General features: G+C 39.0%; 3 protein-coding genes and 1 long non-coding RNA gene across 15 annotated transcripts; 3 read left to right on the top strand and 1 right to left on the bottom strand.

The window, feature by feature from the left end:
* Positions 1-228: 228 nt before the first annotated feature.
* CISD2 (CDGSH iron sulfur domain 2) lies at positions 229-11,388 on the bottom strand. The gene is made up of 3 exons (XM_004330069.4): positions 11,196-11,388; positions 2,352-2,566; positions 229-720 (listed from the first exon to the last, which is right to left on the bottom strand). Exons 1-3 carry the CDS (start codon positions 11,296-11,298, stop codon positions 631-633), a joined length of 408 nt encoding a protein of 135 aa, XP_004330117.1. The 5' UTR covers positions 11,299-11,388; the 3' UTR covers positions 229-630.
* A 116-nt stretch (positions 11,389-11,504) lies between these two features.
* LOC109548551 (uncharacterized) lies at positions 11,505-47,180 on the top strand. Of its 2 annotated transcripts, XR_002174652.3 has the most exons (5): positions 11,505-11,683; positions 12,752-12,861; positions 30,239-30,364; positions 30,464-35,827; positions 46,820-47,180. It is a non-coding gene; the product is annotated as an uncharacterized lncRNA (long non-coding RNA). The 2 variants fall into 2 exon arrangements; XR_002174651.3 differs by lacking the exon at positions 30,239-30,364 and having other exon boundaries at positions 11,507-11,683.
* A 5,482-nt stretch (positions 47,181-52,662) lies between these two features.
* Positions 52,663-80,165, top strand: UBE2D3 (ubiquitin conjugating enzyme E2 D3). Of its 7 annotated transcripts, none has more exons than XM_033857359.2 (9): positions 52,663-52,780; positions 54,077-54,231; positions 54,851-54,973; positions 67,537-67,600; positions 67,689-67,720; positions 72,849-72,926; positions 74,108-74,213; positions 76,565-76,658; positions 78,659-80,165. In XM_033857359.2, the coding sequence occupies exons 2-9, from the start codon at positions 54,208-54,210 to the stop codon at positions 78,702-78,704; spliced, it is 567 nt and encodes a 188-aa protein (XP_033713250.1). In that variant the 5' UTR covers positions 52,663-52,780; positions 54,077-54,207; the 3' UTR covers positions 78,705-80,165. The 7 variants fall into 7 exon arrangements, with proteins under 7 accessions (XP_033713250.1, XP_033713252.1, XP_073661659.1 ...); XM_033857361.2 differs by lacking the exon at positions 52,663-52,780 and adding an exon at positions 52,864-52,990; XM_073805558.1 differs by lacking the exon at positions 52,663-52,780 and adding an exon at positions 53,004-53,131.
* Positions 80,166-96,929: 16,764 nt separating this feature from the next.
* On the top strand, positions 96,930-210,668 carry MANBA (mannosidase beta). 5 transcript variants are annotated; one of them, XM_073805563.1, is made up of 18 exons: positions 97,049-97,187; positions 97,863-98,060; positions 104,653-104,747; positions 106,742-106,847; positions 107,648-107,818; positions 109,898-110,021; positions 120,028-120,203; positions 121,081-121,191; positions 142,213-142,364; positions 151,611-151,728; positions 153,330-153,416; positions 156,545-156,712; positions 170,842-171,060; positions 177,653-177,817; positions 194,260-194,404; positions 205,144-205,286; positions 206,127-206,384; positions 209,369-210,668. In XM_073805563.1, exons 4-18 carry the CDS (start codon positions 106,833-106,835, stop codon positions 209,591-209,593), a joined length of 2,277 nt encoding a protein of 758 aa, XP_073661664.1. In that variant the 5' UTR covers positions 97,049-97,187; positions 97,863-98,060; positions 104,653-104,747; positions 106,742-106,832; the 3' UTR covers positions 209,594-210,668. The 5 variants fall into 5 exon arrangements, with proteins under 5 accessions (XP_033713254.1, XP_073661662.1, XP_073661661.1 ...); XM_033857363.2 differs by lacking the exon at positions 97,863-98,060 and having other exon boundaries at positions 96,930-97,187; XM_073805561.1 differs by lacking the exons at positions 97,863-98,060; positions 177,653-177,817 and having other exon boundaries at positions 96,930-97,187.
* The last annotated feature ends 25,485 nt before the right edge of the window (positions 210,669-236,153 follow it).

The raw sequence follows: 236,153 nt of genomic DNA on the forward strand, positions 1-236,153 counted from the left end.
TTTTATAATGTAAATAATCGTTCCTTGTTGAAACTTTTTATACCCAGTTCCTGTCTTTTCTGAAATTGGGATATTCATATTTATAGAGAACAATATTTATAAAGTAAAGAGTTTCTCTTTGAAAACTCAAGCAATTCTTGACAGCAATAGTTTTCTTTTTGATCTAAAAAGCATGGAATACGGAAGGCCAAAAGGGGAAAAAATCACTTCAAATGATCAAAACAGAAGAGCACTAAAAAATAATATATTTAATAATGTAGAGAGAAATTTTTAAAGTACAGTTTCTTTTGAAAATATTGACATTCAAACAAACAGCTTTGGACTCACTGTCAAAAGCTTTCTCAATTAAAATTTAAACATGTTGGTTTTATTGTAGGAAGATACATTAATTCTTTGAAGTCAGAATGAAAGGGTTGCACAATTTAATTTTTATATAAATGACTGTTTGAATATACAAAGTATCAAATATAAACAGTAGTGTAACAAGAAAATAAATTGGCAGAAATAATTATTCAACCAGTAGCAATAATTAAGACCACCATTTGAAAGATCTTCTATAAACAAAGAATGGAAAAATACTGTTATAAGTTTTTACAGCACACAATTGAATTCCACTCTAATTCATTACTATTATACTTCCTTCTTCTTCAGTATTAGTGGACCCACATTATCTCCTGTCAATTCATTGTGTTTATTATGTGAACCATCACAGGCAGGAAACTAAAAAGGAAAAAAATTACAAGTGTTATTCTTTAAATGATTCAATAAATAGAAATATTTGTGACATGCTCTTATAAAGAAAAGGCCATTACTTTGGGGGGATAGCTTTCCTGAGTAACAGATATATTCTCTATCTAACCTAAGTACATTCCAATACTACAGCAAATCTAACAAATTTAAGTATTTAATTATTTGGTAGATTTTAAATAAAAAGCTTTGGATGATTCCAAACAAGTCAATACAATAGTTATAAAAGGACATCAAAATAAGCTCTTATTTTCTATAAAGCTCTAAATCTGAGCTCACCTCATTACTTATTTTAAATTTTAAAAGGATGTAATTTAAATTCAAAATAAATGATTTCATAACGTTTTCTTACTATAAAACTCATGCACACTGTAACACTTAAAAAATACTTTAAAAATATTTTTAAAAACTTACTCATAGGTAACAATAATTAACATTCTGGTATATTTTTTCCTCTGTATTTACTATGTACTCATTTTTTTTAAGCAAAATTGAGATCATACTGTAATACGCTTTTCTAGCTTATATTACATCATGCTCCCATGTTATTAAATATTCTTTAAAAAACATGGCTTTTCATAGCTTCCTAATATCCCATCACTTGTATTATACCATACTTTAACCATTCCTCTATTATCAGATATCTAGACTGTTTCTAAGATTTTGTTATTACAAAGGATGCGATGATGAGCATTATTGTATTTAAAGCCTCAAATAGCCTACGATCAAACTAGATCTCATCAACTACTTATAATTTATCACTCCAAACTACTCCTTTTTTTGGTTTATTATTTTTAATTGAAGTATAGTTGCTTTACAATGTTGTATTAATTACTACTGTACAGCAAAGTGATTCAGTTATACACATACATACATTCTTTTCTTAAAAAATATTCTTTTCCATTATGGTTTACCATGGGATATTGAATAGTTCTCTGTGCTGTACAGTAGGACCTTGTTGTTTAGCCATCCTATATATACTAGTTTGCATCTGCTGACCCCAACCTCCCACTCCACCCCTCCCCCAACCCCTTCCCCACTGGCAAGCACCAGTCTGTTCTCTATGTCTGTGATTCTGTTTCTGCTTCATTGATAGGTTCATTTGTGTCATACTTTAGATTCCACATATAAGTAATATCATACTGTATCAATATCTGTATTTCTCTGTCTGACTTACTTCACTTAGTAAGATAATCTCTAGTTGCATCCATCAAACTCACTTTTAATTTCCACATTAAAAATCATCCGTAATTATACTTACCATTTACTAACTCATACTACATACAAGGCACTGTACATACATCGTCTCACTAAATCCTCAAAAATTTCTGTGATATTGATATATTATCAGATTTTAAAACACCTGACGATCAGAGTAATAAAGATTAAGTAATTTGCCCAACCAAGTTTCTGTGCTGGTCTAACTTTTCTAATGTGGGAAATATAGTGATCATTAAGAGGCGACCTTTAATTTAGAGTAGACTTTCAGTGCTGAATACTATGAAAAAATCCCTAATCTCACAGGACCACAAAACTGGGGATTTAAGAAGCAAAACCATTTTAAATGCACAAAATTTTAGTGGACACGTAAATGGACATCTTACCGTCTTAGAACGCCAACACCTACAATAAGCTGCTTTAGTAAGACACAAATCTTCAATGTTTATCTCATTCACCACTTTGGGATTTTCCTTTTGTATTTTAAGATTAATCAAGCTATCCTTCTGTTGCTTTTTCTTCGGGAGAAATGGACGAACCGCAAGGTAGCCAAGTAGTGCAAGTACACCAAGGAAAGGCAATAACCGAAGCCATTCTGAAACTAAACATGTACAGATTTGTTAAAGTCTGCGTGCTCCTGTAATAGAACTCAAATAGGGATGGATTGGGAGATTGGGATTGACATGTACACTACCATGTTTAAAACAGATGACCAACAAGGACCTACTGTAAAAACAAAAAATAAAAATTAAAAAAAAAAGAACTTAAACAGCATGTCTCATCTTTGAGCTTATTCTTTATCTATTCTTCACTTCTCACTTTAATTTCTTAACTAACTTATCTGTAAAACTGTGAATAAGGCACCTATACCTAGGACCACCTTATTTTATTTGTGGGTTGACTTGAGACTTTTGAAACTGGAAAACAAAATTTTCAGAAATGGGTCCTCTACCAAATATCCTATAATTATCCTCACTAAGTATATTTGTGTTTAGTTTTATTTCAGGAATTATGATCACCATAATTATAAACTAAATTCAATGTGATATATTTTATAGGTTTAGAAAACATTTCCACCATGTCTAAAAGCATACAACAGAATATCCCGTAATAGCTTACCACTGATTTATAATTTCAGAAAGAACATGTCTTCAATGCTTTAATTTACATTTTTTGGTAAGGCATAGTGATTCCTAAAGAAATACCTAAATGTTGTGTAAAAGCTATTTTAAAGAGCTAGTCGAAATTTTCACACCCTGAATATTCTCATTAGATACATCTTAAAGTGTTCATGAAAGCCTTCTGTAGTACTCAGCACTGTCTTAGGGGGATAGGGAATATAAGTGATATAAATGAAATTTATGTCACTTATAAATGATATGTTTCTCCTATGCCTGTGGAGACAAACACACCAGAAGCCAAGATAACTGTCTCAGCATGCATTTATCAAATGTTGGCTAGTACCCTGCCTCTGCTGGGCTCTGCAGGGAATCCTTTGCCTTTAAAGAGTTATCACCTGTCATCCTTCACTGAATGCTAACCTGATATCTTGCTAATAAACACTATGTAGAAATAGCTTAGTGGAGAAAAAGAAAAATTGAAGGTCATGTGCTAAGGCACACTAATAAATATTAATGATAAATGAACAGACTATGCTAAGAGTGCAACTGTATTACCTCGTTTAACACTGTGTTAGTTTAAACAACTGTATTTGGTAGGCACCATTATTATTCCCATTTTTCATGTGCGTAAACTGTAGCTTAAGCAGGTTTAGTCCAGGACAGTAAGTGCAAAGCCTGTTCTCAATCACTATGAATGAAATTCAACAGATTTAAACGTTTTTTGTTTTTTTTTTGCAGTACGCGGGCCTCTCACTGTTGTAGCCTCTCCCGTTGCGGAGCATAGGCTCTGGACGCGCAGGCTCAGCGGCCATGGCTCACGGGCCCAGCCGCTCCGCGGCATGTGGGATCTTCCCGGGCTGGGGCACGAACCCGTGTTCCCTGCATCGGCAGGCGGACTCTCGACCACTGTGCCACCAGGGAAGCCCCCAGATCTAAACTTTTATCTGTTCTTCTCTCAGTAAAACTACTCAAAGACTGGCTTAATATTAACTCTTCCAAAATGAAATTATTTTTGATACAACACCACGCCAAAGGTTTGTTATGAGTTGTGGACGAATCAACCTATTTATGTATGAATAGCACCTGTAAGAGTGCCTGGCACAGAAAGGATACACAATAAATGGTAGTTTTTATTAAGATTATGGAGATTGGAGCAACTCCCCTGAAAAAAATCTTTTGCTAACTAAACCTGACAATGTCATATAGTAGAAATCTTCGGGGATATAATCTTTTAGTCACCAGAATGAAATTCTGTAACGGTAAGATCCTGCCAGTCAAGCTGGCTGTTCTATTCTCATAACAAGAGTGGAAAGACTCCACAGAAATCTTTTTTTTTTTTTTGTGGTACGCGGGCCTCCCACCGCTGTGGCCTCTCTTGTCGCGGAGTACTGGCTCCGGACGCGCAGGCTCAGCGGCCATGGCTCACGGGCCCAGCCGCTCCGCGGCATGTGGCATCCTCCCGGACCGGCGCACAAACCCGTGTCCCCTGCATCGGCAGGCGGACTCCCAACCACTGCGCCACCAGGGAAGCCCCACATAAATCTTTTGAATGAATTAAAGTTCTGGAAATGACAAAGCACTGTTTCTTGTGGGGGAGGGGTCTACCTACAGATCTGCGCTGTCAAATACAGTAACCACTAGCCACACTGTTTTGATTTGTACCCAGGATTCTGTTTTACTCAGGTATGGTAAGATGACAGACATGGAGACAACTGCGTTGAAAGAAAAGTTTACTTACAATTCCCAAGAGGAGGGGGCACACTGTGCCACCCAGGACCACATGGGGAAGTACGAGGCTTGGTCACAGGCAGAAGGTAAAAGGGCACAAGTTTTTAGTGTGGTTTCTACAGAAAAGGCAAGGTAGGGCAGAGTAAACATTTAGGACTGGCTGGCTTGAATAATTTCAGTGGGCTCTGGGCTATAGGGGTGGTCCCTAGTTGTCTCATATCTGGCCCTGGGTGATTTAGGGCAGGGAAAATACTGGCTTGGTAAGTGAGAGTTAGATAAAGGAAGTGGTTGGAGTGTAGGCTTTGGATTGGTTGGTTTGCATATGAAAAGTATGCTCACAGGCAAGTAGTTTACTATCTCCTGGCATTAGCCAGTCCTTGGAGGGGGCAAGTTCTCCCTGGCCAGCATGGCCCCCAAGTTGTCCGAGTATCATAAAATATAGAAAATAAAAAACACAATTAATACACATGTGGCTATTTAAATAAATTAAGTAAAATTCAGAAGTCAGTTTCTAAGACATACCAGTCACATTTCAGCAGCTCAAGGGCTACATGTGGCTAGTGGTTACCATATTTGACAGCAGAGAACATTTCTATCATCACAGAAAGGCTTCTGGATAGTGCTGCTATAGACCAGTGTTCCTATAAAGTACCATCTCTATAACATGGCAAGGCTACTTTGACAGTTTCAATTCCCACAAATATCCCATCCCTCATGTACTTGAAGCCAGCCAAAGCTACTTATTACCCAGTGACAGGCTTCCTGTGTCCTTTGCATAAGGAATTCCTTCTGTCTGCCCTGCCTTTCTATCTGTGGCCTGACTCACGTGGACCATTTAAAACAGGGGTCAAATATGCCTCCTCCAGAAATCTTTCTTCATTTCCCAAAGCAAAATTAATCACTCCCTCCTTTGCTTCCAAGCCCCTTTTCCGAAGTTTCTTTTATCATACTACTGTTATCTGTTTATAAAGTTGATTCTTCCATGAGCCTGTAGGAAAAGGAGCTGTGTACTACTCTTCCTGGCGCAAAGTAGATACCTCATAAATGTTAAATGAGTGACTCAATGAATGTAGAGCATAAATGTCAGTCCCCTTCTCACTCGCCATATTGTACTGTAATTATTTATTTATACTTATTTTCTAGATCAGGCAATAAATATCTTAGATTGTTATTGGCCCCAACATCCAGTATAGTATCTTGAAACAGTACTTATTCAATACATGTTTTTTGAATGTAGAATAACATTAAGTATTATTATGTATACTACAAAATTAAAAAGTCACGAGAGGTTAAGTGACTCAAAGTAAAAAAGTAAATGAATGAGAATGTAAAGATGAAAACATTAACTTAGATTCTTAAGTTTAGCATTTCCTAGCTTAACACACAAATCTCAGGGAATAAATGGTATTAATACTGTTTTAAAATCTACTTCAGAAAACATTGTCCTTCCACACTTAATTCCTTGGTAAAACACTACTCTATAGTAATACAGTGATGAAAGGTACTATTATTTCCTACAACAAAGTAACAATTTATACAACAGTCTTGTTTAATAAAATCTACTTTTTAAAGATGACAAACTTCAATTTAACTACAGAAAAGATAATAAAGGAAAATAATACAGTCTGTAAAGCTCAATTAAATCATTTTAAGTACATTTATTAAGGCTGATTTTTGATGAATAAATATTAAATACAGAAAAATCAAACAAGAAATTAAAAAAACAACCTTTAAGATTGGCTATTTCCTATGAACCTGTTTGATATATATTGAGCTACTGCAGATATATTAGGTACTGTGAAGGGAAATCTATTACCTACTAACTGTTAGGTATAATGTATATTTTGTACAGTACACTTTTAAATTGTTTTAGTATTATCAGAAATAGCATTTATTTTACAAAATTTGAAAATTTAGAAAAGTTGTAAAAAAACAAAATAACTTTTAATCCCACCATTCAAGAGTTGGTAACATTTTGTTGTATTTCTATTTTGCTGTATTTTTTTTCCTTTTTAAAAAGGTTGCATATAATGATACTACAAAAATAATACTGGCAACTTGACTGCTGATAATTTCATAACTTTTTTTATGTATCATTATGGGTAAAACATAGAAATGACTTCATTTCTGAACCACAGAAAGATGAAAGTAAAATATTTTTAATGGATGGCATTACTATTACCACTTAAAACCTAATATACACTATTCAGGACCAAAGGGCCAATACAATGAAATTAATAATCAATTTTAAAATCTTTTTTCCACTCACGACTATAAATACAACAGTGTCCCAGTATTTAGAGCACTGCCTGGCCCATAGTAAGTGCTCAACAAATACTTGATGACTTGAGGAATTCTAAATTGCAGAGTGGTTACATGGAAGAAAATGTTTTAATGACATCAAAATTGTTCTCCACAAAGGCTGGTATAATCTTTAATTACACTGACTTTTAAATACAGTCGGTCTACCTAGGAAAAGGGGAAAAAACTTTTACAACTTACAGTAACTATGTAAATATATTCCCAAATTCTCAAAAATAAAAGTTTTCTAAAATAAAACTCTTCAATCTTTCAGAAATAACCTTTATTATTTACATGTTAATAAATGCAACTCTTTAGTTTGAACTTAATGATTTATTACCCTTTCTTATTAAGAAAACTCACCTTTTGTTCTATTTGTTTAAAAAAACAATTGAGGTAAATTTACATACAATAAACAGATCTTAGGTGTTTAGCTCTGACCTGTGACAATTAAATATACCCTTGTAGCCTCCACTGAAAATGTGTAAAAATATGTAAAATATTTCCATCACCCCAGAAAGTATTCTCCCGTCCCCTTCTAGTCTATCTCCCCACCACTGATTCCTATACCCGAAGGTTTTTTCACTCAATATAAAATTTTTGAGATTCATCCAGTGATTAATTTGTTCCTCTTTATTACTTACTAATCAGTATTCCACTCTACGAATATACCATAATTCCTTTATCGACTCTCCTGTTGCTAGGTACTTAGGTTGCTTACAGTTTGGGATTATCATAAATAAGGCTGCTATGAACATGCTTTCAACTCTGTTCCATTTCTTAAATTCTTTGCTCAAAATTGGCCCTTTCTAGAGCTAATGCCCTTGAAGGGTCAGCTCTGACATGTTTGTGTTACTCTGGGAAAAATATTAGTCTTATTTTTATATTATTATTATAGTCTTAGGATTCATTGCTTTGTCTTTAGGAGCAAAACCATTACGTTTCAAAGCAGCTACCTAGTTTAAGTGGGGTAGAACTACTATATTCAAAGTTTCATAGCTAGCTTTTAAATCTAGATATAAACTTTTCTGACTTTTGAATGGAAAGTTTTGTTATTCTAGTTTAAAAGTTTATATGACAGGGAAAGCTTTTTTAAAAGTCAATGTATTTGAGTACATTATACTTCCAAAGGGCAGAATTACACTAATTTACCTTAAAAGTCTCACTCTTAACAATGTAACCTAAACAAAGATAGATAAGGCATTTCTGATAGATAAGGGCTATCTATAAATACTGTATAGTAATTAAGGATCTTCAAGTGTTTACTAAGAACTGCAGAGTCATCATGAGAGAGTCCATTGCTTTTAAAAAACCACTGGGTCAAAAAAAAAAAAAAAAAACCACTGGGTCTAAACAGGGAAGGAAAAACAGGCAACAATAATGAGAATTGAAACTTTTTTTTTTGCTCTAATTGTCATAGATAGAAAATGAAAATATTTTTGGTCCGGTAGACATTTTAAACAATTATATTGAAAAGTTATCTTCCAGGTTTTAATTTCAGCAAAAAAAAAAGTCTAAGATGGATTCTACAAGAAGTTCATTCAAGAGAGCCAAATATCATTAGCTATTACCATCTAATCAGGAGGCGAGACCCAGAGAGGAAATTGGTCATTGCAATTTTTCTTTCATAGTGCTCTCAAACAGATTCTGCAACTGTTATATTCTCATTATCCAGTGCCAAACAGACTATCTCATTTTTGTCATAAAGTAGTTATTACAAATACGTTAACGTTTCCTAAATAAATGGACATTACAATGAGAACTAAATTGTCCCATCGTAATGGGACTTAAGTTAAATATGCACTATAAAGATATTTATCAGAGTTGTCATTATTTCTGAGAATTGGTCTTCACATTAACTATTTAACAGCTTTAAAGAAGAAACTACTATAAATTATTGATTCAAGAGGGAAAAGGTTTAGGTTGAGTTTCCTTAATGCCTTTAAGGAATTAGGAATCTCTGAGAAGAAAGACAGTAGGAATCCCTGAGAAGAAAAAAAAAAAAAGGTTTGAAAATCTTCTAATCGCTAAATCAAATATCATACTTTCCAATCTGCTTCAACTATACTCTGTTTACAGAAAATTGAAATGAATATAAAACCTGCTACAATCAGAATCAACACACATAATTCAGGTTTAACTGGACTGAGGTGGGAGCAAGGGGACTTTTTTCTTTCTTGACTATTAAAAACTCAGCTGTTAATTTATGCAAATATTTAAGGTAAGTTGGCAACTGGGAACAAATGTCACAAAATGATCATATCCTTTTGACCTGGTATTACCATTTAGTGAATATATTCAAGGGTATAATTCAAAGAAGGAAAAAAATAACAATTGGTACAGAGCTACTTACCACTGAACATTATGAATAAAATATATATATAAAAACATTCCAAATTTCCAGCTGCAGGGGAATGGTTAGGCCTACTGTGATGCTAATCTATAATAAGATTATATACATACGTAGTTATTACAACAAGATAAGGAATACATTAAAATATGTAAAGTACTTCAATAAAAGAAATGATAAGGGGAGAAAAAGGCAAAATTTTACATAATTGCTGCAATCTATCAGAATAAACTAGTAAAATCAACAGAAGACTCTGATGTTTACAAACACATGATTTGAAAGTTTTTTCATTTTGTTACTTTTATGTTGTTCCTATGTTTAGATATTTCTTTTTAATGTTTATTACTCAGTTACCACTCTTTCTATTCAATTACATGCTTTCTATCAAACCCCTTAACATCTAAAAGTGTTAAAAATCTCACAATCCATTTGTCAAGAGCAAATGTCTATGACCAGTATGCAAAGAATCTCTAGATTTAGAACAGTCATCTAGTTTATCACATTTTAATCTATCCACCTCCAGACACTGCTTTTTTTTTTTTTTAATCTCTGAGAGGGGATAGCTCTCAAAGCACCATTTGTTTGGTAAAGTATTCTCTAATTAAAGAAAAAAAATTTCTTGAACATGGAGCTAAAATCCATGTTCAAATAACTATCACTAATTTGGCCCTAGTTGTCTTTTGGTCTACACAGAATAAATCTTATTTTTCTTCCGCTGGTCAGCCTTCCAAATACTGTATTTTAAGTCAGCTACCATAGATCTCCAGACTGCTCCAAGCTAAGCAGCCCTATTTACCTCAGAATTATCTTAATTCATGCTTACATACCCTGGTAGTCAGGACATATGAATTCAATGTTTGCTTTATTAATATGTTTTCCCCCCCTCATCATCCTAATCAGTCCCTGTGTCTGGTTCACCAATATCCCAACTTACATTGTAAAGCTCAGAACCCAACAAAATCTTCCAAGTGTTGACTGCATTCTGGAAATTTTCATCCTTTAGATGTGAAATCCCGAGTTCTGGGTTCTATTTTGTAAAGGAGGGAACTTAAGTACAGGATGTTACATATATTCATTAAATTTCATTTTCTAATTTTTGGTCCATCATACTAGCAAAGGTATCTTTCTTTCAACTCCAGGAAACTAAATTGCCTCCAGGCCCGTAGTAATGGAGGTGACCTCAAATGACCCCATGATAGGTCAACTCTCTCCTATAGGATTGGAGTTTATTTTCTAATTTTGTTGCTAAATAAAACAGCAATACATATTATGTGCATGTCTGTGTTTCTCTCCCACACAGTCACACCCACACGACGTGGGTAAAACCCAGCCAAGAGCTGGGACAGTCTGATACACAGTGCCTTAGATAACGATGACTTACCCTGCTTTAAACAGGCACACTGCAGGGAGCGATGGAGATGAAAGAGATGGGCCCGTTCCCAACTCAGCACCTTCTCTGCAAAAACCTGGTCTCTCGCCACGTAAAGATACTGGCTACAGCCACGAGGATAAACACCCCGGGCAGCCAAGTACCGAGAGATGGCCTCACACACGCTCCCAGGCAGCAGCGCCGGCGCACGCCCACCTCCCTCGGGGCGCAGACTCACCGGGTCACGAGCCATCCGCCAAGCTCCGCCCCGCCCCTCGGCCCGAGGGTTTTTAGATGCCCGTCCCCACCCTCCGCCTTGGGAAGCTTACAAGGATGGGGACTGGGTGAAGGCAAAGATTACCTGTGAGCTGGGCGAACCCGGTAATGCTCTCGGGGACTGGGAGCCGCTTAAGATACGCGGGGAGCTGCACCTTCACGATGCGGGCCACGCTCTCCAGCACCATCCTGGCCAGCGCCGTCCGCTCCTCGCCCGACCCCCGCCGCTCTCCGGCCGAGCTGCCGCGCCTGCGCCGAGAGCGGAAGCGGCCGGCGGGCGCTTGCAGCCCGGACCGGGCGGGGCGGGGTTGCGGGCACGCGAAGAGAGGCGACCTGCCCGGCGCCGATTGGCAGCGGGCGGGTGACGTGCGCGCGCCCGGGGGATGCCGAGGGGGCGCGGGCGGCCGCGGGGACTGACGGGTAGCGAGGCCCGCCTCGAAATCTCGATGCTGGAGAGGGCTCTTGCGGTGGGCCTTTCACGTCTGTAGACGCTGGAGGTCCGCAGAAAGGATACTGTGTCGGAGGAGGTAAAGCACAAGAGAGTGCTTTGTAACCGGGAAGTGCCTTTCAAAAGTGAGTTTCTCCTGGCGTCTCTTTTTACCTCGGCCCGTCTCGTCTCGGCCTCTTCCGAGCCGCGGCCCCAGAACTGCAAATTCTCTTCAGAGCACCCTTCTCCTCTACCCGCCGCGGCGCCTAATTTCGCTCTCTTCCCTCTACAAGTCTTTTTGTTGTTGTTGTTGTTGTTGTTTTAAAGAAGTTAAAATACTTTCGCTGAACTAGGAACTGCTTACAGCTCTGCCCCTTGGCCATTTGGTATAATCCTGCTCCGAGACCTTGAAGTATTTGCCATTCAGACGAGACCCGTTAGAGTCCTTCCTTAGATAATCTTCAGTTCCTTCTAAAGATCTGTTCTTTTTTCGGTTACCTAAAACTGGGAAAGTGGTAAAAGAACATAAAGGCTTAGGGTTTCCTTTATTTCATGTTGCAGGGCTTCTGCTACAAACTAAGGTATCCGTGAAGAGCTTTAATTGTTGTTTAGAAAAAAAAAAGAGCGAAAGGAGGTAGCTCAAAAAAAAAAAAGCAGAGGAAAGGCGATAGCTTTAGTCCCTGGAAGCATCTTACTTGACATGACTTTGTTTCATGTTTTTGCTGAAGTAAGATATCCGAAGTAATTTGTATCTCAATACCCTGTCTCATTACCGTTCTGAACCCCGCTTGACCAGCAGCGTAAAACAATGAACTGCGCAAGGTCCAGTATTGCATTTTGTATGACTCATTGTAACAAGCAGCTGTAATATATAGGTTTTATCTTTTATTTTTTCCTTGGTGTTTCATGCTAAAGTGAGAAAGGGAAGGTTATTTTTAAAAGCATTCTCTGGACTGTTTACATTTAATATTTGTTACTGTCCTTCACTAAAAAAAATAACCATCAGCAAGAGGGTTAATTGAAATCTAGATAAGCCTATTTTCTATCATTTTACCCTGGTCAAAATTGTCAAAGTAAAATTACAATGGAAATTTCTACAAAGATGTTTAGATACAGGTTCATGTTCATGAGCTAGGATAGTGTAGAAGATGATTCACAAAGTGATGATTAAAGGTTGGTGTTTACATTCGAGTTTCCTTTCAATTTCCTCTTAGGAGCTTACTTTTGGTTTGGTGGAAGAAGGACCCTGGAGCTTGTTGATGCTGAAAATGTTCATCTCAGACGTCCTTGTCCTTGAGCCTGTTCTGTTGGGGAGATGGCTGAGGTAGGGGTGGGTTGAGGGAGTGCGGCCATTAGGGGAAGACAAGTTGAGAGAAGGCCACTAAATATTTGTTTCTTAATTAGAGGTTTTGTTATCTTGACAAGAGCGAAACAAGCTGTGTTCAGTGAGATTCTTAAGGTCTCTAAGAAGTTTTTCTTTATAGGAATAAAAAATACATACCTCAGTTAAAAGACAGAACATAGTAAAATGCTCAAGTGCCAAATGTATAAATTGATGTGACCAACACCCAGATCCACATATACAGAATACCAGACACCCCATAGAGCTTCTTTATGTCCCTGCTAACCACATCTTCTTACCACCACCAACACCACCACCACTATTCTGTCTTGCTTTGCATGTTCTTGAATATCATATAAAAGGAATTATACTGCATGTAGTTGTTTTTTTGTGACTGGCTTCCCTTGAGCAGTGGATACCTGGTTTGCTATTTCTAAGTAGAAGGAATGGGATGAGCAGAAGTCTGTATGGACGAAACATTTTTCTTCTTGTCTTTCATCTTTTTTGTCTTAAAATTTAAAGATGTGTAGGCACACATTACCTATTTCTGATGCATTAAATGAGCTATGCTAATGACTAAAAGGAGATAGTTCCTAACCCCACCAATTAAAAAAATCCTTATTGTGCACTTTGGGAATATTTTCTTACATTCCCTTTACTTTAAATTTTAAATCCTGTTTTGTTTTAATTTTTAATTTGCATTTCCACAGTCCTGCCTTCTTGGCAATACATGAAACAGAGGAGCTGAAGGTAATATTGCTCTAAACAGAAGTGGCAGGCTTATCTGACCACCTTCTGATGTAGTGTCCAACAAAATCTGGTTTTATTATAAGTGTTTGTTTCTTGTGTTTAGACCCCATCTTTAAAAGACAAAGTTATGGTCAGAAAAGGCAAGACAAAATAATATGTGGATAAGTTTAAAGAAGTTATTTAGTGTTAAGAACTTGAGTGAGGATTGGTAATCCTCTGCCTGCTTTATGTCCTAGCTAGGCCCCGATCTCTAATTTCTTTACATGCTTTCCTTTTATAAACTCATCTAGTCCGTGAATTCAAATATGATTAATAAGTTGATGTATCCCAAATCTCTGTTTCCAGCCCAGATGTCTCTAGTACTAATCCCAAACGCCTCCTGGACATCTCTGGGCATCTTTGCCCATTTTTCTATTGCTATACTCATCTTTTTCATTGATTTATGTTTTATGGTTATTAATAACATTGTTGGTTATATTGTTGCCTCTCATCTTCCAGTCTGTGCCTTTTCTTTGGCCTTTGTTTGTGGTGTCTTTTCTTACACTGAAATTTAGTTTGAATGTAGTCACATTTATTCATCTTTTCCTTTATATTTTGTGCTTTGGGTGTCTGGTTTAAGAAATCCTCTCCTACCTCAAAATCACAAAGATATTCATTTATCTTTTTGCTAAAAGTTTTAAACTTTTATTCTTCATGTTTTATTCTTTTTTTAATCAACCTATTTTTGTGCATGAGGTAGAGATCTAATTTATTTTATTTATTTTATATATGAAAAATTAATTGTTCTAGCAGCATTTATTGAATAGTATAACTTTTCTTTTATGGTTTGTAATGTCATTGATTTCAAATCAGTTTTCCACACATCCATGGATTGTTTATTATTTTCCATTGGTCAATTTGTATGACCTCTATAACGTGACCACACTATCATAATTGCTGCTGTTTTATAATAAGTGTTAATAGCCAGTAGGGTATTAACAATAGTTAATATTCATCTATTTTCTTCAAAATTTTCTAGGGAATGACAGGCCCTTTCCTACTATATATGAATTTCAGCATCATCTTGTTAAGTTCTATAAAAAACTTGAGTGTTAATTGAAAATTCATTAGGGCCTCAGTTTCTTCTCTGTAATATGCTGATAGTAATGGTTGTTATGACTATATGTAATTAATTTTTTTAGTGTGCTTAATGAATGGTTATTATCAGCAGTATCGTCTTCATCGTTGGCAATGAATGAGCATTACCTCTGGCTTTGAGATCTTAAATTCAGAAATCCTACCTTCTAACCACAACCTCATTTATTTGTTTATACATCGTCCACTCCTTTACTCCCACTAACCTTATTTCTCGACTTCTTCAAGATATTTAGTGTTGAAACCATCTCTATTTTTCTAGTCTGTCCGTCCAATCCCGGCTTTATTTTTTCCCATTCCTCACAAAAGTTGCTCTAATTCTTCACCATTCTATATTATTTTTAAGCCTTCTAATTGATACTATCAGGCTTGTTTTGGGCTCAGATAACCTTGATTTTTAGTTACTAGAGAATCTTTCTTCCCCATCATCTCTAAATGTGACTATAATTCCTCCTGTACTTAGTGTCTGCCCTGTCCTTTAAATTTAACTCCTCCCTATGTTCTAGAACTCATCCTCCAAGACCTTGCTCCATCAGTTACCTTCTCTCAGATTTTCATTTTCTTGTTCTCTACTGGCCCTACAAACTGGTGATTTCCAGGCTTTCACATTTCACCAACCAATAAATTTTTTAATTGAGGAAATCAACATGGGTTTGCCAACTTTATTTTGTCAAGAAAAGATATTTAAAAGTAGTATAATAAACAACAAAAAATGACTACCATCTGCTACTGGAAGGCAATATAGCATAATAGTTAAGACCACAAGATTCTGGAGCTAGACTGTTTAGAATTCTGGCTGTGCCAGGGTAAAATATATAACCTATAAGAATGAAGACAATACCTACTTCTTAAGGTTGTATTGTATATACTAATTCAGTGATTAACATATATGAAGCAACTAAAACAGTACCTGGCACATAGACATGCACAGTAGTGTTAGCTTTTATCTTCGTCATAATTATTATTTTTACATTGCTATCAACACGTTTTTTTTTTCTTTCTTTTTTTTGGCTGCGTTTGGTCTTAGTTGCTGCGCGTGGGCTTTCTCTAGGTGCGGTGAGCAGAGCCTGCTCTTTGTTGCAGTGCACAGTCTTCTCATTGCGGTGCTTCTCTTGTTGCAGAGCGCGGGCTTCAGTAGTTGTGGCACGCAGACTCAGTAGTTGTGGTTCGCGGGCTCTAGAGCGCAGGCACAGTAGTTGTGGTGCACGGGCTTAGTTGCTCTGCAGCATGTGGGATCTTCCCAGACCAGGGCTTGAACCCGTATCCCCTGCATTGGCAGGCGGATTCTTAACCACTGTGCCACTAGGGAAGGCCCAACACACCTCTTTTATTGTCGCTGAACCTCGTTTTGTTTCTTACAGTGGTTGCTCTAGGGCTGCACAGTCTGTATGATAGTGCAGTATGCCAGTGCTAATCACATGTGGCTCTTGGGGACCTAATTAAGATTGCTATAAGTACAAAATGCTTAAGAGGACCCGTGCTGATTTCTGGAGCTCATTTCCTATGTATCTCCCACCTCCCCTTTCCCTACTCTACGAAGATAACGAGTAGAGAGACAAAGAGTAAATTGTACAAGTTGATAGAAAAAAAGTTGATAGAGGTTTCATATGGTGCATACAGAGGTGAATGTGTTGGACTTAATAACAACTCTGGAAGCGAAAGGGTAATGGAGCAATGCTTCAAAATTCTGAAGGAAAATTACTTCTAATTTAGAATTCTGTATAAGTCACGCTGTCAATCAAATATAAGGCTAGAATAAAGTTATTTTCAATCCTGAAGTCTCTCAAATATACAGTTCATTCATCCTTTTTCAAGAAACTAATGGGGGATGGATACCACCTACGTGTGGATTAAACCAAGAAGAAGTAGGACATGTAATCAAGCAAATAAGAAGCCCAAAGTAAGAGAGAGGTAAAAGGAATTGGAGGTTGATAGATTGAAACAATAAGATGAAATTAATGGAACACCTAATATGTTTGAACAAATTGAGAGGAGACTTACCCTCCTGGGCTCAAATTAATGATTTAAGTTTGGGGTTAAATTAATGATTATTATGTGAGAAACTAAGCAAGTTTTTAAAAAGGATTTCTATTAAATCTGTCAGTTTATGTGTTCAGACATTTTTAAAGGGATAAACAGAACTTTTTTAAAAAGAGGATTTTGATTTTGGTGTTCTTATATTATACTTCCCTTTTGTTTTTGAGGAACCACATTTTAACTGCCCACCTTACCCACAGTGTTAAGAGGAAATGCAGCAAACTGGAAATAAAAGCAAAACTAGAGAAACAAATTTGGTATCTTTAAATTAATAACAAATGGTAAAACTATTTAAAAGTCTTCTTCCATAATGCTTGTGGTGCTAAAAACAAGCAGTATATAGAATTGCCTAATAGAAAATTCCTAGAGACACTTGGTAGAATAGAGTGAACTTGGAAAAAACCTTTCTATTCTGTAATTTCTATGAGTGTGTATTGAGATGCCACTTTTGTAGTCACTGACTAGAAAAAGATTATAGTTAAAAAGTAAATAGATACAAAATTTATGTATACATACATAATTAAGAGCTTAATTCTATGTAGATCTTTGAAGCTTCTTTTTCTTTTTCGGAAGCCACCTTTTTTGTCTTAGAAATTCCACGCTTACTGTAATCTTGATATATAATCATTAAAAAAATAAGGTAGAATCTTATTTACCTCAGGAGTTTATGGAACTAGCCTACTCCAAGTGCTGATGAACTAGGAACTAAAGAAAACAGGAATCTGATATGCTTTGTTATACCACTGTGCGTTTAATAATATGTTGCTTTATATTATCTAACTTTTGAATTTATATTTGCCTTTGAGCTTGTAAACTCAAAGATAGCTGCATTTTATATAGAATAACACTATTCAGATTGAGTGCACCCAATATATCTTGTTAATGACTGTTATGTTTAGAAAATATGTAGGTTGTAAAAATCTGGAAGTAAACAGTTTAAGTACATAAGCCACACCAAGTATATTAGATGGATAATTTCCTGGTTCCTCCATGTCATGTTAACTTAAAAAATGTTTAACATGTCATTTATGGCTATTCGCATCTTTTCAGCCACATCTCTCTTTTGTCCACTTAATTCTTAAGCATTTTTTTTTTCCTACTCCTGGTTAACATACTATTTTTGACATATTACTTCTTTAAATCAGAAACTTTAAATTCCACTTAAGATTTTCTGAGGTGCAATTTTCTTAGGTATTAGCAAATCTAATAGTTCAAACTAATTTCATTTGCTACCTTAGCACTAATCATTTTTTAAAATTTATTTTATTTACAATTTTTTATTTTTGATTGCATTGGGTCTTTGTTGCTGCGCACAGCCTTTCTCTAGTTGCGGCAAGTCGAGGCTACTCTTAGTTGCCGTGTGGGGGCTTCTTATTGCGGTGGCTTCTCTTGTTGTGGAGCACAGGCTCTAGGTGCGCAGGCTTCAGTAGATGTGGCTCACGGACTCAGTAGTTGTGGCTGGCAGGCTCTAGAGCACAGGCTCAGTAGTTGTGGCGCACGGGCTTAGTTGCTCCGCAGCATGTGGGATCTTCCCAGACCAGGGCTTGAACCTGTGTCCCCTGCATTGGCAGGCAGATTCTTAACCACTGCGCCACCAGGGAAGCCTAGCACTAATCATTTTATGCCTGGACCGTAGCAACAACCTGCCCAATATTTGACTTTGAGCCTCCAACTCTAAAATACTCTATGCAAAGCTTTAAAAATAGTTTTCCTAAATGAAGGTTTTTTGGTTTTTTTTTTTAATAGACTTTATTTTTTAGAGCAGTTCTAGGTTTGTAGAAAAATTGGGCAGAAAATACAGAGAATTTCCATATGACACTTCACATACACGTACACACCCAGTTTCTCCTATTATTTATGTCTCGCATTAGTGTGGCACATTTGTTACAGTTGATAAACCAATATTGATTCATTACTATTAAAGTCCATAGTTTACATTTTAGGGTTCACTCTTTGTGTCATACAGTTCTGTAGGTTTTGACAAATGCATAGTTTCACGTATCTAACGTTGTGTTATAACAGAATAGTTTAATTGCCCTAAAAATGCCCTGCGTTCTACCTATTCATCCCTGCCCCTCCCATCCCACACCCCTGGCAACCACTGATCTTTTTATTATCACTATAATTTTGCCTTTTAAATGAGATTTTTACTGTCCTTCAAAACCTGTATCTCCAAAGTAGATCCATATATGTGAAAAAAAGCAAGTTGCAGAAAATTTGTATAAAATCCTATTTATAGATTTTTAAAACTGTACACATTCACACATTTGATTATGCATAGGACATTTCTGGAAGGAGACACAGAAAAATGATTATTTCTGTGGAAAGGAAGAGTTAATGAGGTCTTTAACTTTCTACTTTTATTTAAATTTCTTACCATGTACAATATTATTTTATAATTTTAAATTATTTATTTATTTATTTTTTGCGGTACGCGGGCCTCTCACTGTTGTGGCCTCTCTCGTTGCGGAGCACAGGCTCTGGACGAGCAGGCTCAGCGGCCATGGCTCATGGACCCAGCCGCTCCGCGGCATGTGGGATCTTCCCGGACCGGGGCACGAACCTGTGTCCCCTGCATCGGCAGGCGGACTCTCAACCACTGCACCACCAGGGAAGCCCATAAACTCATATTTTTATACCTAATATTCTCTTATGACCGTTTTATGATTTCTTGTTCCTTCTTCACACATTAGTAACCTCCCACTCAGCATCTTCTTGACTCCTGTCTTAGGCTCAGTTTCGTTTTAAAATTAGGGTCACAATTTTTATTCACCCTTTTAAGCAGTTGCAATCTGCTTTACCTGCTTTATTTTTATAAGCAATTATTACCTTCTAAAATGGTTTAATGGTTAGTTAGATATTTAGGTGTTTGTATGTTTTTGTCTCTGTGCCCCAGGCCACTTTGCACCACTAGAAAGTACACAAAGATTTTTGCCTGTCTTGTTCACTGATGAATCCTCAGTGCCTGACAGTTCATAGGTGCACAATAAAAATCTTTTGAATGAATAATTGGATTGTTTTTAAACTATTAAATTTGAATTGTTTTTTAAAATTAAATATCTGTTCCTATAATTCTGTTTCAGTTGGTATATGTTGTTTAATTTGTTGTGTCATATGGTGATCATACTCCTCAGGTGTCTAGATATTTTGGTTCACAGGCTCATGTTCTCTACTGCTCTCTCTCATAATGGATGTGGAGGATAAGCAAAAGGGTAGACCCTAGTTTTACCCCTTCCCACAAGTTGAAGGAATAGAGAGCGGAAGGCTCCAGGCACCACAGAAGAGTATAGTGCTCTATCTCTGTTGGTTCCTGTTTCACTGGACAACTCCTTTAGTAAAGATTTGCCTTGAAATTCGTAATTCAACAGCAGAAGGCTGTTGTAATCCACCAAAACCCTGGAGGTTTGGGGAAGGAATGGTGGAGTGACTGTCCACCGCTCTAGAATATCTGGTCAGCCCACACGCTTTTTCATCAGCAGCTCACTTTAACAGACATTATTCTATGCCGGGAAGCCTGATCTGTTGCTGATGATTTGTGTAGTAATCAGTTGTCTGGAACTGATTGTCCCAAAGTGGGATGATCAGTGGGGGAGTGGCAGGAACAATACTTAAAAACTTCTGACCCTAACTAGGGTTTCTTCACAGTTTTTGATTTTATTCCTCAAGCCCTTACTTCCTTTCTGTACCTACCCAGGGTTAATTTGGAGGGAGGAAGCCAGCATCCCTTACTAGATCTCTATTTTCTCAGGAACCGTACATAAGAAACCCACTTTAAATATAAAGACACAAATAGGTTAAAAGTAAAAGAATGGAGAAAGATCTACTATGCTAATGCTCATCAAAGGAAAGTGTAGTTGCTATATGCAGACAAAACGGACTTCAGAACAAGGAAAATTATCAGTGATAGGAAAGGTCATTACATAATGATAAAGAAGTCAATGCTCCAAAAAGATGCAGCAACCTTTAATGTGTGTATGTCTAACAACAGAGCCTTAAGACAGCTAAGGCAAAAACTGACAGAACTTCAAGGAGAAATAAACGAATCCACTATTATAGCTGGAGACTTCATCACCCCTCTTTCAGTAATCAATAGATCTAGCAGGCAGAAAATCTGTGAGGATATAGTTGAACTCTGTAGTACCATCAGTCAACTGGATCTAATTGACATTTATAGAATACTTAACCCAAAAACAGCAGAATACACGTTCTTCTAAAAGAGACATTTATCAGTGTAAGAAATAACTTGTATGCAAAAATATAAACATAGTTAAAGTTAATAGGTATATAATACATTTAGAAAAATATGTACAGTGAAGTTTAACATCTGTAATATTAAAAGAGCTCTTAGAAATTCACATCAAGGGAACAAGCAGGGACTTCCCTGGTGGCTCAGAGGTTAAGAATCCGCCTGCCAATGCAGGGCACACAGGTTTGACCCCTGGTCCAGTAAAATCCCACATGCCGCGGAGCAACTAAGCCCGTGTGCCACAACTACTGTGCCTGTGCTCTAGAGCCCGCAAGCCACAACTACTGAGCCGGCATGCTCTAGGGCCCACGTGCTGCAACTACTGAGCCCGTATGCTGCAACTACTGAAGCCCGTGCTCCGCAACAAGATAAGCCACCGCATGAGAAGCCCACACACAACGAAGAGTAGCCTCCTCTCGCCACAACTAGAGAAAGCCCGTGTGCAGCAACAAAGACCCAATGCAGCCAAAAAAAGAAAAGAAAAGATATACACAGTATGGGACCACTTTGTAAATTCCAAAAAAAAAAAAAGATATTAAAGAAAAAAGGGAGCAAGCAATTCTACAGAAAAATGGGTGGGCAAAGAATACGAACTCAGCAAATGGTAAATCCAAATGTGAAAAGATGCTCAAAATCAGAAGAAATCATGGGCTTCCCTGGTGGTGCAGTGGTTGAGAGTCTGCCTGCTGATGCGGGGGACGCGGGTTTGTGCCCCGGTCCGGGATGATCCCACATGCCGCGGAGCGGCTGGGCCCGTGAGCCATGGCTGCTGGGCCTGCGCGTCCGGAGCCTGTGCTCCACAATGGGAGAGGCCACAACAGTGAGAGGCCCGCGTACCGCCAAAAAAAAAAAAAAAAAAAAAAAGAAACAAGAGAAGAAATCAGGAAACTGCAAACTAAAATAATGAGATGCCAATTAGGCCTATGTAACAGATTGGCAAACCTTTTTTTTTTAAATTCAACTAACATTTATTAAGTGTCAGTTTATTAAGTGACAGAGCTAATCTAGTGCTCACCAAAGCATTGTGAAGCAGATCTTATCCCTGTTTTACAGTTGAAGAAAGAGGATCAGATAGTTAAATTGACTTGACAAAAATCACATAAAGGAAACTGGGGAATTCACTCTACTGGAACTATTTTTCTTTTTCTTTTCCTTTTGAGGAGCAATTCATTCAAATGTAATGTGTGTTTGTGTATCTAGATAGGTGGATAGGTATTTATGTTTTGAGTTGAAGTTTCCCCCACATATCTGCCATCCACCCATTTCCCATGCCAACACCACTCGTCTCACAACCACTTTGATTAGTTTCTCAAGTATTTCCCAGAGCTTTTTTATACAAATATGAGTTTATTTTATTCTCCTTAAAAAAAAGAAAAAAAGCAAAGGTTATAATAATGCACTGTGTTTCACAACTCAGAGTTATGTAAGTAGCTCCATAATGAGAGTTCTTATCCTTTAACAGCTGCATTGTATTTCACTACAAGAATACCAGAATTTATTTTACCAGCCCTTATGATGGATATTTGCATTGATTTCAGTCTTTTGCTTTTGAAAACAGTGTAGTAATGAATAATACTGTTTATAATTTTGTCTCACATGTTCAAGATTTCACAGAAATAAGATTGCTGGATCAAAGGGTATGTAATGTGTGTGGGATTTTGATAGATATTGCCAGATTTCCCTGTGTTATATAAACAACATGGAAGAGTGACCCCACAGCATTGTCATTAGAGTATGTTATCAAACTTTTGGATTTGGGACTGATAAGTGAAAATGTTTAATCTTAGTGTAGTATTATGCATTTCTCCTGTTACAAGTGAAGTGAGACATCTTTTCAGAATGGGCAAAATGTTAAATGACCAATAGCACCTGTTGCCAGTAGGGATCCAACTAAAAGGGTATTATACATTGCTGGTATAAATGTGAACTTTTTCAACCTATTTGCAAAACAGTCTGGCAACCTGTGTTAAAATGTTTTAAACTACAAATATCTTTTGTCCTAGCTACATCATTCTTGCGAATCTGTCCTATAGGTATAAAATACTACGTAAGGGTCTATCTGTGAGAATATTCACTGTAGTATCATCCATAGTATCAAAAAACAAGTAACAAAATGAAAGCTCATTAATAGGAAAATGGTTGAATTAATTACAGTTTTTGTATCTTATGGAAAGGAATAAATTAAAGCAGTATGAGTTGAATTGTGATTTCCACAAGATATTGGGTTAGCCAAAAAGTTGATTCGATTTTTTCCTGTAAGACAGCTTTAATAGCGCTTAGCTGTCTTTAACTTCATTCAAAACAATTTTGTTAGATTGTATGTGACAGCTGTCATATCAGTGTGCATTTAAAAAACCTTATCAAAATTGGTGAATTTTTAAAAAATATTTATTTGGTTGCACTGGGTCTTACTTGTGGTGGGCTCCTTAGTTGCAGCACGTGGGCTCCTTAGTTGCAGCAGGCAGGCTTCTTAGTTGCAGCTCGCCAGGTCCTTAGTTGCGGCAGGTGGGCTCCTTAGTTGTGGCATGTGAACTCTTAGTTGCGGCATGCATGTGGGATCTGGTTCCCTGACCAGGGATTGAACTCCAGTCCCCTGCATTGGGAGTGCAGAGTCTTAACCACTGTGCCACCAGGCAAGTCCCAAAATTGATGAATTTTTATGTAGCCATTTTAATATTGAAGATGGAAGAAAACAACATTTTCAGCATATTATGCTTTATTATTTCAAGAAAGGTAAAAACGCAACTGAAATGCAAAAAAAGATTTGTGCAATATATGGAGAAGGTGCTGGGACTGATCGAACATGTCAAAAGTGGTTTGCGAACTTTTGTGCTGGAGATTTCTCACTGGATGATGCTCCATGGTTGGGTACATCAGTTGAAGTTGATAGCAATCAAATCTAGACATTAATTGAGAACAGTCAACGATATTGCTAGAGGGAAATAGCCAACATACTCAAAATGTCCAAATCAAGCGTTGAAAATCATTTGCACCAGCTTGGTTATGTTAATCGCTTTGATGTTTGGGTTCCACATAAGTTAAGTGAAAAAAACCTTCTTGACCGTATTTCCGCATGTGATTCTCCACTGAAACATTACGAAAATGTTCCGTTTTTAAAACAAATTGTGATGGGTGATGAAAAGTGGATACTGTACAATAATGTGGAATGGAAGAGATCGTGGGGCAAGTGAAATGAACCACACCAAAGGCGGGTCTTCATCCAGAGAAGGTGATGTGTGTATATGGTGGGATTGAAAGGTAGTCTTCTATTATGAGCTCCTTCTGGAAAACCAAACGATTAATTCCAACAAGTACAGCCTCCACTTAGACCAACTGAAAGCAGCACTTGACGAAAAGCGTCCAGAATTAGTCAACAGAAAACGCATAACCTTCCATCAGCAAGACCGCATGTTTCTTTGATGACCAGGCAAAAACTGTTCCAGCTTGGCTGGGAAGTTCTGATTCATCCGTCATATTCACCAGACATTGCACCTTCGGATTTCCATTTATTTCGGTCTTTACAAAATTCTCTTAATGGAAAAAATTTCAATTCCCTGGAAGACTGTAAAAGGCCTATGGAACAGTTCTTTGCTCAAAAACATAAAAAGTTTTGGGAAGATGGAATTATGAAGTTGCCTGAAAAATGGCAGAAGTTAGTGGAACAAAACGGTGAATACGTTGTTCAATAAAGTTCTTGGTAAAAATGAAAAATGTGTCTTTTATTTTTACTTAAAAGCTGAAGGAGCTTTTTGGCCAATCCAACACTACTGCTTAAATGAGAAAAAAACAAGATGAAGAAAAGTGTGTATAATATGATCCCAGTCTATAAAACATAATCGTCAACACACATAAATGGTTTGCATATTTGTGTTTGTGCCTGTTTACACTCAAAATATTTATATTTGTAGATGTATATATACACACATGAGTATTTGTATATAACTATATGGGGGGAATAATGGAAAATACATATTACTTGGGATATAGGTTTGGTTGCTTTAAGGCCGAAATAATAATGACTTAAATAAGATGGAAGGTTTTTTTTTTCTGTTCCGTAACAGTCCAGAAATAATCAGTTCAAGATTGATACAGCAGCCTCAGGTGTTAGGGATCCAGGCTTGTTAATCAGCTATACTCAATATGCGCCTTCTATTTCATGGCCTAAGGTGGTTGTTCCAGCTCCTGCCAAGATGTATCTGGGAATGGGAAATGGAAAAACAGTATACCTCTTCTTTTTAAGGGCATGTCACAGAATTTGCAGCCATCATTTCCACTTATAGCCCATGGGCCAGAATGTAGTCACATGGCCAGACCTCCAAGGGAAGCTAGGAAATATAGTCCTTGCCTGTGTAGCAATGTACCAAGCCAAAACTTGGGGGTTCTAATACTAAAGGATGAGGGAGAAGAAGGGACACTGAGAGACAATAGCAGTCTCTGCCATAATAGACTAGATTATCTATTCCTGCATTACAAATCAACCACAAAATTTAATGGCTTAAGACAATAATGATTTATTATTTCTCACCATGCTGTGTTTTGGCTAGAAAGTTTTTCTGTTGGTTTTCTCTGGGCTCATTCACATGGCTCCCTTCACGTGGTCTTTCATCCCAGACTTATTCACAGCATAGTGGCCCAGGGCAGTGTTCCAAAAGGTGAAAAAGGAACTGTAAAGCCTTTCTAAACCTCATCCAAAGAAGTTGCACAGAGTCACAGCTTCTGCATTCTGTGGTCAAAACAAGTCCCAAGGCTAGCCTAGATTCAAGAAATGGGGAAATAAACTACCTTTTGTTAGTTAAGGTGGCAAAGGCACATTGCAAAAAGGCATAAACAAAGGAGGCATGATTCATTGGGAGCAAATATTGTAACAGTCTAACATGACATTTTTACACTTACATGTGTATGTAAATTTTTGTTTGCATATTCAAAGAAATGTAAATAAGTACTGTTATAATGAGTTAAATTCATGGTGAGCAGATACAAATATGACCACATCACTCTCTTGCTTATTATTGCCTTACAGATTAAAGCCCAAGCCCCTTAGCCTGTACCACTTCTACTGTATTATACTGTCTCCCAGGAAATGTAATGAAAACCAAGCAGAAAGATAAGTCTAGCTGAAGTTGTTGGGCTTCAAGTAAGTTGTGGAATCTGAACTGGGCGTTGAAGGAAGAAGTGTTTGAATTGATGGAGAAGGGCAAGTAGGCATAACCAGTAGTTCCTAATCTTATTAGGACCACCCTTTTAAAAAACTGAAATACAGCATACTGCAGAAATAAATGAAGTATCTATCATAAAGTAAAAATATTCCTCTATCCATCACCCAGGAAATAGAATATCACCAGTTACATGGAAACCTCTTATGTGACCTCCCAGTAACAATCCTGCCCGTCCTCCCCAAATGTAACCACTCATTCTAATTTCTAACCATAGATTAGTTTTGCCTGGTTTTGAATCATACATGAGAGATTAAATATGCATTTCACCATTATATTTGTAAGATTCATCTGTTTGTAGAAGTAGTTTGTTCATATTCATTGCTATATTCCATTATGTGGATAAAATAAATATATCCATTCTGTTGTAGCTATTTGGGTTTTTTCTACTTTGGGGCTACTAACAAATAATGGTACCACAAGCATTCTTTCATATGTCACTTGGTGTACGTGGGCAGACATTTCTATTGAGAGAGTACATAGGGTTAAAATTCCTTGGTCATTGAGGTAGATTCAAACTGTAAAGAATGACAGTTTTCCAAAGTTTATGTTTTTTATATCCTCCCCAGCAGTATATGAAAGTTTCATGTTCTCCACACCCTAGGCAACACTTAGTATTGTCAGTTTTGTTTTTTTTTTTAAGCCATTCTGATAGGTGTGTAGTGGTATCTGATTTGGCATTAATTTGCATTTACCTGATGTCTATTGAGCTTGAACACCATCTTACATTATTTGCCATTTGGGGATCCTCTTTTTTTTAAGTGCTTGTTCAAGTCACTTATCCATATTTCTGTTGGGTTGTCATTCTTTTCCTTATTGAACTTTAGGACTTCTTTATGTACTCTGGATATGAGTTCTTGGTCAAATATATGTGCACCAAATATCCTTCCCCATAACATGGTTTGTCTTTTCATTTCCTTAATAGCATCTTTTGGAAAAAAGTTCTTAAGTTTAATATATTTTACCAATCTTTTCCTTTCTTATTTTGAGTGTGCTTTCTATTTCTTTTTATAACCCTAATTGATAGATTAATTGGTACCAGGAGTTATCACAGGAAATGGATCCTCACAATGGGCTTCTGGGATTGGCTTATATGCACACATACACACACATGTAAAATCAATCACAAGGATAACCTCATTGCTATAGGTACAAGGACCACAGGTTATAATCCATGGCTTACAGTACTGTTGTGATGACCATTAATAGCATGGGATGGAGTGAAGATGGAGGGGAGGGGAGAGAAAGTATCACCATGGTAATCATAGTAATTATAAAGATTCTGAACCCACCAGGCTTCTCTTATGGTCCTAAACACATTGTACATAGGAAAAAGAAAAATATGAAAACTATTAATATATAGTTAAGAATGCTTGTAGGGGATCAGAACTCCTCCACTGTAGCTTTGAAGGAGTCCTTCATCTTCTGTAATCAGTGGGCAGATAAGGTAGATTCGTAGTACTAATTAAATGCTCAGTTCTTCCAGTTTTCTTACACTAAGGTTAGCATTGATGGGAAAGGAGTGGGCCCTGAGACACAGAATGGGGATAGTTGGGCAGACAAGAAAGAAGCTGAGAACTCTGAATCTTCATATTCCCCTGAACTTCCTTTGCTCTCAGAGGAAACCAGCCTCCTCTGCATAGAGGCTTTCAGTGACTACATTTGGGGCAGCTCTCTTATAAGTTGATTCCTATTGTCCTCAGAATTTACCCTCACCACCTCCCAGTTCCATCCCAACATAGCCTCCCCATCAGGGAAGTATGCATCCTGCTCTGGCAAGAGACTACCTACAGAGGAGTTTAAGACCTTGTCGTTTTGACCAGCAGGAACCTGGGGAGTATATATAGAAGTGGGTTCTAAGGGTGTTACACCGAGGGAAAGTAGACATAAGGTTTAATCAAGGCAAACTTACCTGAGAATTAAGATTTAATATGTTGGCATTAATAGTTTGCTAGGATGAGCCTTGGACTCAGTAACTGCCTACAAATAATAAATGGCTCCCAAAATAAAAATAAACGGCCTACAAATAAAATTTGAAATAATAATTTCAGAATATCAGAAATCCCCTGGCATACCATAGAGGAAGGAGTACAGTGGCTCCTTAGCCATCCTCAACTTTCACCAAGTCATTAAAAAATGCATTGGTGGGGCTTCCCTGGTGGCACAGTGGTTGAGAGTCCGCCAGCCGATGCAGGGGACGCGGGTTCGTGCCCTGGTCTGGGAAGGTCCCAGATGCCGCGGAGCGGCTGGGCCCGTGAGCCATGGCCGCTGAGCCTGCGCGTCCGGAGCCTGTGCTCCGCAACGGGAGAGCCCAAGACAGTGAGAGGCCTGCGTACGAAAAAAAAAAAAAGCATTGGTGATGGGAGCACCAGCATTCCCAAAGAGCTCTGAAGTGGTTCTCCTTTGTTTGCAAAAATGATGGTGATGAAAGCTGTGGTAGAATTGAGTTTCCTGACCTCAGTGGGAATAAAGAAGTCTAAAGTGGTAGAGATCATATGATAGCGTACAACTGTCAGAGACAAGGTGGGCACAATTACCATAATAAGCCAAAAACGAAAATGTGAACAAGAGTGTTTTGACCCACAGGGAAAAGTAGTAATGGATACTAAATGATCTTGAGGTCCCTGGAAATAAAATAGATTAACCTATTAAGGTGCTGCTTGACATATTTAGGTGGAAAAATTCTGAGATGTAGACTAACTTGTGTTATTACAGTTAAATTGGTACTTCCTGGTGATCGGGAGAGATTTGGTCCTTTAGCGGAGGAACCTGCAATGCAGCCCCAGTGGTATAACCATGAATCTTCCCCTAACCCACTGGTTTCCAAACTTGTCTGCACATAAGAAGACCTTAGAATTCTAAAGCCAAGGGCACACCCCAAGCCAATTAACTCATATAAGTTCTGTGGGTGAGACCCAGGCACTTGTATTTTTAAAGCTCCCCAGGTAATTCCAGTGAGCAAGTTAGGTAATCACTGCCCTAATCCTTCTCCGGTGGCTATTTATTGGTTAAATAGGGGGCCTAAGAAAGTCAAGTGACAGATGGAGTCCTGGCCAGAGTCTAGCTAACAGTGAGCCCAGAGAGACCCACACTGGTTATTTTTCCAGCCCCAGATGTGTAGTAAGAATAAATATATTTTAATAATTGAAGCAATCTTCATTTTGGTTTTCTGACCAATAGATTGAGCATTATGGTAGGAAGGACTACATAGAAGTTCAGAATTGCTTGTTACCACTCCCTCCCAAGACAGTAAAAGAAAAGCAGTACAGAAGTTAGTGCCCCCATGCGGGCATGGTGATTCGTACCAGATTCCCATTTAAATTCCCTGTGTGGTAACCAGATGGGTAGTGAGAAATGACAGTGGATTGTTGCAAAGCTTAATCAGGTGGGGTGCCAACTGCAGCTATCCAGGTGTGGTACCTGCACTGGAGGAAGTTAGTACAGACTGTGACCTGGTACACAGGTACGGATCTGGAAACGCGCTCTGCCCCGCCCCCACCCGATTCCAGTCAGGAAAGAAAGCCAAAAGCAGATTGCGTTTAACTGGCAGGGACAACAGTACACCCTGTCTTGTCTCAGGGCTGTGTCAGCTTTCCTGTTGTCTCTATGGTATGGAGGGACCTTGACCATATCATTGTACCATAGACTATCACACTGGTCTATTACGGCAATGAAATTATGTTAAATGAACCTAGTGAGCAGGCTAGAACCTAGTAGCAAGCATTCTGCATGATTTGATAAGACATATGCCTGCCAGAAGATGCAAGATAAACCCTGCAAAACTTCCAGGACCTGCACCGAGTTTCTAGGGGTGCAGTGGCCTAAGACATGTTAGGATATCCATTCAAATAAATGACAGGTAGTTGTGTTTTCTACCATTATAACAAAGAAGAAGGAAAAAATGTGTAGCAGGCCTTTTGGGGTTCTGGAGGCAACAAAATAAAGTATATTAGGGTGACCTGCTCTTATCTGTTTTCAGATAACTATAAGACTACATGTTTTGAGTGGGGCCCAGAGCAAACTGTCTTGCCAGTTGGGCCTTATGATTGGGCAGATCCAATGGTATTGGAAGTTCGTGTGTTAGAGATGTTAAATGAAGCCTTGGGTAAGTTCCAATAGGGGAATTACAACATAAACCCTTTGGTTTTGGAGTAAGGATGTATCTGCCTCAGCCAACAACATTTTGTTTTGTTTCTTTGAAAAGCACCTCCTGATTTGCTCCTGCTACCTGGTAGAGACGGAACACCTGATCATGGGACATCAAGTGACCATGTGAATAATAAAACCACCCATCATGAACTGGTGTTATCTGATTCACCGAACCATACAACTGGATGAGCACAGAAGCAGTCTACTCCCTATGAGACTGGGACATGGCTACAATTAAACTAAATGAGCAGGTGACTCAGACTCCTATAGTCCCTGACTCTACTCCTTCAGCACTTCCCCCCAAACCCATATAAATTGGCTTCATGAGGAGTTCTTTCTGACCAATTAATGGAAGAGAAAAAAGCATGGGTCCTGTTTGTTCATGGAAGAATCTGCAGTGAGCTGGCAATAGCTGGATGTGAGTGGTCACTACACACCACCACCACTCATTAGTGGCCCTGACCCAGAATAGTAAAGGGAAATCCTTCCATAGGGAAGAATTTTAGGAGACATGGCCTGAGGTAAGGGTATACACTGGTTTGTTGTCAGCGGCTTATGAGTTGACAGGCTAGACAAAAACTTGGAGAGAACAAATTGGAAAGCTGGTTCCATTTATGAGGCCAGCTGGGATACAATAACCTGCAAATTGGGGATGCTGACCTAAAGAATTAAGTATATACTTAAAATCAGTAATCAGTATCTGGTGCCACCTTTCCCAAAATGTATGCAGAGTGGAGATGAGAGTAGTCCCTCTATTTTCAGTATGACTAATTTTGTAAAAAAAAAAACAAACAACTGGTGGCATGTTTTCCAAACTTGGTGAAAAGCATAAAACTACAAATCCACAAAAGCTCAGTAAATCACAAGCAGAAAAATTGCAATGAAAGTCACACCTATCATGTTACAGTCAAACTGATAAAACTAATTCAGAAAAACACTTAAAAGCATCCAGAGAAATTATACATTATACACAAGATGGCAGTTATATGAATTTTTTTAAAAGGATGCATAACATATAGAAAAATGCACAAATATAATTGTTCAGCATGACTTGCCACAAAGTGAAGATAACTATGTAATCACCACCCACATCAATAACTATGTCCCTTAGTCATTGCTCTTCTTCCTTCCCAAAGGTAATCATCATCCTGAATTCTAACACCAAAGATTAGGTTTGACAGTGGTTAACCTTTATATAAATTGAATACATGACAGTGGTTAACTTTTATATAAATTGAATAATGTATTCTTTAGTGTCTGGCTTCTTTTATTTAACGTTGTGAGATTCATCCACGTTGTTACCTGGAGCAGTTGTTCATTCATTTTCATTGCTATACAGTATTCTACTTTATAAATATACCACATTTATTTATCCATTTTACTGTTGATAAACATCAGAGATGTTTCCTTTTTTTTTTTTTTTGCGTTACGCGGGCCTCTCACTGTTGTGGCCTCTCCCGTTGTGGAGCACAGGCTCCAGACAGGCAGGCTCAGCGGCCGTGGCTCACGGGTCCAGCCGCTCCGCGGCATGTGGGATCTTCCTGGACCGGGGCACGAACCCGTGTCCCCTGCATCGGCAGGCGGACTCTCAACCACTGCGCCACCAGGGAAGCCCCGATGTTTCCATTTTTGGGCTACTAGGAGGAGAGCTGCTGTGAACATTGTTGTGTATGTCTTTGGGTGTACATATGTATGCATCTGTGTTGGGTTCTTTTATTATGCCTAATAAACCACTTGAGGAATTTTTTGGTCCCTGAAACTTCAGACTTAGTGGTTTTGGAGGTTTTAGTACTCAAGGGAGGAATGCTTCCTAGGAAACATGGTTTCAGTGAATTAGAAGTGGACAGTGCTTGCTGGCAGGTTTGGGCTTTTTCTATCACTAATCAACAGAGGAGGGAGGGGATCACTACTGCCAAGGGTGAAAGATTCCTTTTAACAGGGGGAAATTGGATTGCTGCTACACAGTGGAGTAAGTAGGACTATATATGGAATGTATGATATTCACCAAGATTGCTTCTTAGTATTTTCTTGGCTGATAGTCCAATAAGAAAACTAGAGTAACCCAAAAAGGACCTCCACTAAGATTCATCTTATACGAATGAATGTTTGGGTCGCCACACGTGGTAAAGAACTCCATTCAATTTAGGTGCAAGCTGAGTGGGAGAAACCTAGAATGGGTGGTGAAAGAAAGCAGCTATGCTTATGAACCTAGTCCTCATGACCAGCTAAAACACAGGTTTTATGAAACTATGATTATGTTTTGTTACTTGTTTCTTTTCTCCCCTACCAAGTATGAAAAATTCTGGGGTGGATAATGTTTTTGGCTTCCGATGAGAGTATGACTGAATTGACACCCCATGATCACATTGTAGCTGATGGAAGGAGACTGTGGTGGAAAAGAGTGAGATGAGCATTTATATTCCTCCTGGCTCCTGCCATTAGAGGTTGCCTTGAACTGGATGTGTACCTTGACCAAAGGTCATTGCCTCTCTCACGATGAACTCTTCACAGTTCTCTCTCCTTCGAGACTGCTTAACTTCTTCTGTCTCTTGGAGATTAAGGGAGGTATAGTTCTCCTGCTGTTAGCCCTGGGTTACAGAACTATCCTTGTAATTCTCATATCCTATACACAAATTTGTAATTAGTCCCTCTCTTTAAAAAAAAGAAACAAAACAGCTTCCTTAAATGATCTTGAGTGCGTCATTTTTTTTTAATTTATTTTATTTGGTTGTGCCGGGTCTTAGTTGTGGCAGGCAGGCTCCTTAGTTGTGGCATGCGAACTCTTAGTTGCGGCATGCATGCGGGATCTAGTCCCCTGACCAGAGATAGAACCCCGCCCTCCTGCATTGGGAGCGTGGAGTCTTAACCACTGTGCCACCAGGGAAGTCCCTTGAGTGTATCATTTGTTTCCTGTTAGGACTCTTGACACATGAGTTTTTTATCCTTGTATTGCTTCTTGCCTAAAATCTACTTCGATATTAGCATAGCGACAGTCTTTGTTCGTTTTTGCATATTTTTCCACTTTAAACTTTCTGCATTCTAATATTTAAGGGTTGTCTCTTGAAAACAGGTTAAAGGTGTATCTTTATAAATCCAAGGCAACAGTCTTGACTTTTAATTGGGGTAATCAATTTACACTTAATGTAATTACTGATACATCGGGCTTTAAAGCTGCTATCCTACTGTTTCTTGTCTCCCCTGTTCTTCACTCTTTTTTCTCTACTTTCTTTATCCTTTGGGATAGATCAGGTTTTTTTATTCCACCTTTTCCTTTTGATTGGCTTCTTAGCTATATGTTCTTTTACTATTCTTTAATTAATTACTCTAGAAATTAGAATGTGCATACTGGACATCTAAAAGTCTAGTATATACTAGTACTTTATCCACTTCCAAGACAGTGTGAACACCTTAGACCACTTTATCCTCTCCTCTCAATTTATGTGGTGTTAATGTTTTAAATCTGTATGTTTTTAACACCACAGTATATCAGCATTGTTTTGTAAAATTAATATTCATTGAGATTTACCCATGTATTTTCTTTTTCATTGTTCTTCATCCCTTTCAGAGCTTCCATCTGAGATCATTTCTCTCTGCTCGAAGGCTGCTCTTTCCTCCAAGGCAGAGATGCTGGTGACAAATTCTCATTTTCTGTTTGTTTGAAAATACCTTTATATTGTCTTAACTTTTGAAAGTTATATTATCTGAATATGAATTCTAAGTTGGCAACATTTTATTTTACTCTGAAGATAGCACCATTTGGTTGCAAAGCAGCTGTCTTATTGTCATTCATTTGATAGAATACTTTGTTTTCTATGGAAAACATACCTATGGATGCTCAACATTTCCTCTCTCTGGTTTTCAGCAGTTTTAATATGAAGTGCTTAGGTATTGTTTTCTTTGCCTTTTCCTTAAGGTTTATAGTGCTTCTTGAATCTGAGGCATGATGCTTTTTGTTTGAGACATCTCTTCCAGTATCACTTTGTTACAGTCTCTCATGCTTTTCCTTCTGGGTCTTAATTATACCTACATTTGGGACTTCCCTGGTGGCGCAGTGGTTAAGAATCCACCTGTCAGTGCAGGGGACACAGGTTTGAGCTCTGGTTCGGGAGGATCCCACATGCCGTGGAGCAGCTAAGCCTGTGCACCACAACTACTGAAGCCCATGCGCCTAGAGCCTGTGCTCTGCAACAAGAGAAGCCACCACAATGAGAAGCCCATGCACCACAACGAAGAGTAGCCCCTGCTCGCCGCAACTAGAAAAAGCCTGCATGCAGCAACGGAGACCCAACGCAGCCAAAAATTAAAAAAAAAAAAAATTAAACCTACGTTAGACTTTCTTTTTTACTCTATCTCTTCTACTTTTTAAATTTTTTCCATTTTTCATCCTTTAGTCTCTTTGTTAATCTGTGTGCATATTTTCTTCTGAATTTTCTTCCAATTCTCCAATTTTGTCTTCAGCTCTGTGTAATTGGCTAATAAATGCATTCACTGGGTTTTTAATTTGTTATATCTTTCAATAATAGAATTCCATTTGGTTTTGTTTCCATTCTCTACAATCATTCTTAGTCCTATATTTTAAGTTCCTAAACATATTAATCATAGTATATGTTTTTTTTCTTTTAGCCACGCCACGTGGCTTGTGGGATCTCAGTTCCCCAACCAGGGATTGAACCCGGGCCACTGCAGTGAAAATGCCGAGCCCTAACCACTGGACTGCCAGGGAATTCCCTAATCGTAGTATTTTGAAGTCTTCATTTCATAATCCCTGTGGGTCCTGTTTCTGTGGTTGCTTCTCTGTCTTGTCATATCGTCTCATACACCTGATTATGGTTTTCTGTGTGCGGGATATTACATATAAAATATTGTATAGATATTTTGACGCTCTGGATAGCATTACTTTCTTTTAGAGAGGATTTCTTTTACTTCAGTTAGGCAGCTAGGGCCATTAGTACCCTCAGATCACTACAATCCAGTTGGGACCTGAGATGATTCAGTCCCTGCCAGTTCCAATCTATTTTCAGTTCACTCTGACTCCTAGGGTACAGCACATTAGAATCTCAACAGTAAGACTGAGGTGTTTTTCTCTTTCTTGGTGAGCCCAACTCTAGTTTTTCTCCCTTTCCACCCACACCTAGGCCTGTGAACTTGCAAAAAGCTCTGTTCACCTTCTTAGCTGCTTTTGGAAGAGACAGATGCCTCCAGCAGAGATGCTACAAGCATCTCCAACCTGTCTTCATCTACTAGAACTTGGCCCTGAAATCCTCACCATTTTGGTAGCTTTCCAGTGCCTTTAAACAGATGTATTTTTTTGTTTTGGCTCAGCTTTTCTAGTTGTTCTCAGCAGAAGCATGATCAAAACCATCTAGTTCTTCGTTACCAGAGGTGGAACTGAAGAGGACTCTTCTTTTTTTAAACTGAGGTATAGCTGATGTACAATATTATATCAGTTTCAGGTGTACAACATAGTGATTCACAATTTTTAAAGGTTATATTCAATTTATAGTTATTATAAAATATTGGCTATATTCCCTGTGCTGTACAATACATCCTTGTAGCTTATTTTATACCTAGTCATTTGTACGTCTTAATCCCCTGCTCCTATCTTGCCCCTCGCCCTACTTCTCTCCCCTCTGGTAACCACTAGTTTGTTCTCTATACCTGTGAGTCTGTTTCTTTTTTGTTATATTCACTAGTTTAATTTTTTAGATTCCACATATGAGTGAAATCATACAGTATTTGTCTTTCTCTAACTTATTTCACTGAGAGTAGTACCCTCCAAGTCCAAACCATGTTGTTGCAAATGGCAAGATTTCATTCTTTTTGTGGCTGAGTAGTATTCCAGTGTATATATATATGTAACACATCTCCTTTATCCATTCATCCACTGATGGACACTTAGGTTGCAAGGACTCTTTTTATTTAATGTCAAAAATTTTACCAGGTGCTCCCTACCCCCTCTCCATCAAAACACACAGGTAGTAGTTGTACATATATTTAGTCTGTAGATAAAAGAATGTTGACATTAGAATCACAGGACTTGTAATTACTGGTCCTGTCAACTTGGGCAAGTCATTTAACCTCTTATTCTGCTTCCTGTTCACATGCCAGTCACCTTGTAGGCTCTTCAACAGAATGATGAAATGTTAGTAACTTCTGCTTAACTCAGAGTGGTTATGCAAATACAATGATGAAAATATTTTAAACTGTATGTTATAAAATATAAGGTCCAAATATGTATTTGAAGGCCCACAGTAGAGACTGGTAAGGGTGAAAGAAAAAATATTACTCTGATATTGAATCTTGGACACTAGAAAATATATTCATCTAAATAGGACAGAAGAGGAGTTGATTTTGGAAATAAGGAAAAGGTTAGTAAGAAAATAATGATTCACTTAATTTTAATTGTGGAAATGTTCATCAGGTGGTTCTCTGTTACATTTGTTAGTTTCATATATTATTAGATATTTTTCATATGAGATCATTTCATTCAATCTCCTTCATAAAAATTTAAGTTCCTAGAGAGAGAAGGAAGTTATCTCCTTGGGAATTTATATTACCTCCTCATTTAAAAACAAAAAACAAAACGTTTGTACCTGATTAATTTGATAAAATTTTTGTCCAGTTTATTGGTAAAATTATTATACAGGACATTGACTGGTTTAAGGATTATTTGTTTGGTCCCTCCAATACCAAACTGTTACTCTTTATGTACATTACTCTAAAAAGTTGTCACTACCAGTACCTTAAGGTCATAGTACCTTTACCATAATCCAGGCAAACATTTTCTTTAACTTCTATTTGAATTCCATGTGAGACATAAAAAAATGTCTTATTGAAAGTCATATGCATATGTTTGTTTTATTTTTTTTTTATTTTTTGCGGTACGCTGGCCTCTCACTGTTGTGGCCTCTCCCGTTGCGGAGCACAGGCTCAGCGGCCATGGCTCACAGGCCTAGCTGCCCCGTGGCATGTGGGATCCTCCCAGACCGGGGCACGAACCCGTGTCCCCTGCATCGGCAGGCGGACTCTCAACCACTGTGCCACCAGGGAAGCCCTGTTTTATATTTTAAATGTATATGCCTTTCATTTAGATCCTGAAATTTAAGATGGTTTCTATTCCTTCTGAAATTCTTCATTTCTCCTTGTACTTTTTTTTAATTGGAGTATCGTTGATTTACAGTGTTGTTAGTTTCAGGTGTACAGCAAACTGAATCAGTTATACATTTACGTATATCCACTCTTTTCTAGATTCCTTCCCCATATAGGCCATTACAGAGTGCTGAGTAGAGTTCCCTGTGCTATACAGTAAGTCCTTATTAGTTACCTGTTTTATGTATAGTAGTGTGTATATGTCAACCCCAATCTCCCAAGTTATCCCATCCCCCTTCTCCTAGTACTTTAAAAAAATTAATTGTAATGGACACTCAACCGTATCAGTCACTTTATCTTTTGGACTAATAGTTTGTCCCCCCCAGTTTGATTATCTCTAGACTGCTGTACTGTGTTACCAAATGGGTAACTTTAAATTCCCAATAACATCCAGCATCTTTTTTAAGTTTGTACTTCCTCTTGTATCATGGTTTGCTCCTTCTCATTTTAGTCTAGTTTCCCTTATTCCTACATGAATAGAAATTTGGTTATATAGAGCTGTTTGCCTTTCCTACTTTTTTGCCCATTACAATTTTCTGTATTTAACATCCTTTCTAGTTCTACTCCAAAAAAGTACTTTATGTATTTTTAAATTTGGGATCACAAAAATAATGTATTAGCACCCTCCCTTATCCAGTACTTAGACTTTGGCATTCTCAACCTTAGGGAACTTGGAAATAAGAAAAAAACTGAGCAGCAAGGAAAACAGGTGTTATAACCTTCATTCTGTAGCAGAAATATTGATCTGTTCTTGAGGAATTAAGTGTTTCACAAAGGTGAATTCTCTGTGTAACTGAAGCTTCAATTATTCATCATGGACAGTAAGTTAGTGTAGTTCAAAGGGCTCTGTCTTTACTGGTATGCCGGTAAGTTTAACAACTCCCTCCAGGATGGGGGAAAGTTCTGATTGTAATGTTTGCAAATTTCTCTGGGGTAAATACTCCCACTGTGACCCACTTCAAGCTACTACAGGACATCACTGAACACAGAGTTGGAAAGAGGCGTATACTGTCAAATAATAATACTTCCACCATGTGGACACAATAGACATACTCATAAAAACGTGGATAATAATAAAACAGCAAAATAACTAGGAAATGAGTTTCAAGTATTTATTATTAAGTCCTATATTGGATCTTACTGTAACTTTCAGTTTATACAATTATTTTCTAATAAAGGCTATGTTTAACAGTCAGCTTGCAAAATTCCTAAAAATTTTAAAATTGGCACTCATAAGGCAGCATAAGCCAGCTCTAGCATACTATGGCCTACACTCTTAGTTGTGGAAGTAACAAGGAATAAGCAATATGAGTTGAGGTGGTTCTGCTAGCTAATGATAAAAAACAAATACTCGGATTCATATAGTCAACCCTTAAATTCCACCATCTCACAAAGTAAAGTCCTTCATGCCTTTTTCATATGCCTCCATGTATATATTACCTTGTTATGACTTTACTTTTAAAATCATTTAAGGCTGCTGTACATGTTTAATCTGTGTTGCCTGTAAATAAATAGTGACAAAGGGAACCCAACAAGGAATGGGCAAAAAAATATAGACAGCATAGCACAGGGAGATCAGCTTGGTGCTTTGCAATGACCTAGAGGGGTGGGATAGGGAGGATGAGAAGGAGGCTCAAGAGGGAGGGGATATGGGGACATATGTGTGCATATGGCTGATTCGCTTTGGTGTACAACAGCATCTAACACAGTATTGTGAAGCAATTATACTCCAATAAAGATCTATTTTTTAAAAAAAGCAAAGGGAAAAGGCATAAAAATTAGAAATAAATAAAACTGTCATTATTCACCGATAAAAAATATATAGACAGACATTTCTTCAAAGAAGATACATGGATGGCAAAGCAGCACGTGAAAGGATGCTGAAAAGAAAAATGAAAAAAAAAGGATGCTGAACATCATTAGTCACTAGGGAAATGCAAACTAAAAGGACAATGAGATACTACTACATTCCTATTAGAATGGCTACGACTGAAGACTAATCATAAGAAGTCAGGAGGAACTGGAACTCTCATACACAGCTGGTAGGAATGTAAAAAGGTACGACCACCTGGGAAAAGAGTTTGGCAGTTTCTTAAAAAGTTAAACATATGCCTACTATATGATCCAGCCATTCCACTTCTAGCTATTTACTCGAGAAATGAAAGCGTTATGTCCATACAGTCATACAACAATGTTCACAGCAGCTGTATTCATAATAGAAACTGCAAACAATCCCAATGTCCACTGACATGTGAATGGATGAAGAAATTGTGGCATATCCATAAAACAAAATACTACTCAGCAATTTTTAAAACATGAACTATTAAGAGACACAACATAGGTAAATCTCAAAACAATTACGCTGAGTGAAAAAAGCCAGACAAGAAAATAGGGCATACTGTATGATTCTTTTTAAATAAAATTCTAGAAAATACTAACTAATCAATGGTGGCAGAAAACACATCAGTGGTTTCCTGTGGATGAGGGGAGAGAGGGATAGGAACAAGAGAGTTTACAAAGGAGCACAAGGACACTTGTGGTGATGGATACATTCATTATCTTGATTTTGGTGATAGTTTCATGGGTATATACGTATGTCAACTTATCAAATTGTATACTTTATGTGCAATTTATTTTATGTCAATTATACTTCAATAAAGCTATTTAAAAAACAAAATCTACTGTGGTATGACCAGGAGAGATGAGTAAAAGGTAACTGCTTTGTTCTGGATAACTCAGTTCCATCTTTCAGGGTAAAACTGTATAGGTTCTTTGGGCAACCCTAAGCACACTGCTGTTGTCTTTAGCACATGCCTGCTGTTAGGCCAGATTCTCTTCATCTGAGTGCCTGTCTTTACATATATCCCTAATAAATTTCATATTATTTGTTTTACATGTGACTATTATTCTTATAACAAGGCTTCAGTATTAATATTCATTAGACCTTTGGTTTTTCAGACTGTGTTTAATGAACACTAGGGGTACCCACAGAACCATCTGAGGTATCCTGAGTGGAAGTGGGGATTGGAGATGGAAGGAAAGTGATAAAGAATCTGAGTGGGCAAGTCTTCAGCTTCCAACCCAGGCAACTTATTAGTTTTACAGACTTAAGGACTCCTGGGGAAAAAACAAAGTATGAAAACTATGTAAACTTTATCCACAAGCCAAGCTCAGAGCTTGATGCACAGTAGGTGCTCAATAAATATCTGCTAGATGAATCATAATTAAATGTAAAATGCCTCTCACTTCTTTCCGCACTCCCTCTCTTTCTCATTTGGCATAAAAACTTTTACTCTGTCATTTGAGTTTCTTGAGATGGGAACATTAAGTTTTGAGAAGAGCTGTTGATCTTACACTTTAAAAAAAGTACCAACATAAGGTACTAAAGTATACCATTTTTTAAAAGCACTGATATATATATATATATATATATATATATATACACACACACACACACACACACACATAAATATATTCACACATTGATTAGCAATACAAGCCTGTAAGCATGTAGTAACAAATCCTATGGGCATTAAACACACATGTGAAAAGTTCTTAAGGCTAAGGGAAAACAAGTATACAACCACATGGAAAATTGCCCCGACAAATTCATGATCTTCTACCTTAGGCCCTTAACAAGGACTTTCTTTCCTTTCTTTAGTTAGTTCTTCAGCTTCCCTCTTCAGTGATTCCACATTTACTTCCTTTTCTCATGCCCAACTCATTGTCATCCATAGCACTCCTTCCTATTTTACTAAGAAAGGTGAGAACATTGAGTATTAATGGTCAACCTCCTGCCTCCTCCCACCTAGAATTTATCTTCATTTTTACCCATTCTAATCTCCCCTCTAGTCCCTGGTAAGTTTACCCCTTGTACAAAATCAAATACTTTTTGACCTACAGTCACATCTTGTGAAGAAACTGGCTCCATTGATTGATATCTCTATTCTGTATCTCATCTCTCTCATGACTCCTGCTAGACTATAAACGTACTCAAATCTCTCCCATTCTAAAAAACAGTATTCTCCGTTGAGTTCCTTTAAGCTAATACCCTACCTTCTAATTTCTTATCATAGCCAAGCTCTCCATTTTTTTCTCTTTCCATTCACTCCCGGACCTCCTTAAACTGTCAAAACCACTTCACTCAGTGACAGATGACTCAATAACAAATCTTAGTTGACAAATTTCTAATCCCTAGTATATTTGAACCTTCTATACCATTTGACACTTGATATTTTCAGTAGGTGGTCAAATATTTTTTGGATGCGTAAAGTCGGAATCAATGGAGGAGTCACAAGGTCAGACTCAACAAATTCAACTTTAGGTATATGACAAAGGATTTTTATAACCTCTACATCAGTGTTTCTCAAACTAGAATCTTTGAATTCTTTACCAGATATTTTTCCTCATGTTGATTTATTTCATTAATCTATAGTAATTAATATAGTCCAGATCACCTTGATTCCCACTTACAACTAAGCACTGCCATGTGATTCCAGAGCCTGTGTTGTGTTTAGGTTGATGCCCTTGTTGGCACCATGTAACAGTACTTTGTCTTAGGCAAATGAGAACAGAAATAGGTAACAATTGCTTATTTCTGGGCATGTGAAAGCTAAATGACATCAGTGAAAGAATGAACAAAGGTCTCCTAAAGGTTCTGTAGAGAAGGCTGGTCATTACATATGGAACACAGCAGTTAGTATAGACGTGCCAAATTTAAAAGTACCTAAACTGCAGTAGTCAGCTCTGTATTTGTTTCAAGAGGCAATTTGTAAAAAATAAAATAAAAATCAAGTAGCACACAGATATTAATTTTATTAGTTTACATTTTTCCACATTTAATATATAAACTTTAGTTTCATAGTTCTTTAAGAGTTAAGAGCTTAAGGAGTTTATACCAAGTTTATAAGTATATTTTGCTTTATTTTTTTTTGCAATTTTATTATAGTTTATCGTCGTGTGTGTGTGTGTGTGTGTGTGTGTATATATATGATTTTATTATAACATTCTGATAAATAACTGGAGGGGTAGCCTCAAAAAATTTTTTTCTTAAGGTCAGCTCTACCCATTAAATACACTAAATATACCTCCTGTATTATGGGTCTTTAGTGCAATTACTGCAACTATTTTAGGTCTTTCTCACAATCACAACTCATCCAGATTATTTCAGTAGAATCTCAAGTGGTCTCTTTACCTCTACATACACTTCTGTTACATCTTCCACATTGCTATCATAGTTATCTTTTCATGATTAAAATCTGATCATGACTTTATGCTAAAAATTCAATTTGCTCATCCCATACCCTTCAGAATAAAATCTGAGCTCATTAACATGGCTTGTTAATAAGGCCCTCAAGATACCCAGCCTTGTCTTTCAATGTTTTGTCTCTTTTCTCATTCATCCCCCCCACCCCCTACACACACACACACACACCACCACCACCACCACCACTACTACTATTACTACTACTACTACTACTACTACTACTACAGCCAAAGTACCTTCTAAAGTTCCAAAGTACCTTGGAAACTTACTTTCCAAAGTAAGTTTTGGAAACTTGTTATTTCTAAAACTTACCTGGTCAAGTTCTCTGAAACTGTGCATGTTGTTCTGCCTAGGAGCATTTCTCCCTTTTCTTTTTCCTGGTATGCCCTTTTTTTCACTTGTTTAAATACAGCTCCCTTTTGCAGATAACCCCCCCCCCCACTGGTGAATTGGGCACATTAATATTACTCTATGCATGCATTTATGTCATTGAACACACTCTATGGTGACTGTCTGATACTTAACGGTCTCCCCAGTTAAAAATTTTTCCTCAAGGTGACATCTGACTTTCATCTATGTATCTTCAGCATCTAGCTCAGTGCCTAGCACATACTAAGCATTCAATATTTTTTTAAAAATGAACACTTAAAAAGATGGGAGTGATTATATCAACAGATCTCTACTACATTAACATCCTTCGGCCTAAACCTGAAGACACTGCTTAGCCTAGTCAGACCTAAATATTGTTGACTGACACACTGTATAACTTTCCTTAACTTACATCAAAAGCAGTCCCATAATGTAAATCCACGTTTTTTTAAACTGTAAATAAGGAAGTTTTTCAGAAGGCAAAATGAACTATTATATATATGAACATGTTACAGTGACTAGATTTTAAGCCAGCAAGTACAAAAAAGTTATGTAAAACTGAACCACCATAAGGGTGGTACCCTGAATTCTGTTCTCTAAAGTAGGAGACCTTGTAGTAGTTGAGTAAAGAGGAAGAAAAAAAGGATTCCTCTTCACTTCCAGTTCCCCCAAGGACAGTCCACCTTTGACATTTTCCTTCCCACTTATTTCTGCACACCTCTCCATCTAGTCTCCAATGTCCTTACCTTGCCTTTTGTCCCTACTTACAGCCCTGTCTGAGCCAGGGGTACGCATTTAGCCCTACCCCTAAAATGCTCCAGGGTAATCTTCCCTTTCTCTCCATTAGTGCAGAATAGAAAGAAGGAAAACAAGACAAAGCTAAATTCACACAAATCTGCAAATATCTACTTATATCAACTCTTGGCCTTTTTGTCTAAATTACTGTTGGAGAATTGAATTTCAAGTATTGTAGCACCCAGCGTTCTATTTTGAATAGGTTTTTTTGTAAGATGCAGAATCCGTATCATACTGTTCTTACTGGGTATATATAATAAAGCCCATTCACTTAATCATTAACTTTGAGATTTAATATGTTTTGATGATGGGATATCACTGAAACTGTCACACTTCTTCAACACCAAATGAGCCAAATTCTTAAAATTTTTTTTAGATGTAGTGGAATGTTTCTTAGTAAGTTTCATTCTTATGTGCCATGTGCTAAAATCAGTACTTCTTGCAATGAAAAAAATCAACAGGTACTAGATAGTATTAAAAACTAAAAGCCTCATATAAGTTGCTCCATTAAGCCACTTAGATACTATATAGATCTGATTCTTTAGAACCACTGTGTACAACATTCCTATAATCACACCTAACTTAAAATTCTCTAATAGAAGAATTTTAAATTTATCATCACTCTCTTACTAAAGAATTCTCACCTACATTTAAATAATCAAATTCAATATGGGTAAAATAATGATCATTTCTGGTCTAAATCACACCACACCTCTGTTTACTTTAGACTTTTTAGATTGTTACTGAAACAAGAAAGATTATAATTATTGTTGGTAAGTAATTTTAATTTGAATTCCTTACTTTTAGTTAAGTACTTTTAAAGTTAATTCATATTTCGGGACCCAAAAAATAGAGGCCAACCCAGTGGCTCAGCCCACACCACAAATCTAAATCTACGTCAGCCTGCAATTACATGACACACCTGTCAAGGAAATCTAACATACACCAATCACAATCCTCCAACTCAGCTTAACTATTAACTAGCTCACCTGACCCTAGAAAACAGGACCTGCTGGCCTTACAAGGAAATCCCCGACTTCCTAGGCAGTCATGCCCTGTTTTGGCATTGAAGCTTCTAAGGCTCTAAAACTCACGCTTGCCCAAAATCTCTGGGGAAGGGAAAGAGTGTTGCACTGATTATGAGACACTGTACAACCTCAATCCACAGATTGTTTTCCCTTGAATAAAGGGCATCAAACTCATTACTAAATTGTTTTAGTTTTGTCATTTGACAGCACCTAACCCTCAAATTCCTTATCTAGATGATCTACCCCCAATTTTCAAACTACTTGATTTTTATTGGAAATTTTAAAGAAATTTTTCTATATTTAGAGTATGCCAAAATCAGATGTATTCTATTTCTGATCATAATCATGAACTTTAATTTTCAATAAAACATAATGCTTTTTTTTTGGCCCAGCCACGTGGCATGCAGGGTGCGGATCTTAATTCCCCAACCGGGAATGGAACCCTCGTCCCCTGCTTTGGGAGCATGGAGTCTTAACCACTGGACTGCCAGGGAAGTCCCAATATAACGCTGTTTAAAATTAATTTTAATCACTATGTTTTACAAAGCAAATAACATTGATGAAAATATCTCCAAATTTAAGACTAACTGACAGCAAATGCTTATTATGTTAAAACCAAATCTAAATTACATTGTTGTTTGTACTGAAGGAAAAACCTTGCTGGATGTAAATTTTTTACATTTTAAAAGGATGAAAAAAAAAGGATGCTATCTTATCATCAGTAACCAGAAAATTGAAAATATTTAGTAGTAAGTTTCCAGGCTGATCTCACATTTTAATTCTAATTCATTAGTTTTTTTAAATCTAGGGCTCCCTGGTGGCCCAGTGGTTGAGGGTCCACCTGCCAATGCAGGGGACAGGGTTTCGACCCCTGGTCCAGGAGGATCCCACACGCCGCGGAGCGGCTGGGCCCGTGTGCCACAATTACGGAGCCCATGCGCCCCCGGGGGGGCGGGGGGAAGGGGGAGGAGGGAAGGAGGGGGAGAGGGAGGGGGCCGGGGCCGCCGCCATGAGAGGTCCGCGCACCGTGGCAGAGAGTGGCCCCCCGCTCACCGCAACTGGAGGGAGCCCACGCGCAGCAACGAAGACCCAACGCAGCCAAAAATGAAATAAATTTATTTTTAAAAAATCTACATTGCGATAATTCACATACCATCAAATTCACTCTTTTAAAGTGTACAGTTAAGTGGATTTTAGAATATTCACAGAGTTGTGTAATCAACACCTTTATCCAACTTAAGAACATTTCATCACCTTCCCCCCAAAAAGACCACATACTCATTAGCAGTCACTCCCCATTTTCCCTGCCCCTAGTCGCGGGTAACCAGTAATCTACTAGTCATTTCATATGAATGGAATCATACAGTACGTGGCCTTTTGTGTCTGGCTTTTTTCACTTAGCAGAATATTTTCAAGCTTCAAGATACATGTTGCAGCAGTATCAGTGTTTTGTTCTTTCCTATTAACCAATACTATTCCATCATATGGATATACCACATTTTATTTATCCATTTATTAGCTGATGGACATTTGGGTTGTTTCTACTTTTTGGCTATTATGAATAATACTCTGAACATTCATGTATACAAGTTTTTACATTGAAAATGCTCAAATTTATTTTTAGCTTTAACATTTGGGCGTGGTTCATTATGTGCCAAACACCACCTCAAGGTCAAAATGATGTTCTCAGTATGAAATAAAGTAGTTTCCTAAACCACACTCACTTGTCTTGATCATTAAAATGAAATTCTGAAGTGGTAAGGTATAAAGACTAATTTGATTTTTTTTTCTTTTATTTTTGCAGTACACGGGCCTCTCACTGTTGTGGCCTCTCCCGTTGCGGAGCACAGGCTCCGGACGCACAGGCTCAGTGGCCATGGCTCACAGGCCTAGCTGCTCTGCGGCATGTGGGATCTTCCCGGACGGGGGCACGAACCCGTGTCCCCTGCATCGGCAGGCGGACTCTCAACCACTGCGCCACCAGGGAAGCCCAACTAATTTGATTTTTATGCAAATAATATGAAAAACGTTTGGTTGAGTTGGGTTCCATATTTCCTATTCCAAGTGAATTTGTAAACATGCATTTTGTATATTCATAGTTTTATATTAAATCTGGACCGTAGCATTTATAATGTAATTAAATTAATAAAATGGCATAAACTGTGTTAGAGCCAGTGTCCTTAGCAAGTTATAAAATTCTGTAACAACGTTAAGTCATAATGGCCATCATTAAAAAGTCTACAAATAGCAAATGCTGGAGAGGGTGTGGAGAAAAGGGGAACCCTCCTACACTGTTGGTGGGAATGTAAATTGGTGCAGCCACTGGAAAACAGTATGGAGGTTCCTTAAAAAGCTAAAGTAGAGCTGCCATATGATCCAGCAATCCCACTACTGTGCATATACCCAGGGAAAACTATAATTTGAAAAGATACATACACCCCAGTGTTCACAGCAGCAGTATTTACAATAGCCAATATATGGAAGCAACCTAAATGTCCATCGACATGAATGGATAAAGAAGATGTGGTATATACACACAATGGAATACTACTCAGCCATTAAAAAGAATGAAATAATGCCATTTGAAGCAACATGGATGGACCCAGAGATTATCATACTAAGTGAAGTAAGAAAGAGAAAGACAAATACCATATGATATCACTTATATGTAGAATCTAAAATATGACGCAAATGAAGTTATTTACAAAACAGAAACACAGACACAGAAAACAAACTTATGGTTACCAAAGGGGAAAGGTGGTGGGGGAGGGATAAATTAGGAGTTTGGGATTAGCAGACAGACTACTATATACGAAATAGATAAAGAACAAGTTCCTGCCGTACAGCACAGGGAACTATATTCAATATCCTGAAATAAACCGTAATGAAAAGGAGTGTGTATATAGATGTATAACTGAATCACTTTGCTGTACACCAGAAACTAACACAACACTGTAAATCAACTATACTTCAATAAGAAGAAAAAATTCTGTGACAAAATTACAAAGATCTAAAAATATAGCCATAATATTAATAACATAAGTATATGTACTAGTGTACGCTAACGATGTTTATTCACAAGTACGTTTTAATTAACCCCTGTACTCACATTACAATAATGTAGCTTCACTGATGCATTCATATAATATTAGGACTTCATAATTTGGATTAGTTATTCCACTGCCACTTTTATGCTAATTTTCTTCATTCTTTATATTCTTCAGTTTTATGCCACTTCCTGCAAGAAAATCTGACCTACCATAATTAGAAAGACTTCAATACAATATTCATTAAGAAGGAAGGGACTGGTTTAGCTATTTCTTCAACATTTTTGCACCTTTTTAACTTCTGAATGTTTCTTTCAATATATAAAACCATAGTCTTTTTTAGCATACTGTACACTGCTATATAAAAAAATGATTATTTTCCTTTCTTTTTTTTCAGATGGGGATGTTGCTATCATCGTAATTCAAATAGGTCAAATGCAACTGTAAAGTGAGTTCTCTATAATACCAGACATGTGAATAGTGTTTTAAAGTTTGAGCTGATCCTAAACTGCCTCTTAAAACATCAAAATACTTCTAGGCCATGTTCGTTTTAATTTTAACCTTAGCAAAACTGAGTAGAAATGTAAGTATGCTAGTGTAAATACAAACAAATAGAAAGCATAGTCAACCAATAAATTCACTTCAGTGCCAAATAAAAATGAATTTGGGATTTCATAATCACTTGCCTCCATTAAGCATAGATAATCTAGAACTTCATATATTAGGATTTATTTACATGCAATAATTTCTTCCATACAACCCTGACAGTGGTCAATATAAAAAATACAGTAGCACCATTATAAAACAAATGTTTAATTTCAGATATGAAAGTATGTTTGTAGGGCAGGAAAAGGCATGAGTGGATTTCTTCATCTTCTAAGCAAAATTCCATTACAACAAAAATTTCTGTAAAACAAACTATTTTCTAGCCCCAACTGGTAGCCCACTTTTTTTTTTTTTTTTTTTTTTTGGTACGCAGGCCTCTCACTGTTGTGGCCTCTCCCGTTGCGGAGCACAGGCTCCGGACGCGCAGGCTCAGCGGCCATGGCTCATGGGCCTAGCCGCTCCGCGGCATGTGGGATCTTCCCGGACCGGGGCACGAACCCGTGTGCCCTGCATCGGCAGGCGGACTCTCAACCACTGCGCCACCAGGGAAGCCCTAGCCCACTTATTTTAAAGGTAGTGTTGGATATAAGCAATACCACAGCAAAGGAAGAATTTAGAAAATTCCTTTTATAACACAACATTGTAAATCAACTATACTTCAATAAAATTTTTTTTAATTCCTTTTAGACACTGGGTGAAAATATTTTGAGGCAGTGAATATGTATTTGTTACACTAGTGGGCAAATTAAAGTCGGCTAACAGTCGAAGGGTAAAAAAAATAAACACCTTAGTAAAGAGTGAGAGCTTTTCAACTATATTTCAGTTAAAAAAAAAGAGTGAGAGCTTTGAGGTCAGACTGCCTAGGTTTAAATCCTGGCTGTACTACTTAGTAATTGTATGACCTTGAATGTTTCATCTGTGTAATGGGGATTAAAGGGCCCAGCACACAGTACATCAAATAACAATTATTAACACTTGTTATTTAGAATTTTAAATACACAGTATTTTAATTTCTTTCATCTTTGGTTATTATTTTCATTTTGTAATTCTTCCAGCATGTCTTATTTGTAAAGGCATTTACAAATAAGTAAGAGTGATACAGTAAAACCTAAGTTATCCAAAATGCTTGGGAAATGAATCATTCTGGATAGGTAAATTTTCTATAGGGTACCTTTTTTTTTTTTTTTTAGATGTCGGGGGTAGTAGTTTATTATAGGGTACCTTTATAGGTATCCAAAAAAAAAAAAGAAATCAACAAATGGGATAAATTTATTTCCTACCCTATTACACACTTCCATGCCTTCTTAACAACAGTATACTAGTGGTAAACTTTTTCTTAATAAATCACTATTATTATGAATATCAATTATATTTCCATGTTAAAATGTCACAATCCAAAGCCTACCAACAGTAATATGCCTACTTGATTCCACCTAAGGTTTTTTAACATTAAGTTCATGAATAGAATTCGGGGGTGTGTGAAATTGAATGGGAAAAAAAAAATTACATCTTTATTTTTACTAATCTCTAACTGAAAATTAGCATTTCCTTCAATTATGACTGAAAGCACCAAAGAGCTGCACCTATGTCTGTATCTCCAATAGGAATCACAGATCCTTTATACCACATTACAACTGTTGCAAACTCTGGTAATTTTATGTTCATCATTATTTCAAAAATTTGGTCTTTATTAGACCCAACACTAGATCTTACAGTGTTAATAAAGCCCATATATTCCTATATCAAAAGTTTGTTTTTCTTGAATATTTTGAGCTTGTTTCAATTTTTTTTCTTTTGTAATGCTATGAATTTTATTTTATACATTTAAAAGCATAATTCTGAGAAGAGTCCATGGCTTCACCAGCCTGCTAATGTGGTTTGTGGCTCAAAAACAGTTAAGAACGCTGACCTCAAATTTGTCTCACTCTTCTGTGCTCTGTTAATTCAGAGCATTGATGTGGTCCATTATATTTTCATACCAAAGCTTGTTTAGATTAGGGTAGTACAAATTAGCTTCTCTAGGGCTTTTCTTCATGGACCTCCTGGATTTTGTGAGTTCCCTCTGAGTAGGTAGGAATGTTTCCTACCATTCTTATACTTGGCTTTTGAAAGAGCAAAACAAATAGAGGGAGAAATAAGTCAAATAAAATTAGCTTCGGGTAGTATTGAAAGTAGAAATCTAAAACATCCTACCCTCCCACTTTCTAAATTAAGAGACAATAAATACTCCATTCAATAAATACTCTGATATTAACTGCATGGGTTCAAATTCTACTTCTGCTATTTATCAGCTTTGTGACCGTGGGACAGTAACTTAATCTCTCTGTACATCAATTTCTTTATTTGTGAAAAGAGGTTAATAAGCACTGTACCTGGTACATTATAAATGTTCCATAAATATTACTTATATTTATTATTATTCTTATAGATTTGTTTCACACTATGGCCAGCTAATGTTTGACTAATAACTTACATTTATACAGTACTGTAGTCTACAGTGCCCTTTTACATGCATTATGACATCTGAAGCATATGATAACCCTGAGAAAGGACAGCTATTATTATACCTACTTTAGTGTTGAAGAAACTAGGTAACCACACCAATATCACACAAATGGGAAGCAATGGAACAAGAACTCAAACCTGCATTTCTTCTTTCACTCCAATTGTCTAATCCTGTGTTTCTACTGTATTAGACTGGTTAAAAGAGAGAACAAAAGGAAGCTTATTTAGGAAAAAAGGAGGGGGCAGAGGTGTCCAGCAGGCCATGAGGTGAGCACTTTGGTGCTCTGGTACTCACAGGGTGGTCCTCTGAGTAATCTGTATCTTGTTAGAATTACAGAATCTCAGGCTCCACCCCTGGCCTACTAAATCAAAATCAGCATTTCGAACACATCCTAGGTGATTCCAAGATACTAGTTTGAGAAGAACTGTTCCACTAATTGCTCTAGTGATGCTGTTATGGTCACTTGAATAATACAAATTTACCACAGACTTAATAAGTTTTTATTAAGTAATAATTTATAGTAGGAGGAAATAGCTTCCTGCTTTCCCTTAAAAGTCAAGTATATTTAAAAAACAAATTTATATTTCCATTTAATTCTTAAAGATCTCTACTCTCTTAAGTGGGGTCATTAAGGAACGTTAGAAAACCATAAGCAGGTCAGTTCTTACTTTCCAATGCCCTATAAAATTAATCTTACTACCCTGTGCCCTAAGTATGATATACCAGAAAGCAAAATTATCTCTCCATCCTTTTCACTGGCAGAATAAAACCCCGTATTTCTCTCCCTGGATATTTCAGTAAGTACTGAGTTTTTCGGACCCCAAACTCTTACTTCTTGAATGAGTTTTGCAACTTTCTGGCTCTAGGGATTGAAACACAGCAACAGAAGAAAAAGGTATTAAACCTACGCCCATACCTAAACCTTAGCGATGGTGATCGTTGATTACAGAGGCAAGTAAACAGCCCGTCCCAATCTCCCTACCCTCCCTCCTAATCAATTCACAGTTGAGCTTGATTTCTAGGCTGCTCTAATTCTGGGGTCTGGTCAATGGTCACTCGGTTCTCAGGGCTGACCCTCTAGGCCCTAGGGTCAGAATAGCACTAGGATTCCGCACGTGGGAGCGCTGATCAGCTGCCTGCCCGGTTCTATTTGAAATAACTGTTCCCATTTTGAGGGGCGACTCCTCCCACAGGTTAACCAGCCCAGGCCGGCAGGCGAGCCAATATCGCTCACCTGCTGCACCGGAAACTTCAAAAGCCCGAGTCAACGTAGACTAAAGGTATCCGGTAATTAACCCATAGTACCTCCCACAGCACATTCCTGACTGAGCGCCTGACAGAGGGATGTGTCGGCTCGCGCTCTTACCAGTGCGGGAAACTCCATTTCCTCTCCCTCCCACCAATATAAGCATTCAGGGGCGGTGCTTCCCGGCCACGGCCCGCCCCAGGTCGATCCGGTGCCCCATTGCATCTCGCGAGAATTTGTGGATTTGGGGGCGGGCCCCTATCAGGAAGAGGGCACAAAACTGCCCTTAAGTCATTGCAGCGCTACAGCTCCTGTTAGCCAGCCACGAGATTCTCGCGAGATTCGTCTCCTCAATACCAAGTGAGGAAATTGGGGGACGCTGTCGGGAGGGGCATGGGGCTCGACCGCGCAGCTGCCGCTTCCATTACCTTCCTCCCATGGTCTCCTTCCGGTTCTCGATGCTTCTCTGAGTCTAAGGGTTTCCGCCGCTCGTCTACCCTTCCCCCCAGCCCATGACCTGCCTCCGGCCCCCGCCCTCCCAGTCCAACCTCCGATCTGTTTAGTAAGAAGGTGCTGTTCCGAAAAGGAGAAGGGGGTTGGCACAGATACGCTCGGCCCAGGACCTGGGGAACAAGCCGTCCTCTTTCGCCCTTAGATTCGCGCCGCGCTCGCGACGGCGGCGTTGGCGGACTGATACGCGGCGGTGAAGAGGCAGGAGGAGGGGGGAGGGGCGGAGCGTGGCAGCTGGCAGTAGTTCCGTCAGAGCGGACATCTTGTGGCTGTGTCGTGCGCGTGAGCCCCGTAGGGCCGGGGAGGCACCAGCTGCCGCGCGGGGAGGAGGCCGAGGCCGCAGCTTGAGGGAGGCCCCGGCCCCTCTGTACGCGTGGGTGTGGACGGCTAGGGGAAGGGAAGGGAGGCCGGCCCAGTGGCCGGCCGGGTAAGGAGGGAAATACAGGCCCTCGGTGGCTTGAGTGACCAGCCTGTTGGGTGGGGTAGGGTGGGAAGGCTGGGGACGCCGGGGCCTCTCCCGTTTAAGGGGGAGGGGGAATGGGCGCGTCCTCGCACCTAAGCCGGAGCCTCAGGGGCAGCTCGGGCGCGTGGTGGCGGTGGCTGGGCGGGCGGGAGCGCGCGGGAGCGCGCTGGAAGGCGGAGTGTATGGTGGCGTCAGGGCCGACACAGCATAGCTCTAGCTGCGGGGACAGCGGTACACATCCAGCCTCTGATTTATTTCCTTCCCTTCCCCGACCGCACTTTTGAGCAGCGGCCGAAAGAAGCCGGGCGTCAGTCCGGAGTCTCCTGTTCTCCCCTCCCCCCTTGCCTTTCTTTGCCCTAGTGACGCCGGCGTAGCGCCGACTAGGCCCCGGCTCCTCCTCTGCTGGGCCCCGGACCCTGCCCCGCACCCACCCCTTTCTCCTACGCCTCTTCCTTTCCCACCCGGGTCTCTTCCTTTCGAGAGGCCGGGAAGTCACAGTTGGAGCCACCCCTCCGCTCTTCCCGGCACCCTCGCCCCCTCTTCGGGCCGAAGCTCGGCATAGAGGCTGTCGGTGGCTCTGCCGCCCCACCCACCCCGGATCGCGACCGTTTTTGAGGGACTTGGACTCGTCAGGGTCTCTGCGGGGCCTGTGCGAGTGCTGATCTGCTCCGTTTTTGCAAAAGGCGCCTGTGTCTGGCAGAGCCGGTGTGAGACCAAGAGACAATCCTTCCCAGCCGCCGGGATAATCAAGAGTTTTGGCCGGAACTTTGAACACACACCGAGATAGTGAGGAGCCAGACGAAAAGCACAGACTATGGCGCTGAAACGGATTAATAAGGTAACCCATGGGGCGGAGGGAATGGGGGCGTGAGAGAAAAGGAAGGCCCAGCCGGGAGGGAGAGCCTTGGCATTGGGGGGGCGTATAATTTCGGAAAGACTCTTCCTTGGGTCACTTCGTCCATTGGGGGATGGGGAACGCGGCTGTACTTTAAGAAGAAGCGAGGGGGAAAACTCAGGAACAGAGCACTTGCGGCAAGTGAGGTGTTATCTTGAGCGTGTTTCAATGGAATCGGTGCAAATTAGCGATGAGGGAGAGTGGTGATTGCAGGCGCCTCGATTCTTCGAGAAGAGTTTAGTCCCTCTTCGGAATTGCCGGGAGACGCTCCCGCAAATGTCACGGCGCTTCCTATTCTCGGGGCTTGGAAACTTATTTTAGTTGTAAGATCAAGGCTCCGAGCCTTCTGGAAGAAGAGACGGGGGAAGCTCAGAGGAGAGAAGACCTAAGAAATGCGGCGGGTCCCGAACGTGATTAAGGGGTCGGGGTAGAAGTCTCACCGGCTGAAGAGTAGTGAATGGGCCTGGCCAGAAACTGCTCGACTCTGGGCAGCTTGCACAGGAGTAAGTGGGGCTGGGAGGAGGTGGGCTGACACAGTGTTGCCGCTTTCTGTGTTTTGTAGTTGCGGCTTTTCACCCGAAACTGTTCATCAGAGGCGCGCCGGGAACTGATGGAAAGCCCTTCTGGAAGCTCCGTTTTGCTTTGGCGGGGGAGGGGGGGAGAGTGTGGTGGCAGCGAGAGGAGGGTAGGTGTACCTATGTCTGCCTCAGTCCGTTTCATAGCAGCCTCCGGGGAAATTGTTAAGTTATTTAAAACGAGGTTTGATGGTACACTGTGGATCCGTGTTGGAAAAAATAGGGTTTTTCGAGGCTCGGTGGGTGAGCGGAACCTCCACCTCCGGTGGTTTAGTCTCATTTTCTTGCTCTAACTTCTATCCCGCATTTTAAGATGGCGGCTGCTTTAAGTGGTTCAGGCTCTTTCCGGCATCTCCTTTCGTAATAATATGAAATAATATTCTTTGTTAAATGTTAACTTTTACATCAGGTTGTACACTGCCCTAAGATCTCCTGCTCGAGACTTATCTATATTCAGACTCTCAGACTGTATTTCCCTTTTTTGTAACTTGTGTGTGATGTGTTTGGTTCTTGCACAATCGAGGAGGGTGGAGTATTTACAGCTAACTTGAAAAAAATGCCATGGAATAAATTCAGCCTTACTAAAACTAGGAAATAGAGGAGGTTGTGGATTACAAACTTTGGTTTTGATAGGTTGCTTTTTAAATAGTATACATGGACGGAATGGCAAGGACTTGGCTTTACTAAAAATAGACCTGATGCTGCTTAATTTTACATTTATTTAACGTGTGACTTTGGAACTTATTTGGCAAAACTGGTATCTTATGAATGATGAAAGTTTAGATTCAAAGTATTGATGTTGAAATGGTAAATTTTGATTTAGGCCATCACTGCATTGTTTCTGGGGGCTTATGTGAAATACAAACTTCAGTCTTTGTATTTTTGAGACCATGGAAAAAGAGAGGAGTTTAGGAGTTAAGGCTTAAAGTACAAAGGATTATTAAACATCTCTTTCTATGACCACTTTGAAGGCCAGCAACACACTGGAGAAGCATAGTTATATTTTGCAATATAGTTGAACGTAGTATTCAGTACAAATCAAAACCTTTTATCTATAGGAATTAATTCGGGCCACTAAGATGTGGAATAATTTCAAATCCATAGATTTTTATGCACGTGGAACAGAACACTTTAAAGGAAGGTCTCATTGATTTTTTTTCTTTTACAGGTGATACCCAGCTGCTGTGACACCACTTTAATGATTTAAAAGCTCTAGAGAGGCAGTATAATGGTTAGGAGTGTGAACTTCGGAGCAGAAATGCTCCAGTTAGAATTCTAGGGCTCGGCAAATTTACTTGTGTGCCTCTATAAAATGAATATTTGTTGTGTATGACCTATAAATAATTGAGTGTTTCGTGTGTACCAGGCACTATTCTAGACACTAGGGTTGCAGCAGTGAGCAAAACAAATTTTAGAGTCCAAGATTTTTCTTAAGGATTAAATAAGTTAATGTGTGGCTTTAAACAGGCCCCTAGCACAAGGCACTCAATTTATTACTGCAACTTTAATTTTCAGGAGCTTTTATTAAAGAACTTTTCGAGTCTAGTACTCTTCATCAATACCAGATTGTCTCCTTTTGTAAATACTTTGAAGATCTGTGTAATACAGAAACTTGACATAACACTCTCCAAACTGGGAAAAAACAGTGTTGATGTGGGACATTTTTGATTCAACCTGTAGAAAAGTTTTGTTGTGCATGTGGTTTGGTCTTCAGCTGTCACTGTCAGAATCATATGGTCAAACTTTAAAAAAAAAAAAGTCCCAGATTCAAACAGTTTTAGCAAGTGGACAACTCTGATGGGAGATGCTCTTTATTTTAGGCACCTCTCTTTTATTTTTAATTTATTCTTGTCTGCAGCCCCCCAGATTCTGAATGTTAAGATATATCTGTTCCTCACTGATCATTTTATTGGAATGCTTATTGTTGGAATATTTTTAATCAATAGCAGTTCATTTGATTAAGCTTTTAAATTTGTTTTCTTTCTAAAGCTTATGTTGTAGTTTTTTTGAATATTTCTTAGACCAAGCAGCCTTATCAAACAGCCCTATTCTTTCCCCCCCCCCCCCCTTGTATTCTTTATTTGGACAAGCTGTGGTCTTATAAGGCTGTCAACAAGAATAAAATATGTGAACTCCCTAGTTGGTTGGTGGTGTTTGGGAGCCAGAGGCAGTTTTACTACTCTGATCAAACAGAATGACCACAGTGCATGTATTTTGGGGATGTTTAAAGAGAACTTTACATAAAATGTAATATGAACCAAACCTGAAAGAATAGCTCATGCTTTGAGTGTTTGCAATGTGTCAGAACTGTTTGAAGCACTTGAATTAACTCTTGTGACACCCCCAAGGAAGTAGGTATAATTAATATCTCCATTCTAAAATTAGAAACCTAAGGCACAGAGAGGTTTAAAAAAAAAAGGGGGTCCTCATATCATGGCAGAGTTGGGATTACGACCTAGGCAATTTGGGCTCTGCAGTGTGTGCTCTTAACCACTACGTTGTCATGTCATCTTTTTAGGGTTTTGGTATTCTAAAAGTTTTCTTTTGTATGCATCATTCTCCTAACAGCTAGACTTAGCATCTGCTCTGTATTGAACACTGTTTCTAAGCCCTTTATGAGTATCTACTTACTTAATTCTCACAACAACCACATGAGATGGATGCTCTTACCATTCCATTTTATACGTGAGGAAACAGGTATAGAGTGAGTTACTTGTCTGTGGTCAGATGGCTGGTAAGGGACTGAGATTCAAATCCGATAGTCTACCTCAAGAACTCGAGCTCTTAAACTCCATGCTGTCTGCTATTTTGAACAATTTCAATTCCTAAATTTAATCTTGCTTCCTGAAATAAGCTGTCTCCTCCCACTTCACATTTAAATAATTGGGATTGAACTTTATTCTTAGGTTATAGCTAATTTATGAGTTTAGATTTTAGCTAACATAAGTTTTGAAAGTAGTGAATTTCTTTTCGGTTAGTATCTTCAAGGACTAAGGGAACTACTATGTGCTGACTAATCACTAGGGGCATCATAAACTTCTTTCCAGTAAGCCTATAGACTGTATGCATCATGTCTCAAGGCTTGTCTTTAGCCAGCTAACTTGGTTTGTAGGGCGTTTGTTGACTGAGAAATGCTGATCATGTAATGACCTCAGTTTTTTATTTGAATAAGGGTGATGTTGACACTATGCTTTGGTTTCATCATGATCACCATCAATGTTAATTCTAGTAGTTATCATACAAGTGGAAAGTTGAATACTCTTGCTAACACTGGGGAAAAACTATCACTGGATATCTCTATCATATTGTATGTTAACTCTGTGCGTTCAGGTGTCCTTTGTTATCTAAGATAACAGTCAATTCTTGAGGATTTTACAAAGCATTTCACTATAATCCGTTTATTAAAGAAGACACCAAATTCCTAGTATTGAGATTAGAATGTTTCAGATTGAATTCTCAAATCCTAGATTAGCTTTTGCATTCTACTAGATTTTGGTGTATGTGGGTTTTGACATGGGTTACATTTATATATCAGAATGTTTAACAGCTTTTAAAAGAATATAGGTACATGGGGTCTTGCCAGACTTACTGAACCATTTCTCTGGGAACAGGCATAATTTTGAAATGTCCCCTAGGTGATTCTGAAGCCTCCCTCTGGTTAAGAACCTCAGACATAAGGGATAATCATTTAATCAATACTTATTGAGGTCTTACTGTTTGGCACAGTAGTCTAATCTCAGGGGACAAAATATAGGGAAGCCTGTTACTACCCATGAGGATGTCTTCTTTGAGTGAAGGAAACGAGCATGTAAACACATAAATTGGTATTTGTCACTCTATACAGCTTTTCAAAATTATTATAAATCAAGTAAGGGAAGCATTTATTTAAAATAAGGGGAATCGTTATTCCAATGTCAGATTCACCCATTATTAAAGATAGGTTTATTTAAATGCCTTTCCGTACGATATTATATATATATAGTTATATATATTTTTTTCACTGTTTAGTGTTTTTTATAACTAATTCCCTTTCCAAGACAAATTAGTGTTAACAAAATTAAATGATTTTTATTTCACTGGAAATTTTGTGCTCTTGAGCTAGTTTTGCTACCATAACAATGATCTTATTTCAAAATTGTATAGTGTAATGAAAAATGGGTATGTCTAGTGAGTATATCATTTGTTGGTCTATGTTGTTAGATGAGATTTAGTCTCAAAATGGTACCCTCGGTCCTGTTACGTGGGCAGGGGAAAAGTTCAAATGAGTATTTTATACTTTGCCCAAACATCGGATTTTTATCTCCAACTATACTTTGAACATAGTGTTGTATCATTCAGAGACTTCCAGCCAGCTTTTCTTAGTTAAATTTGTTGTATTTAACCTTTTGGGTCTTAGTTGTGATTCACTACTTCTTGGTTACTTGTTCATTTTCAGGATGGAATACCTCATATTAATCCTAGCCTTGTTACAGTTTCCTGGCTAATGTATAATTGAATGTCTTCAACCACTGGACTGCTGTTAATTTTTGTTTTTCATATCTATAAAATGCCTTATTTGCTTTCATGGATCAAAGCTTAGGAGCTAAATTTGGCTCTTTGTCTTTGCCCATTTAGAGATACTGCTTACAAAAGAACAGCTTTGAGTAATCTGAGGTGACTTATTTTTAATGGTGATCTAAAGAAAGAAAATTACAGTATTATTCATTCAAGCTATTCTTTGTACCTTGTCTGAATGAACAGGCATACTTGTCTCATAATTATAGCTAAACAGGAAGTTAATTTCTTGTTAGTGATGTAATGAGACATGGTATGCAGCACTTACCCTCTTAATCTTTAATGTAAAAGAAACTTTCAGGATTTCTTAGAAGAAATCACAAATTCCAAACTAAAATGATTTTTAAGGGGACTATTCCTTCCCATTCTTACGTCCACATATGAAATTGTTCAGATCCCAAAATCTTTTTGCCAAGCTTCCTTCTTTTGAAATGACTTGCGGTAACCATGCATTTCTGAGATACTTGTTTCCTTCCTTGATATTTGTATCCACGTGCGGTATGTAAAATAAATTTCACAACATTGAAGTTTAAAAACTTTTTGTTTACTTCATAGCAAACTTGATCTTTATAAGAACTAGAGCAATTATTGTCTGCCTCATTGGGTAATTACTATTGCATTTTGACTTCTATCATTGGTCAAGATATATACCTTTATATTGCTAGGTCGTAAAGGTTCTTTGAGGGTGATTCTTATTTCAGAATTTCTTAAAGGCACTTACTCTCCTTCCTACCTCATGCCCTCATCTCATCCAGCTCCCAAGATAGTATTTTATGTTGCTCAGTATAGGTTTAAGAGGCAAGGGCTGTCCTTTTTGGGGGGGCGGGGGCGCTGTGTTGGGTCTTGGTTGCTGTGCGCGGGCTTTCTCTAGTTGCAGGGAGCGGGGGCTACTCTTCATTGCAGCGCGCGCACTTCTTGCGGTGGCTTCTCTTGTTGTCAAGCACGGGCTCTAGGACACGTGGGCTTCAGTAGTTGTGGCACGTGGACTCAGTTGCTCTGCGGCATGTGGGATATTGCCGGACCAGGGATCAAACCCATGTCCCCTGCATTGCAGGCAGATTCTTAACCACTGTGCCACCAGGGAAGTCCCAAGGGCTGTCTTCATAGTGTTGGTTCCCATGCTCATACAAATCTTGAAGTCAAGTAAAAGTTTTGAAAGAAATGGACTCTTGAATAAAATACGAGAAATTAACTTGCAGTAATGGGATGGACTTCAAGTTTTCCCAAAAGTGATGATAGGAAATGTATCCGTACTGCTATTATTATGACTTTGTGTGATGATGCAAGATGGATGGCAGAGATTGGGATAACATGATCGTGGAACATTGTGGTAATTATTGTACTTAATATCGTAATTAACTACTGTACTTGACCTTACCACAGTAGTCATCTGGGTTAAATTTTGGCCAGCCCTTGGGAGAGTGATGGAACTGGACAAACTAGAAAAGGTTATACAGGGAGTTACACTTCAGTAGCAGAACTGATTAAACAAATTTTGTTTTCATAAATGCTGACTTTGGTTATGTTGATCTAATGTATAAGTAATGGCTGTCATTGAAAGAATGTTTAGCAGAATGTGTAAATAATAGTTACCGGAAGTCTTAAATCTTACTGAAGGCTCATCTACTCATGGCTGCTCTATAGTTATTCATAAATAGTTCTTGTATTTCCAGTTTATAAGCCTTTTGGAGGCAGTGACCATTTCTTATACTTCCCTAACATCTCTCAGAGCCTCTAATCTGTTCAATACCTTGGTTTCCTGTTCTTTGTAGTCTGTGGTTGGTCATTTCATATCGAGTGAGGAAGATGTAGAGAGACTAGAGAAACAAAAACCAAATATTTAGCAGTATGTTTAGACTTCTGTTCTTGGCCAGTGTCTTTCTCAGCCTTTTCATGTTTTATCTCCAACAGTCAGTTGTCAAAGATACTGTGTCCCATGATGATAGAAGCAAAGATCTTCCTCAAAACAAACTGTAGGCTTTCTGTTTTGAGTCCCACATAATGAATGGTCAGACTCATTAATGTTTAATCATGTACCTCCAGATGAGAACACTCACTGGCTTAAGCTATACCTGTTGGTTGCCTGTAAGAGAAATTTGATTGACTCCTTTTCCTATCGGTCTATTTAGGCTTTTAAAGGGAAGGGAGAAACGTATTTCCCAGTGGGAGAAGCCTGGATTCTCACACTAGCCAGGTGTTCAGGAGGTTTCAGGAGAAGCAATTCAGAGAAAGATGATCCCGAAAGGAGAATATTTCCCCAAAAGAGTACACCGTGGCAGAGAAGTGTCTAACTTTGGTGGGTTTTTTTTTTTCACGGAGAGTACAGTTTTTAGCATCGTACCCTGTATTATATGTCCTTGATCCAGTGTCTTTTCAAGGTGAGTGGAGCATTTAGCTAGTGTGTGCCAAACTCCCCTGCCAACTATTTTATTTCAGTGGTCTTGATGAAGAGTTGGGTTGGTGTGATTGAAATTTTTTTTCTCCAGTTTGCCAAGTACCATATCAAATTTCTTTAACTTAAATACATCTTTGATGCAAGGACACTCTTGAGAAAGCAGCCTTAAATGTATCCCTGGACCTATTTTTCAGGTTATCTAGTAGATACACTACTTTGCGTTCCTGCCCATCCTGAAGCGCAGCATGTCCTGTATCTGAACTCAGTCTTTCCTTTCCCCTCTTAAGGCGGCCGTGGGGGGGCGACACTAATGTAAAATGGAGATGAGACCTATTTCCATAAGGTGGTTGTAAGGGTAAAGTGATCAGTGTTTTAAGATATTTTTCATCCCCAGTGACTTAGTTTATGTTCTCTCACCTGAATTACTGCTATAGTTTCCTAATGTAGTTATCTACTCATACATTCTTTGTAGTAGGTATTCCTACAATTTGGAGGGTGAGGAGGGTCTTTGACATCCCATAAATTAAGTAAAATTTTGTGTGGGCATGTGTATTTGAGGGATAGAGGGTCAGTAGTTCATCAGGTTCTTAGAAGTCCTTGACCTTGTCACAAACAATGCTATATACATGTGTAGTAGTGAATGAAAAGGTGGAGAAATGGCAGAAACCAAATTTAGGATAGTCTTAACCTGTCAGGGAAAGGGAAGGGCATCTGGGGAGTACAGGAGAGATCTTCTGTTATATCTGCAAAACTTAAAATCTGAAAGAGGTATAGTAAAAATGTAATGTCAAGCTAGGTACACAGATACATGACTGCTTTTAGGATTAATAATTTAAAAAGTCAGTCACTCCTAGTGTACTACTGCTAGTACATCAAAAAATCCAAATCTCATTTGTCTTACTCCTACTTAAAAACTATTCCTGCTTAAAAATCAGTGACTTCCCATTGGCTGTGGAATAGTCTTTGCCATAATATTGAAGACTCTCAAAAGATCCAGCCCTGATTAACCTTTCTAGCCACATCTGCTACTCCCTTACCGGTACCCTGTTGTGTCTCTGGTATACCAAACTACAAGCAAGTTTTTACAGCCTGTTTTCTTTCACACCCCTGGTTTTGAATTAGTTTCTCTACCTTGAATGCTTATCCTTCCATCAAGACCCAGTTCAAATGTCACTGTTTTAAACCCAGGCAAGGTTAGTGATAACCTTTTCAGGATTCACAAAGCAGTTGAATGCCTTTACTTTAAGCACTCAGGTTGTTTGAAATATAATTTTTTGGTTTTGTATTATGTCTGCGCTTTTTTTTAGCTCAGTCTGTTGGGGGAGGCATTCATGTTCTATCTTTTCTATCTTGGTATTTTCAGACCTAACATACTTGACACCAAAAAAGGTAGTCTTCATATAAATGAATAAATGCTTTGTTGGGTGTAACTTGAGCTGATATTACACTTTTTATTTTAGAAATGGATTTAAGTTAATCTTTAGTTCCTATTATTGAAAGTTTAACTTTTTACTAGGTAAGCCACATGATTTCTCCCTGCTTCCTCTAGTTTCCTTTTGAGACTTTGCTTCATTTATATTTCTTACATGTTTTACAGCAAGATTAAAGCAACACATTTCGTGGATTAAAATGTGTATAATTGGTAATGGGGCCCAGGTAGCACTCTGCTTAGAGTGGATCTCTCCTTACTCTGTGTTTGCTGCCCCCACCCCTTGAAGAAAACTGGGGTGGTTAACAATCAAAGCAGTAACTGTAGGAATTAGAGCAAGCTACAACCTCAGGAACTGAAATTGTGTGTCTGTATGCCAAGTTAGTTCTTTATCTCTGCTGCCCAATGTGGCCTCTTTTTCTTTGGACTCACCATGTAATTTCAGGGCATATGCCTGCCAGTAGCTCTGGGTCACATCCTTACAGCTCCTGATTAGAGAAGGAAAAAGTGTCCTTTCCAGCTTCAATTTGAAAATCTTGGGTAGGGATAGATGGAACAAAATTCTCTGATTACCCTTTCTGAGTAGTTGGTTAATGGTGGCTGACAGTCACCCCAACACTACAGTCATACCTGTGGAGTATGAGAAAAGCATTTCCAGGAAAGTAGGAAAAGAGGGTTTGAGTAGACAGTGGTGCATGGAAGAGCATCTGAGATGACTTATTATGCTTTTTCTCATATATTTTCACTGCTAAGATATTCTTATATCTTACTTGCTTCTGCTATGGACATAATAATGTCATGAGAATTAGTTGGCATCTTTGAGGTAAGTGCTGGTATATGATTTAAAAGATATTTTGATTCTTAAAATTACTTTAGGTCATTTTTTAATGTTGATTTTAAAGTCGATTTTGGTACATACTTGGCCGAATATTACATCTTTGAGTATTACTTAAGAGGTGTCTTAGTCACGGGGAACTTGGAAAATAAGGCATTTAGAAATTATCTGAGGGGAATAAGAGCCTGAAGTATTGGGAGTGAAGAGCTTAAATTCAGTGCTCTCTGAAATTGTACATTCACTGTAAAGGAGTGAAAATGTCAGCATATAGAGGCTGAGTGATTCAGAGATGTCCCCATGTGCAGGAAGACTCGTTAAAAAATGTTTTCTTAGATTTTTCATAAAATGTGCAACTTCGAAGTAGGATGTTGATATATTCTAGGTCAGCTTTATAGATTCCTGAAGTTTATGTTGTTTCAGCATCACTTGGGTATTTTGTTAGACCACCCATCATTAAATTACTTTTTAATTTAAAAATGCTAGATATTTTTCTTATCATTAACATATGTAAAAGTGTGTAAGTACAGAAAACTACATAAATTTGGGGTAGATCCGTGTAAGAAACTCATTTTAGTAATATTTGAGTTCACATGCTTACCTGACAGTTTTAGGTAGAACCATATGAAATTGCAGTTCAGAAATGGTCAAGTATTAGTAATTTCATACAACTCAATAACATGGTTTCTTTAAAAGCCTATCCACAAATAGCCCTCGAATTGCTGACCTTGTATTATTAACATATATCATAGCATGAGCCATATAATTGTTAGAAGAGTATGTTATAGACAACTAAGCATAAAAATTCATCACACAGGCAAAAGATTTAAATAAGCTAAGGCTATAATAAGTACCCTATTTATAAAGCAGTTTTGCTTTTGTTTAGTAAACAAGTGATTTGAGTGCCTGTCTAGGAAATCTTGCCTTCAAGGTGGGTGTTCCACTTGCTGAGCACCTAATACATTATATGCCAGATAGTGTGCTGAAGTACTTTATCTTACTCATTCTTTCAAAAGTTCTGTAACAACAGGCATTTCTATTGTGTTTTAGAGATGCGGAAATAAGCCTAGGAAACAGTGGGTCTAAATTGGATTAAAAGTGAGACTCCAGACTGATGATCCATATTGAGGGAGGTGCATATTCATTGTCCTCATTTCATGATGCTATATTTGAGCATTTGAATTGTATGCGCAAGTTTGTGTTTGGTTTTAGTAGCATTTTTGAAAATTCACGTCTTTATTGTTGTGTAGGAAAGGGGAGAGGGTGGTTTGGAACAGGTAAGTTTATCTTAAAATAGACTTCTTTGGACCCTTATGTTCCGGCAGAGGAAGTTAGCCTGCATAAGTTAGCTTCTGGTTTATCTTTTTTTGGTGGATCATTTAAACAACAGAACTTGTTAAATAAGTTTTGGAACATGGAAAAAAGTTCTCCTCATATCAGTTAGACTATGCTCAATCCTTATCTGCAATAAAGTATATACCTTGAGATGGTATTGAAGTAGCTTGCCATTATAATAAAGTGGCTGATCATGGAATGCAAATAAATGCTTTATGAGAGTTGATCTGGCCTATGAAAAAGTCATTTGGATAGTTGATTAGTTCAAGCTGCCAGTATATTTTTTTTGCTCAAAAAACTATGATTCAGTTCTAAGCTAAAGCTGTACATAGTTTCAGTTTCTTTCAACTAGTTGCTTAACTCCGAGATAAGAGCTTCTGTAATTAGTACTGATCAGAATCTAAGTTTCTGGAATGAATTTTCCCCCTTTCTTTAAATATGTTGAACAAATGAGGTATATTTACATGGGCAAGCATAAAAATCTGATCTGATCTTCCAGTCATCTTAAGATTGTGACTCCTGGGATTCCCTGGCTGCCTTGATAACCTTATAAGCAGTCATAGTTTGAGATTCAGAAGCAGATTGGCAAAGTGTATATCAAGGCACTCCTTTGTCCCAGTTTTGTTTTTGAGATATAACGTAATAGATGTGCAACATAATAATTTGATATATGTATATTGTAAAATGATTACCCCTCAAGGACAGTTCTGCATTGATCTTTTTTTTTTTAATGGAGTGAATCTAGACTGATATTCCTGAACAATTGGCTGTTTTCTGAAGTGCATTATTTTGCCCATAGTAAAGGCAAATATTTGATCTGTCTTCCTGCAGTGTATTCCCTGCCTTTTTCTTAGAAGTCCATTATTATCTCAAAGGTCTATAAAATCCCTGTACTGTAGGAATTTATATATAGGTGTATAGAGATAAAGCTGTATCATTAATTTTTTTAAACTTGTAAAGAAGCAACTCTGTTTTCTTACTAGATTACCCATATGGGTTATGCACAAGTCATGGAAGGGCTAAATTACACTTATGTTGGAAATATAAGGTCAAATGGAATTGTGGATACTGCTTGTTTTGCTTCTTAGCAAAAAAAGCACAGTGCTTTTCTACCTGGAGAGGAAGGGTTTTCCAGAGATATACTCAATGTTAAGTAAAAGACAAGGTTGAATTGAGGAATAAGGAGATCAAACCAAACGGGGTACTTACCTAGCCCCATGAGAGATTTTTTAAGGAGAAAATGTGGTCACTGGGTAGTGTGGTTCAGAAAAAGAGTATTTAAGACAGCAGACAGTATTTAAGACAGAGCCTCTGAGATGGTCTGAAAGCTCAGCAAATAACATGAATGTTGATAACTGCCCTAAGTTCTTAACCTAGGAAAGTGTCTGATTACAACTTTTTCATTTTGTAAGAGGACAGCTTTTGTTCATGTACAGGCACACCTCAAAGATATTGAGGGTTTGGTTCCAGACCACCCAAATAAAGCAAATATCACAATAAAGCAAGTCACATTTATTTCTTCCCCAGTGCGTATAAAAGTTAACATTTACACTACTGTAGTCTATTACGTGTTCAATAACATTATGTCTTTAAAAATGTACCTTAATTTAAAAATACTTTATTACTAAAAAAACATCGTCTGGATCTTCAGCAAGTTGTAATCTTTCTTTACTGGTAGAGGGTTTGAAATATTACAGAAATTATCAAAATAGGATACAAAGACACAAAGTGAGCAGGTGCTGTTAGGAAGATGGCACAGGTAGCCGCAGACCTTCCATTTGTTTTAACAAAACAACCCCCCCCCAAATCGCGTATCCGTGAAGCATGGGAAAACGAGGTGTATGCCTGCAGTAAAACTTCATAGCGATGTGTGTGTGTGCTTTTATGAACCCCTAGCCGAGATGATTGTCTTGGTATGTGTCCATAAAATAACTGTGCCTAGTGTGTCCCAGAAACTGGACTGGGGTTACTTATGTTTTCTTTCCTAATAGAATGTATTGTTGATGTAAGTTGTGATTATATGTCCCTTAAAGAATGGTGTAAAAATAACTGGAAGCAGACGACTGTCTTTACTTGCTTGTGTTTTCTATTATGGTTACATGATCCAGCATTTTCTGTCTTGGTGTAGGAACTTAGTGATTTGGCCCGTGACCCTCCAGCACAATGTTCTGCAGGTCCAGTTGGGGATGATAGTAAGTAATTTTCAAGTTGATATTTATGGTTAGTTTCAAAAAAGCTTGTGTATTTTTAGATAATAACAAGAGTGTTTTCTTTTTCTAGTGTTTCATTGGCAAGCCACAATTATGGGACCTGTAAGTACTGAGAATTAAGTTTTTGCTTTTAATGAAAATCCAGCATTGATGTAGTTAGTAATTTTTAATTAAGCCTTTAGCTTTATTTTATTACATTGTAATTTTATTTGAGATATGCCTTAGTTGTTGCACTGCTTTTGAAAGAAACAATTGGTCATTAGTTAAGTATACTGTAAGTGTCTGTCCCTGTGTTCAGGTTCTAGAGTATGTATAGCTTTTCTATGACCTATCAAATACCTCTTCCATTCTAATTTTCTTTCATAGCAATGTAAAGTATTGTCACAGAGCTTCCTGACTTATAGCCCATTAGTTTTCTGGCTGTACCATGATATTACTCAAAGATCTTACTCTCTTCTTGTAGCTGCCTAAAATCTAGCTTAATTGTATTATTTTGATATTTGAGTTTTTATAGAACTTCAGTTTCATGTAAAATTTGAATATTTTTAGGTAGATAGTGATACTTTATTTTATTTTGGCCATGCCATGCGGCGTGTGGGATCTTAGTTCCCTGACCAGGGGTTGAACCCGCGCCTCCCGCATTGGGAGTGTGGAGTCTTAACCACTGCACCGTTAGGGAAGTCCTTAGAAAGTGATATTTTGAATACAGCAAAATTCCTTTCTATCCTGGGTAGATAAGAAACTGTATGTGCTGGATAATTGAATATTCAGAATTATGGATACCATCTAAGAGTTTCACAGAATTAGAGCACAGTAAAACATCCTGGGGTAAGACTGTATCTTGAACAATACTTAACATTTTTTTTTGACGTGGAAGGCACCTAAATTTCTGTTCTGAGGGGGGTGTGTGTGTGTGTGTGTGTTACTGAATTTTCTGCTTTCTTCCCCCTTTCGGTATTTTAATCTCAACATAACTGGCAGTAATGTACTAGGTGAGATAATGGTCAGTAAGTAGATATTTATAATTCTAAAAGAAGAAATGCCCTTGGAAAAAAAAGCTAGCCAGTGGGTGGGTTGGTTTAGTAAGTGTTTATTCAGCAGTTCTGATTGTAAATCACATAGAGGGGGGATATTTAGTTTAACAATTTGAGATGTGTCTGTGATTGAGAGCCTAATGAAAAAACTACAGAGTCAGGGTTGTTTCCAGTTACCTCAAGGTCTATTTTTATTGTTTTAAGTGCTTGCTTTTGTCTAATTGGTGACAAAATTGTGATTCCCGCCCAGCCCCCGCCCCACCTCCCCCTTAAATACATATAGTTAAGTAACTCATGGCTTACCCAGTTTGGCCCATACAAAGTTTTTTTTTTTTGGCCCTGACCAGGGACCAAACCCGTGCCCCCTGCAGCGGAAGCGTGGAGTCTTAACCACTTGACCGCCAGGGAGGTCCTGGCCTACACAGTGTTTTACATGTTGATAATCTTAACATAAAACCCTCTCACTAGACCCTCCTTCTACAAGTGTGGGGTGGAGTAGCAGCTGCCTCCTTTCTTCAGGAAATATGTGTCTGCCACAATTTCTACCAGGTCCACTTAGGCACTTAGAGTTGCAACTTCTAGAATTTTCCCATTATAGATCACCAATTTTCAAAGCAAGGAATTCAGTAAAATGCCTTGTCATATCTATACCAAATAAACCTCATCTTTGATTCAGAGTGCTTTAAGATAGTTTCATTATAAAAATTAGTTGTCTGTACTAATAAAGCACAAAAGAGTTGGTAGTTAAGACTTAACATTGGATGGTGTGCATAATAAACCAGCTCTTTTAAATCAGTGTAATGTTTTTCTGCTTGACTTTTGAGACTTCGTTATTTTATTTATTCCTTTCCAAAAGGTAAGGAATGCACCTATAGTAAATCAAAGTGAAGCATAATTGAGGAGTTTGTTAGTAATTTTCCACAAAATAGAAGATTGCTTATCCTGAAGAATTTTTCAGCTGTTAATTTGCTTTTATTTTCAGGAAACATTTTTTATTTATATGTATTTCAGATTATGGCTATGCTTTGCTAATTTTTTCAGCAACCTTTTAATATAAGGAATAGCAGTTTTCTGCTTTTGAAAACAAATATTTGATTTTCAGAACTATTTAAATATTCCCGATTAACAAGAGCAAAAAATATATTTATACCATAACAGCATAGTTCTGCTTTAGTAACATTAGTCTCTGAAATGTACTTGTTTTCTGAGGAGGTTAATTTTCACTGTTGGGTAATTTCAGGAGTGAGTCAAAAGTTATAAAAACTCACCCAAAATGCAGGTTTTAACTGCACGTTTTGTAAGTAAGCACCTAAGTTTAGATGCCAGCTTGTAAATGGTTAATCATTATCCTTACTATGAAGTGTATCAATGAAACAACCATGCTGTTTTGGCTTTTGACTGCATCTTTATGACAGAACGTCACAGTTTGATTAGGTAATATTATTTTGTTAGTATGCCTACCCTAAGTGGCATGCAGATGTGACCCAAAACAGTAGGGCTAGTGGTGGCATAACAATCCATAAATCGCAGATTTGCTGGAAGAATAAACGTTAACAAAATTACTTTTGCTTTGGAGTGCTTCTTAGGTCAAAGTGATGGCAGTGTCACAGAACTAAAGATTTCTGACCCTCTAAGGTGTGGATCGTCTAATTGAGGTTTCATGACAGAGTTAATATTGGATTTTGATGGATTATAGTAAGGAAATCTTGATGGTTGAACAAAAATGCTTGGTTCTTAAAAACTACGTGCTAGCTTATTCTTTCCGAAGGCAAGATACTGCGGAAGCACAAATGCCGATAAAAACAAACCGTTGAAAGAAGGTGGCAGTGTTGCTTGTTATGTGGTTTTTAAACTTTTGTTGGTTATTTTGTGCTATGTTAAGGGAAATTTCCATGAAGAATTGATGCAGTGAGGAGAAACTAACTTCCTTACATATTGTTTCTGATATTTATGTGCCTGACTTTTTTAAATTGTAAACGGAGCTGGCAGAAAGACATTGTTGAAATTATTTTGAGAACCACATTAACTTCCATCTAATCTATGATACATAGCCATAGAAGAAAGTACCGTATCTGTGAATAATGTAACTGTTGGCAGCCTGAGCAGAATCAGATACAAAAACAATCTGAAGTAAAATATTTGGTCCATCTGAAGTAAGACCTTGAACTAAAGCAGTGGGTATTGTTTTATTGTTACATAAGGGTGAATTTTTCAATTTATGTTGTTTATTATGTTTTTCCTGCAAAGGCTAATAATATGTGAAAACTCCTCTTTAGTACCTTACTCTTTTGCGGTCTGCGCGCCTCTTACTATCGTGGCCTCTCCCGTTGCGGAGCACAGGCTCCGGACGCGCAGGCTCGGCAGCCATGGCTCACGGGCCCAGCCGCTCCGCGGCATGTGGGATCCTCAGACCGTGGCACAAACCCGTGTCCCCTGCATCGGCAGGCAGACTCTCAACCACTGCGCCACCAGCGAAGCCCACCCTCGTTCATTTTTCATAATAGCTATAACATTTCACTGTATCTCCCTTTACCAGACTGTAAGCTCATCAAGATAAGAAATTGTTCTGTGTCCCTTACATATACTTAGTAAATAGAATGGCGGAGTTAAAGTAATTCAACTAATGTTTAATTACTTTACAGAGGTCTGGGGATTAAATGAACTTACAGCGTCAGACCTGTGAAGGTTATTTGCCTCACAGAGTGGGCATATAAAAAGGCTCATATTAGTGCTGTATACATCCTCACTCAAATGGAGGGGAATAGGTGTTGGTAATAACTCAATTACTGCAAATTTTCAAACACGTCTTCAGGTTGGCTCTTTGCATATCCAGAGACAATTATGCAATCTCTTTTTTTTAAAAAAATTTGACCTTAAAATCCTTGACTGGATCACCGTCTTTTGTCATCATTCTTTGATCCGAGTCAAGCAGTGGTTTTCAGAAGACCTGAGTTTGAATCCTGTTTCTATCATGTACCAATTGTATACTTCACTAAGTTATTTCAAGTCCTACTTTACTCAACTCATAAAATGGGAACAACGTCTTTTTCCTTTTATTGGTTAATAAATGTAAAATACTCGCAAGTTTCTCCCAAATGTTACTTCATACTAACATTGTATAATATTTACTTACTGAGGAGTTCTTCATACTCAAAGTGGGCAGGACAGCTAAGGAGAAAAAGTAGTGCTATAGCTTAAAATTCTGTATTTTCTATTGAAATGGACCAAACAAACATTCCACAGTTTTCCAAATCTAGTAATCCTGTGTATTGATTGGCTGTAGAGAACTCAGTATTGTGCTTTTGAAGAAAAAACTTCATGGTTTTTATTTTTTAATTAATTTTTTTTTTTTTTTTTTTGGCTGCATTGGGTCTTCGTTGTTGTGTGCGGGGTTTTTCTAGTTGCGGCGAGCGGGGGCTACTCTTCATTGCGGTGCGCGGGCTTCTCATTGTGGTGGCTCCTCTTGTTGCAGAGCACTTGGCTCTTAAGCGCGTGGGCTTCAGTAGTTGTGGCGCAGGGACTTAGTTGCTCCGCGGCATGTGGGATCTTCCTGGACCAGGGCTCGAACCCGTGTTCCCTGCATTGGCAGGCAGATTCTTAAACACTGTGCCACCAGGCAAGTCCCAAGACTTCATGGTTTTTAAATGAGAATTTTGAGGAGCCAGTTGGGAACTAAACTTTCTTTAAAAACATATTCTGTTTCTGTTCTGCTTGTCCTACTGAAGGGAGTTGTTATGTTACCTACAAGACCTAACTTTTTGGTTTGCCAGTAACCAGAATAGCCTGTTGAGGTACAAAGCCATTTGTGTATATATGACTATCATTAGAAGAAATATTCTACAAATAAATGTAAACTTATATTTTCAAATTATAACTTGGTACATTATTATGTAGACTTTTATTGCTAAGTATACTTTGTGAGAATTGGGGTCTAGAACCTTGTGTTTCTGGGTTATTTTTTCTAAATTTCTTTAACTTTCATAAAGTAGGATCTAAGTAAAGTAGGGTTCATTGTTCTATAGTAAATATTGTGATTTTTCATTAATACGGACTTCATTGTGGGATAATTTAGACTCTTGCAGTGTAAATAGGTAATTTTGCTTCATATTAGAGAAATGCTTAGAAAATAGAAATGTTACATGAATTATCTAGCAGTAACATTTAAAATAGAGTTAAGCATATTTTTCTTTTCACAGAATGACAGCCCATATCAAGGTGGTGTATTCTTTTTGACAATTCATTTTCCTACAGACTACCCCTTCAAACCACCTAAGGCAAGTATTTCCCCTCCAAATTTGTGAGTATAGATTTGTGTTCTATTCCAAAAATAAGAATTTCTAATTCTTAGAAATTAGGGTTCTGTGTAAGTCAAGGTTAAATTGATATGAATGTATAGTGAATAAGAATAATTGAGGCTGAATGTATATATTGAGTTGAATCACTGATGTTGAATGCTGACTCTTAACCTTTAGTTAAAAGAGCAGCTGAATCTGGATTTGAACTTTGTAAGTGGAGGTGAGAATTGCCGTATCCTTAATGTTGCAAGCCTCAAATATACCATGTGAAAGCTTTTTTTATTTTCCCCTTTATTGTGCTTATACAGATTTGGATTATTACCCTAGTGTCTTATAATACTAGGCTTCCAAATATCCAACTTCAGTATGCATTTTCACATGTTGCTAAAAATTATACCGTATTTGTATTGGGGTTTAGACAGACTGTAATACATTTTGGGCTTTGAGCTTGCACACGTAACAGTAAATTTATCAAAACTCAAGAGTTGCTTAATGCACTGGGGTGACCGGTTTATAGGTATTAAAAGCATGTGGTCCTTAACTTTTTGAGCCATTGAGATAAACTCAATCTATATGAATAACTATGGAAGATAATATATATAGAACATTGGCACTTCACTAAAACTATCTTCACAATTATAGGTGCATATGACAGTTATTTTAGATGAAATGCCTTTGTGATATTCAAATTTGTGTTTTTTATGTACAGTGGAAATGGAGGCTCAAATACATACCTTTGTAACTCGATGCCTTAAATGAGCTGGCCTGGGTGTTTTGGTTTACATCTGGAAGTTTCTTATTTTTAAGTGAATGTTAAATACCCTTCAAATGGCTCTTTGATACTCATGATATGGTAGGGCCAAAAGTTAACCTTCAGAACAGCCCACCATATCATTGACAATAAAATTTTTGCCCCAAAGTTGTATTTTCCATTTTAATTAAAAATAGGAGAGCCCGTGAGGGATCTTGGTCAGAATATAGAAACCAGTTTCTGTAATATTTGGTCCTTTTAGGTGTATTAATTAGGTTTTAGCTATTTGATTTTTTAGAATTTTAACAGTATTTTGAGTCTTGCTAAAGTCTTCTGCCAAAGTTTAGGGTGCTTGTTTTTATTTGGGAAAAATATCTAAAGTTTTTTTTGTTTTTGTTTTTATTTTTAGGTTGCATTTACAACAAGAATTTATCATCCAAATATTAACAGTAATGGCAGCATTTGTCTCGATATTCTAAGATCACAGTGGTCTCCTGCTTTAACTATTTCTAAAGGTAAAATAGTTTTAGAGAAAGTCTTGAGAGGCTGATTTTCTAATAGTTAAAGGAATTTCATTTTTGAGCCTACTTTTCTGAGTATTTTTATGATGACAGCTTTTTGATAAAGGTGGGGAAAGGAACAAATTGATTTCTACAGTATTTTTCAGTCCCAAGCCACCTGCACATCTCATTCACTCGTCGCCTAAATTTTAGCTAAAATGATATACCAAAAGTTAATAGAGCTTTTGAAACTTGAGCTTTCTCACAGAAAAATTGTGATTTTGCTTTCCTGTGTTTATTATTTTTTAGATAAAAAACCCTTTTTTAAAAACCTTTAGTTAGGTGTTTTGTGATCATGGTAGGTTGTTCCTACCTAATAATAGTCTAAAATGTATAGTCTTGGGAAGGTCTGTAGATAAATTCTGCTCTTCTACTTTAATAGAGATCCATTATGTGACATCTTTAATAGGTTGTCCAGTCTCCATGTAAATATCCCAGATGGAGATGGAGTGTCTCTCCATCTCTTACTCTTTGAATGATTCTGGTGGCTTTTATGTCGCTTTTACCCCACAAATAAAATCATCTAACACAAAACTACTTAATGGGAAGGAAGTCTGCCTTTTAGTAATTTTCAGTTTTGGGGTATTGGCATTCCTTAGTACACAAAATTAGTTTTTAATGTTGCTAATTATGACATTATTTCAGATATTTGAGGATAGCAGCTGACTCGAAGCATTCTCAATTTCTGGCTGAGTACTTACTATTGCTTCTTGAAATAGTTAATTGTGTTTTACCAAAAGTTTTATTTTTATGAGTATGGTAAATGCAAAGTGAAACTGGTTTTGTTTGTTCATTTGTTGTTGTTTTTTGGTTTTGGGTTTTTTTTTTGGCAGTACACGGGCCTCTCACTGTTGTGGCCTCTCCCGTTGCGGAGCACAGGCTCCAGACTCGCAGGCTTAGCGGCCATGGCTCACAGGCCTAGCCGCTCCGCGGCATGTGGGATCTTCCCAGACCGGGGCACGAACCCGTGTCCCCTGCATCGGCAGGTGGACTCTCAACCACTGCGCCACCAGGGAAGCCCCTGTTCATTTGTTTTTTAAGGCAGGACATCATAAAGCCTTTCATATGCTTGTACAGTGCTTTTGAATCTCCTTAAAGGGACTTTGTAGTGTTCCCAAAATTTTATTTGATAGGAAATACTTTTTGCGGGGAGAAAGAAAAACAATTTGGGTGAATGCTGCTGTAATTCTTTTAAGTGAGGCATAATTTTAGGCCTATTTCTCACCCTCTTGGATACATTCAAGTTTCTTTTCAGATCAGGCTCTCTTAACACCAGATATCTGGTATTAAGAAAGCTTTAATACTAGGTTCCAGGTTATTTTTTTAACCATTGTTGGGAATGCACTGTAATACTGAATACTTTTTCTATAAACGTGGGTTTAGTTTTATATCTGCCCCCGCACTTGGGTTTAAAATTATATGTGCGATAATAATGTTGTTTTTTGACCACTTTAAGCTTTTATATCTTAAACTTTTATAAAAACCTTGCACAGTGTCTGGCACATAACAGACATTTAGAAGGAATTAGGTACATGTTCCATGATGCTTGGCATCTTTTAAGTTGATATTTTGAACAGGACAGGGTAAGAGCTAGAGTTGAAGGCCCACTTAGTAATAGATCTTGACGTTGTTAAATTTAACCAGTACTTTTGTGATATGGTCTCTACCTTATAAATTCAGGAAGACAAAACATACAGTCAGTGGGGGCAGTTGTGAATTTCTGTGAAACTCCCTCGAGAGCAGGACAGAAAGTGGATTTTTTTTATCATGGCAAACAGCTAAGAATAATACTGCACAGATGTTCCCCAGATATTTTTATTCAAGGTCCCCCCACCCTGCAGAGTACCAAGAAACTCCAGTTACTTAAATTCTTATACCACTTTATTTTAAAAAGTAATACAGGGAATTCCCTGGTGGTCCAGTGGTTAGAACTCTTCTACAGGGGGCACAGGTTCGATCCCTGGTTGGGGAACTAAGATCCCACATGGCTTGCAGCACGGCAAAAAAAAAAAAAAATGTAATACAAACTAATATGGCATCATTTGACTGTCTTAGAACCCCTGATTTTGGCAGATTTTTATAGCTAATCAGTAAACTTGATGCCAGCAAAGATCTATTTTAGTATTTCTTACCTACCAGGAACTTGTCTCCTATAAAGCAGAATCTCCGTAAAGCTTTGTCTTACGGAGATTAAGATATAAACCAATAAAAATCTTTTGAAGATTGAGGTTTATAATACATGTTTTTAAATACTTGTATTTATCCAAATTCCTGATGATGGGTAACAGGCATTTGTTTTCTTCCAGTTCTTTTATCCATTTGTTCACTGCTATGTGATCCAAACCCAGATGACCCCCTAGTGCCAGAGATTGCACGGATCTATAAAACAGACAGAGATAAGTAAGTATGTACTAGTTTAAGAAAACAGTATAAAAAGTGGCTTTTCTTAATGAGTTAGGCTTATACTTTGCTGTAAGTCGTCAGGGCAACACCAAGAAGACTTGATGCTTATTTCTGGTAAGATGATAGTTGAAATGTGCAGAAAACCAGTTACTGAAATGTGATTTTTTTTTTTTAATTACTAGGTTTTGGTTTATGTAGCAATAAATAGCCCATCTAAAATGTTTTATTTTTCTAACATGTTCAACGTTTTGTCACTTTGTTTTGAGGAAGAAAGGTATTTTTTCTTCACCCCAATTATGTTTTTGAAAAAAAATATCGGTACTGTTGTAAAAATTTGGTTTAAATTTTTTATATATTGAATTCTTTATGTATGTACAACTTTACCATTATAACTTTTGTATGTTATAATTAATGCTAAGTATACTTGTTCAATTAGGTACAATAGGTTAGCAAGAGAGTGGACAGAGAAATACGCTATGTTGTAGGGTAAGAGGATCTGCACTCTATGGTGCGCTTATTCATGGTACTGCCAGCACTTGAGTGCTGCATGCGTTAAGGCACTGTATTAACTAACAAAAGGTAACAGATGTGGCAGTTTTCTGAAAACTGTACATTTAACTGCTTGATCTCTGTTTAGCGTGAAAGTATACCCAATAGTCATTATTGCTTGAAAGTATTTTTGCATGGCAAACCAGTTATCTAGCACCAGTAAGAAAAGAAAATTTTAGTTTCTTTTTCAAACTACTACAGTATTTAAATTTTAACTTTAAAATTGGTATATTTTAAACTTCAGTACTATATGGAATGTGGTAACTTGGTTAAAATTTTGCCAAGAGATAACAATGTAAGGGAGAAACACTTTTAAGCCTCACCATCTATACTAAATGTTCATTACTGACAAGCATGCATTAGTGTCAGCTATACTTTGTGGCTCCCCGTATGCTAAATAAAAACCTTTGTTTTAAAGTGCTGGCTTTACAAGAGGTATCCTTAAATGAAGTAACCATGAATTGGAGCAAAGAATTTTTATATGTTAAAGTTAGAAAAATGGTTGAATTATGTTTAGTTCTCAGTTTGAAATGAAGTTAATGTTTTATAGAGGTCAAACTGTAAATATAAATCAAAAGTTCTCCTATGCCCTTTTATATATTTGTTTCTTAAAGTTATCACTTCATTATTTGTTCGGGTAAGTGGCCTGTGGCATGGTTGTAATACAAGGAGAAATTGATAGCATTTTATCAGTATTAGTGATCTTCCTCAGTAATAAATAACCTTGCTCAGGTATGAATTATCTATTGGTCTTTTAAAACAAAGATGCCCCCAGTTGTACTCCAGAGTCTCATTCATCAGGTCTCAAGTGGGGCTTGTTAGCGCCAATCACCACACTTTAAAAGTAACATGTGGTTTTGATTAACACATGACACCCACCTAGTCTTGAAAGTTACTGCTCTTTCATCACCTTACCCAGTGTCTTACTTTTCTGCCTGTGCCGAAGTCTCAAAGGCATTTTCTCTTTTGGTAATATCCAGGGTCAAGTAACTTTTCAAAGTCTAGGATTCAGATAAAAATGTTTTAGTTCATTGTTTGGTCTGGCTTTAATGGAAATTGCTATAGATGTACAGAATCTGCTGTTCTGATGAATTGTAAAAAAAATTTTAAATGTTAAAATTTGTTGGAATGGATACTAGTTGTAGAGTTTCTAATAGAACATTAGCTCAGTGGTAGGAGACAGAAAAGGTCTTTGATTTTTGTTAGCCATTCTATGTGTTTATTAAAATACTACTTTCAGTGTATTAGGACATTGTATTGAAGCATAAAGTTCTCGTTTCCTACATTGCTTTGAGTATCAGTGCTTTTTCTTCCTTGTTGGCTTTATTCTAATCATAGCCGTTAAAGGTGACTCCCTGGTGAGTCTAGAGGTAAAATAGATTCTTTCCTTCCCTTTTAAGTATTAAAAATTATTTTAACTTTTTAAATAACATCTTTTTTATTTACAGGTACAACAGAATATCTCGGGAATGGACTCAGAAGTATGCCATGTGATGCTACCTTAAAGTCAGAATAACCTGCATTATAGCTGGAATAAACTTTAAATTACTGTTCCTTTTTTGATTTTCTTATCCGGCTGCTCCCCTATCAGACCTCATCTTTTTTAATTTTATTTTTTGTTTACCTCCCTCCATTCATTCACATGCTCATCTGAGAAGACTTAAGTTCTTCCAGCTTTGGACAATAACTGCTTTTAGAAACTGTAAAGTAGTTACAAGAGAACAGTTGCCCAAGATTCAGAATTTTTTAAAAAAATGGAGCATGTGTATTATGTGGCCAATGTCTTCACTCTAACTTGGTTATGAGACTAAAACCATTCCTCACTGCTCTAACATGCTGAAGAATCATCAGAGGGGGAGGGAGATGGATGCTCAGTTGCCACATCAAGGGAAGCAGCATTATTCTAGCAGCATCCATTCTTGTGTAAGCCTTCCACTGTTAGAGATTTGAGGTTACATGATATACTTTATGCTCATAACTGATGTGGCTGGAGAATTGGTATTGAATTTATAGCATCAGCAGAACAGAAAATGTGATGTATTTTATGCATGTCAATAAAGGAATGACCTGTTCTTGTTCTACAGAGAATGGAAATTGGAAGTCAAACACCCTTTGTATTCCAAAATAGGGTCTCAAACATTTTGTAATTTTCATTTAAATTGTTAGGAGGCTTGGAGCTATTAGTTAATCTATCTTCCAATACACTGTTTAATATAGCACTGAATAAATGATGCAAGTTGTCAATGGATGAGTGATCAACTAATAGCTCTGCTAGTAATTGATTTATTTTTCTTCAATAAAGTTGCATAAACCAATGAGTTAGCTGCCTGGATTAATCAGTATGGGAAACAATCTTTTGTAAATGCAAAGCTGTTTTTTGTATATACTGTTGGGATTTGCTTCATTGTTTGACATCAAATGATGATGTAAAGTTCTAGAGAGTGAATATTTTGCCATGTTCAGTTAAAAGTGTGCAGTCTGTTACAGGTTGACACATTGATTGACCTGATTTATGCAGAATTAATAAGCTATTCAGATAGTGTAGCTTTAGTATGCTGCACATGATACTGGCAGCCCGGGAGTTCATTGATGGACTTGGGACCCAGCAGTTTTGAAACGTGTATATGGAGTTTAAGAAATTTATTTTCCAGGTGCAACCCCTATCTAACTAAATTTTTTCTTCACGTTGTACACTTGACAGCTGAAAAAACCGTAACATGGGAGTAATAATGGGTCAAAATTTACAAAATAAAGTACTGTTTTGGTGTGGGAGTTGTCATAAGGCTATGTTGAAGTGACTTAACTATGTGGGATATTGAGGTTTTTTTTTTTTTTAATGGAGTGAGTATCCATTAAAATGAATTTGTTCAGCCATTTACATTAATGAGCATTTAAATGCAACAGATATCATTTCAGGTGACTTAACATGAATGAATAAAAGTCAATGCTATTGGATTATTTTTTGTTTGACAAGTGCTATCTGTGCCACTTATTTAACTTCTGTAGTAACAAGGGCATTATCATTCTTCACCCTTCCTAATTCTGACCCTATAGTTTTATTACTTTTTCCTAGTTATTTTGATTTGTCCATTGCTTTCTTACAGTCCTGTATTCAATTTCTAGCACATCTGTGACTTTTCCACTTCCACATTTTTGCACTGCTTACACTTATGTGCAATCTTATTCCTTGTCTGCGCACAGATGTGGAAAGTTAGATATAAAATAAATGTTAAAGCTTGATTTTTATAAACATTTTAATATGTAGTTTGGACATGATTTATTGACTTAAGGTTCTTATCTAAACTGAAAGTGAAATGCATGCCTTCCGAAGATGTTTTGGCTTTGTTAATTCTGTAATAAGCATTTCATTGAGAAATATCAATCCAGTTATACAATTTTCCAATGAGTGAATTTTTCGTTTTATCTTTTGCTTTAAAAACAACTCAAGGGTAGATGTCATACTGTTAAAACTGTTGGATTCAAAGTACAAATGAGAAATTAGTAACATACCTCTCCACAAGGTAAGAAACTTTTTTTGGCTCTATTTTTAGAATAAATACTGAGATTCCCTCAAAATAACAGCTTTTATAGTAGGCATATCATTTCTTAAAAGCCAACCACGAATAAAACATACTTGTCAGAGCTTCTGGATTCCCAATTGGCTTTCAAATTGACCTTTTTAGCCATAGACAGCCCTTAAGTGTTTATAGAGATGACTTCCTTAAACTATTGTCATAATGATTAGTAGATGTGTCCAGTTCTCTGTATCTTTGACTTGATGCTTTCTATATTTCGTATGTCACTTCTAAGGGAATAAGCCATAAAGGCTTCTCCAGGTTTAAGAGAACAGTAAAGTACCTGGAAAACCAACATTTTTGAATGTATGAACACTGGACTTGAGATCATCTGCAATGAAACCTTCAAAAGAATCCAAGAATTTGTCCTCCCCCCCCCATATATATTACTAGTGCCATGTATAGGACTGAAGTGATCGTTAGATTAAAAATTGATTTTGGTTCTTCCTGTTTCCTATGTCTTTTAATGCATAACTCAGATTTTAAATACTTAAGTTTCTCTTAACCTATGGGGATTATAGTCCAGTTGAGCTGTTAATGATAAATTATATTTTAAGTGACTCATTTTTGTTCCTGGGCAGGTTTGCAATGTGATAATCAGATTTAAAAGAAAAAAATAACTTACTACTCTGCTTTCTTGTGTGGGTGTACTCACAATTTTTTAAAGTATGAACCACAGTTAACTGGTGGTCTCAGGGGTAGTGAAACACTCACTTTTTTTTTTTTTTTTTTAATGGCTTAGTTGACATACTTCAGATACTGATCATGCTGTGTTAGTGATTTTGGAAGTGACTCAAATTAGCCATGTTTTGTGTTGGCATAACAAAACTGTTAAATGATTGTTGATTACAGTTTTAAGTGAATTTGTCTCTATTTTATGAGGAACCCAGTGCAAGTCACTAAATATTGTCTAATAGTGACATCTGCATAACACTTGTAATAGCTAAGGTTAATAGAGCTTAAAGGATTGTTACCATTAAAGTCTGTGTTTAAAGACACTCTGGTCTTAACTCGGTAATTCCAGCTAACATGAAATCCACACTTTAACTTAATACTGTGTGTGAGTTCTATTTTTGAATTTCTTACAGTTATAACAAAAACAATGGTCTGTAAAGAATTTAGGACAGTGATTCTCAAAACGTGACCCCAAGACCAGCAATAATCAGTATCATTTGGGAAGTTCTCTAAAACGAAAGTTATCAGACCCCACTCCAGGCCACTGATTGAGAAACTATGGAATGGTACCCAGTGGCCTGTTTTGAAAAACCATCCAGGTGAAGGCTGTTCCTGATACTTCCGACCCTGTGATGATTTTACTCATTTTACTCTTGATGTTTCATGGCTGTAAGAGAACTTGTTACATTGTATGCCCAAGTATTACATTTCTAACAATGACAAATTCATAGTACTTTTAATACTGTGGGTTGATTTACATGTTTACTTAATAAGATTTATTAACATCCTACAGTGAACTAATTTGAGTAACAGTCTAACCCAGTGACATTCAAATTTATAACTAAGACCTAACTTTATTCTGGGTATGCATAATTCAGCCAGTAGCCAAGTAGTAGTTAAAATGAGTAACCAGGTGCAAGAGTTTCCCTGCTAAGTGTTGGCTAGATAACCTAGCTGAACAAGGATTTGAGCCCTGGTCTCATTCTGTGGCCTAAGCAACTTTTGGGGGGCTGTGGGAGGTGGTTTGAAAATGTAAGATGTCATGTGAAGGGTGTTAGCAGTCTTCATTGAATTTAGAAGATACTGAACATACCCTAAGGTAGCTATTAAAACTTTCTACTCTCCCAATATAACAGAAAAATAAAACAGTAAGGGTATTTGGACCAGAAATTTAAGACATGACAGCCCCTCCCCCTTCAAAATAAAAGTTATGGAAGAACTTGTGTTGAAAGGTCAAAAAGTTCTAGGAAGACTAGGAAGATTGCAGTTAGCCGAGTGTTTTTTTTTCAGGTCCCCAGTAATTAACCAATATTTTGCATTCTTTCCTGATACTCTGTTAAACTACTAGTTCCTTTGCCTCATTTTAAAGAATTTTTTAATGAATAACTCTGGTACACAGTGTTCCTGATAGTTGCTTTTTTACATGGAATATGTTGTTTTAACATTCCGTTGTCGATAACCTCTTCCCAAGTTGTACACTTTCTGGATGAAATTATGTATTTAAAAAATTTTAAGAGCCCTCTTAATTTTTTTCTGTATTGTAGAAAATGGTTTTATGAAATAACTACTTTTCATTCTTACTATTGTCTGAGCCTCTATGTAACCTCGATTCCTTGTTTACCATATCAAATTTGAGTATTGTCAAGTAAGGCCAAACAATGAAGTACTTTCATGCCCTAGTTGCTTAAGAACACAGTTAACCATTGTGATATGTTGACCTACCAGCCATTTCTCCTGAACTTCCTGTTCAGGAACTTCCTATTCATCATCCCATCTGGCTGTCTAAAGGATGACTGACTTGATTTCTACATGCAGACACACGCCCCTACCTCTTCTTGTCCTCAGTAAGTACAAACATTTTAGTTGCGCTGGCCCAAAACCTAGGCATTAACCTTGATTTCTCACACTTCCAAATTAAACAGCAATTCTGTCAGTTCTACCTAATTTTTTTTTTTTTCCAGAATCTACCTATTCACGATATTCACTGCTGTCACTGTGGTCTAAATCTACATCATCTCTTGGATTCTTGCAATAACCTGAGTAGTGTCCCTGCTTTTTACTTTGCAGTAATCTATCCCACACTCAGCAGCCACCATATTCCTTTTAAACCATATCTGATCGTGTTATCGCTTTGCTCCAAACCTAATGGTTTCTCACCTCATTCAGAGCAAAAGCCAAAATCCTAAAAGCAATTTACAGGCTGGAATGACTTTTCCCACCACATTAACTTCTTCCCTAATCACTCTTCCCCACCAACTTCCTCAGCTCCGTCACACAGGCCTCTCCTGAGGCTTGAACACAGCGGGCTTTTTCTTACCTCAGGATGTTTCCCTTGTTCTTCCCTTTACCTGGAATTATCAAAGATAAAGTACAGCCCTTTCTTCCCTGTTAAGTCTCTGTTCAAATGTCAACCCATGTTTTTTTCTCAACTATTCTATATAAAATACCAGCACAGCACTGCCACTATAGAGTGCACTGTGGCATACTCTGTAATACCCACCTTAAATGTAATATTTACTGTTACCTCCCCAACCTCACCCCAGAATGTAAGCTCTGTAAGAACAGGATTTTTGTTTTGTTCCCCTACATGACTTAGGTGACTGCCTAGCACATTGTTAGGTGGTCAGATATTTAATAGATGACTATGAGCTAAATATTAGGCTTTGCCAAAAGTATTCCTTGTTTTTCTTTAACTCCAAAAGTACAAAAACCAAAAACTTCAGTATACTATAGAAAAATAATTAATGGAAGCTTGACTGACTTAAAGGCCACCTCAGTGAGTGGATGGATATTTCAGTATAGATGATTACACTGACCATCTCTCCTGTGAAAAAGCAACTAAACATGGTGGGAAAAAACACTTCTAAAAAGTGTTTTTAAAAAAAATCTGTCGAGAAAGAAAGTACTCTCAAGCCAAAACCAAATTAAAACAGGAACCCAAAAAGGAAGCTGACTATAATCAGAAACTAGCTTTCATCTTGAACACACTTGAAGAACCAATGAAATGTATTTTCATGACCTTTGCAAAGCCCAGAATGCATCCAAAGAGTGGTGTTCAAACAGGATAAACCCATCCTTAATACATACGATGAGGAGTTTGCATATCTTGAATCTTGATGCTCTGTGGCAGGAGAGTATTCTCTCAGAATATGTAATAATAGTTTGACCTTTGTGAAGATTTGTAGCCTTAAATCTTACTACATAGGTAGTCTGAGAAAACCCAAGCAGAAGGTTTATTTTTTAAAGTTCCAAGTCAGAGCAACCCAGTGCTGGCGGAAGCAAACAAATACTCTGCAGGGACTCAATAATAGCTCACAGTTAAAAATCAGAAAGGAAAATAAAAGTACAAAGCAACATAGTGCCATGAGTAGGAATTGACTTGCAAAAATTTCAGACATTAAAAAACATCAGGTCATCCAAATTGGAAAGGAGGAAGTAAAACTACATTGGCAGCGGATGTGATATAGAATATAAATTATTAGAGCTAATCAGCAAAATTGCAGGATACAAAAATCAACACATCAGTTTTGGGGGTTTTTTTGACCGCACAGCTTGCAGGATCTCAGTTCCCTGATCAGGGATTGAACCCGGGCCATGGCAGTGAAAGCCTGGAATCCTAACCATTAGGCCACTAGGGAACTCCCTCAGTTGTATTTCTATAAGCAATGAAGAATCCTAAAATGAAACTAAGAAAACAATTCCATTTATAATAGCATCAAAAAGAAATAAGAATAAATTTAACCAAGGAAGTGGCAAAACTTGTATACTGAAAACTACAAGGTATTTCTGAAAAGTCCTAAATAAATGGGACGACACCCTGTGTTCATGGATTAGATTTATTATCGTTAAGATGGCAGTGATCCCCAAAGCAATCTACAGATTCAATGCAAACCCTATGAAAATCCCAATGATTGTTTTTGCAGAAATGGGAGATACAAAAATTCATACAGAATTGCAAAGGAGCACAAAAAAACAATCTTGAAGAAGAACAAAGAGGACTCATACTTTCTGATTTCAAAATTTACTACAAAGCTACAGTCATCAAACCAGTATGGTACTAGCATAAAGATAAATTTATAGACCAATGGAATATAATTGAGAGTCCAGAAGTAAGCTCATATACGTATTATGGTCAACAGGGTGCCAAGACCACTCAATGGGGAATGAACAGTCTCTTCAACAAATGGTGCTGAGACAACTGGATATTAACATGCAAAAAAAAAAAAAAAAAAGAATTTGGGCCGCTACCTCACATTATATACAAAACAACTCAAAATGGATCAAAGTCCTTAATGGAAGATCTAAAACTATAAAACTCTTAGAAGAAAAGAGGAGTAAATTTTCATGACTTTGGATTTGGCAATAAATTCTTAGATATGATACCAAAAGCACAAGCAATGAAAGAAAAAATAGATAAAGGACTTCCTCAAAATTGTAAACTTCTGTGTATCAAAGTGAAAAGACAACCTAAAAGCAGAAAGTATTTGCAAATCACATATCTGGTAAGGGTCTAATATCCAGAATATATAAAGAATCCTTAAAAAACAAAAAAAAAGAAACCCAATTTAAAAATGGGCAAAAGATTTGAAAAGACGTTTCTCAAAAAAAAAAAAAAAAACAAAGATGTACAAGTGGCCACCAAACGTGAAAAAGATGCTCAACATCATTACTATGCAAATCAAGATAAGATACCACTTCACACTTGATAGGATAGCTATAATTTTAAAAAATGGAAAATAAGTGTGAGGATTTGGAGAATCTAGAGCCATTGTACATTGCTGGTAGGAATGTAAGAAGATCCAGCTTCTATGGAAAGCAGTTTGGTAACTCCTCAAAAAATTGAACACAGAATTGCCATATGACTCAGCAATTACATTCCTAGATATATACACAAAAGAATTAAAAACATGTTCAAACACATATTTGTACATGAATATCCATAGCATTACTCACAATAGTCAAAGATGGAAACAATGGATGAATGAATAAACAAAATGTGATATATCCATACAATGGCATATTATTCAGCCATAAAAAGGAATGTAGTACTGATACATGCTACAATGTAGATGAATCTTGAAAACATTATATTAAGTGAAAGAAGCCAGACGTAAAAGGAAACATATTGTATGCTTCCATTGCTATGAATATCCAGAATAGTCAAATCTAGAGAGACAAAAGGCAGATTGGTATGTGCCAGGGACTGGGTGCGGGGGAGAAAAGAATGAGTAGTGACTGCTTAGCAGGTATGAGGTCTCCCTTGTGAGTGATAAAAATACCTTGGGAGTAGATAGAGGTGATGGTTGCACAACATTGTGAACACACTGAATGTCAGTAAATGGTACATTTTTAAATGGTTAATTTCATGTTATATGAATTTCCTATCCAAAAACTCAGCCACAAAAGGCAGTAGCCGACACTTAGGTAATAATTTTTAGGTGCCAAGAACTGTTCTGAATTCTGAATTCTTAACTCTTAATTCTCATAACAAACATATACTTATTACTTACACTTACATTATTATCAACAAACATATACTTAATTAACAGACATATATTTACATGACTGTTTCTGCTTTACTGATGAGGAAACTGAGGAACAAAGACGATAAATGACTTACCCAAGGTTACTCAGTTAATGGCAGAGGTTGGGATATAAATCCAGGTAATGAAATTCCAGAGTCTTACCTCTTAATCATTATGCCAGAAATAAAAGTTTCAAATATGAATAAAGAGCAAGAGACTATAAAAAATGACAGATTGAAAATTAACCAAAAGCAGTACTTCCAGAAATTAAAAAAAAATAGAATAACTGAAATTTAAACTCAGAAGACAGGTTTAATATCCCAACAGACATAGATGAATAAAGAATTAGAGCAGTGGAAGTTATGAAGAAATTCTGAATGTAGCACAAAGAGATGTAAAGAGTCTAAGAAACATGGAGTGAGATGTGAATCACTCTAACATGTCTAATTGGAGCTTGAGTTCAATTTATTGCCTCTAGGCCCTAAATGCACATTTCAATAAATATATCCTCTGTGGGGCTTCCCTGGTGGTGCAGTGGTTGAGAGTCCGCCTGCTGATGCAGGGGACACGGGTTCGTGCCCCGGTCCGGGAAGATCCCACATGCTGCGGAGCGGCTAGACCTGTGAGCTATGGCCGCTGAGCCTGCGCGTCCGGAGCCTGTGCTTCGAAACGGGAGAGGAAAGAAATATATATATATATATATATATATATATATATATATATATCCTCTGTGATAAACAACTGAATTCCTTTAAGATTTCCCTTTAAAACGAACACAATATTAAGCTTTCTCAGTAGAAGGCACTGGAGGGATAGTGCAGGAAAAAAGAGGCTCTCCAGCTGTTCCTGGTATGCGCTGGGGGTTGGCTGGGGTGGGTTTGAAGACATTTAGTAAATGTCCACAGGCCCAGAACACAATCCATCTGTGACCTTGCAGCCTTGGCCAGGTGATAATCTTTTTGCAGCCCGCCTTGAGATAATCTTTTTGCAGCCCCCCTTGAGATAATCTTTTTGCAGCCCCCTTGACATGGAAACCAAAGTTCCTGCATGGCCTGCACACAGTTTCTTGTGGCCTGGAGGATTACACACCTGAACAGCATGTGTGCAGCCCACCTGTAGTCCAGGGGTCCGTACAGAGCTGTTACTTCCTCTGCAAATAAAGTAGATTACCTGCAAAAAGAAAAGAAAAAAAAAAGTCAATAGGTTGATTGATGGAAGAGCAAAAATGAAAGATTTCTCAGTAGCAACGGAAACAGAAGACAGTGGAATATTAACTTCAATACACTGAGAAGAAATAGCTATCACCCTAGAATTCTATACCAAGGAAAATATCTTTCAAGAATAAGGATGAATGACATGGATAAATTTGAAAAACACTGTTGAACAAAAGAAGTAAAAAAAAACCATAGTGTATGATTCTATTTGCATGACATCCGAGAGACAAAATTAAACCATGATGCTAGAAAGCAGAACAGTGGTTACCTGGAATGGGAGGAATTTGGAGAGAAGCACAAGAGAACTTTCTAGGATTAAATATTCTGTATCTTAATGGGGGTGTGATTACACAAGTATATAAGTTTGCCAAAACTCACTGAACTGTGCACTGTGATGGTTAATTTTCTGTGTCAACTTGACTGGACCACAGGATGCCCAGAGAACTGGTTAAACATTATTTCTGGGTGATTTGGTGAGGGTCTTTTCAAAAGTGATCAGCATTTGAATCTGTAGACTAAGTAAATCAGATCGTCCTCCCTGCTGTGAATCGGCATCATCCAATCCATTGAGGGCCTAAGTAGAACAAAAAGGCAGAAGAAGAAATAATTTTCTCTCTGCCTAACTACACAGGTTAGAACATGGCTGTTCTTCCAAAGCTGATGTATATACAAACATCCTTTATTAAAAGATCATCTGGAACAGAAGAATCCAGTGCCTCTGCTCACAAGATGTTCAGAAATATCAGAGAATTATCTTCCAATATTTCAGAACAAATTCACTGCAAAATTTATGAAATTGAATACAGATCAAAAGTGAGGGGCTTCCCTGGTGGCGCAGTGGTTGAGAGTCCGCCTGCCAGTGCAGGGGACGCGGGTTCATGCCCCGGTCCGGGAGGATCCCACATGCAGCAGAGCGGCTGGGCCCGTGGGCCGTGGCCCCTGGGCCTGCGCATCCGGAGCCTGTGCTCTGCGGCGGAAGAGGCCACAACAGTGAGAGGCCCGCGTACCGCAAAAATAAAAGAAAAAAAAAAGTGAGGTGTGCTGTAAGTATAAAATTTACAATAGATTTTGAAGTCTTAGTATGAAAAAAGAGTGTAAAATATCTCAATAATTATATTGAATACATGTTAAAATAGTATTTTGAATATATTGGTTTAAATAAAATGTGTTATTAAAATTAATTTCACCTGTTTCTTTTTACTTTTTAAAATGTGACTACTAGATATTTTTGAATTACGTATGAGTATTACATAATTCTATCGAACTGCTCTGGATGTCTAATTTTTATTGCACAGCCCTAGAATGATTGAGTAGCCTAATGAATATAAATTGAGAGAAAGTGTTGTCTTTGCCTGAGTCCCCTAGCAAACACTGACTGAGGCAAAGCTTAATTGCTAATTTTTAATTAATTAATTAATTTTTGTGAGGTACAGTCCCAGAATAGTGAGAGTGTAGGAAAAAGGAATTAAGACAGAGGAATTGGGAAAAACAACTTTGGGCAGTTGCTGGGGAAGCCTGATCGCATGTTCTGCAGCATGGTGCTTCATCTGAGATTAGAAGTGATAATAGAAGCCAGAATCACCAAGGGAGTGATTGGTTTAAGCCTGGGTGCTGGGGCTACTGAGGATCTTGCCATGGTGGCTTGTCTTGTCTCTGTTGGGTTATGGTTACTGTAATTTCCCACTGATAGTTAACACTGGGCATGGAAGTAGTAAGAGATGTTCCAATGCCTCTCCTAGGTTCCAAACATAATCCTCCCTGCTTTTCACTGAGTTGTAGCAACCCTAGCTTCATCTGGTAATCAGTTCATTACCCCAGTCAGTATATTAGCTCATTCTTTACCTGCTTGTCCACTAGAATAAGAAACCCAGAGTGACTCCACAGTATTAGTCACAACTTCCAAATGGGTGGAACCCTGTACCTTCCCCAACTCTGGATCCAAGACTTCTGACCTAACAGCATCAACAGTTTCAGGAACAGGAAACATAAATTCCATTAGTGAGTCACTGAGACTGATGACGAGGGAGGCTACTCCTGTTTTATATCCTGGTTTTTATACCTGTGAATTCTAATTTGGGGAGATATAGCACCACATGCTGACCATAGTTCAGTGCATATACCACATCCCGTGGGAAAGTGCTCCAGCCCCGCAAGGTGCTGTCCTTAAGCTGAGTTTTCCACAGGCCATTCCACTGGTTTGGGTTTTTTGTTGTGTTGTTTTTTGTTGTTGTTGTTTTTGAGAGGAGGTTGGCTGCTCCTGTGATAGGGTACTTGGTAAAATAAGTGTTTCTCAAGGTCATGAGCCCACCTGCCCATCTTCACATCTCCTTTTACATCAAGTGGATCTGTTTTCTAAGGCACTGGTAGGGATACCATTTTAAGAGATGAAGAATTCTATCAACTCTCAGATGGTGCTAGTAGAGACACTGCAGTCCGGGAAGGCAGAACATATTCAGAATCTATTAATTTCAGTATATCAATTTGATGCCCCAATCAAGGAGGAAGGTGTCCAATGTAATCAATGTGCCAACAGGTGGCTGTCTGGTCCTCGTAAGGAATGGTACCTTTATCTAGGGCTCAGCATCAGTCTCTGCTGCTGGGTTGTTGGGCAATCAGCAGAGGTAGGAAGATATCCTTGGTGAGAGAAAGCCCATGTTGGGTCCATGCATAGCCTTCATCCCTGCTACCATGGCCACTCTCTTCATGTGCCCAATGTCAAGTACTGGGATGGTGCATAGAGAGGCCAGCTAAAATTCATAGGACTGTCTTTCTGTGTACTTGGCTGTCAAGAGCTTCCTCTGTACATGTTCTCTTGTGAACATTAATGTGAGTTACAAAGAAACAGCATGTGTTGTGCCCACTCCTACAGTCCGTCCGCATATTATCTACCCAGACCTCCACGTCACCTATCTTCTAGTTTTATTTCTTTTAAGGCCCTGACCAACCAAGTAAGATTTTTGGCTCTGCCCAGGTGTCAATATATAACTGTGCCTCAAACCACCTCTCCTGTCACATGAAGTGACAAACAAACATATATCTCACAAGTCTGTGCCCTGGGAACATTTCCCTTCACCAATGTCATTCAGGGCCACTCCTAAGTGGGGCTGTAATGTGGCAGCAGTCGTTTTATGGCCAGTTCCAATACATATTGCACCAGCCCAGGTATGAATCAGGCCTCTGTCAATCAGGCAGGAGGAACTCCCCTTGCGGTCATCAGTGTCGTCATCAGTGCAGAAGAGACGGTGACATGGAAGGCTAGACTACCAATTCATGTAATTTTCTTGGACTTCCGTTTGAGTCTGGATGTATCACTTTCTATCCACTGTGGAACATTGCAGCCTCTGCCCAGCTTTATGGCTTGGTTGATTTGCAGACCCTCAGTTCAGGCTGCATAGTCCCTTGGTGTACCACAGTCAGAGGTTTGGTCTCTGCTAAGACCCAGTAGGACAGTAGGACCTATTTTTCCAACAGAGCAGTTCTCTGTGGTGAAGCACATAGCCTTGCTCCAGAGTATAAGGGTCTACACTGTGAGTCTTCTATTAGAGCTTGCCCAAAGCTCCATAGACACTCCATGGATATCTCCAGCACTGTTAGATCTGTTGGGTCATATGATATAAGTGTGGTTTTTCAGGCCTGACCATAGGCAATTACAAAGACTTTACCTGAAAGGCTTCACGAGGTAAAGCTGTCCTCCCCAATCAGACTTGGTATACAGTCTAAGTATTATAATCTCTAAAGGGAGTTGCAGTGAAGGACCTATTATTGCCCCTCTGACTGTTCATGCTCTTCACATATTTACATTCCTAGTTTCATTGACTTCATTCCTTGTTCTCTTTATCTGAGGCCTTGGGCAAAGGTCATCTTCGGGTGACTGCACTGAGATCTCCTTATTGGAGAGGAGAAGTGGGAAACCCTGAATACATTTATTCCTACTCAAACTCAGTACCCAGCAATTTTCCATTCCTAGCCCTTCCTCCTCATTCTCCTCCCCTACCCCAGGGCCCATAAAACAGCCAGAGCCTTTTGTTCAGGACTCTCTCAACGTGAGACAACACACACATCTGTGCTGATCCACCTGACCCGTAACTGGTGTGCCATTTTATTGGGCAATGAAACAGGGGAGAGTTGGCATTTTCTCCAGTTTTAGCCTCTTGCTTATACTATCACTGTAAGTGGTTGAAGTCTTCACTGTTACTTTCAGTTCGGCTCCTTGTTGCGTTAATTGTCTGCTCTGACTCCTGACAGCTCAGATCTCTCTTCCAGCTCAGCTTAGTTCCTGATAGGGTAGCATTAATCCTCCAACTTTGTTCTTCTTCAATATAGTGTTGGTTATTCTGGATCTTTTGCCTCTCATATAAACTTTAGAATCTGTTTGTTAAAATCCACAAAATAACTGGCTGGGATTTTGACTGGGATTGCATTGACTCTATAGATCAAGTTGGGAAGAACTGACATCTTGACAATACTGAGTCTTTCTATCCATGAACATGGAGCATCTCTCCATTTATTTAGTTCTTCTTTGATTACTTTCATCAGAGTATTGTAGTTTTCCTCATGTAGATTTTAAACATTTTTGTTATATTTATACTTAAGTATTTTATTTTGGGGGTGCTAATGTAAATAGCATTATGTTTTTAATTTCAAATTCTCATTGTTCATTGCTGGTATATAGGAAAATGATAGACTTTTGTATACTAACCTTGTACCCTGTAACCTTGCTATAAATTGCTTATTATTTCCAGTGTTTTGTTGTTGTTGTTGTTGTTGATTTTATACATAGGCAATCATGTCATCTGCAAACAAAGATAGTTTTATGTCTTCCTAAACTGTATACTATTTATTTCCTTTTCTTTTCTTACTACATTAGTTAGGGCTTCCAATACGATGTTGAAAAGGAGTGACAAGAGGAGACCTCCTTGCCTTATTCCTGATCTTAGCAGAAAAACTTTTAGTTTCTCACCATTTAGTGTAATGTTAGGTGTAGTTCTTTGTGTTCTTTACTAAGGTGAGGAAGTTCCCCTCTATTCCTAGTGTGTGGAGTTTTTATCATGAACGGGTACTGGACTTTGTCAAGTGTTTTTTCTGTATCTATTGATATGATAATGTGATTTTTATTTTTTAACCTATTGTGACGAATTATATTAATTGATTGAATGTTGAACCAGCCTTGCATACCCAGAATAAATCCCACTTGGTCATGATTCATATATATATATATATATATATATATATATATATATATATATATATATTTTGGATTCAATTTGCTACTGTTTTGTTACGGAGTTTTCCATTTATGTTCATGAGAGATATTGGTCTATAGTTCTCTTTTACTGTAATGTCTTTGTCTGGTGTTGGTATTAGACCAGTGCTGGCCTAATATTTTAAATTCTTGTCCTGGTAATCCAACATCCCTGCTATATCTGAGTCTGGTTCTAGGGCTTGCTCTGTCTCTTTTTGCCTTGTAATTTTTTGTTGAAAGCCATACGTGATGTGTGCAGTGAAATGAACAGTGGCAAAGAGGCCTTAAGTGATATAGTGGGAAGGTATGAGGAGAGGGGAAGCTGTCTATAGTCTTATGATTAGGCCTTAGCCTTTTAGTGAACTTGTGTCCTGGGCTGTGAATTTAATAAATGCTTCTTTTTTTTTTAGCCCCTTAGGTAAGGCAAGAAGGCTAGGAGGAACTTCCCTTCTCCCAGGTTAGGCTCTGATAAAATCGTTTCTCTTGAGGGTAGTTCTTGAGAATGCTATCATGTATTTCAAAATGGTTCCTTATCCCCGTCCCTCTGCTGGAAGCATGAGGGAATTGCTCGCAAATCTTCAATGTGAGAGCTGGTAGATCTTCTGGAAACAAAACACAAAGCTGTGGGAGACCCACTAAGACTGAATTCCGGTGGAGTTTTTGTTTGTTTTAAGATTTATTTATTACTTATTTATTTATTTTTATTTTTGGCTGCGTCGGGTCTTAGTTGCGACACGCGGCATCTTCGTGGAGGCATGCGGGATCTTTTTCATTGCGGCGCCGGGACTTCTCTCTAGTTGAGGTGCACGAGCTCAGTAGTTGCTCCGCGGCATATGGGATCTTAGTTCCCTGACCAGGATTGGAACCCGAGTCCCCTGCATTGTAAGGCGGATTCTTTACCACTGGACCACCGGGGAAGTCCCCTGTGGAGTTTTTAAACTCTCAAATTTGTCCACACTGAGCCTCCAGCCACTCAACCATTAGAGGTTTTTTGTTTGTTTTTATTTTGTGTGGGGTTTTTTTTTTTTGGCCTTGCGGCATGCGGTCCCCAACCAGGGATCAAACCTGTGCCTCTTGCAGTGGAAATGCAGAGTCTTAACCACTAGGCCACCAGGGAAGTCCCAGAAATTAGAGTTTAGATTTTCCTTCCCTAGTACTGGTTTTCGCAGAGCTTTCTACTCATAGGTTTCTGCTTTGGTTAAGTTGTGATTCTCTGTATGCACCTGTCTTTTTCTCTAATTTGGGGGGCAGCAGTTTGCCCTTTCACCTGAATTCTCTGACAGATCTAACAAAAGCTGTTGATTTTCAGTTTGTTCAGCTTTTTACTTGTTTTTAGGATGGAGTGATGACTTGCAAGCTCCTGACATGACAAAACAGTAACTGGAAGTCTTTTATTTCTTTGACCCATGAATATACATACATACATGTATATATATGTGTATATATATATATATATATAATTTTTATTTTTTGGAACAACTTTAGATTAACAGCAAAACTGAATAGAAAATACAGATGTCCCATACACTCCCTGCCCCAACACATGCACAGACTCCCCCATTATCAACATCCCCCCACTAGAATGGTACATTTGTTATCATCGATGAACCTACCATCATTATCACCCAAAGTCTGTAGCTTACATTACAGTTCACTCATGGTGTTGTACATTCTATGGGTTTGGACCAATGTATGTTTTCAAAGTGAAGTAATTCAAATGATGTCATACTTGTGTCTTGGAATGAAAGGAGGAATGATAAGTCTCTATTCTTGTTTTTTTAAAAAAATAGATTCCCTAAAATATTTCTTAATAGAACAACAGAGTATATCCAAACATATTCACAGGAATGAATTTTCCTTTGACTTAATGGGATCTCTGGGATTTATGAAAAAACAAACAAACAAACAAAAACTCTTTGCCACTCTTGCTGCCGTAAGTCTTGTTATCAGTTTTGAACAGACTAGGGCTGGCCATTTAATGCCATGAATCAGGGAATATAATTTGAATTGAGAGCTCCGTTCCTATCAAAAGTAAAATGCTCCTGGAGTGAGGAAAACTTTGAACCAGCCAGAGCCTTTCCGCCTTAATATCAATGGGCTCTACTGCAAGGAGTCTATGGGCCTGGAAAGGAGAGTTTGGGTCCTGTCTGCCACTGTCTGACAGGCAAGTCACCTGACTTCTTTGGACCCTGTTCCCTCAGCTTTAAAGCCAGAGGCTTGGGCTGAATAATCCAAATGTCCCTAAAGCCAAGATGCTAGCTAGGCTTGTGAAAAATGCTGACTCTGAAAAAACAAAATACTGTCCAGTGTCTACAGATTCAGGCAATTCCAGGGCCATTCTAAGGCAAAACAAAGCTCGGATTTAATGGGGGGAGAACTTCTCTTCAAAGACTTCTGCTTAAATACAGAAATAAGGTAGATAACATCAACACAGTCATACGTTAGTCTATTTTATGCAATGCGAAATTCCCTCTTAACTTCCTAGATCGCAGTTACATCCTATTGCAAAAATGGGACTCAAGTAGACTGCGCCACTATGAGACTTGAAATAAACCTGTGGTATTTCTTGGGTACCTAGGCATTGTTAGGAACAGCCAAGTATGTTAACTCATTTTATGCTTATCACAACCCCAAAAAGGAGTACTGTCTCCAATTTTGAGTTCTGGGAACGGGGGTATTAGAGAGTTTGTGGCTTGCCCAAGTCCCACAGCTAGTGAGCGGCAGAGGATTTTAAATTTGCCTGCGCATTAATGCAGGTTTCCGGAATCTCAGGAACCTCCTCTGCAGAGCTTTATAAAACAGAAGGTCGTAGTCCACTAACATCAGGCCAAAGTGCTGTGTTTTCTCTGGGCCGGGCCTTATGTTGCACACTGTACACGGATTTTCTCAGCTCTCACAACAACCGTACGAATTAGGCACTTTAGTACTTATTTATTGTTTGAAGGGCAGACTGTTCTAAGACAAACCTGCAGAGCTGCCGGAGGTGGGCGTTACTCGCGCCGGGCAGACACCTGCAGCACTGATGAGTGTGGGGAAACTGGGGGGAACTGAAGTGATGGGGTGTCTTGGTTTTCGGTTCTCTGAAGCAGTGAGGAGCCTCTCTTGCTGTAGTTTCCGCACACTACTGTCTGTCCCTGAGCTCCCCGAGGCTGTGCGCCACTTTGCGTCCAGAGATTGGTGTGTCCCAATTAGCGTGCACGGTTCTCGCCTCCCGTTCAGACGCCGGAGCAGCTGGAATAAGAGCCGAGGAGGACCCACACCGCAGCGGTCCGAGCCCGGAACCATGCACGAGGTGGCGGCTCCGACACTCGCGACGCCGAGCTTCGGCCAGTTGGCACGATATCCGCGCTCCCAGCGAGCCTGCGGAGCCTGGGGAGCAGCTGAAGTCCTTTCAGCTCAGCTGACCCGGGGGTGTGGCCGAGAGGCGGGGGCGTGGCCGGGAGCTGGGGGCGGGCCCCGGGGCGGGGAGAGCTAGAGCCCGGGCTCCTCCCGAACAGAGGGTAACTTCCGCGGCTCTCCGAAGCGCGGGGCTTCTACCCCCGTGGGTGGGTGAGGTACCGGCCACCGGCATGCTCCTCCGCCTGCTCCTGCTGCTTGCGTTGTGCGGTGCGGGCTCCGCTGCCATGGTGGTCAGCGTCAGCTTGCGGGGAAGCTGGAGGATCCGCAGCGGGAACGGCTCGCTGGAGTTGCCCGCGGAGGTTCCCGGTTGCGTGCACAGCGCCTTGTTCCACCAGAGGCTTATCCAGGTACTGTGTGCGGCCTCCCCGCCGGGAGCCTGCGCCCGCGTCCCCCTCGTGGTGAGAGGGGCCCAGGAACGGCCTGGCAGTCCCCGAGCCCGGGGCTGTTCTCCTCCGTTTGGCACTAACTTCCCCTTTGCGTCTTGTGGTCTAGGGGTGGTGGTGGTGAGGGTGTGGGGATGGGGACGCCGAGGCAATGTATCTACTCTTGGCGAAGATCACCGCTGGGGTCCGGGCTAGATGGAGGCTGACCCACGCCCACGCTGGGACAGCAGCAACTCAGGAAAGCGGAGGTCCAGACAGTTCTACTGGGGGTGTTATTGCCATAGTTCTCCAGTGAAGCGTAGATTAGAAAGGACGTGTTGTCACTGACAAAGCCTAAAGAGGGGGATTATTGTTTCAACTACCCGAACACTGCAGAGGACAATAGTCTTTCGCCTAGTAAGGGTTAACTGTATTCATTAATGCCTCAGTTTTTCATTTTCGCTTTTAGGCACCAGGGAGTCAGATTTGGAATTGATGCAGCAGCACATAAGCTGAGGAGAATGAGACCTGCAAGTGTAAGGGTAGGATTGTCAGTGCTAGCGTACAGACTAAATAATTTTTAATGCTGATTGGGATATGAAGAAAGATGCTGTTTCCTCTCAGGGCGTGTGATGTGATGTGATGTGTGTGTCCCAATAGATGCTTCAATTTCTAGACTTCTGGTGGAGGACGTTTTCCTGTTTGGCCGCCTGTGGTTAGAGGTTTGCAAACAGACTGCCACCTCCCACTGCTTTTTCCTTCCATCTGCTGCACATCTTTAATGGCTTTGCTTGGGACAAGATGTACTTGATACGCGGTTTGCATGCATTGTCCCAATCCGCATAACAACTCTAAAGAGTAAGTCTTCTTCAAAAAAAAAAAGTAATAAAAATAAAAAAAAAAAAAAAAAAAGAGTAAGTCTTCTTATCTTCATTTTATGGATGAATGAATTATGGAGCCCAGAGAAGTTAGAGAATTTTCCCAAGATCACACAGCAACTAAGAGTGGCAGAAATGGAGTTATAACCCAGCCTGGCCTGACTACATAGCCTTCTGTACTGTGTGACACTTACCCTGTGTGACACATTGACAAATCATGTGTTTTTAAAGCACTGGAGTTGACTGTCAGGAATATAATTCAAAGTTTACTTAAATGACAGGACAGTCAACTAGGGTTATGCAAAATTTCTGATCTGGTACAATTAGCCTTTTTTCAAAAATGTGTATCAGAAAGGAAGCAAATGTAAATGACACTGACCATGGTCCTGTTTATTTTTTAAGTAAAGAATCCTCAGACTTAAGTATTTGAACTATTTTTAGTTAACAAACTACTTATGACATGGACCACAGGTGACCTTGGTTACCCCAAGGCTTCACTTAAACATGCTTTGAAAATGCCTGTGTTTCTTTTGCAGGGTTTCTCCTTGCCTCATTTTCCTGATTAAATTAAGGCAATGGGAAATCATTAGTGGCTGTAGTAAATCAGATTACTGTTTCATGTTATAGGGCTGCATATCAAGAAACAATGTTTGGTTACTCGTTAATGTGAATGATGTGCTCACAGAAGGAAATAACTGACCTTTCCTCGTGGGAACAATTTACAATGTCTGTTAAATCTGTTAAGAAATTCTAAGGAAAAGTTTAAGTTTCAGTAAAGGTAGATGTAGTTCTTAAATGGTAGTGGGATGAGAGATGGGGAGTTTTTGGAGATTGGGGAACTCCAGGCCTATTGACAATAATCGTCAAGTATCAATATGGAGTAATATGATGTTGTTATACTACCTGCTTTATTATACCATCCCTTTTTGGTGTTGACCTAGGAAATATTTTATAGTTTAGAGCAGACACTGGTCCAAATACAGTGTTTACATGAGAACTTGAAACATATCTTGCTGAAGTCATTCACCTAATTATCTCGTAAATATTTATTCAGTACCTCCAATGTGGCAGGCATTATTCCAGGTGCTTGGAATCAAGTGGTGAAGAAAACAAAGTCTTTGTCCCAATAGACATTCTAGTGGAGGAGATAGACAATAAACAGATTAATAGCTAATACAGTGACAGCGGGTACACTGAAGAAAAATAAAGCACGTTAAAGGAAGAGAGAGCGAAGGCTTGTTGGGAAAGATTCTATTTTAGAAAAGGTGGTTAAAGATAGCCATTTTGATAAAGATCTTTTGATGAGTTCAGTTTTAAGCGGAAGCGAATTCCCAGCAAAAAGGAAGAAAAGATGGCAGTGAGGAGGGGAGAGCCCTTGAGGCAGGAACATGCTTGATGAGTTCCAGGAATAGTAAGCAGGCCAGGTGGCTGTAGCCCTGTGACCTGGGGGGCAGGTGGATGATTTCAAAGTAGCCATCTGGGGCAGATCATGCAGGGCTTGTAGGCCATTGGGAATAACTTTTGGATTTTATTCTGCAATGATGGGAAGATATTTTTAGCTACATTTTAGTTAGTGTACATCCTTATTCTGTTGGACAAATTTTTAAAAGTGGAATTGTTGATTCAAAAGAGTATACATTTTTTTAGTCTTTTGCTATGTACTTCTAAGTTGTTCTCCATAAAAATTGTACCAGTTTTACACTCCCATCATGACTTTATTGGAGTACTTGTTTTAAGTGCTAGATTTGGATATTATTTTAAAAAATAAAAATAGAAACAATTTACTTTCTAGTGAGGTTAAACGCCTTTTTTTTTGGCGGTATGCGGGCCTCTAGCTGTTGTGGCCTCTCCTGTTGTGGAGCACAGACTCCGGAAGCACAGGCTCAGCGGCCATGGCTCATGGGCCCAGCCGCTCCGCGGCATGTGGGATCTTCCCCAACCGGGACACGAACCCGTGTCCCCTGCATCGGCAGGCGGACTCTCAACCACTGCGCCACCAGGGAAGCCCTAAACACCTTTTATATGTTTATTTCATGCTTATTGGTGATTTGGGCTTACTTATTCCTGTTTTTTATCTATTTTTCTATTGACTATTCATCTTTTAAAATATAGATTTGTTAGGCCTGTTGTTATATATTTTCAAAAATTTCCCATTTATTAATGATATATTTTGTCATATACATGTTTTAAAGTTTTATATGTTGAAATCTTTTAAGCTTTTTTTCTTTTATGATTGTTTCTGTCTTTGGTATTATGCTTTGGAAGTAATTTCCTCTCTCCCAATTAAATAAATATTTACCTATATTTCCTCCTTTTAGTATTATTATAATTCCTCTTTTGTATTTAAAATTTTGATCCATTTGAGTTTTTTCAAATGGTTAAACAGTTTTCTATATCAAATGATTTGAACAATTTCTCTGTTGTCCACTGATACAAAACATTACTTTTATCATGCACAAAATTCTTATATACTGAATTTTCTTATTCTCTTTTAAAATTCTTTTAAAAAGAATAATAAATGCTTAATACTTACTGTACAAATATTGATGCAGAGAAATATAAAGAAGGAAAAAGCTAATAAAAAGCATACTATTAAGCAGAGGTAAAAATTTTCATATATATCTTTCCAGACTTTTCTAAGTATATACAAACAAATATAATAATATAAAGATGAAGTCAGTCCCTGAGATGGTTTTGTAAGCTACTTCTTCATTTAAAATATATGATGAACATCTCTCTGTATCTATAGAACATCTCTCTGTATCTATAAATGTCTATAAATATAGATCTAGAAAAATTTTTAATAACTGCATAGACTCCTTTATAAAGTTTTTCTCACTCAAAATATACACTTAAAAATAGAAGAAAATATATTGTAAATATACACATACACTACTAAAAATGGTAGGTACGAGATGCAATGATCATCTGGTATAAAAGTGTAGGTAGGGGCTTCCCTGGTGGCGCAGTGGTTGAGACTCCACCTGCCGATGCAGGGGACGCGGGTTCGTGCCCCGGTCCAGGAAGATCCCACATGCCGCGGAGTGGCTGGGCCCGTGAGCCATGGCCGCTGAGCCTGCGCGTCCGGAGCCTGTGCTCTGCAACGGGAGTGGCCACAGCAGTGAGAGGCCTGCGTACGACACACACACACAGAAAAGTAGGTAAATATGGCGTGAGGCACTGAAGCACAGTTGAAAAAATGTAGACCTTGGTGTCGGACTGAGTTTGTTTCATGCCTGGATGTACTTCTGCTTCATCATGGGACCTCAGGAAAGACACTGCACCTTTTGGAGCATTAGTTTCTTCCTCTATAGAATGGTATTTACAGCACATCTTTGTTATGAAGATAAGAGTGAATGAGTGCCTATCTTGGAGGCTGACATAAAGTAAATGGTCAACAAGTGATACTGTTACTGTCTTTAGGGTTCATGGGTTTGCTTATGAACTCAGTCACTTACATGGGTCCTTAGTCGTCAGACGTAATGCTGAACGTAGTCCTATTTGCTTTAAATAGGACTCAGAATTTTAATATGAGCAAAGGGGATCAGACCACTCTGGAACCAAATTAAGTTGGTTGCTTAGCATTTGCAGTAGTTATTATAAATGTAATCTGAGTCTCTGCAACTTTTAATTTAGGGAGGTAGGCATTTGCCCTTAGAGCAATTTTTTAAAATAAATTTTATTGTTTTGGAGCAATTTTAGGTTCATAACAAAATTGAATGGAAAATACAGACAGTTCCTATATGTCTCCACACATGCCCAGCTGCCCCGCTATCAACACCCCCTACCAGAGTGGTACATTTGTTACCATCAGTGAACCTTACAGTGACACATCATTATCACCAGAAGTCCATAGTTTATGTTACAGCTCATTCTTAGTGTTGTACATTCTATGGATTTTGACAAATGTATAATGATATGCAGCCACCATCATAGTATCATTCAGAGTAGTTTCACTGCCCTAGAGATCCTTTGTTCTCTGCCTATTCATCCTTCTTTCCTCCTTAATCCCTGGTACCCTCTGATCCTTTTACTGTCTCCATAGTTTTGCCTTTTCCAGAGCATCATATAGTTGGAATCATACAGTCTGTAGCCTTTTCAGATTGGCTTCTTTTAAGTAAGAGAAAATATTTAACTTCTAAATTCTGTTTGTTTAGAAAAAATTTATCTGAAAAGATTACCCTCTGGAGCTTGACATGCAGCTTCCTTCAAGGAGCCGGGGGATAGGAAGGAGTCTTGTGCCCCACAAGCCTGATCATCACCCAGCCCTGAGGCTCCGCAGGTTAACGTCTTGCAACTGCATCAGCCTTCACACCTTTCTTGTCATGATATTTTTAAATATATTGGATTAAGTCCACAGTGTAGAGTTATAAATAGGGCTGGGTGGAGACACATGGGCAGGTTAATAACTAGGTGCCTCTTCAAACCCGTGTCCTTAAATATTTACTCCATATTAGTTCATTGGAGAGGCTGAGTCCTGCGTGTGGGGAGGAGAAGAAAAGGAAGCAAGTGGGCTGGGCCTGGCACACCCCATTTAGCAGAACAAAAGCTCACCATTAACCAGACCTTAAAAGTCGGTTTGGTGATTATTGGTTGTTATTATTATTATTTCGGTACGCGGGCGTCTCACTGTTGTGGCCTCTCCCGTTGCGGAGCACAGGCTCCGGACGCGCAGGCTCAGCGGCCATGGCTCACGGGCCCAGCTGCTCCGCGGCATGTGGGATCTTCCCGGACCGGGGCACGAACCCGCGTCCCCTGCATCGGCAGGCAGACTCTCAACCACTGCGCCACCAGGGAAGCCCTATTGGTTGTTATTAAATCTCGTCAACCACTGACTGCCCCTTTGGTATCTTTTTTTTTTTGGCTGCGTTGGGCCTTCGTTTTTGCGCGCAGGCTTTCTCTAGCTGCGGCGAGCGGGGGCTACTCTTCGTTGCGGTGCGCGGGCTTCTCATCGCGGTGGCTTCTCTTGTTGCGGAGCACGGGCTCTAGGTGCGCGGGCTTCAGTAGTTGTGTGACGCGGGCTCAGTAGTTGTGGTGCACGGGCTTAGTTGCTTCGCGGCATGTGGGATCTTCCCGGACCAGGGCTCGAACCCTTGTCCCCTGCATTGGCAGGTGGCTTCTTAACCACTGGGCCACCGGGGAAGTCCCCCCACCCTCTTCGTATCTTATCAAAATTATTCCAGGCAGGAGCCGTTTCTCACTGAAGCCTTTCTCTCCATTTTGATACGCACCCCGTGGTGTTATAGCGCCCCTTGCGGATTTGTTCTCTGGGCAAGTGCTCAGCTGGTTGTTGCCAGTGGCCAGCCCTTACCTCTGTGGAACTGAGACAAAGTTGGCTTTTCCCTCTCAACGTGGAGTTGCAGTTCCTGAGGCAATCACCCTTGGACCTGTCCCAGTTGGAAAGGAGAAGCCCTCTGAGCCTGTGCTGTGTCCCTCTATGTAGCCGTGGTGTTGTTCACAGACATTAGAACTGAGAAACTTCTCTTACCATTTTCTGTTCCACCTCCTGCCTGGGAGCCCTCATCTGAGAGGTAAAGGGTAGAAAATGAGTAGGAGAAGAAAGAGGTAAGGATTATGGAAGGGAGGACTTGGGGCTGGACCCTGAGATGGAAGAGCATCTGTGAACACCCAGCAGGCCAGTTGTCTAGGGCAGAGGGCCAGATACTATTTTAGGCTGCATGGGTCATTTGGTCTCTGTCGTGTCTACTCAACTCTGCTATTGTAGCATGAAAACTGCCGTATGTAATTTGTAAAGGAATGGGCCTGGCTGTGCTCCAGTAAAACTTTCTTTATCGACACCTGTCCATTCTTAGCTCACTGGCCATACAAAAACAGGCAGTGAGCTGCATTAGGCCTATGGGTTGTAGTTTGCTGACCTAGTCTAGGCTAATATAGGAAACCTGAAGTCTGTAAGTTTGACGGTATCTATGCTGCCTGTATATTCTCTGCAGAGATCCTTTCTGTGTTCACTTAGTAAAGCTGAGTGAAAAATAACTTTGTAAATGCTGAGTAAATCCAAGGAGTGGGAGTTTTGCTCATCTTTGGGCAGTAGAGGAGAAGTGTTCCTCTTGAGGCCAGCTGGGATAGTGGCAGCAAAACGCACAGTGAGAACCAGAGGGCGGTGAGTGTCTGATGGCTGTGCACCATGAGAAGTGCTGCCGTTCATTCTCTGCTGATACCTTGCAGGTTCTGTGCTTGGTTTTAACAGAGGAAGCCAATCTTCATCTCCACACATGTTCTTTCATAATGAAACTATGTAATAGTTGTATCTCAGAGCTCTTTCATTTCAGGTATTTTGATTGTGTTGGGCTTTTTTTTTCCGTTTAAAATTATTTTTAGTATTTTTAGTATGCTCACGCCATGGCAACTTTGTTTGAAAGGTAATGGGCTCTTAAACAGAGGGAGCTTTAGCTTTGAGGATGGGATGTGTCGGCGTACGAAATGCTTGCACTCTTAGGCCAAGAGTTCATTAATTTTTAGGTAATAAATAGCTATCATTGATAGTGTATTTCGTGTTTATTTAATTAATTATTTTTGCATTTTTAATCACCTACCATAATTTTTATCAACAGGATCCTTATTACAGATTTAATAACCTTAACTACCGATGGATCGCCTTGGATAACTGGACCTATATCAAGAAATTTAAAATCCCTTTTGACCTGAGGTACTTATGTGTGTCTATCTATATTTATATCTATCCATTTATTATTATTATTTGAACTTTTGTTCTTTTTCTGTCTGCGATAGTCTTCTGTTTCTTTAGGTTGCCTATCCGAACATTGTCAGACTAAAGCCTGTACTATAAAAGTGAATATATATGATTTATGTTTTGATTTGTGTATGAGGGTGGTGCCACTGATCATTAGTCACAAAATTATGTCTTATTCAATCATTTTTCCAGTGGTTATAATGGAGTCACCTCGACCTAGTCAGTTCTCTTATCTGCCTTTCCTTTTCCCTGCCCTCCTAGTAATCCATAGAGCGTATATATTTACAATATTGTCAAGTAGGATCAGAGATACATCCTTTGTTTGGTGTAGCATTAACCAGCCACTGAAACTAAGGCATTGGCCTTAGATTATGTCATGAGGCCACGAGGAAAACCATGGTATAGTTTTCAGTAATGTTCTATGTAGCAGAATGTAACCCGATTGTATCTACCACCATTATTGCTAAATTAAAAAAAAAAAAACCCTTTTGTCCCTTTAATATGACCTTTTTTCGGGTAATTATTTACTAGCTTCTTAAAAAAGAAATAAAGCCAGAAAATAGTGCTCACTATCATGGAGTTACTGTGTTCCAGGCTCTTATTTCCAGATAATACTTAAAATGTCTCTAATAGGGGGTCCTCTTTCACCTTGAACTCAACATATCCGAAATTTAACCAATTGACTTTCCCACTGAAAGCTTGCTTTATATTCTAGCAACCTCGTTATTTCTCTTACTGTAATACCTTCTTCCCAATCTTCTGTGCCCAAGGAGTTTTTGGCTCATCATATCTTTTCTTCATCTCCCTGTATTCGGTCTGTTTCTGAGTCCTGTTAATTTTTGCCTATCATTTCTCTTGATTCAGCCCCTGCCTCCTCATTTCCAAGTTTCCGCCTTTGCCTAGGCCTTTATTATTCTCCAGTCTTTTGTATGCAGAAACATAAGATTCATCTTTCCCGAATTTTGATTTTACCATGACATTCTTGCTTAAGAATGACGGTGTCTTCCTTTCGATTAGCAGATCAAGTTTAATTTTCTCTGCTTGTCTGTGAAAATGCTGCTTACTGTTGCCAATCGTGCACCACTTCCTGCACCTCCATCCCCCATCCCTCTCTCAGCCCTAGGCAACCACTAATTTATTTTTTATTTCTGTGGATTTGTTTCTTGTGGAAAACTCAAAGAAATGGAATTATACAATATGTGGTCCTTTGTGACTGGCTTCTTTCACTTAGCATAATAATGTTTTCAAGCTCATCCGTGTTGTCATGTTCACCAGTACTTCATTTCTTTTTATTGCTGAGTGCTATTTTATTGTATGGGTATACATTTTATTTATTTTGTTCTTCTTTAAACTCTTGTCTCCTTCTTGAAGTCTTTCCTTATGACATAAACTCTGATAGCACTTGTAGTCTATCCAACAAGACTGTACCACAAAGTAGAAGAGATTGAAAGCTTTCTCTTTGTTTCCTGTGTTTTAGGCTTCAATGCTAATCAGATTGCAGATTCCTTAAATTCAGAGACTGTTTTAGTTCCCTGTAAGGCTTAGCAGAGTGCTGGGCACATAATGTTTACTCATAGATACTTGTTCCTTGGTTAATGCGTTCTCTTAGTGTTAGTAAATATAATAGTTTGTGACAATGTTTTATGTCTATTATTTCACTTCGTTCTTATAAGAATTTGTGAAGTTCTAGGAAACAAGTCAATGCATGGAAATTAGAAGTCATGCTCATGATTTTATGGTGATTGAAATATTTTGAAGAAAGTTAAACTGGATCACTCAACATAAAAATGTATTAAAGCAATATTTCTGAAAATTTCATTGCAAACTCCCTTCTAAGAATGTATATTTTCTGTGAAATATTTATTCCTTTCGTTCTTAACTAATAAAAAAAGGCTAATTATCTAAGTTAATGTTCTATACATCTTGTTTCAAAAATCTTCTTTTTTTAGCAAATGGCGTAAAGTAAAGTTGGTTTTTGAAGGCGTCGATACAGTTACAGTAGTCCTGCTCAATAATATTCCTGTTGGCGAAACAGACAACATGTTCAGAAGCTATGTAAGTACATAATGACATCAGGTTAAAAAGAACCACTTGTAGGTATTTGGGTTCATTGTTATCATGAGTGGCAAGTACAGGTCCTTGGATGCACTGGGTAAGTTACTTTATCTCTCAGTTGCCATATTTGTAGAATGATGAAGACACTCAAACCCTATGGAACTATTGTGAGGATATAATGAGCTAATTATATAAAGTGATCAGTATTAGTTTTTGGCATATAGGCAATGTTTGACAAATGCTGTTCCCTTCTCTGTTAATTTGGTAATCCAGAGTTTCATGGGAAATGACAGTTGACAAACCATTTTAAAAGAAAATGTTCCTTCCTTTCTGGAACAGTTACCTTAAGAGATTGTATCCTGATCTCCCTTCCCTTTCAAGGGTAGACTTATCAAAACGAAAATAACTTATGACTTAGAAATACATACTATGCATAGCGGAGAGTCAGGTTATCACGAAGTGTCTAGGAAATCCTTGGCAATTCAAAGCCATGTGTGAATAGCCAGAGCAGACATTCCAGGGCTAAAGATAGTCTCTGCTTGCGCTGTTTGCCTAGAACCATCATCTGTCAGTAAAAATAGCAGGAGAAAACCTAGAAATCTATGTTTGCGTAGGAGAATGTGATCAGTTATAACTAAAAGTAGGCAACGAAGTAATACTATTTTGGAGAAGCGCTTTCTCCTGCCAAAAGGCTAAACCTAAAGATGTCAATTATTTTATGCATCTTTCATGCATTCTGCCTCTATCTAAAATTTTACACAGGAGGCTACTTTCACATTTGTTCTTTCCCTTTAATTTAGAGCTTTGATATTACACATGTGGTCCAAGCAGTAAACATCCTTGAGGTGCATTTCCAGTCACCAGTGATATATGCGGACCAGAGGAGTAAAGTTCACACTCACTACAGCGTGCCCCCCAACTGCCCTCCGCGTGTGCAGGATGGCGAATGCCATGTCAACTTTATTCGCAAGGTACCAGTCTCGGGGCTTTAGCTTTGAGGATGGGATGAGGGCATATGAAATGCTTGTTTGAAGACTCCAGTTGTATTTCAGAAGTTGGGCATCTCTTTCCTGCCCCCTCAGTGGGATTTAAAAATTAGAAATAAGAACCAGGGCTTCCCTGGTGGCGCAGTGGTTGGGGGTCCGCCTGCCGATGCAGGGGACGTGGGTTCGTGCCCTGGTCCGGGAGGATCCCACATGCCGCGGAGCGGCTGGGCCTGTGAGCCATGGCCGCTGAGCCTGTGCATCCGGAGCCTGTGCCCCGCAGCGGGAGAGGCCACAACAGTGAGAGGCCCGCGTACTGCAAAAAAGAAAAAAAAAAAAAAAGAAAGAAATAAGAACCAAAAATTACAAGAATTTTTGTAGAGAGCTTGTCTTTCTAGGTTTCCTTCTTGAGGAGTGTTTCAGAACTTAGATAACGTTGGAAAAAGAAGAAAGATAGGTGACTGATAATGTACCTTTACAATTTTTTTTTTTTTTTTTTGACTGTGCCACGATGCTTGCAGGGATCTTAATTCCCTGACCAGGGATTGAACCCATGCCCCTGCAGTGGAAGCGTGGAGTCCTAACCAGTGAACCACCAGGGAATTCCCCCTTTACAATTTTTTTAAAAAACCACCTGGGTTTATCAAACTTTTCACCAGACTGTAGGGTTCATGTTTATGAGTGATTCTTATTACTAGCCTTCTGCAACTGTGCCCCGGTTGAACTGATTGGTTTTGGGCTGTAAGTTCAGAAACCAGGATTTCTGAATTCATACTGGAGGAAATAGGAGTTGGCAAGAAACTCTAGTTAGAGTTTCTTAAACTGTTGTATCTTTATCTTTCAATATGTTTCTTCATTCTTTATAGTTATTACATTTAAATATAATAGTGGGTGCAGAGATATTTGGGAGAAATTTAAAGAGTAACTATTGTGTTGCTTCAGTGTAATATGCTTTTGAAGAATAAATGTACATAATTAGATTTTATGGTCTTAGAACATTTCTGCCAAATTTAACTATGTTTCCTAGGTTGATAGATTAGTTATTTTTTTAGTTATCTATTGCTGTGTAACAATTATACCAAAACTTATCAGCTTAAAACAACATTTATTATCACAGTTTCTGTCAGTCAGGAATGCAGGTGTGGCTTAGCTGGGTACCTCTGGCTCAAGGTCACTCATGAGGTTACTGGCAAGCTGTGGACCAGGGCTACAGTTACCTTAAGCCTGGATGAGGCCTACCTCAGCTCACCCATGTGGTTATTGGCAGGCCTCAGATGGGCTTCCAGGCTCACTCATGTGGGCCTCTCTACAGAGCTGCCTTACAGCATGGCAGCTGACTTCCCCCTTGGCCAAGAGAGAGCTGACAGAGCACCCAAAACAGAAGGTGCACTCTTTTATAACCTAATTTTGGACGTGCTCTCACTGCTGTTGTATTCTGTTGGTTAGAAGTGATTCATTAGGTCTAATCTGTACTCAAGGGGAGGGGATTACACAAGGACCTGAATACCAGGAGAGGATCATTTTGGGTCATTTTAGATGCTATATATGGGACACACACACGCTATTATGGACTTAATTCTGTGCCCCCCAAATTTGTATATTAAAGTCCTAACCCTCAGTAAGGTCAAAATGTCACTCTGTTTGGAGATGAGGTCTTTAAAGAGGTGATTCAGTTAAATGAGACCGTTAGGATTACTGCTGATCCAGTATGGTTGATGTCCTTATAAGAAGAGGAAATTTGGACCACAGAGGGAGACACTAGGGGCGTGTGTGTGTGTGTTTGTGTGTGTGTATACAAAAGGCTATGTGAGGGCACAGTGAGAAGGTGGCCATCTGTAAGCCCAGGAAACCAAACCTGCCAACACCTTGATCTTGGACTTCCCAGCCTCCAGAGCTATGCGAAAGTTAATTTCTATTGTTTAAGTCACCCAGTTTTTGGTATTTTGTTACGGCAGCCCTAGCAAACTAGTACACATGTACATAATATTTTAAAAGAAAAAGGTTTTCATAATGTTTAAGTTTCGTGGTAATTAGAATCGATCTTCTTTTTTTCCCTTAAAATTGCAGGCACAGTGTTCCTTTAGTTGGGACTGGGGGCCTTCCTTTCCTACCCAGGGCATCTGGAAAGATGTTAGAATTGAAGCCTATAATATTTGTCATCTGAACTACTTCACATTTACCCCCATATATGGTAAGCTAAGAGCTGTGATTTCTTGTTTTTCTTTTTTGAGCCTCCTCTATGTTATAAAAATTGGGTTTATAATTTGAATATATATACAGTTGGCCCTTGAACAACATGGGTTTGAACTGTGCAGGTCCACTTATGTGTGGATTTTTTTCAACAAATACTACAGTACTACATGATCCGAGGTCTGTCGAATCCATCGATTCAGAACTGTGGATGTGGAGGGCTGACTTGGAGCATCAGTGGATTTTGGTATCTCCAGCAGGTCCTGGAAGCAATCTGCTGTGGATACCAAGGGACAACTGTACTTTTCAGAGACTTATTTAAAAAAAAATTTTATGGCACATTAAATTTAGAAAAGTGAAAAATATGTACAAACTGATTTGTCATGAAAATTTTTAAAAAATTAATTAATTTATTTATTTTTGGCTGTGTTGGGTCTTCGTTGCTGTGCGCGGGCTTTCTCTAGTTGTGGCGAGCGGGGGCTGCTCTATGTTGTGGTGCGCCGGCTTCTCATTGCCATGGCTTCTCTTGTTGCGGAGCACGGGCTCTAGGTGCGCAGGCTTCAGTAGTTGTGGCGCACGGGCTTAGTTGCTCTGCGGCATGTGGGATCTCCCTGGACCAGGGCATGAACCCGTGTCCCCTGCATTGGCAGGCGGATTCTTAACCACTGCACCACCAAGGAAGTCCCTGTCATGAAAATTTACTGTATAAAGCAGTTAAGTAGGTGGGTACCTACCTTTTAACATATTCTGAAAAATAAAAAATGAGAGGAGGAATGAAAGAAAGAAAAGAAAGGAAAGAGGAAGGGAGGGAAGGAAGGAAGCTCTGTTCTCCCAAGCTGTTTCTTAAAAGAATTTGGGCTGCTGGCTTGCACTCCTTTTTGCTGCCCCTGTAGTCACTTTCAAAACTCCATGGTGCTGAGTTCTTGGTTTGCTTAAATCATTGGGCTGACTTTCTGTCACTGCACATTTTCTCCTCTGAAGGCCATGACATACCAGCCTTGTTAAGAGTTGAAAATAAACTGGAAGACAGACAAGGCATTAAAGAAGCTCTTATAAGGTAAAGAATACTACTTTTTCAGTTGAAGGGAGCATTAAAGAAAACCTCAGAAATCTCACAGATGTCAATGAATTGGTTAAAAACTGGTCAAATATTTGTTGAGTTCTTTGCCCAGCACTGTGTGTATTTGGCATAGAAAAGAAGTATAATGTGTTTACTCATCCCTGCAAGTTGGTTGAGGTGGGGAGGGGAGATATAAACAATTATCAAGCCAAACTAGATTGTGTCATAGTCTTTGGGATGGCAGCCCTAGTAGTTCAGAAAACCAAGATCAAAGGATTTGAGAAGTTAGGGAAATCAGGGCGAAGGTGGAGGCAAATGGGATTTTAAATGATAACTCATGATGCTCAGTCCAGTTCCTTGCAGGCCTAACTAGATGAAGTCTGTAAGCAAGTATGTGGTGTGTCCATACAAGAGTTCTGTTGTCTTTAGGGCCCTGGTGACCCTAGATTGCTCTTTGATAGAGCCAGATCTGTGTTTTCTAAAGGCAGAAGACAAAAGCATATCAGAGACGGTTGATAATTGAGGAAGTTACTAGGTGCTGCTGGCATTTTTTTTTTTATATAAATTTATTTATTTATTTTTGGCTGTGTTGGGTCTTCGTTTCTGTGCGAGGGCTTTCTCTAGCTTCGGCAAGCAGGGGCCACTCTTCATCGCGGTGCCTGTGCCTCTTACTATCGCGGCCTCTCTTGTTGCGGAGCACAGGCTCCAGACGCGCAGGCTCAGTCGTTGTGGCTCACGGGCCTAGTTGCTCCGCGGCATGTGAGATCTTCCCAGACCAGGGCTCGAACCCGTGTCCCCTGCATTGGCAGGCAGATTCTCAACCACTGCGCCACCAGGGAAGCCCGCTGCTGGCATTTTTAAATGCTTAAAAGGCATTGGAAGATCTAATGTAAATTGCACATATAAATGTGGCTGTTTAGAGCTTTCTAGTTTAGTGTTTCTCAAACTTTTCTTCAGAGGCTCAACCCGAATTGAGCCTTGCTATGAAATCAAATACATAATGGTTCACTGCCCCCCATCCCCACCCGTAATTTTTCTCAGGTGTATATAATAAAACCTACTGTAAGAAGGGGTCTGATTTTGCCAAAAGTTATTTATTTAATAGTTTTGAAGTTTAATCAGTGTTTTAGGTGGTTAGCAAAAAGTGCTGTGAGTTCCAGGTATCCTGATATCTGAAAAAATCTGAATAACACTGCTCTAGTTTAATTTAAAATTTTGAATATGAAGCTAAACATTTCTTCCTGAGTATGAGTCATTAGGGTTCAGTTTATTCACCATTAGTGACTGAGCAAATTTTATTTGAATTAAATCAATTTAAGTGATGCTTAAAATTTAATTTAGACTCGGTGTAATCAGTTATCCATATCAACTACATTTTTGATGTTTTATGACTACAATATATTTTGTACTTAACATAGGGAAGAATATCTTTCCTGTTCAGAAGATTTGTCCTGTGTATATTAAGCAGTAATTCTTATATTTTTGATTAATTTTATAGATTTCAGTTTGGTTACTTGATGTAATAGAGAAAATTGAAGCATAAACTTATGAAAGCATTAGGAGAGGAACTTCCTTTAGGATTTTTTTCAGAAATTTTTTTTTCAGTTTGTATTTGGAAGATAGCAATTATTACTGAAATCAATAGAAACTTAGAAGTTGAAAATAATAGAGAATAAACTAATATATTCTGGATACTTTTTGCATTTATTTGGTACACAGTTTGAGGCAGGCATTGAGAGTTACTAAACATTTTTTAAAAGGATTAGTTCATAATCAAAAGTAGATACATGTAATTTTTATTTAAAATCAAATACTGTATTCATGTTTAAAATTTAAGTGTGAAATGAGGTTAGTCAAAACTAATGCAAGCAGTGGCTAATCTCTGTATAATAGTACTACAGATAGTTTGTATTTTATTCTTCTAAATTTTTATATTGAGCCTATATTGTCTCTATAATAAGGGAAGAAAGCAGTTAAACTAATCTAGTATCTAGTGATTTCTGCCAGCTTATTATGAAATGCTAAACTACTTTGACTTTGTAGCACTTTCTGCTTTCTGCCTATTGAGGCTAGAAGAAAATAACCTTTTTGCTTTTCCAAATGTCTAATTTATTTCTTAATTTAAAATTAGTGAGTTTAACCCTAAAGACCAAATGACCAACCATAGTTCCCCAGTTTAATTGTATAAAATATGACAGAAAGAAGGCTGTTAGACTTTTAAAAACTAACTTGAAATTTTTGTGAATTAATTTGCTTTATGTATATATATATATATATATATATATATTTTTTTTTTTTTTTCTTTTCTGCATTCTTAATCCTTAGCATAGTGGTTTCTAAACTTTTATACTTTTGAATATCCTTTGGTCATTTGTTTGATTTTGCCCTAACCTCAGCTTCCTAAATGATTTTCACATATTCTTAATATTTAAGGTACTAAAAGCAAATTTATATTTGGAAAAAATACTGAGGTCAAAGGGAAACAAGAGTTACTCTCATTATCTCTTAGGCTCTTGTCATTTATCTGGGTTTTGAGAGATACCAACTTATTGATGTGACTTTCTCTAAAACGTCATTAGAAAATATTTATTTGAATGTCTGTGTGTGTGTGTGTGAGAGAGAGATAGACATATATTCATTTATTGATCATCTCCATGCTAAGTCTTTCATATTTGTAATCTGATGTAAATTGTTCATATTAGGCCCTAAAATTTGTTAGGGAGGGATGGTTGTCTAGTTTTATGAACTGTTCTTAAGGTTACATAGACATATTAAGTCCAAATATATAATAAGTATGTTCTGATGAAACACTGCATTGTTTAATCTTCTGTTACCGCAGTTAGAAAGAAATAAAATAGAGATGTTTTTCAACATGTATATCTTCCTGTTGAGCTGAGGTGAGCTGTGGGTCTTTGACCTGTGCTTGGGCAATTCCGTTCCTCAGAGATGCTGCCTTCCCGACCGTATCCACATTTACTTGCGGCCTTAGCCTAAAGCACCCCGTCTCTTCATTCTTGAAGACATAGGCTTTGAGTTGGAAGAGTGGGCCTAGCTCCTAGCTAGACCCTAGCCTGCCCAACAGTGGCCTTTATTGAAGGTCATTGCTGCCCTTTGCTTACAGCTTAATATAGAGAATATAATATTACAACGTAGCAAAGATTTGTCAGTCTTGCTCAGTGCCTTGTTTATTGCATTCCTTTTTGAATGCAAGCATGCATTCACTTTTTTCTTACATTCATTTTGAATCACTTTTTCATTACCCATAAAATGATGGTATTCACCCTCGAAAATATATTTATGGGTAGGTAGGTTGCTTGAATGATCTCTGAGTAGCTGCCTTGTTGTGTAAGTCGATTTTTTTTTTTCTCTAGAACTTACCAATTTATGTTGTTTGGTGGGGGGGGTGGGTGGCGGGATTTTGCTTTGTGTCTGTTTTGTTTTGATTTCATCTTTGAGGATTTTGTCCTGCTGAATAGGCAAGGAGATCTTGCTGCTTGGGAAAGAAGGGGAAAACAGCTGTTGTAACTAACTATAAGCCTGCTTTTCTGGCTAATGCAAGCTGTTAGCTCTTTGAAAAGCAGCTACTGTAGTCTGTCCTCTAATTCTGGCAGGAGCATGGGGATGTATCCTATGTTTGAATTTCAGCATTCTGTGGCTCGTTGTCATTGCTGTTCCTTCAGATGCACAAGGCTATCTCTTCATTGCAGCTTTGCATCACCTATGAAAGATGCAAGATGAAGCGAGCAGGTAGGAGGCGGAGCTGGGAGGCGCTCAGTAGGGCTAATCAGGGCAGCCATGTTTGAATAGCTTGCCCCCCAGTGAGAGGAAGCATCTTTTACATCTTACATGAGCCGTCCACCAATGTTTGCAGATCCATCCCATGCTGACCTGAGTGTGCTTGCATGTCCCTGCTGGTTCTTAGCCCTTCCAAATGCCATCCTGTATTCTTTTTTTTTTTTTGCGGTACGCGGGCCTCTCACTGCTGTGGCCTCCCCTGTTGCGGAGCACAGGCTCCGGACGCGCAGGCCCGGCGGCCATGGCTCACGGGCCCAGCCGCTCCGCGGCATGTGGGATCTTCCCGGACCGGGGCACGAACCCGCGTCCACTGCATCGGCAGGCGGACTCTCAACCACTGCGCCACCGGGGAAGCCCCATCCTGTATTCTTAACTGTGACCTTCGGGTGTATTTTGTTTCTTTAAGTAGATTCAACATCTTTGCTGTTTGTGATTGGGGTATAATTTATAGTGCCTGTCAAGTTTCACAGACAGTAATTATTCAAGAAATATATTTCCAGTGTTTGGCAGAAATGCTCACATAACTGTTGTCATGCCTTTGTCAGGTAGTTTAGGTTACAAAGATAGTGTTTTGACAAATGGAGGAACTGTGGCACCATGTAATTATGCATTTAGTGGAAGGTCAGACACATTCCTTATGTTTGTAGATTTCAGTGTTTTTTCTTTTTTAGAAAGACGCTCATATTAAGAGGCTAATATTTTATGGTTACAGTCCCTTCAAATGCTTTGTTTCACATTATACGTATTTGCTATTAGGACTTAGGATTCTGAAGGACAAAAAGCACCTTTGCTTTTGGTCTTCCTCATTATTCATATGCAAATTTCAATCTGTGCGTGCCTGCTAGTGTCTTTCTTTTTGATAGGCGCCTCTGTGGGAGATGAGTGGAAGGTAGAGAGCACTGGAGTTAGGAAACCTGGGCCCTTGTCCTGTCCACTGGCTCGGGAGCTTTGAGCTAGTTCTGCAGTCAAGGCCTCAAATACCACAACTGCAAAGTAACTAGGAGATGGCCAAGTTTCTTTTGCCTCTAACATTCTACAGTTCTTTCCCTGTGTTTGTAAATTACAGCACTCATTACAGCCTAGTGAGGGTGTAAGTGTGGAAGAACCAGTTTTTTTTGAAGCTAGATATATGATTAAATGAAGGTACTGATATTTGAGGCTTAATTACAATCAGTTAAAGCAAGGCTTAAGGTGTAGTTTGAGAGTAACTCTTTCTGTAGTTATGGACACACTTGAATTAATGTAATTCATCCGTCTTCTTATTTTTCTACCTCCATGTCTTCCTATACTTTTTTTTTTCTCTTAGACAACCAAATAAAGCTGTTTTTTGTTTTTTTTTAATTTTTATCCTGACCACATCTTGACAAAGAAGTGGACTATATGGGACTATAAAAGGAGCTGGCACATTTTAGAAGGTTTTAAAAGTTAATGTACTGGGACTTCCCTGGTGGTCCAGTGGTTAAGAATCCACCTTCCAATGCAGGGGACGCAGGTTTGATCCCTGGTAGGGATCCCACATGCCACGGGGCAACTAAGCCCCTGTGCTGCAACTACTGAGCCCACGTGCTGTAGAGCCTGCATGCCACAACTAGAGAGAACCCTGCATGCCGCAAGAAAAGATCCCGCACATTGCGACGAAGATCCCGTGTGCCGCAACAAAGACCCGACACAGCCAAATAAATTTAAAACAAAAAAAAAAGGTTAAATGTATTGGCCACATCTACACAAATTGGAGTTTTTCCTGAAGATTGTTTTCATGAAGAAGCAGCACACGTTCATCTGGGCTGTGAGGCTGGTTACCCTTTCTACAAATTCCCATCCGAGTCAGACTCATGGTGATTTGTTTGTTTGTTTCTGAAGAAACCTCACTGAATCAGCTTTGGAAGAATCTGAAAATGAGTCAATGGCCAGAACCACATTCTCTGCCATGCCCTGGGTTGCCCACCTGGTTGAGGTTAAATGGAACAAACTATAGACTGTAGTGTCTTCTGCAGGGAGCAGGGCATCAGCTAGGACATCGCTGAGGCTCCAGGCCAGGGAAGGCCTCAAGTTGTAGAGAGAGCTCATCAGCTTGCTCTCCACCCTGTTTTGATAAGGAGTTCCTGTCCTGTTTGGGTCCAGGGTTGATTAGTCAGGGTGAGGAAGGATGCAAAACTTGGTGTCATTGAGAGGGAGACCTGGGAGGGGATTTTAAGTCATTTAGTAAACTTTCTTCTTTCTTATCCCATCCCCGGTACTTTGTCCATTTTTGAAATGATCTTGCATTCCACTTCAGGAGAGCTGGGGGTGATAGGTATTCTTTAGGAAAGGATAACTTGTTAGTGCTGGAAGAGTTATGCTGGGAAGCTGCATTCTAGAAATGGGTCTTGATTTATAAGGGGGCGCTCTCCTTAACTAGAAATAAGATTATACATTTTAAAATTAGCCAGTGAAAAGAAGTGACCAGGTAATACCAGGAAAATTATTATTTAAGACTCTCAGTATGCTCTGTGAACCTAAACTACTGAAATTCTCCATGGAATTCTCCTCCTGGAAGGAGGGGTTGTACTTCATTTGGAAGAAGAAAAGAGCGCAAAATATGTTGTTGTAGGGTATTTGGTAATGACACGATAGGCTTGTAAATCCTCATGCTGGGTTTTTAATTCCTCAGCTTTAGTTTTTTCATTTAGTGGCACCCGAGGGAGTTAACAGGATGAGCTCCAGAGGGGTGACTTACTTTAGAACCTTCCATGTTAGAAGCAATAGAAACTGGACAATTTTGCCAATAACCTTTGGGAATTACTCTGTTTGTCTTCCTTCTGGAGGCCCTTACAAGCAGCTGATTCTCTGCTGAAGAAGCGATAGGAAACGGCCAAGGAGCCTGCCTTTTTAAAAAAAATTTTGGCTACGCTGCACGGCATGTGGGATCTCAGTTCCCTGACCAGGGATCAAACCCGTGCCACCTGCATTGGAAGGCGGAATCTTAACCACTGGACCGCCAGGGAAGTCCCAGGGAGCGTGCTTGAACTTGGTGGTTATTGGTTGGTAGGAGAGGCCTAGAGGGCAGAACTAAAATCTCTAGGTGGAAATGAGAGAAAAGTGGATTTCACATCAGTGTAGAGGACGACTTTCCAATAGTCAAGGCTAGCAGAAGGGGAGGCAGAGGTTTTTGTCATTATATTAGAGATATTAAAGACAGATTAGAATGGCCTTTCGGGGGAAATATATTAGGGTAGAGATCAGCAAACTTTTTCTGTAAAGGGTCAGGTAGTGAGTATTTTAGCTTTTTGGGCCATATGGCCTTTGTTGCAGTTACTCAACTCTGCCTTTGTAGCACGAAGGCGACCGAAGACAATACGTAAAATGTGGGCATGGCTGCTGCCTGGCCTGCTGGGCTGCCATGACGAAATACCAAAGGCTGGTCGGCTTCAGCCACAGAAATTGACTTCTTACAGTGCTGGAAGCTGGGAAGTCCAAGATGAAGGTGCTGGCTGATTTGCTTTGTGTTGAGGGCCTGCTTCCTGGCTTGTAGATGGCCAACTTTCTAGTTGTGTTCTCACGTGGTTGGGGGCTGAGGGGGTGTGCGGGGAGAGAGAGAGAAAGAAAGAAATGGATCTCTTCCTCTTCTTATAAGGCTACTGTCCTATCAGAATAGGACCCCACCCTTATGAACTCATTTAACCTAATTACCTCCTAAAAAAACCCTCTCTCCAGATAGAATCACATTAGGGGTTAGGGCTTCAACATATGAATTTTGGGGGGAATGATACAATTCAGTCCATAGCAGCTGTGTTCCAATAAAATTTTATTTACAAAAATAGGAGGTGGTCCAGATTTGGCCCAAGGACCATAGTTTGCTAGCCTGTGGTCTAGAGGGAATCAAACACATCGGAAAGTAGACCAGGTGATCTGTCAGCATACTTCTAGTTCACCAGTTTTGTGAATCTGTGCTTGTTTTGGTCAAAGACTCAGCCAAAGGACATATTTGATGTCTAGCATAGCTTGACATCATTAAATGTTCTCCTATATAATAAGATCCTCTCCCCACTGTAAAACTCCTGAGTACCACTAAGATGTGGTTTGGCGGAAATTATTTGGATTGAGTTGGCAGAATTTAGAGGTTAAATGTTTTCGAGGTCTCTAGTTTTAGACTGTCTTGGTTCACATCTGCCACTTACTAGCTGTGTGATCTTGGGCAAGTTACTTAATTTCTCTGTCTCAGTTTTCTCATTTATAAAATGATGATAGTAGTGGAATTTACCTTGTAGCAATGGTGTGATGCTTAAATAAGTTAATACTTGTTGAGAGCATAAAACAATGCCTGGCTCATAGTAAGATCTTGGTAAATGTTATCTATTATTATTTCTTGAAATAAGAGATAGTAAGGGAAACCAGAGGGAATATGATTTCGAGTTAAAGGTGAGGTAGCTGTCAAAGATTTAGGGATGTTTTAGAAAATAAACAGCTTTGGATCAGATTGGAGTGTGTGCTTCTGTTTAAGAACAATAAAAATGTGGTAAAGGGAATATGAATATTTTTCTAAACAACCTTTAATTTTCCTATCCTAGTATTATCACACGTTTGTACTTGTCCACATCCCATTAGACCTTTAGCTCATGAGGGCAGGGGCCATGTTTATTTACCCTGGTGACTGTTTAAGTCCCATCGCTTAGCAAAGAACATGGCACTTAGATGGTTCTCAGTACACATTTATTGGATAAATAATTACATTTAAAATGCATCTTTATTTTTTCCACATTGGATTAATTCTAATACACCTAAGTTTCTAACTTATTATATGGCTTAAAAACCCTCAGTATTTTTACTTTATAAAAAGGAACAAGCAAGTATGTTTGATAAATCAAGACTGATAAATCTTGGAAGATTTATGTTATCTTTTCATTTGTAATTTTCTATTTGTGCCGTATTTATAAAGTTTTTGTGACTTATGATTGTAACATTTTTAGAGTAGAAGTATATATAAAAATATAATTTTGGTTATTCTTCTTCGGAATTAAGGATTAAACTCTAAACATTAAAAGAGAATTTTCACTGAACTTTTGATCAGGATTGCATTTGTGGAGCACTTATAGTTTAGAAGCTGCGTTGGCCTTTTTTTCAGTGAGTCCTACATAATATATATGTATTTTTTCTTTTTCTCTTTGTACCTTAGATAATAATATCCAGGAGTGGAATCTTGAAATAGAGTCTTGTTTTGATGTTATCAGTTCAAAGCCAGTTTTGGGTCAAGTGATTATAGCCATCCCTGAATTAAAAATACAACAGACAAACAGCGTTGAACTTCAGCATGGGGAAAGGATTGTTAAACTCTTTGTGAAAATTGACAAGGTGAATGATGGTACTTCCTGAGAAGCACTAAGATGAAAAGCAGTGTTGTTCAAAAGAAATGCTTAGAAAAAAGGACCTGAGTATTAAAGAAAAGTGTACTTTTTCCATTTTTTTCTTTACTTTTAATCGGTTATACATTTTGTGTGTGTGCAAGCTAAGGAATGATTTTCCCAAATTTTAAGATTAAGAAAACGGAGGTTACGTGATTAATTTGGCATCCTCTCCTCTCAAAAAGTCAGGTGTGTTATATTTTAACTTTTTTGCAGTATTTGGAGTATCCTAAATCCAAAATACATTCTAAGCATCATACTTCAATGCTGTGATTATTTTTGGTATTTGTAAACTATTTTGAATATTGGTACTTATTCTACATACAGAATTCTAATTCTAAACTTATGATCTTTCGTAAGTAGGAGTGAACTGGATTTTACCTTTTCTTATTCCTCTAATTGACAATTGTGAGCTGAAAAGGATAGAGCAAATCAGCATTCAGTAACTGTTCAGATAAAGTAAGAACTCAAAACGCTTTTCTAGTTCTGGGCTTGAAAGAAGAGTTAACCTCAAAGTCCAATTCTAAATGTTAAGAATGTAGAATACATGTTAGCTGAGTGTTGCAACGGGAAGAGCTGTTTTTCTGAATGCCCATGTTATTTTGTTATTTCCCTTCCCTTCTGGTATATTAATCCATGCTAAACTCCTAGCATGTTGATTTTTAAATATTATCTGTGGATTGGTATAATTTGGCATAATACAAGGAGGGAGATTTATATTGCTCTGTGCTCGTCTATGAGAAATTGATGTGATGCTCTGAATTACTATATTATTTTGCTGAAAATATGCCACAGATTACTTAGACTGATATATTATTTTTTTAAAGAGTGTTACTATAGAAACTTGGTGGCCTCATGGACATGGAAACCAGACTGGGTACAACATGACAGTTCTTTTTAAGCTGGATGGAGGCTTAAGTTTTGAAAAATCAGCTAAGGTAAGCAAATACTTTAAGATATTTGTGAAAAAAAAGTATATTTCTTGTTAAAATAGCAATACAGATCTTTGTAGGAAAAGAAGAAACCAACAAAACTTCTGCAACCCCACCACTCAGACATAATTAGTAGTAATAGTTATATTCATTCAAAAGCTTCTGGTATGTGTATATTTATATTTTTTAACGGACCAGACTTTGCACATTATTTTATTTATAAATATTCTCCTACTGTGTTTTTTTTTTTTTTGCGGTACGCGGGCCTCTCACTGTTGTGACTTCTCCCGTTGCGGAGCACAGCCTCCGGACGCGCAGGCTCAGCCGCCATGGCTCACGGGCCCAGCCGCTCCGCGGCATGTGGGATCTTCCCGGACCGGGGCACGAACCTGCCTCCCCTAGCATCGGCAGGCGGACTCTCAACCACTGTGCCACCAGGGAAGCCCTATGGTATTTTTTCATTTAGGTGTGGGGCAGGACGAGAGCTTGAAGTGGAGCATATAAGATCAAGGTTACTCTCAGGAGAGGCTATGCCCTAGTCAAGGTTGTTTATTCTAGAACAGGTAACTGAGGAACATCTCAGAATTCATTTGCAGTGGGAACGCTAAAGAAGTGTTTGTCTATTTGTCCACTTGACTGGGATGGTAGAGGTTGGATTGAATGATCTCTTGTGCCTCCCTGCACTTCCATGATTGCTCAAAAGAGGAAACCAGGATGCTTTAAAAATTTGAGCTGTTTTGCAAGTTTCAGGAATCAATGTTTGCTTTTGAAATTTAGATTAAAAGTATAGGTTATTGCCAAATTTGGTAAGAGAGCTGATACCTAATTCACCTTTGTTTCCATCCAGGGTAGGTCTTACAGGGAATTCAGTTTCTTGGCAGTCCCGAATTTCTTAATGTTTTCAGACCTGCCCGTGTTTCAGCAAGCAAGAAATTCGACTGCTCTGTGCCGTCAGTATCTGTTTCCTGGCGGGAATCTCTCAGTTTGATTTCTTTCCAGCCTTTAGTTGGTGGGAACGTGTCAGACTGGGATTTCTTTTTATTTATTTATTGTGTGGTATAACACACAAGAGAAAAAAACCAGAACATAAATGGAACACTTAACGAATGATCAGAAAACGAACACTCACGTGACTGTCATCCTGATCCAGAAACAGGAGCATTACTAGCACCTCAGAGCTTCCCCACTGTGCGAGCTTCCCCAGTCACTGCCCCCTTTCCTTCCCGAAGATCCACTGTCTGACTTATAACACTATATTCTATTTTTGCCTGTTTTTAAATGTTATGTACATAGAACCACATAGTTTATATTCTTTTATGACTGGCTAATTTGGCTCAACATTATATTTGTGACATTTAGATATGTTGTGGTGTGTAGCTGTAGTTTGTTTACTTACATTGCTTTGTACTATTTCATTGTATTACACATTCTGCTGTTGAATTTGGGTAGTTTCCAGTTTTGGCTTTCCCGGATAATGCTGCTATGAACTTTATCGTATGACACTCGGAGCACATATGCCCCCAACAGCATTCCTGCTGGAGTGGGATTGCTGGATCATAGGGTAGGCATGGGTTCAGCTTTTACAGAGGTTGCTAAATTGTTTTCCAAAGTGTTTGTATTTCACCTTTACTCTGCACGCTCCCATGTTCGCTAACACTCGGTACTGTGTCAGAGGGGAATTCTTCCTTCATCACTGGCCTCTCCCTATCTGCTCTCTACTGCTCATGTTTCCTGATGGTTTCATTGTTATCCTGGGCTTGCTTTATGCAGAAATATTTCTGTTTTTAAAGTATCTCACTGAAATCCATATTGCTAGGTTTATATCTTTCTTGCCTGTCTTCCATCGACGTTAGACGTATGCGTTTTAATCTTTTGTTTACTGGGCACGTCAGAAGACGACAGCACAGTCTCCGACGGAACGCCTTGGGGAAGTTACAGATTTTGGTTGCAGCCCATGCAGGCAGAGATGTACTGGGTCACAAAAAGAATGCAGGTGCTGTGGGGAAGGGAAAGTGCTGACTCTATTTCTTTTGGACGGGAAAGAATATCTTGATGACTGAGATTTTTGTTGGTGTTGTTAAAAGGAGTAACTTCGGAGCAAATGGTTTAAGTATGAGGGGAGATAATTAATGAGTACTTCAAAAATAAATAAATTAGGGCTTCCCTGGTGGCGCAGTGGTTGAGAGTCCGCCTGCCGATGCAGGGGACACGGGTTCGTGCCCTGGTCCGGGAAGATCCCACATGCCGCGGAGCGGCTGGGCCTGTGAGCCATGGCCGCTGAGCCTGTGCGTCCGGAACCTGTGCTCTGCAACGGGAGAGGCCACAACAGTGAGAGGCCCGCGTACCGCAAAAAAAAAAAAAAAAAAAAAAAAAAAAAAAAAAAAAAATTAATTAAAAAATAAAAGCAAATGTTGGGATATTATAAAGTCTGTCAAGCAAGTTATTTCAAGAGGGACCTTAGAATGTGAGTCTGGGAGAGTTGGCTTTATCAGTTTAGGAAACCAACTTGATTTTTTAACACAAAAGAAAGTTTTGTGTCTAAATGGTAGTGGGAGAGGCTACTCTGGGTAAATGGAATAAAAAAGAAACTCCTCCCCATGACTGTTTTTGCCATTTTCTGCTCTAATTGAATATTTGTATTCTACTAATTGATTGTATTGAATTGCCTAGGTAGTATGTGTGTTAAAGGCATAATAAATATTTTGGAATGACTGTTATGGTTTACCTTTCTGGAAAACTAGGAAATCACTTAGTTGATATTTCACTTTAGCACAACTTACTTTGTAAGACTCTTCCAAGTATTCCCTATATAAGGTAAATCTTTTTGCTGAAAGCAAGAGAAGGTAGTTGCTGTTTATATTTGACCTGGCATCAAGATTCTCCAATTAAATTACTGTAGGGAAAGAAAAAAATGTAATCATATGTATTCCACAATCAGAAATTATATTGCACAGTTCCCAAGCCAGAAGAGGTAAAAGATTGCCCCTAGCTATTACAATTAGAAAAATAACGGAGATTTCCTTTACTGTTTTGTTTTTTAAAAACTTCACTTTGTTCTTTGTTTTTTGAGTTCCCAGTTTCATCTTTGCAATATGCACAGGGCAGAAAGAGGTCCCAGTGCCACTTCCTCTTTCAAAGGGAGGTCCCAGTGCCACTTCCTCTTGCAAAGTGCTACTCTTGACTCTCTCAAGACCTTAAAAGCACATAGCCAAAAAATATGGAATTCAGAATAATCAAGGTGTATTTCTGACCACTTCTGTACTTTTGACCCATACTGAGGGTCCACAGAGATGTGAAGTGTGTTTCCTTCTGTATTTCCCAGGTTTCCTAGGACAGCCATAACAAATGAGTAGCTTAAGATAAAAATAATTTATTTTCTCACAATTTTGAAGGCTGGAAGTCCAAAATCAAGGTTTTGGTAGGGCCGTGTTCCTTCTGAAGTTTCAGGGGAGGCTCCTTCCTTGTCTCCTCTGGCTTCTGGTAGTTACTGCTAGTCCTTGGCATTTCTTGGCTTGTGGGTGCATCACTCCAATCTCTGCCTCTGTTGTCATATGGCCTTTTCCCTGTGTGTGCCTCTGCTTTTCTTTTCTTTTTTTTTTCTCAGTTAGCTGTATCTCATTATCACCCCTTCAGATCAATAAATGAATCATTCCTTCTTTTTGATAATTTAATTTAATTTATTTATATTTGGCTGCATTGGATCTTCGTTGCTGAGCGTGGGCTTTTCTCTAGTTGCGGTGAGCGGGGGCTACTCTTCGTTGTAGTGCGTGGGCTTCTCACTACGGTGGCTTCTCCTGTTGCGGAGCACGGGCTCTAGGCACGCGGGCTTCAGTAGTTGTGACTCGCGGGCTCTAGAGCGCAGGCTCAGTAGTTGTGGCCCATGGGCTTAGTTACTCCGTGGCATGTGGGATCTTCCCGGACCAGCGATTGCACGGTGTCCCCTGCATTGACAGGCAGATTCTTAACCACTGCACCACCAGGGAAGTCCCTCTGCTTTTCTTATAAGGATACTAGCCACTGGATTAGGGCCCACCCTAATTTGGTATGACCTCATTTTAACTTAACTAACTGCATGTTCAAAGACCGTATTTCCAAATAAGGTCACATTCTGAGTTTCTGAATGACATGTATTTTGAGGAAACACTGCTCAACTCAGTACACCTTTCTTTTATCTTTCTCCCTGTCAAAGTTAAACATTTCCAAAATGGCTACAGGCAGTGGCTTACCCAGAGTGGGCTATGGGAGCAGTTAGCATTGGGTGTAGGCAGCAAGTGGTTGCATTGTGTGTAGACGACAGGTGGCCTGTCTTTTATTAGTAGTATGTTCTGGCAATTCTTTGCAACATCAGTGATAAAATATTCCTCCCCCCAAAATCTTTTGTTGGTCTGTTTTACCCATGTGTGCAATTGTACTTGAGTTTTGATACCATATGTGTAGGCTTCAACGTAGCATATTTTTATTATGAACCCTCTAATAAATATTATATTCTACATGGAAGTGAATTTGGAGAACTTTTATATGGTTGTCCCCAGGCTCACGGGGACTTAGCTTCATACAGTCAATTTGAAAGTATGTTCATAACAGTTTGGAATTGTTTAAACTTGTTTTGGGCATACTTCATGTCCCTAGTCCCTGTCTTATTACATATTCTTGCATTTAAAAGTAGATTAGAAACAGTAGCACAGTAGTTATAAAAAAGAAGAAACTTAACCTGAGTTACTTCATTGTGACCTGTTGGAGTTCTTATTTTTATGTTTAAAATTTTAAATGGAAAGAAATAATTGATAAGCTGGATTTTATTAAAGTTAAAGACTTCTGCTTTGCCAAAGACAATGTTAAGAGAATGAGAAGACAAGTCACGGATGGGAGAAAATATTTGCAAGAGACACATCTGTTAAACAAAATACGTAAAGAACTCTTAAAACTCAACAATAAGAAAACAGATAACCCAATTAAAAAATGGGTCAAACATTTAACAGACATCTCACCAGAGAAGAGATACAGATAGCAAATAAGCATGTGGAAAGATACCCCACATCGTATGTCGTCAGGGAAATACAAATTAAAACAACAATGAGATAACACTACCATCCATAAGAATGGACAGACTTTGGAACACTGACAATTCCACATGCTGGTGAGGATGTAGAGCAACAGCAGCTGTCATTCATTGCTGGTGGGCGTGTCCAATGGTACAGTCAGTCACTTCGGAAGATAGTTTAGTAGTTTCTTACAAAACTAAACATACTCTTACCTTATGATCCAGCAATCAAGCTGCTCAGTATTTACCCAAAGAAGTTGGAAACTTATGTCCACACAAAAACTTGCACATCAATGTTTATAGCAGCTTTATTTCTAATTGCCAAAACTTGGAAGCAACCAAGGTGTCCTTAAGTAGATAAAGTAATAAACTGTGGTCTATCCAGACAATAGAATATTACTCAGCACTGAAAAGAAATGAGCTATCAAGCCATGAAGAGACATGGAGGAACCTTAAATGCATATCACTAAGTGAAAGAAGCCAATCTGTAAATGATTCCAAGTATGTGATATTCTGGAAAAGACAAAACTACGGAGACATTTAAAAGATCAGTAGTTGCCGAGGGTCGGGAGGAAGAGGGAGTGATGAATAGGCAGAGCACAGAGGATTTTTAGGACAGTGAAACGACTCTAATACCATAGTGATGGATACTTGCTGTTATACATTTGTCCAAACTCATAGAATGTGCAACACTGTGAGTGAACCCTAAGGTAAACTATGGACTTAGGGTGATTATGAGGTGTCAATATAGGTTCATCGATTGTAACAAATGTACCACTGTGGTGGGGGATGTTGATGATGGGGGTGGATATTCATGTGTAGGGTCGGGGTAATCTTTGTACCTTCCGCTCACTTTTGCTATGAACCCTAAACTGCTCTAAAAAACTTGTTATTTAAAAAAACTTGAAATAGAGAAGAGTGTTAACTATGATGTGTTAATATGCAATATTTTGCTTGGTAAGTGCATATTTGGGTTCATATATGAAATCTTTTACTAATTTTAATACCTTCAGAGTTGAAATTTATTCTTCTTTTACTTGATAATTGTTTTAAAACTAAAGAATCAAAGTAAAACATGACATCAGTGATATGCTTTAGTAGTGGCAGATATTAAAAAACCCCAAAGTACCTTGGAAATCTTTTTGATAGCACTCCAGATGCTTCATACAGAGATCAACTGTGTGACTTAATCATATAGGTCTGTAGAGAAGGTGGTACAATTGAAATACAGAAGTCATTCTTTTATTTCTGGAAAGACTGCCTCCGTACTCACAGAAGATATCTTGAAACAACAGGAGGTTGTTTCTAAAGGTTTAGAGGTTTTCTAAACCTCTGTTGTGGTCAGCTCTATAGGAGTACTGCGTATGTGGCCAGTATTCACAGTGGAGTTCATACAAAAATCAAAGAGATTAATCCTATATATTTTTTCTGCCTCCTGAAAATCATTCTTTGAACCTTGCAGAATTTGCTGTTTTGGAAACATTTCTTCATGTGTGACATTTTCTGGAAGTTTGGAAAAATTTTATTCATTCTTTTTAATCTCACCTCATCATTGGAAAAAGCTGCAGAAAGTCTTTCCTAGACAAAAGGAATGCTCATTATGAAGCTAGGGCACCATAAAGCTAAATTTTGAAAAGCTAATCTCAACTTTGAAGTCCTGTGTGAGCCAAAGCAAATGTGGACATGTGTGAATCAGCTCAGATTTTGTTCTCTGCTAGTGTGGGTTTTCTCGTCTGAATTATCTTTTTTTTTTTTTCCCTCTCCTTAGTGTAGAATTTTAGATGAGGTTAATCAGATACAAATATATATGCTTTGAGCAATGTACGGTGAAATTCCAAGCTTTTAAAACTCGTCTTTGAAGATAAGTGCACAGAAATTTTGAAGGCTATTCATTTTTCAAAAACAAACTGTAAGGAAATGGACATTTACATAGAACAAAAAAAAGAATAAAAATTTGAAGAAGAGTGCCAGGAGAAACAACAGGAGATGCTGATCTTATGTTGCCTGAAGAAATCAAAATAGCAATGTTGAATATACCAACCGTTTTCACCAAGAGCTGGAGATTTGCTCTAAAGCAATGGATCATATATCTGTGTTCACTATCATTCAGCCATTTTCTCTGATTTTGCAGAAGAAATACTTGAGAAGTGGAAAAATTTTGAACCCAGGGGCATTTGTAAGCAGTTTGAATGGATCTCAAGGAAATGGACATGGATACTTAAGCTTTTTTTGGAATTTAATGTGAAGAGGAATTTTTATGAATCTCTGGCAGACTTATCTTTTTATCTAATACCTTCCCAAAATATTCTATATCTTTGGCTTTATTTGAAAGAACATTTCTAAATTAAAATTAATAAAAGGTGTTTTTCCATCAATTATTCAAGGATAGATTGACAAATCTGGCTATATTCCTTTTTTTTTTTTTTTTTTTTTTTTTGGCGGTACGCGGGGCTCTCACTGTTGTGGCCTCTCCCGTTGTGGAGCACAGGCTCCGGACGCGCAGGCTCAGTGGCCATGGCTCACAGGCCCAGCCGCTCCGCGGCGTGTGGGATCTTCCCGGACCGGGGCACGAACCCGTGTTCCCTGCATCGGCAGGCGGACTCTCAACCACTGCGCCACCAGGGAAGCCCTTGACAAGGTTCTTGACATTTTTAGAAGTTAAGGCTCAAATTAGCAAATATTATCCATTACTATAACAAACCAATATGTAGATGTTAGTTTCTTTTTAAAAAAAATTAATATAATCAAATTCATGAATCCAGTACTTCTTCCTTTTTTATACTCTACCATTTATTTTACTTAAAAAACGGTGTGATTATTCATATGGAGTTAAATATAAGAAATCTTTCAGTGTCTGCATTTTTTCTGGCCACTATCATTATTCATTTTATTTCATTATTATTACTGAAAATAGTTTTGTCATATAGAAGAGGGGTATGTTAAAAAGTGATCCTATCTAGTGTCAGATACATGAAATATACATCTGGCTACAAAGATATCAATCAGGTAACTATGCTGATGTGAACTTTAATCTGTTAACTTCTGGTTGTGCTGCTGTCTGCAGACTTCTAGGTCACAACAAGGAGAGCCACTCTTGCATCTTCTTGTGCAGGTCTGTTTGAGGAGAGCTCTTTGTGGAGATCCAGCACCAGTTTTCTCAGTATTTCTGCATGTTAGAGGACTTTCAGAGCAGACAGAAATGTGGGGTTGGTTGTCACTAAAAATGCATGACAGTAGAGATGAAATTGTTTTAGAAAGTGTACTTTGGAAATGCATGAAAATTATTTGAAAAATATTTCAGTTAACACTTGCCAATGTTCAGAAATAAGTTATTTTTTTAAAAAAGAAGAAACTTATTCTTTTGAAAATGTAGTGATACTATGACAGCTTTTTAAGTATTTGACTATAGACAGCTGAGAAGTAATACTCAGTTTATGAATCAATGCTTCATTACATCATCATCTGTCTGGTCTGCCAGAGAAAGAAATTTGAGAAGTATATGGTATTTACTTATTAGTCACAAACCTCTTAAGCCCTTTAGTTAAGATATTCCTAACTCTTGTCTAAAAAAATGTGTTCAGCTATCCTGTACTTTTAAAGTTAATCCTTCTATTTTAAAAATGAGATCATGAAGCTAATTTAAAAAGTAATTTAGTGACTTGCTAATAGAACCTTCAACATTAGATAGAAAAGTTTGGAAATGAAAAATTTTTAAAATTCAAACTGCTTGACTTACACATTTAGGTTCTTAGATATTTAGACCCTCTTCTACTTTTAGACAGTAACTTACTTTGTTGAGCTGTTTAAAATATTTTTGATTTTGTAGGGAGATAGTATATTCACTCTGGTCTAAATGTGTTACTCAGGGGTCTTTTCAAGAAACCTTTCTCAGAGCCCATTATTTTCTCTGAGGTAAAATCACTTGCTGTAGAAGAAGGCTTTTATGTTACCTGTCAATATTGCCAGAGGACATGGTTTTACTGACACTAATCATAGACAGACCAGCCTTTAACCTCTCAAAGAATGTGCAGAGGGAAACGTGCCTGGTAATTACTGCTTCACCTCGGAGGTGCTGTCAGGTGGGTTAGGGTTTACTTTGACTGGGGTCATAAAATTGTTATTGTAGGAACTGGGAGATAGGGATAGCTGTCTTTTCATGAGAAAATTTGCACAGAAATGAAAAACTATGTTAGAAGATGTGTTTTATCATTAATACTATTTGTAGCATTAATGGATACAAAGAAATAAGTGAGTTCTCTTTTCTCGATTAGTGATTCTCAAAATTTTTTGGACTCAACTGCTTCATATTCTTAAAAATTATTGAGGACCCTAAAGTGCTTTTGTTTGTGGGTAAATATTAAAGCAGAGGTTTAAATCTTTATTTATTCATTTCAACTCACAGTACTAAACCCATGACATGGTAATATATGTCGTTTTATTAAAAGTAAATATATTTATAGAATAAAAAAATTTAGTGAGAATAATGATTGTTTTACATGTCTAATGTCTTGCTTATTAGTAGACAGCTGGATTCTCATTTTCTTCTACTTTCAATTAATTTGCAATATATTGTTTTTGTTGAAATATATGAAGAAATTCTGGCCTCACACAGATAACATAGTTGGAAAAGAGAGGAGTATCTTAATAGCCTTTTCAGGTAATTGTAGGTATTTTTTGGTACTGCACTAGAACTTAACAAGTGGTGGTTTCTTAAAGGTTAGTTGCAATGTGGAGCGTAAAACCATTTTGATGAGCTGTTTATACTCCGTTGCATTAAAATCTATTGGTATATCTTGCACTCGTAATGGATTTTTATTTTTTTAAATTGAAGCATATAGTTCATTTACAATGTTGTGTTAATTTCTGCTGTATGGCAAAGTGATTCAGTTATACATATATATATATTCTTTTTTTTTTTTTTTTTTTTTTTTTTTTTGCTGTATGCGGGCCTCTCACCGTTGTGGCCTCACCCGTTGAGGAGCCAGGCTCCGGACACGCAGGCTCAGTGGCCATGGCTCACGGGCCCAGCCGCTCCGCGGCACGTGGGATCCTCCCGGATCTGGGCAGGAACCCGTGTCCCCTGCATCGGCAGGCGGACTCTCAACCACTGCCACCAGGGAAGCCCTATATTCTTTTTTAATATTCTTTTCCATTATAGTTTATCACAGGATATTGAATATAGTTCCCTGTACTATACAGTAGGACCTTGTTATTTATCCATTCTATATATAGTAGTTTGCATCTGCTAACCCCAAATTCCACTCCATCCCTTCCCCCTCTGCTTGGCAACCACTCTGTCTGGTTGAGTCTGTTTCTGTTTCATAGATAAGTTCATTTGTATTACATTTTAGATTCCACATGTAAGTGATTATCATATGGTATTTGTCTTTCTCTTTTTGACTTACTTCACTTAATATGATAATCTCTAGGTCCATCCATGTTGCCACAAATGGGCAAATGCCACAAATTATTTTGTTCTTTTTTATGGCCGAGTAGTATTCCATTGTATACATGTACCACATCTTCTTTATCCATTCTTCTGTCGATGGACATTTAGGTTGTTTCCATGTCTTGGCTATTGTGAATAGTGCTGTTATGAATATAAGGGTGCATGTGTCTTTTTGAATTATAGTTTTGTCTGGATATATGCCTAGGAGTGGGATTGCTGTATCATATGGCAACTCTATTTTCAGTTTTTTGAGGAAACGCCATACTGTTTTCCATAGTGGCTGCACCAATTTACATTCCCACCGACAGTACAGGAGGGTTCCCTTTTCTCCACACCCTGTCTAACATTTGTTATTTGTAGACTTTTTAATAATGGCCATTCTGACTGGTGTGAGGTGGTATCTTGCAGTTTTGATTTGCGTTTCTCTAATAATTAGTAATGCTGAGCATCTTTTCACGTTCCTGTTGGCCATCAGTATGTCTTCTTTGGAAAATGTCTATTTATATCTTCTGCCCATCTTTAGATGGGGTTATTTGTTTTTTCTGATATTGAGCCACACGAGCTGTTTGTGAATTTTGGAGATTAATCCGTTGTCAGTTGCATGATTTGCAAATATTTTCTCCCAGTCCATAGGTTGTCTTCTTATTTTGTTTATGGTTTCCTTTGCTGTGCAGAAGCCTGTAAGTTTGATTAGCTCCCATTTGTTTATTTTTGCTTTTATTTCTATTGCCTTGGGAGACTGACCTAAGAAAACATTGGTATGATATATGTCAGAGAATGTTTTGCCTATGTTCTCTTCTAGCAGTTTAATGGTGTCATGTCTTATAGTTAAGTATGTAAGCCATTTTGAGTCTATTTTTGTGTATGGTATGAGACCATTCTCTTCATAATGGATTTTTTTTCCACACACACTGTATTTTATTTTTACAAGAGATAAATAAACTGACAGCAAGCATTGTAAATGGATGACCACAGCAAAAGCAACAGTGATTGCAATTACCAAACACGAAACACACTCATACAATGTCATAATATTGACATTCAGTCCAGTAATCCTCCACTGTAACAGCTCCTTTACTTTGCAGTGAAAATTGATTTGTATATTTTTTGCCTCTGAGTCCTTGTGGGATTTTTTTTTTATTCAAACAGAAACTCACAAAAATTATAATCATCCTCATCAGTTCACTCAGTTGCATGTAATTAATTTTTTTTCATCTTGATCTTTTGTTAGCACTTTTATGAGTTCATCAGTTTTCCATTAGAGTTCTGAAAATGCTTATTCATTCAGTTCAGCAGTATAGTCAGTTACCAGAAACCTGTACTTGTCAGAGTCTTTTCCATGAATTCCTTGAAGATGAAACCCTTTTATAGGAACATTTTTGTGAAAGCATCAGAGTACACCCAGAACTGTCTGTAAATGACAAAAGACTTAAAAATGACCACGGTTAAAGATTTGATGAAAGTTCATAATAATGCAATTGACAAGGAAATTTAGTTATTTCTGAGATATACATTTTAAAGTAATAACTAGAATTATGACTTATAACATTATACCAGAACATATAAGATTTTTAGAAATTTCATGTAATGTCTGAAACATTTATATTAACATATTTCCATACAAATAACCCAAAGAAAGTTTAGTATTAGTTGTTTTCTTTTGTTTGTTTGTTTGTTTTTTTATACTGCAGGTTCTTATTAGTCATCAATTTCATACACATCAGTGTATACATGTCAATCCCAATTGCCCAATTCAGCACCCCACCATCCCCACCCCACTGCGGTTTTCCCCCCTTGGTGTCCACACGTTTCTCCTCTACATCTGTGTCTCGGCTTCTGCCCTGCAAACTGGTTCATCAGTACCATTTTTCTAGGTTCCATATACATGCATTAATATATGATATTTGTTTTTCTCTTTCTGACTTACTTCACTCTGTATTAGTCTTCAGATCCATCCACATCTCAAAAAATGACCCATGGGCTTCCCAGGTGGTGCAGTGGTTGAGAGTCCGTCTGTTGATGCATGGGACACGGGTTCGTGCCCCGGTCCGGGAAGATCCCACATGAGCGGAGTGGCTGGGCCCGTGAGCCATGGTCGCTGAGCCTGTGCATCCGGAGTCTGTGCTCCACAACGGGAGAGGCCACAACAGTGAGATGCCCACGTACCAAAAAAAAAAAAGACCCAGTTTCGTTCCTTTATATGGCTGAGTAGTATTCCATTGTATATATGTACCACAACTTCTTCTTTTTTTTTTTGCGGTACGTGGACCTCTCACTGTTGTGGCCTCTCCCGTTGTGGAGCACAGGCTCCGGACGCACAGGCTCAGTGACCATGGCTCACGGGCCCAGCCACTCCACGGCATGTGGGATCTTCCTGGACCGGGGCACGAACCCGCGTCCCCTGCATCGGCAGGTGGACTCTCAACCACTGCGCCACCAGGGAAGCCGTACCACAACTTCTTTATCCATTCGTCTGTTGATGGGCATTTAGGTTGCTTCCATGACCTGGCTATTGTAAATAGTGCTGCAGTGAACATTGGGGTGTATGTGTCTTTTTGAATTATGGTTTTCTCTGGGTATATGCCCAGTAGTGGGATTGCTGGATCATATGGTAATTATGTTTTTAGTTTTTTAAGGAACCTCCATACTGTTCTCCATAGTGGCTGTATCAATTTACATTCCCACCAACAGTGCAAGAGGGTTCCCTTCTCTCCATACCCTCTCCAGCATTTGTTGTCTGTACATTTTCTGATGATGCCCATTCTAACTGGTGTGAGGTGATACCTCATTGTAGTTTTGATTTGCATTTCTCTAATAATTAGTGATGTTGAACAGCTTTTCATGTGCTTCTTGGCCATCTGTATGTCATCTTTGGAGAAATGTCTAGTTAGGTCTTCTGCCCATTTTTGGATTGGGTTGTTTGTTTATTTAATATTGAGCTGCAGGAGCAGCTCAATATTAAATTTTTGGAGATTAATATATATTTTGGAGATTAATCCTTTGTCCGTTGATTCATTTGCGAATATTTTCTCCCATTCTGAGGGTTGTCTTTTGGTCTTGTTTTTGGTTTCCTTTGCTGTGCAAAAGCTTTGACGTTTCATAAGGTCCCGTTTGTTTATTTTTCTTTTTATTTCCATTACTCTAGGAGATGGATCAAAAAAGATCTTGCAGTGATTTATGTCAAAGAGTGTTCTTCCTATGTTTTCCTCTAAGAGTTTTATAGTGTCTGGTCTTACATTTAGGTCTCAAATGCATTTTGAGTTTATTTTTGTGTATGGTGTTAGGCAGTGTTCTAAGTTCATTCTTTTACATGTAGCTGTCCAGTTTTCCCAGCACCACTTATTGAAGAGACTGTCTTTTCTCCACTGTATATCTTTGCCTCCTCTGTCATAGATTAGTTGACCATAGGTGCGTGGGTTTATCTCTGGGCTTTCTATCTTGTTCCATTGATCTACGTTTCTGTTTTTGTGCCAGTACCATATTGTCTTGATTACTGTAGCTTTGTAGTGTAGACTGAAGTCAGGGAGTCTGATTCCTCCAGCTCTGTTTTTTTTCCCCTCAAGACTGCTTTGGCTATTTGGGTCTTTTGTGTCTCCATACAAATTTTAAGATGATTTGTTCTAGTTCCATAAAAAATGCCATTGGTAATTTGATAGGGATTGCGTTGAATCTGTAGATTGCATTGGGCAGTATAGTCATTTTCACAATATTGATTCTTCCAATCCAAGAACATGGTATATCTCTCCATCTGTTGGTATCATCTTTAATTTCTCTCATCGTTGTCTTATAGTTTTCTGCATACAGGTGTTTTGTTTCCCTACATAGGTTTCTTTTTTCCCCCCTAGGTAGGTTTATTCCTAGGTATTTTGTTCTTTTTGTTCCAATGGTAAATGGGAGTGTTTCCATAATTTCTCTTTCAGATTTTTCATCATTACTGTATAGGAATGCAAGAGATTTCTGTGCATTAATTTTGTATCCTGCAACTTTACCAAATTCACTGATTAGCTCTAGTAGTCTTCTGGTGGCATTTTTAGGATTCTCTATGTATAGTATCATGTCATCTGCAAACAGTGACAGTTTTACTTCTTTTCCAATTTGTATTCCTTTTATTTCTTTTTCTTCTCTGATTGCCGTGGCTAGGACTTCCAAAGCTATGTTGAATAATAGTGGCGAGAGTGGACATCCTTGTCTCATTCCTGATCTTAGAGGAAATGCTTTCAGTTTTTCACCATTGAGCATGATGTTTGCTGTGGGTTTGTCGTATATGGACTTTATTATGTTGAGGTAGCTTCCCTCTATGCCCACTTTATGGAGAGTTTTTATCATAAATGGGTGTTGAATTTTGTCAAAAGCTTTTTCTGCATCTATTGAGATGATCATATGGTTTTTATTCTTCAATTTGTTAATATGGTGTATCACACTGATTGATTTGCGTATGTTGAAGAATCCTTGCATCCCTGGGATAAATCCCACTTGATCATGGTGTGTGATCCTTTTAATGTGTTGTTGGATTCTGTTTGCTAGTATTTCTTGAGGATTTTTGCATCTATATCCATCAGTAATATTGGTCTATAATTTTCTTTTATTGTAGTATCTTTGTCTGGTTTTGCTATCAGGGTGATTGTGGCCTCATAGAATGAGTTTGGGAGTGTTCCTTCCTCTGCAGTTTTTTGGAAGAGTTTGAGAAAGATGGGTGTTAGCTCTTCTCTAAATGTTTGATAGAATTCCCCTGTGAAGCCATATGGTCCTAGACTTGTTTGCTGGACGATTTTTAATCACAGTTTCAATTTCATTACTTGTGATTGGTCTGTTCATATTTTCTATTTCTTCCTGGTTCAGTCTTGGAAGGTTATACCTTTCTAAGAATTTGTCCATTTCTTCCAGGTTGTCCATTTTATTGGCATAGAGTTGCTTGTAGTAGTCTCTTAGGATGCTTTGTATTTCTGAGGTGTCTGTTCTAACTTCTCCTTTTTCATATCTAATTTTATTGATTTGAGTCCTCTCCGTCTTTTTCTTGGTGAGTCTGGCTAATGGTTTATAAATTTTGTTTATCTCCTCAAAGAGCTAGCATTTAGTTTTATTGATCTTTGCTATTGTTTTCTTTGTTTCTATTTCACTTTTTTGTGCTTTGATCTTTATGATTTCTTTCCTTCTGCTAACTTTCGGTTTTGTTTGTTCTTCTGTCTCTAGTTCCTTTAGGTGTAAGGTTAGATTGTTTACTTGAGATTTTTCTTGTTTCTTGAAGTAGGCTTGTATAGCTATAAACTTCCCTCTTAGAACTGCTTTTGCTGCATCCCATAGGTTTTGGATCGTCGTGTTTTCATTGTCATTTGTCTCTAGGTATTTTTTGATTTCCTCTTTGATTTCTTCGTGATCTCTTGGTTATTTAGTAGTGTATTGTTTAGCCTCCATGTGTTTGTGTTTTTTACGTTTTTTTCCCTGTAATTCATTTCTAATCTCATAGCATTGTGGTCAGAAAAGATGCTTGATATGATTTCAATTTTCTTAAATTTACTGAGGCTTGATTTGTGACCCAAGATGTGATCTATCCTGGAGATTGTTCCGTGCACACTTGAGAAGAAAGTGTAATCTGCTGTTTTTGGATGGAATGTCCTATAAATATCAATTAAATCTATCTGGTGTGTTGTGCCATTTAAATCTTCTGTTTCCTTATGTATTTCCATTTTGGATGATCTGTCCATTGGTGTAAGTGAGGTGTTAAAGTCCCCCACTATTATTGTGTTACTGTCGATTTCCTCTTTTATAGCTGTTAGCAGTTGCCTTATGTATTGAGGTGCTTCTGTGTTGGGTGCATATATATTTATAATTGTTATATCTTCTTCTTGGATTGAACCCTTGATCATCATGTAGTGTCCTTCCTTGTCTCTTGTAACATTGTTTATTTTAAAGTCTATTTTATCTGATATGAGTATTGCTGCTGCAGCTTTCTTTTGATTTCCATTTGCATGGAATATCTTTTTCCATCCCCTCACTTTCAGTCTGTTTGTGTCCCTAGGTCTCTTGTAGACAGCTATATATGGGTCTTGTTTTTGTATCCATTCAGCAAGCATGTGTCTTTTGGTTGGAGCATTTAATCCATTCATGTTTAAGGTAATTATTGATATGTATGATCCTATGACCATTTTCTTAATTGTTTTGGGTTTGTTTTTGTAGGTCCTTTTCTTCTCTTGTGTTTCCCACTTAGAGAAGTTACTTTAGCATTTGTTGTAGTGCTGGTTTGGTGGTGATGAATTCTCTTAGCTTTTGCTAGTCTGTAAAGCTTTTGATTTCTCCATCAAATCTGAATGAGATCCTTGCTGGGTAGAGTAATCTTGGTTGTAGGTTCTTCTCTTTTATCACTTTAAGTATATCATGCCACTCCCTTCTGGCTTGTAGAGTTTCTGCTGAGAAATCAGCTGTTAACCTTATGGGAGTTCCCTTGTATGTTACTTGTTGTTTTTCCCTTGCTGCTTTCAATAATTTTTCTTTGTCTTTAATTTTTGTCAGTTTGATTACTATGTGTCTTGGCGTGTTTCTCCTTGGGTTTATCCTGTATGGGACTCCCTGCGCTTCCTGGACTTGGGTGGCTATTTCCTTTCCCATGTTGGGGAAGTTTTCGACTATAGTCTCTTCAAATATTTTCTCTGGTCCTTTCTCTCTCTCTTCTCCTTCTGGGACCCCTGTAATGTGAATGTTGTTGCGTTTAATGTTGTCCCAGAGGTCTCTTAGGCTGTCTTCATTTCTTTTCATTCTTTTTTCTTTATTCGGTTCCACAGCAGTGAATTCCACCATTCTGTCTTCCAGGTCTCTTATCCATTCTTCTGCCTCAGTTATTCTGCTATTGATTCCTTCTAGTGTAGGTTTCATTTCAGTTATTGTATTGTTCATCTCTGTTTGTTTGTTCTTTAATTCTTCTAGGTCTTTGTTAAACATTTCTTGCATCTTCTCGATCTTTGCCTCCATTCTTCTTCCGAGGTCCTGGATCATCTTCACTATCATTATTCTGAATTCTTTTTCTGGAACGTTGCCTATCTCCACTTCATTTAGTTGTTTTTCTGGCGTTTTATCTTGTTACTTTATCTGGTACATAGTCCTGTGCCTTTTCATCTTGTCTGTCTTTCTGTGAATGTGGTTTTTGTTCCACAGGCTGAAGGATTGTAGTTCTTCTTGCTTCCCATAATGGATTTTTTTATCCATATATGTTATTGTAATATAATGCATTGGTTATTTGAAAAATGTTGGCGTCTAGAGATTTTTAAATGTTTTCAAATGTTAAACCATTTTAGTATATAAATCACATTCAAATTTGTTAACATTACCATTGATGACTCTTGGGAAGCTGTCAAGCTCATGGTTGTGTATACAAGTTTTACTAAATCCTAATTTTTAACTGTTACTTGCCTTGAACTGACAAGACTCACTTCAGTCATTTTCAAGAAAATGTCTACCAAGTCACCAAGTCTGAATAACCATAGTTTGTGTGGCAGTTCTTTCAAGTTAAAAGAACCAGGTTTTGTAAACCAGATGGCTAATTCAGCTTACAACTCAAACTGTGGCCCAGATACTTTTCCTTAAGACATCCATTGTGCGTGATGCTTTATTCATAGTTCCTATTTCATCATACAGTCTAGTACAGTGATGTGTACTCAAGGTTGGGGTTTAATAGAATTAATAATTTTTATTGCTTTATCAAGGACATCCTGAAGTGAAACTGCCCCCCCGCTCCCCCCTCCAATAATGCATGAAAGTGAAGGATACAGTGGCTACTAGCACAGTTTGGAGGCACTGCCTTGATTTTTGCCATGGCACCAGCAGTGTTACCCATTGTAAAACTCTCTCAGCTAATATGTGTGCTTCTCCAGCAAATGCAGTGTGAAAACCAACCCTATGAGATACTCTAGTGCTTTCTGTCATTGCTAGTTTTTAAAACATTATAATATGATGTAAAACAATGTATTACAACGTAATAAAGAATGTTAGCCTTTTGAAGAGTTTATCCATCTAAGTTTAAAATATTCAGTTCCTTTTTCTTTATACTTAGAAAGATTGGTCTCAAAATGATACTACAACGTAACTGGCACCATAAATATTATTTTTAAGTGTTCCATTGCATAAGATACAATAAGATAAATTATTAACATCTACAAAGTGGAGGGCAATATGGCTTTCATCACAATCTCATTTCTTATTTATCATTTCACCCAGTTTCTTTGGAGTAGATTCCTCCCTTCCTTGAGTCAGAAGACTCTCTGATATGTCAGTTTCATTTTTTTCAGCACTTTTAAATGTAGACAGTGTGGTTGTAGGTGAGAATGTTAGTTTTCTAATCCCATTTTAAGACAACAATTTAAGACAAAAATTAGGGAAAAGCATATTAAAAGTAAGTTTTCTTTTAGAATGAGATAAAATATTGTTTAAATGAGTCTCAATTAAAATTAAAATTTGTTTTTATTTGAAAACTTAAGAATATTACATGAAACAAGTTAACAAAAGTACCTAGTCCTTTTGTGTTTCTGGGTAAGTTGCAAGGAAAACTTTGAGATTCAAAGTAAGAATTTATTGAACAGTAATGAGGCTACAGAGATTATAGCAGGAATAACCAGCGGCAGCTAGTAAGAGCACAGTAGTACTGAGAACAAATTGAGTTAATCTCTGGAAATGTACCTCTTCATACCCTCAACCTCTGCTAGAGAAGTAGAACACACCAGAATACACAAGCACACATTCCATTAGCTGTCAGAATGACCATGTCATTACACATCACATAGCTTCTGGAAAATTCCACTGTACACTCAAAAGAGAGTAAGAATGAAAAGGCAAATGATGTTTTAGCTTTACTGTGAAAATAATTTTGAACTCAGGAACCCCCTTGAAAGGTTCCCAGGGATCTCATATGGTCCCCTGGCCACATTTAAAGAACTGCTGTTCTAGATGTTTGAATCTACCATCAAGATGTTTTAAAAGTTACCTCTGGGGCTTCCCTGGTGGCGCAGTGTTTGAGGGTCCGCCTGCTGATGCAGGGGACATGGGTTCGTGCCCCGGTCCGGGAAGATCCCACATGCCACGGAGTGGCTGGGCCTGTGAGCCATGGCTGCTGAGCCTGCACTTCCGGAGCCTGTGCTCCACAACTGGAGAGGCCACAACAGTGAGAGGCCCACGTACCAAAAAAAAAAAAAAAAGTTACCTCTGGCAGTAACCATTATTTTTTTGCATCCTAAAACAGGTGTAGTAATTCCATGTCAAGATCCTCCTCATCCAGGCCTTGTTCCGTGTCTTCTCATAAAGTTAACTCTGATATCATTTGTCATGTCATATTAATTAGGGCAAGAGTCAGAAAGTGGAAGAATGGTGGGCACTTTTATTACATGAAATAAGTTGATTTATTAATTATTTTTAACTAGAGAAGAAATGCATGATCTTGGTTTCAAGACAGGGCTTTGTTGGTATAGAAATGTGTCTCTCAGTACTTGATCCAGTTTATGGCTGGAAAGAATGAAGATTTGGATAAGAATGTCAATCTTTGCTATCTAGGGTCTTGCTGCTCACTTCTTAACTGTAGGGAAACCTGGCTGGACTGTCACAGGGACAGAGGTCTCAGCTTCTTCTCACGTAGCAAGGATAACACTGGACTGTGTGCTTCCATCTTTTCTTCCAGTTGGAGCACCACTTACATCTCCAGTCTCCATACCAGTGCTGTCTCAGACATTGAGTTTGATGTGATAATTAGTTAGGATTAAATTGCCCATTAAGCAAAATGACTTTATAATAATGTGCTATTAAAATTGGAAAGTTGTTAGATTATGAAATACCTTGTACTGTATTTCTTTGATTCTAAAATGCATGTTTTGGCACATTTTAATAACACTGAAATGAGAATGTGTTTTTCAAAGATGCATCAGATTAACTGGTGACATATTTTCCCCACTTTCGTGAAATAGTATCAGTTTTTGTTTTAATTTTGAAGTGTTATCTCAAATATATTTCTTTTGACATAATTGCAAATGCCTACATCATGGGGAAGGCTACAGTATATTTCACTCTTTAATGGTTTCTGTATTTTTCTTTTCAAAGAGAAATAACAGGACCTGGCAATAATTTCTTTATATATATTTTTTCTAAAATGTGCACTTCCATATTAAGTACTTCATAGCAGATAGAAAATTAACACTAATTTATGTTCCTGTAAACTGCTCAGAAGTTTACTTTAAAAAAAATCTCTTTTGGGGGCTTCCCTGGTGGCACGGTGGTTGAGCGTCCGCCTGCCGATGCAGGGGACACGGGTTCATGCCCTGGTCTGGGAGGATCCCACATGCCGCGGAGCAGCTGGGCCCGTGAGCCGTGGCCACTGAGCCTGCGCGTCCGGAGCCTGTGCTCCGCAGAGGGAGAGGCCACAACAGTGAGAGGCCCGCGTATCACACACACACAAAAAAACCTCTTTTGCTTATTTTTTTAAGGCTATAGTAAACAATACAGTTTGGTTTTGTCATATGCTTATGTTTTAAATTTCGTATTCATTATTTAATTCTGTTAATAACAGGTTTATTTTAGGACAGTGGAACTCATAGAAGAGCCCATAAAAGGATCCCGTGGTCTGAGTTTCTACTTCAAAATTAATGGACTTCCAATATTTCTGAAAGGCTCGAATTGGATTCCCCCAGATTCATTCCAGGATCGAGTAACCTCTGCCTTGTAAGTTATCATCTTTTATTTCTTGTTCCTCTTCATATTATCAGTCCCACAGAGCTTAAGAGCTACTCATTTTAACTTTTTTTAGTTCCAGTGGAAGGAACCAAGAGGTAATATATGATTCTAGGATGATGGAAATTTTAGAAAGGATTTTAAAATCATTTATTTCATTCTCATGAGCTATAGGTAGTCTTACAGCTAAACTATTTGAGACTGCTGAAATCATCCAACGTTTATAGATTTTTTCTAGAGGAACAAGAAAATGACTAATGCACATTTTGGATAGTTAGCCCCTTTGGGGGAAAAATATGATTAAATTTGGATTTTTTTCTTTTTTTTTTTTGAAGAATGCCTTTTTTTTTTTGCACACTTAAAAAGAAATAGGAACCCATATTTACCTTTTCATGCTAAGGTATTTGCACATTCTTTCAATTTTACCTTAATAAAGAGAACTAAAGAAATTTAAAAATTCAAAGTGTTTTTCTGAAGCTTTGAGAATAGAATTTAACAAGAAAGTATTTCCTGATTAGGTTTATAAACTACTATCTTTGTAACAGTGAAAATAAGCTTTGTGAAGTGAAAATAAACACATTTAACTTATTTAAATGTACAAACATGCATTGACGTATATCTTATGTTTAGAATGTAGATGTGGCTGGTAAGTAAACTCTAATTTTGCCAAAAGTTGTAGTAATATCCTTTTACTTCAAAATGTGTATAATGTTTTGAATTTCATATGAAAATGCAATCATTCTCCAGACACAACACAGATAATTTGCTGACTCTTCTCCTTTTCAAATGCTCCTTTCCACTCCTGGCAGGTTGGCAGTGGCTGTACAGCACAGTTGGGTCAATTAGTAAACCTGCCCATAGGTGGCTTTGCTGGGAGCACAGTGCTCTGAGTGTGTGATCATCCTGTTATTGGCCTTTTTCCTTCCTTTCTGAATGCTGTTCTGGAAATGGAGGGTACATACTCTCAATGTGGCTGCAAATTTCTGTACTTACCTGAGGGTGATGTGAATAGAAATTGGAAACGCAGAAAGGAAGTTTACTAGATAAAGGAGTACTGGACTGGAGGAATTGTAAAAAGGGATGAGAGAGAGCTAAATACTAATATTCAAAATTTGATTTTTATCATATAGTTTGAAATGGTTATATAAAATAAGCACATACTTTCCAAGGTTTACAGTATTTTTCTACAGGAGTAACTTTAAGACAAAAATTTAGGAGGATTCAAGATGGCGGAGGAGTAGGTAGACGTGGAGTTCATCTCTCTCCATGGATGCATCAGGAATACATCTACAGATGCAACAATTCTCACTGAACGCCAGTTGAAAACTAGCAGAAGACCTTGGACAATGTAAAGGACTATAAAGATCCCTGCATAACTGGGTAGGATGGAAAAAAGGAAGGGAGAAAGAGGAGGAGAGGAAGCGGAATGGGACCTGCACCCTCGGGAGGGGGAGCTGAAGCAGAGGAGAGATTCCCAAATGGGGAGAAACCCCCTCTGTAATGGGGATACCCCCCTCCGATGGGGAAATCCACTGGGACAGAATGGAAGCATTTGACGCTGTCGGAAGAGCTTGAAGCTGCTGATCTGTGGCAGACGGAACAGAGTGAGAACTACACAGACGGTCCGTACCTCGGCCCTATGTGCCCCGCACTGGGATGTGTGTTCACAGGTGTGCAAGGGGGCTGGGAGCTGGTGTGTGGGGATTGGAGAACAGACCCAGAGTGAGAACTGCTGTTGGTTGTGGGGAGACGGACTGAGGGGACGGGAGGGAAGAAATCCGCAGCAGGGAATGCCTATGGAGGAAGACTGGACAGCCATGGAAGCAGGGCACTACTGCTGAGTCCCACGCAGGGGGAGGAGCCACTATTGTAACCTCTCTCTCCCCACATGTCGCCGCCTGCCGACGACAATAAAAGAAGCCTGCTCAGAGCTGGCCCTCACGTGCTGGCTGCAGGGCAATTAAAAAAATAAACAACCACCCTCTCAGGGCTGGCCCTTACATGCCTTAGGCTGGGTGCCAGAAAAACCCCAGCCAGGGCTGGCCCTCACATGCCTTATGCTGGGCCCTGGAAAAGGCCCTCACTAGGGCCATATCTCTTGCACCCATGGCTGCCGGCTCCCCTGTGCATTTGGCGCCGCTGGGGCTCCCGTGATCCAAGCAGTCATACCACCTCTGCACCCGGTCCTCACAGGGCCAGACCCAAGAGCTCCAAGGCAGCCTCAGGACCAGACTCCTGTGGGCGGACCACACGCAGAGGTGGGGATAAAACCAAAGCTGAACCCCAGGGACGGGGTGACTAAGGAAGAGGATGGAAAATCTTTCCGTCAGCTGTACAAGATGCAGATTAAATCCCCATGGTCAGCTAGGAAGACCCTGTGTCTATGGAACATCTGAGTAGACAATGAGTGTTCCCACAAATGAAAACGGTCCAGCTCTGTCAGCTGTGGACTTTGGGGGCAGCACACGCAGGAAGTGGGCCACATCAGAGTCAGAGGGGTCCCCACAGGGCCCACAGCAGGTCTGGAGACCAGCCCAGAGCCAGAGGAGGGGCTCCTGGGGAGGCGGAGGGGGACTATGGCTCACTGCGTTTGCAAGGACCTTCGCAGCAGATACCCCAGGGAAACATAATTATTACTATTAATTTTATTATGTTTTGATTCATTCTGTTGTTGGTTCTGGCTTCTTTTTTTTTTTCCTTTGGTTTCTTTTTCTTTCTTTTTGTGTTTGTTCTTTTTTAGTATTTGGGATCTCTGTGTTTTATAACATATTTATTTTTTTATACATTTCTGTTTTTACTTTGCTTTTCTGTTGTTCTGTGTTCTTTTCCCTAATTTTTTTCTTCCTCTTTTTCTTCAGTTTTTTTTTAATATTTCCATTTCTATTTTGCTTTTCTGTTCTGTGTTTTTCCCCTTTTTATTTTATTATTATTATTTTTAAATCATTGTTATCAGTTTGTTCTATTTCCTTGCTTTATTCTTCAGTGGGCACACTGCTTTGGTTTTGTTTTTAGGTTATGTGTTTCTGTTAGTATTAATCCTAATTGATTTCATTTTTGAGTTCTATTTGTCTGGTTGTTCTCTTGCTTTTTGTTTTATTTGCCTCTTTTTGTTTCTTTTACGTGTGTGTGTATTTCCTTGTTTCTGTTTGTTTGGTTTTGTTTTTAACATTTCTCTGGGGTTTTGTTTGTCTTTTTTTTCTTTAATATATTTTCTACTTTATTATTACTTTTTTAGATTTCTGTTTCTATGTTGCTTTTCTGTTCTGTCTTCTTTCCCCTTTCTCTTTCTCTTCTTTTTCTTCTTTAAAATGTCATGTTTTTCAGTTTTGTTTCCTTGCTTCATTCTTCGGTTGGCACTCTGCTGTGGTTTTGTTTTTTGGTTTTGGGTTTTTGTCGGCTTTCTTCTTAATTGCTTGATTTTGTCTTGGGTTCTTTTGTTTGTCTGGTTATTCTCTTGCTATTTGCTTTACTTGGTTCTGTTTTTGTTTCTTTTGTGTGTGAGCATGTCCTTGTTTCTGTTTCTATTTGTTTGATTTTACTTTTTACCGTTTGTCTGGGGTTTTGTTAGACTTTTTTTTCTTTTTTTTTTTAAACCCCTTTATTGCCGGGACAAGCGACTTGCAGGGTGTTGGTCCCTCGACCAGAAGTCGGGCCTGAGGCTCTGGAGTGGGAACACTGAATCCAGGATGCTGGACCAGTAGAGAATTCCCAGCCCCAGGGAAGATTAATCTCTGAGAGCTCTCACGGAGGCCTCTATCTGAATCCAAGAACCAGCTTCACCCAACTGCCAGCAGCTCCCAGTGCTGGACGCCTCACAACAAACAACAAGACAGGAACACAAATGCACCCATCAGCACACAGACTACCTAAAGCCATACTAAGCTCACAGACACCCCAAAGCATACCACCTGACACGGCCCTACTCATCAGAGGGAAAAGGCTCAGCTTCACCCACCAGAACGCAGGCACCAGTCCCTCCCATCAGGAAGCCTACACAAGACACTGGACCAACCCCACCACCGGGCAGAGAACAGAAGCAAGAGGAACTACGACCCTACAGCCGAGGGAAAGGAGACCTCAAATACTGTAAATTACACAAAATGAGAAGACAGAGAAATATCTTACAGGCAAAGGAGCAAGATAAAAACCAACAAGACCAAATAAATGAAGAGGAAATAGGCAAAGTACCTGAAAAAGAATTCAGAGTAATGATAGTAAAGATGATTCAAAATCTTGGAAATATAATAGACAAAATACAAGAAATATTTAACAAGGACCTAGAAGATCTAAAGAGCAAACAAACAGTAATGAACAGCACAATAACTGAAATTAAAAATACTCTAGGGCTTCCCTGGTGGTGCAGTGGCTGAGAGTCTGCCTGCCGATGCAGGGGACATGGGTTCGTGTCCACATGCCGTGGAGCGGCTAGGCCCGTGAGCCATGACCGTTGAGCCTGCACGTCCGGAGCCTGTGCTCCGCAACAGGGGAGGCCACAACAGTGAGAGGCTCACATACCGCAAAAAAAAACCAAAAAAACAAAAAATACTCTAGAAGGAATCAATAGCAGAATAACTGAGGCAGAAGAACGGATAAGTGAGCTGGAAGATAGAATGGTGGAAATAACTGCCACAGAGCAGAATAAAGAAAAAAGAATGAAAGGAATGGAGGACAGTCTCAGAGACCTCTGGGACAACATTAAACGCACCAACATTCGAATTAAAGGTGTCTCAGAAGAAGAAGAAAAAAAGAAAGGGTCTGAGAAAATATTTGAAGAAATTATAGTTAAAAACTTCCCCAACATGGGAAAGGAAATAGTCAAGTCCAGGAAATGCAGAGAGTCGCATACAGGATAAACCCAAGGAGAAACACGCTGAGACACATATGAATGAAACAAAAATTAAACACAAAAAATATTAAAATCAGCAAGGGAAAAGCAACAAATAATATACAAGAGAATCCCCATAAGGTTAACAGCTGATCCTTCAGCAGAAACTCTACAGGCCAGAAGGGAGTGGCAAGATATATTTAAAGTGATGAAAGGGAAAAACCTACAACCAAGATTACTCTACCCAGCAAGGATCTCATTCAGATTTGACATAGAAATCAAAAGCTTTACAGACAAGCAAAAGTTAAGAGAATTCAGCATCACCAACCAGCTTTACAACAAATGCTAAAGGAACTTCTCTAGGCAGGAAACACAAGAGAAGGAAAAGACCTACAAAAACAAACCCAGAACAATTACGAAAATGGTAATAGGAATATGCATATCAATAATTACCTTAAATGTAGATGGATTAAATGCCCCAACGAAAAGACACAAACTGGCTGAATGGATAGGAAAACAAGATCCGTATATATGCTGTCTACTAGAGACCAACTTCAGACCTAGGGACACATACAGACTGAAAGTGAGGGGATGGAAAAAGACATTACATGCAAATGGGAATTAAAAGAAAGCTGGAGTAGCAATACTCATATCAGACAAAAAAGACTTTAAAATTAAAAACTACTATAAGAGACAACGAAGGACACTATATGATCAAGGGATCAATCCAAGAAGAAGATATAACAATTGTAAATATCTATGCATCCAACATAGGAGCACCTCAATACATAAGGCAAATGCTAACAGCCATAAAAGGGGAAATCAACAATAACACAGTAATAGTAGGGTGACTTTAACACCCCACTTACACCAATGGACAGATCATCCAAAACGAAAATAAACAAGGAAACACAAGCTTTAAATAACACATTAGACCAGATGGACTTAATTACTATTTATGGGACATTCCATCCAAAAACAACAGAATACACTTTCTTCTCAACTGCACACGGAACATTCTGCAGGATAGATCACATTTTGGGTCACAACTCAAGCCTCAGTAAATTTAAGAAAATTGAAATCATATCAAGAATCTTTTCTGACCACAACATTATGAGACTAGATATCAATGACAGGAAAAGAACTATAAAAAATACAAATGCATGGAGGCTAAACAATACGCTACTAAATAACCAAGAGATCACTAAAGAAATCAAAGAGGAAATCAAAAGTACGTAGAAACAAATGATAATGAAAACACGATGACCCAAAACCTATGGGATGCAGCAAAAGCAGTTCTAAGAGGGAAGTTTATAGCAATACAGTCCTACCTCAAGAAATAAGAAAAATCTGAAATAAACAACCTAACCTTATACCTAAAGCAATTAGAGAAAAACAAAAAAAACCCAAAGTTAGCAGAAGGAAAGAAATCATAAAGATCAGATCAGAAATAAAGGAAAAAGAAATGAAGGACACAATAACAAATATCAATAAAACTAAAAGCTGGTTCTTTGAGAAGATAAACAAAATTGATAAACCATTAGCCAGACTCATCAGGAAAAAAAGGGAGAAGGCTCAAATCAACAGAGTTAGAAATGAAAAAGGAGAAGTAACAACTGACACTGCTGAAATACAAAGTATCATAGACTACTACAACCAACTCTATGCCGATAAAATGGACAACCTGGATTAAATGGACAAATTCTTAGAAAAGGACAACCTTCGAAGACTGAAACAGGAAGAAATAGAAAACATGAACAGACCAATCACAAGTAATGAAATTGAAACTGTGATTAACGATATTCCAACAAATAAAAGCCCAGGGCTAGATGGCTTCACAGGCAAATTCTGTCAAACATTTAGAGAAGAGCTAACACCTATCCTCAAACTCTTCCAAAATATAGCAGAGGGAGGAACACTCCCAAACTCATTCTATGGGGCCAACATCACCCTGATACCAAAACCAGACAAAGATGTCGCAAGGAAAGAAAATTACAGGTCAGTATCACTGATGAACATAGATGCTAAAATCCTCAACAAAATACTAGCAAGCAGAATCCAACAACCCATTAAAAGGATGATACACCATGATCAAGTGGGGTTTATCCCAGGAATGCAAGGATTCTTCAACATATGCAAATCAGTCAATGTGATACACCATATTAACAAACTGAAGGATAAAAACTATATGATCATCTCAAGAGCTGCAGAAAATAACATTCCATTGTACATATGTGCCACATCTTCTTTATCCATTCATCTGTTATGGGCATTTAGGTTGCTTCCATGTCCTGGCAATTGTAAATAGTGCTGCAATGAACATTGTGGTACATGTATCTTTTTGAATTATGGTTTTCTCAGTAGTGGGATTGCTGGGTCATATGGTAGTTCTATTCAGTGCAATCCCTATCAAATTACCAATGGTATTTTTCACAGAACTAGGACAAAAAATTTTACAGTTTGTATGGAAACACATAAGATCCCGAATAGCCAAAGCAATCTTGAGAAAGAAAAACGGAGCTGGAGGAATCAGGCTCCCTGACTTCAGACTATACTACAAAGCTACAGTAATCAAGACAGTATGGTACTGGCACAAAAACAGAAATATAGATCAATGGAAATGGGTAGAAAGACCAGAGATAAACCCACGCACATATGGTCACCTTATCTTTGACAAAGGAGGCAAGAATATACAATGGAGAAAAGACAGTCTCTTCAACAAGTGATGCTGGGAAAACTGGACATGTAAAAAATGAAATTAGAACACTTCCTAATGCCATACACAAAAATAAACTCAAAACGGATTAAAGACCTAAAGGTAAGGCCAGACACTGTAAAACTCTTAGAGGAAAACATAGGCAGAACACTCTATGACATAAATCACAGCAAGATCCTTGTTGACCCACCTCCTAGAGAAATGGAAATAAAAACAAAAATAAACAAATGGGACCTAATGAAACTTAAAAGCTTTTGCACAACAAAGGAAACCATGAACAACACGAAAAGACAACCCTCAGAATGGGAGAAAATATTTGCAAATGAAGCAACTGACAAGGATTAATCTCCAAAATTTATAAGCAGCTCATGCAGCTCAATATCAAAAAAGAAAACAACCCAATCCAAAAATGGGCAGAAGACCTAACTAGACATTTCTTCAAAGAAGACATACAGATTGCCAACAAACATATGGAAGGATGCTCAACATTCCTGATCATTAGAGAAATGCAAATCAAAACTACAATGAGGTATCACCTCACACCAGTCAGAATGGCCATCATCAAAAAATCTACAAACGATAAATGCTGGAGATGGTGTGGAGAAAAGGGAACCCTCTTGCACTGTTGGTGGGAATGTAAATTGTTACAGCCACTATGGAAAACAGTATGGAGGTTCCTTAAAAAACTACAAATAGAACTACCATATGACCCAGCAATCCCACTACTGAGCACATACCCTGAGAAAACCATAATTCAAAAAGAGTCGTGTACCACAATATTCATTGCAGCTCTGTTTACAATAGCCAGGACATGGAAGCAACTTAAGTGTCCATTGACAGATGAATGGATAAAGAAGATGTGGCACATATATACAATGGAATATTACTCAGCCACAAAAAGGAACGAAATTGAGTTATTTGTAATGAGGTGGATGGACCTAGAGTCTGTCATACAGAGTGAAGTAATTCAGAAAGAGAAAAACAAATACTGTATGCTAATGCACATATATGGAATCTAAAGAAACGGTACTGATGAACCTAGTGGCAGGGCAGGAATAAAGATGCAGACGTAGAGAACTGACTTGAGGACACGGGGTGAAGGGGAAGCTGGGATGAAGTGGGAGAGTAGCATTGACATATATACACTACCAAATGTAAAATAGCTAGTGGGAAGCAGCTGCATATCACCGGGAAATCAGCTCAATGCTTTGTGTTGACCTAGAGGGGTGGGATAGGGAGGGTGGGAGGGAGGCTCAAGAGGGAGGGGATATGGGGATATATGTATACTTATAGCTGATTCACTTTGTTGTACAACAGAAACTAACACAAAATTGTGAAGCAATTATATTCCAATAAAGATATTAAAAAATACATATAGAAAAAACAAAACAAACAAAAATTTAGTTTTAAAAATAGTGTAATAGCATGACTGAAATTTGGAAGGCAGAGAAAAGATTTCACCTGTAATTTTTCTGTAGGTTTGTTTATTTAATGTGGTTACAGTTAATGTGTATATAATTTTGTCTCACTTTCTTCACTTAGCGTTGTATCCAAACCATCATGATTTAAAAATGTGTCCTTCTAACAGCTATTTGAAATGTGTTTATCAACCACAATGTGGTTTTTTAATCTTTTTATTTTTTTTAACATCCCCAAGGTTTCAAATTGGCATTTGTTTTTAAAACTTCTTCTGTAGATTACGGCTCCTTTTGCAGTCTGTTGTGGATGCTAACATGAATGCTCTCCGGGTTTGGGGAGGAGGAATTTATGAGCAGGATGAATTCTATGAACTCTGTGATGAACTAGGAATAATGGTGAGTAATTGACAGCTCATTATTTTCTTTGTTGATTTTTTACTGTATCCTCAGTTTGACCTCCAGTGTTCTGAGTGGGTGATATTGCCTATTCCTTTGTGTTTTTTTGTCATTGAAGTGTAGTTGATTTACAATGTTATGCTAGTTTCAGGTGTACAGTGAAGTGATTCAGTTATACATATATATGCATATTCTTTTCCTTTATGGTTTATTACAGGATATTGAATATAGTTCCCTATGCTACACAGTAGGACCTTGTTGTTTATCTATTTTATATATAGTAGTTTGTATCTGCTAATCCCAAACTCCTAATTTATCCTTCCCCAGCTCCTTCCCCTTTGATAATCATAAGTTTGTTTTCTATGTCTGTGTTTCTGTGTCATAAATAAATTCATTTGTGTCATATTTTAGATCCCACATATAAGTGATATCATAGCCCATTCCTTCTTTTCTCAGAGCCAGGAATGATGTTCCACTTTTCTGCAAAGGAATAAATGGCATCTCGCAAACCCTGAGCCATAGTTGATAGTGAATATCATAATTATTTTAAATGATAGACATTCTGCGTATTGGTTATATCTAAGCATATATCTATATTTTCTTTGTAATTGTCTTTGTGATAGGTGGGTAAGCATAAAAAAGAAAATACAATATTAAAAAGTTTTAACTTTAAGGAGATCTAACAAGACCTAGAGAGAAGAAAAATGATAAAATTAAATTTTAATAGCTGTGCTTAATATTGTCATTAAGTACTCCGAACATAGTTTGCATTGGTGAGGGTTAAGCAAAGGAAATATAGTCTTTTAGTTCTAGCATTACAGTTCTAAAATATAAAGCACTTCATAGCAGAGTAGTAATTTTAATAATATTGACAATGCTCATGGTCATGATGATGTGACAATATGCTGTAATATTCCAGGCATTGTTCTCAGTGCTCTGCAGCTATTAGTTTATTTTAGCTTCATGCCCACTCTATGAGGTAGTTACTGTTGTTCTCTATCCCCATTTTACAGGTAGGAAAACTGACATGTGGAGAAGTTAACTAGCCCAAACTCACACAGTGGGTATATGGTGGAACTGAAGTTCTGAGTCAGGCCAACTACTGCGTCGTAATGGCCTCCCTAGCAATGCACTTAAGTGGTTTCATTTCTAAACTGTCCATGTAGTAATCCTTTTGGCCATGAAGTTAATTCCTTTATAAACAAAATACGTTTCTTAACAGTCTGGGCCATCACTCAGTACCAAATTCCTGGTGAAAATCAGAGTGAATCAGGAGTGAGAAGGGGTTGGGAGAAAGCTTCTTACTGAATTTCATATTCCCCTCAGCACAAGCACTGTTTCATTATTTGAATTCCCTTTTCTTCTTTTTCTTTTCTGCCTACCTAACATTTTCTCTTCTCAGGTTTCCCTACAGTTCCAGAGAGTCTGTGAGTGCCTTTCCCAGTACCTCATGCTGTGTGATGCTCAAATGATCACACTCATTGGGCTAAGTTGATTTTTCATTTGCATGAAAGATAATGCCCAAAGTTCAGAATGAAGAATTTCTTTCTGGGCAGTAAAATCTATGGAAGTGCTATATTGCCTTTTATTTGATTTGATAGGTATGGCAGGATTTTATGTTTGCCTGTGCACTTTACCCAACTGATCAGGATTTCATGGATTCAGTGAGAGCAGAAGTTTCTTACCAGGTATGTTATTACCATTTCAAGTAGAAGTAAAGGCTTAAGTTTTAGTTCTGCCTTTTGTTAAACCTCTCCTTGTTTCTTCTTTTTAAAAAAATTTTTATTGAAATATAGTTGATTTACAGTGTTGTGTTTAGTTTCTTCTCCTTGTTTCTTTTTGTTGTTCTCTTTACTAAATCCCATGAAAAAAATCAGTCAGGTAATTGACTACCTAGGCGATTCCACCCAGTCTCATGACTTTAACTCTTCCTATTGGCTGATGACTGTCAGATTTATTCCTGGCCCTGACTCATCTGCTGAATTCCTCGTTCTTATTATCCAGCTGCCTACTTGGTGCCTCTACTTGGAGGTCTAATAGGAATCTCAAATGTAACATGTCCAAACCAAACTTATATTACCTTCCCCAGACTTGCTTTTCTTGCAGTTTTCCCCACCTCAATAAATGGCGATGCCAGTCTTTGAATTTCTCAGGTCAAAAATTTTAAGTGATTCTTGACTCCTTGATTTCTTTTACATTCCACATATAAGCACTTTTATATTTATAGATCTATGAATGCAAAGAAGTGATTGTATCCTAGCTCTGTCCACTGAAAAGACCTAGAAACAGTGAACAACCTAGTCATATTGAGCATTCTTATATTGAAATAATCCCACTAAGAGAAGGGTTCTTAGAGAAATGGCTGATACCAAGTCTGGGACAGGAAGTATACTAGATGGTCCTGAAATATTTTGGCATACCAATAACAAGGAAACTATCAAAGATACGTTAAAAGAACTTTGATGAGACTCTGACCAACCAAAAGTGGGACAACTTGAAATTCAATAAGGATAAGAATGTCAGTGGATTGAAATCCATCAAGTATGTTAAAATCCACGAGTTCGTAATTAGAGTGTCTGTGAATGTATTTTTGTGTGAAAACACAAAAGAAATGAAAAAAAAAGATTATTATAACACTCAAGATAGTGGTTACTTTTGGAAGGAAGGAGGGGCTACGATTAGGAAGGGGTACATGAGGGCTTCTGGGGTGCTTGGTAAAGTTTTCTTTCTTTGGCTGGATTGTGTGTTATAAGTGTGATTGCCTTATAATAGTTCACCATGTCATAATTTGTTTTCTGTAGTTTTCTGAAGTTTAGAGAATGAACATTGAATCATCCCTTGCTCAGAGCCCTCCAGATAAAATTAAAGGTCCTCACCATGCACTATCCTGTCTCAGCCTCCCTCTCCAGCCTCATCAAGCGCCGTTTTCCCCGTACTCTCTGTGCCCCGGAGCGCCTTCTCTATTACCCTCTCCTGTGGACCACCTCGCTCGTGTTTTTCTGGCCCGTCTCACCTTGGGCATGACTCTCTGGGAAGAAGCTTTCTATGTCTGCAAGTCTAGATTAGGTCATTTTCCCTTTGTGACATACATCACACTTGAAATTACGTTTTCGATATTTTGTCACTGCATCAAAATTATAATATCCCTGAGGCCTAGGGCATGTTCCTCCCTGTATGTCCCCATGATCTGGCTGTTTTATTCATCAGATGTATAGATGGATGGATGAATGAATAACTTTTAAAATATTAATTATAGTTATGTAGGTTGTAAACATGTCAGTTTTATTTTTAATTTTCTGTCACACAAGTAAAATATGATATCTATGTGTTTTCAGTTCTTTTATATATTTTAAAGAGGAGAACTTTTTAATTGCAGAGTTTATTAAAATTTTAAAGTAAAGCTCACCGGAAAATTCTAGGTCAGTTCGAAGGGTGTGTGTAGCACAGAGTCACTGAAGCTTTTTGTCTCTTCAGTATCTGTATTTGTGTTTTCATCAGTACCATAAACATGCCTGTCACAGTTGGTCACAGCCCTCACTTACGTGGGCATATACAGAGGCAAATAAGGAAATACTGTTTATAAGACTGGTTAAGAAAAAACACAAGACTTTAATTTTTTTAATGAGATATATCTCTTTAAGATATTCTTACTGCGTCTCTACTTCATGTATGGGTTACTTGGCATATTGAATGGAGACCACGGAGAGAACATCAGCTGGGATCCATCACGTAATCGTCCATTACAGTGCAAGAGAAGCTATAAATACCAATGAGGTTATATTGCTGAAACATGTTTGAAAAGAATTTCCCTTGACTGTTGACTCACTCTGTTGTTGGCAAAGAGCTTTAATTGCCTTCTTCTGCTGGGCTACATCTTCCAGTGTGTCAGAAGAACTGGATCCTTTCACGTTTATGTAGGGCGGGCAGTGAGCCCAGTTCACTCAGACCTCAACTCTTAAGGCAGGCAGGATATTCAGATTCCCTAATTTCTTCTTCTATCTTTAGATATATTCAGTGACTTACTTGTAGTTGTGGCTTGCGGGCTGTAGAGCACAGGCTCGGTAATTTTGTCACACGGGCCCAGTTGCTCTGCAGCATGTGGGATCTTCCCGGACCAGGGCTTGAACCCGTGTCCCCTGCATTGGCAGGCGGATTCTTAACCACTGTGCCACCAGGGAAGTCCAGTTGATTTCCTAAGACAGGACATTGATAGTTATTTCAGGGGACAGCCTCTTGATGTCCTAATCTTTTTTCCTTTAGAATATTCCATATATTTGTCCTTAACTTTCAGAGTGTCTCTGGTACTCACTTGCTTTGTAAAACCCTCTCTAACTGTCCTGGTTTTCTGATCTTGGTGGAAACTGTGTGGGAACTTCAGTTCCTCTCTCAGCAGTAGTGTTTGTTCTGCCTCATTTCTTTCTTCACAGAAAACTCCAACTTGCTCTTGAGAAGCTAAGCCCTGTAACGTAACGTCTCCTGCCTTTTGTATTTCTTAGAACCTTTTTGTGGCAAGTCAGATAACGATGAGGTTGATTTATTTTTCTCTTTTAATGAAAGGGATTACATTTTCTTTAGTTATATGGCGAGAAGAGGAACCCTATTTTCTCAATGTTTATAAAATCTAGATAAAAAGAATCTCAGCGATTTCTTAAAATGTCTTCCCACATGTAACATTACTGCTCATTTTCTGATGAGTTCCTGGCACGTAAAAATACATGTACAGAAAGACAATGGCTGTAACTTTATGAGTAATTACAGCTCTGAGCTCTCTTATGTTGAGCATTTGAAAATTATTTTATGTTTTCTTCAATTTTAGGTCAGGAGACTGAAATCTCATCCCTCCGTCATCACATGGAGTGGAAATAATGAAAATGAAGCAGCTTTGATGTTGAATTGGTATGATATACAGCCCGGCAACCTGTCTACCTACATCGATGATTATGTGACACTGTATGTGAAAAACATCCGAAGGATTGTCTTCGAAGTAAGTTCAGACATACCTTGGAGATGTTGCAGGATCGGTTCCAGATACCACAATAGAGAGAATATTGTGATAAAGCTAGTCACATGAATTTTTGGTTTCCCAGTGCATAGAAAAGTTATGTTTACACTATACTGTAGTCTATTAAGTGTACAATAGCATTATGTCTTAAAAAACAATGTACATACCTTAATTTAAAAAATACTTCATTGGTAAAGATTGCTAATCATTATCTGAGCCTTCAGCGAGTCATAATTTCTTTGCTGCTGGAGGGCTGTGCCTCGATGTTGATGCTGCCGACTGATCAGGGTGGTGGCTGCTGAGGGCTGGGGTGGCCGTGGGAATTTCTCAAAATGAGACAGCGACCAAGTTTGCCACATCGATCGACTCTTCCTTTTAGGAGCTGTTTTTCTGTAGCATGCAAGGCTGTTTGATAGCATTTTACCCACAGTAAAACTTCTTTCAAAACTGGAGTCAATTCTCTGAAACTCTGCCATTGCTTTATCAGCTAAATTTATGTGATGTTCTCAATTCTTTGTTACCATTTCAACAGTCTATACAGCATCTTCACCAGGAGTAGATTCCATCTCAAGAAACCCCTTTGTTTGCTCAACTGTAGGAAGCAACTCCTTATCTGTTCAGGTTTTATCATGAGATTGAAGCAATTCTGTCACATCTTCAGGCTCCACTTCTAATTCTGGTTCTCTTGCTATTTCTACCACACCTGCTGTTTCTTCCTCCACTGGAGTCTTGAACCCCTCAAGTCATCCATGAGGGCTGGAATCAACTTCTTCCAAACTCCTGTGCATGTTGATACTTCGACCTCTTCCCATGAATCATGAATGTTCTTCATGGCATCTAGAATGGTGAATCCTTTCCAAAAGGTTTTCAGTTGAATTTGCCCAAATCCAGTAGAGGAATTTCTAGCTATAGCCTTACAAAGTGTATTTCTTAAATAATAACACTTGAAAGTCAGAATTACTTCTTGATCCACGGCTGCCAAATGGATGTTGTGTTAGGAGGCATGAAAACGTCATTAATCTTGTTGTGCATCTCCATCAGAGCTCTTGGGTTGACCAGGTGTGTTGCCAATGAGCAGTCATATTTTGAAAGAAATCTTTTTTTTCTGAGCAATAGTTCTCAGCAGTGGTTTTAAAATATTCAGCAAACAATGTTGTAAACAGCTGTGCTGTCATATAGGCTTTGTTGTGCCATTGATAGAGATAGGCAGAGTAGAGTGAGCATCATCTTTCAGGGTCCTCAGATTTTCAGAATGGTAAATCAGCATATTGCTAAATGAGCAACTTAAAGCCAAGTACAATAGCCCTTAACAAGCGAGTCAGCTTGTCCTGTGAAGCTTTGAAGCCAGGCATTCATTTCTCCTTAGCTGGGAAAGCCCTAGATGGTGTCTTCTTCCAATAGAAGGCTGTTTCATACGTTGAAAGTCTGTTGTTTGGCGTAGCCCCCTTTTTAAATTATCTTAGCTAGATCTTCTAGATAACTTGCTGCAGCTTCTATTATACGTCAGCACTTGCTACTTCACTTTGCTCTTTGATGTTATGGAGACGGCTTCTTTCCTTAAATCTCATGAACCAACCTCTGCTGGCTTCGAACATTTCTTCTGCAGCTTCCTCACCTCTCTCAGCCTTCATAGAATTGAAGAGAGTTAGGGCCCTGCTCTGGAATAGGCTTTGGCTTAAGAGAGTCCGTGGCTGTTTTGATCTTCTATCCAGAACTTCTCCATATCAGCAATAAGGCTGTTTTGCTTTCTTATCATTCATGTGTTCACTGGAGTAACACTTTCTGTTTTCTTCAAGAATTTTTCCTTTGCATTCACAACTTGGCTAACTGCCTGGTGAAAGAGGCCTAGCTTTGGGCCTGTCTTGGGTTTTGACGTGCCTTCCTCGCTAAGCTTAATCATTTCTAGCTTTTGCTTTAAATGAGAGACCCGTACTCTTCCTTTCACTTGAACACAAAATTGGCCTACTTTCCATACTGTGTGTCTCAGGGAACAGGGAGGTCTGGAGGGAGGGAGATGGGGGAATGGTTGGTTAGTGGAGCAGTCAGAACACACACAACACGTATGGATTACGTTTGCCATCTTGTATGGATGGCTTTGTGGTGCCACAAAACAATTACAGTAATAATATCAAAGATCACTGATTACAGATCACCATAACAAGTATAATAGTTAAAAATTTGAATTACTGCATAAATTACCAAAATGTGACACAGACACAGAATGAGCGAATGCTGTTGAAAATGGCACTGATAGACTTGCTTGATGCAGGGTTACCAGAAACCTTCAATTTGTAGTAACAATTGTATGCCTGTCATGCTTTTTAATGAAGTCGAATTTAAGAATCTGTCTTAAAAATGGATCGGTATGAATATTGATATTGTATATTCTTCTGTCCTGTTTTTAGCGTGGCCTTCAGCAATATCTTTTTAATTCAGAGTAGTCTATTATAATGCTGCAACATATGAAAGGATTCATGAATTGTGGACTTCTTTGAGAATTAATGTGTCTGTGAAACTCGCCACCCGTACACCAATATTGTGCTTAGAATTGCAAGTTGTCATGGCCTCTTTGGAGCCCATCCATGGATCCCCAAAGGCTGAGAATCTCTGTATTAAATGATTCATTGATATACCACTTCTTTTTTCCCCCATTTTTTGGTTCTTTAATATATTAATATACTGACTACTGTGAATTAATTTTCTAATGGTAAGCTAGTTGTAATATAAGCTCTGTTTAGTTATAATGCCTTGTTCTTTTGCTCTGCTAGATTTGATTTGCTAAGATTTTGGTAGAATTTAAAATTTCATATTCACAAGTGAAATTGGTATGTGGTAAGAATTGTAAACTCAAATGCCTAGAGGAGCCAAATTTGTTTTAAAAAGTTGAGTCAAGTGGAGTAGATGAGGTTCACAAAGAGAGAAGAGGGGACTGTGGTAATAGGAGAATGGATGTTGGGTCTCATAACATTTATATTCAGCATTAAAAAATGCTATCTAAACATAATTGGCAAGAAAGATTTGGCCCATAGAACCCAGCTTGTAGCATTTGGTGTGTATGTGTTTGTGCTCACCTCGCAGAATGAGTTAGGGGCCTTTTCCTTTTTAATATCTAGGAATAAAATAGAGATTATTCGTTTTATTGAGACAAATTCACCCATGTAACAGTCTGGGCCTAGTGCCTTTGTGGGGCATAGATTTTATTTTAATTTATTTTTTTATTGAAGTATAGCTGATTTACAATGTTGTACTAATTTCTGCTCTACAGCAAAGTGATTCAGTTATACACATATACACATTCTTTTTAAAATATTTTTTCCTTTATGGTTTATCATAGGATGTTGAATGTAGTTCCCTGTGCTATACAGTAGGACCTTGTTGTTTATCCATCCTATGTAGAATAGTTTGCATCTGCTAACCTCAAACTCCCAGTCCACCCCTCCCCCACCCCCTTCCCCTTGGCAACCACAAGTCTGTTCTCTACGTCCTTGATTCTGTTTCTGTTTTGTAGATAGGTTCATTTGTATTAGATACTACATTTAAGTGATAACATAATGGTATTTGTCTTTCGCTTTCTGACTTACTTCACTTAGTATGATAATCTCTGGTTGTGTCCATGTTGCTGCAAATGGCATTATTTCATTCTTTTTTATGGCTGAGTAGTATTCCATTGTATATCTATACCACATCTTCGTTATCCATTTATCTGTTGATGGACGTTTAGGTTGTTTCCATGTCTTGGCTATAGGGTTGCATGTGTCTTTTTGAATTATAGTTGTGTCTGGATATGTGCCTAGGATTTCTGGATCAAACAGTAATTCTATTTGTAGGTTTTAAGGAACTCCTATACTGTTCTGCATAGTGGCTGTATCAATTTACATTCCCAGCAGTGCAAGAGGGTTCCCTTTTCTCCACACCCTCTCCAGCATTTGTTGTTTGTAGATTTTCTGATGATGCCCATTCTAACTGGTGTGAGGTGATACCTCATTGTAGTTTTGATCTGCATTTCTCTAATAATTAGTGATGCTGAGCAGCTTTTCATGTGCTTCTTGGCCATCTGTATGTCTTCTTTGGAGATGTCAAGTTAGGTCTTCTGCCCAGTTTTGGATTGGGTTGTTTGTTTCTTTAATATTGAGCTGCATGAGCTGTTTATATATTTTGGAGATTAATCCTTTGTCCATTGATTCGTTTGCGAATATTTTCTCCCATTCTGAGCGTTGTCTTTTCATCTTGTTTTTGGTTTCCTTTGCTGTGCAAAAGCTTTTAAGCTGCATTAGGTCCCATTTGTTTATTTCTGTTTTTATTTCCATTACTCTAGGAGGTGGATCAAAAAAGATCTTGCTGTGATTTATGTCATAGAGTGTTCTTCCTATGTTTTCCTCTAAGAGTTTTATAGTGTCCGGTCTTACATTTAGGTCTTTCATCCATTTTGAGTTTATTTTTGTGTATGGTGTTAGGGGGTGTTCTAATTTCATTCTTTTACATATAGCTGTCCAGTGTTCCCAGCACCACTTATTGAAGAGACTGTCTTTTCTCCATTGTATATCCTTGCCTCATTTGTCATAGATGAGTTGACCATAGATTCATGGGTTTATCTCTGGGCTTTCTATCCATTTCCATTGATTATATTTCTGTTTGTGTGCCAGTACCATATTGTCTTGATTACTGTAGCTTTGTAGTATAGTCTGAAGTCAGGGAGTCTGATTCCTCTAGCTCCATTTTTCTTTCTCAAGATTGCTTTGGCTATTCGGGGTCTTTTGTATCTCCATACAAATTGTAAAATTTTTTGTTCTAGTTCTGTGAAAAATGCCATTGGTAATTTGATAGGGATTGCATTGAATCTGTAGATTGCTTTGGGTAGTATAGTCATTTTCACAATATTGATTCTTCCAATCCAAGAACATGGTATATCTCTCCATCTGTTTGTGCCATCTTTGATTTCTTTCATCAGTGTCTTATAGTTTTCTGAGTACAGGTCTTTACCTCCTTACGTAGGTTTATTGCTAGGTATTTTATTCTGTTTGTTGCAATGGTGAATGGGATTGTTTCCTTAATTTCCCTTTCTGATCTTTTGTTGTTAGTGTACAGGAATGCAGGAGATTTCTGTGCATTAATTTTGTATCCTGCAACTTTACCACATTCATTGATTAAGTCTAGTAGTTTTCTGGTGGCATTTTTAGGATTCTCTATGTATAGTATCATGTCATCTGCAAACAGTGACAGTTTTACTTCTTCTTTTCCAATTTGTATTCCTTTTATTTCTTTTTCCTCTCTGATTGCCATGGCTAGGACTTCCAAAACGTTATTGAATAATAGTGGTGAGAGTGGACATCCTTGTCTTGTTCCTGATCTTAGAGGAAATGCTTTCAGCTTTTCACAGCTGAGAATGATGTTTGCTGTGGGTTTGTCATATATCGCCTTTATTATGTTGAGGTAGCTTCCCTCTATGCCCATTTTCTGGAGAGTTTTTATCATAAATGGGTGTTGAATTTTGTCACAAGCTTTTTCTGCATCTATTGAGACGATCATATGGTTTTTATTCTTCAATTTGTTAATATGGTGTATCACACTGATTGATTTGCATATGTTAAAGAATCCTTGCATCCTTGGGATAAATCCCATTTGATCATGGTGTGTGATCCTTTTAATGTGTTGTTGGATTCTGTTTGCTAGTATTTTGTTGAGGATTTTTGCATCTATATCCATCAGTGATATTGGTCTGTAATTTTCTTTTCTTTTAGTATCTTTGTCTGGTTTTGGTATCAGGGTGATTGTGGCCTCATAGAATGAGTTTGGGAGTGTTCCTTCCTCTGCAGTTTTTTGGAAGAGTTTGAGAAACATGGGTGTTAGCTCTTCTCTAAATGTTTGATAGAATTCACCTGTGAAGCCATCTGGTTCTGGACTTTTGTTTGTTGGAAGATTTTTAATCACAGTTTCAATTTCATTACTTGTGATTGGTCTTTTCTTATTTTCTATTTCTTCATGGTTCAGTCTTGGAAGGTTACATCCTTCTAAGAATTTGTCCATTTCTTCCAGGTTGTCCATTTTATTGGCATAGAGTTCCTTGTACTATTCTTTTATGACACTTTGTATTTCTGCGGTGTCCATTGTAACTTCTCCTTTTTCATTTCTAATTTTATTGATGTGAGTCTTCTCCCTCTTTTCTTGATGAATCTGGCTAAAGGTTTATCAATTTTGTTTATCTTCTCAGAGAACCAGCTTTTAGTTTTATTGATCTTTGCTATTGTTTTCTTTGTTTCTATTTCATTTATTTCTAATCTGATCATAATGGTTTCTTTCCTTCTACTGACTTTGGGTTTTGTTTATTCTTTCTTCTCTAGTTCCTTTATGTATGAGGTTAGATTGTTTATTTGAGATTTTTCTTGTTTCTTGAGGTAGGATTGTATTGCTATAAACTTCCCTCTTAGAACTACTTTTGCTGCATCTCATAGCTTTTGGATCGTCGTGATTTTGTCATCATTTGTCTCTAGGTATTTTTTGATTTCCTCTTTGATTTCTTCAGTGACCTCTTGATTATTTAGTAACGTATTGTTTAGCCTCCATGTGTTTGTGTGCTTTATGTTTGTTCCCCTGTACTTTATTTCTTATCTCCTAGAATTGTGGTCAGAAAAGATGCTTGATGTGATTTCAATTTTCTTAAATTTACTGAGGCTTGATTTGTGACCCAAGATGTGATCTATCCTGGAGAATGCTCCATGTGCATTTGAGACGAAAGTGTAATCTGCTGTTTTTGGATGGAATGTCCTATAAATATCAAATCTGTCTGGTCTATTGTGTCATTTAAAGTTTGTGTTTCCTTATTAATTTTCTGTCTTGATGATCTGTCCATTGGTATGAATGGGGTGTTAAAGTCCCCCACTATTATTGTGTTACTGTTGATTTCCTCTTTTACAACTGTTATCATTTGCCTTATGTATTGAGGTGCTCCTATGTTGGGTGCATAGATATTTATAATTGTTATATCTTCTTCTTGGATTGATCCCTTGATCAATATGTACTGTCCTTCCTTGTCTCTTGTTACAGTCTTTATTTTAAAGTCTTATTTCATCGATATGAGTATTGCTACTCCAGCTTTCTTTTGATTTCCATTGGCATGGAATATCTTTTTCCGTTCCCCCACTTTCAGTCTGTATGTGTCCCTAGGTCTGAAGTGGGTCTCTTGTAGACAGCATATATATAGGTCTTGTTTTTATATCCATTCAGCTGGTCTATGTGTTTTGGTTGGAGCATTTAATCCATTCACATTTAAGGTAATTATCGATATGTATGTTCCTATTACCATTTTCTTAATTGTTTTGGGTTTGTTTTCGTAGGTCCTTTTATTCTCTTGTGTTTCCCACTTAGAGAAGTTCCTTTAGCATTTGCTTTTGAGCTGGTTTGGTGGTGCTGAATTCTCTTAGCTTTTGCTTGTCTGTAAAGCTTTTGATTTCTCCATCAAATCTGAGATCCTTGCTGGGTAGAGTAATCTTGGTTATAGGTTCTTCCGTTTCATCACTGTAAATATATGGTGCCACTCCCTTCTGGCTTGTAGAGTTTCTGCTGAGAAATCAGCTGTTAACCTTATGGGAGTTCCCTTGTACGTTATTTATCATTTTCCCCTTGTTGCTTTTAATAATTTTTCTTTGTCTTCAATTTTTGTCAATTTGATTACTATGTGTCTCGGCGTGTTTCTCCTTGGGTTTATCCTGCTGGGACTCTCTGTGCTTCCTGGACTTGGGTGGCTATTTCCTTTCCCACGTTAGGGAAGTTTTCAACTATAATCTTTTCAAATATTTTCTCAGGTCCTTTTCTGTCTCTCTTCTTCTTCTGGAACCCCTATAATGTGAATGTTAGTGTGTTAAATGTTGTCCCAGAGGTCTCTTAGGCTGTCTTCATTTCTTTTCATTCTTTTGTCTTTATTCTTTTCCACAGCAGTGAATTCCACCGTTCTGTCTTCCAAGTCACTTATCCATTCTTCTGCCTCAGTTATTCTGCTATTGATTCCTTCTAGTATATTTTTCATTTCAGTTATTGTGTTGTTCATCTCTGTTTTGTCCTTTAGTTCTTCTAGGTGTTTGTTCTTTAATTCTTCAAAGTCCTTGTGAAACATTTCTTGCATCTTCTCGATCTTTGCCTCCATTCTTTTTCTGAGGTCCTGGATCATCTTCACTATCATTTTTCTGAATTCTTTTTCTGGAAGGTTGCCTATCTCCACTTCATTTAGTTGTTTTTCTGGGGTTTTATCTTGTTCCTTTATCTGGTACATAGCCTTCTGCCTTTTCATCTTGTCTGTCTTTCTGTGAATGTGGTTTATGTTCCACAGGCTGCAGAACTGTAGTTCTTCTTGCTTCTGCTGTCTGCCCTCTGGTGGATGAGGCTATCTAAGATGCTTGTGCAAGCTTCCTGATGGGAGGGACTGGTGGTAGATAGAGTTGGGTGTTGTCCTGGTGGGCAGAGTTCAGTAAAACTTTAACCCGCTTTTCTGCTGATGGGTGCGGCTGGTTTCCTCCCTGTTGGTTGGTTGACCTGAGGCGACCCAGCACTGACACCTACAGGCTCTTTAGTGGGGTAATGGTGGACTCCGGGAGGCCTCACGCCAGGGAGTACTTCCTAGAACTTCTGCTGCTAGTGTCCTTGTCCCTGTAGTGAGCCACAGCCACCCCCTGCCTCTGCAGGTGACCCTCCAACACTAGCAGGTAAGTCTGGTTCAGTCTCCTATGGGCCATGGCTCATGGGCCCAGCCGCTCTGAGGCACGTGCGATCTTCCAGACCGGGGCACAAACCCGTGTCCCCTGCATCGGCAGGCGGACTCTCAACCACCGCGCCACCAGGGAAGCCCTACAGTCTTCATTTTAAAGTCTATTTGTCTGATATAAGTATAGCTACACCAGCTTTCTTTGGGGTTCCAGTTGCATGGAATATCCTTTTCCATTCCTTCAATTTTAGTCTGAGTGACATACTACTTCTAAAATTCTATAATTATACATGCTAAAGTAAAATTTGATATATATCATATATGAATATCTTGGCATGTGATATAGAGGCAAAGGGTTAGGAAAGAGCTTGTTGCCAACTTCACCTTAGAGCTCTTCCTTTATGGTGGTTCTCTTTCCACCACTATTTGTTTAATAGGCATATTATACTTGTATTTACTACATGAAAACATACTTTATTTTAATATAAACTGGATTTCTTTTGCAGGAAGAGGAAGCATCATGTTTGTTTTTGTGGTAATGGCTTAAAAAGATCTGACTTTTTAAAAACTTTAATGTTTAACATGTGATTTAATAATCTAATTATCTTTATAATTTTGTATGTGTAATTAGATGTTTTAAATATTTGAAATATATCCTTGAAGCAATTTGAAGAGAGATATTTTAAAAAGAATGGTATGTGATTTTGGCACTCAAATGTACCCAGATGATGGCATTATTCCATTTATGTGAGGAAACTTCAGTGAGAATTTATGAAATACATAGGTTCAAATTTTTTGCTTATCTGTTATGCTAAGTCATGTGTCATGAAAAATTTTTTTATTCACAAAATGTGATGGTATAAGCTTTAATTAATATTTACAGAACACTTATAATCTGGTTACTCACTGTATTGGTATTATGTTTTTCATATCTGATGGATTTAGGAACTGGATTTTAATATCTGAGGATTTTTGTTTCATAGCTTAGTGGTTAAGAGCTCATGACTCCAAATCCTGGCTGGGCCACTTACTCTCTATATAATCTTGGGCAAATTACTTAACCTCCATTTTGCCAAGGGTTAACAGCTCTTAAGAGATGTTATTTGCATTAAGTGAGATAAAGGATGGAAGGTGCATTACACAGACTCTGGCACATAGTAGACTTTTACTTAATGCTAATCATCATTATCATCCTTGTTGGTTTCACTCAACAAGATAGGTCTTCAGATACTTTCAAACTTTAATCTCTAATTTTAACACTACATTTTTGAACTTATAAAAAATTAGTTTCTGTATATCACTTCTTATCCATCTTTGAAATGGAAATGTGATGCCTTTCTTATAAAGGATCTATGTTTTTTATTTTTTTAAATTTTAATTAATTAATTTAAAAACTATCTTTTTTTTTTTGAAGATAATAATTATGTTGCCATCTTGAACAAGGACAACTGCTTTATTTATTTATTTTGCTGCATCACGCAGCTTGCAGGATCTTAGTTCCCCAACGAGGGATCAAACCGGGGTCCACAGCAGTGGAAGCACTGGGTCTTAAGCACTGGACTGCCAGGGAATTTCCCAAGGGAATCTATGTTTTTTAAAATGATTTTGTGGGCAGTAATTGATGTTTGCCAGTTTTTTTCAAGATGGACAGGATTAAGTGCTATATAATCATATTGTTGTTATTTATATCAAAGCATAAGGCATTTAAGGAAAAGGACCATAAATTGATCTATCCACACACTAAATGAAATGAACAGTTTTCTTTTGCACTTCATGCTTTTTAAAAATAGTCAGTCTCTTGGTTTATCTTACATATCTCTTTGTCCAAATAAGCATTTAAGGTCATGATCTAGGAAGAAATCATCTGTGAGATTTGAGACTAAAAATCAAGCCTCAAGTGGAAATGATACAAAAATGGAAAGGAATCGTAGTGCATCATCATGGGTGGACATTTTTAGGCAGAGACTCATTAGTAATTTTACTGACTGGCTCAACTCACCAAATTATTCAAGAATCTGGAATAATGGAGGGAAACCAATCAAGCTTGATTGATTAAGGCCAGTTGATCAGCCTTCTCCAATTCTACTTCAAAGCCATTATAATAGAATATTGTTTAAAATTTGATTACCCATAATCTTACCATGCTTTTCAATATTTTAAAATTCAACCAAAATTTGTTGAGTATTACTAGGAGCAAAGCCTCATTCCCGATGCTGTGGGGAAACTGTTATCTTCACGGAGCTTATAGTCTGCTCCCAGGAGGTAACGTGGAAAGAAATACCAGCTCTACAGGGCAGAGTGAAAGAAGTGCTATGAAAAATGTAGTTCCAAAGTGTTGGCAAGTATGTGGAAGAGCCATTCATTTTAACTGGAAGGATCTGAGAAGGCTTTTAATTAAAAGGTGACATTCAAGCCTTAAAGGCGGAATAGAATTTGAGGCAAAGGATTGTTCTGTAGGTATTTTAGGCCATGAAAACAATGTCAGTAAAGGTGAAAAGAGGTGAAAGCAAGTATGTATATAGGAAGCAGCAGCAGTGCCCAGTGCCTGAAGCAAGGGACTCATGGATTGGTGTGGAGAGTCAAAGACAGAAAAGGCAGTTTGGAAACAAATCTTAAAAAGACTTTGAATCACGTTATGAAGTTGGGTTTCATTCAGTAGACAGTGGGAAGCTAGTGAACATTTTGGGGGAGGGGAGGAATTTTATCTCACCCATGTTCTTGCTGGTATTATTACTTGCAAAGAATTAGGGAGATGAGAGATTCTAGGCAAGGAAAACAGATATAATAACCAAAAATTCCAGGTTATTAGGAATATTATATGCCAGGCATTGATAGACTAATTATTGTATTAACTAATATGATTATTATAATATACTAACATATTAATGATATAGGTGCTTTGTAGGATTTACTTAATTTTTACAAGCACCCTGGCATATAATCTTTATTTTAGAGATGAAGACATGGGAGGGTTAGAAAGATTAATTGCTCAAGGTCATATAGGTCATAGGTAGTGGGGCTTGAAATGAGGTGATGGAAAAAAATTTGATTCAGAGCAACTGAGTGTGGGAGGTGAGAGAGACAGAGGGAGAAACTGAAGATGATTCCTACTTGGGTACCTTTAATGAAGGTATGAAGCATAGTCACATAAGTTTGGGATAAGTAAATAAGGAATTCTGCTTTGAAATATTGGATTTGAGATGTGGGCAGGACAAGCCAGGTAGAAATGTGGAGCTGGCTATTGGAAATAGAAATGTGAAGGTGAAGCAGTCTGGGAGTAATCAGAACATTGGTGAGAGGGACAGCCTTGGGAGAAGGTATAGAACAGGAGAGGCTGAAGAGAGTGACGTCCATCTAAGAATGGAGAGGGGAGCTGGAGAAGGAATTATCAGAAAGGTTTGGAGAAACCAGAATGTGAAAGAGTAGTGAACAAGCAGTCACGGGTGGGGAGAACTTCAGAAATTGTGGGTGGTAAACAGGTCATTTACTGCTCACCAGAGAGGGAAGAGTGTGGGGATTCTTGCTTTATTTGGGAAGTAGAAGTCCATGGGTAGTTTATGAAAAAACAAAACCAAAAACAATTTTAGTGGAGTGGAATGATCAGGAATTGAGTGTTAGGGGCTGAGGAAGGAATGGGTGGTAAAGAAATCTGATGGGCTCCAAGGGATCGAGGGACTTTTTTAAAATTAGGATGCGGGGAGCCCTTAAGCTAAGGGAAAAGGACAGTGGAGAGATTTCTAAAAGAGTGGAGGATAATTTATTGGCTTTAATTCCAAAGTGAAATCAAAAGATGACCAGAGGACAGACAGAGACTCTGGCAAAGGAAAAGAATAAGGTTTTTTCCCCCCTATGACAGAAAAGGAATGAGAAGAGAAAAAAATGGGTGGTTATACCAAGAAAAAGTGTGACCTAATGGGGAAAAGCTGAGAAAATTATTTTCTGAAAATCTATTTCTCAGAGAGGCCTTATTGGCCTTCTACATGTTTTGTGTTTCTAAAGAGCCCTGTACTTATCCTTTAAAACATTCATCACACTTACAGTTACTTGCTCAGCATCTGGTTCCACCACTAGATTTCCGTCTACTCTTTTAAGAGGTCAGTCGGCATGTCTGTCTTGTTCCCTGCTGAACCTCCAGTGTATAGAAGAAAGTGTATGCCTGGTGCATAGTAAATGCTCAAAAGAGATTTGATGCGTTAATACTGGTTGATGCCATAGATTCTGTATCTCTCCCTCTGTCTCTCTCAGCGGGGCTGAAAAACCTGACCCATAATAGACACTTGACAGATACTTGCTAAATGAATGATTCTTGTCACTGAAATAGGAAGTAAATTCATCAATTGAGATAATAATAATGAAAACATTTTGAGTTCTCCCTGTGTGCTAGACACTAGATTAAGTAATTATGTATTGGCTACTGTAACAAAGAAACCACAGAGTTTCAGTGGTTTACGTAGTAAAAGTTTCTTTCTTACTCAGTAACACTACACAATGGCTGCTCCTGATGGGCAGGCAGCTCTCCTCCTTTTAGAGACCCAGGCTCCTTCCATCTTCCAGCTCCACCATCTCTTAGGCCTTTGCCTGCAAACTGGGGAAGAGGATGAGAATGTGGCTGCACAGAGATGCAAATAGTTAGCAAGCCACTTTCTAGGGACAGAAATGGGAACATGAATTTTGATGGACACTTAGCCATCTCTTCCACACATTTTTTTTTTTTTTTACCATTTACAATAGCCCAATGAAGGAGGTACCATTATTATCTCCATTTTACAGATAAGACTACTGAGGCTTAGACCTGTCCCAAAACAATAAGGTTCTAATTTGAGATTCAAACTCATGTCCCTCTGTCTCAATAGCCCATTCTAAACCATTAGACCTTTGTTTCTCAGGTGGAAGTGATTTTGTTCCCAAGGTACAAGGGGACATTTGGCAATGTCTGTAGACTTTTTTTTGTGGGGTGGCGTGGCAGGTGGGTAGGTATTACTGGCATCTAGTAGGTAGAAGCCAGGTATGCTGCTCAATACCTTAGAATATATAGGACCTCCCCCACTCCCATCATACACACACAAAACCAAAAGTTATCAGGCCCCAAATGTCACTAGTGCCAAGGTTGAGAAATTCAGCACCAGACAGTATACTACCCACGATGGTAGAAGGTCAAGTATAGGTTAAGACATGATTGAAAAAATTAGGAACAGCTGCTGTAAGGAATAAGCTACAGTTCATTATGAAAGGCTATGAAGGATTGGCAAAGAGCAGAAGGCTGCTGGTGGTTGTCAAATGCAGAAGGTAAGTGGCTCTGTTATTTTTCTATCAGCTACTTGGCATTTCTGGAACTTGATAGTACTTTTAAAGAAGTAAGTGATCTGTACTTTACTGGGTGAAAAGCTTATCTTTTAAACCATTTTATTTCTGAACTCAGGGAGACCAGACTCGTCCGTTTATCACATCCAGTCCTACAAATGGGGCTAAATCCACTGCAGAAGGCTGGCTCTCTGAAAACCCATATGACCCGAATTATGGTGACGTACATTTTTATGACTATGTTGGTGATTGCTGGAATTGGAAAATTTTCCCGAAAGCTCGATTTGTATCTGAATATGGATATCAGTCCTGGCCTTCCTTCAGTACATTAGAGAAGGTAAGCCATCTTTGATTTCCCAGTGATTCAGAATGGTAGGCCATGGGTGTGTGTCACTTCCTTAACAGTGGTTCAGAAAGTCAAATGAAATCTACTTCTTATTTAAATGGAAGTGTAGGAAGAAGATAATAGAAAATAACTTTTTAGGGCTTCCCTGGTGGCGCAGTGGTCGAGAGTCCGCCTGCCGATGCAGGGGACACGGGTTCGTGCCCTGGTCCGGGAAGATCCCACGTGCCGCGGAGCGGCTGGGCCCGTGAGCCATGGCCGCTGAGGCTACGCGTCCAGAGCCTGTGCTCCGCAACGGGAGAGGCCACAACAGTGAGAGGCCCGCGTACCAAAAAAAACAAAGGAACTTTTTATCCTTAACCTTTGGGGTACTGAACTCTTGTAGTCATCATTTGGGATTTATAACTTTTCTATATTGCTCTTAATTATGTTCCGTCAAGAGTATTCAAAAATTAAATGGAAGCCGGTGATTACTGAAGGCTGAGTTATTATCACATGTGAAAATTACTCTCACTTACTACTTTCTATGTGTCCTGCAACTGTTTTATTACTTACAGATATTCAGAACTGGATAGTTTGCTACAATAAGAGAAATGAATGTGATAAATAAACCTTTGTCTGATGTTATCGTGTCACGTCTTTCCTTTTATCTTCTCCCCTCTTCTTCCTCCTCTTCCGTTTTCTTCATGTTGGTGTATTTGATTTTCAGTGTGACACTTCACTTTCTCTATTCCTAAAGATTCCGTTTTGTAGATGGATTGTTTCAGACTTGTGTTTTTTTTTTTTTTAACAGCTTTATTGAGACATAACTCACTGGCCATACAATGTACTCATGTAATGTGTACAGTTTAATGGTTTTCAGTATATTCACAGAGTTGTGCAGCCATCACCATGATCTAATTTTAGAATATTTACATCACCTCAAAGAAGCTGTACCCTCTGTATTAGCAGTCACTCCCCGCTCTCGCTGTCCCTCCCATCCCAGATCTAGGCACCACTAATCTGCTCTGTGTGTCTGTATTTTTGCCTGTTCTGTACATTTCTTATAATTGGGATCATAACATATGTGATCTTTTGAGACTGGCTTCTTTCACCCAGCATAAAGTTCTCAAAAGTCATCCATGTTGTATCATGAACTAGTATGTCTTTCTTTTATATTGCTGAATAATATTCCATTGAATGGATAAAGCACATTTTGTTTATGCGTTCTTCAGTGGATATACATTTGTGTTATTCCCCATTTTTGGCTCTTATGAATAATGCTGCTGTTAACATTTGTGTACCTGTTTTTGTGTGAACATATGTTTTCCATTCTATTAAGTATATACCTAGGAGTGCAATTGCTGGGTCGTATGGTAACTCTATGTTTAATATTTAATATTCCAAGGAATTGCCAAACTGTTTTCCATAGTGGCTGCACCATTTTACATTCCCACCAGCAATGCATGAGGGTTTCAATTTCTCCACATCCTCGTCAACACTTGTTATTCCCCATTTTTGTTTTTTTTTTACATTTCCCTGGAAATTTACATTTACAGGAAATTTGTATTTGTTTGATGGCTGATCATGTTGAACATCTTTTTATGTGCTTGTTGGCTCTTTATATATCTTCCTTGGAAAAATATCTGGAGAAATAAAAAGTAGGCAAAAATCCTTTGCCTACTTTTTAATTGGATTGTCTTTTTATTATCAGGTTGTAAGAGTTTGTTGTAAGAGCTTACAAAAAACATACCATCTATATGTCCATGATATAGATGGTATTTTTTTAAATAGTGATATGATTTGCAAACATTTTCTCCCTATTAGTGGGTTGTCTTTTTACTTACTCGATAGTGTCATTTAAAGCACAAAATTTCATTTATTTATTTATTTGGTTGCGTCGGGTCTTAGTTGCGGCATGTGGGCTCCTTAGTTGCGGCAGGCGGACTCTTTGGTGTGGCACGTGGGCTCCTTATTTGTGGCATGCAAACTCTTAGTTGTGGCATGCATGTGGGATCTAGTTCCCTGACCAGGGATCAAACCTGGGCCCCCTGCATTGAGAGCATGGAGTCTTAACTGCTGTGCCACCAGGGAAGTCCCAAAAGCACAAAATTTAAAATTTTGAAGCCCTACTTATCAATCTTCTCTTTTATTGCTTGTGCTTTGGTGTTGTATCTAAGAAGCCATTGCCTAAGTTAAGATCACAAAAGTTTACTCCTGTGCTGTCTTTTAGTTTTAGCTCTTACATGGTCTATTTTGAGTTAACTATTTTGTATGGTGTGAGGTAGATGTCCAGTTTTGGACAGCCAATTGTCCCAACACCATTTCTGAAAACATTATTCTTTCCCTAATTGAATTCTCTTGACCCTTTTGTCAAAAATCAATTGACCATAAATGTTAATGTTTATTTCTGGATTCTCAGTTCTGTTCCATTGTGTATGTCTATTTTATATTAGTATCCACTGTCATCATTATTATACTGTTGTAGTAAGTTTTGAAAGCTGGATGTGTCAGTTCTCCAACCTTGTTCCTCTTTTCAAGATTGTTTTGACTGTTTTGGGTGCCTTGCATTTCCATATGAATTTTAGGATCACCTTGCTAGTTTCTGTAAAAAAGTCAGCTGGGATTTTGATGGGGATTGTGTTGAATCTGTAGATCAGTTTGCAAAGAATTGCCATCTTAACAATATTAAGTCTTCTGATTCATGAACATGTGATGTCATCTTTAATTTCTTTCATACTATTTTGTAATTTTCAGTGTATAAGTCATATACTTCTTTGGTTAAATTTATTCCTAAGTATTTTTTGGTGCTATTGTAAATGGAATTATTTTCTTAATTTTATTTTCAGATTGTTTATTGTAGTGTCTAAATATACAATTGATTTTTGTATATTGAAGTTATATTCTGCAACCTTGTAGAACTTATTTATTAGCTCTAATGGTTTTTTGTTTTTTGGGGTATGTGTGTGTGAATTCTTTATGTATAAGAGCATGTCATCTGCAGATAGAGGTAACTTTACTTTTTCCTTTCCAATCTAGATGCCTTTTGTTTACTTTTCTTGCCTAATTGCCCTGGTTAGAACCTCCAGTATAGTATAGAAGTGGTGAGAACAGATAACCTTTTCTCAGGGAGATTCCTGTTTTTAGGGAAAAAGGCTTTTTATCATTTAGTATGATATTAACTGTAGGTTTTTCATAGATGCCCTTTTATTCCTTGTAATAGATGCCCTTTTATTCCTGCTTGTATGATAAAAGGGTGTTGGATTTTGTCAAATGCTTTTTCTTCATCTATTGAAATAATCATGTAGTTTTCCCCCTTCTGCATCACTTGTGTGAAGTAACCACAAAAAAAGTTTTAAGAGAATTTAAAAATCTTCCTCAATCTCACCACCTGAACACAACTGTACTTCTACATGGAAGTTATATTGTATTTTTAACTTTAATAAGTAATGCCATAATCTTAGTTCTACCCCTTGTTTTTTTATTGCTCCCATATTGTGGGCCCAATCTTTTGGGAACGCTGTTGTTTCAAAGTGAAAGAAGATGCAGTTCAGTATCCTGACTCAGGTAGGAACAAGTGCTGAGAATGGAAAAGAAGGAATGAAAGAAGCAAAAATATTTACTGAGCAGATTTCTGTACCAGGTACATCATTTAATAATAATCCAGCCCTGAGGCCCAGAGGGAAATCAATATATATTGATATATATATAGTGAGAGTTCTGTCAATGTCCCTAGATTGTAAGTAGCATATCTGTATTCAGGCTTATTGTCTGACTCCAGAATTGATCTATTTTCTTTTCACTACATTTCAAGAAGATGAGTGTTAGGAATTGCTAAACCTTTTTAAAAAAAATCTATAAGCATTTCTATTCACCTCTCAAAAATAATGGAATTCCCATGTTTTTGTGAACTGCCTGATGACATTCAAAGATACTAAACACTATATTTTAAAATAGGGAAAGATAAAGATAAGTCCTGTTTATTATGAACCCTTGATTTGATTGTTGCCTCTTTTCGAACTACATTGCTTAGTGGAGAATTTGAGTAGGTGTTGGGAAAAGAAAACCTTTACGTAAAACCTTCATTTTTTTTTTCATGCATTCAGCAAATATATTAAAATGTCTTTCTCTGGATGGGATACATTACTTCTTCATAAAATAATCATATTTTCAACAGGTGATCATCAATATACAGCAATAGAAAGATTGGGTTTTGGAATGAACAGATCAGGATTTGAATACTAGAACTTCCACACACTAGCTATACTGCCTTGAAAAGATTATTCATTCTTTTTGAATTTCAGTGTTCTCATCTGTAAATTGGGGTTAATAGTAGTAGATACTTCAAGGAGTGTTTGTGTACGTGTGTGCACATGCAGGTATGCATGTGTGCATGTGATGGTGTGTAAACATTAAGTTAACTAATACGTTGAAACACTTAGCACAGTTCTTGACACATAGTGATGAGCCCATAAAATGTAAGCTATTGTTACTATTAATATAGGCAATGCTAGTCACATGGTTTATACGAAGCTAGGCTGCACTAATTAGCTTTGGATCTTGGGCAAATTACTTAACTTTTCTGTGCCTGGTTTTCTCATCTGTAAAATAGGGTGATAATAGTACCCACTCATGGGGTTGTTATGATGATTAAATGAGTTAATATTCTTAAAGCAATTAGAGCCTTATCTGACACTTTCTTTTTTTTTTTTTTTTTATTTGTCGCCGTACCTGGGCCTCTCACTGTTGTGGCCTCTCCCGTTGCGGAGCAATAGGCTCTGGACGCGCAGGCTCAGCAGCCATGGCTCACAGGCCTAGGCGCTCCGCAGCATGTGGGATCTTCCTGGACCGGGGGCATGAACCCATGTCCCCTGCATCGGCAGGCGGACTCTCAACCACTGCGCCACCAGGGAAGCCCCATTATCTGACACTTTCTAATTCCTCTGGTAACATTGTTATAGCTGAAATTTACAAGAATTTCAAAACATAGCTATCAGAAGGTAGAAAGCTTCCCACATAACAGATCAGGTTTATGATTATGGGATACATTCAAATTATTAACAGCCACAGGGCTGACTGGCCTGGAGATGTGTTTCAGATTTTGAAAAGGAAGAAGCGTAGAAAGAAGGGAAGACTATTGCTAAAGGTTTGCGCATCTCAAATGTGTACAAGATGACTGTAAATACTATACCTCTGTTTCAAATAAATAATAGAAGTAATTGGTGTTCTCGAAACTGTCTGGTGGTAACATTTTCGAAAACTAAATACAATTTGGAAAAACTACCACATTAAATATGGCTAATGTATGTTGCTTATATTTTGGTATAAATCAATTCCTAAAGAATAACTTTTTTCCTTTTAAGGTGATTGGTCTGTGCATTGCATGATTACTGAGAATTCTAAGTCATATTTTATGAACAGGGATTATTAAGCTTCCTAATTTTCATGGTTTTTTGAGGGTGGAGTGGAATATGTTTTTTCAAAGTGTCTGTGTAACTTGGCTTAGAACTCTGATATTTTCAGATGTAGCCAGCAATTGTCTTATATCTTTGTCAAATGCTAACAGTTCATTAAATCATAGGGCCTAGAAGCCAGAATTATTGCTTTTTTTTTTCTCCTGTAGAAGGTACACTACTAACCTGTGTGGTATTTGTTTTTATTTATTTATTTATTTTTGTTTTTATTTTTTACTTGACCTGATGATAGCTTCTCAAAGGAAAAGAAAGATTCTGTAAGTTAAAAAAAAAAAGAGTTATTATTAGGGGAAAGAAGTATCATTGTTTGGTTTGTATCTTCAACTATATCAAAATTAAACATGTGTATATATCAAATATATTTAGTAATCACTGAGAAGCAAATGAGCAAGTGCTAAGCATTTACCATTTTACTAGTGATATTTTATTACTGTTAAAGAACTGACAGTTTTAAAAGAATGTTGATTTCAGTTCATTATTCAGTTTTGACAGTTTATTTACTTCGATAAAATGACCTTTTAAAATGCACATAACAAATATTTAAAAAAACAAGAAAAATGTTTTTTTTTTTTAAAAATTATTTATTTATATTTGGCTGCGTTGGATCCTCACTGTGCACGGGCTTTCTCTAGTTGCGGTGAGGGGGGATTCCTCTTCATTTCGGTGCGCGGGCTTCCCATTGCGGTGGCGTCTCTTGTTGCGGAGCACAGGCTCTAGGCACGTGGGCTTCAATAGTTGTGGCTCGCAGGCTCTAGAGCGCAGGCTCAGTAGTTGTGGTGCATGGGCTTAGTTGTTCCACAGCATGTGGGATCTTCCTGGACCAGGGCTCGAACCTGTGTGCCCTGCATTGGCAGGTGGATTCTTAACCACTGCGCCACCAGGGAAGCCCCAAGAAAAATGTTTTGATGAGACAAGACTTTTGATGGCAAAACCAAAATGTAACTTTCTAGGTTTGAATAAGGCTAGTCTTTCACTAATAACAAGTATGATGGCAAAAACGTGTGAAATTAGAGTCACAACAAACCTCGAGCTCTTTTCCAGCGTGTAGTACTTTTCAAGTTTGTCAGGAGTATGGAGAAAAGTAGTTTCACTCCTAACTTCCCAATCTGAACCTCTTATTCTTTACTTGAAAGGTTTCATCTAAAGAGGACTGGTCTTATGAAAGCAAATTTGCACATCATAGACAACATTTCACAGATGGTAACTATAAAATGCTTCACCAGGCTGAGCTTCATTTCAAACTCCCCCAAAGTGCAGATCAATTACGCAAGTTCAAAGACACTATTTATCTTACTCAGGTAAGCCATTTTTATTCTGGGCTTCAACAGCTACCTGCAGTTAACATAAAGAGATCCTGTAGGTTTTATAAGCCTTTTGTGGTGAAAAATATTCAGGTTTTCATTTTGCTGATTAAAAAAAATTATCTGCTTCAGAATGGGTATTTGATGACATATAGGACTTGAAATAGTTAATTTTTGGCATTTGTCTCTCTTACAAGAACAGCTCACAAAGTTCTACAACAAATTGTGCATTAAAATCTTCCCTAGCTCAAGATTACTATCAAGGTTCAGTAATTAAGTCAGTAGCATTTGCCAAGGAAAAAATGGGACAATGGAACACAACAGAGTCCAGAAACAGACTCATGTATGATATAGTCACCTGATTTATGGTCACAATGCCACTGCAATCCTGTGGGAAAAGATAGTCTTATCAATAAACAGTACTGTATCAAGTGGGTATCTTTATGGGAAATAAATGAACTCTGACTCCATATACAAAAATTAATTTGATTAGTGATCACACACTCAATTGGGAAAGGTAATACAGTAAAGTTTCTAGGAGAAAACATAGGAGAATAGCTTCATGACCTTGGCATACACAGACGATTTCTTAAACAGAACATAAAAAATACAGACTATGAAAGAAAATAATGATAAATTGGACTTCATTAAAATTATGGACTTTTGTATATCAAAGGCACCATTAAGAGAGAGAAAATGCAAGTCACAGATTGGGGAACAATATTTGTAGTACATATGTCTGACAAAAGATTTGTATTTAGAATAAAGAACGTCTATAAAGCAATAAGAAAAAAGACAGATAACCTGTTAAAAAATGGACAAAAACCTTGAACAGGCACTTCATCAGAGAAGATAACCAGATGGTCAGGAAGTATATGCAAATACGCTCAATTTCATTCTTAATCCAGGAAATGCAAATTAGCCATGCCAGGATACTCCTACACACTATGTACACAATGTAATTTTAGCAGAATGGCTAAAATTAGGAAGATTGACAGTACCAACTATTGGTGAGGAGGTGGGACAGCTGGGACTTTTAGACATTGTTAGTAGGAGTGGAAATTTGTTTAAACAGTTTGGAAAATCTTATGGCAGTTTCTACCCAAGTTAAACATTTGCTTTCTTCATGAATCAGCATTTCTACTCTTAGCTAGGTACCCAAGAAAAAGGACTGCATACGTCTGCCAACAGACATCTAAAATAATGTTCATTGCAGCTTTACTCATAATAGCCCCAAACTGGAAACAACCTAAATGTTCTTTAACAGAAGAATTTACAAACAAATTGTGGAATATTTATACAATGGAATACTCCACAACAATAAAAAAGAATGAACTACTGCTATCAGCTTCAGCCTTGATGAATATTGTAGACATTATGTTGAGCAAAAGAAACATTGTAGTTTCACTATAGACAAAATGAATCCAGATGATATAGAACAAGTTAATGGTAACCACTCTTGTGGAGGAAGATGGTGCATTCTGATTAGGAAAGGGTACAAGGAAACTCTGGCCTGCTAAAAAAGTTTTGTATCTTGATCTGGGTACTGGTTACATGGGTGTATACATATGTTAAAATTCACTGAGTTGTATACTTAAGATCTGTTCATATTGTGTACCTTAGTAGATTATTTTTAAGCAGCTCTACTGAGATATAATTGACATGCCATAAAATTCACTTGTTTTAAGTGTATAATCAAGTGATTTTTAGTATATTTATTGAGTCATGCGACCATCACCATAATACAACTTTCGAACATTTCTGACACTCCAAAAAGATCCCTCTTGCCATTTTTTAAAAATAAATTTATTTATTTATTTATTAATGTTTAAATTTTTGGCTGCATTGGGTCTTCGTTGCTGCGCATGGGCTTTCTCTAGTTGCGGCGAGCAGGGGCTACTCTTCATTGCAGTGCACAGGCTTCTCATTGCGGTGGCTTCTCTTGTTGCGGAGCACGGGCTCTAGGCAGATGGGCTTTATTAGTTGTGGCACACAGGATCTGTAGTTGTGGTGCACAGGCTCAGTAGTTGTGGCGCACGGGCTTAGTTTCTCTGCGGCATGTGGGATCTTCCCGGACCAGGTTTCGAGCCTGTGTCCCCTGCATTGGCAGGCGGATTCTTAACCACTGCGCCACCAGGGAAGTCCCCCCTCTTGCCCATCTGTAATCACTCTCCTTTCTCACTTTCAGTCCCAGGCAAACATTAATTTGCTTTCTGTTTCTATAGATTTTACTTGTCTCAACATTTCATATAACTGGAATCATATAATATGTGATCTTTGGCATGTGGCTTCTTTCACCAAGCATAATGATTTTGAAGTTCTTCCATGTTATAGCCATATATCTGTGCTTCATTTCTCTTTCTTGCTAAGTAATATTCTGTTGTGTGGATATATTATGTTTTACTTATCTATTCATCAGTTGGACATTTGGATTATTTCCAATTTTTGACTATTATGAATAACACTGCTATGAATATTTGCATACACATCTTTGTACCTATATTTTCATTCCTCTTGAGTAGAAATATATGAGTGAAATTGCTGAGCTATATGATAAATTTATGTTTAACTTTTAAAGAAAATATTGACCTGAATCTTAGATAATATTTTTATCTTAATGTTTACAATTTATATATTTTTTCAGACATGACCAATTTATTGAGAAAATTCAAATTTCAGTTTGGCGAAGTATAACCAGGGGCAGAGTTTGGGATAATCATTTCGTTGGCGGCAACTACATTTTCTAGAGCTAATTGGCCATGGGGTAGTATCTGAAGGATAGAAAACAAAACTTGAAAAAATAATTTTTCATTGGTGGCAACTACATTTTCTAGAGCTAATTGGCCATGGGGTAGTATCTGAAGGAAAGAAAACAAAACTTAAAAAAATAATTTAAATTATTGGGTGGGTGATAAACATACATATTTGCAGAGGAAACCAAACACAAACAACCAGCTTACACAACTGAGGCATGAGAAACGCTGTTGCTAGTAGAAACCCTTTATTCCATTTAGTTTGACAGACATTAAACACCTGATTTGTTCCAGACAGTGGGCTAGCTGCCAGGGTTGAGGTGGAAGCACAAAAATCACCAAGACGTCATCCCTGTCCTTAAGAAGTTTACAACAGCACCTGTAAAAATGAGGGCTACTGGTGAAATGCCAAAAAACTGCTCAAAAAACCTGGAGGGAGGAGAGTTTACCTTTACGTCTCAGTAGAGGTTGAGGTCGGGACCCTCTTAAATTAGGTGGTGTGGGTGAGGCCGGGGGTAGCATGCCTCCGAGTAAAGAAAACTGGTGTCTAAGCATGTCTTGGCAACAGGAAATAGTCTAGTTCCTCCACAGCCTTCAGTGTGTGAGAGGGGAAGGGATATTCAAAGGTATTTAGTTTTATTTGAATCCCTCTCATCATTAGAACACTATAAGAGGTTGACAAGGAAGTGAAAAATGATTAAAAAAACCCACACATCCAAGTTTGAAGAGGCACGGACATAGACGGGAAATACCATTTCATAGTTTTAGTGTAAACTCAACTGCTTGTGTATATCCATTTAGTAGCTTAAGCAAAACCATCAAAAGGGGAAAAAACTCCACTGGCAGCACCACGGTTCATCATGGCAGAACATGGTCTCTCCTGTTAGACTATAAAGCTAGCTTTGGCTACTGCCAATGGTGGATGTAAGGGCACAATGGAAATTAAGTTCACTTTTAGTTTAGAAACTAAAGTCTGTAAACATTTCCACCTTAACTGCACGTAGATGACAAAGAAGGCTTGGAAGAGAGAATTTGGGGAGAGAGATGAAGTCTTTGTAGGCTAACTGAACTAAAAATGACTTGGGATGCTGTATCTCCTATTTAAAAAATACAGGATGAGCAAGTCTGAATAATAGTTTGCTATGTGTATAACATACACCTCAAAAAAGAATTCTAACACAACATACTACTAAGCAAACATCACAGTTTCTGCTTTTGCAATTTACACAAATTGCCTGAATTTTAATACTTTAGGGAACCTTTACAAACACAACATACAACAAATTGTAATATTATGCATCACCCTTAACTTCAGAAAGTTTGGCTTGTATTATTTTATCTCAGAGGAAAACTAATGTTTATAATGTCATTTCCTGTGGAATTAATTCATCACCCATTTTAAAAACTAATGTTTAGAAAAGAAGCTTCCCTGTAAGGTAAATTGGAATGCAAACACCTGCCAGGCTTTGATGAAATAAAAATAAACAACTTATATGACCAGCACCTCATTAAACCAAAATCTCCTTTTGAAGTACAAAGTTCAGTTCTTCTTGCCCTCTTAGTAAACGCTAATCCGAACCCTCCCCGATCTAGGAACTGTTCTGGTTTGTTACGTCGTCACATACATACAGTATTTTTTAACATTAAGAAATTCTTGACATGGTACCATAAATAAATAGGTAGTTTTTAAAACCAAAGTGACTCAGAGTACTAGAACAGATGTAATAGCACACTAAAATGGGTTAAAAGTAAAATTAAAAAAAAAAATCTATCATGGTCTTATTAATTCAAATTAAAAATCAAAGATGAAGTATCATTTCAGACCCATATACATCAAGATGCCAGTTCTTATAAAAATGTACTTTAGTTGTAAATGCTAGATATGTAAAAATAAAACAAAAATTTTTAATAGATAGGGAAACCAGTAACTTTTGCCATTAAAATTTAAGTTCTTTTAATGTTTTTAATATTAGAGTTGGGGAAAATTCATTAAAGTTAAATGAAATTAATATAAAATTATTTTTATATTTTTATTATGTTTCATGAACCTGTGAATACACACACATTAAGACTATTTGAGAACCACTGCTTATTTGTGTGATATTTTTGCTAAACTTGTTTCAAGTTCTGAGAGAGAAGGTAAGAGCCTATTCCCAATCTTATGATCTGCAGTAATGTGTTAAACATCACATTTTAATTTTTGCATCTTAGCATCTGAGAATGTACCAGTTTTTATACAAACTCACGCTCACTCTCATCAGTTTTCTCCTGTATGAAAACACAAAACCCTGGATGGAAGTTGAAACAGAAAACTGTCAGCCAAAAGACTCTTTTTGGAAGGTGATAAACTGATGAGAATTTAAAATTTTCAACTATAATATTATCAATTCAGGAAGTTTTTCCTATGTAATATGTAATTTATAAACTTACCTCATAGAATACAAGTTTAAGGATTCTGTTGATATCTGTTCCTTTTAAAGTGTTGCAGTTCATCCTTATTAGTTTTTTGTAGCCAATATTCTATAAAAGTGTCTCAGTTTTGATACATGAAATTGGATGATCCTTATTTGCACACACGTGTGCATGTGTGAACCTTTTCAGCTGTTGTTTTTCATGCTGGCTTTTCTCCTCCCGGCTGTTCGTTTTATTACCGTTACTTTTTTTTTTTTTTTTTGCGGTACGCGGGCCTCTCACTGTTGTGGCCTCTCCCGTTGCGGAACACAGGCTCCGGACGCGCAGGCTCAGAGGCCATGGCTCACGGGCCCAACCGCTCCGCGGCATGTGGGATCTTCCCGGATCGGGGCACGAACCGGCGTTCCCTGCATCGGCAGGCGGACTCTCAACCACTGCGCCACCAGGGAAGCCCTACCGTTACTTTATTCTACTTCCCCAAACCGCATTCAAAGAACTAACAGAAATAATTGTTCTTTCTGAACTCATGAGCATCAGAGGTACACAGTCAGGAGCTGGTGTAGAAGTGGGATTATTTATTGGCGGTTTTTGTTGGTGATGGCTTTTGTCTGATCCTTTAAGCATGAGCGTCCTATCAGGCATTGGCTGGGAATTGGACTTGTCCTTGTTGATTCTACCTTGGGACTTCTTGATATACTAGATGGGATCTGAGATGAAAGAAATCAGAATTATGATTTCTTTTGTTGTTTGTTTTCCATGTTGGACTTTCCTGAGTACAGACAGGAAATGTTAGGGTAACAAGTTTTCTTCCCCTTACTACTTTGATATTAGAACAATCATCTTTCACCTGTGTATAAGAAGTACAACCTTTCTTTGGTCCATTTTCTCTGTTCCCTGATCTTGTTCTCATAATCTGTCATACTGTTCTGAAGAACTTGCCTGTGTGCCACTTTCTAAGACATTCTGTTAAGCAGTTTATTTTGTGTGCAACTTTCAGAAAAATCTTGGCAGAGAAAGCTGTGCAGTAAGTTTCTTTACATTTAGATCCTTCCCTAGCTTCTCTTTATCTTACAACCACAAAGGTATCACTTAGGCTCTTACCTCTTTAATTCTTCTAATATTCCAAAATAATCTTGCCCCACCTTTCATTCTCCTACTTTAACCTGTTGTATTGTATTCCAAATAACCTACATACCTAGGCATACTCTTTTTTTTTTACTTCTTTATTGGAGTATAATTGCTTTACAATGGTGTGTTAGTTTCTGCTTTATAACAAAGTGAATCAGTTATACATATACATATGTTCCCATATCTCTTCCCTCTTGCGTCTCCCTCCCTCCCACCCTCCCTATCCCACCCCTCCAGGTGGTCACAAAGCACCAAGCTGATCTCCCTGTGCTATGCGGCTGCTTCCCACTAGCTATCTACCTTACGTTTGGTAGTGTATATCCTCTCTCTCGCTTTGTCACAGCTTACCCTTCCCCCTCCCCATATCCTCAAGTCCATTCTCTAGTAGGTCTGTAGGCACAGTCTCTTCAGCTGTGTCACAAAGACCTCGCTGCTTAGTTTGAGGACTGTCTACAGTAACAAATCTGTTGCCAGCGTCCTAGAAAGGAAGCTGGGCTACGGACAGTCGTTACTAACCCCTTAGCTTATAGCCCCCTCTAGTGCTTTCATTTATTCTTCACATATTTGTTGAGCATGTAATGAGGGCTAGAAGTTTGGTATGTCCTTGAGAGACTCAGAGTCTTTAGGGATCCATTTTATCTACCCATGTTGCAAGTTACTTGATCATAAGAACTAAGAAAAAAAAAAGCAGGCTATGCTGTAGGCTCAGGTGTTGATGACACCTGCTACCCTGGAACAGTGTCTTGTTTGGTAAACAGCACTGAGATGTGATGGGGATCCAGGCCATGCTGAGCTTGTAAGTTGGGGGTAGGATGGGTAAAGGAGGGGAATGAAGGTAAGATTAGTAACATCGTATATTATACACTAGTGTATTATGTTTATATGCATCACGTAATTTAACAGTCAAGCAGAAAATCAGCATTCTTTGCGTGTCTACTCAGACACCCGGCCCTGGGGCAGGAAGGTGCCTTGTATACCTTCTCATGTAATCTAACATCTCTAGACATCTCTGTTACTGTTTCCATTTTAGACATGAGGAAACAGAGGCTCAGAAAGGTTAAGTATTTTTCCCAAGTTCTCAGGGCAATGAACGGAGCAGGTTTCTGCTTTTAAAACTATAATATTAAATCTCTTCGCAATTGAGATAAGGGAAATTCTATAACTACTGAGGTGGTTGGTTGAATTATAACATCCATTTTTAACAGTTAAGTAAAGAAGACTTCAGAAATTTGGCACAATAGAGAATATGAACAAAGCCAAAAGTTAATTCTTCGAAAAGACCAACAAAATTGAAAAACATTTAGCTAGCTTGGCCAAGAAAATAAGAAAGGAGACTCAATTTACTAAATCAGGAATGAAAGAGGGAATATTACTATTGACCTTACAGAAATAAAAAGGGTGATAAGGGAATACTGTAAACAATTCTGTGACAAGTGATATATCCTAAATGAAATGGACAAATTCCTAGAAAGACACAAACTATGAAACCTGACTCAAGAAGAAATAGACAATATGAATAGACCTTTAACAACTAAAGAGATTGAGTTAGTAATTCAAAAACTTCCCTCAAAGATGGCTTCACTAGTGAATTCTAAAAAACATTTAAGGAAGAATTAACACAACCCTTCACAAACTCTTCAAAAAAATAGAAGAGGTAAAATCACTTCTTAACTCATTCTGTGAAGGCATTGTTATCCTGATACTAAAACTGGACAAAGACATATCAAGAAAAGTACACTACAGACCAATATCCCTTATGAATATAGACAGAAGGAAGTCTTCAGCGAAATAATAATCCAAATCCAGCAGCATATAAAAAGGTTTATATTATCACAGTCAAGTGGGATTTGTCTCAGGAATGCAGGGCTGGTTCAACATATGAATGTCAATCAATGTAATACACCATATTAATAGAATAAAGGAAAAACAACTACATGATAATCTCAATAGATGAAGAAAAATCACTAGCCCAAATCCAACACCCTTTCATGATAAGAAAATTCAACAAACTAGGAATAGAAAGGAGCTTCCTTCACCTGAAAAAGAGCATCTGTGAAGAACCCATAGCTAATATGATATTTAATAGTGAAAGAAAGAGAGTTTTCCCCCTAAGATCAGGAACAAGACAAGGATGCCTGCTCTTGTCACTTCTATTCAGCATTGTACTGGAGATTCTAGTCAGCACAATTAGGCAAGAAAATGAAATAAAAGGCATCCAGATTGGAAAGAAAGAAGTAAAACGATATCTGCTGATGAATGATCTTATATATAGAAAACCATAAAAAATCTACCTAGAAACCTATTAGAACTAAGAATTTAGCAACTTTGCTAAAGTCCTATTGATATAGGATCAATATACAAATATCAGTTGTATTTTAAGCAATAAAAAGTTTGAAAGTGAACTTAAGTGAACAATAATATCAGAAAGTATATAATACTTTGGAACATATTTAAACTAAAGAGACATAAGACTTGCACACTGAAAACTACAAAACATTACTGATGGAAATTAAGGAAATGGAAAGACATTCTGTGTTCATGGATTGGAAGACTTAATATTGTGTCAGATCGCAGATAGCAGAACTCCCCAAATTGATCTACAGATTCAACACAGCTCCTATCAAAATTCCTACTACCGTCTTTGGAGAAATGGGCAAAGTGATCCTAAAATTTATATAGAAATGCGAGGCACTAAGAATAGTCAAAACAATCTTGAAAAAGAAGAACAAGTTTAAAACACTTCCTGCTTTTAAAACTTACTACAAAGCTATAGTAATCAAGGCAGTGTGGTACTGGCATAAGGACAGACATACAGATTGATTAAAAAGACTTGAGAGTCCAGAAATAAACACATACATCTATGGTCAATTGATTTTCTACAAGGGTGCCAAGACAATAAAATGGAGAAAGAATAGTGTTTTGAACAAATCGTGCTAGAATAACTGAATGTACACATGTCGGAGAATGAATTTGGACCTCTACCTCACACCGTATACAAAAATTAAAATGGATTAAAGATCCAAATGTATGAAACTCTTAGAAGAAAACATAGGTGTAAATCTTTGTGAAGTTTGATTAGGTAACAGTTTCTTAGATATGACACAAAAGCAGAAGCAACCGAAGAAAAAAATAAATTGGACTTCATCAAAATTAAAAACTTTTGTGTGTCAAAGGACACTATCACAAAAGTGAAAAGATAACCCACAGGATGGGAGAAAAAATTTGCGAGTCATATGTCTAATAAGGATCTAATGTCCAGAATATATTAAGAACTCTTTCAACTCAATAATGAAGACAACCTAATTTACAAATGGGCAAAAGATTTGAAGAGACATTTCTCCAAAGAAAATGACCAATAGGTACATGAAAAGATGCACATTATTAGTCACTAGGGAAATGCAAATCAAAACCACATGAGATACCACTCATGTCCACTAGGATATCTAGAATTAAAAAAAAAAAAGAAAATAACAAATATTGGTAAGTGTATTGGTCAGGATTCTCCAGAGAAGCAGAACCAATATGATATATGTAGACATATAAAAGAGGAAAGTTGTTATAGGAATTGGCTGAAATGATTACAGAGGCCGAGAAATCCTACAGTCTGCCATCTGCAAGAAGGAGAACCAGGAAAGTCGGTGGTATAATTCAGTTTGAGTCTTGAGGCCTGAGAACTGAGGGGCCATTGGTGTAAGTCCCAGAGTTCCAGAGCCCAAGAACCAGGAGCTCCAGTGTCGGAGGGTAAAAGAAGCTGTGTCCCCAGCTCAAGAAGAGAGAGAGAATTCACCCTTCCTCCCCTTTTGTTTGATTCAGGCCATCAACCAACTTGATGATGCTCACACACTGGTGAGGACGGACCTTCTTTACTCAGTCTATTGAATCACCAAAAACATCCCCACAGACACACCCAGAAATAGTGTTTACCAGCAGTGTAGGCATCCCTTAACCCAGTCAAGTTCACACATAAAGTTAACCGTCACAGTAAGGATGTGGAGAAGTTAGAAACCTCAGATGTTGCTGGTGGGAATGTAAAATGGTACAGCTACTGTGGAAAAGTTTGTCAGTTTCTTAAAAAGTTAAACAGTTACCATAGGACACAGAAATTCTGCTCTTAGGTATATATCCAAGAAAATTGAAAACATGTTCACACAAAAAGTTGTGTATAAATGTTCATAATAGCCAAAGTTAAAACAATCCAAATGTTTATCAGCCAATAAGTGGATAAACAAAATGTGGCATATCCATACAATGAAATGTATTCAGCAGAATAAAAAGGTTTGAAATACTGGTACATAATACAACATGGGTGAACCTTGAAAACTTTAGTCTAACTGAAGGAAGCCAGTCACAAAAGGCTATACATTGTATTATTCCACTTATGTGAAATGTCCAGAATAGGCAAACCCGTAGAGACAATGTAGACGAGTGGCTTCCAGAAGCAGAGGAGAGAGAAGAATGAGCAGGGACAGACGAACCAGTTCAGATTTTAGAGGGTGATGATGAAAACATTCTGGAATGAGGTAGTGGTGAGAGTTGCACAACCTGTGACTACACTAAAAACCAATGAATTATAAATTGTAAAGGAGTGAATTGTATAGTATGAATTATATCCAGTTAAAAAATGGCTTTATTGGAAGGTTCTTATTGTCAGGATAATTTTAAGTAAATAAAGTATATAAATACCATCGTATCAGGAGAACTTATCACATGGCTTCTCCTAGTTCCAAGGGTAGAGGGTGTGCTTCTGAGCATGTAGCCCAGCTACAACTCTATCACTCTGGAGGAAGGGGAGAATGGGTTTTTGTAGACAGCAACCTTCATCACAGTGGCAGAGCTAGAATTGGAACCTAGGTCTTGGTTTCCTGGTCCAATTTCTTTTTCCCATACCATGTTTCTCTAAGGGGACTGATTTCATAAGTGTAATCAAGCAAGCTGCTGAAAACAGGCATATTTTGGAACTAAAATTAGATTTGTCTGCTAACAGTGGGACTGAGTAACCTAGGAAATGACTAAGCATTTATCCTTCTCATATATAAAGATTGCTTTCTTTAGGAAAAGATGCATGAATCTATAAATACAGGTACAGTTCTTAAAGGGAAAGAGGCAGTTGCAGAGATTTTTTTTTCCCCAGGGAAGTAGGACTGTACATTTTCCCTTTAAGATGGATAGTGGGCTTCTGTATTTTTATGAACAGAGGTGTCATTCATTAGCCCTAACTAGCACCCACTGGTTTGGATAAACCCAGATCCATGTTATAGGCGTGGCACCATCTGCCTGTGGAGGGTACTGCGTGGTGCACGTGCCAGAACCCGGAGCACTGAAGAGCCTTGCTTATCACTTTCACACTAAATTCAGGTGTGATAGGCTACTAGTTAGAGCTTGCCTAGTGCTCTTTTCCTTTCATTCCTAGCAAGGCTTAGGAGTCCTGCTTGCCTTAAAAATTTTTTTAAGTTTAAAAGGATTGCTAATGTTTACCTGTTAAACCAGAAAAGGCAAATTACAGCTAGGAGGGCTTCCCTGGTGGCGCAGTGCTTGAGAATCTGCCTGCCGATGTAGGGGACGCGGGTTCGTGCCCCGGTCCGGGAGGATCCCACATGCCGCGGAGCGGCTAGGCCCGTGAGCCATGGCCGCTGAGCCTGCGCGTCCGGAGCCTGTGCTCTGCAACGGGAGAGGCCACAGCAGTGAGAGGCCCGCGTACCACAAAAAAAAAAAAAAAAAAAAAAAATTACAGCTGGGAAATTGTTAGAATAGATATACGGAAATAAATATTTTAAATATTTTTTGCAGGTAGTTCTGAGAATTGAAATAGTTCAGGGACTGAAAACTCAAATGTTTGTAGGGACCAGGCGGGTAATTTAAATGGATGAGAGTCTGAATATTGGGGATTGTGGCAAAATGGAGCATACAGGCCCTGACTTAAGACATTAAACGACAACAAGAAGAAACAAAAAGCACCCGCTCTGTGAGCCAATTAAAACCTGCGTGGGGCTGAGTTCTGCCTGGAGGCTAGCAGTTTATGGCAGCCTCTTGACTGGAACCTAATATAGCAACATGCAACAAGGACTTTAAAATGTGTCATATATTATTATCAAAAGAGACAACAGAAGAGGCAAAGAAATTAATTTGGACATAAAATGTTCTTTGCTCTTGTATTTAAAGAAACAATCTGCAAACCATTCAAATGCCGAAAAATTATTGGAGAATGATTCATCAAACTATGGTATAACTGTGGAACCATTTAGAGCACAGAGATATATAGAAAATGCCAGGGCATCACATGGAAATGTACACATGTGAAAATTAAGTCAGAGTAGAATACAAAATTATAAACGTATATGAGTTACAGTATATGTTAACAAAGATCAGGCAGGAATTTGGAGCGTTGTAAAAAATTTGCCACTCATCAGACGTTTTCCCCCTGAAAAGAAGCTTAAATTCACCGTGAAGAAAATGCAGGTCACCTCTACCAAGCCCATCAGTAAAATATCTAGTTGTCCTTTGGATTAGATCCAACTGAGTACAAGCATGACTGTTTCAATAGATATGGCTTTGTCCTAGAAGTTTTTATTTTTGCCTGAAAGAGATGACTTAATTTCCTACTCTGGTATACACTGGTGTTTTGTTCCCCACCTAAAAATTCCGATTTGTACTTTTCTCCTATTCACCCTGTTTTATAAATCTGGATCCAAGGAAACGGATTCCAGTCCCAAACTTCTTGAGTGACGCCCCTCCCTCCATTCTACTCGTGGGTCCACGCTGAACCAACCAATAGCAGAATATTGCAGGTCCTTTGGCTTCCTTGGTGTATCAGGAATGGCCCAGGCTTTGGAGATACTTCAGATCCTGGAAGTTCCAGAATTGTTGGCCGACACCCAAAGTGGAGTGTCCATGGTGGTCGCCATTTGATGCCCGTGCTTGGCCTGTCAGGGCTGGGCTAGCACCTCTGGAGTGTCTGGTGATCAGAATACCTCTCCCCGTGTGTTCCTTATTGGTGTGATGAGGGCTGTCTCATCCTCTCCTCCTGTGATCCCTTTACACACCGTCCATAGAGCCTTAGCGGATTTTTCAGGAATCTCGGGATGAGAACAGAGACTTGTTGTTGTTCAGTGCCTCGGGTGTGTGTGCTGCAGGGTAGGGACTGTGGCTGGCTTGATTTTGTGCCCATGGGCCAATTTTAGCTTGGTTGGTGGGGACGTTATTTGGGGGCTGAGGTGATTTAAATAAGTTCAGATATTATCAAATTTTAAAAACAAATACAAAGGTTACTTCCCATGCTGATGTGAGGTTACATCTCTAATGCGCATGCGTTGATAATTGGCGCTACCCTCAGATCTGTTTCTACTAAGATTTCAATTGGCTGCTTTATGTTCACTGAACTTTCTAGAAATCGCTCCACAACACTGATTTTGCACAATAACTCGACAAACATGTGAACGCTTAATCAAGGGACTTGATTTCTCTATGCCTAGGTATCCAGGCCTAGAAGTTGATAAATCTCTTTTTTCTTTGGTTCAGACGAGATTGGTGTTTTTAGAAGGAACTTGATTAGAGATCCTGAGTCTAATTGTTACTCACCCGGGTCCTTGGACTCTTAATCCATAGAAATTGATAAGAGGCCAGAGGAGAACTTCAGGCAAGACTTTATCAGGACTTGTGCTGCAGCATGAGGGAGCGAAAACAAGTAACAGGTGCCGTTGGTTCCCTGGCTCCTTAAAGGGGGTGAGGCTGGAGGTGGACTGCTGGCTTGGCTGGGAGGTGTAGTTTAGGTGGTCTGCGTGCCCCTTGGTGGTGCTGCGTGCAGGAATCACGCACAGTACCCTGCTTTTGCTTCCGACACCTCAGAAATGGCAGTTGGTTTGTGGCCTTTTTGTATCTTATTGTTCATAATTTGCTCCCACTGTGCGTGTGTGCAGTTGGTTTTAGTCCTGTATAGTTTCTTTGCGTTCTGTTGCTTGAGGAGACGTTTGTCCAGGTGCAAGCACTCTGGTAAGGGGTCCCAGGTCCCAGCCTATCTCATAACTGCAGATTAACTTGACTGTTAAAGATCATAGATCTTAGGCCTATTTTTCGTATTTCACTCCTTGACTTAGTGCTAGACTAATATATTCAGAGAGTATCCTGTGGTCATTTTGAGCTTGGCACCCTTGCCACTCTGTTCGTGAGATTCTTACTTTCTTTAGAGTGTTATCTGCCTGTTATCACGGCTGTGCTCCCAGTGGTCTGGTTCCTGAATGGAAAGGGCATTTCTTTACCTGCTCACAGCTAACATCATCTCTTGCCTAGAAGATTATAATAGATTTCTAAATGGTCTCCCCAAATGCCCTCTAGTCCCCTGACTCCTTTCAGTGGTCAGAGGCGCCTGTTGCAAATGCAAGTCTGGTCACTTCACCCGTTAGCTTAAAAGCTTCCTGTGACTTCCAGTTGCCTTTAGGATACATCCCAAACCTTCCCAGGTCTGGCCTCTGCATCCCCACCAGCCTTGCTGCCATTGCTCCCAGCTTTCTGAGTTCAGGCTGCCTTGGCCTTCTTTCAGTTCTTTGCTGTGCATTCTCCTTTCACCACATGTGTCCTCTCTGGCTGCAGCGTTCTGCCCTCTCTCTTTTTCTCTTTCCTGTACTTCGAGGCCAATCTCCCTCCTCAGCTAGACCCATTTCCCCTCCTATCCAGGCTCCTAACATCACACACCTCTCTTTCTTAGCCCTCACTACTGTTTAAAGTTTCCATATATTTGTGTGATTCTTTGGTTAAGGCCTGTCTTCTACACAAGCCAATATGCTCCACAAGGGTGGGCTGTCTCTTTTTTGCTGGGGGTGGGGCTTACCATTACCAGCATGCAACACACACTGTGTTTATTAAATTTTTATTGAACGGCCATGATTTCTTCTCGCTTTGCCCTTCTGGAGTTTGACAGCTGTGCCTCATGTAAGTTGTAACTTCATCTGCGACTTCCTCACTAGCCAGCTCTCCTCGATCTAAAGGTCTCGCTTCATTGGAGCTTTTCTAGTGTTTTAGGAAGGCATCTGAACTTGGTCTTCTAGTGACCATATATGCATCCCTCTTTTTCCTCCTCTGTGAAAATTCAGACCCTACTCTAAGGCCGTCCTTTCCTCTGACTGGGGAATCCTTGCAGCTCTGACTGTCTCTCCAGGTTCTCCTTGGTAATTAAGTAATTAAGGGTCTTGCATGAAGTTTTTTCATGCCTCTTAAATAAGAACTAAATTTACTTGTCCCTTTGTTGCAGTTTACCATCTGTTCTGCTACAACGAAGGAATTGCATTCATAAGAAGTTTTACATTATCAAAAGGCATCATATAAAAAGCAATTGCTTGACTAGAAGAAAGGGGTTAGGGATTTGACAATATCAGAGTCATAATATAGTTCTTTTTCTATAGAATTTTTTTCTGATAAACTATTTTCTTAATAGCCACGAAAGTGTTAGTAAAACCCATCACTGCCCAAAACTTAGTGTTTGACTGCATATAGCATTTGCTCTGGAATCACAGTCTTTGTTTTCCATCATTGCCTCCACTATCATTGGCAAAGAACCTTTTACACCATCCTGTTTCCACGATTACCTGATTACCCATTGTTAAGCCCAATACCAAGCTTCTCCCCAAACCCAGCTGCTATAGACAACAGCTTCTCCTATTAAGGGGTTGGTTCCAGATCTAGTATAATGATGGTATATATAATGGTAGTGAAATTCCCAAATTTATTCAAGCCTATAATTTTCTCAGATCTAGACAGCCTACCTCAAGCAAAAACACCTGTGTTTTTTTTTAAATCTTGCAATGGACTGAGCTTTTTTTGAATAATCGTTTTTTTAAGGTTGAAGTGTAGTTGATTTACAATGTTGTAAGTTTCTGGTGTACAGCAACATGATTCAGTTATACATATATATATTCTTTTTCATATTTTCCATTATGGTTTATTACAGGATACAGAATATAGTTCCCTGTGCTATACAGTAGGGCCTTGTTTATTCTATATATAGTAGTTTCCATCTGCTAGTCCCAAACTCCCAGTTCAACCCGCCCCCTGCCCCTTGGCAACCACAAGTCTGTTCTCTATATGTGAGTCTGTTTCTGTTTTGCAGATAAGTTCATTTGAAAAACACCTGTGTTGTAATGTTTTCCCCTGAATCAGGTGATGCAGGCCCAGTGTGTCAAAACAGAAACTGAATTCTACCGCCGCAGTCGCAGCGAGATAGTGCATGGAGAAGGGCACACCATGGGGGCGCTTTATTGGCAGTTGAATGACATCTGGCAGGCTCCTTCCTGGTCTTCTCTAGGTAAGTGTTTCAATGTTCTTTGTGTGAGTGAGAGAAAGCCATACCCGTGGGGAGAGGCACTGAGAGAGCACAGAGCTGGAAGGGTCAGATGAACCCAAGCAGGACTCCAGGGAGAGGAGGCTGTCCAGCTGCTGGTCTCGGAGCTGCGGCCTCCTCTCCCACCTTCACAGTCTTTCCAGGAGCCTTAGAGGCAACCTCACTACGAGTTCTGAGCTGTGCAGTCGCAAAAGCAGGCGAAGGAAGGGAAAGATTCATGCATGAAGATCTCAGCCATGTGTCTTCTGATTGTTGCTTAGAATTTTGAATTTACTTAAGAGGACTTTCCAGGGCAAAAGGAGATTGACATAAGCACCCCTTCTTCTGTTTAGGAGAATCCAACCACAGGAAAGTTTGGCCCAGCTGAGTGTTAAAATGTCCCTTTCCTGACTCCCCTTCAAGTCCGTCAGGTCATCTTTCTTTTGCCCTGTTGACCTCTTGGGGGAAAGGGAATTGAGTGAGAAATCCAAGTAAGAAGGGTTATCAGGTGAACCTGTCTGTTCAACGAGGAACAGGTGAGATGGCTGACATGGTACTTGCAGTTTGAATTATTTCATCTATTTTGGTGCATTAAAAAGAATTAAGGTGTAATAATGAATGCTGGCCTTCACTAAGAGGTGATTTGAAGCCAAGTTCAGTTAATGATATGAACAAAAGTTTTGGGTCAAAAATGAGGCAAGGCTGTAAAGTAAGAAGGCCATTTTGCTGGGTGAGGCTCTTAACCAAGCTGAGAATGCAGAGCACAGAGTTCCTTCCCCACGTGCTTTGAATAAGTGCTCATCAGCTCTGCAGGGAACTGCAGTCTTGATCAGGTTTCCCTGATCAAACTCTTTATCGACACCAACCAGAGAAAAGGGTATTTAATGAGAGTCAGGGGGTAGATGCTAGGGGAGTAGCCTTTCTGGGACGCTTAAACCGGAGAAAGAGATGTTGTTCAGAGACACTTGGAGCCTGACCCTGCTTCCTGTCTGCGGATGCGGCGGTGGTCTTCTGAAGCCGAGTTCGGTTCAAGAAATGGGAGAGCCCAGGCTTTGTAACTCTTCCCTTAAATGACCCTACGTTCTTCGGAAAGGATTTCAGAGTGTGATGGCAGAGTAAGAATCTGTCTGCCTTCTAAACTCTGGGAGGACAGTGCATTCGAGGAGAGGGTCACCACCTCCTGGGGGTGTCACCGTTTAGGAACTTAGGTATGTATCACTGAGACCTTTTGCTTCAACTGCTGTTCTCTTGAATGTCTTTTGTTTGTGGCCTTGATTGCCGCAACCACGCATTTGAAGTCTTTCTCCTGTAATGGATGCCACACGTGAGAGTGCGTAAGTTATCTCAGGTCCAAGCCATTTTCCATTTATCAGAAAACTTTCCAAATATAAGTTCTAGTTCATTTCATAGATCTAATTGGAAAGGCCTCTCCACCCTTCCCCTCTCATTGTTATTTATTTATTTTTGTTTTTGCGGTACGCGGGCCTCTCACTGTTGGGGCCTCTCCCGTTGCGGAGCACAGGCTCCGGACACGCAGGCTCAGCGGCCATGGCTCACGGGCCCAGCCGCTCCGCGGCATGTGGGATCCTCCCGGACCCGGGCACGAACCTGCGTGCCCTGCATCGGCAGGCGGACTCTCAACCACTGCGCCACCAGGGAAGCCCTCTCATTGTTATTTTTAAGGGGAAATACTAAGAGTTGGAATTGAAGTGCTGGAGAGTTGAACTTCTGCAAAACCTAAAGAAATTAGTTCTAGCTGAACCTCAAAACCGTGTTCCTTCATCTCAACAGCTTGCACGGGTGAATTCTAGAAGTGCTCCCCCATTCTCTCTTCCCCTCTCTCCCACCCGCTTTCCCTCATCTTACTCTCTCACCCCCTGCTCTCTCTGTCTCTCCCTCTCACTGCATACCTTTCTCTGAAGCTGTCTGGTGATGCAGTGTTTCGTGGAGAAGGATCTTCTTTCTGAAATAGAGGCATGTTGAAATGTTTTTTGGTTTGTGGGTTTAGCATACCAGAGATGCCAACAGGGCACCGGATTCTGCAGGTTCTTGATAGCTCCTAATTGTATTTGAGGAATTGTCATTAATCGTCATGCGTTTGGGTGCTCCCCTCCAGTCTGCACTTACCAGCCATATTTGTGATTGTGGTTGCTTTGTTTGACTCAGAGGATTTTGTGCCTATGGGAAAAGGAGACTTTGAGTTCTAAGTAAGTTTATTTTTTTTTAAAAATATTTAATTTAATTTATTATTTATTTTTATTGAGGTATAGTTGATCTACAATATTAGTTTCAGGTGTACAATATAGTGATTCAAAATTTTATAGGTTATACTCCATTGAAAGTTATTATAGAATATTGGCTATATTCCCTGTGCTCTGCAGTATAGCCTTGTAGCTTATTTATTTTATACATAGTCCTTTGTACTTCTTAATCTGCTGTTCCTATGTTGTACTTTGCTCCTTCCCTCTCCCCATGAGTAACCAATAGTTCTCTATATCTGTGAGTCTGTTTCTGTTGTTATATTCATCCATTTGTTTCATTTTTTAGACTACACATATAAATGATAACATATAGAGTATTTGTCTTTCTCTGTCTGACTTATTTCACTAAGCATAATACCCCCCAAGTCCATCCATGTGTTGCAAATGGCAAAATTTCATACTTTTATGGGCAATTAATATTCCATTGCATATATATATCTAAATATATATATATGCCACATCTTCTTTATCCATTCATCTGTTGATTGACACTTAGGTTGCTTCCACATCTTTGCTCTTGTAAATAATGCTGCAGTGAACATTGGGGTGCATGTATCTTTTCGAATTAGTGTTTTTATTTTCTTTGGATATATACCCAGGAGTGGAATTGCCAGGTCTTATAGTTCTATTTTTAGTTTCTTTTTTGAGGCACCTCCATCCTGTTTTCTAGAGTGGCCGCATCAATTTACATTACCACCAACACTGTAGGAGGGTTCCCTTTTTCTCCACATCCTTGCCAACAGTTACTCTTTGTGGTTGTTTTGAATATAGTCATTCTGACAGATGTGAGGTGATACCTCATTGTGGTTTTGATTTGCATCCCTGATGATCAACAACATTGAGTATATTTTCATATGCCTGTTGGTCATCTGTATGTCTTATTTCGAAAAATGTCTATTCAGGTTTCCTCCCCATTTTTTTTTTTTTTGCGGTACGCAGGCCTCTCACTGTTGTGGCCTCTCCCATTGCAGAGCACAGGCTCCGGACGCGCAGGCCCAGCGGCCATGGCTTACGGGCCCAGCCGCTTCGCGGCATGTGGGATCTTCCTGGACTGGGGCACGAACTCGTGTCTCCTGCATCGGCAGGTGGACTCTCAACCACTGTGCCACCAGGACACATTTTTTGATTGGGTTGTTTGTTTTTTCTGTATTGAGTTGTATGAACTGTTTATATATTTTGTATATTAACCTCTTATCGGTTGTATCATTTGCAAATATTTTCTCCCAATCAGTGGGCTGTCTTTTCATTGTGTTTATGGTTTCTTTTGCTGTGCAGAAGCTTTTAAGATTAATTAGATCCATTTGTTTATTTTTGCTTTTCTTTTGCCTGAGGAGACAGAGCCAAAAAAATATTGCTACAATTTATGTCAGAGTATTTTGCCTATGTTTTCCTCTAGGAATTTTATGGTTTCTGGTCTTACATTTAGGTCCTTAATCCAGTTTGAGTTTATTTTTGTAACTGGTGTGAGAAAATGTTCTAATTTCATTCTTTTACATGTAGCTGTCCAGTTTTCCCAGTACCATTCATTGAAGAGTGTGTCTTTTCTCCACTGTATATTCTTGCCTCCTTTGTTGTAGCGTAATTGACCATAAGTGTGTGGGTTTATTTCTGGGCTCACTCTTCTGTTCTATTGATATATGTGTCTGTTTTTGTGCCAGTACCGTACTGTTTTGATGGCTAGCTTTGTAGTACAGTCTGAAGTCTGGGCGCATGATACCTATAGCACTATTCTTCTTTCTCAAGATTGTTTTCACTATTTGGGGTGTTTTGTGTTTCCATACAAATTTTAGAATTATTTGTTCTAGTTCTGTGAAATATGCCATTAGTATTTTGATATGGATTTGCACTGAATCTGTAGATTGCCTTGAGTAGTATGGTCATTCTAACAATGTTAGTCCTATCTATGAACACAGTATCTGTTTCCGTTTGTTTGTGTTGTCTCCAGTTTCTTTCATCAGTGTCTTATAGTTTTCCATGTACAGGTATTTTCCCTCCTTAGTTAGATTTATTCCTAGGTATTTTATTCTTTTTGATGTGATGGTAAATGGGATTGTATACTTAATTCCTCTCTTATAGTTTGTTGTTAGTGTATAGAAATGCAACAAATTTCTGTATATTAATTCTGTACCCTTTGACTTTACCAAATTCATTGATGAGCTATAGTAATTTTGGTGCTGTCTTTAGGATTTTCTTTCTTTTTTTTTCATGTAATGCCTGAAACATTTATATTAACATATTTCCATACAAATAACCCAAAGAAAGTTTAGTAGTAGTTGTTTTTTTGTTTGTTTTTTTATACTGCAGGAGGATTTTCTAAGTATAGTATCATGTCATCTGCCAACAGTGACAGTTTTCCTTCTTCCTTTCCAATTTGTATTCTTTTTATTTCGTGTTTTTGGTCTGATTGCTGTGCTTACGACTTCCAATACTATGTTGAATAAAACTGGGAGAGTGGACATCTTTGTCTTGTTCCTGATCTTAGAGGAAGTGCTTTCAGCTTTTCACTGTTGAGTATGATGTGAGCTGTGGGCTTATCATATATGGCCTTTATTATGTTGAGGTATGTTCCCTCCATACCCATCCATTTATGGTAAAACATAAATGGATGTTGAATTTTGTCAAAAGCCATTTCTGGATTCATTGAGATGATCATACGGTTTTTGCCTGGTTTTGGAATCAGGTTGATGCTGGCCACATGGAATGAGTTCAGAAGCTTCCTTACTCTTCCATTTTCTGGAAAAGTTTGAGGAGGATTGGTATTAATTTTTCTTTGAATGTTTAGTAGAATTTATCAGTGAAGCCATCTGGTCCTGGACTTTTGTTTTTCGGGAGGTTTTTTTGTTAATTTTTTTTTTTAATTATTTATTTATTTTTGGCTGTGCACGGGCTTTCTCTAGTTGCGGCGAGTGGGAGCTACTTTTTGTTGAGGTGTGTAGGGTTCTCATTGCAGTGGTTTCTCTTGTGGAGCATGGGCTCTAGGTGCACGGGCTTCAGTAGTTGTGGCACGCGGGTTCAGTAGTTGTGGCTCACGAGCTCTAGGGTGCAGGCTCAGTAGTTGTGGCCCATGGGCTTAGTTGCTTCACGGCATGTGGATCTTCCTGGACCAGGGCTCAAACCTGTGTCCCCTGCTTTGGCAGGTGGATTCTTAACCACTGCACTACCAGGGAAGCCCTTTTGGGAGGTATTTGATTACTGATTCAGTCTCCTTACTAGTAATTGGTCTGAAATAAAAAAAAAGATTTTTCATTTCTTCATGATTCAGTCTTGGAAGGTTATATGTTTCTAGGAATTTATCCATTTCTTCTAGCTTGTCCAATTTGTTGGTGTGTAGTTGTTCATGGTAGTTTTTTATGATTCTTTGTACTTCTTTGGTATTAGTTGTATTGTCTCTTGTTTCATTTTTTATTTTATTGATTTGAGCCCTCTCTCTTTCTTTTGTGGTAAGTCTGGCTAAAGTTTTTTCAGTTTTGTTTATCTTTTCAAAGAACCAGCTCTTGTTTTCAGTGATCTTTTTCTATTTTTCTATGTCTCTATTTTGTTTATTTCTGCTCTGATCTTTATTATTTCTTTCCTTCTACCAACTTTGGGTTTTGTTTGCTGTTCTTTTTCTAAGTTCTTTTAGGCGTAGGGTTAGGTTGTTTATTTGCAATTTTTCTTGTTTTCTGAGGTAAGCATGTATCACTGTAATCTTCCCTCTTAGAACTGCTTTTGCTGCCTCCAATAGATTTTTGGATCATTCTGTTTTTGTTTTCATTTGTTTCCAAGTATTTTTTGATTCTTCTTTGTCTTTGGTGACCAATTGGTTGTTTAGTAAAATATTATTTAGCCTCCACATCTTTGTGTTTTTTGCAGTTCTTTTCTTGTGGTTGATTTCTAGTCTCATAGGGTTGTGGTTGGAAAAGGTGCTGATATGATTTCAATTTTCTTAAATTTATTGAATCTTGTTTTGTGGCATATCGTGTGATCTGTGCTAGAAAATGTTCCATTTACACTTGAATCAAATGTGTATTCTGCTGCTTTGGATGGAATGTTCTAAATATCTATTAAGTCCATTTGGTCTAATGTGTCACTAAAGGCCAGTGTTTCCTTATTGATTTTCTGTCTTGATAATCTGTCTATTGATATACGTGGGGTATTAAATTCCCCTACTCGTACTGTGTTACTGTCAATTTCTCCCTTTGTGTCTGTTAATATTTGCTTTATGTATATAGCACTTCTATATTGGGTGCATAGCTATTTACAGTTGTTATATAAGATTGATCCCTTGGTCATTATGTAATGTCCTTCTTTGTCTCTTGTAGCAGTCGTTGTTTTAAAGTCTCTTTTGTCTGATATAAATAGTGCTATCCCAACTTCTTTTGATTTCCATTTGCTTGGAATACCTTTTTTCATCCCCTCACTTTCAGTCTGTGTGTATCTTTAGATCCGAAATGAGTCTCTTATAGGTAGCATATGTATGGGTCTTGTTTTTATATCCATTCAGCCACTCTGTACCTTTTGATTGGAGCATTTAGTCTATTTACATTTAATTATTGTTAGGTATATACTCCCATTTTGTTAATTGTTTGGGGGTTGTTTTTTGTAGTTCTTTTTTTTGTTCCTGTCTTCTTCTCTCCCCTTTTGATTTGATGACTATCTTTAGTTATGTTTGGATTCCCTTCTCTTTTTTGGTGTTTATCTATTGTAGATTTTTGGTTTGTGGTTACCATGAGGCTTATATATAGCAATCTATATATAATATAATGTAATGTAATATATATGATTATTTTAAGTCTCTGATCTCTTAATTTCAAACACATTTTAACAACCCTACATTTTTACTCCCCCACCCTCGCCATGATTATTGTTTTTTTTTTTGTTTGTTTGTTTTTTTTTTGCGGTACACGGGCCTCTCACCCGTTGCAGAGCACAGGCTCCGGACGCGCAGGCTCAGCGGCCATGGCTCATGGGCCCAGCCGCTCCGCGGCATGTGGGATCTTCCTGGACCGGGGCATGAACCCGTGTCCCCTGCATCGGCAGGCGGACTCTCAACCACTGCGCCACCAGGGAAGCCCTATTGTTGTTTTTTTTAAACTCTTTATTGAATTTGCCACAATATTGCTTCTGTTTTATGTTTCGGCTTTTTGGCTGCAAGTCATGTGGGATCTCAGCTCCCTGACCAGGGATCGAATCCACACCTCCCACATTGGAAGGTGAACTCCCAACCACTGGACCACCAGGGAAGTCCTGATTACTGTTTTTGATATATTTTACATCTTTTTGTTTTGTGTATCCCTTAACTAATTACTGTGGATATAGATGATTTTTGTCTTTTAACCTTCCTGCTAGCTTTGTACATGGTTGATGTACTACCTAATATTTGCCTTTACAAATGAGCTTTTTCCTTTCATAATTTTCATGTTTCTATTTGTAGCCTTTTCTTTTTCACTTAGAGAAATACCTTTACCATTTCTTGTAAAGCTGGTTTGGTGGTGCCCAACTCTTAGATTTTGCTTGTCTGTAAAACTTTTAATTTCTCCATCAAATCTGAATGGAAGTCTTGCTGAGTAGAGTATTCTTGTTTGTAGATTTTCCCTTCATCACTTTACATTTATTCTGCCACTCCCATCTGGCCTGCAGAGCTGCTGAAAAGTCCACTGATGGCGTTATGGGAGTTCCTTTGTATGTAACTTGTTGCTTTTCCCTTTTCAATATTCTTTCTTTAACTTTTGCCATTTTAATTCAGTGTATCTTGGTGTGGACCTCTTTGGGTTGATCTTGTTTGTGTTCCGGGACCTGCATGTCTGTTTCTTTTCCCAGGTTAAGGAAGTTTTCAGCCTACTGTGTCCTCAAATATGTTCTCTGCCCCTTTCTCTCTCTCTTCTCCTTCTGAGACCCTATAATGTGAATATTAGTGCACTTGATTTTGTACCAGAGGTCTCTTAAACTGTTCTCTTTTCTTTTTATTCTTTTTTTCTGTTCAGCTTCAGTGATTTCCACTACCTGTCTTCCATCTCCCTGATCCATTCCTCTGTATCATTTCATCTACTGTTGATTTCTTTTAGTGTAGTTTTCATTTTAATTGTTGTAGTTTTTATCTCTGTCTAGTTCTTTATATCTTCTAACTCTTTGTTAAACTTCTCACTGTGTTCCTCCATTCTTCTCCTGCATTCTTTGATCATCTTTATGATCATCACCCTGAACTCTTTCTTAGGTAGATTGCCTATCTCCACTTCACTTAGTTCTTCATCTGGGGTTTTATCTTCTTCCTTTGTTTGGAACATGTTCCTCTGTTGCCTCAGTTTGCCTAACTTGCTCTTTTTTTATTTCTATGTATCTGGTAGGTTGGTAATGTTTCCTGATCTTGGAGAAGTGGCCTTTTGTAAGAGGTACACTGTGCGTCCCAGCAGCTCACTCCCCTCTGGTCATCAGAGCTATACGCTCTAGGGGTGCCCCCTATGTGGGGTGCATGGGTCCTTCTGTGTGGTGGGCTTACTGATGTCATTGGTCTAGTAGACATGGCTGGCCTTTGGCCCAATTGGTTTCCAGGCCCTGCCTTGTGTGGACCCTGCCAGCCACTGGTTGGTGGGGCTGGGTCATGAGGCTGCTGGTTGCAGAACCCTGGAGGGTCCCAGGGCTACTGCTGGTTCACTTGTGGGCAGAGCCAGGTTCTGGGGTGGGTGGTTACAGGACTGGGGTTCCTGGATCTAGTGTTGGCCTGATGGTGGGTGGGTGGGGCCAGTTCCTGATATGGCTGAATGCAGGTTCTGGGGTATTCCAAAGCTGGTGCTGGCCCATTGGTGAGTGGGGCTGGATCCCAGGGCAGCTGGCTGAGGCATCCAAGGTTTCTCAGAGCTGGTGTTGGTCTGCTGGTGGGTGGGGCCCAGGCCCGGGAGTCCTGGGGCTGGTGCCAATCTGCTGTGTTGGCTGTGTCCAACAAGGTAGGCTGTAGGGCTGCAGTGGTCCTGGGGCTGGTGTCTTCCCATTGGTGGGTGGAGTTGGTGTCCAGGGGATCCTGGAGCCAGTAGGTGAATCTGGGTCCTGGGGCTAGTGCTGGCCCACTGGTGGGCAGAGCTGACTCCTAGGGTCTCTGGCTGCAGGGCCCAGTGTCCCAGAGCTGATTTTGAATTGTTGTTGGGTGAAGCCAAGGCCCAGGATGTTCTGGGGCTAGTGCTGGCTGGCTGGTGGCTGGGGCTGGGTCCCAGGATTTGCAGCTGCCAGGCCCTGGGGGTCCTGAGGCTAGTGCACACTGTTGTATGGCACTGGGTCCTGGGCCCTCTGGTGGACAGGACCATGTCCTGAGGTGCCTTGGGCTCAGGAGGTCTTAAGGCAGCCTGTCTGCTGGTGGTTGTCCAGCTAATTGCTTGGCCTGAGGCGTTCCAGTACTGGTGTGAACAGGCTGGTGGGTGAGGCTGGGTCCTGGTGCCAATCAGCTGGAGGGAGAATTCCAAAATGGCGCTTGCCAGTGTCTGTGTCTCCAGGGCGAGCTCCAGTTGCTTGCTGCCTCTTTGGCAGACTCTCCAACATCAGCAAATGAGTCTGACAGGCTCCTTTCAAATGACCGCTTCTGCCCTGGTTCCTGGAGTGTGTGAGATTTCGTGTGAGCCCTTTAAGAGGGGAGTCTCTATTTCCCCCAGCCCTCTGGGACTCCTGAATTTAATCCCTGCAGGCCTTCAAAGCCAAACATTGTTGGGGCTGGGGGCTTGTCTTCCTGGTGCAAGATCCCTGGGCTGGGGAGCCCAATATGGGGCTCAGACCCCTCGTTCCTTGAGGAGTACCTCTGCAGTTGTAATTATTCTTACATTTCTGGGTCACCCACTCCTGGGGTGTGGGTCTTGACTGTGTGCAACTCTGCCTCTCCTACCCATCTTGTTGTGGTTCCTTCTTTATACCTTTAGTGGTAGATGATCTTTTCTGCGAGATTTTGGTCTTTCTCATAAATAATTGCTCTGTAAATAGTTGTGATTTTGGTGTGCTCATGAGAGGAGGTGAGCTCAGGGTCTTCCTACTCCACCATCTTGGCCAGCCTCTATAATAGTATTTTTGCTAAGTAATACTAGCGAAATGAATATTTGTAACAGATGTTCACTACCAATGCTACTGACTCCCTTTTTCATGTGTATGTAGGGAAAAGGAACATTGGTACACTGAGCTTCTGGAAGCAGAATTGCATATGAGAAAGTGCTAGCTAGGAATCAGGTCTGGGCTCAAAATACTGCCCGTGGCATGTTTGACTTAACTGCTTGAGCTCCATTTCCTCATTTGAAAAGTGCGATGTTCATGGCTGCCTCGCTCAGATTTGAGGCTGACATGAGGTGGTGTCCAAAAATGCTACTTGCCCTCAACAAACATGGGTTCCCTCCACTGTCCGCTCTCCCTTCAATGCTCAGTGCCCTGAGTTATGACAGGTTACACAGCTGGACCCTGTGGATGATGACTCCGACTGCTTGACCCTTGTTTCCTAACCCAACTGATTACTTTTAGAGTATGGAGGAAAGTGGAAAATGCTTCATTATTTTGCTCGGCATTTCTTCGCTCCGCTGTTGCCGGTGGGTTTTGAGAATGAAGATGTGTTTTTCATCTACGGTGTGTCAGACCTTCATTCAGACCACAAGATGATGCTCACTGTAAGTTGCTTGGAGTTTTTTTCTCTCTGTGGTAGAGGGTGAATTTTAGATTTCTTTAGTTATTTGGTTCTATTCTTTTTTGGAAAAAAAAAAGAATTTGTATCAAAATGTCTCTACTGCTTGCAGCAGAAAATGAGCTGTTCTTGGAATTGGAAAACCTCTATTCAGGGAAAAATTCTATTTATTCTATGACCTTAATGTCTTGGTTCAGTTTCCTCATCTGTAAAATGACACCAGCCTGCCTTCTTAAAGGATTTCTATGGATAGCGAATACAGTCATTAGATGACTGTGCATTGTAAACTGTAAAATGCCAGTTAAATCTAAGGTTATTTATAATCATGAGAAGCTGGAAATAGGCTAGACTTTACCAAAAGAACTCATTTAAAACAGTATGTTAAAGTGGAAATCAGTAAAATTATTCAGAATATATATGTGGAAAAATGAACTTGTATTTAAAACAATTTTAGGTAAAAGAAAGGGTAGAAACTCAAAGAAGTCTTGGGTGGCTCCAGTTAGGAGGACATTGAGAACAAGTCAAGTCTATGAATTAACTATAATGTGCCAGGTCCTGTGCCTTCCATAAATTGCTTAATTCTCGCAACAGCCTGTGGAGTTAGTGCTGTTATTATTCTCATTTTACGTTTGAAGAAATGGGTACTTTGAGAAGTTAACTTCTTGGTTACATGACAAGTACTTGGTGGGGCTATGGTTAAACCCAAGTTTCACAGTCTCTTAACCAGTTCTGCTATTCTGACTTTCATCTATTATTACTCCTATTATTCTCTAAAAAACATAGTAACTAAGAATGTTTGGTTTTTTTCTGTCTTGTTTCTCCCCAGGTGAGAGTCCACACATGGAGTTCCCTGGAGCCCGTGTGCTCTGAGACGACGAAGCCTTTTGTGATGAAAGCAGGGGAGGCTGCTCTTCTCTATGATAAGCCAGTAGCTGAATTATTAAGAGGATGTACAAATTGTACACGACAAAGCTGTGTGGTTTCCTTTTACCTGTCAACTGCCAGGGAGCTCTTGAGCCCAACCAACTATCACTTCCTGTCCTCACCAAAGGAGGCCAAGGGGCTCCACAAGGCAAATATCACTGTAAGCACCCGTGGTCTGGGGTCACCGTGGCTTTGTGGAACTATCCTGCTTTTTTGCAAAATTTCTCCTTGGTACTGAGCTTACCTGGGACCCGGGGAAGATTGGCCCCTTCCCACTGGAAGCAAAGAGCAAGTAATTTTTATTATTTGTATTTGTCAAAGCTTAAGGTTCCTGCCACTCCTGCTGTCCCATCACATCTCCCTAGTCAGGCTGGTGCAGTGGAGGGTGAGGCAGCAGGAGTCATCACCACTGACTGCTCCTCCTTTAGGTTCCAGGCTCTGTCTGTCCTGGGGGCTTTACTGCATCAACCGTGAACTATTATCATCTGCATATACAAGTGAGCAAACCTGTTTGGAGGGACTGAGTAACGTGTTTATAAAGTCCATAGCCAGGAAACAATGGAGCCGGTAGAAGCACTCTTAATTTTGCATTTTTAAGGAGAGTCTATTCATTTAAAAAATTTTCACTCTACTCTCTGATTTATTGCTCCCATGTTGCTCAGTCACCAACTCTCTTTATCACTGCCAAGGGAAAAAAAGAGATGATCAGGATAGGATGTGTTGTTATAAAAATTGTGTAGCTAGGGCTTCCCTGGTGGCGCAGTGGTTGAGAGTCTGCCTGCCGATGCAGGGGACACGGATTCGTGCCCCGGTCTGGGAAGATCCCACATGCCGCGGAGCGGCTGGGCCCGTGAGCCATGGCTGCTGGGCCTGCGCGTCCGGAGCCTGTGCTCCGCAACAGGAGAGGCCACAACAGTGAGAGGCACGTGTACCGCAAAAAAAAAAAAAAAAAAAAAAAAATTGTGTAGCTAGGAAATTTGGAATCTGTCTAGTTGATTGAAAACCTTTCCTTCCCTTTCCCCCTCTCCATGTAGTGATTGAAACTTTCTAGAAAAATATTTTCATCCTCTATTTTTAATCAATTTTAAGTTTGTTTTAGATTTCATTGAAAAGACTTGAGAGGATTTTTTACATTCGCTTTGGAAATCATATCAAAACTCAGTCCTTGAAATAGAGATAGCATAGCTTAGCTTAGCTTCCTTCCCAATTAATAATGAAATATTCCCATAATGAAATCTATCTGTCACAACTGATATAGGGCAAATATGAAGGAAATGACATACATTTACATAGCTTCTTTCCAGAAAAAAAGCACAAAACTATGTAGTAGACAAATCTGCTGTCTCTAGACAGGATTTCAAAATCTTTCTTTCCTCATCTGGGCCTCCATTACTTTGAGATAACTGGGCTGGGGGAGAGGTAGGACTTCTTCCTTTGCCCTACCTCAGTTGGATTTCAATGAGACTTTGCCTATCCTAAAGGGATATAATAACAATAATAATAGTAATGATAGTTAACGTTATTGTAGGCTTAATGTAGGCCAGGCGCTTGGATGTACTATCCTCGGGGATGCTGGGGACTGAGTTTTCCTCCCTGTGTCCCTGAAGCCAGAATACAAGCTTGAGCTCTGGGCTCTGCAGTCAGATATGCAGAGATGAGGTTTCCGATCAGCAGAAGGCAACAACGAGAGTGAGCAGGTGCCAGTGTCCCTTCTGGCCTTGGCCTTGGGACAGAGTAGCTGAGGCTCCCCTGCAGGCTTGGTGGCAGCCGGGGCCAGCCATGTAAACTGTGTGCCTGCAACTGCTTTAGGGTCTTCGTCAGAATAGGTGGGTGGAATGATTTGGGAATTTGACATCTAACTTCAAGCCTGCATCTCTGACCCTCTGAGAGCTACCTAATACATTTTGTTTCTTTTTTGCTTCTACCAAAGTAGAGTTTCTTGTTAATAACTCAGAACCCTGCATGCTGTCTCAGGCTAAGTTATATATAGTAAAAATCGCCCTTGGAAATTCTTTATGTCACACATAACCTATAATGTCAAACCTACGGCGTGGCATGTATGCCTGTGGAAGAGTCATGTTTCATGACAGATGCACGGCTGGAATACCAGGTCCCACTCAACTGTGTACTCACAGTGAGAGAGGTTCACAAACCCCCAGCCTCCAGGAAGCATCTCTGCCTCTCTCTCTGCCTGTGCTAAGAGGCTAATGAATGACAAGACTTAAACTGTGCTCTCCTTTGCTGATATCGTGTGGGATTCACACATGTTAAAAGTGCTAATGTAAAGCAACTATACTCCAATAAAAATGAATTTAAAAAAAGAAGGAAAAAAAATTAAAGTAAGAAAGTTAAGGGTCAGATTACAAAGCTGAGAATTCACATTACGAAGATTTTTTCAAATATTTCAAAGTTGGATGGACTTATATCCAAATGAATAGGAAAATGAATAATTTCATTTAGATGGTTCAGATTAAATAAAACGAATACTTGAAAAATTCTAAATAAGTACAATGTGATAGCTACCTAAGAATGAACGTTAGTAAATCTGTCAAGAGTAATATGAAAAGCAAATTAATTTGAGCTGAATAAAAAAAAAGTGCTAATAATGTGACTTTACTGACGATGCAATAAAAGAGGGAGAGCTCTAGTGGTAGAGCTTTTGGAGATGCCCGGCCGGCTGCTGCCTAGATTGCAGGATCTCCTCAGAAGACTAGAAGGTGAGCCCCATGGCTGTGCTCTGCAGCCAGCTCCACACAGATTCTGAGAAAGTCATTTAAAACACCCAGCCCTGGTGCAGAAATGTGTCTCTCTTGATGAGACCCTGAGAAAAAGGTATAAAGCTGTAAAAGCTACAAAGCCTTGAGATTCGTGTGAAATATTCTCCTTAATAATTGGAGACTACATATTCCCCCCCTCCCCGCCTGGTTTGAGATTACAATTTGGTAATTTTCCACAGCCTTCAATACATTTCCACATAGTTTTTAGCATCTGACACAGTGCATGGAATGTATGACTTTAGCAGCTGCAGGACCAAAGTTGTAGGAAATGCACTCCTTGTTAGCCACATCGATGTTCTGATAGGCGCTGTATATAGAATAGAGAGCTCTGCCCTCGTCCTTCACTTCATTTATCTTTTTCTTTCAGGCCACCATCTCTCAGCAAGGGGACACATTTGTTTTTCATCTGAAAACCTCAGCTGTTGCTCCCTTTGTTTGGTTGGATGTAGGAAGCATCCCAGGGAGATTCAGTGACAATGGTTTTCTCATGACTGAGGAGACACGGACTGTATTCTTCTACCCTTGGAAACCCACCAATGAGAGTGAATTGGAGCGATCTTTTCATGTGACTTCACTGGCGGATATTTACTGAGGGAATCCAGGCTGTATTGGCAGGAGCTGAAGGCAATCAGAAACAAGTTGAAGAGGCCAGGAAACGCGTCTGCTTGCTGTCAGGTGTCTGCATAACCACTTGGTGAAGAGCTTGTACTAGTGCATTCTCCCAGGGAAGGCTGTGTACTCAGGTGATGTCCTCCTCCAACAAAGCTGTGCCTAGGTGCCGTCCAGTCTGCACCAGGACTGTGGTTTTAGCCCATTCCCCCACAGCTTTTGCACCACATGAACCAGTTATAACCCAACTGCCTCTCCAAGCCCCGAAAGGAGGTCTGTCCACGTGCAGCCCTTTAAGGGAATCACAGGTACGTGATTATTGCGGTATCTGTGGAATCAAATGTGGAAGGTCGTGAGTCATGTAGGCTCTTGTGGTTAGCTTTGAGAAATACCAAATAATCGGAATGAAACTGCTTTGTTGTTATTTCCAGAGGAAACGGAGATTCAAATGTCACAACAGAAAGAGAGTTCTGGGTGGTAGCCATATTGGTTGCTATTGCCGGAAAGTTTGGGGGGTTGATTGTTTGTCATTCAGTTACTTTTTGGGTAGGAGTCCTTTTTCCATTTGCAACGTTTTTTAAAAAATATTGTTTTAAAAAATAATAATTTATTTTTTCAAAGGCCATTAGAGTGATTCTTTGGAAAAAAAGCTCGTATTGAAATGGACATCACCATGGTCACTTTGGAAACTTCCGGGTGTCCTGACATAGGTCACCCATCGTTAGGTATGGGCTTCAGGTTTGATTGAATCCAGTGAGCTTTCCAATTCAAGGCTGTGGTTAGATTTGTACTTGGTGATCCTGGCAGCAAAGTGGTGTTCCCTTTCACTTGAGTTTGAACCATCTTAAAAAACATTGATTCATTATAATTGCTATGAAATCATTTTATTCTGCATTATCATGTTTATAAAATCACACTGGTAATGAAGCAAAGAGGGCAAAGTGTTAATAAGTAGCCCATTTGGGTAAAGGTGTGTAGGAATTTTTTCTGCTTTTGCGACTTTTCTGTAAGTTTGAAATTATGTTAAAATTTTAAAGTTGTATAAATTGCATTGACAACTTGGTGTTTCATTTGTGGCTTATTTCCTCATTCCATGAACACTCAGTTTTGCCCAGTACCATGCTGAGCATTAATTTCCGTTTAGCTCTGGTCAAGTTTTTAGTCTATTTGATAAACTTGAAGAGTTTGAAGAATCTAATCCAGGATATTTGAAGGGTCTTCTCTAAGAAGAATCAGGTAATTGGTTATAGAGTGGACTGGCAGTGAGAGTTTGGCTTTAGAATCAAGACTAAATAGATAATAGTTTTGGTTTTAAAACTGAGAAACTTTTGGCCATGGTTCAGAGACTAAAAAGAAAATAAATGCAGCCAACCCAGGCCTCTCCTTCAGTATCTATGAGTTCCCTCATTTTATGTGTTATTTCAAAATATATATAACAGGCTTATGAAAGGCTGTGACTTAGGGATGTAACCCAGAAGATTCTTACCTGATAACTATTATATCACTTTCTTGTCACTGTTGCTGGGGGAGAGGGAGGACACACCTCTCCATTCACTAGAGCATTTTTCTGTGCTAGGTACCCTGTGAGGTGGGCTTTGAAGTTGATGGGCCAAATTTACTGGGTTGGCCAAACCCAAAAAGTTTGTTTGGGTTTTTCCCTAATTCTGTAACGACCCAATACATTGCAATTCTGCCCTTACTAGCTCTGTAACCTTAATCTAGTTATTTAACTTCTACGTTCCGTTTTCTTGTGGTACAGTGGGAATAATTACGCTCACCTTGTAAGTGTGGGTTTTTTAAAATAATTAATTTATTTTTGGCTGCGTTTGCTCTTCATTGCTGCACGCGGGCTTTCTCTAGTTGCGGCGAGCGGGGACTACTCTTCATTGTGGTGTGCGAGCTTCTCGTTGTGGTGGCCTCTCTTGTTGCGGAGCACAGGCTCTAGGCGCGTGGGCTTCAGTAGTTGTGGTGCGTGGGCTCAGTAGTTGTGGTTCGCGAGCTCTAGAGCACAGGCTCAGTAGCGCACAGGTTTTGTTGCTCCGCAGCATTGTGGGATCTTCCCGGACCAGGGATTGAACCCGTGTCCCCTGCACTGGCAGGCGGATTCTTAACCACCGCGCCACCAGGGAAGTCCCTGTATGTGTGTTTTGAAGAATAAATTAAAAATGTGGTTCAAGGGCTCGGCCCGGTACTGACACTTAGTGAAGGCTCTAAGTAAATAGAGGCGCCATTCTGGGGTGTGACCCTCTTGTCTAGAGAGGGCAGGGCTCCCACCCACACTGACCTGAGTCAGAATCCAAGTTCTGAGGCTTATTGGCTGTGTGACCTTGGGCAACCACTTGATCTTCTAGATTTTAGTTTTCTCATCTGTAAAATGGAGATAGTAATCTCTAACCTTCAAAGGTAGTGGTAAAGATTAAACAAATAGGGTCTGGAACAAAATAAATGCTAGTCATACTTTTTTATTTTTTGTGGTACGCGGGCCTCTCACTGTTGTGGCCTCTCCCGTTGCGGAGCACAGGCTCCGGACACGCAGGCTCAGCGGCCATGGCTCACGGGCCCAGCCGCTCCGCGGCATGTGGGATCCTTCCTGGACCGGGGCACAAACCCATGTCCCCTGCATCGGCAGGCGGACTCTCAACCACTGTGCCACCAGGGAAGCCCTAGTCATACTTTTATAACATCATTATCACTCAGTACATGAAGCAAGGGTAAAAATGAAGCAAATAAAGGCAGATGCCTTTTTTCTTTCTTTTTTTAAAATTGAAGTATAGCTAATACAATATTGCATTAGTTTCAGGTGTACCGCAAGATGATTCACTTATATATATGTATTTTCAGATTATTTACCACTATAGGTTATTACAGTATATTGAGTATAATTCCTTGTGCTATACAGTAAATCCTTCTTGTTTATCTGTTTTACATATAGTAGTGTGTATTTGTTAATCCCATACTCCTACTTTGCCCTCCTCTCTCCTCCTCTTTGGTAACCATAAGTTTGTTTTCTCTGTCTGTGAGTCTGTTCCTGTTTTTGTTTGTTTGTTTGTTTGTTTTTTTAAATAATTTTTGATGTGGACCATTTTTAAAGTCTTTATTGCATTTGTTACAATATTCTGTTTTTTTATGTTTTGGTTTTTTTGGTCGCAAGGCATGTGGGATCTTAGCTCCCCAACCAAGGATCGAACCCGCACCCCCTGCATTGGAAGGCAAAGTCTTAACCACTGGACCACCAGGGAAGTCCTTCCTGTTTTGTGTATAGATTCATTTGCATTATTTTTTTAGGTTCCACATGTAGGTAATAGCATATAATATTTGTCTTTCTCTGACTTGCTTCACTAAGTGTGATATTCTCTAGGTTCATCCATGTCGCTGTAAATGCCAATATTTCATTTTTAAAAATATTTATTTATTTTTTGGCTGCATCGGGTCTTAGTTGCAGCATGTGGGATCCTTCGTTGAGGCACATGGGCTCTTCGTTGTGGTGTGCAGGCTTCTCTCTAGTTGTGGTGTGTGGACTCGAGTGCGTGCGCTCAGTATTTGCGGCACGCGGGCTCTCTAGTTGTGGTGTGTGGGCTCCAGAGCATGTGGGCTCTGTAGTTGCGGCACGTGGGTTTAGTTGCCCTGCGGCATGTGGGATCTTAGTTTCCCGACTAGGGATTGAACCAGCGTCCCCTGCATTGCAAGACAGATTCTTAACCACTGGACCACCAGGGAAGTCCCAATATTTCATTTTTTTAAGGCTGAGTAATATTCCATTGTATATATGTATATAACACATTGTTTTTTTAGTACTATAGACAAGAGATCCACTTCAATTTTTTTTTACTTTTTATTTTTTAATTAAAAAATTTTAATTGAATTATAGTTGACTTTTAATGTTGTGTTAGTGTGTGGTATACAGCAATGTGATTCAGTATACCAGCTGGTATACATTACGACCTTGTTGTTTATCTATTTTATATATAGTAGTTTGTATCTGCTAGTCCCAAGCTCCTAATTTATCCCTCTCCCACCTTCTTTCCCCTTTGGTAACTATAAGTTTGTTTTCTACATCTGTGAGTCTGTTTCTGTTTTGTAAATAAGTTCATTTGTATCATACTTTGGATCCCACATATAAGTGATATCATAAGGCATTTGTCTTTCTCTGTCTGACTTACTTGACTTAGTATGATAATCTCTAGGCCCATCCGTGTTGCTGCAAATGGCATTATTTCATTCTTTTTTATGGTCGAGTAATATTACACACACACACACACACACACACACACATATACATACCACAACTTCTTTATCCATTCATCTGTCAGTGAACATTAGGTTGCTTCCATGTCTCGACTATTGTAAATAGTGCTGCTGTGAACATTGGGGTGCGTGTATCTTTTCGAATTAAAGTTTTCTCCAGACATATGCCCAGGAGTGGAATTGTTGGATCATATGGTAACTCTGTTTTTAGTCTTTTAAGGAACCTCTATAGTGGCTGCACCAACTTACATTCCCACAAACAGTGTAGGAGGGTTCCCTTTTCTCCACACCCTCTCCAGCATTTGTTATTTATAGACTTTTTAGTGATAGCCATTTTGACTGGTGTGAGGTGATACCTCACTGTAGTTTTGATTTGCATTTCTCTAACAATCAGTGAGGTGGAGCATCCTTTCATGTGACTTTGGCCATCTGTATGTCTTTTTGATTAGGTTGTTTGTTTTTTGGTATTAAGTTGCATGGACTGTTTATATACTTTGTATATTAACTTCTTTTTTTTAACATCTTGTTTGGAGTATAATTGCTTTACAATGGTGTGTTAGTTTCTGCTTTATAACAAAGTGAATCAGTTATACATATACATATGTTCCCATATCTCTTCCCTCTTGTGTCTCCCTCCCACCCTCCCTATCCCACCCTCAATTAACTAGTTATTGGTCATATTGTTTGCAACTATTTTCTCCCAGTACGTGGGTTGTTTTTTCATTTTGTTGATGGTTTCCTTTACTGTGCAAGAGCTTTTAAGTTTGACTAGGTTCAATTTGTTTATTTTTGCTTTTATTTCTTTTGCCTTGGGAGATTGAGCTAAGAAAAGATTACTATGAATTACGTTAGAGAAGATTTTGTCTATGTTCTCTTCTAGGATTTTTATGGTGTCCTGTCTTATATTTAGGTCTTTAAACCATTGTGAGTTTATTTTTGTATATGGTGTGAGGGACTGTTCTAGTTTAATGGATTTACATGTAGCTGTCCAGCTCTCCAATACCACTTTTTGAAGAGGTTGTCTTTTCTCCATTGACTATCATTGCTCCCTTTGACGTAGATTAGCTGGCCGTAGGTGCGTGGGTTTATTTCTGGGCTCTCTATTCTGTCCCATTGAGCTGTTTGTCTGTTTTTGTGCCAAATACATGCTGCTTTGATTACTGTGATTTCTGTAGCTTTGTGGAACAGTCTGAAGCCTAGAAGGGTTATGTCTCCAGCTTTATTTTTTTCTTCAGGATTGCTTTGGCAATTCAGGGTCTCTTGTGGTTCCATATAAATTTTAGGATTATTTGTCCTAGTTCTGTGAAAAATGTCATGGGTATTTTGATAGTGATTGCATTAAAGTTTAGATTGCTTTGGGTAGTATGATGCCATTTTAACAGTATTACATTCTTCCAATCCAAGAGCATGGGTTATCTTTCCATTTCTTTAAATCACCATCAGTTTTCTTTATTAGTGTTTTATAGTTTTCAGTGTATAGGTCTTTTACTTCCTTGATTAAGTTTATTCCTAGGTATTTTTTTGACACAATATTAAATGGGATTTCTTTTTTACTTTCTGTTTCTAATATTACGTTATTAGTGTAAAGACATGCAACAGATTTCTGTATATTAATCTTGTATCCTGCTACCTTGATGAATTCATTTATTAGTTCTAATAGTTTTTGTGTGGAGACTTTAAGGTTCTCTATATAGAGTGTCATGTCATCTACAAATAGTGACAGTTTTATTACTTCTTCCCTTCCAATTTGGAAGCCTTTTATTTCTTGTCTGATTGCTGCGGCTAGGACTTCCAATATTTTTTTGAATAGTAGTGGTGAGAGTAGGTATCCTTATCTTGTTCCTGAAGTTAATGGGAAGGTTTTCAGCTTTTCACTGTTAAGTGTTATGTTGGCTCTGAGGTTATTGTAAATGGCTTTTATTATGTTGAGATTTGTTCCCTCTATATCCACTTTGATGAGAGTTTTTATCATGAATGGATGTTGAATTTTGTCAAATGCTTTTTCTATGTCTATTGAGATGATCATATGATTTTTGTCTCTTGTTAATGTGGTATATCACATTGATTTGCATATGTTGAACCATCCTTGTGACCCTGGAATGAATCCAACTTGATAGTGGTGTATGATCCTTTTTATGTATTGTTGGATTCAGTTTCCTAATATTTTGTGGAGGATTTTTGCATCTATATTCATCAAAGATATTGGCTGTAATTTTCTTTTTTGTAATGTCTTTGGTTTTGGTATCATGGCAATGGTAGCTTCATAGAATGAATTTGGGAGTGTTCCCTTCTCTTCAAATCTTTGAAACAGTTATGTTTGGTAGAATATCCCAGTGAAGCTGTCTGGTCCTGGACTTTTGTTTGGAGGGAGTTTTTTTGTTGGTTTATTTTTTGGTTTTTGTTTGTTTGTTTTTTTAAATTACAGAGTCTATTTCACTTCTAGTGATTGGTCTGTTCAAATTATCTGTTTCTTTTTGACTCAGTTTTGGCAGGCTGTATGTTTCTGGAACCTTGTCCATTTCTTCTACGTTGTTCAATTTGTTGGCATATAACTGTTCATAATATTCTCTTACGATTTTTTGTATTTCTGTGGTATCAGTTATTTCTCCTCTTTCATTTCTTATTTTATTTGGGTCCTCTCTCTTTTCTTCTTGGTGAGCCTAGATAGAGGTTTGCTGATTTAGTTTATCTTTTCAAAAAACCAGCTCTTGGTTTTATTGATCTTTCCTATTGTTTTTAATCTCTATTTTATTTATTTCCTCTCTGATCTTTATTATTTTCTTCCTTGTGCTGACTTTGGGTTTTGTTTGTTCTTTTTCTAATTCTGTTAGCTGTAGGTTAGGCTGCTTATTTGAGATTTTTCTTGTTTCTTGAGGAAGGCCTATATCGCTATTCCCTCTTAGCATTGCTTTTGCTGCATCTCATAGATTTTATATGGTTGTGTTTTCATTTTTTAAATAAATTTATTTATTTTAATTTATTTTCATTTTTGGCTGTGTTGGGTCTTTGTTGCTGCATGCAGGATTTCTCTAGTTGCAGCGAGTGGGGGCTACTCTTCATTGCAGTGTGTGGGTTACTTATTGCAGTGGCTTCTCTTGTTGTGGAGTACGGGCTCTAGGTGCATGGGCTTCAGTAGTTGTGACGTGTGGGCTCAGTAGTTGTGACGTGTGGGCTCAGTAGTTGTGACTTGCGGGCTCTAGAGCTCAGGCTCAGTAGTTGTGGTGCACAGGCTTAGTTGCTCTGTGGCATGTGGAATCTTCCTGGACCAGGGCTGGAACCCGTGTCCCCTGTCTTGGCAGGCGGATTCTTCATCACTGTGCCACCAGGGAAGCCCTGTGTTTTCATTTTTATTTGTCTTTAGGTATTTCTGATTTCTTCTTTCAGTTCATCATTGATCCATTGGTTGTTAGTAGCATGTTGTTTAGTTTTCGTGTGTTCATTCTTTTCCCATTTTTCTTTCTGTGGTTGATTTCTAGTTTCATACTCTTGTGGGCCGAAAAGATGCTTGAAATAATTTCTGTCCTCTAAACTTGTGGCTTGTTTTGTGACCTAGTATGTGGTCTGTCCTAGAGACTGTTCCATATGGGCTTGAAAAGAATATGTGTTCTGGGTTTTTTTTTTTTTTTTTTGGATGTAGTATCCTGTAGATATCAATTAAGCCCAATTGGTCTGTTGTGTCATTTAGGACCTCTGTTGCCTTATTGATTTTCTGTCTGGATGATCTGTCCATTGATATCAGTGGGGTGTTAAAGTCTTCTAGTATTATTATATTACTGTCAATTTCTTCCTTTATGTCTGTTAGTATTTGCTTTCTGTATTTAGGTGCTTCTATATTGGGTGCATATATGTTAATGCGTGTACTATCCTCTTCTTGTATTGATCCCTATATCATTATATATTGCTCTTCTTTGTCTTTCTTTATGGCCATTGTTTTAAAGTCTGTTGTGACCCTGCTTTCTTGTTGTTTCCATTTGCATGAAATCTCTTTTTCCATCCCTTCACTTTCAATCCGTGTGTGTCTTTTACCCTGAAGTGAGTTTCTTGTAGGCAGTATATTGTAGGTTTTTGTTTTTTTAATCTAGTCTGCCACTGTGTGTCTTTTGATTGGAGCATTTAATCTATTGACATTTGAAATAATTATTGATAAGTATGTGCTTATTGACATTTTAATCCTGTTTTCCAGTTGTTTTTGTAGTTCTTCTTTGTTTTTTTTTTTTTAACGTCTTTATTGGAGTATAATTGCTTTACAGTGGTGTGTTAGTTTCTGCTTTATAACAAAGTGAGTCAGCTATATGTATAAATATATCCCCATATCCCCTCCCTCTTCCGTCTCCCTCCCACCCTCCCTATCGCACCCCTCTAGGTGGTCACAAAGCACAAAGCTGATCTCCCTGTGCTATGCGGCTGCTTCCCACTAGCTATCTATTTTACATTTGGTAGTATATATAAGTCCATGCCACTCTCTCACTTTGTACCAGCTTACCCTTCCCCCTCCCCGTGTCCTCAAGTCCATTCTCTACACCTGCGTCTTTATTCCTGTCCTGCCCCTATGTTCTTCAGAACCATTTTTTTTCTTTGTTTCTTCTTTTTCGTTTTTCCTTTTGTAGTTGACGATTTTCTTTCAAAGTATGCTTGAGTAACTTTCTTTTTGGTTTTTGTGAATCTATTGTATGTTTTTGACTTGTGGTTACCATGTTCAAGTATGTTGACCCATAACTATATCTATTTGCTTTATTTTTTTAAATTAATTTATTTTTTAAAAAAATTTATTTTATTTTTATTTTTGGCTGTGTTGGGTCTTAGTTGTGGCACACAGGATCTTCGTTGAGGCATGTGGGATCTTTCATTGTGGCACGCGGTCTTCTGTCTAGTTGTAGTGTGTGGGTTTTCTCTTCTCTAGTTGTGGCACACAGGCTCTAGGGCATGTGGGCTCTGTAGTTGTGTGTGGGTTCCAGAGCACATGGGCTCTGTAGTTTGTGGCACGCAGCCTCTGTCATTGAGGCGCGTGAGCTCAGTAGTTGTGGCGCCCAGGATTAGTTGCCCCATGACATGTGGGATCTTAGTTCCCTGGCCAGGGATCGAACCCACATCCCCTGCATCGTAAGGTGGATTCTTTACCACTGAACCACCAAGGAAGTCCCTATCTATTTGCTTTAAAATGATAGTCATACAAGTTCAAAGGCATTCTAAAAGATCTATATTTTTATCCACCCCTCCCTCACATTTTGTGATTTTGGTGTCCTATTTACATCTTCATTCTTATACTTTTACTGTTAATTGTAGTTATAATCACCTTTACAGTTCTTTGATTTTTTTAAATCCAAGTACAGGCTTATTTAAATGATCTTCAACCCTTTTATATATTTGCCTTTCCTATTGTGATTTTCCCTTTCCTATAGATTTTTGCTTCTTTTCTGTTTAGGGAAGACCTTTCAGTATTTTTTTCAGGGTTGGTTTAGTATTGCCATTTTATTTTACTTTATTTTAGTATAGTTGCTTTACACTGTTGTGTTAGTTTCTGCTACAGTGAAGTGAATCAGCTATATGTATACACATATCCTCTCCCTTTTGGACTTCCCTCCCACCCCACCCCACCCATCTAGGTCACTACAGAGCACCAAACTGAGCTCCTGTGCTATACATCAGGTTCCCATGAACTATCTATTTTACACATGGCAGTGCACATATATCAATGCCAATCTCCCAATTCATCCCCCTCACCGTGTCCACATGTCCGTTCTCTACATCTGCATCTCTATTCCTGCCCTTCAAATGGGCTCATCTGTACCATTTTTCTAGATTCCACACATATGTATTAATATATGATATTTGTTTTTCTTACTGACTTACTTCACTCTGTATCACAGACTCTAGGTCCATCCATGTCTATACAAATGACCCAATTTCGTTAATTTTAATGGCTAATGTTCTGTTGTATATATGTACCACATCTTCTTTATCCAGTCCTCTATTGATGGACATTTAGGTTGCTTCCTGTCCTGGCTGTTGTAAATAGTGCTGCAATGAACATTGGGGTGCATGTGTCTTTTTGAATTATGGTCTTATCAGGGTATATGCCCAGTAGTGGGATTGCTGGGTCATATGGTAGTTCTATTTTTAGTTTTTCAAGGAAACTCCGTGCTGTTCTCCATAGTGGCTGTATCAATTTACATTCCCACCAACAGTGCAAGAGGGTTCCCTTTTCTCCACACCCTCTCTCGCATTTATTGTTTGCAGATTTTTTGATGATGGCCATTCAGACCGGTGTGAGGTGATACCTCATTGTAGTTTTGATCTGCATTTTTCTAATAATTAGTGATATTGAGCATCTTTTCATGTGCTTCTTGGCTATCTGTATGTCTTCTTTGGAGAAATGTCTGTTTAGGTCTTCCACCCACTTGTTTGATTGGGTTGTTTGTTTTTTTGATATTGAGCTGCATGAGTTGTCTTTATATTCTGGAGATTTATCCCATGTCAGTTGCTTCGTATGCAATTATTTTCTCCCATTCTGAGGATCGTCTTTTCGTCTTGTTTATGGTTTTCTTTGCTGTGGAAAAGCTTTTAAATTTCATTAGATCCCATTTGTTTATTTTTGTTTTTATTTTCATTACTGTAGGAGGTGAGTCAAAAAAGATCTTGCTGTGATTTATGTCATAGAGTGTTCTGCCTATGTTTCCCTCTAAGAGATTTATAGTGTCCGGTCTTACTTTTAGGTCTTTAATACATTTTGAGTTTATTTTTGTGTATGGTGTTATGGAGTGTTCTAATTTCTTTCTTTTACATGTAGCTGTCCAGTGTTCCCAGCACCACTTATTGAAGAGACTGTCTTTTCTCCATTACATATCCTTGCCTCATTTGTCATAGATGAGTTGACCATAGATTCATGGGTTTATCTCTGGGCTTTCTATCCATTTCCATTGATTATATTTCTGTTTGTGTGCCAGTACCATATTGTCTTGATTACTGTAGCTTTGTAGTATAGTCTGAAGTCAGGGAGTCTGTTTCCTCTAGCTCCATTTTTCTTTCTCAAGATTGCTTTGGCTATTCGGGGTCTTTTGTATCTCCATACAAATTGTAAAATTTTTTGTTCTAGTTCTGTGAAAAATGCCATTGGTAATTTGATAGGGATTGCATTGAATCTGTAGATTGCTTTGGGTAGTATAGTCATTTTCACAATATTGATTCTTCCAATACAAGAACATGGTATATCTCTCCATGTGTTTGTGCCATCTTTGATTTCTTTCATCAGTGTCTTATAGTTTTCTGAGTACAGGTCTTTACCTCCTTATGTAGGTTTATCGCTAGGTATTTTATTCTGTTTGTTGCAATGGTGAATGGTATTGTTTCCTTAATTTCCCTTTCTGATCTTTCATTGTTAGTGTATAGGAATACAAGAGATTTCTGTGCATTAATTTTGTATCCTGCAACTTTACCACATTCATTGATTAACTCTAGTAGTTTTCTGGTGGCATTTTTAAGATTCTCTATGTATAGTTTCATGTCATCTGCAAACAGTGACAGTTTTACTTCCTCTTTTCCAGTTTGTATTCCTTTTATTTCTTTTTCTTCTCTGATTGCCATAGCTAGGACTTCCAAAACTATGTTGAATGAAAGTGGTGAGAGTGGACATCCTTGTCTTGTTTCTGATCTTAGAGGAAATGCTTTCAGTTCTTCACCATTGAGAATGATATTTGCTGTGAGTTTGTCATATATGGCCTTTATTATGTTGAGGTATGTTCCCTCTATTCCCACTTTCTGGAGAGTTTTTATCATAAATGGGTGTTGAATTTTGTCACAAGCTTTTTCTGTATCTATTGAGGTGATCATATGGTTTTTATTCTTTAATTAATTAATATGGTGTTTCACATTGATTGATTTTCATATATTGAAGAATCTTTGCATTCCTGGGATAAACCCCACTTGATCATGGTGTATGATCTTTTTAATGTGTTGTTGGATTCTGTTTGCTAGTATTTTGTTGAGGATTTTTGCATCCATATCCATCAGTATTATTGGCCTGTAATTTTCTTTTTTTGTGACATCTTTGTCTGGTTTTGGTATCAGGGTGATGGTGGCCTTGTAGAATGAGCTTGGGAGTGTTCCTTCCTCTGCAGTTTTTTGGAAGAGTTTGAGAAGGATGTGTTAAGTCTTCTCTAAATGTTTGAAAGAATTTGCCTTTGAAGCCATCTGGTCCTGGACTGTTGTTGGTTGGAAGATTTTTTTTTTAATAAATTTATTTATTTATTTTTTTCTGTGTTGGGTCTTTGTTGCTGAGCGTGGGCTTTCTCTAGTTGCGGTGAGTGGGGGCTACTCTTTGTTGTGGTGCACGGTCTTCTCATTGCAGTGGCTTCCCTTGTTTTGGAGTATGGGCTCTAGGCGTGCGGGCTTCAGTAGTTGTGGCACGCGGGCTCAGTAGTTGTGGCACACGGGCTTAGTTGCTCTGCGGCATTCCCGGACCAGGGCTCGAACCCATGTCCCCTGCATTGGCAGGTGGATTCTTAACCACTGCACCACCATGAAAGTCCCTGTTAGAAGATTTTTAATTGCAGTTTCAATTTCATTACTTGTGATTGGTCTGTTTATATTTTCTATTTCTTCCCAGTTCAGTCTTGGAAGGCTGTACCCTTCTAGGAATTTGTGCCTTTCTTCCAGGTTGTCCATTTTATTGCCATATGGTTGCTTGTAGTAGTCTCTTATAATCCTTTGTATTTCTGCAGTGTCAGTTGTAATTTCTCCTTTTTTATTTCTAATTGTATTGATTTGAGTCCTTTCCCATTTTTTTCTTGATGAGTCTTGTTTATCTTCTCAAAGAAGTAGCTTTTAGTTTCATTGATTTTTACTGTTGTTTTCTTCATTTCTGTTTCACTTATTTCTGCTCTGATTTTTATGATTTCTTTCCTTCTACTAACTTTGGGTTTTGTTCGTTGTTCTTTCTTTAGTTGCTTTAGGTGTTAGGGTAGGTTGTTTATTTGAGATTTTTCTTCTTTCTTGAGGTAGGATTAAATTGCTGTAAACTTTCTTCTTAGGACTGCTTTGCTGCATCCCATACGTTTTGGGTCATCGTATTTTCCTTGTCATTTGTCCTCCCCACCCCCCAAGGCCTCTTCTGGCCGTGGGGGTCCTGGGCCTGAGCCCCACCCCAAGACCTATGCCGGCCACATGGGTCCTGGGCCTGAGCCCCACCTCCGCAGAAGTCTCTTCTGGCCGTGTGGGTCCAAGGCAGGCTGAGCACCAGCCTCCTCCAATGCCTCCTCTGGCTATGCTGACCCCTGCGGTTATGCCTGTGGAGGCCTGCGCCCCAGCTGGCCTGCACGGGCATGTGTGTTATGGGACAGCTGGTGAGAGGAACACATGCAGAGGTGGGGCTGATGCAGCGGGTCCAGAGACCTACCTAGAGGTCTTGGAGGCCTACTGGGGAGGCGGGGGGAGGCTGTAGCTCCCTGTGGGGGCAAGGACACTGATAGAGAAGGCACCAGGGAATTTTTCATTTTTATTTATTTTATGTTTTAATTTTCTTTATTTTATTTTTGTTTTGCTGTTATGGTTCTGTTTTTGTTGTTTCATTTTTATTGTTATTTTTTTCTAATATATTTTTTTATTTTTCTAATTTTATTTTAGTTTTCATTCTTTGTTATTGTTATGCTCTTTTCTGTTAGTTGCTTTTATGGTGTTTTGTTGTTTTTGTTTTTGTTTTGTTTTGCACACTGCGTGGCTTGCAGGTCTTGGTTCCCAGTCCAGGGGTCGGGCCTGAGCTGCTGTTAGGAGCACTGAGTCTAAGCTGCTGGATTAACAGAGAACTTCAGGTCCCAGGGAATATTAATCAGTGTGAGGTCTCCCGGAGGTCCTCATCTTGGCACCAAGACCTGGCTCCCCCCAGCTGCCTGCAAACTCCAGTGCTGGACGCCTCATGCTAAACAACAAGCAAGTCAGGAATACAGCCCTACTGATCAAAAAAAATGAGATGACAAAAAGCATGCTACAGATGAAGGAGCAAGGGTAAAATCTGTAAGACCAAATAAATGAAGAGGAAATGGGCAACCTACCTGAAAAAGAATTCAGAGTAATGATAATAAACGTGATCCAAAATATTGGAAATAGAATGGAGGCATGGATTGAGAAAATACAAGAAACATTTAACAAGGACCTAGAATAACTAAAGAACAAACCAACAGGGATGAACAACACGATAACTGAAATGAAAAATACACTAGAAGGAATCAATAACAGAATAACTGAGAGAGAACAATGGTTAAGTGAGCTGGAAGATGGCATGGTGGAAGTAGCTGCCATGGAGCAGAATAAAGAAAAAAGAATGAAAAGAAGTGAAGACAGTCTCAGAGACCTTTGGGACAACATTAAATGCACCAACATTCAAATTTTAGGGGTCCCAGAAGAAGAAGAGAAAGAGGAAGGGTCTGAGAATATATTTGAAGAGATCATAGTTGAAAACTTCCCTAATGTGGGAAAGGAAATAGTCACCCAAGTCCAGGAAGCGCAGAGAGTTCCACACAGGATAAACCTAAGGAGAAACATGCCAAGAAACATATTATTCAAAGTAACAAAAATTAAATTGAAAGAAAAAATATTAAAAGCAACAAGGGAAAAGCAAAAAATAACATACACAGGAATCCCCATAAGGTTATCACCTGATTATTCAGCAGAAACTCTGCAGGCCACAAGGGACTAGCAGGACATATTTAAAGTGATGAAAGGGAAAAACCTACAACCAAGGTTATTCTACCCAGCAAGGATCTCATTCAGATTTGATGGAGAAATCAAAAGCTTTATAGACAAGCAAAAGCTAAGAGAATTCAGCACCACCAAACCAGTTCTGCAATAAATGCTAAAGGAACTTCTCTAGGTGGGAAACACAAGAGAAGAAAAAGACATACAAAAACAAACCCAAAACAATAAAGAAAATGGTAGTAAGAACGTACATATGCATAATTACCTTAAGTGTAAATGGATTAAGTGCTCCAACCAAAAGACACAGACTGGCTGGATGGATACAAAAACAAGACCCATATATATACTGTCTACAAGAGACCCACTTCAGACAGAGAGGCATATACAGACTGAGAGTGAGGGCATGGAAAAAGATGTTCCATGCAAATGGAAATCAAAAGAAAACTGGAGTACCAATACTCATATCAGATAAAATAGACTTTAAAATAAAGTCTGTTACAAGCTGCAAAGAAGGACACTACATAACGATCAAGGGATCAAACCAAAAAGAAGATATAACAATTATAAATATTTATGCACCCAACATAGGAACACCTCAATATATAAGGCAAATGCTAACAGCCATAAAAGGGGAAATTGACAGTAACACAATAATAGTGGGGGACTTTAACACCGCACTTACACCAATGGACAGATCATCCAGACAGAAAATAAATAAGGAAACACAAGCTTTAAATGACACAATAGACCGGATAGCCTTAATTGATATTTATAGAACATTCCACCCGAAAGCAGCAGGATACACTTTCTTCTCAAGTGTACATGGAACATTCTCCAGGATAGATCACATCTTGGGTCACAAATCAAGCATCAGTAAATTTAAGAAAATTGAAATCGTATGAAGCATGTTTTCCGACCACATCGCTATGAGATTAGAAATTAATTACAGGGGAAAAAACTGTAAAAAACACAAACACATGGAGGCTAAATAATATGCTACTAAATAACCAAGAGATCATTGAAGAAATCTAAGAGGAAATTGCTGTATTCTTATAGTTTTTGCATTTCTGAGAAATTCTTTCTCTCCCCTATTGTAAATGATAATCTTGCTGGGTAGAGTATCCTAGGTTGCAGGCTTTTCCCTTTCAGGACTTTGAATGTATCATGCCACTCCCTTCTAGCCTGCAAATTTTCTGCAGGGAAATTGGCTGCAGCCTTATGGGGCTTCCCTTGTAACTGACTCTGTTTTTCTCTTGCTGCCTTTAGAATCCTCTCTTCACCTTTAACTTTTGCCGTTTGAATCATGGTATGTCTTGGTGTTGTCCATTTGGGTTCATCTTGTTTGGGACCCTCTGTGCTTCCTGTACCTGGATATCTGTTTCCTTCTTTAGGTTTGGGAAGTTTTCAGCCATAATTTATTCAAATACATTTTTTTTTGACATTTGGGGAAAATTTTATTGCTCTTGATGGAACATAGCACCAGTTCAACGAATAAAAGATGGTTAGGATTCGTCACCTTTAATCAACAATATGCTTTTATACGAAAAGTGCTTAAAGCCATAGTTCTGGAAAAAGTTGAGGATGCTAAAATTTTTGTGTTATATATTTTAAATATGTTAACTACTTCATTAAACAGATGAGCAATGTATACCTATTTAAGTGATATCAGATTTGCTACTGTCAGTCTGATTATCAAATCCACAAATGCAAAATCAATTAAGGGACAAAAACGTTCTTCAAACTTATAAAACAAGTTAGAACATTATAGAGTAATTTTTATGCCAAAAATATTTGTTAATTATTGCTTAAATGTACAGTTGATTACACTCGTGAAATTTTCCAAATCATAAATGAGAAGATATCTTCTGAATGCTAACATTTATCCCAAGGAAGAGAGGAATATTTAAGGGGTGTGTAGACATTTCTTAACCACTGTGGAAAATAGCCCAGTTTCCCGCAAACAATCTTAATAACGAACATCACTGTGGTGACTCAGGAACTGGAAACAAGACTACAGGATCACACTCAAGCTCTGTGAAGTCAGCCAGAGGATTTCTTCATGATAACTGCAGCCGGCACTTTCTCAGTCCTTAGAAGGTAGGATTTTATGTAAACTTCTTATTCTAAAAGAAGAGGTCTGAATGGATAAATCGCTATGTAGAAGTACAAAGTTTTTTAATGCAGTCTTCTGTAAGAAGTAATTAAAATGTAAAAGCCAAACAATCTAACATCGAACGTGGTTTCCTTCGAGATACACTTTATCCATCAGTCTCTTTCTCTGTCCTCCGACCATCTGAACCGTCAGTCACTGCACTGCTAATCCTCATAGTGAAACGGGTGCTATCTTATTTAAACTAGCTCGACTTTCTGTAGCAACAGTCTCAGGAGTGGCGTTTTTAAACATAATTTTACCCAGCATGTGCATCCGTCATATTTGAGGGCAGGCACAAGACTTCTCATAAAGTTGGTGAAGCTGTGGAATACCACCTGGGGATGGAAACAGGACCTGCATCCTCGAGGGGACAGAAAAACCAAACACTTATAAATGAAGGGGATTTGGGATACTTAGGGTTGACGTAGAAAAGAAAACAGAATTTTATATTTTCATCATTTTTGTGAAGATAATGTCTCCATGATCACATTATCAATGTCATTCTTTATATATGTGTGTGTGTACATATACATATGTACATATACATATATATATATAATTATTATTGTTTGGGGTGATGCAGGAAGCTACAAATGAGAAAAGGACACTGCGGTTTTAATAAGGGGAACAAAAAGTTCTGTTCACCAGTATCGATTCACATTACAGTACACCAGTATCAATAGCATTTTCTTGTCTATTTTTGGTACTGAAGATGGTACCTCTCTACATAACCTTGTAAGGCTTCAGTAACTAAAGCATAAAACAAACAAACAAAATACATTTTTGATGCCCTTCTCTCTCCTCCTTCTGCAACCCCTATTGTACATAGGTTGGCACACTTTATATTATTCTGTAGATCTCGTATGTAGCTTTCATTTTTAAAAAAAATTGTCTGGGGGCTTCCCTGGTGGCGCAGTGGTTGGGAGTCTGCCTGCCGATGCAGGGGACACGAGTTTGTGCCCTGGTCTGGGGGGATCCCACATGCCGCGGAGCGGCTGGGCCCGTGATCCATGGCCGCTGGGCCTGAGCGTCTGGAGCCTGTGCTCCGCCATGGGAGAGGCCGCAGCAGTGAGAGGCCCACGTACCGCAAAAAAAAAAAAAAAAAAAAAAAAATTGTCTGTCTGCTACTGCTATTACGATTGTGTGATTTCCATTATTCCATCTTCCAGATGACTTATTTGTTCTTCTGTGTCATTTAGTCTGCTATTCATTGCTTGTAGATTGGTTTATATCTCAGTAGTTGAATCATCTATTTTTTCTTTAATTTTTCATTTTTTTATTTTTAACATCTTTATTGGAGTATAATTGCTTTACAATGGTATGTGAGTTTCTGCTTTATAACAAAGTGAATCAGTTATACGTATGTTCCCACATCTCTTCCCGAATCATCTATTTTTGACTGGTTCATCTTTATAGTTTCTAATTCTTCGTTACAGTGATCTGCATTTCTATCGATAATCTTTCTGAATCCCTTTAGCATTTTTTTAAAGCTCCTTTTTGAACTCAGGATCTAGTGCACTGGTGAAGTCTGTTTCATTATTTGTTCTTTCAGGGGATTTCTCTTGTTCTTTTAATTGGGAGTAGCTCCTCTGCCTTTTCATTTTACTTAACTGTTTCTCCTAAATTCACAGAGACAGAGAAAGTTATCTACTGTGGCCTTAAAGGGGTGTTTTTTTCTTTTAATTTTACTTATTTATTAGCTTTTGGCTGCGTTGGGTCTTCATTGCTGTGTACAGGCTTTCTCTAGTTGCGGCGAGCGGGGGCTACTCTCCGTTGCGGTGCGCAGGCTTCTTATTGCAGTGGCTTCTCTTGTTGTGGAGCACGGGCTCTAGGTGTGCGGGCTTCTGTAGTTGTGGCACATGGGCTCGGTAGTTGTGGCTTGTGGGCTCTAGAGCACAGGCTCAGTAGCTTTGGCTCACGGGCTTAGTTGCTCCGTGGCATGTGGGATCTTCCCGGACCAGGGCTTGAACCTGTGTCCCCTGCGTTGGCAGGCGGATTCTTAACTATTGGGCCACCAGAGGAAGTCTCTAAAGGGGTGTTTTTATGTGGGAGTGTCCTGTGTATTCTCTGTGTTCAGTGTTTTTGGTGCAAGGACTGGTTTTGGTATGGATGCCAGCCATGCTTTTCCTAAGAGTGTGCTGGCTGTTTTCCTCTAGACTAAGGGGGAGTGGTTGGTGTTGTAATGTCTAGAGCCTGTGCTGGATGTGAGGTGGGGCTTCCTCTTTCCCCTGCGGCTGTCACCACCCTGTCAGTGGCAGGGTCTGCTGCCCAGTTGTTGGCGTAGAAGCCCTGAGGGTTGGGTTTGATCAGGTTCCCTTGCCCTTGAGTGTGTGCCCTGCCCCAAAGGTGATGCATGTGCCACCTGTGTAGGCATCCGCGGTTCCGCTTAGAAGCAACCCAGGGCCACGTCTCTTTCTCTGTTGTGTTTGTCCCAGATCTAGTGCTAGGCTGTGGTGTGGAGTGGGCTGGGACTTGGGGTCGGGGCGTTGTGCCTGCAGGACCTGAGGTGGCTTAGCCCTGGATCTGTGTGCCCCGGGTCTGGTGCTAAGACACGGTGTGAAGCGGGGGGAGCCAGGGCGCTCTCTCTGGGAAACAGCCGCTGCCTGCGCCTGCACGCTTCCTGGGCCTGTCTGCCCAAGATTCAGAGCTTAGATGCCGTGCGTTCTTGTGGTGCCGCCCGGTGCGCGTGCTGACGATGTCTGCCACGGCTGAACCGCCAGCCCAGAGCAAGTGCTGACAGTGGTCTCGATGGCTCTACCTAGGTCACTCCCCAGGCGCCCCAGTCTGTCTCTGTGTAGCTAGACTGAATCTTTGCCCAGATCTCACAGCAGGCGTGAGAGTGGACAGGAGTGGGCAGGACCTGGTGGTTTGACCCTTCATATTGGGAAGTGTGCTGAGGCGGCAGCCGCCAGGTCAAGGCTTTTTCTGCCCTGACTGTTAGCACGCCTGCAAGCGTGCACACTCTCGCGAGTAAAGTCTAGGCTTCTCCAGCCCTTCTGTCTGTCCCAGCAGATTTCCTGATAGGCAAGGGGTCTTGTCTCCTCCTTGCAGGACCCCAGGACTGGGACGCCCAGATTGTGAGTCAACCGGTTCACTCCTCTGGGTGAGGGTCCTCCCATGCGGACCTTGTTTCCTTACAGATCTCTCCCAGGAGCACAGGTCCCGGCCTGATGCTTTTTTCCCGCCCTACCCAGTTACATGGAGAGCTTTCTAGCAGCTTTGGGTGTATAGGATTTCTTCTGCCAGTTCCCAGTTAGTGTTCTGTGAGAATTGTTCCACAAGTGGGTGTATTTTTGCTCTGTCTGTGCGGGGATTGGGGGGTGGGGAAGCTCTATGTCCTCCATCTTAATTCCCCTCCTCAAGGCAAATGTCTTTTAAGAATTTTTTTTTTTTTTTTCGGTACGCAGGCCTCTCACTGTTGTGGCCTCTCCCGCTGCGGAGCACAGGCTCCAGACGCGCAGGCTCAGCGGCCATGGCCCACGGGCCCAGCCGCTCCGCAGCATGTGGGATCTTCCCGGACCGGGGCACGAACCCGTATCCCCTGCATCGGCAGGCGGACTCTCAACCACTGCGCCACCAGGGAAGCCCTAAGAATTTTTTTTAAAGTGTGTGTGTGTAGGGGGGAGATGTCAGAAACTAATGAATTTATAAAGGAAGAATAAATTAATGAATGGACATAAATATATGCTGACAACAATTTATAAAAGGAGAGAAATGTGTTGTATATACATTATTTCTGTAAGAGCATAGTTACATCCAAAAGGTTCTTTCACAGTTTGTATGTGGCACTGAGGTTAATAATTTCTGCCATTTTAGTGGATTTATTTTGCCACGTTTGCTGGCAGAGAATTGGATGTAGTCACTCTTGGCTTTGGAGTTCTGAGAAGGCTTTTCTGTTAGTGGTTATGCAAACATTAATAGAATGGGAAGACCAGTATCCGGTCCTTCTGCTGTGTGGCTGCAAAGCACATTCCAGAGTGAGATGGAAGGAGGTCAGCTCGCAGGATTACATCTTCCCAGTTTAGAATCAAGAAAACAGCAAAAATGGTAATATTCTCAATCACATTCACTAAAACTCTTCTCCTTTTTCCTCTTACTTGACTTTGGAAAATAAACAGGAAGATTTTGTTCGCTATTGGAATGAAAGTGAACTGGAGTACAGGAGAGAGAGATATATTTCCCAAGCATTCCTAAAGTGACACAGATTTGAGACAGAAGAATATTCTCTGGGGGAGCAACGTAGGATAAGGCCATCTTGTTCAACACTTCAGGAAAGTTTTTTTGAAAGCTTATGATAAAAAAAATAAATGAAAGAAATGTCAGTTGAGAAAGGAGTCTTAAAAGGCTGTCACTGTAATTAATACACGAGGAAGGAAAAGCACAAGACCAGCGGGTCAGCTAGGCTGGGCTCTGAGCTTGTGATCAGTAAGCTGAAGGGGACTAACCTGCCATGACATCTCTGCCCTCAAATAGGGGCCAAACAGTGAACAGGCTTTGCAGAAATACGGGCATCACATCCCTGTGTCATGTTTTATAACTGTCTCTCATTTTCTTTAGACAGAGGTTACTGAATCCTGCCATGAAAAGAAAGTATGCAACAGTGATGCAGCTGAACTCCTTAGGTCAGGTCTCAGCCTTTGCACGGGATTTATTGAGCACCAGCTTGTGTCGTGTTGTGCTGTGTATGCAGTGAGTGAGTACAAAGGATGACAGCAACACCAGAATGGCCTAGAAATCTGGGGAAATGGGGTGTTGGGATCATGGAAATTTCTGGTTGAGAACTGGTACTCATTCCTGTCTCATAGGGGAACAACCCTTTGTTCTTATTCTGTAATGTTACTTATTACAGCTTTTGTAAAATTTACTGGATCCTGGGAGACAATTCACATGTTCCCTGTAGTTGGAACAGACATTATTGGCAGGCCATCCTACAGCTATTTCCTCCTGTTCTCCGCTAATAGAAGTGGCTATGCGTCCAGCCCCAGGGACTGAATCATAGTTGGTTATACTAATCCTATTCTCCTTTGCCAGTGATTGGTCTAGGGTTAGGCATGTGACTGAATGCTGGTCAATGAAACATGAGGTGATACTTAATGTGGGGTTCTGAGGGAAGGTTTTCCTGCCTAATAAGAGAGAGACTTGAGGAGGAACCCTATGCTGTTGCCAAAGTTAAGAGGCTGTTGTGTGAGGCCTGATACTTGGAGCTGCTGCAGCCTTTTTGTGACCTTGAGGAAACAGTGTTGAATAGGAGGATGTCAGAGATGTTGAACTACTGAACTAGCCTTGTAATCATCTCACTCTGGTCTTATAAAAAATAAGGCCTATTTGTTTAATCCAGTTGTAGTCAGGTATTCTGAGTTTATAACCAAAAGCATCCTACAACAGTTAAAGGTATGGGCTTTGAAATCACACATACATATGTTTGAGTTCCAGATCTACCATTAGTAGGCTGTTTGACATTGCATATAAGTTACTGGGTCTTCCTGTACACGTGGGATAATAATAATCATACCTCATATGTTAGCTGTGAGGACTAAATGGGTCGATGCATAGATATTGATAGCATACAATACGTATTCAATGAATGTTATTATCATGATCATTACCTCTGTGTTAAGTCATCAAGGAAAGCCTAGGGAGGTGGGCAGAACTGGCACTTGCTCAGGGCATTGGATGAGGGTTGGAAACAGCATCATCCAGGGGAGCCCATAGGAGTGAGGGGGCAGCAGTGGCTCCTGGAAGGGGAGAGGTAAAGACCTTGATTCTGTCTCAGAGCTGTCAGCGCATCACTCTGCCTGGTCGTTTTTTTTTTTAATGTATCTAATTTATTTTATTTTTGGCTGCATTGGGTCTTCATTGCTGCACGCGGGCTTTCTCTAGTTGTGGCGAGCAGGGGCTACTCTTCAATACTGAGCATATGCTTCTCATTGTGGTGGCTTCTCTTGTTGTGGAGCATGGGCTCTAGGCATGTGGGCTTCAGTAGTTGTGGCATGCGGGCTCAGTAGTTGTGGCTTGCAGACTCTAGAGCACAGGCTCAGTAGTTGTGGCGCACAGGCTTAGTTGCTCCGCGGCATGTGGGATCTTCCCGGACCAGGGATTGAACGTGCGTCCCCTGCACTGGCAGGCGGATTCTTAACCACTGCGCCACCAGGGAAGTCCCCTGCCTGGTCATTTTGAAAGTACGATGGCAGAAAGTGTGGTTCAGGTCATACACAAGTCATATTCGGCCAGCAGATGATTTTGTAGGCCCACGCAGTGTTTTTAAAAGTTGTATTACTTATTAACATTTTTAAAAGGCAAGATTCCATGTAAAATCTAGATCTATCTCCGATCTTCTTACAATGATTTTTTTTTTTTTTTTTGCGGTACGCAGGCCTCTCACTGCCGTGGCCTCTCCCGTTGCGGAGCACGGTCTCCGGATGCGCAGGCTCAGCGGCCATGGCTCACGGGCCCAGCCGCTCTGCAGCATGTGGGATCCTCCCGGACCGGGGCACGAACCCGTGTCCCCTGCGTCGGCAGGCGGACTCAACCACTGCGCCACCAGGGAAGCCTCCACAATGATATTTTTAAAAGAAAGCCTCTATTTGTTTAATCCACTCATAGTCAGGTGTTCTGATTTTGTAATCAAAAGTATTCTTGTGGATAAAGGCAGGGCTTGCAGGTGAGACATAGCCGGACCTTGGAGAGGGCAGTACAGGCTCTTGCTCTGATATTAAACCTCCAGTATGCAAGTTTGGCTCTAACACGTACTGAACTTGGACAAATCACTTAACTTCTAAGCCTCAGTTCCCTCATCTTTAAGATGAGGTTAATAGGAATTACCGTCTCATAGAACTGTGAGGATTACGTCAAATAAAGGATGTACGATGCCTAGGACGGGTAAGTGAGTTCTAAGTGCTGGCTTATGATGGTTATTCCTCACAGCATACAGTTGGCTGTGGCTGGGACGATCAGGCCTAGGGGTCTTACATTTCTGCCAAAAGAAACAGAATGATTTCAGTTTTCTCTACCAAAGGAAAAGAATCGTCAGTCTTCTGTGACCTGAGTTGGAGGAGAAATTTTCAGGCAGTAAGCCGAAGAATTTCTAAATTTCTTGCTTTTGGTGAGCCTCCTTCCAATTTTACTGACGCAAAAATTTGAGTAACAAGAGGCATGCCAGCTGTTCGGTGATGGTGCAAAGTTGTGCTTCTTCCAGCAGAGGCCTCTTGTGCACAGGAAATGAGGCTGGTGGTGGCTGGAGGGGACCTTGGGCCAGGGCACTGGTTTCCCAGAAGCTCCCCCAGAGTAAAGCGGGGAGGGGAGTCTAAGGAAGAGCTTGTGGGGACCACCCCCCACCCCCGTCCCCTGTCCAGGCTTCAGAGAGCTGGATGCCAGTGTCCTGGAATTCTGGAGTCTTTCTTGAAAGAAAGAGACAGGGAGAGAGAAGGAGAGAAAGAAAGAGGGATGGATAGAGGGAGAAAGCGGGGAGGAGGGAGAGGGGGAGGAGGGAGAGAGGGAGGAAGGAAGGCAACAGCTTTGTCTAAGCTCCAGGGCTCAGAGGCAGGGCACCCGTGAGGCTGATGATCCCAGGGGTCAGACCTGCAGAGAGACTCTTTCTGCTGTCTGCCTTTCAGTTTATTTCGTTTCCCTTCATTGTTGCTACCTGGGCAAAAGGGCATCTAAATGATTTTTAATCCCAATTTAACTGCTACGGAGCTATGAAAACTTGGCACAAAGCCTCCAGCATAGCTGATGGATGGGGGAGAAGTCAGATGATCTCTTAAAAGCCACGGTGACGAGCGAGAAGGACTGAAACCGTGAGTTACTGAAACCGTGAGTTACGGCATGGTTTGCAGAAAGGCCCAAACTTCCGGTGATGGAGGGAGCGATGGAGGGTCTTTCCTGGTCCAGCATGGCCTCTTCTGTCTAAGGCGGTGGCCCTGTGGGTGACTCGCTGGCCACACATTCTTTCTTGAAGCTTTAAACCTGGAGTCTCTTTGCCTTCCAGAACTAAAACGAACGGTCTCTGGTGCATTTGCTGTGTGCATATGTTGATCATCATTCGAGACGTACTTTTGGTGAGGTAGGAAAGCAGTCGGGGCCAGATGGTGACTCTGACCTTCCCAGATCAACACTGGGAAGGAGAAGACGGCTAAGGGCTGCTTTGGCGTCAGGCTGACTTGCCCAGTCGTCCATGAGCACATAAATACTTCCTGAGCATGTATGTCCCCGTCTGTGGGAGAGGTAAAGTCACCCCTGGTGCTGGGGCCCAGGCGGCGATGGAAGGGGTGTAGGGGGTGGTACTTAGGAAGGAGACGGGAATGTGTCTTTTGGGCGGCCCTGCTCGGGTGGTGGTACCTGCCTGTGGAGCTGCGGGGGGTCTTCACAGGGATGTGACTGCTGATCCTTTGGGCTCTCTGGGCCAGGCTATGAGACAGGATTCCGCATGAACACGGTGCCCCTTGGGGAGCATTTCGGATGCCCTGGCTTGAATTTTGGTGGGATGGAAGGGACACAAGGAAATGGGCAGAACCAGGTAGGGTGTGGAGATGAAGCTTCTGAGGGCTCCAGAGCCAAAGAAGGAGAGTGAGGCTGAAGGAGGCTGGGTAGGGAGAGAAAACCAGCATGGCTCTCGCGGCCCCTCTGGGGTTCATTTGCAGAGACTAGCGTGAGTGCCTCACGTGCTGAAGCCGCCGAGTCCTTTGTTGATGGGATGCCCGTTTCCCACTGGTGTACCAGCCTTCAGTGCCGGCACCTGGGCAGCTTCGCCTACCCCTCTTGGGCACGTCTACGCCACCTTGCCTTTCAGAGCAGCCGTGCGGTCCGTGATTGCCTGTGGAGAGAGGCCCAGGAGCACAGTGTGAGCACTGATGGCTGAGTCCAGCCCCTTACACTAGACTGGGGACCTCCAGGCACCTCAGCATCTTTTTGTTTCTGTGGAAAATGGCAGGAATTACTCCCCCTGCCTGCTTTTAACCTCTCAGATTGTTATGAGAATAAATATTTGAAAATATCTTGTAAAAGGCAGCATTCATGTTTACAAGTTTTGTTTTTATATTTTTTCAAAATTACGAAAGGAAGTTTATTTCAAAAGCAAAAGAGAACATTTACATTTGAACAAAGTGACAAACTGGTTGTCCTGCAAAAGAAAAAAATCATGGCATGAAGTTTCTCATTTAAAATTTTTTTTTTTTTTTTTTGCGGTACGCGGGCCTCTCACTGCTGTGGCCTCTCCCGTTGCGGAGCACAGGCTCCGGGCGTGCAGACTCAGTGGCCATGGCTCACGGGCCCAGCCGCTCCACGGCATGTGGGATCCTCCCAGACCGGGGCACAAACCCGTGTCCCCTGCATTGGCAGGCTCAACCACTACGCCACCAGGGAAGCCCTTCATTTAAAATTTTTGAAGCAAAAATAACTTCAGTTGTGCATTCTTGCCTTAGGAAGGGAAGGAAAACTGTAAAACAGGTTTGGAAAGAAAAAA

Source organism: Tursiops truncatus, chromosome 5 (assembly GCF_011762595.2).
Source record: "Tursiops truncatus isolate mTurTru1 chromosome 5, mTurTru1.mat.Y, whole genome shotgun sequence".
Lineage (NCBI taxonomy): Eukaryota > Metazoa > Chordata > Mammalia > Artiodactyla > Delphinidae > Tursiops > Tursiops truncatus.

Excerpts from the sequence above, each read along its gene's own strand:
- CISD2 (XM_004330069.4), bottom strand. The coding sequence starts at position 11,298 with ATGGTGCTGGAGAGCGTGGCCCGCATCGTGAAGGTGCAGCTCCCCGCG. Across the intron at positions 2,567-11,195 it reads CGGGTTCGCCCAGCTCACAG|TTTCAGAATGGCTTCGGTTA; the intron begins GTAATCTTTGCC and ends GTACATGTTTAG. Across the intron at positions 721-2,351 it reads GGTGTTGGCGTTCTAAGACG|TTTCCTGCCTGTGATGGTTC; the intron begins GTAAGATGTCCA and ends TTTCCTTTTTAG.
- MANBA (XM_033857363.2), top strand. The coding sequence starts at position 97,011 with ATGCTCCTCCGCCTGCTCCTGCTGCTTGCGTTGTGCGGTGCGGGCTCC. Across the intron at positions 104,748-106,741 it reads AAAATCCCTTTTGACCTGAG|CAAATGGCGTAAAGTAAAGT; the intron begins GTACTTATGTGT and ends TTCTTTTTTTAG. Across the intron at positions 171,061-177,652 it reads CCTTCAGTACATTAGAGAAG|GTTTCATCTAAAGAGGACTG; the intron begins GTAAGCCATCTT and ends TTTACTTGAAAG.
- UBE2D3 (XM_033857359.2), top strand. The coding sequence starts at position 54,208 with ATGGCGCTGAAACGGATTAATAAG. Across the intron at positions 67,601-67,688 it reads AGGTCCAGTTGGGGATGATA|TGTTTCATTGGCAAGCCACA; the intron begins GTAAGTAATTTT and ends TTCTTTTTCTAG. Across the intron at positions 72,927-74,107 it reads ACCCCTTCAAACCACCTAAG|GTTGCATTTACAACAAGAAT; the intron begins GCAAGTATTTCC and ends TTTTATTTTTAG.